The sequence below is a fragment of the Rutidosis leptorrhynchoides genome, chromosome 5 (assembly GCF_046630445.1).
Source record: "Rutidosis leptorrhynchoides isolate AG116_Rl617_1_P2 chromosome 5, CSIRO_AGI_Rlap_v1, whole genome shotgun sequence".
NCBI classification, from domain to species: Eukaryota; Viridiplantae; Streptophyta; class Magnoliopsida; order Asterales; family Asteraceae; genus Rutidosis; species Rutidosis leptorrhynchoides.
This window is the reverse complement of record NC_092337.1, coordinates 155,301,334-155,589,691: the sequence shown is the minus strand read 5'-3', so window position 1 is coordinate 155,589,691 and position 288,358 is coordinate 155,301,334. Positions and strand designations below refer to the sequence as shown.

Genomic DNA, 288,358 nt, shown 5'->3' with positions numbered 1-288,358 from the left:
CTTTTTGAGCAACGAAACGCTCGGGTTTATTTTAATAATTAAATTTATTAATTATTAACTTTTTGAAATATTTAATTTATTGGGTTTTTAATAAATTAACGTTTGGTTGCGTTTAACGATCGGTTTAGCGTTTCGGGCCTTTGGTACGTTTAAACGGCACTTGAAACGAACCACACTTTATGATCAAGCAAGCCAAAACATAATATAAATCAATTTTAATAAATATACTATATAATTATTATGTTTTAAACATACTTTCAATTTATTAGAATTTATATAGATTAAAACGCGAGAAATTGACGTTTAACGTTCCGGTTTACGTTTTCGGCTGACAACACTTCAAGGCTCTTAACCGGATCCCATAGAAAGTCATCTAGAATCATTTTAGAGTCCATTAACTTCTATTTGGACCCTCTTGGCCAAAATTCTTCACCCGCCATGGTCCATATGTTTTTTTCGTGGCCCGTTAATGTTAAAACCCAACTAGTTAAGCCCTTTAAGCCTTTTAATCCCTAAATAATTATAACAAAAGAAGGGGAACGACTTGTAGCTGCTCCCATTCATGATTTGCAGCCCCATATTCATCATCTAGGTCGCCATCTTCATCTCGTTCAATCCCCATCAATTGCTTGCTCGTTTGCTTAATCGTTTATGTATTCGTGATCCTCTCGTTCTTCTCTACACGTATCTACTTGCAATTTGTTATTTGAAGGTATAAAACCACTAACCCTAATCTTATTAGATCTGATTTTAATCAATTACATAGTGTACAAGAGTCTAGTGCTCAATTGATTGCGATTAAAGTTGTTGTTACTTGTTAATTTGCTCGATTGTTGTCTTTGTTATGAAAACCGAATTTGATTGTTATGAATCTGATTATATGAGTTTATGTACTGATCATATAATGTATTTAGATGGATAGATCTCGAAAAATTAATAAATTTGGACTTTGGATTTGCATGATTTCGTTACCGGATGCTTAAGTTATGATTAATCGAAGTTTCGTTAGGGTTTCACATGTAATCAGAATTTTAGGAGTTGAATGCTTTGCGTTTTAGTTTATATAAAGTGTACTAATGTATTCCTTGTGAAAAGTTATGCAATTTAGACTAAAGATTTGCATCGAAAGGTTATGTAATGCTCCCGATATGATAAAACGAAGTTTTGATTTGTAAAGTATGCTGAATCTGTTTTTAAGTTTACATAAAAATTGCTAGAATAAATTAGGAATTGATTTAGACTTTGGGCTTCTGGAATATGTTATTCTAAGTGTTCCTTGACATGTTTCATTTGTATGAGAACTTGCGAGAACGTGATTTGCCATGAGTTATATGCTTATCTTTGTGATGTGTTCGATTGATGTTCAAAAACTGGAGAGTCTGTAATATTTTGCAAAACTGTACGAATTGGCTAAAGCAATGCTTCTAATTATTTTATCACTAAAATATTCAGATGTTTCGAGATGACACCAATTGGCCGTTCATCAAAATCTATTTTCTATATTTTATGAAAAATGTTTAAAAACTGATGCACGAGCAGAAATTTCTGTAACGAACCTGAATTTGATCCTTTCTGATTCCTAACTTTTAATTATCGTATGAGACCCTAGCTGGACTTTTTGGAATCGATTTTAAGTCTATTTATGATCTGGAGTTTTCCATATTTATGTGAATTTTGTACAATGAGATAATTTGCTAAGTATGCTACGTGTTCATGGATTTGGTGCACAACGATAAACTGAAATTGTGAAAATGATCATTCATGACCTAAAACGTATTGTATGACTTAGGTTTGACATGTTGACCAATATTTGACATGAACCTACTTATGTTGACTTTAGTTGACTACTTTGACCAAGTTTGACTTTCGGTTTGACTTCGGTTGACTTTGTTTGACTTGCATGATATAGTTGACTTTTACTTTAAAACGCGTCGAGTCGAGCAATAAGACAACGTACACTATGAAACCACACTTATATAAGATACATATATTGACCAACCTACATACGTATACTTAGGTTACATTACTCGGGTCTAAACCGTACAAGCATTTGTCTTTCATTCCGAGCTTATTCAAAGGTGAGTCTACAGTCCCGCTTTTTACATGTTTTCAGGGATGAGAATACACGCTGTTATATTTACATTTTCAATTACTTTTATATTAACATGAGTACTTCACATATGCATACCGAGTTTGTACACAAAGCCTCTAGCTTGAATACTTTTAATACCATCGGTGTAAGCACAATTTAGATGGACGGATCCGTTAGGTTGACAACCTCACCCACTATAAAAGTAGTGGTGCATTTATTTTGAACATTAAATACACTCGTACAGGTGTATAACATTTTAGGAGGTAAAGGCGGGTATAGTGGCATCTATACTCGGGTTAATGCTAGTATTCAGGTGCTCGGTGTATGTAACGATAGAATCTCGTGGGCAGGGAAATTAAACTATTTTTCTGATAACTGTTTTTCAGATACTATACAACGATATTTAAACTATGGTTTATGAGCAAATGAGATAAAACTTGACAGGGTGTTGTCTACAAATGATTGAAATTTGACATGGTAGTGTCAACAAACTTTTGAAACGAGAAACGGTGTTGTCTAAAAACTTTAACATTAAACTTTGGTGGTCTTTCACTAGTAAATGTTTTCGAAATGTTATTTCTTAAACATACTGTATTGTTTACCTTAAACCTGTAGATTCACTCAACATTATTGTTGACCCGTTTTGCGTGTTTTATTCTCAGGTATTAATTGCTTCCGCTGTAGAATATTGCTGTTACGTAGAAGTCAAGCCAAGCACTGGGACCAGAGTTAACATTCCGTTAAAGGGATTTGAAGGGGTGTTACATTTGGTATCAGAGCTTTGGCTATAGGGAACTAGGATATATTAGTGTGTCTAACCGTAGGGCGCATTAGTGAAGTCTAGTCTATAGCTGTGTGTCTTGGATGACTTTTATACACCATACCTGCACTATTTGCTTCACAATGCTACATGTAGGGCTACACATTACACCACATACATATATGCCTTATACCATACAACATGGACTTGGACTAAATATACTATATCACGAAACACATACGTACACACGAAGACAGATTTAACTAAATTAAGTTGACTACGCTATCTTGAACTTATGGAGTGATGTCCAATGGATATGTGAGATAGCGTAATGTAATGGCCGGGATTACATTACGGTAACTCATATAGAAGTTCCGACATCACGAAATAAGTAATTGGGGCCGAGTCAAGTAGGTTACCTGGATAGACAACGTTTAAAACACAAACCGTATAACTCCGAATGTGAGAAGAAACTTACCATGTGCAAATTAATCGGTAATATAGATTGTAAGTAACTTGTTATCTTGACCCAACTCATCACTGCTCGACACTGTCTTTCACCACCAATCACTACTTGTCACTACTAAGACACTACTCGAACACACTCGTCATCTTATACCACTACTCAGTACCGTTTATTACTGATAACTACTACTCAACGCCACCTCTCACTGCTAGTCACGACTGATCACTGCTTCTCACTGCTTGTCATTACTAAATACTACTTACTACTACCCCTTGCTACTTGCTACTACTCAATACTACTCATTACTGCTTACCACTACTAAGTAATACTCGACACTACCAACACCTCCGCGTTTTACTACTCACTAATGTGCATCACAACTCATTTCTGATACGTCTTTAGAGGAGGAATTCCCGATAGCCGCCCGCACAATATGTAGTAGATATTGTCTACTCGATTACCAACTTACCTATCATTCAGCCATCCACTGTCCATGATTTTATTTTCCAACACGAGCTACCGACTGAAGACCATTATGCCTTATTGGGAGCATTAGAGTACATGTGCATATACTTATGATGTGAGCATGCTATCTAACAACTTATACATCACTGCTATCATCACTGCTTATCACAACCCATTGCTACTTATCGCTAACGCCACCACTCATTGCTACTAGTAATACTACCCGTTACCATATCCCTCATCATTTTGTTCCAACATACTATTCTTAAGCGACAATCATTTTCATTATACCCACAAACATTACCAACCAACTTTGAACACATCGACGCGAACTACACATCAACTGTTTTCCCGCGAGACACACATGCCTGGGAGATTGTACGAACCCTTTTTGATTAAATATCAATTTTGTTTGAGTTGCCATTACACCTTGTTCATTTTCGTTTTCCATAAAATTCGTCACGTCCTCACTCATCAACCATAATGTTTATATATGCTGTCAACACCGGTGCTGAGAGAAGCCTTACGCTAGAGAAGTTTGGTCGCAATGTTTATAACCCTGTACCTTCCTTAGACAACGTGTACTCTATAGAACTATTAAACTAGGAAGTTTTAACCTCGTGGTTGAAACAAACTGGTTATCTGAAGATACAACCGAAGCAGCTATGACCCGAGGGCTATTCGAATTCCTTCCATCGACGGTAATGGTGTACGGAGAAGAGATCAGTACACCCGTCAAGTTACACTAATTACTCGAAGGTCCAGAAGTATGTAAGAAAGGGATGTAACGCGTTCTTGGCTCATGTAAGCCAAATTGAACCAGAAGAAAGGAGACCCGAAGATGTTCCTATAGTTAAGGAATTTCTTGAAGTTTTTCCGAAGGAATTACCTGGTCTCCCACCGCATCGAGGAATTGAGTTTCAAATAGACTTAGTGCCAGGAGCGGCACCGGTGGCTCGCGTACCGTACAGACTTGCACCCCCAGAACTTCAAGAGTTGTCTAGTCAATTGCAAGAGTTATTAGACAAGGGATTTATTAGACCGAGTTCTTCGCCTTGGGGAGCTCCGGTCATGTTTGTTAAAAAGAAGGATGGGTCGATGAGATTGTGTATCAACTACAGAGAATTGAACAAGCTAACAATCAAGAATCGGTATCCGCTACTGAGGATTGATGACTTATTTGATCAGCTACAAGGATCTAATTGTTATTCGAAGATTAATTTGAGATCCGGGTATCACCAATTGAGAGTCAAAGAAGCTGATGTCCTGAAGACAGCGTTTAGAACACGTTATGGACATTATGAGTTTACAGTGATGTCGTTTGGTTTGACGAACGCACCAGCAGTGTTCATGGACCTCGTGAACCGTGTGTGTAAGCCATACCTAGATAAATTTGTCATTGTGTTCATTGATGATATATTGGTGTACTCCAAGAACAGAGAAGAGCACGAGCAGCATCTACGTTCGATATTGACTATGCTTAGAGAAAAGCAGTTGTATGTAAAATTCTCTAAGTGTGACTTTTGGTTACCAGAGGTACAATTTCTTGGCCATGTTGTAGGGGCCAATGGAATACAGGTCGATTCAGCAAAGATTGAGTCGGTTAAGAATTGGGAAACTCCAAAGACGCCAACGCAGATTAGGCAATTTTTGGGTCTAGCGGGTTACTACTGGAGATTCATCGAAGGATTCTCTAAGATAGCCCGACCATTGACCGCGTTAACTCATAAGGGCAAGAAGTATGAGTGGTCAGAACCGCAAGAGTCTGCATTTTAGTTGTTGAAAGAGAAGTTAACAACTGCACTAGTATTGTCTCTACCCGAGGGAAGTGAAGATTTTGTTGTTTATTGTGATGCCTCACGTCAAGGAATGGGTTGCGTGCTTATGCAACGAAACAAGGTTATTGCTTATGGATCGCGTCAGTTAAAGATTCACGAGCAGAACTACACTATGCACGACCTTGAGTTAGGATCTGTTGTCTTTGCACTTAAAATGTGGAGACACTACCTGTTTGGAATCAAGTTCACTATCTTCACTGACCATAAGAGTTTACAGCACATATTCGATCAGAAGCAGCTCAACATGAGATGGCGACGTTGGATGTAACTACTTAACGATTATAACTGCGAACTTCAATACCATCCGGGCAAGGCGAATGTTGTGGCAGATGCTTTAAGTAGAAAAGAGCGAAATAGACCTCTTAGGGTTAAGGCTCTCAACATAGTTGTTCGTACGAATCTCACATTACAAGTCCGCGAAGCACAACAAGAAGCCATGAAACAAGAGAATGTTGATGTTGAATTTCTCAAAAGGATGGATAAGAAGTTTGACGTCAAGGAGGACGGAACACGGTACTTTTCTAACCGGATTTGGGTACCAAAGTTTGGTGGATTGAGAGAACTAGTGTTGGAGGAAGCACACAAGTCGAGATACTCAATTCATCCGGGATCAGATAAGATGTACTAGGATTTGAAGGCCTTGTATTGGTGCTCAAATTTGAAACCTGACATTGCTACTTATGTCGGGAAGTGCTTGACTTGAGCTAAAGTCAAGGCTGAACATCAGAAGCCATCAGGATTATTAACTCAACCAGAGATTCCCCAGTGGAAGTGGGAAGGTATTTCCATGGACTTCATTACGAAACTGCTGAGAACGGCGGGAGGTCACGATACTATTTGGGTTATCGTGGATCGTCTCACTAAGTCCGCACACTTCTTACCGATAAGAAAAACTGATAAAATGAAGAAGTTGGCTTAGATCTACATTAAGGAAGTCGTCTCTAGGTATGGAGTGCTTATATCCATTATATCAGACTGCGACAACAGATTTACTTCCAGGTTTTGGCAATCATTACAGAAAGCAATGGGGACCCGTCTAGATATGAGTACAGCATATCACCCCCGGACAGATGGCCAGAGCGAACGAACTATTCAGACTTTTGAGGAAATGTTGAGAGCGTGTGTCATTGATTTTGGAAATGAATGGGATAAGTATTTACCGCTAGCTGAGTTCTCATGCAATAACAGCTACCATGCGAGCATCAAAGCTACACCTTTCGAAGCGTTGTATGGAAGGAAGTGTAGATCTCCCGTTTGTTGGAGCGAGTTGGGAGATAGTCAGTTGACAGGCCCTGAGATTATTCAGGAGACAACTGAGAAAGTTCTACAAATTCAGGAATGATTGAGAATGGCTCGAAGTCGTCAAAAGAGTTACGTCAATGTTAGACGAAAGGACATAGAGTTCCAAGTTGGTGACAAAGTTATGCTTAAGGTATCACCTTGGAAGGGTGTCGTACGATTTGGGAAACGAGGAAAACTGAGTCCTATATATGTTGGACCATTAGAGATAACTGAGAGAGTTGGACCGGTAGCTTACAGATTGGAACTACCACAAGCACTCAGCGGTATTCATGACGTTTTTCATGTGTCCAATCTAAAGAAGTGCCTAGCCGAAGATAATTTGATTATTCCTTTAGAGGAACTGCATATCGATAACAAACTTCATTTCATTGAGGAACCTGTCGAAATCTTGGGCCGTGAGGTCAAGCAATTGAAGCAAAGCAGAATCCCTATCGTTAAAGTTCGGTGGAACGCGAGGAGAGGACCAGAGTTCACGTGGGAGCGTGAAGATCAGATGAGACTGAAGTATCCACAACTGTTTTCCGAGAAAACTACTTCAGCGGACGTTCACTAAAATTTCGGGACGAAATTTTCAATAACAGGTGGGTAATGTAACAACCTTGATTTTTCCGTTACTTCCGTTAACCTTTCGTTAGTTTATTTAACGGCGATTATTTAGCTATTATGCGTTTACGTGTATTAAATGCATACTTGATCTTCGGAGGGTTTTAATAATTGATATGGGTTGATATTAATTCAGATAAATATTTCGAATAATGAAATACGATAAAAACGATACGATTTTGATAATAGTTTTTTGAGCAACGAAACGCTAGGGTTTATTTTAATAATTAAATTTATTAATTATTAACTTTTTGAAATATTTAATTTATTGGGTTTTTAATAAATTAACGTTTGGCTGCGTTTAACGACCGATTTAGCGTTTCGGGCCTTTGGTACGTTTAAACGGCACTTGAAACGAACCACACTTTATGATCAAGCAAGCCAAAACATAATATAAATCAATTTTAATAAATATACTGTATAATTATTATGTTTTAAACATACTTTCAATTTATTAGAATTTATATAGATTAAAACGCGAGAAATTGACGTTTAACGTTCCGGTTTACGTTTTCGGCTGACGACACTTCAAGGCTCTTAACCGGATCCCATAGAAAGTCATCTAGAATCATTTTAGAGTCCATTAACTTCTATTTGGACCCTCTTGGCCAAAATTCTTCACCCGCCATGGTCCATATGTTTTTTTCGTGGCCCGTTAATGTTAAAACCCAACTAGTTAAGCCCTTTAAGCCTTTTAATCCCTAAATAATTATAACAAAAGAAGGGGAACGACTTGTAGCTGCTCCCATTCGTGATTTGCAGCCCCATATTCATCATCTAGGTCGCCATCTTCATCTCGTTCAATCCCCATCAATTGCTTGCTCGTTTGCTTAATCGTTTATGTATTCGTGATCCTCTCGTTCTTCTCTACACGTATCTACTTGCAATTTGTTATTTGAAGGTATAAAACCACTAACCCTAATCTTATTAGATCTGATTTTAATCAATTACATAGTGTACAAGAGTCTAGTGCTCAATTGATTGCGATTAAAGTTGTTAGTTGTTAATTTGCTCGATTGTTGTCTTTGTTATGAAAACCGAATTTGATTGTTATGAATCTGATTATATGAGTTTATGTACTGATCATATAATGTATTTAGATGGATAGATCTCAAAAAATTAATAAATTTGGACTTTGGATTTGCATGATTTCGTTACCGGATGCTTAAGTTATGATTAATCGAAGTTTCGTTAGGGTTTCACATGTAATCCGAATTTTAGGAGTTGCATGCTTTGTGTTTTAGTTTATATAAAGTGTACTAATGTATTCCTTGTGAAAAGTTATGCAATTTAGACTAAAGATTTGTATCGAAAGGTTATGTAATGCTCCCGATATGATAAAACGAAGTTTTGATTTGTAAAGTATGCTGAATCTGTTTTTAAGTTTACATAAAAATTGCTAGAACGAATTAGGAATTGATTTAGACTTTGGGCTTCTGGAATATGTTATTCTAAGTATTCCTTGACATGTTTCATTTGTATGCGAACTTACGAGAACGTGATTTGCCATGAGTTATATGCTTATCTTTGTGATGTGTTCGATTGATGTTCAAAAACTGGAGAGTCTGTAATATTTTGCAAAACTGTACGAATTTGCTAAAGCAATGCTTCTGATTATTTTATCACTAAAATCTTCAGATGTTTCGAGACGATACCAATTGGCCGTTCTTCAAAATCTATTTTCTATATTTTATGAAAAATGTTTAAAAACTGATGCACGAGCAGAAATTTCTGTAACGAACCTGAACTTGATCCTTTCTGATTCCTGACTTTTAATTATCGTATGAGACCCTAGCTGGAATTTTTGGAATCTATTTTAAGTCTATTTATGATCTGGAGTTTTTCATGTTTATGTGAATTTTGTACTATGAGATAATTTGCTAAGTATGCTACGTGTTCATGGATTTGGTGCACAACGATAAACTGAAATTGTGAAAATGATCATTTATGACCTAAAACGTATTGTATGACTTAGGTTTGACATGTTGACCAATATTTGACATGAACCTACTTATGTTGACTTTAGTTGACTACTTTGACCAAGTTTGACTTTCGGTTTGACTTCGGTTGACTTTGTTTGACTTGCATGATATAGTTGACTTTTACTTTAAAACGCGTCGAGTCGAGCAATAATACAACGTACACTATGAAACCACACTTATATAAGATACATATATTGACCAACCTACATACGTATAATTAGGTTACATTACTCGGGTCTAAACCGTACAAGTCATTTGTCTTTCATTCCGAGCTTATTCAAAGGTGAGTCTACAGTCCCGCTTTTTACATGTTTTCAGGGATGAGAATACACGCTGTTATATTTACATTTTTAATTACTTTTATATTGATATGAGTACTACACATATGCATACCGAGTTTGTACACAAATCCTCTAGCTTGAATACTTTTAATACCATCGGTGTAAGCACAATTTAGATGGATGGATCCGTTAGGTTGACAACCTCACCCACTATAAAAGCAGTGGTGCATTTATTTTTAACATTAAATACACTCGTACAGGTGTATAACATTTTAGGAGGTAAAGGCGGGTATAGTGGCATCTATACTCGGGTTAATGCTAGTATTCAGGTGCTCGGTGTATGCAGCGATAGAATCTCGTGGGCAGGGAAATTAAACTATTTTTCTGATAACTGTTTTTCAGATACTATACAATGATATTTAAACTATGGTTTATGAGCAAATGGGATAAAACTTGACAGGGTGTTGTCTACAAATGATTGAAATTTGACATGGTAGTGTTAACAAACTTTTGAAACGAGAAACGGTGTTGTCTAAAAACTTTAACATTAAACTTTGGTGGTCTTTCACTAGTAAATGTTTTCGAAATGTTATTTCTTAAACATACTGTATTGTTTACCTTAAACCTGCAGATTCACTCAACATTATTGTTGACCCGTTTTGCGTGTTTTATTCTCAGGTATTAATTGCTTCCGCTGTAGAATATTGCTGTTACGTAGAAGTCAAACCAAGCACTGGGACCAGAGTTAACATTCCGTTAAAGGGATTTGACGGGGTGTTACACAAATACCATCAATTAACCTATCCGTAACCAAGCAATCTGCATCAATATCAATCTGAATAACCGCTCAAACCGAGAAGCTAAAGGATAATCTCCGATCCAAACATCCTTCCAGAAACGAGCATGTAACCCATTCCCCAATTTTTTTCGAAAAGAATGATGCTGAATAATGTTCGCATCATGAAGTAATTTAAAAGCAGAAGTAATGTTTGTCCACACACCCGTAAAACGAGACCTACCTTCAAGACAATTTACATCAGATCCATGAATCGATTTGATTACTTTAACCTACAAACTGTCGGGATTATTTAGATATCGCCACTTCGATTTCAAAAGTAAAGCTAAATTAAAAGCTTTAAGACTCCCCACATTCAATCCACCTTTACTATGAGAAGCGAGAACATTGTGCCAATTAACCCAAGCCATTTTTATCGAACCCGGGCCATTACCCCAAAAGAACCTAGCTCGGGCACTTTCAAGGGATTTTAGAACTCCTTCGGGACACTTAAACAATGAAAGGAAATATATCCCTAAGCTGCCTAACACTGATTTTATCAATGTTAAGCGTCCACCAATTGATAACATATTAGCTTTCCAACGCGATATTTTGTTATCGAATCTTTCCGCCAACATGTTCCAATTCTTTAAGGAATTCATATTGACTCCCAATGGAAGACCCAAGTAAGTAAAAGGGATCGTCCCAGGTTGACAACCTGTAACCGCAGCCATATCTTGAATCTCTGTCTCCGTAACACCGATACCATACACATTCGATTTCTCGATATTTATCTTGAGACCCGAAGCCACATAGAATATATGAAGCATCTGAATTATATGATTCATATCGTGATTATTCCACTCCGATAAGATAACCACATCATCCGCATAGAAAAAATGAGATATATTTAAGCCTTGCGCTCCTACCTTCGTACCGTGAATTAAATTGGAATTAACTCCGTCTTGCAACATGAGATGAAGGCCCTCCATCACAATTAAAAAGAGGAAAGGACTTAAAGGATCCCCTTGTCGCAAACCTCTTTTAATGTAGAATTCCAGAGTAGGGCTTCCATTAATAATCACGAACGATCGAGCATTTTTCAAACACATTGAGATCCAAGAACGCCACGTAGATCCGAAACCCATCCTTACCATCATATGCTCTAAAAACTCCCAACTCACCGAATCATAGGCCTTCTCGAAATCGACTTTAAATAGCAGCAACTTACTTTTTTTCTCTTATACCAAGCTATAATCTCGCTCAACATCAAAGGCCCGTCAAGAATTTGTCTACCCATAATAAAAGCATATTGCTCCGGGCTAATAATGTGATCCATCACACGAGCCATCCTTAAAGCAAGAATCTTAGCAATGATTTTATAAATCATGCCAACCAGGGATATTGGTCTATAATCCTTAATGCACACTGGATTAGATATCTTGGGAATTAAAGGGATGAAGGCACAATTCGTTCCAGGAGGGAGAGAACCTGAAGCAAAAACCTGAGAAACACACTCCATTACATCATTTTTGACAATATCCCAAAAAGTTTTTAAAAAATGGAACGAATAACCATCCGGCCCCGGCGCCTTTTGACTACCACATGCCCACACTGCGTCTTTAACCTCTTATTCACTGATAAGACCTTCGAGAATAAGATTATCATCAGTCGATAAACAATTTGAAATAGTAATCAAAGGAAACCGGACTCCAGACTCATGATTGTCAAATTTTTGGGCATAAAATTTGACAAACTCTTTTTTAATAAAATGAGGATTAGTATTCCAAACACCATCAATAAGAATACCATTCACCATCTGTTGATGTCGTCTGCTATTAATCAACCCGTGAAAATATTTTGAGTTTTCGTCACCCTCGACATTCCATTTAAGACGAGCTTTTTGTTGAATGTCCAACTCTTCCATTCTCATGAAATCTTCTAACTCTTTGATATTGCTTGTCCTCTCGTCTATCTCCTCAAGAGAGGCACAAGTATTATCCAATTTAATATCAATCTCCTGAATTTTATCTTGAAGCAACTTTTTGCGTGTATTCTCAGTAATTCTTTTATCCGCCATCCAACCCTTTATTTTTTCTTTTAGTCTGCCACATTTATCAAAAAGACTAACCTGCATGTCTTCAGCTAACCAAGAATCACGCACAAACTCAATAAAACCATCCCTTTGTAACCAAGAGTTAAAAAACTTAAAAGGGATGGACCGAAATCACGTTTATTAACATGAAAAAAATAAAGGGACATGATCCGACCAACCCCGATTTAAAGCCTCCAATTTCACTTCCGGAAATTCATTCATAACTTCGTGAGAAATCAAGAATCTGTCGATATGGCTCATCTTAGAACCACTTTTGTTCATCCAGGTGAATCTAAGGCCACCAAGAGGCATATCGAAAAGTTCAGCATCGTTAATAAAATTATTGAATGCCAACGCGCCAGTAGCATTGAAAACAGAACCGAATCTATCGTTTGCAGTATGAACTTCGTTAAAATCGCCAAAGATTATGTAATGGCCCACGTGATTAGTTTTGAAAGAAGAGAGCCGACTCCATAAATTAAGCTTATCACCCGTATCTTGAGGACCATATATATACATTAATAATGAAGTAAGTATCATTTGCATTCACCCATTTTCCTTTAACAATCACAAACCAATCATCACACCAAATTTGCTCTTTTATAAAAACATTTGGATCCCATATAGAAACAATGCCACCCGAATGACCCCTTGATAAAGAGCAAGCAAAATCATAAGAAAAATTTCCCCACATAGACCGTAAACGAAATGGTTCTAAAGTCGGCATCTTCGATTCTTGGATTCCAAGAAATTGAATCTTGTTCTTATAACATAAATCCCTAATCCATGTTTGTTTCCTCCACTTCTTACTCCCTCTAATATTAATTGATAAGATATTCATTTATCAACCATATTTACACCAATCCTGTCTATCAAATTGTGAAAAGCATTTTGACATTCTGAAACATCGTATCCCATTTTTTCTCCCAAATCAATCATCTTATCTAATTCATATAATACCGAAACACCACGAACACACCGTTTAGTGACATTTGAGATAGAAGATGGACTAGAGCGCTTATTATTTAATGATTGAGGAAATTCCGTCTCTGGAACCACCTCATCAGGGGATATAATAGGTTCGTTAACCAAATTATTATCTCCCATGTGTGGTATGTCAGAACCTTCCTTATTGATATCACTTTGGTTGTTATTGTTTGTGCTTACCTCGTCATTCAACTCCTGTGTTTCCTTTACTGTCTCCTCCACATCTTCAACGAGTATATTTTCATAAGGCTTTAAGATTTCTTCCTCATTTCTTATATCATGTGTCTCAGAATCACTACTGTCTTCCTTGTCTTCTACATCAATAAGTTTATCAATTTGAAGATTCCAGGCACCAATTTCATGTACATGAACGTCATATTCGCTACCACGAACACCAGTAGTGATCACCTCATTAATGAAGCCCTTATGTTTAGTAGCAACACAAACACGCCCGAGACACATTGGTGAATCTTATCCTTTTTCAAAGAAAAGCATTCTACCAAACATCCCTGCCACTCGTTTATACGGATTAGAACCCCATCCTGTTAAAGGCATACCTGATATCTCCAACCAAACAAATCTCTCCTCCACCACAAAAGTTTTCGAGACAGGTTTAGAAGTCGTGTACAAAGTACGAAGGAAAATATTGTTTTTGAAAGTATTACACGCTTCCGGAGAGGAAAAGTGTATCCATAGCCAAAAGCCTCCTGCATGATTTATGGATACATCCACAAATCCCTCTTCCCTGCAAATCCTTGGAAAATTAATCATAGTCTCAATTTCTTTAACCCTGATCAAAATAGCTTCCAAGGATGTAGGAAAATCAACTAAATCTTGTTCCACCAATGCAATTTTCCTTTTTACAGCCTTCTTCACCTCATTTCTTTGTGGACCATTCTTAAACGCATTCTTATAAGAATTATCAGAATCAGAACCATGTGCATGGTTCTCAGAGTTAGCAGTCTTAGATGGTTGACTCATCTTAACATGGGGTTCCTCTTTTTTCTTCGGTTCTGTTTTATTCGGTTCATGTTGTTTAGAGGATCGTTGGAACCTAGCAATTGAGGCATACATTCTAAAATTGCCGAACCAGATATTTGCTAGGGATTTACCCAACAAATCCTCATCTTTGACTCCCACAAACTTAAGAAAACCAAAACGTTTACCCACCTTTGAACGTTTGATGGCTATGTAGACATCAACCAGATGACCAAAAGTTTTGCACGAATTCCGTAGACGTGTCACATCTACATCATCAGGAAAATTTGTGATATAATAGGTAGTGGTTACCTTATCCATATCTCTGTACGGGTTATCAATTGTAGTTGACGTTCGTTTGCCATTTTTCCTGTGAACAACACGCCAAACATTTTCACTTCTCTCTTTAAGCTTCATCCCACCCCAATCGAAACCCTCCCCAGCAATGAATTCCGGTGAAGAAATCAGTAGCTAAAGTTTGGATCTAGATCCAGAGATGTAGTGTGAACGCGATTTAGAGAGAGAGTATTAATGGATATCACTTATTTAAATCTTCTTTAAGACATAAAACAGTTATTGTATACATGTCTTAAAATTTCTTATAAGCATTTAATTTAGATTTGAAGATATACTAACGCAAATACGCAATAGATAATAATCAAAACGTTATAACTAAATTAAGGTTTGAATGGGGTACAACTACTTTTTAAATTTTAACTAATGTATAACTAGTTTTAATAAAATCAAACCTGTTATAATATATAAATATATATATATATATAAATTGATAGTCAATTATTGATACACAAAAGTAATATTATTGTATTACCTAAACTTGTGATATTTTTGCTATAAATAGCCATGAATGCAAGCATTAAATTTGCACCATTTCTCACACTTACAAAGTGTTTCTTTCTTTCTCTCCATTATCATCTTTGTTCTTACACTTCATTATTAGTATTCTTAATCAAGAATCAAATCACTAAAGGTAGTTATAAGCCTACTGAATTATAACATCAAGAATCAAACCACTAAAGGTAGTTATAAGCCTACTGAATTATAACACGTTATCAGCACGATAATCTTAATACTAATTATGGTTGGCTCTGCCACCTAAATGATATATGGTCGGTTATACCACCTGAATAATATATGGTCGACACTGTCGTCTAATTATCATTTATGTTGCTAACATTTATATTTCAATTATCTAACATTTATATGGCCGACACTGTCGCCTAATTATCATTTATGTTACTAACATTTATATTTCTATTATCTAACATTTATATGGCCGACAATGTCGCCTAATTATCATTTATGTTTACTAATATTTATATTTATGTTATATAACATTTATTAATGATTGCTTACATATGGTCGACACTGTCACCTACTTATCATTTATGTTATATTAAATTTATGTTTAATGTTTATATACTTATGAATATAAAGTGACTATAATTTATCATGTTGTTTGTTTTAATAGAAAATGTCGAATATGGAAAAGCTTAAATTTACTCCTTTAGAATCAACCGGAAACAACTACATGCCATGGGTTATAAAAGTAAAAATGCATCTTAAATCAATGGGCATTCTTGAAGCCATAAATGAAAACAACACTAGTTCTGAAAAAGAACAAGCAACGGCATGTTGCTTTATTCATCAACATATTGATGAATGCTTACAAAATAATTATGTGACTGTAGAAGATCCCCATGTTTTATGGGAAGGTCTCAAAAGCAGATTCAATAATCAAAGAGAAATTTTACTTCCAGCTGCTATGGAACAATGGAGAACATTAAGGTTCCAAGACTTTAAGAAAGTAAATGAATATAGCTCAGCTCTGTATAATACATGTTCACAACTTAAATTCTGTGGACATGAAATAAGTGATGCAGACATGATGGAGAAAACTTTCTCCACAATGAATGCTGCAAACATCACAGTGCAAAGAAATTTGAGAATGCTAAAGTTCAAAACATATCCTGAACTTAATTCATATCTCTTAGTTGCAGAGCAAAATGATGAGCTATTAATGAAAAATCAGCAATCCCGTCCTACTGGTACACTTGCAATCCCTGAAGCAAATACTGCAAATAATTATAAACAGGGACAAGGACGCGGGCAAGGTCGTGGTTATAATAACCATCACCATCATCATGCCAAAAGCCATAACTATGGTAGAAACCATCCTTATGGTAATGGTAATGGGCGAGGACGTGGTCGTGGTCGTGGCCGTGGTGGTCAAAGAAATAATAATCCACGAAAATATAAATATCAACCACAAAACAAGCCCACTAAACAAGATGTTGAAGAAAATTCTTCTAAAAATTCTGAAGAATCTTGCTACAGATGTGGTAGAATGGGCCACTGGGCTAATACTTGCCGAACATCTAAACATCTTGTTAAGATGTATCAGGATTCGCTGAAAGATAAAGAAAAGGAAGTAAACTTTGTGGATAACGTCGATCCAACAGTCACTGAGAAACCATCTGATTTATATGAAGATTTCTTGAATGTTTAAGTTGTGTGTCTTTCGAAAAATAAACGATTTAATTGTAGCGACCCCGACAAATCGTCAAGTGATGGCGTCGACTACGTGGGTCCCATTACCTGGTCATAAGTCTTTATGACAATGTTTGACCAAAATATGTCACCCTCATTTCAAAATAAAGATTGTTTTCAAAGTTTACAAGAATTGTTCAACCAAAAGTTAAGTTACAAGGTTATAAGTACATTTGAAATCTAGGCGACGCGGTTTAAAGTAAAGTCAAAAGACGCTCCAAGTAATGCATGTATACTCGACATCCAATGCAAGTATCAAATAATGAGCGGAAGCATGTATCACATATCGTGCAAGACCTGAGAAAAACATAGAAATCTGTCAACGAAAACGTTGGTGAAATTATAGGTTTAAGTAAGTAAGTGAGCAAAAGTAAGTAAGTCGAACCACAAGGTTTGCAAAGTTGAAATAATAGTAATACATTCTAAAAGGTAATATTCACGAGTACCCAATTATCAAAGCTTAACATTCCATCCATTGTATACCCCATCCATAGTGCTAGAACAAACACTGATTCTCGAAAATATATTTCATTCGTAGACGGTAGCGAACCGTCAAAGATGAGGGTTGTCAACCCATATGGCCATATAACATAAGTTCTCGCTTACACCCGTCAAGTGTAACTAATGATAATCGAATTGAGGCTTTTTGTTCTAAACTCGTATGTAGAATGTTTGTTTTTGTGATGTCCGCGACTAATCCTTCCGGACGACGTCTTCAACAGTTGGTATCAGAGCGTTGGTCTTAGCGAACCAGGTCTTGCATTAGTGTGTCTGACTAGTAGTTGTTAGAATACATTAATGAGTCTGGACTTTGACCGTGTCTGCCTGTCAAAAAGTTTTGCTTATCATTTCTAGTCGGAAATCATCTGCTTATCATCCTTAGGAAATTGCCTGCTTATCATTCATAAGTCTAGACACGTCTTACTGCATTTACTGCATCGATAGTGTATAGACAAGATTCATATCTTAGCATATCTGTAGACTTGCCTGATATATGCCGTAAATTCCTTGGTAGTCTATGAAATACATATAGATATTCTATATAGTTATAATATCATCCGATATCCGAAAATCATTTCACGTCGAAGATCTCTTCTATCCACCAAATTGCCCTTTTCAACCTGAAGCGCTTACTGGCGAACCTGTTCGAGAAACCATTTTCTCTCTCCTTTTTCCGAGTATCCCATCACGATTACATACTATCCCATAGTTCGAATTTTATTCATTCACTCGCTTCAACCGTCAATCATTCCGTAGTACTAGAAGAAGTTAACGAACTACGCGCTCGTGTGACGACTTTGGAGAACCTGGTGCGAAGGTTACGAACATCAGCAGCAGCACCAGCAGCATAATCAGTACCACCATCATCGACGTCGACAGTACCCTTATCATCTCTAAACCATAACCGCGCCGTAACTCTCAATATCACAATCTGTACCTCGAATACCAACATTACACGCCTCAATATCACCATCTGTACTTCGAGTATGAACTTCGTTCAACACATCAATCTACATCGGTTATCTTCGCTTTACAAATCGTTTTACCTCATTTATCTTCGTTCGACCTGGCGATTATGTAATTTCTAATGCTTTAGAAATTATGTAATCTGGTATTAACGATAAGTCAAATGAGTTTAATATCTTATTGACTCATTAAATCTATGATTACATCTGAAGAAAATATATATGTAAGTATATTTTCATAAAGATTGTAATTAAAAATTTCTTCGTACAAACTGTTAATGATGAAAATATTTTAACGGGTGGGTCGTACCTGAGGAAATATTTAGAATTCACCTTAATAAGTTACATTGTACATTCTTCGAATCTGATTCAACGGTCATCTATTATCCTACTTACAACCACCAATATTCATATTCGCTCACCCCAGATTTATCATTTTCATTTCAATTTCATATTTGGATTTTTACCAATCCGAATTCAACAAGTGGCATAACGAAGAAAAACATTGGACAAAAATAAAATTTGTTAGAAACATACGAATTAACTAATTGTAAATCTGTTAAGGATTCCACGCTAACTGTTCCGGCTAACTGTTCCCAGCTAACTGATTAACATTTAATTTATCGCAATTTATATTATCGCAATTTACATTCTCGCAAATTTATTTATCGTCATTTAATTTCTGTTATTTACTTTTACGCACTTTAAATAACGGGACACGTATACAAGGTTTCGACTTATCATATCGACCCATCTATATATATATTTCGGAACAACCGTAGACACTCTATATGTGAAGATGGGAGTTGGCTATACAGGGTCGGAGTTGATTCCAAAATATATATATACTTTGAGTTGTGATCGACACCGAGACCGGTACACGGGTCACGATACGTATTATTTAATTCGAATATTATATATTAAATTATATATGAATCATTGAACCATCGGACTATTAGACTGCTAACTTTGGACAATTAAAATGAATTAAATTAAAATATTGATTATAACATATGAAACTAAATAATTCTTCAAGCTTGCCACTTGATTTCCTCTTAAACCTAATTTGCATCTTGACAATCACAATCCGCGTTCAAACCTATCATGATTCTTAAAAATATCTCGATCGAGAAGTCGAACCCGCCGTACCTCGTCTACAGAAGAAAAGATTTACGTACCTGAAAACCCTCGAATCCAAATTCATAGTTTAACACGTACCTGTGTTGAATTCTTTACCACTTAATAGCTAAAACAACCTTACAAATCCTTTCCAAAATAGCCAAGTTTGTCACAGCTCCACTTCGACATCTCCGTAAGATTACTCTTATTATAACCTCGTTATTTATACCTTGTCCCTTCGCCGTTACCACCGGAAGACCTTTTATATTTCACAACATCATCATCAAATGTACCAGCAACTCGTTATCCCTTTGGCGGAATCCGCAATCAGTATTTTGAAAATCTCGTAGAAATTCTCCCAGTTATATCGAAAACGTTTATCCCTAAGAATTTCATATTTCGAATGTGAAGTTTCTGAAAAACACCCTGAACTAAGAAGTAGTTCTTGAAATGCTGATGAAGCAGCAAAAACTGTAAACGACTTTAACAATCAAAAGATTGATGATAAAGAATGGTATGGTGGTAAAGCTAAGAAAAGATAAGGATTGAAACCGGAAAACGGATTGAGCAAAGTATGAAAGAGGCTGTGGATAAATCACAAGGACTAACCTGTTTTCAAAGAATCCAAACGATTCAGTGCCTGCTAAAATCGCTAGTAAGAACCCTAATCCTCATTCTAAACCTTTACAGACAAATCTTTCTCGTTATCCCTCGATATCATTATGCCTTTCATTATAAATATCCTCAAAATTTCTGAAGATATATTCACAATTTATCTGGGATCATTTATCTCTCCGTAACATCTGCGATACAACATAAAAAAAAAAAAAAAAAACTGTGTTAGTTTCTAAATTCTGAAACCTTCAAAATAGGAATGTTCTGAAGCAGTGTTGAGAACTGATGCATGAATTAGTATAATATAATGAAACTTGATCAACTTCATTATATTACAGTAAGTCATGTTGAGTTTCTAATGGAATGTGATGATTCACAGTACCATCATCATGTGCCATGTTACACGGCTCTTACATTCTAACTAATTCCCAAACGTATTAGGAACATATCGTCTTGATAGTTCGATCTTTTCCAGGATATGCTGGTAATTGGACAAATCAAAATCGTGCCATTACCATTTCTTTCTAAGGGCATTAGCTATGTTCATTTCAAATTTCATACCCACGAATTTCGGATCATTGCTCGCTTGACTCAAGGACGGGCAGAAGGAAAACGAAGGGGGTAATTTTATAAGTGAAATATCCGACAAAGAGATCACAACAGAATTGCCACAATAAATCAGAAAAGATCTTGATCACCGGAGAACCAAATCTTATTAAGTAAGATTTTCTTTAAATCCCTTAAATTCCGAAAATCAATAATAACTACGTCATCAGTTAAAACAATTTCATATTTACTCATTTCACTCTTTCGTGATAGCTTCACTCGTGCGTTTCACATGATCGAACCGTTTTATCTATATCTCTCAAATATGATAAAACTCCAGTATTACCCCATATTCGTCATGAAAATATTCCTATTGTTATCCATGACGACCTCTACCAAATTTCGGGGACGAAATTCTTTTAACGGGTGGGTACTGTAACGACCCGGAAATTTCCGACCAAATTTAAACCTTAATCTTTATATGTTTCCGACACGATAAGCAAAATCTGTAATGTTGAGTCTACAAAGTTTGAAATCTATATTCGGATGACCAGTTATCCTTTGACCATGCTCAACGATTCACGAACCAGTAAATAATAAATAGAGTCAACTATGCATGTAAATAAATTATATATTATAAAAATTAAATATACTAATAAACTATCACACAATTTAGTTTGTTAGGAAATAAAGCTTAAACTGGTTATTTAAAATCTCTCACTTTAACATAGAGAAAAGATTGAATGTACATAATTTGTTAATGGTAGCAAAGTATTTAATGTTATACTCTGAGATTAATTGATTCAATATATATATACATTCATTTACTTGATATTTAAAAACGTAATTATATATATAGCAGTTGAGGTATCTATATATAATTTATTAATACCATCATTAACAATATTTTTTTTTAACAACTAATGTTATCATAATTATTATTAATATTATTATTAGTATGACAAATATTATTAATATTAATTTTATTATTATTTTACATATATCATTTTGTTATTAGATTATATTAAGATTGTTATTAGTATTTAAATTAGTGATAAAATATCTACTATATCTATAAATAAACATGTATAAAATATATCAGATTAAAAGATTAATAACAGATAAATAATTTTAATAGATATATATTATATATTCAAACGGGTATTGATATTTGTATAACAACATAACAAAAAACGATACAGTTTCTATCCTTTTCAACCTATTTCTGATTTGTACTTCAGAATCTAATTTTTGATTTTAATCCCACAAATAATGCGAGTTGTTAAGCAGTCTCCATCAGTTTCATTAATTTAATTAAATCATCTATACTGAAATTTTTTTTTTACAGCGAGCTTATGTCTATAAATGATGGAGTTGCTCGGCAATATCCATTAACCCATCCAAATATCCATTTAAACTATCACCTATAAACATTGCAGTTATTAAATGGATGAGGTTAACAGAAAAGAAAAACAAACAGATAGTTCTCCCCTGTTTCGACCCAAATCACCAATAACTTGAAATCAATTGATATTTCGAAATCCTTAAATGAGGTTTTGTTAGGAATGGACTAAGTGAACTATCTGCAAAATTACAAGATTTAATTCTTTCTAATGAATTCCAATTTTCAGGTTAAAGTTTTGATTTTTAAAAGACAACTAAAGTTCTTCATTCAAATTCGTTTTCTCTGTTGTAATTTAAATGAAATTACTGATGCCTATAGTTTCTAATAGAGATTATAAATATATTTCATATACAAGTTTTTCTGTGAAAAGGTTTTAATTTCGAAAATGGATTTTTAGGATTTCTTAACCCATCGAAGATACACGGCACTGTTTGTATTTTTTTTAAAATTCGTTTTGATTAAATTACATCAAGTAACCATTAAATGATACTTTACAGTAGAGTCTCAAATCTTAAATAAAATTTAATTTGGCTATTTTGCTTGTGGCAAGTTATCGGGTCGATCAAATTGGGGAAGAAAGAAAAAGAACCAGAAACCGTCGGTTTAAAATAATTATAATCTGAGTTATATCAGAAAAATAAGATTAGACGAACGGTTAGGAAGGATGGGGTTTAACGAGGGGATCTTGGGTTCGAACCCTAGCTTGTTCGCTGTAATTGTTTTTGGCCGAATTTTTGAGGTAGATTCTTGGTACCATTTAACTTTATTATTATTATTATTGTTGTTAATACAAATTATTATTATTATTATTATTAGTAATAAAAATTACAAATGTTATTATATGTATATGTAGTATATCATTATTATTATATTTATCATTTTAAGTGTTAGTAGAAAACTTATCATTATTAGTATTATTATTATTCTATAATTATTAATATTATTATTTTTTTTCATATCATTATTATTATCAACATTAGTATTATTATTATTTAGTACATTTTTATTAAAATTATTATTTTATTATCATTAAAAATACCATAATTATAATTATCTAAAATTATCTATATTATCATGTTTACTAAAATTTAAAAGATTTAATAACGTTATTAAGGTAAAGATTTGTATATATAAAAATATATTTACATAATTTAATTATATATATATATATATATTTACGCATATAAAATGAAGATATGAATAAATAATGAAACTTGTAATTTATTAATATAACAAATACATCATTAATAATAAATAGAATTAATTGATTATGAGTATGTGTTTTAATAGTTATACAATTAATATAGGTTCGTGAATCCAAGGCCAACCTTAAACTTGATCATTGATGTTATATGTATTTTTACTACAAAATACAGTATGGTGAGTATATAGTTCCTTTTTGAACTTTAAATATTTTTGGGATGAGAATACATGCACTGTTTTTATAAATGATTTACGTTATGGACACAAGTGACTAAAATTACGTTCTACATGGGTTTGAATCAAAAATCCCCTAGCTTGGTAACTTTAACTATTAGTTTATGAACTGGTAGGCGCGAATCCTAAAGATAGATCTATCGGGTTTTACACCCCCACCCAGATGTTGTTCTAGTAAACTAGAAGAACGGGTGTTTAGTACTTCGAGGTTAACGGAATGCACTTGATTCGGTGCACATATTATATAACTCAGGGGTACACATTCTTGTTAAGGCTAGTTACCGGGTGCCCACTGCTTGAAATGCTTTTCATACACTTGCGAGTGTATTATGTTTATAAATATGAAATCTTGTGGTCCATAGTTATAACACTGCTAGCATCAAACCTATATATCTCACCAACTTTATGTTGACTTTTTAAAACATGTTATTCTCAGGTACGAATTAAGTCTTCCGCTGTGCAGTTGCTTATTTTAAAGACATTACTTGGAGTCGATCATCGCAATGGGACCAACTGTTGAAGACGTCGTCCGGAAGGATTAGTCGCGGACATCACAGTTTTCCCGTTCTTGTGTTCACTTAGTTCAAAAGAATCGTTTATGTTTTCTCATCCCAAATATAAGTTCAAAAAGAGTAAAAGTGGGACTATGATCTCACCTTTGATTGCAAGAGTGAAATAGTACTTCAACAAGTAAACGTGCAAAGAACAATGCTAGTTTCGACCTAAACAATTAGGTTGTATCAATAACGATAGTCACGAAGGGTCAAAGATGTTCAATTAGTCCTATGGCTCAATACGACTCGATTAATATAGCATGTGAAGTAAATTGTCAAGTTTCATGCAAGATACAAGTATAAAAGCATGTTAGGAAGATTGCATAATTAATTGGTTAAGTTTGACAAAAAGTCAAACTTGGTCGGGTCAAAGTCAACGAAAAAGTCAACATGTTCGGGTCGGGTCCCGGACTATTTTTCTATGCTAATTATTCATATACAAGTATATTAGAACAAGTTTCATGTGAATCGGAGGTCGGTAGCTAGTCAAACATTTCACGTGAAATGGGACAAAGAGGTCAGAATCTGACCAGGCCAATCCGCGCGCCGCGCGGGGATGGGGCGCGCCGCGCCACCATCTGGGCAGAGAATTCTGGTCAGTTTTTCAAGTATGCACGAACCAAAACCTTTTCCAACCCAACTCTTGACCCGCAAACACTTATAATGCCTATCATATATCGTTGGAAAGGTATTTTGACGAGGAATACAACTAAGCACTTATGGTCTAACAATAACATCATTTACAATAGCCGAAAACTCATCAAGCGAACAATAAAAGTCCATTTTCAAAGTTTCAAGTTCATCAATTGCATTTTGAGTTTCGGGAAATCAATTCACACATATGATATGCCGTTTTGAAGGTAATGAAGCATACATTACTACTAAACACTAACAATTAACATTCCATGACATTCAAGCATCCAAAAATTCATGTCAAGAACTATCAAACCCTAGTCAAACATCTCAAAATCAATAATCATGTTTTTGAAGTTTTCTTAATCAACCTACACATCAATTTGAAGCTAATGATGCTAGTAACACATTTAATACATGAACTTTAACAATTAAACAACTTTTAATCATCCAAAATCAAAGATTAAGCAAGCAATTTTCATATTCAAGCTAGTTACACCAAAAACAACAAATCGAGCATACAAATTACATACACGACATCACAATGAGCCATAGACACTAATCAACACACTTTCAAGTCAAAAACACGAATTTAGAGAAATCTAGAGTTTTAAAAAATGTTACCCAAACTTGATGATATTGGTATCAAAATGTAGAGGATGAAGAGAGGATCACGAAAATGTAATTTGTTTTGATGTTTGCTTCTCCAATCGGATTTAGATGATGATTTTATGTTTGAGGGTTTTGAGTTCAAAAATGGGAAGTAGAGAGAAAGAGGAGGATGAAGGTGGGAGGTGGAGATGAAATGAATGGATGTGGTAAGTGGGTTGACTAGTTGACCTAGTCAACTAGTTTGCCCATTTGGCAATCTCGGTCCCTCGAGTTTCAAAGCGGGTGCGGGAATTAACCCAACGAATATTTTAAAAACGTTCGAGTAACGGATGACTTTATAATTAGATAACGAGAATATTATAAACGTTAGTTAACGAAAGATACAAATTTGAATAACGAAAGATATTATAAATAAAAAAAAGACGGTGTTAAAATAAATTTAACGAAAAATCACGGGATGTTACATTATCCACACCTCAAAAGAAATTTCGTCCCGAAATTTAGTTGGAAGTAGTAGTCGATGTCTCTTACTCGAGACCTAGCGTTGTTCAATCTACGGAGCAGTGAAGATACATCCTTAGGCATTTCCACGAATCTGAATAGTCGGGGTGTTATGTAGTAGTAAGGTTTGGTTTTACGATCCACAAGTTCAGCCGGTTTTCCTATGAAGAGTAGTTTGTCATCAATAGTTGGTGCATCTAGAAGGATTGCAAGTTCCTGTTCCGCAGGACACGTTTCTAAGTTTGTTACACGAAATGTAAGGTAAACGGAAACTTAATTGAGTCGGCAGTTCTAAATGGTAGGAAGCGGCTCCAATACGCCCCAAGGTTTCAAAAGGTTCAATATTGCGGATATAACCTTCCTCGATTTCCCAAAATGAATTACACCTTTCCAAAGTGCGGTTTCTCAATACTACGCGGTCACACACTGTGTTTGGTGAGGTTTTCATCTAAGTTCGGCATAACTCTTCTGGCGACAATGGGTTGTCTCGAGCCCTTCTCGGATTTGAATGATTTCAATTGTTGCTTCTTGATGGAGTTCAGATTTCGGTGGTTGATGCTTTGGTTAAATGAACAGGGGTATGACATTAGCGGTCATATAGGGTTTCGGAAAGTGCGCGTGAACACACGAGTGGTAACTACTGTTGTAAGAGTGATCTACTAAAGGTGACAATACGAGTTTGTGACATGTCTTTCCAAGACGTAAATCGTTCGTTTGCTCGGTTCGTCAGTTTGTGGGTGGTACGCGGTACTCATGTCTAAGCGGGTTCCCAAGGTTCCTTGTAAAACTAGAAGTGAAACGAGTATTTCAATACGGAATAATTGACAAAGATACACCGTGTTGGAATAGAATCTCTTAAGATACGTTTGAACAAGTTAGTTAGGGTTCGAAAAAATGTTTGTTAGGACTATTCACCCTCGTGGCGAATACTAATGTAATATGAGGAATTTCTCTATCCATGGAGAAATGTTACAAGGAGTTTCTTTAAACGGAAATGCGGGCGATAAAGATAGGAGTGAAATGAGGACTTAGAATAGGATGAGCTTGCATCTCGAGGTTGCCATAACGTGCCTCTAGTTGTCAAAAGTTGAAGTCTGAAAGAGAAACGAGATAGTACACGTAGTTGTATAGTTCGGGGTTGAATAATAGTTGGCCGATTATCAGGAACACAAGGGCGTTAAGTCAAAGAAGGGTGAAGTATCGTTGGATTGTGTGTTATCTTAAATTCCAGTAATATCAGACGGTGATGGTGAAATAACAGAGGTAGGTAGTGTGGTACGGGATGACGAGAAATTGATTGGATCCACAATTTAGTATTCGAATTCTTCGTGCAAAATAACGAATTTTAGTTATGTTGATTTTTGAGTCGAGAGAGTATGCCTTTCGGCGTTCAAGTAGAAATATTTCCATGTTTGAGTTCCATCTGTTGCTATACGATTTTTAACTAGAAATGTTGGTGTGAAGAATCACGCTCAAGGTGCGAACACGGAGAGGTTTAAAGTTTTCCTTAGTGAGTTAACGAGTTTAAAAGTCGTGTAACACGAGAAAAGTCAGAAATGAATCTTTGGTAATAACAGACGAGATCTAAGATTTTTACGAATACAAGTCCGAGTTGGTAGAGTTTCCTGATTACATGTGGCTTGATTTCGAGATTGATTGTAATGCCTTGACCATTAACATCATGGTCTAGAAAATTGGACTTCGTTCAACAGAAATTCTCACTCGGAGAATTTGGTATAGGGTTGCTCTTTTCTCAAAAGTTCGAGCTTAAGATGGTGATGTTGTTCGTTTTCCTTCTTTACTTGAATAAGTTAAGATGTCATCTATAAATACGATAACAGATTAGTCTATATGAATTTGCATACGCGGTTCAAGAGGTTTATGGATACGGGCGAGCCCTAAATAAATCAAACGGTACTAAGAGAGATTTACAACTAACGTTGCGAGTTCGGAAAGTGGCTTAGGAGACATCGTCTCACTTAACCCCCAATTGATGATAACCGGAACGGAGGTCGATTTGGAACATACGGGATTTGTGCAAATAATCATGAGGTCATGGATGCGAGGGAGAGGGTATCGGTTTCCAACCGAAAATTTCTTAGTTCACAATAATCTATACATAAATGTAGGGCAACAATTTCTCCTTAATGAATAGGTTTTGAGTTCCTTAGTTCTATTGGTGTCGAGTTCAATTTCTTAACGTATATCCTCCGATAATATTTATAGGCACACAATATTTTTCCGTTGGTCGCTTAAATCGCCTAAATAGTATCTAGGGGAAAAGATGGAAGGTAATGAGTACAAGTCAAAGTCTTGGTTGTAAAACGTCTAGCGGTAATCGAATCGAACAAGTATGAAGTATACGGTTTGTTGTGAAGAAACGTACCCGTGACTAGTCCATCGTCGTCTCGGGCATCCTAGGTGTCGATGTTGAAAGTTCAATGGCGTGCGTTGAGGTTGATTTCTTCTTTGGGCACACATTCCTAAAATGACCCAGTTGGCCACACTCAAAGCATGCACCCGTCCTGTGTGCGTTGGGCACCCTTCGAGCGACGGTAACGGTACCCTTACAGACATGGGCCACATGGCCACTTCTTTGACACTTGACGCAAAATGGTTTGCCACATTCACCAAAATGATGTTTGCGACACTTGTTACAGTGAGGTAGGGTTCCGGCATACCCCTTCTTGCCGCCGGGGGTGAAAGGCTTCTTGGAGATGTTGTTATTGTTGTGGTTGCTTGGTTGCGAGGCTTCCCATTTTCTTTTGTTGTTACCCGGGTGGTTCTCGACCATTCGTACAGGTGCTTCCATTTCATTCACCGTTTCTAAAGTTTGGTGGGCCTTTGTTAAAGCCTCTTGTAGGTTAGTGGGTTGGGATGCCATTACCCCGTGTTGAATGCTCTTAGGGAGGCCATCCATGTAAAGTTCGACTCTTAGGGATTCGGGAGTCATGAGATTTGGACACATTGAGACTAGTTCGGTAAACCGTTGATTATAAGCTCCGAGGTCATTCCCGACCGTTCTTAAATTCCTTAGACCCTGTTCGAGCCTTCGAGTCTCGTCGCGCAGAAAATATTCGGTGATCATTCTCTCTCTTAATTCGGTCCATGAGAGTGTGTGGGCTTCATCGATACCCACCGATTGTACGTACCTATTCCACCACGAAAGAGCAATGCCGGTGAAAGTGAGGGTGGAAAACTTGACCTTATCTTGGTCTCGACAACCGCTTGTGTTAAAAACGGTCTCCATTTGTTCAAACCATCGGGTGAGAACAACCGGTCCTCCGGTTCCATCGAAAGTGGGAGGGTTGTACTTCATGAAGTTCTTGTAGGAGCAACCTTCGCTTGAATTACCGGCTCCACGATTGGTGTTGTTGGAAAAGTGATCGGCCACGGCCGTACCCACGGCGGTGGTTATCATTCGTTGAAGAGCTTGTTCTAGAGTTTCGAGAGGGGTATTGTGTTGACCTTGGTGAGCCATTGTTCCTTCAAGACACAAGAATATCGTTGATTAGTATTCTTAACAATACTAACCGTGATATGGAATAAGGATATAGAGAAAATTTTTCCTTGACTCGCCTTAAATTCTTTATGTCATAATGTCGGAACGTCCATGTGAATCACCGTAATATAATCCCGGAAATTATATTACCCTGATTCTCATGTGCATTTAACATTAATTCATAAAGTCAAGGTGGCGCGTCAACAAAATTTATCAACGTAAGATCAAGATCGAATACGAGTTAGATATGATAGAAGAGTTCGAGTATAAATGCACAAATAGTCAAGTAATTCCTACTTCAGTCTATATGCCGGTTGTAGTCTAGATTCACCTATGTACCCTATGACTCGGGGTGGACACAAATGAACTCTAAATCCCTACAACCAAAGCTCTGATACCACTTGTAGCGACCCCGACAAATCGTCAAGTGACGGCGTCAACTACGTGGGTCCCATTACCTGGTCATAAGTCTTTATGACAATGTTTGACCAAAATATGTCACCCTCATTTCAAAATAAAGATTGTTTTCAAAGTTTACAAGAATTGTTCAACCAAAAGTTAAGTTACAAGGTTATAAGTACATTTGAAATCTAGGCGACACGGTTTAAAGTAAAGTCAAAAGACACTCCAAGTAATGCATGTATACTCGACATCCAATGCAAGTATCAAATAATGAGCGGAAGCATGTATCACATATCGTGCAAGACCTGAGAAAAACATAGAAATCTGTCAACGAAAACGTTGGTGAAATCATAGGTTTAAGTAAGTAAGTGAGCAAAAGTAAGTAAGTCGAACCACAAGGTTTGCAAAGTTGAAATAATAGTAATACATTCTAAAAGTTAATATTCACGAGCACCCAATTATGAAAGCTTAACATTCCATCCATTGTATACCCCATCCATAGTGCTAGAACAAACACTGATTCTCGAAAATATATTTCATCCGTAGACGGTAGCGAACCGTCAAAGATGAGGGTTGTCAACCCATATGGCCATATAACATAAGTTCTCGCTTACACCCGTCAAGTGTAACTAATGATAATCGAATTGAGGCTTTTTGTTCTAAACTCGTATGTAGAATGTTTGTTTTCCCGTTCTTGTGTTCACTTAGTTCAAAAGAATCGTTTATGTTTTCTCATCCCAAATATAAGTTCAAAAAGAGTAAAAGTGGGACTATGATCTCACCTTTGATTGCAAGAGTGAAATAGTACTTCAACAAGTAAACGTGCAAAGAACAATGCTAGTCTCGACCTAAACAATTAGGTTGTATCAATAACGATAGTCACGAAGGGTCAAAGATGTTCAATTAGTCCTATGGCTCAATACGACTCGATTAATATAGCATGTGAAGCAAATTGTCAAGTTTCATGCAAGATACAAGTATAAAAGCATGTTAGGAAGATTGCATAATTAATTGGTTAAGTTTGACAAAAAGTCAAACTTGGTCGGGTCAAAGTCAACGAAAAAGTCAACATGTTCGGGTCGGGTCCCGGACTATTTTTCTATGCTAATTATTCATATACAAGTATATTAGAACAAGTTTCATGTGAATCGGAGGTCGGTAGCTAGTCAAACATTTCACGTGAAATGGGACAAAGAGGTCAGAATCTGACCAGGCCAATCCGCGCGCCGCGCGGGGATGGGGCGCGCCGCGCCACCATCTGGGCAGAGAATTCTGGTCAGTTTTTCAAGTATGCACGAACCAAAACCTTTTCCAACCCAACTCTTGACCCGCAAACACTTATAATGCCTATCATATATCGTTGGAAAGGTATTTTGACGAGGAATACAACTAAGCACTTATGGTCTAACAATAACATCATTTACAATAGCCGAAAACTCATCAAGCGAACAATAAAAGTCCATTTTCAAAGTTTCAAGTTCATCAATTGCATTTTGAGTTTCGGGAAATCAATTCACACATATGATATGCCGTTTTGAAGGTAATGAAGCATACATTACTACTAAACACTAACAATTAACATTCCATGACATTCAAGCATCCAAAAATTCATGTCAAGAACTATCAAACCCTAGTCAAACATCTCAAAATCAATAATCATGTTTTTGAAGTTTTCTTAATCAACCTACACATCAATTTGAAGCTAATGATGCTAGTAACACATTTAATACATGAACTTTAACAATTAAACAACTTTTAATCATCCAAAATCAAAGATTAAGCAAGCAATTTTCATATTCAAGCTAGTTACACCAAAAACAACAAATCGAGCATACAAATTACATACACGACATCACAATGAGCCATAGACACTAATCAACACACTTTCAAGTCAAAAACACGAATTTAGAGAAATCTAGAGTTTTAAAAAATGTTACCCAAACTTGATGATATTGGTATCAAAATGTAGAGGATGAAGAGAGGATCACGAAAATGTAATTTGTTTTGATGTTTGCTTCTCCAATCGGATTTAGATGATGATTTTATGTTTGAGGGTTTTGAGTTCAAAAATGGGAAGTAGAGAGAAAGAGGAGGATGAAGGTGGGAGGTGGAGATGAAATGAATGGATGTGGTAAGTGGGTTGACTAGTTGACCTAGTCAACTAGTTTGCCCATTTGGCAATCTCGGTCCCTCGAGTTTCAAAGCGGGTGCGGGAATTAATCCAACGAATATTTTAAAAACGTTCGAGTAACGGATGACTTTATAATTAGATAACGAGAATATTATAAACGTTAGTTAACGAAAGATACAAATTTGAATAACGAAAGATATTATAAATAAAAAAAAGACGGTGTTAAAATAAATTTAACGGAAAATCACGGGATGTTACATTAATATCGTCTGTCTTTGTCATTATGTTTGCTAAATGTTTCAGTACTATCTATTTGCGTGTAAAATATTGTGTAATATTAATGTACTCACTATTTATTTCTTATATATGAAGTTCAATATGAATTTTGCTGGAATACAACATCAATCAAGTGGTGGAGATCTCTGTATAGCAGACAGTGGAACTACACACACTATACTTAAATTCGAGAAATATTTTATTGATCTAAAACCAACGGAAGGAACTATACATACAATATCAGGACCTGCTAACTTGATAAAAGGGATAGGAAAGGCAAATTTCATACTACCAAATGGTACAAAATTTTTAATAAATGATGCCTTATTTTCTCCCAAGTCAAGCAGAAATTTATTGAGTTTCTCCGACATATACCTTAATGGGTATGATTATCAGTCAGTGACAACAGAAAATGAGAAATATTTAAGTATCACTGACAAGAGTCATGTGGTTGAAAAACTGCCAAGACTTAGTTCTGGATTACATTATACACATATAAATGTACCAGAAATACATATGGTAGTTAACGAAAAATATATTGATCCTGGTGTATTCAGTTTATGGCATAACAGATTAGGCCATCCAAGATCAACAATGATGAAAAGGATTATTGAATGTACTCATGGACATCCACTAAAGGATAGAAAAATCCATCATGATACAATGGTTCCATGTACATCTTGCTCTCTTGGAAAATTGATAACTAGACCCTCACCACTTAAGGTTGAGAAAGAATCACCAATGTTTCTTGAAAGAATTCAAGGTGATATATGTGGACCAATTCATCCACCATGTGGACCATTTAGATATTTCATGGTTCTAATAGACGCATCTAGCAGATGGTCTCATGTTTGTCTGTTATCAAGCCATAATGTGGCATTTGCAAAATTTCTTGCCCAAATTATTAAATTGAGAGCTCATTTTCCTGATTACACCATTAAAAGGGTGAGACTTGATAATGCTGGTGAATTTACATCTCAAGCATTTAATGACTATTGCATGTCTATAGTAATTGTTGTTGAACATTCTGTTGCTCATGTGCATACACAAAATGGTTTAGCCGAGTCATTGATTAAACGTTTACAGTTAATCGCTAGACCATTGATAATGAGAACAAAACTCCCTGTATCTATATGGGGTCATGCAATTTTACATGCTGCTGCATTGATTCGCATCAGACCAAGTGCAAGTCATAAATATTCCCCCCTACAACTTGCTTTTGGTCAAGAGCCAAATATTTCCCATCTTAGAACATTTGGTTGTGCAGTGTATGTTCCAATTGCGACACCACAACGTACAAAAATGGGTCCTCAAAGGAGGTTGGGAATATATGTTGGATATGAAACATCTTCAATATTAAGGTATATTGAACCTATGACAGGTGACGTTTTTACAGCACGTTTTGCTGATTGTCATTTTAATGAAACATTGTTCCCTAGATTAGGGGGAGAAATGAAAAATAAAGAAAATGATGTTTTATGGTGTGAACCTCAATTAAAGTATCTTGATCCTCGCACAAAAGAATGCGAGACAGAAGTTCAAAAGATAATGCATATACAAGAACTTGCAAATCAATTGCCTAATGCATTTACAGATACAAAAACGGTGACAAAATCATATATACCAGCAGTAAATACTCCAGCTCGAATTGAAATTCCAAAAGCTGGCAATAACGTCACTCATGAATCTTTGCCACGTCAGAAACGTGGAAGACCAATTGGTTCAAAGGATAAAAATCCTCGAAAAAGAAAATCAGCTGATAATGAAGTAAAAGAAAGTGTTCAAGAAGAACCACAAATCAGTACTCCTACTGCAGAGGAGATTGATGATGTCAATACAGAAATTGCAATCAATTATGCATATTCAAAAATGTTATGGAACCGAAATGAAATGAAAAATCTTGATGAGAAATTTTCATTTAATGTTGCATATGACATCATGAATAATGATGATGATCCAGAACCAACATCTATGGTTGAATGTCAAAATAGACATGATTGGGCTCAATGGAAAGAAGCAATACGAGCTGAATTAGAATCACTCAATAAAAGAAAAGTTTTCGGATCCATCATTCTCACTCCTAAAGATGTGAAACCTGTAGGATACAGATGGATTTTTGTCCGAAAAAGAAATGAGAAAAATGAAGTTACAAGGTATAAAGCTAGACTTGTAGCTCAAGGTTTTTCTCAAAGACCGGGAATTGATTATGAAGAAACTTATTCCCCTGTTATGGATGCAATTACTTTTAGGTACTTAATCAGCCTGGCAGTTTCTAAAAATTTAGAAATGCATCTCATGGATGTTGTGACTGCTTACCTATATGGATCACTTGATAGTGATATATATATGAAGATACCTGAAGGATTTAAGGTACCAGAAGCATCAAATGCAAAACCCAAAGAAATGTATTCGATTAAATTACAAAGATCTTTATATGGGTTAAAACAATCGGGATGTATGTGGTATAACCGATTAAGTGATTACTTGATAAGCAAAGGGTATACAAATAACCTTACTTGCCCTTGTGTTTTCATTAAGAAAACAACATCCGGATATGTGATCATAGCTGTTTATGTTGATGATCTTAACATCATAGGTACAAATAAAGAGATCTATGAAGCCATTCAACTTCTAAAGAAAGAATTTGAAATGAAAGATCTCGGAAAAACCAAGTATTGCCTTGGTTTACAAATTGAGCATATGCCTAATGGTTTACTTGTACATCAAACAATATATACTGAAAAGATTTTGAAACGTTTCAATATGGACAAGGCAAAACCATTAAGTACTCCTATGGTTGTTAGATCACTCAATGTTGAAACTGATCCATTTCGTCCATGTGAAGACCATGAAGATATTCTTGGACCAGAAGTACCATATCTTAGTGCAATTGGAGCTCTTATGTATCTTACAAATTGTACAAGACCTGACATTTCTTTTGCAGTTAATTTGTTGGCAAGGTTCAGCTCTGCTCCTACCAAAAGACACTAGAATGGGATCAAACACATATTTCGATACCTTCGAGGAACTACTGATTTAGGATTATTTTATTCTAACGAATCAAAACAAGATTTGGTTGGTTATGCTGATGCAGGTTATTTATCTGATCCACATAAAGCTAAATCTCAAACTGGATATGTATTCCTAAATGGAGGTACTGCAATATCATGGCGTTCTCAAAAACAAACACTTGTTGCTACATCATCAAATCATGCCGAAGTGATTGCATTACATGAAGCTACTCGGGAATGTTTTTGGTTGAGATCAATGACACAAATCATTACTGATTCTTGTGGACTAGAACGCGATAAAAGTCCAACAATTATCTATGAAGATAATGCAGCTTGCATAGCACATATGAAAGAAGGGTATATCAAAAGTGACCGAACCAAACACATACCTCCTAGATTCTTCTCATACACTCAAAATCTCATTAAGGACAACGAGATTGAAATGAGATATGTTCAATCCAGCAAAAACTCTGCTGATCTTTTCACGAAAGCACTTCCAACTGCTATTTTCAGAACACACGTTCATAACATTGGCATGAGACATGTTCAAAAGATGTAACAACCGAAGCGATGTCTACTTGAGGGGGAGTCAACTCCATGCTGCACTCTTTTTTCCTTAGCTAAAGTTTTTCCCACTGGGTTTTCTTTAGCAAGGTTTTTAACGAGGCAGTAACTTACAGTTGATCTTCAACAAACAAAATTGCTATCCAAGGGGGAGTGTTATAATATATAAATATATATATATATAAATGGATAGTCAATTATTAATACACAAAAGTAATATTATTGCATTACCTAAACTTGTGATATTTTTGCTATAAATAGCCATGAATGCAAGCATTAAATTTGCACCATTTCTCACACTTACAAAGTATTTCTTTCTTTCTCTCCATTATCATCTTTGTTCTTACACTTCATTATTAGTATTCTTAATCAAGAATCAAATCACTAAAGGTAGTTATAAGCCTACTGAATTATAACATCAAGAATCAAACCACTAAAGGTAGTTATAAGCCTACTGAATTATAACAAAACCAAACAAATTAAACAAATATGTTGAACTTTTTTGTTTTATTTTTTTATTTTTGAAAAGCAAGGAGACAATTTTATTTAGGAGTAATATAATAAGATACATATGTACATGGATCAGAGCAGCTACACGACTGGGTTGGGCTTGGCCCAGTGAATAGCCCATACAATGCTAATATAGATATTATGAACTAGGTATTCGGATAAGGACAAGGGAAGAATCGCTGTTAGCCCATGGAATTTGCGTATCATTTTGTATAATAGGCCTTAAAATTTGGAAGTGATTTCTCTTCCATTTTTTTTTAATTATATATCATTCCCATATCAAAATATAAACAACCATTTGTTTATTCGATTTTTCTCAATCAACTTTCGACTCTTTCAATCAAATATAATTTTAAATAAAACAAATTAAACAAGTAAAATCAGTTTTATGTAACCATCTTTTACGGTATGCATTCTAACAAATACGAGTCATCGATGCAAAGCAGCAGAACACATTGATTTTTTTTTAAAAAATAGTAATTTTAATCAAATTTCTTGCAAAAATATTAAAGTCAAACCGAAGTTTCAAACTTCGGTTTTGCAATCTGCTTCATCCAGTCTCAATAATGGACTGAAACCTGCAATCCTATCATGTCAAAAATCTGATTTATCATCTTTTTACATTTATTTATATCACCATTATTGATCAATCCTATATCAAGAGGTTACTTAATTAAGGATTGCGTGCAATGAGATTAAGATGGAGGATGAGATGTTTGATGATTATTTTGAGCCCCGATTATCGTCTTTCACTTTAACTATCAAGTGATCAACCACCCCGACCCGGCCTTGATTGTTAATTAGCATGATTCACCTTCAAAACAGTGTAAAGTTCCTTGGGCAAGATCACAAGAGAAAATTACAAAGGTTCAGGCAAATGGCAGAGAATCAACAACCTATAAATGAGAGGTCATGCTCCCTATTTATAGTATTCGAAATATTCGCGGTCTGCGGATTGTTTAATTATCTGCGGAAACTTAGCGGAATAAACCGCAATCTTTTATTAGCGCGGAAACTGATCCGCTATTTTTATTTTCAGCGAATATCCTAAGCCTTTTGCTTATAATTCGCGTAACTTCTGTTTTTAACCTTCAGCAAACAACATATACATATACAATACTATGTATATGATCAAGTCCCCCAGTTTATTATGATACATTTCACGAAGCAGATGTATCATGATAAACTCTAAAAAATAAACCGTGTTACTTTAAAATATATTTGCAGTAAGCTTTAATAATTTTTTACCACTAAATCATTACCGTTGATTGTAGCAATTACAACGCATAATAACAACGGTAACTCTGTAAAGCTGTCAAATCAAAGACGCTGTAACGGCTATAAAATTACCGTTTACGCGTTGCGGTAATTTTAGCCATTTAAAAGTAATCATTACCATTTCGATGTCCTCGCCCTGGTTTCAATTATAAATAGCTGGATAATTTGCATTAACAACTTTACGCTTTCTCCTTCAATTACTTATTCAATCAAACGTTCTTATCGAAACTCACACGCATTCTTTGCAATTAAGCGATTCAACCCTTAATACTTTTCAATCCATTACCAGATCTACTTATATTATTACGAATGGCATCCTCATCTTCTGCCAACACTCTCAGCGGCTTCGTTTTATACATAACGGAGGCGAAAATCCAAACCCTTCAGCGATACTACCCGCTTCTTGCGCAATTCTCTCCCACCACTCAATCAGCGGAGGATAGGGCCAATGCCCCTCCCAAAGGCATGATTACAATTTACGAGGCCGCCATTTCACATGACAATTTACGCCTGCCTCTTACACCTTTCTTTCGCAGTGTTTGCGAATACTACAAGGTTGCAGTTGCTCAACTGCACCCTAACGCCATTAATAAAATTGTGCTTTTTGAGATGTACTGCAAAGCACTCAATAAGCAACCATTAGTGTGACGACCCAGAAATTTTCGATCAAATTTAAACTTAATCTTTATATGATTTCGACACGATAAGCAAAGTCTGTAATGTTGAGTCTTAAAATCTTGAACTTTGTCCATGTATTTATTTTAACCTTCGACCATTATCGACGAGTCATTATTGTTAATAAATATGTATATATATAAATATAAATAAAAGTGTATGTGATAATGGGAATTAATAAAATACAATTTAATCATTTGATTTGGAAATGAAATGAAATATACAAAGTAATTAAGTTGTTATTACAATGAGTCTATATATATATATATATATATATATATATATATATATATATATATATATATATATATATATATATATATATATATATATAGTGTATAAATGTTAAATTTTATATTATAAAATTAATAAATCTTACATAATTAATAAATTGTAATATTAATATGTAAAATATAAATGCACGTTAATTCTAGTTGTTATATTATTATTATAAACATTATTATCAGTACTATTAATATTACTACAATTTATAAACTAAAATTTATACATTTGATTTGTTATGTTATTGTTATTATTAATATTATAATTATCAATGTTAATATCATTATTATTATAACTAATAATAAAACTATAATCTTTGTTATTATGACCATTATTAGTATCATTATAAATTTAATTATTATTAGGGTTATTAAAAGTATTATTAACTTGATTACTAAAATTACCATTTTATTATTGTCATTATTCTTATTAGTATTATTGCGATCTTAATATCATTAATATTATTATTTTCTCTATTAATTATTATTATTATTATTAGTTTTGTTGTTATTATTAATATTAATGTTAAATATTAAAGTTGTATTATAAATAATATTTTAGCTCATGTAAAATACTGATATAAATAACTAAACAGACATATAGATATATCATATTGATACATACAGATTTTATATATAAAAATATATAAAACAGATATATAAACTATATAAATAAATACGAATTTGCATATTAAAAACAATTATATAACTATATATATATACACATTTATAAATACAGAAAAAGGATCGATTCAATTCAAGGTTGCAATCAAACTGTTATTAATTTTTGTTCCTGTCTATTAAATTGATACGATCGATCTCAATTACCATAATACAACCAAATTCTGTTACAATGGAATCTGCTTTCTGTCCTTTCATCTGTTTGGGTACTAGTCGATATTCGAAACTTCAGCTACAAAATAATTAATCTAGTTGTTAATAATCATTGAGTCTTACCATTCACACCTGTCACATTTGATCAATTACTCACACCCAATCCTTTCTTCATCTCCTTATTATACCGAGAGCCTCCATGATCGCCTTCTTCCAAACCACCATGTTAATCGCCATCTCCAACCATCTAAAAAAATCACCATGATATTTACATGTCATACTTGTGTTTCGATCAAATGTCACCAAATCACAACCACCACCTCCCATTTCCACCTACAGCCGCCAACAACTCCACCAAATCCACCTCAAACTTGAGCACTACCCACGAACCACCATCATTGTATTAAATTAATGATGTAAGTACTTTCTGTTTCTTCTCTTAGATCAACCATACGCCACCTGCAACAATCATTACGGCTGCTACCATTTTTACGCTAGACTTTACTCACAGGTTACGTGCATGTAACCGTCTGTCACTTCTGCGTTTTCTTCTAGTCTACAAACCATAAAACAATAAGATGAGTTAGATAGAAAGAATACATTTATAGTGGATAAGTATTAGTGGATTAGTTGTAAGTGGAGTTAAATACAGAACAATAACCCCACTTGTATCAATTAGTGATTACAATATTCAACTACTTTTTGCTGTTAGCTACTTTATTTTCGTGATTAACCAGGGTGGGACAATTCACACTTTAGTGGTCGGTAATGTGGTGTAATGAGCTGGACGAAACTTTTTTATATATAATTTAGTGGAAGAATATGTGGGATCCATAGGTTTAGGCAACAATAGTTTAATACATGAGCGGTATGTAAATGTTTTGAATATAGAAAAGAAAGTCATGAGTGGAATGGCAGCTGTCCGAAATCTACTTTTATGTCAAAAAGAAGACCCAACAATTATTATATAACATGTCTATTACTATCCAAAAATCTGTTTCTGCTCAAAACAAACGATCGTATATATATGCAAGTCTTTGGTTGGGTTGTGTTCTCACTGTTCTTTTGGGTAGGGAGCCTGTTTAAGTTAATCTAATGGGCTGTGATCAACCGGAGCTTGTTTCTCATTTCTATCAACTGAACAAAAAGAAAATAGATATATTAGAGAGTACATATTAAACCTATTGGGTTAGTAATGGCCTCGTGAGTTTAAGTAAGATAATATCTGGGTCGGATTACAAGGTTATAAAACGCTGCTGTTGCTATACTTTGGTTCTATTGATCGTCAAGATTTCGATAATTAGATGAGAATCTTGATGATAGTAGAAAAATGAAAATGAATGATGCTGTATGATGATGATAGATGTTTAAGTGATGATATAACAGCTATGATTACGATAAAGATTAGGATAAATGATGGTTACGTGATGTTATTAATGATGGAAGTTAACGATGGGTTTGATAATGATAAATGGGTGATGATAATAATCTGAGGGAGTAATAAGTTAGGTAAATGATCTAACATTGTATAACAGAAATGAACGAACGGTTCAGTGGTTTGTTAGGTGTTTGAATAAACAATAGATCCTGAGTTCGAGCCTATTCTCCCGCAACCTTATTTTTATTTAAATAAACAATGGCAACCTGTTATTGGACTGCCTATCCTGTTGGGCTGTAACTAATTTGGGTCGAAGACTAGATAATCTATTGGGCCGAGATCCATGCTATTCTGTGGGCTTGATCTTATAAACGGGTTAATTATATTTGGTTCCATATAATATCAGAAAAATGGATTTGGAGGAGTGGTTTGGTGTGTTACCGAATTAGCGAGAGATCTCGGGCTCGATCCTTGAGATAGGCGTTTAATTTTTTAAGACTTGATACTATAAGGTAGTCTTTTTATTATTTACTATATTTATTATTATTATTATTATTATTATTATTATTATTATTATTATTATTATTATTATTATTATTATTATTATTATTATTATTATTATTATTATTATTGTTATTATTATAGTTATTAAGTTATTATTATTATTATTATTATTATTATTATTATTATTATTATTATTATTATTATTATTATTATTATTATTAACATGATTTTAAAATCTTTATTATTAATAATATTAGTATTAGTATTATCATTATTACTATCATTATTATTATTTTCATTAACACGATTTTTATATAATTTTAATTACATTATTTTTATTATCATTATTATTATCATTAATATCATTATTATTACTACAAACAAAACGGCTATTATGGATGAACAGGCACTTGAGCCTGGAACTGATGAAATTCGGGGAAAACATGGAACCGATCACTATACCGGGGGGGCGAGACATGACCGCGACTTAAGATTCAAGTAAAGTCAGTCACTACCTTAAGGCATGCCTTGACTCCACTCGATGGGGCTTGCTTTCTTATTATCAAAATTATTATTTTCATTATTATTATTAATTCACTAAATAAATATTACATATATAAGACAAATATATTACATAACTTGTTCGATTACGATTATATATTTTAATATATATAATTGATATAGGTTCGTGAATCCGAGGCCAACCTTACACTTGTTCAATGTTGTCATATGTATTTTTACTACAAAATACAGTATGGTGAGTTTCATTTGCCTTTTTACCCTTTATATTTTTGGGCTGAGAATACATGCGAAATTTTTATAAATGTTTTATGAAATAGACACAAGTAATTGAAACTACATTATATGAGTGAATGATCGAAGCCGAATATGCCCCTTTTGCTTAGTAACCTAAGAATTAGTAAACCGATCTACTAATTGACGCGAATCCTAAAGATAGATCTATTAGGCCTAACGAACCCCATCCATGGTTGCGGATGCTTTAGTACTTCGATGTGGTTTTATTATGTCCGATGGATGTCCCGGAATGATAGGGGATATTCTTATACGCATCTTGTTAATGTCGGTTACCAGGTGTTCATCATATGAATGATTTTTATGCATGTTGTTTACAAGAAATGGAAATATGAAATCTTGTGGTCTATTAATACGAATTGATAAATATATAGGCTAAACCTATAACTCACCAACATTTTTGTTGACGTTTTAAGCATGTTTATTCTCAAGTACTTGTTAAGAGCTTCCGCTGTTGCATACTAAATTAAGAACAAGATTTGGAGTCCATGCTTGTATAATATTGTTTGAAAACTGCATTCGAAGACATATGTTGTTGTGTAATATTATTGTAAACCATTATGTAATGGTCGTATGAATATGCTGTACTTTTGATTATCATTTTTAAACCTTTAACAATAAATTAAAGGTTATGCTTTGTTTTAAAATCAAATGCAGTATTTGAAAAACGTCTCATATAGAGGTCAAAATCTCGCAACGAAATCAATTAATATGGAACGTTTATAATCAATATGAACGGGACATTTCAATTAGTTAACACCTTTCGCGCTTTCAACAGCCTTACACCCTATGATAAGGGGTGGTATTCATTCTGCGGTCGCCATGGCGTGATGACTTCTTCCAAGGATTCTATTGGGAACTGGCGCGACTCATTCTTCTTCATTAACAATACCGCCCATGTTGATAGCAACATTCCCAAAGCTTGGTGTACCGAGATGGACGCCACTGTGAATGACAAGGTCACCCTGGATGACCTTGAGCAAGATATTTTGAAAATAATCAAGAATGCGGGCTTGATTATGCGAGCATACTCCAACGTGCCGCTGTATATTGGTGGAGTATCCCTGTATTGGCTATGGGGCAATTGCGATGCGCTTTTGATCAACACAGCCAACAACGGTATATTGCTAACACTTTCTTTTGATAGAAAAAAGCATGATACATCATTCTTTATATTTGTTTAACCTTTTCGCGATACCTTTTTGCAGAGATTAACCTTGAGTTAGTGATGAGGTCAACGGACATCAGCAGGATTAGACCAGCACGTCGCTTAAAAGACGGCAACGACGAAATCATACCTATTGATGAGCCGATACTCAATACGCTTTCCATCCCTGGTGGTGAAGACCGCGGAAAGCGTAAATCAGCAGCAGACGGAGCTACCGCACCTCGCAAAATACGTATTCGCTCTTTATCCAAACAAGAAACGAGTAAGTAAATTGCAATCTGCATTATTGTTTATACTGCGCTAATATTCTTGTCACATTAATATGCTGTATTCGATTATTTCTTTTTAGTTGTTCTTTCAGACTCTACAGGGGAGCCGGAACAGCTATACAACATTACTGGGGAGATCCCCGATGATATTTTGGGAGAGCTCGGCAATGAAGATTTAAGTCTTCCTTCTGACGCCGAAGCATCAAACCGCGAAGAAGAAGATGCGGAGAAGGCTGCAGAAGAGAAGCAAGCCAACAAACTCTACCAAAAACTTTGCAAATTTGTACCATAAAATGTACAACAACAATACCGCGAACTCACATTCGCTCAAGCTTAAAGACAGCAGATTCACAATTGCTTCAACGCCATTTGCTTGACCATCAATAATGTTGAGCATTTCTACGAGATGTCTGACGAGTATGAAAAGCAAGTCAAAATTGCTAACGCACATCTCAGGAAAGCGCAGAAGCTTGAGGCAAAACTGAAAACAGTTGCGGATGAAAATGCGACGCTAAAAAAGAGAGCAGAATACGCTGAACATCAGTTCTCTCAGCTTGTTAAATACCTGCCTGAGTTCGGCGACAAAGTTATGGATTCAAAGCCAGTAACTGAAAAGTTCAAAGCGTATGCCCAGGCTGCCACACTCGCTACTCGATGCGAGTGGCATGATTTGCTTTGCAATCTTAGCGATCTTACTCAACCACTTCCTGCGGATATTGCCAGTGAGATTTTCCCAACCGGCGATGCACAAGAAGCACTGGACATCGCGAAGAAAGAAGTTGAAAAGAGCGCCATCCCGGCGTTAGAGGAGCTTAGCCGACGCGAAGGTGTTACTTTTAAAGATATTAAAGCACTTGAGCTTTAAAATATCTTATTTGAATTGTAAATCTATATTCCGCAATTATAAATTGTGTTTTTTGTAATATTACGCGTTTTCACATCGCGTTTATTAATGAAATGCTTACATTCCGCAGTTGCAACTTGTGTTATTTATATAGCGCTTTATTTTAACATATATTCATAATTCAGACTTGTCCTTTGCAATTTCCATATTCGTTATTGTGCACATAACAAACACGTACTTATGCCAAACAATTTTTTATATATTATGAATCTTCTAAGTCCGACAAAATGATCCTTAGATAATTTATTAGCATTGCGAAGCATCTAAGTATGGAAAGATCAAATACTTAGAAAATTTTATCCTTTTGCAACATGTATTAAACAAGTGGGCAATGTCATCACTTGGTTTTAAAATCATCATTTCGCAATATATATCCGCATTTATATAGCATAAGCAAACTGCATCATTACTTAGCAAAATAATGCCATATGCTTTAAAATATCTGCGAATACTTAATCGCATTTGCACAAACGTTAATTCAGTGTTTTGAAAGTCAAGCAATTGCATTCTGCAAAATAATCACCACGTGTGGCCACACGCAGTGTTTTTGCTTTGTATAGAAACAATTACTAACACCGAAACTAACTTTGCTTTATTCATTATTTTTCTGCAATAACAACTCAGAAAATGAAAATAACATATTGATCAGTGATCAAACATGATTAAGCTTTCTATTAAAAGTCTTCAATTACAAATGTTCGCATTATTCAGCATGGACTGAATGCCCCTCAACACCTACACTTTCTCTCGCCACAATCATAGCACAAAATGGCTCTACCACCGCAGAAGTTAGCGTGCCAATTCCCTTATTAGCAGAAACCATGATGTGGTAAAGGGAGGATATTAGGGGAAGCAGTGAGTGGAGATTCCCTTGCGGAGATCCGGATGAGGGGAGACCCTCACGTCACAAGAAGGCAGTGATGAAGTTGGTGATTGTCGCCTGTTAGTGTTAGAGATTTAGATAAACCAAGCCATTGAATCGCGATTGATTTCGCATTATATAAAGATTCAACAAAGCTTGGCGCCTTAGCGATTCATCGCGATCATCAACTAACTCAACTTGCAATTTCAACTGACCAATAGGCCAAGTTGACTCTCCTGAAAATCCTGAGAGCGAAACCGCAGTAGGTTTCATCAAAGCTTTAATGTTTGCAGGTAACTTGCTAAAACACTGCTCATACATTACATCTACACTGCTACTAGTGTCAACATGTACCTTCATAATCACAATACCAGTATTCGCAATGTGGCATGAAACCACTACTGGCTTATCAATAATCGCGGTCAGACTTGCAGGAGGAAAAGTAATAGAAGGACATTGCCAGTCTCTGATTTGTTCAGATATTTGGAATACTGACATTTTTCCTTGCACCTCTACCACATTAATGACCTGAATTCCGCGCAAATTCTCTTTTTTACTTACCATTTTTACTCCAAGATTCTTCACCGTGGGAGCTTTTCGATCATCAGCATTTGACACTTGCGGAGCATTAGACTCTGTAGGCAAGATAATTGCATTTGCAGTACTTGCAGCACCTTGTGCGATTAAATGTTCTAGCTTGCCCTGCTCAAATGCTTTCGCGATCAGCTCTGCCAAATCTCTAAAGCGATTGGTATCATGACCGTAATCATCATGGAAAATGAAAAACTTATATTTGTCTCACCTACTATTCTCCGCTAAAGGTTGAGGATCAGGAAAAGATATCGCAAGCCTTTCTTGCAAAATAATTTCTTTGGGTGTTTTTGTTAACATCTGAATGATATTAAAAGACTCGTTGTTTCATTTTCGCGTAGAATAGCGATCCCGACGGCCATATTCGTGATTATCATTTTGACCTTGATGTTTATCATTGCGCGGGTAACCACCGCCGCCATATCGTCGTGGATATCCTGAACCGCGATAATTATCGCCATTTCCATCACGAAAAGAATCATTATCATCCAGCCAACTTTTATCCATGCCCCACCCACATGCAGGGGTTATAGTACTATCCCCTCCACCTCTGAGATAATCATACGTTTCTTGTTGCACCTTAGCGAAAGTTGGCGGAACATCTCTTCGCAGTCGACGCACAAGTGTTGGATATCGCTGCGGATTAATACCATGCAAAAATCCATAGATTTTTTGATCTTCATTCAAACTAGGTATCTTTTGGCACTCATAAATGTACCGCGTAAGCAATGCGCTTAAAGTTTCCTTGTTGCCTTGTTTGATATCATGACATTCTATATGCGTCTTCTTCTGCGGCAAAAGATTTTGAAACTGCAGTAAAATTTATCGCGAAGATCAATGAAACCGATAATACTGCGAGCTTGCAAGCAATGGAACCATTCTCTTGCTGACCCTTGTAAAACCATAGGAAATACCCTACAAGCAACGGGCTCTTCCTAATTATAGGTGCTTACCACCCCTTCAAACCGCTGCAAAAAATTCAGGGGATCAGTTAATATTGAGTAAACTCCCAATGTTGCCGGCACAATGGGTGGTGTAACAATCGGATAATCAGAGATATGCTGGACAAACTTGTCTGCAGCCGTGGTAATTTCAGTCACCTTTTTTGTGCGGATATCAGTATTTTCCGCACAAAATTTAGCTATCATATCTTGTAAAAAACTTGGTTGCTCAAACTTGTGTTGCATTGATTTAGGCGCAATGCTTTTAAAAGCATCCGCTAAGAAATTTTGAGAATTTTCTCTGCGCATAGCATCAGAAGCTTCACCCTCATCCCCATGGCGAGGATCGGGTGTTGGTGGCCGCCTACGCTTAACATGTGAAATTTTTACAAATTCCTCCGCACTATCTGAATCATCAGAAAATTCACTTTCTTCTCTTGGCGCTTTCGCATTCTTTGAATTATAGACAGAATTTAAAACGACATGTTCTTCTGCATTATCACTATCACTATCACAATTTTCAACAACTAAGCGATCAACCTGTGATCCAGAATCATTCAACGGCCATAAGTAAGTTCGCGGTATGCGAGGTTCACGACCAAACTTGGCGTCTTTTTTAGGTTGCTCAATAGCATTGCCAACAACTTTGTCTATCTTCAAATTCGCTTTTTCAGCCAAAACCCTTAGCCGCTTACCTTCAGCAATGGTTTCATCGTGGTTTTGTTGCAGATTTCTGCGCGCAACCATTTTTTCTGCAGCAACCTCTAGTTGTGAATCATTATTAGCGGTGTTATCATTAGAAGTTTTAACGAGCGGTTCTCGAACTGTTTTTCTTGTAACAGCATTAACGTTTGTCTACGAATTGAATGGCAAGGCATTCTATGATTCACCAGCCATCACATCAGCATTCGCTGAACCACTTACTTGCTTTGCGTTTGCCGCCATGGCCGATAATCAAATCAACTGATACGCCCTAGAAAATACATACAAATCATCAGAACGAAACATGATTGAAATTAAACAAGCCAATTAGTTGTTTGACAGCATAAAACAAAAAATTCTGAGTTTAATTTTAAAACGAGTCCCACGGATGGCTCCAATTGATCAATCCTATATCAAGAGGTTACTTAATTAAGGATTGAGTACAATGAGATTAAGATAGAGGATGAGATGTTTGATGATTATTTTGGGCCTCGATTATCGTGTTTCACTTTAACTATCAAGTGATCAACCACCCTGACCCGGTCTTGATTGTTAATTAGCATGATTCACCTTGAAAACGGTGTAAAGTTCCTTGGGCAAGACCACAAAAGAAAATTACAAAGGTTCAGGCAAATGGTAGAGAATCAATAACCTATAAATGGAAGGCCATGCTCCCTATTTATAGTATTCGAAATATTCGCGGTCTGCGGATTGTTTAATTATCCCCGGAAACTTAGCGGAATAAACCGCAATCTTTTATTAGCATGGAAACTGATCCGCTATTTTTATTTTCAGCGAATATCCTAAGCCTTTTGCTCATAATTCGCGTAACTTCCGTTTTTAACCTTTAGCAAACAACATATACATATACAATACTATTAAACCAAACACAAACACAAACATATTAAAGTCAAACATATTAAACTCAAACACAAACATCACCAAGAACACAATTCAAACATATTAAAGTCAGTTTCAAACACAAACATCACCAATAACACAATTCAAATAAATCAAAATCAGTTTCATACATCAACAATTACAAAAATGTCTATAATTCGTCCATTCAACTTCTCCATATGAAAGCCCCGAACATCTACATTATCAGACGTCATTTTATGCCCTTTAGAGAGTTCCGTTTTGCCATCATTCCATTCAAAATCGCAACCATGATACACGTCAATTGATACTTATTTCGGATCCATTTTTGTTATGTGTTTATGAAACAATCAAAATTCACTTTTATAAACGTACATCTACAAATAATCCGAAGTTTTAAAGTTCGGTTTCAGACCTTTCAGAAAAAGCATGCAAAACCGATGTTTAAAACTTCGGTTTGTCAGGTACTAGACATGTCATAAAAAGCAATTAAAGATATGTTACTGTTACCTTTTACTGTTCGGAAGCTTTTATTGAAACCGGATTTTAAAATGCCAGTTTTTCAATTTTAAACTACTCTATATAAACAGACATCTATTAGAAGAAACGGATGTATCACTCTCTTCTCCAAACATCAATTTTAAATTTGTAAACATGTCACCAATTCTTGTTCAGATTAATGTCTATTGGAATGGTCAGTTTTCACCACAATTCAAGTTTTACTATGGGTACAAATATAAGTACTTTTAAAATGTGGATGTTAGTCAGATGACAATTTCAAAGGTGTTTGAGTGGCTCAAAGAAAACACTACGGTAGAACACTCGGACGTGATGTTTTAGAATGAAGCTAAAAGGAAATTCGAGCATCTTTGCGAGGAAGATGAATGGAATTTAATCAAAAACAAAGCAATTGTGAAAAATCAACCTCTTCCCTTGCATCTAATTTAATTATGTGTTAAATTTCTATGTGTTGTTTTTAGTTATGTATTTTTATTTTCAAAAAAATGTAACCGTCTTATTGTTATTAATAAAAGTGTTGTTCAAAAAATTTGTATTTGCATATTACTACTATTAATATTTTATTGTTTGTAATGTTATTATTGATTTTAAGGTAAAAGTAACGTATATAACTGTAAAATAACTATCAAATCTAAGCATTAACAAGTATATTAATGTTTAGATATAGCATACACAAAGCCGAAGTTTGAAACTTCAGATTTAACCAAAACCGAAGTTCCAAACTTCGGTTTAGGGTTTCAACTGACACAGCAGACAAAATCGAAGTTTGAAACTTCGGAATTGGCAAAACCGAAGTTTCAAACTTCGGTTTTACCATTTATGTAAAAAAAAAGTTTTTTCTATTTTTGCAAGAAATCTGATTAAAATTACTATTTAATAAAAAATCAGAACATATTAGTAATAAGTAATATTATATCATTAGAACAATCCGTAACTTTCTCTTTTTTTCTACTTTGAAATTCCTTCACTTCACTTCACTTCCCTTCTTTCTTGTTGTTATGAATCAAAAGTAAGTAATATTATACTACTGAAATGATCCGTGGAATTACGAATTTGTTTAAACGAAACAGTTTAATGATATGTTGTAGGTTTTAAGCAAATGTAAATACTAAATTCATTTAGTTTAATGAACCGTGGAATAAGGATTTCAACTAAAAAACTTGTCGTTGTTTTTACAAAATATTGATATACTTAATTTGGTCAGAATAAATGAACTACATTTATTCTTCCACCACCCACTTCCAATATTTATCACAATTACTATTTTTCTTGTTATTAAAGCCTATATTACAACATTTTATCGAGACATGTATTTCGCATACATATGTAACGTAATTAATCTCGTATAGAGAACTGATGTTATGCGAGGTGTATACAAAATAGTTTATATAATAGTTATATATATTATGAAATACTATTAAATACGATACAATTTTACACAAGTTATTTATTTATTTATAGAATGGATATACCTAAATCTTGCTACAACACTTATAGGCAGTATACCTAATCGTACAGTAGTGTAGTTTTTAGTAAGTCCGGTTCGTTCCACAGGGATCTTTTAAACAAGCTTAACGCTATATTTTTAAAAACTATATTTGTAAAAATACAAAAATATATAAGTAATATTATTATTATAAAAAGGGGGTTTTTACCGTTTAATGACCGGTTTGTCAATTTTAAAACTTAAGTCGCAGTTAAAACCTAATGTAAAATATTAAAAATAACTTAATTTAAAGCGTAAAATAAATAACGATAATGAAATTGCGATAAATAAAAGTGCAATTAAATACAATGACAATAATTAAATGTGCGATAATTAGAAGTGCAATTAAATATGAAAATAAAGGAATTATGCTTATTTAAACTTCCGTAATCATGATGTTTGACGTGTTGATTTTAGTTTATTTCCATGGGTTAATTGTCCTTTGTCCTGGATTATTTAATATGTCCATCTAGTTTTTTCCATAACAGTCCATCAGTCATAAATATAAAGTGCGAGTGTCCTCGTCAAATTATCCATATATCCGAAGTCAAATATTCCAACTAATTGGGGACTTAAACTGTAACAAGGTCTTAATACTTTGTTTAATAATTACACCAAGATATCGACTGCGTGTAACCCAAGGTTTTAATACTTTATTAACAATTATGCCAAGTGTCCTTGTACATAATTCACCCCTGTTTTAATAAGTCCATAGACTATTAATCCATTCCCGTGTCCAGTTAAATGAACGATTATTAGTACTTATAAATATCCCGCCCATCGTGTCCGATCGAGTGTATATGGTTATCTATAGGTACGTCCAATTGTAAATCTTTATATTAAATTAACAAACTATAATTTAATTAAACAAATATAAAGCCCATTAATAGCCCATAGTCTAATTTCCACAAGTGTCGTTCTTTTGTCCAAACCCCAATTATGGTACAAAGCCCAATTACCCCGTCTTAATATTTTAGCCCCAACATCATGATTACTTCGTCTTAAATAAGCATAATAATAATAATTTAGCTATGAGACATTAATTTAACAATAAAATTAAACATAACTTACAGTGGATATTAATAGCGTAGTGGTATACGGACAGAGTTTCAACTTGCAAAACCTTAAGACATTCGACTAACCTAACCTCATTATTATCACTAACTTAAAATTAAAATTACAAATTGAGATTAATATTTGGAGTGATATTTGATACATAGGATAAGAGAACAGAAAAAGATATATATTTTTTTTATCAACCAAAACTGCGAATTTATAGCAATGTGGCCTGCTACCTACTGCCATGCGATCACATGGAAAATGCACCTCCAGGCCATGCGATCGCATGGCCATCTAGGACAGCTCAGATTGCTTTGTTTTCTTGCTTGTCGACGTTATTTTTAAATATATATAATATATATATAATATATAAATAATTTATATAATTATTTAAATATTATATTATATTCTTGTGCATAGTTGACTCATAATTTTTAGTCCGTTGCGTCGAGCGTTGAGAGTTGACTATGGTCCCGGTTCCGGATTTTCGAACGTCCTTGCGTACAATTTAATATCTTGTATTTTGCGTTTTACGGCTTGTACTCTTGCAATTTTGAGACGTTTCTCACCAATAATTTGAACCTCTTTGATTGTACTTTGTACTTTTGAGCTTTTGGTCGTTTGCGTCTTCAATTCGTCGAATCTGTCTTTTGTCTTCACCTTTTATTATTTAAACGAATATCACTTGTAAATAGAACAATTGCAACTAAAAGCTTGTCTTTCTTGAGGGATAATGCTATGAAATATATGTTCGTTTTTAGCATTATCAAATATTCCCACACTTGAGCGTTGCTTGTCTTCAAGCAATATAGTTTTGAAATAAAAATACTAGAATCACTTCTTTATTTTTCACACTTTGTACATCAGTGATTTCTATACGGCGGTATAAACAATGGTAGTAACGATGTGGTTTACAGTCCCACATGACTATGAAAATTTAGATCCTTAAAGAAAATTGGATCTTTATGAAAACATTTGATCTTTTAAATAAAATCTAGCTTTTACCCTAGATAAGTTTTCCGGAATAACACTTCACCGGTGTTTGCAAATTGTTTTTGTGGGTTTGGTGGGTTTCAAATTTGAAAATTTTAGCTCAAAACTTATGGTTTTGTGTCACCCACTTGCTAACCTTGTATTAGGAAAACAACACGTCCAGTATACTTGCTCCGTATATTACCTTTCGGTAAACTACCATCCGGTTGTAAAGGAAAGCGTTGAACAAGCAACTGTTAAGGCAATGTCCCCTGACATGCTTTTAATTATGGTCTATAACGTGTCGGATAGAATTACTATCCTTGGTAGGAGAAATAGTAAAGCTCACCCTATAGTTTTTTGGTCTGGCACAAGGTCCTGTCTTCGACCATGCTATGCAACCACCATTCTTACGGTTGACACCCGATTTGGTTCAGGTGACCTAATAAATTCCAGGTGAATTCCTAGGATTTTACGTTCAATGGTAATGAACGCATTGAAAATGGGTTTTCAGAAAACAAATCGGTTTTAATTTGATCAAAATATTTTCTCGTTCAAGCTCGAGTTTATATTTCATCGAATTCCATGAGTTTGTAATTCTCAATCTTTAAAGTCAATCTCAAGGAATGAGTAATATCAGGCTTAAATGCTGATTTTTTAATCTTTAAGGAGATTATCCTTTCTGAGGGTCTGATTCATTAGTCTTATCAAGCTAATTTGCACGGCGCCCTCCCCATTTTACGAGACAGATCCTCTCATGGTTAGGATAAGTCTGACCACATGGCGACCCTGTTTGATGCTGAGGTCCGTGGATTTCCTGCTGATTTTAGAGATAACTTTTCAAGGTTTTTCGTCAACCTACAGCTGGTCTGGACGACAACTTCCTGACCTAAATCAAGAAGCGCGTTTCTTTTTCGGAAGACTTTACTTCCTTTTAATGATGGAATTGATTCATCATGTAGATCCATCTTTCTTTCAAATATCTTACAATTTACCGGGTAAAACGGTTAATTTTGTCCAAAACAAAAGTATCTTCAATTATTTGTACAAAAATATGTGATATATGTTTTTAAATAACTTGGTAAATTTTCCCACACTTGGCTTTTATTTTTCTTTTTATTGTCCTCTATTCCATTTTAAATTAATTCTAACATTTTGGTTTGTTTCTCAATTTATGTCCTTTCCGAGGTAACAATAATTTCGGTGTTAACACCTAGTTTTATCGTTCATAAATATGTATAAACATGATTTTGAATTCATTTATGTGAAAATTTTGAAAATTTTTACTAGAATTGGGTAGTCAGTATATAAGACTAGGGCCGTTCTTTATTATCATAGAGCACTAGATTCTAATACAACTACTGCGTTACTAGTATTTTTAATGGTAACCAAGTGTATAAGTTAAAAATTTTAAAAATCCGAAAGAATTTAATCCCTTCCCGCACTTAAGATCTTGCAATGCCCTCATTTGCAAGAAATCAGTAACAATTTAAATTATTGAGGTTGATTAGCATAGAAAAATGATTAAATTTTACCAAAGTTTCCAAACATATTGGCGTTTGTTTGTTGAATGATAAATGGTGCACATCATTTGTTCATTCCATCTTGTTGTTACATCACATTTGTTTTTCGTTTTGTCGTCAAAACTAGTAGCTTTTGCTGAACTTAATGCCAGTCTTTGAAAATGCGCTGTTTTACCCTGTTGTGTATATGAAATAAAATACATACAATACAAATATAAACATGCATGGTAATTTGAAATGGGACTTAAAATCCCACTTTCAAATCAAATATGAAATATTAGTACCAAATAATAAAAATATTAAACAATACATTAATGTATCACAATATCATATGTTTAAACATAAATAAATATCATAAAAAGAAAAAAATCATAGAAATCACCAACAGGAACTATATCAATCTGGATAGGGGTTCCAGTTCATGTGATCGTCCGGGTTCCATGGTTGGTGATAGGTGTACTGGTAGGCCTGGTTAGGGTCGTAGAAAGTATATGGTGGTCTAATCTCGGGCTGGTTTGGAGGATAGTAAGCGGGTCGGGTTGGTACATAGTGATCCTGAGGTGAGAGTCGGCTCATAATCTGACACTGATGATAGTCCCATCTATCATGCTGTCATTGCCTGGAATGCTCGTAATCATTCCAGGCTTGCCACTGCTCCATCCGATTAAATCTCTCTGCGTTTGTCATATCTACCTCATCTACACGCTGGTAGATGTCAGTCATAGCCTCCCTAATGACATCCCTAATGTCATCCGCTTCCTCCATTTCCTCATCTGATCCTCTCTCTACCTGTGGATGACGACCTTCATAGGGTACTACCTGGTTTCGTCTGCTCTTTAATACCTTAGCACCCTGATAGACCTTCAATCCTAAAGGCTCAACCTATTCCCTACATTCCAAAAGTGGACCCCCTTGGTCCCTATCTACACCCAAATACTCTCTAATGAGAGTAACAAAAATACCTCCTCCTATTATTCCCCCTTCCTGTATTCCTTCCACCATCTTAGACAAATAAAAACCAACACAGTAAGGGATATTAACAAAGCCTTTTGGGTCTCGAATACACTTTAGGTAAAATAAATTATGTAAGGTCATTTTCTCCTTATTGTGACCTCTCTATGTAATCGAGTTAGCCAAAAATCTATGAATTATACGAAGCTCGGCTTTGTTAATATGTAAGTAGGAGTGTTTTCCTTCCAGTGTAAAAACATTATAGTTTGACATACGCCTCCAAACGGCGTTCACGTCAAAATTCCTATCTACCCTTTCACCACGATAAATCAAATTCATACAATCGGGTAGTAGTAATTCACCAGGAGTATATATCTACAAAGCCCTGGCCATGTCCAGCATGGACATACTGTACATCCTACGTGTAGTGACCCGAACTTTTCCATGTTTATATATATTAATTGAGATTGATATTTACATGATTAAATGTTTCCAACATGTTAAGCAATCAAACTTGTTAAGACTTGATTAATTGAAATATGTTTCATATAGACAATTGACCACCCAAGTTGACCGGTGATTCACGAACGTTAAAACTTGTAAAAACTATATGATGACATATATATGGATATATATATAGTTAACATGATACTATGATAAGTAAACATATCATTAAGTATATTAACAATGAACTACATATGTAAAAACAAGACTACTAACTTAATGATTCTTAAACGAGACATATATGTAACGATTATCGTTGTAAAGACATTTAATGTATACATATCATATTAAGAGATATTCATACATGATAATATCATGATAATATAATAATTTAAAATCTCATTTGATATTATAAATATTGGGTTAACAACTTTTAACAAGATCGTTAACCTAAAGGTTTCAAAACAACACTTACATGTAACGACTAACGATGACTTAACGACTCAGTTAAAATGTATATACATGTAGTGTTTTAATATGTATTTATACACTTTTGAAAGACTTCAATACACTTATCAAAATACTTCTACTTAACAAAAATGCTTACAATTACATCCTCGTTCAGTTTCATCAACAATTCTACTCGTATGCACCCGTATTCGTACTCGTACAATACACAGCTTTTAGATGTATATACTATTGGTATATACACTCCAATGATCAGCTCTTAGCAACCCATGTGAGTTACCTAACACATGTGGGAACCATCACTTGGCAACTAGCATGAAATATCTCATAAAATTACAAAAATATGAGTAATCATTCATGACTTATTTACATGAAAACAAAATTACATATCCTTTATATCTAATCCATACACCAACGACCAAAAACACCTATAAACACTTTCATTCTTCAATTTTCTTCATCTAATTGATCTCTCTCAAGTTCTATCTTCAAGTTCTAAGTGTTCTTCATAAATTCTACAAGTTCTAGTTACATAAAATCAAGAATACTTTCAAGTTTGCTAGCTCACTTCCAATCTTGTAAGGTGATCATCCAACCTCAAGAAATCTTTGTTTCTTACAGTAGGTTATCATTCTAATATAAGGTAATAATCATATTCAAACTTTGGTTTAATTTCTATAATTATAACAATCTTATTTCAAGTGATGATCTTACTTGAACTTGTTTTCGTGTCATGATTCTACTTCAAGAACTTCGAGCCATCCAAGGATCCGTTGAAGCTAGATCCATTTTTCTCTTTTCTAGTAGGTTTATCCAAGGAACTTAAGGTAGTAACGATGTTCATAACATCATTCGATTCATACATATAAAGCTATCTTATTCGAAGGTTTAAACTTGTAATCACTAGAACATAGTTTAGTTAATTCTAAACTTGTTCGCAAACAAAAGTTAATCCTTCTAACTTGACTTTTAAAATAAACTAAACACATGTTCTATATCTATATGATATGCTAACTTAATGATTTAAAACCTGGAAACACGAAAAACACCGTAAAACCGGATTTACACCGTCGTAGTAACACCGCGGGCTGTTTTGGGTTAGTTAATTAAAAACTATGATAAACTTTGATTTAAAAGTTGTTATTCTGAGAAAATGATTTTTATTATGAACATGAAACTATATCCAAAAATTATGGTTAAACTCAAAGTGGAAGTATGTTTTCTAAAATGGTCATCTAGACGTCGTTCTTTCTACTGAAATGACTACCTTTACAAAAACGACTTGTAACTTATTTTTCCGACTATAAACCTATACTTTTTCTGTTTTGATTCATAAAATATATTTCAATATGAAACCATAGCAATTTGATTCACTCAAAACGGATTTAAAATGAAGAAGTTATGGGTAAAACAAGATTGGATAATTTTTCTCATTTTAGCTACGTGAAAATTGGTAACAAATCTATTCCAACCATAACTTAATCAACTTTTATTGTATATTATGTAATCTTGAGATACCATAGACACGTATACAATGTTTTGACCTATCATGTCGACACATCTATATATATTTCGGAACAACCATAGACACTCTATATGTGAATGTTGGAGTTAGCTATACAGGGTTGAGGCTGATTCCAAAATATATATAGTTTGAGTTGTGATCAATACTGAGATACGTATACACTGGGTCGTGGATTGATTCAAGATAATATTTATATATTTATTTCTGTACATCTAACTGTGGACAACTAGTTGTAGGTTACTAACGAGGACAGCTGACTTAATAAACTTAAAACATCAAAATATATTAAAAGTGTTGTAAATATATTTTGAACATACTTTGATATATATGTATATATTGTTATAGGTTCGTGAATCAACCAGTGGCCAAGTCTTACTTCCCGACGAAGTAAAAATCTGTGAAAGTGAGTTATAGTCCCACTTTTAAAATCTAATATTTTTGGGATGAGAATACATGCAGGTTTTATAAATGATTTACAAAATAGACACAAGTACGTGAAACTACATTCTATGGTTGAATTATCAAAATCGAATATGCCCCTTTTTATTAAGTCTGGTAATCTAAGAATTAGGGAACAGACACCCTAATTGACGCGAATCCTAAAGATAGATCTATTGGGCCTAACAAACCTCATCCAAAGTACCGGATGCTTTAGTACTTCGAAATTTATATCATATCCGAAGGGTGTCCCGGAATGATGGGGATATTCTTATATATGCATCTTGTTAATGTCGGTTACCAGGTGTTCACCATATGAATGATTTTTATCTCTATGTATGGGATGTGTATTGAAATATGAAATCTTGTGGTCTATTATTATGATTTGATATATATAGGTTAAACCTACAACTCACCAACATTTTTGTTGACGTTTTAAGCATGTTTATTCTCAGGTGATTATTAAGAGCTTCCGCTGTCGCATACTTAAATAAGGACGAGATTTGGAGTCCATGCTTGTATGATATTGTGTAAAAACTGCATTCAAGAAACTTATTTTGTTGTAACATATTTGTATTGTAAACCATTATGTAATGGTCGTGTGTAAACAGGATATTTTAGATTATCATTATTTGATAATCTACGTAAAGCTTTTTAAACCTTTATTGATGAAATAAAGGTTATGGTTTGTTTTAAAATGAATGCAGTCTTTGAAAAATGTCTCATATAGAGGTCAAAACCTCGCAACGAAATCAATTAATATGGAACGTGTTTAATCAATAAGAACGGGACATTACAGTTGGTATCCGAGCGTTGGTCTTAGAGAACCAAAATTTTGCATTAGTGTGTCTTATCGAGTTTGTTAGGATGCATTAGTGTGTCTGGACTTCGACTGTGTTTACTTGAAAAATGATTGCTTAACAAATTTTGTTGGAAACTATATATTTTTAACATGTGAATATTATGTGATATATTAATCTGTTAACGCGTTTGATATTATGTGATAGATGTCTACCTCTAGAACAAGTCCCATTGACTCACCTAATAATAATGAAGGGTCAAATATAAATTGGAATGATTCGTAGACTGATTCACAAGTTCCCGAAGAGGAACCAGAAGAAGAGTCGGAACCGGAAGAAGAATCGGAACCGGAAGAAGAATCGGAACCGGATGAAGAAATAGAACCGGTGGGGGAAATAATAAAACGGTTAAATAAAAGAAAATCCTCAACCAACCGACCAAGGTTAATTATGGTCAATGGTGTTTCCGCCAAGGAAGCAAAATATTGGGAGGATTACCAATTCTCCGATGAATCGGATTCCGACGAGAATTCCGATGATGTTATAGAAATTACCCCAACTGAATTTAAAAAGGCAAAAGAAAATAATAAGGGAAAGGGCATAAAAATAGAGAAATCTAATTCCAACCCCGATGAACTTTATATGTATCGTCAACCCCCGAAGTCCTTAAGTTGTAACAATGACCCGGGAACCTCTAAACCACCAGGTTTTTCTAAACCAATGTGGAAAACGACGGCTCGTATTAGGGGAACATCATATATCACTAGAAACTTGGCAAAATGAACCAAAATCGAAGAAGAAGAAACAAGCGAGTCGGAATAAGATAGTTGTATTCATGTGGTGTAATATATGTAATATAGTGTGCTTATGCTTTATGATATATGTAAAAATTGCTTGTATTAATAAGTATTTTTTTTATGAATCTAACTCTTGTCTATTTTACAGTATAAAAACACAAAATGGATAGACAACCCAATATTTTAAGAGACCTACCCGGAGACATGATTGATGAAATCTTGTCTAGAGTCGGTCAGAATTCTTCGGCACAACTATTTAAGGCAAGATCAGTTTGTAAGACATTCGAAGAACGTTCCAAGAATGCCTTGGTTTATAAAAGGCTTTCATTCAAAAGATGGGGGATATCACATTGGGAAATCCATAAGTTATGATGTGTTTACTTTGACGCATATATTGCGGGGAACCCAAATGCTATTTTACGCAATGGGTTAAGAAATTATTTTGACTCAGTATATCTGAATATTAGACTTTGTGATTTAGAAAAAGCGGCTAACATGCAACATAAAGAAGCATGTTATGCTTACGGATTAGTAATGTTCGCTTCTCACCAAAGTGAGAACAAGAACATCGGGCTACAACTATTAAACAAAACGTTCCCACAAGTGACGGAGTCGGTAATTGGGGTAAGAAATGAGGTTTTTAGATTGTTACGGGACTGTTGGACATTACGTAACCCTCGTCCCTTTGATGACGTTACAACACGCTGTCTTATCAATGGCCATAACGGTTATGTTCCACAAGACCAAGGATGGGAAGTAATCCTAGTAAAACCAGAATGCATGATTTGTTTCTGGACGTATGAATTACGTGTCTTTATTGCCTTTGCTGAACGACTTGTGTACTAGCTAGAATTATCTTCACAACCATCTTGTATCAAATTTATTGTGTGCTATATTTCATGCTATATGCAAAATAAGAGGTATTGTAAGTTTGTAAAATATTGTGTAAAAGTTTGAACGCGAAATATTATTATAATCAGTTTTTCATATAGAATTGTAGTAGTTGAATTGTATATTAGCTACTAAGTATGAACTTAACGGGTAGGTACTACCCGAATTTAAACTTATTAAACGCTAATATGAAGAAAAAGCTTTTATAAATGAGTTCATATTATGCTACGAAATACTATTAACTACTCTTAATATTCTGTATGATTAACTTGTTCCATTTGACTATTTTGAAGGAAATGGCACCGACTACTCGACACACCGTGAATATGAATGAAGAGGAATTCCGTACTTTTCTAGCTTCAAACATAGCCGCAGTACAGGCTGCGCTACATACCAACAATAACCTTGGATCTAGCAGTACAGGAAATCGTGTAGGATGCACCTACAAAGAATTCACTTCCTGCAAACCTTTGGAATTTGATGGAACCGAAGGACCGATCGGATTGAAACGGTGGACCGAGAAGGTCGGATCGGTGTTTGCCATAAGTAAGTGTACTGAAGAGGACAAAGTGAAGTACGCTACGCATACCTTCACAGGTTCTGTGTTAACATGGTGGAATACCTATCTAGAGCAAGTGAGACAAGACGATGCGTACGCACTACCGTGGTCAGCATTCAAGCACTTGATGAACGAGAAGTATCGTCCCAGAACCGAGGTCAATAAGCTCAAGACAGAACTTAGAGGGTTACGAACCCAAGGATTTGATATTACCACGTACGAAAGACGATTCACAGAATTGTGCCTATTGTGTCCGGGAGCATTCGAAGATGAGGAAGAGAAGATCGACGCGTTTGTGAAAGGATTACCGGAAAGAATCCAAGAAGATATAAGTTCACACAAGCCCGCCTCCATACAACAGGCATGTAGAATGGCTCACAAACTAGTGAACCAGATTGAAGAAAGAATTAAAGAACAGACTGCTGAAGAGGCCAATGTGAAGCAAGTCAAAAGAAAGTGGGAGGAAAACGGTGATAAGAATCACCAATACAACAACAACAGCAATTACAACAATAATCGTAACAATTATCCCAACAATCGCAACATCAATCGCAACTACAACAAACGGCCCAACAACAACAACAACAACAACAACAGCAACTACAACAATCATCCCAACAACAATATTAACCGCAACAACAACAACAATTAGAAGCAGCTATGCCAAAGGTGTGAAAAGTATCACTCGGGGTTCTGCACCAAATTTTGCAACAAGTGTAAAAGAAATGGTCATAGCGCGGCGAAGTGTGAGGTTTACGGACCAGGGGTTAATAGAACGAAAGGAACAAATGGTGTCGGAACGAGTAATGGCGGAGCAAGTAGGTCGGAGCAAGTTATGCCAATGTAGTTTGTTATAAATGTGGAAAACCGGGCCACATTATTAGAAATTGCCCAAACCAGGAGAACACGAATGGACAAGGCCGCGGAAGAGTTTTCAATATTAATGCGGCAGAGGCACAGGAAGACCCGGAGCTTGTTACGGGTACGTTTCTTATTGACAATAAATCTGCTTACGTTTTATTTGATTCGGGTGCGGATAGAAGCTATATGAGTAGAGATTTTTGTGCTAAATTAAGTTGTCCATTGATGCCTATGGATAGTAAATTTTTACTCGAATTAGCAAATGGTAAATTAATTTCAGCAGATAATATATGTCGGAATCGAGAAATTAAACTGGTTAGCGAAACATTTAAGATTGATTTGATACCAGTAGAGTTAGGGAGTTTTGATGTGATAATCGGTATGGACTGGTTGAAAGAAGTGAAAGCAGAGATCGTTTGTTACAAAAATGCAATTCGCATTATACAAGAAAAAGGAAAACCCTTAATGGTGTACGGAGAAAAGGGCAACACGAAGCTACATCTTATTAGTAATTTGAAGGCACAAAAACTAATAAGAAAAGGTTGCTATGCTGTTCTAGCACACGTCGAGAAAGTACAAACTGAAGAAAAGAGCATCATTGATGTTCCCATTGCAAAAGAATTTCCCGATGTATTTCCGAAAGAATTACCGGGATTACCCCCACATCGATCCGTTGAATTTCAAATAGATCTTGTACCAGGAGCTGCACCAATAGCTTGTGCTCCTTAGAGACTCGCACCCAGCGAGATGAAAGAACTACAAAGCCAATTACAAGAACTTTTAGAGCGTGGTTTCATTCGACCAAGCACATCACCGTGGGGAGCTCCTGTTTTGTTTGTCAAGAAGAAAGATGGTACATTCAGGTTGTGTATCGACTACCGAGAGTTGAACAAACTTACCATCAAGAACCGCTACCCACTACCGAGAATCGATGACTTATTTGATCAACTACAAGGCTCGTCTGTTTATTCAAAGATCGACTTACGTTCCGAGTATCATCAAATGCGGGTGAAAGAAGATGATATTCCAAAGACTGCTTTCAGAACACGTTACGGTCATTATGAGTTTATAGTCATGCCGTTTGGTTTAACTAATGCACCAGCTGTGTTCATGGACCTTATGAACCGAGTGTGTGGACCATACCTTGACAAGTTTGTCATTATTTTCATTGATGTCATACTTATTTACTCAAAGAATGACCAAGAACACGGTGAACATTTGAGAAAGGTGTTAGAAGTATTGAGGAAGGAAAAATTGTACGCTAAGTTTTCAGAGTGTGCATTTTGGTTGGAAGAAGTTCAATTCATCGGTCACATAGTGAACAAAGAAGGTATTAAGGTGGATCTGGCAAAGATAGAAACTGTTGAAAAGTGGGAAACCCCGAAAACTCTGAAACATATACGCCAGTTTTTAGGACTAGCTGGTTACTACAGAAGGTTCATCCAAGACTTTTCCAGAATAGCAAAACCCTTGACTGCATTAACGCATAAAGGGAAGAAATTTGAATGGAATGATGAAAAAGAGAAAGCGTTTTAGTTATTGAAGAAACATTTTTGGTGGCCGGGTATGAAAGCCGATGTTGCTAAATACGTAGGAGAATGTTTGACATGTTCTAAGGTCAAAGCTGAGCATCAGAAACCATCAGGTCTACTTCAACAACCTGAAATCCCAGAATGGAAATGGGAAAATATTACCATGGATTTCATCACTAAATTGCCAAGGACTGCAAGTGGTTTTGATACTATTTGGGTAATAGTTGATCGTCTCACCAAATCAGCACACTTTCTACCAATAAGAGAAGATGAAAAGATGGAGAAGTTAGCACGACTGTATTTGAAGGAAGTCGTCTCCAGACATGGAATACCAATCTCTATTATCTCTGATAGGGATGGCAGATTTATTTCAAGATTCTGGCAGACATTACAGCAAGCATTAGGAACTCGTCTAGACATGAGTACTGCCTATCATCCACAAACTGATGGGCAGAGCGAAAGGACGATACAAATGCTTGAAGACATGCTACGAGCATGTGTTATTGATTTCGGAAACAGTTGGGATCGACATCTACCATTAGCAGAATTTTCCTACAACAACAGCTACCATTCAAGCATTGAGATGGCGCCGTTTGAAGCACTTTATGGTAGAAAGTGCAGGTCTCCGATTTGTTGGAGTGAAGTGGGGGATAGACAGATTACGGGTCCGGAGATTATACAAGAAACTACCGAGAAGATCATCCAAATTCAACAACGGTTGAAAACCGCCCACAGTCGACAAAAGAGCTACGCTGACATTAAAAGAAAAGATATAGAATTTGAAATTGGAGAGATGGTCATGCTTAAAGTTGCACCTTGGAAAGGCGTTGTTCAATTTGGTAAACGAGGGAAATTAAATCCAAGGTATATTGGACCATTCAAGATTATTGATCGTGTCGGACCAGTAGCTTACCGACTTGAGTTACCTCAACAACTCGTGGCTGTACATAACACTTTCCACGTCTCGAATTTGAAGAAATATTTTGCTAAAGAAGATCTCACTATTCCATTAGATGAAATCCAAATCAACGAAAAACTTCAATTCATCGAAGAACCCGTCGAAATAATGGATCGTGAGGTTAAAAGACTTAAGCAAAACAAGATTACAATTGTTAAGGTTCGATGGAATGCTCGTAGAGGACCCGAGTTCACCTGGGAGCGTGAAGATTAGATGAAGAAGAAATACCCGCATCTATTTCCAGAAGATTCGTCAACACCTTCAACAGCTTAAAATTTCGGGACGAAATTTATTTAACTGGTAGGTACTGTAGTGACCCGAACTTTTCCATGTTTATATATATTAATTGAGATTGATATTTACATGATTAAATGTTTCCAACATGTTAAGCAATCAAACTTGTTAAGACTTGATTAATTGAAATATGTTTCATATAGACAATTGACCACCCAAGTTGACCGGTGATTCACGAACGTTAAAACTTGTAAAAACTATATGATGACATATATATGGATATATATATAGTTAAAATGATACTATGATAATTAAACATATCATTAAGTATATTAACAATGAACTACATATGTAAAAACAAGACTACTAACTTAATGATTTTTAAACGAGACATATATGTAACGATTATAGTTGTAAAGACATTTAATGTATATATATCATATTAAGAGATATTCATACATGATAATATCATGATAATATAATAATTTAAAATCTCATTTGATATTATAAACATTGGGTTAACAACTTTTAACAAGATCGTTAACCTAAAGGTTTCAAAACAACACTTACATGTAACGACTAACGATGACTTAACGACTCAGTTAAAATGTATATACATGTAGTGTTTTAATATGTATTTATACACTTTTGAAAGACTTCAATACACTTATCAAAATACTTCTACTTAACAAAAATGCTTACAATTACATCCTCGTTCAGTTTCATCAACAATTCTACTCGTATGCACCCGTATTCGTACTCGTACAATACACAGCTTTTAGATGTATGTACTATTGGTATATACACACCAATGATCAGCTCTTAGCAGCCCATGTGAGTTACCTAACACATGTGGAAACCATCACTTGGCAACTAGCATGAAATATCTCATAAAATTACAAAAATATGAGTAATCATTCATGACTTATTTACATGAAAACAAAATTACATATCCTTTATATCTAATCCATACACCAACGACCAAAAACACCTACAAACACTTTCATTCTTTAATTTTATTCATCTAATTGATCTCTCTCAAGTTCTATCTTCAAGTTCTAAGAGTTCTTCATAAATTCTACAAGTTCTAGTTACATAAAATCAAGAATACTTTCAAGTTTGCTAGCTCACTTCCAATCTTGTAAGGTGATCATCCAACCTCAAGAAATCTTTGTTTCTTACAGTAGGTTATCATTCTAATACAAGGTAATAATCATATTCAAACTTTGGTTCAATTTCTATAACTATAACAATCTTATTTCAAGTGATGATCTTACTTGAACTTGTTTTCGTGTCATGATTCTGCTTCAAGAACTTCGAGCCATCCTAGGATCCGTTGAAGCTAGATCCATTTTTCTCTTTTCCAGTAGGTTTATCCAAGGAACTTAAGGTAGTAACGATGTTCATAACATCATTCAATTCATACATATAAAGTTATCTTATTCGAAGGTTTAAACTTGTAATCACTAGAACATAGTTTAGTTAATTCTAAACTTGTTCACAAACAAAAGTTAATCCTTCTAACTTGACTTTTAAAATCAACTAAACACATGTTCTATATCTATATGATATGCTAACTTAATGATTTAAAACCTGGAAACACGAAAAACACCGTAAAACCGGATTTACGCCGTCGTAGTAACACCACGGGCTGTTTTGGGTTAGTTAATTAAAAACTATGATAAAATTTGATTTAAAAGTTGTTATTCTGAGAAAATGATTTTTATTATGAACATGAAACTATATCCAAAAATTATGGTTAAACTCAAAGTGGAAGTATGTTTTCTAAAATGGTCATCTAGACGTCGTTCTTTCGACTGAAATGACTACCTTTACAAAAACGACTTGTAACTTATTTTTCCGACTATAAACCTATACTTTTTCTGTTTTGATTCATAAAATATATTTCAATATGAAACCATAGCAATTTGATTCACTCAAAACGGATTTAAAATGAAGAAGTTATGGGTAAAACAAGATTGGATAATTTTTCTCATTTTAGCTACGTGAAAATTGGTAACAAATCTATTCCAACCATAACTTAATCAACTTGTATTGTATATTTTGTAATCTTGAGATACCATAGACACGTATACAATGTTTCGACCTATCATGTCGACACATCTATATATATTTCGGAACAACCATAGACACTCTATATGTGAATGTTGGAGTTAGCTATACAGGGTTGAGGTTGATTCCAAAATATATATATAGTTTGAGTTGTGATCAATACTGAGATACGTATACACTGGGTCGTGGATTGATTCAAGATAATATTTATCGATTTATTTCTGTACATCTAACTGTGGACAACTAGTTGTAGGTTACTAACGAGGATAGCTGACTTAATAAACTTAAAACATCAAAATATATTAAAAGTGTTGTAAATATATTTTGAACATACTTTGATATATATGTATATATTGTTATAGGTTCGTGAATCAACCAGTGGCCAAGTCTTACTTCCCGACGAAGTAAAAATCTGTGAAAGTGAGTTATAGTCCCACTTTTAAAATCTAATATTTTTGGGATGAGAATACATGCAGGTTTTATAAATGATTTACAAAATAGGCACAAGTACGTGAAACTACATTCTATGGTTGAATTATCGAAATCGAATATGCCCCTTTTTATTAAGTCTGGTAATCTAAGAATTAGGGAACAAACACCCTAATTGACGTGAATCCTAAAGATAGATCTATTGGGCCTAACAAACCCCATCCAAAGTACCGGATGCTTTAGTACTTCGAAATTTATATCATATCCGAAGGGTGTCCCGGAATGATGGGGATATTCTTATATATGCATCTTGTTAATGTCGGTTACCAGGTGTTCACCATATGAATGATTTTTATCTCTATGTATGGGATGTGTATTGAAATATGAAATCTTGTGGTCTATTATTATGATTTGATATATATAGGTTAAACCTATAACTCACCAACATTTTTGTTGACGTTTTAAGCATGTTTATTCTTAGGTGATTATTAAGAGCTTCCACTGTCGCATACTTAAATAAGAACGAGATTTGGAGTCCATGCTTGTATGATATTGTGTAAAAACTTCATTCAAGAAACTTATTTTGTTGTAACATATTTGTATTGTAAACCATTATGTAATGGTCGTGTGTAGACATGATATTTTAGATTATCATTATTTGATAATCTACGTTAAGGTTTTTAAACCTTTATTGATGAAATAAAGGTTATGGTTTGTTTTAAAATGAATGCAGTCTTTGAAAAACGTCTCATATAGAGGTCAAAACCTCGCAACGAAATCAATTAATATGGAACGTTTTTAATCAATAAGAACGGGACATTTCACTACGGCCAAGTATAAATCTAAGAAAACTTCTATCATCTAATCTATCTACATCTACATTTAATGCTATAGTACTCATAAGCTCAATACACCATTCCTTATATACAGGCCTACGAATGGTGAATAGATGTTCCCAATCGGTAAAAGAAGAACTGCCATACCTTTGGATCAGATGCTCCCTAACTGAGTTAGCTAGTTGGACCCTTTCCAAAGGATCCCAATCGATTACCCTTGGCACTTCTACATTTTTCGGTGTTAGTTTGAATTTGTTACTTTGATATGTCGGGTAATCTCTCCAGCTTCTATCGAATCTCAGATTAGGATGCAACGTGTGTTCAGGAATTGTTGGGTATTCTACTGGCAGATGCATCGAAAATACTATGAAGGCATCAACAAATTGTAGCGGATCATAATAAGGTACGTGTTGATCAGGCTGATGTTGTTGTTCCTGTTGTGGTTCTTGTTCGGGTTCTGACTCATATTGCGGCTCATATTCTGGTTCAGGTTCTGGTTGTGGTTGTTTAGATGATGATGATGCACCTCCAGTTTCAGTATATTTCTACAAAACACATTAAACACAAAATTTGTGCATCCAAATATGCATTAGTGTTAGCAAAATAACAACTTAAAACAATCATAATGACATGTTTAATCAAAATTAAACTTATGCTCATTTTCACAATTTTATCAATTCTACACTTTTTCAAATAAGCATATATGAAAATGTATACAAAGTTCATAAGCATTTAACTCAAATAACATGTAAAAATAGTCATTACTAGCAATTAAACTAGTCTCAAATGGCATTTACATCAATTTAATCAAGTTCATGGATTTTAGACTTTAAAAGTCCACTTTAATTCTCAAAAATCATGTTTAGGATCAAAGTTTGGATCATTTAGCTACCTAAACATGTTGCACTACTTAAGTTAGCAATAATTTATGACAAAAATCTGCCATAACCTGTTTTTATCAAAAAGCCCCAAATTGTTCAAGAACACAAACCCTAGATTTCTAAAAATTTTGAAGTTTTTGGCTTCAAATCATATTAAATAGCATCAATCTAGGATATACATGCATAAAATACTAACAATTTAACTCTAATTACACTAGAAATTAACAAAATTGAATTAGGTAAAATATTGATAAATATCACAAAAACTAGAAAATTTAAGAGTTTAGGGGTGTAATTTTTACCTTTTTGTTGAAAAATCCGAACCTAGGCATGATTAGAGCGAAGTTTTGTGAGAAATTTGGTTGAATTTGGGTGAAAAATGGTGATTTTTGGTGATAATATGTGTATGTGTTCGTGTATATGTGTGTTGGAGAAGTGAGACAGAGAGCAGCTCGCTGCCCTTTTTGTTTCTGGCCTGATTTCCAGCCTCATGCGATCGCATGAGGTTACAGGGTAAATCTCATGCGATCGCATGAGGTCCCTTTTTTTTATGAAACATTTACTAATAAAACATATAATTAATTAAAAATTAAAATTTTGTTTTTAGGATGAGGGCGTTTCGGATCGTTGTCCTAGTCTGTCCCTCGACAAAATTTTAAAATTTGTCATTTTTTAAGCGCAGTTTTAAAAGCAAAGATTTTTGGGTTTTTTTAAATGTTTTTGGCTTACTTTAATTCAATAAGATTAAAAATAATGATAATAAAAATTCTCGTCCCTCCCTTGGGTAGAGCAATTTCGGTTCAACGACCTAGTTTTCAACTCATGACGAATTTTAAAAATCATATTTTTAACTTAGCGAAATAAAGTAAATTTTTGTTTTTAAATTCACACCAAACTTAAATTTAAAATGCATAAAATTAAAAATTCATATTATTACAATTTTAAAAATTCACACCAAATTTATATTATAATTTTGTTTTTATACTTACAAACTTATATTAAAAACATAAATTTTTCAAATATTTACAAACTTAAATATATTGATTTTAAAAGTTTACAATAATAATTTAATGTTAATATATTAATTTTAAAAACAAAGTAAAAATTAAAATTAAAAATCTTTTTGGTCTTTTATCCGACTTTAATCAATCAAATATTATCAAAAATATACGCCCCTCTTTTCGGTAAAGTAATTTCGGTTTCATAACCTAGTTTTACTCATGATGAATTTTTGAAATATTTTGGGTTGATTGATTAAAGATATTTATACCTTAAGAATAAACGGTAAATTTCGCAGTGATGTAATAAATTTTTGTATGATATCAATAATTTCGGTCGCAAAATCTAATTTTATTGAATACCAATTTAAAACTTTATAGCGAAGGATTTAGCGTTTATTATCAAAAGGTTAAAAATAATAAAAATAAAAATAAAAACTGTACATACTTACCTGTTAGATAGAATTCTCAGTGACCTGCTTTAGCCCACTCATAAGATAGTCGGACTAATTGGTTTTCCATAGCTACATAGGCATAACCTTGAGCATTCAACGATTTTTCTTCGAAACATATGAACGGTCCTTCTCTGCATAAAGTAACGAACTCGGTATTTGAATATGTTTGATTCGTCAAGCATTTTCCTTCGTGTGACCATTTTTCGCATTTGTGACATCTTTCAAGGTGTCGTGCTCTTCTTTTCGCTGCGGATTTTGATTTTCCTTTACCAAAATGTAACTTATTATTTTCGTTCCTGGATTCTTTTCTTACTCCGTCCAATTTTTCTCTGATTAATGATACCAATTCACTTGGAAGGGTGTCATTATTACGTTTAGTGATCAAAGCATGTAGCATTAGACCAGGGTTTAGTTCACAGGAAGTCTTCATCTCGTAAAACCTAAAAAAATAAAAATTCAAAATGAGGGGAGAAGACTAGTTCTTTAGTGTCTGCTAGGGAAAGACCATTTGGATTCCATTCTCGAGAACTACACGAAAACAGAATATCTAACTCTAACAGAAATATATATTACCCTAAAAAGATTCTCCCCACACTTAGTTAGCTATGGTGTCGAAATTGTGATTAACTTCGTTGTCAACTTTCATCGGACTATCTATGTAATGTTTAACTCTGTGACCATTAACCTTAAATTCAATTCCATTTGAATTTATTAACTCTATTGTTCCGTACGGGAAAACTCTTTTGACAATAAATGGTCCAGACCATCTTGATTTCAATTTTCCAGGAAATAGCTTGAATCGTGAATTGAAAAGAAGAACTCTGTCTCCTTCCTTAAATTCTTTTGAACTTCTGATTCTTTTATCATGCCATTTCTTCGTTCTTTCCTTATAGATTAAGGAATTTTCATATGCCTCAAGTCTTAATTCTTCTAATTCATTTAGTTGACTTAACTGTAGACGTCCAGCTTCATGTAAATCAAGATTACATGTCTTCAAAGCCCAAAATGCTTTGTGTTCAATTTCTACTGGAAGATGACATGCTTTTCCGTAAACGAGTTTAAAAGGTGTGGTTCCAATTGGAGTTTTGTAGGCTGTTCTAAAAGCCCAGAGTGCATCCTCCAATTTCATGAACCATTCCTTCGGATTTGATCCTACGGTTTTCTCTAGAATACGTTTTAAAGCTCGGTTGGTATTTTCAACTTGTCCACCTGTTTGTGGATGATAAGCGGTTGAGATTTTATGAGTTACTCCATATCTTTTGAGAACTTTCTTAAGTTGATTATTACAAAAATGAGTACCCCGATCAATTATTAAAGCTTTCGGTGTTCCAAACCTAGCAAAAAGACGTTTTAAAAAGTTGATTACAACTCGTGCATCGTTAGTTGGGAGAGCTTGTGCTTCTGCCCATTTAGATACATAATCAATGGCAACGAGAATGTAGAGATTATTATGAGATTTTGGAAATGGACCCATAAAGTCAATACCCCAAACGTCAAATACTTGACATACTTGAATGACATTTTGTGGCATTTCATCACGTTGACTTATTTTTCCGGCCCTTTGACAAGCATCACAGGATTTGCAAAGAAGGTGTGCGTCTTTAAAAATTGTAGGCCAATAGAATCCAGCATCGTAAACTTTTCTTGCTGTGAGCTGAGGCCCATAATGCCCTCCTGTTGGTCCTGTGTGACAATAGTTTAAGATTTGACTAGCTTCATCTCTGAATACACATCGGCGTATTATTCCATCGGGACAACTTTTAAACAAATGTGGATCTTCCCAGAAATAGGGTTTTATATCACTAAAGAATTTCTTTCGTTTTTGGTACGACAATCCTTTTTCAAGGAATCCACATACTAAGTAGTTTGCATAGTCTACAAACCATGAAATTTCATAATAATCTATCTTCAATAGATATTCATCAGAAAAGTTGTCTTGTATGGCTGATTCATTTAGAACCTCTAATTCAGGATTTTCAAGACGAGAAAGATGATCAGCTGCGAGATTTTCTGCTCCCTTTTTATCTCGGATTTCAATATCGAACTCTTGTAAGAGTAAGATCCAATGGATTAATCTTGGTTTGACATCTTGTTTCGAAAATAGGTATCTAAGAGCAGAATGGTCAGTATAGACCACCGTTTTAGCTAGAACGAGATATGAACGAAATTTGTCAAAAGCAAAGACAATAGCAAGGAGTTCTTTTTTAGTAGTTGTATAATTCATTTGTGCTCCTTGTAACGTCTTACTAGCATAATAAATAGGTTGAAATCGTTTTTCAATCCTTTATCCTAAAACGGCTCCCATTGCAAAATCACTTGCATCGCACATTAGTTCAAACGGTAGATTCCAATTTGGAGTTATCATGATCGGCGCATTAGTGAGTTTTTCTTTAAGAATATTAAAAGATTTGATGCATTCATCTGAAAAGATGAATGGAGCATCTTTTTCTAGGAGTTTATTCATAGGAGTGGCAATTTTAGAAAAATCTTTTATGAAACGTCGGTAAAAACCGGCATGCCCTAGAAAACTCCTAACTCCTCTAACATTAGTGGGATGTGGAAGTTTAGAAATTACATCTACTTTAGCTCTATCCACTTCAATTCCTTCCTTTGAAATTTTCTGACCAAGAACGATGCCTTCTTTAACCATGAAATGGCATTTCTCCCAATTAAGTACTAGATTTGATTGTTAACATCTAATAAGCATTCATTCAAGATTAACTAGAAATGATTCAAATGTGTCACCGAAGATTGAAAAGTCATCCATGAAAACTTCCATGCATTCTTCTATCATGTCGTGAAAAATCGCCATCATGCACCTTTGAAAGGTTGCAGGGGCGTTGCAAAGTCCAAATGGCATGCGTTTGTAAGCAAAAGTACCATAAGGGCATGTGAACGTGGTTTTCTCTTGGTCCTCGGGTGCTATTGGAATTTGAAAATATCCGGAAAAACCATCAAGAAAACAATAGTAACTATTTCCGACTAATCTTTCCAACATTTGATCAATGAAAGGTAAGGGAAAGTGATCTTTTCTGGTGGCGTCATTTAATTTTCTATAATCAATACAAACACGCCACCCTGTTACAGTCCTAGTAGGAATAAGCTCATTTTTCTCATTTGTGATGACAGTCATGCCACCCTTCTTAGGTACGCATTGAACTGGGCTTACCCATGGACTTTCAGAGATTGGATAAATTAAACCTACATCTAGCAGTTTAATAATTTCTTTCTTAACAACATCTTGTATATTAGGATTTAGTATTCATTAGCGTTGCACATACGTTTTATGACCTTCTTCCATAAGGATTTTATGTGTGCAATACGAAGGACTTATTCCTTTAATATCATGAATCTTCCATGCAATAGCTGGTTTATGAACTTTTAACACAGAAATGAGTTGAGATTTTTCATTTTCAGTAAGAGAAGACGATATTATTACAGGTAATTCAGATTCACCATTTAGATAAGCGTATTCCAAATGGTTTGGAAGTGGCTTTAACTCTAATGTCGGTGGTTCTTCTATCGATGATTTATATCGATATCTGTCTTCTTCTTTTAGCATTTGAATTTCTTCTGTTGTAGGTTCATATCCATTAGCCATAAGTGTAGCTAACATTTTAGTTTCATCAATTGGTTCAGTTCCTTCTCCTAAAGAACATTCTCCTGTTCCTTGAAATTCTGGAAATTCTTCTAACAATTCTGCATGTGAATCTATAGTTTGAATATAATAACATGTATCATCTGCAGATTGCGGTTGTTGCATTGCTCTATCAATAGAAAAGGTAACACTCTCGTCCTCTATACTTAGGGTCAGTTTCTTACCGAACACATCTATTATTGCTTTAGCCGTGTTTAAGAATGGTCTTCCTAATATGAGAGGAACTCGAGAATCTTCTTCCATGTCCAAAATAACAAAATCTACTGGAAATACTAAAGTACCAACTTTTACTAGCATGTTCTCCATTATCCCTCTAGGATATTTTACTGATCCATCGGCTAGTTGTATACTTATTCGTGTTGGTTTCAATTTTCCAAGGTCTAGTTTAGCGTATAGTGAATACGGAATTAAATATATACTAGCACCTAAGTCTGCCAATGCTTCTATTGAACTAAGACTACCCAGAAAACATGGAATTGTGAAACTTCCTGGATCAGATAATTTTTCTGGTATCTTATTCAACAGCACTGCAGAACAATTAGCATTCATAGTAACAGCCGAGAGTTCTTCCATTTTCTTTCTATTTGTGATTAAATCTTTCAAGAATTTAGCATATCTAGGCATTCCTGAAATCACATCAATGAAAGGAAGATTGACATTTATTTGTTTAAACATATCCAAGAATTTGGATTGCTCGACTTCAAGTCTTTCTTTTCTCATTTTACTCGGGTAAGGAAGTGGTGGTTGGTAAGGTTTAACATAAGGTTTAGCCTTAACTGTGTTATCTTCATTAACCTTTTCAACTACCAGTTCTGTTTCCTTATCTTGCTCAGATTGTGGTTCTTGTGGAGTATGAATAGAGTTATCAGAAATTACAGGCATTTCAGGTGGTTTCATTACGGGGGTTAGCATTTGTATCACTAGGTAGACTTCCCGGTTTTCTTTCACCTATCAACCTTGCTAGGTTGCTTACTTCTTGTTCCATATTTTGAATAGGAGCTTGTTGATTTCTAAATGCTTGAGCATTTTGTTCATTGGTTTGTTTCTGAGATGTGAAAAACTGCGTTTGAGATTCAACTAGCTTCGACATCATATCTTCAAAATTAGGCTTTTTATCATTGGTTTGTGGTGGTTTGTTTTGAAAAATAGGTCTTTGCTGATTGTAAGTATTATTGGATACTTGTTGATTACTAGGACCTTGTTGGTTGTTGTATGGAACATTTTGATTATAATTCTGATTTTGATTGTAGATTGGTCTTGGCGGTTGATAATTATTCTGATAATTATTTTCAGGCCTTTGGTTCATGTATGAAACATTTTCTCTTTGTTCCATTGTTTGTTCAATACTGAGACAATCTTTTGTCAAATGTGGTCCTCCACACTGCTCACAACTAATTCTTATTGCGTGAATATCTTTAGTCATCTTTTCCATTCGTCTCTCGACAACATCTATCTTTGCGGAAATGGAATCTAAGTCATGGCTAGAATCGGCTCTAGCTGCTTTAGATGATTTAACGATATCTTTTTCTTGATGCCACTCATGTGAGTGGGAAGCAGTGTTATCAATAATTTTGTAAGCGTCAGTTGCAGTTTTCTTCATAATGGAACCACCAGCTGCTATATCGATGTCTTTTCTTGTAGTGATGTCGCATCCTTGGTAGAATATTTGTACTATTTGACAAGTGTCTAAACCATGTTGCGGACATCCTCTCAATAACTTTCCAAATCTGGTCCACGCTTCATATAAAGTTTCATTTGGCTTTTGTGTGAACGTAGCAATTTCTCCTTGAAGTCTCACGGCTTTAGATGCCGAAAAGAATTGTTTAAGAAATTTTTCAACTAAAACGTCTCATGTATCAATCGCTCCTTCAGGTAATGATTCTAACCAATCTTTGGCTTCTCCCTTTAAAGTCCAGGGAAATAACATGAGATATATCTGTTCATCCTCAACTTCTCGAATTTTAAATAAACTACAGATCCTATTAAAAGTACGAAGATGTTCATTTAGATCTTCCTTCGGCGCACCACTAAATTGGCATTGATTAGTTACCATGTGTAGGATTTGTCCTTTGATTTCATAATCTGGCGCATTAATGTCAGGTTGAGTAATTGCATGACCTTGGCCAGTGCGTTTAGCTCTCATTCGGTCTTCCGTACTTAGAGGTTTCAGATTCTCCATGATTGAATTTGTTGAATCTGAATCACTAGAGGATTCTGATTTAATGGTAGGTTCCTCAACAATCTCTTTTTGAATGATTTGTGGTTCCGGAGGAAAGATTAGTGGTTCAGGATCTCTGAATTGTCCCTGAATATCCTCCGGATTCTCAATTGTGAAGTCGGGTTCAAAAAATGGATTATCAGAAATTTGAATTGGAGTACTTGGTCGACTAGATGACGATTCTAAAGAAAAATCAACGGCGACAATATTTGCTAGATGTCTTGATCGAGTTACAGGTGGTGAACGTACAAAAGGTGGTGAACGTTTTGCTCGGTGCATTCACTGAATATCCTATTAGTTATAAAAATTAAAAATTATATAAGTTATCAAATTAATAGACTTTTCTGATTTTGCCCACATTTCAAATAGCCAATAGATGCAGCAGGTAGCCAAGACCCTTTAAATCGGAAGCCCACAACTCGCCACTAACAAATCCAACTATTACTACGAACCAGAAAATTTAGGATGTCTATCAATTTAACTGCTTAAAATAATTTTTCGTTGAAATTTAGAGAAGAAATATAAAATTCTATGTCCTAAAAACTAAAGCGTCGAGAAATAAGAAAGAAAAAGAGCGCGTCGAAAAACGTCGAAAAATAAAAAGTTGAAAAAAAGGCGTCGAAAAATAAAAATAAGAAAGTAGCGCGTCGAAATTTAAAAAGGAACTAAAAACTAAGAATTAAAAGTTGCGTCTAAAAATATTAAAGCTTAAAAGTAATTCTATATCGAAAACGGCAATAACTTAAAAAGGTACTAAAAACTTAAAACGGCGTCACAAAATTCTAAAGCACCTAAATCTTAGTCTAAAGAAAAAGCACTTAAGGGATTTTACGGAAAAGCCTAAAAATCTAGAAATAAAAATAACTATGGCAAAAACTATGACTTAAAACTAATTACGAGCGAAAAATACAAAAATTACGCTAAAACAAATAAAAAGATACAAAATATAAAAATATACTTAAAGTTGTAAAAAGTACAATTTTTTTTTAAAAATATTTTTTTTATATTATTTATTTTATAAAACTATTAATTTTATATATTTATAAAACTAATTAAACTTAATAATACAAAATAAATAATAAAACTAAACTAAATAATATTAAATACCCTAGCCCTAATTAGGGTTTTAATTAAATAATAATAATTATTATTACTCCGTAATTATTGCAGTTGGCAGTCAAATGTGGCGTGTCAGACAGGGCCATGCGATCGCATGGTCCTCACGTTAAAAATCCATGCGGTCTCATGGAGTAGGGTTTCGGGCTAAACTTTGGGTTGCTACAGTAACGGGCAGGGTACTTTTTTTATATTTTTTTTATGTTTTAAATTTATACAAAATATATATAAATCAATCAAAAACTTAATTTAAAAAAAAACTAAAATAAAGAAACTTTAATATTTTATATATATTTAACAAACTCTTAAAAATATATAAATTTTTATTTTTTTTTCTATTTATATTTTCGTAATTTTTTTTTATATTTTTAAAAACGAAAATTTTTACAAAATAAAAAAAAACTTAACAAAATTTTAATAAAAATCTTTTTTTATAGCGTTTCGCTTCCGGCGTTTATGTTGTTCCCCGGCAGCGACGCCAAAAATACTTGATGTTATGCGAGGTGTATACAAAATAGTTTATATAATAGTTATATATTTATTATGAAATACTATTAAATACGATACAATTTTACACAAGTTATTTATTTATTTATAGAATGGATATACCTAAACCTTGCTACAACACTTATAGGCAGTGTACCTAATCGTACAGTAGTGTAGTTTTTAGTAAGTCCAGTTCGTTCCATAGGGATCTTTTAAACAAGCTTAACGCTATATTTTTAAAAACGATATTTGTAAAAATACAAAAATATATAAGTAATATTATTATTATAAAAAGGGGGTTTTTACCGTTTAATGACCGGTTTGTCGATTTTAAAACTTAAGTCGCAGTTAAAACCTAATGTAAAATAATAAAAATAACTTAATTTAAAGCGTAAAATAAATAACGATAATGAAATTGCGATAAATAAAAGTGCAATTAAATACAATGACAATAATTAAAAGTGCGATAATTAGAAGTGCAATTAAATATAAAAATAAAGGAATTATGCTTATTTAAACTTCCGTAATCATGATATTTGACGTGTTGATTTTAGTTTATTTCCATGGGTTAATTGTCTTTTATCCTGGATTATTTAATATGTCCGTCTGGTTTTTGTCCATAACAGTCCATCAGTCATTAATATAAAGTGCGAGTGTCCTTGTCAAATTATCCTTATATCCGAAGTCAAATATTTCAACTAATTGGGACTTAAACTGTAACAAGGTCTTAATACTTTGTTTAATAATTACACCAGGATATCGACTGCGTGTAACCCAAGGTTTTAATACTTTGTTAACAATTACGCCAAGTGTCCTTGTACATAATTCACCCCTGTTTTAATAAGTCCATAGACTATTAATCCATTCCCGTGTCCGGTTAAATGAACGATTATTAGTACTTATAAATATCTCGCCCATCTTGTCCGATCGAGTGTATATGGTTATTTATAGGTACGTCCAATTGTAAATCTTTATATTAAATTAACAAACTATCATTTAATTAAACAAATATAAAGCCCATTAATAGCCCATAGTCTAATTTCCACAAGTGTCGTTCTTTTGTCCAAACCCCAATTATAGTACAAAGCCCAATTACCCCGTCTTAATATTTTAGCCCAACATCATGATTACTTCGTCTTAAATAAGCATAATAATAAATTAGCTATGAGACATTAATTTAACAATAAAATTAAACATAACTTACAGTGGATATTAATAGCGTAGTGGTATACGGACAGAGTTTCAACTTGCGAAACCTTAAGACATTCGACTAACCTAACCTTATTATTATCACTAACTTAAAATTAAAATTATAAATTGAGATTAATATTTGGAGTGATATTTGATACATCGGATAAGAGAAAAGAAAAAGATATATATTTTTTTATCAACCAAAACTGCGAATTTATAGCAATGTGGCCTGCTACCTACTGCCATGCGATCGCATGGAAAATGCACCTCCAGGCCATGCGATGGCATGGCCATCTGGGACAGCTCAGATTGCTTTGTTTTTTTGCTTGTCGACGTTATTTTTAAATATATATAATATATAAATAATTTATATAATTATTTAAATATTATATTATATTCTTGTGCATAGTTGACTCATAATTATTAGTCCATTGCGTCGAGCGTTGAGAGTTGACTCTGGTCTCGGTTCCGGATTTTCGAACGTCCTTGCGTACAATTTAATATCTTGTATTTTGCGTTTTGCGGCTTGTACTCTTGTAATTTTGAGACGTTTCTCACCAATAATTTGAACCTCTTTGATTGTACTTTGTACTTTTGAACTTTTTGGTCGTTTGCGTCTTCAATTCATCGAATCTGTCTTTTGTCTTCACCTTTTATTATTTAAACGAATATCACTTGTAAATAGAACAATTGCAACTAAAAGCTTGTCTTTCTTGAGGGATAATGCTATGAAATATATGTTTGTTTTTAGCATTATCAAGAACTCACATTTGAATAACAATAATATAATAATTATAATTATAATTATAATTATAATAATAAAGTTTGCTTTAAAATGAGTATTTATTTATATTTTTAATAATAATTATTAGTAATAACAAATGACTCTTGAATTTTTTTCAAAAATTAAAATACAATTATTATATGAAGGTTGTACAATATGTTTCAAAGTTTTTATATGTGTTCATGAGGTGTTTTGTAAAAGATTGTACAATTTGTTTTAAAGTTTGTACATATGGTCATAGGGGTATTTTATTATAAGGTTGTACATAATGTTTCAAATATTGTACATATGATTATGGGGGTGTTTTACCATAAGATTGTACATAATGTTTCATATATTATAAAATTTATATTTTAATATATTTATTAAATATAATTAATTATTTTAATGACATCATCAGGGGGCTTAGATTTTTTCTATTTATATTTTACTTTTTTTTAAACTTGAATAATTTTTATTTATCATATCATCATTTTAAAGATTTGTATGATACTATAGATAATTATCATTATAAATACTACAAAGGGTAATTAGCTTTATATATTTTTGTAGAATCATGTAAACATGATTAAACGATCTTATCTTTAATATCGAGTGCGGAAAAACTCGATATTTGGTTTTATACTCTAATCACATAATTAACCTTTGATCTTAATGTATAAACCGACTTTAGAACGATTAATATCGACCAAAACCAATGCTAGAGAACCTGGGAATCGATAGGAATGTTTAGGATTCGTAACCCTAACAATGAACCCGTAGTCCCATTAAATACTCACAGCACGTGCAACCATGCGGTTGCATCTTGCAACCGTACGGTTGCATCTTTTAACCGTGCGGTTGCCCAATGTACCTGTACGGATGCATTCCTGCATCCGTATGGTTGCATTCCAACAGTGAAAGTTAAACATTAACACATATCAACTTGGTCGTTATGAACTCAGGGATTATAATGCACCAACAATTTTATTGCATTTATAACTGATCATGCGTATATTTTCCAAAGGGTAAATATGCACACTCAATACATTTAAGAAGGTTTAAGGATCTTAGAACTTAGCTCTCCGGTCCGGCTACTGTGAATAACCCTGGTCGACATGATGATGTCGGCGGGGTGGCTAAGTGATTAAGTCCACCTTCGATGAAGGCCGTCGATCGGAAGGCCCTAAGTAAGGTTGTAGGTGACAGTCGTAAGAGAACTAACCTGTTAACCCTAGGAGATAAGAGAGATGATGATAATAGTTGTTACGTAAGATGTGTTACGTGTTATGTTTTAAAGAATGACGATTAGGGTTGGTATATATAGGTAAACCCTAATTCTAGAATCATCCATAATTGTGATAATCCTTTCCATAACCAACTCCCCCGTATCTCAGATATAATTATGGAAAAGATTACCGAACTTGGTCAACAAGTAACCGCCATACTGGGAACAAAGTATTCAATGTGCCACCGCATACCGCAAAGATTCAATGCGCATGCGCATACTAGAGCTTGCCTGCGTACGTATAGCATGCGCTTGCGGGTCTCGGTATCATTATGTCCCCCCAGTTTGGTGTTATGTGACGCACGACATATGATAGCAAACTATTAAGCAAAAAGAAAAGAAAAAGAAACCGCAGGACATTAAATTCCCCTCACACGGCCCGAGGCCATTAAATGCCTGTCCATGCCACAGAACCTGTTCGGTTGATAAGACATAAAGCAACAGTGATTCGGCGCGCGTGAGCCACTCGCCCTGCATTGGGAACGGCGCCCAATGATGATTTATGGGTGAAAAATAACGACCGTTAGATTGAAACACGTGTACTTCCATGATTACATTGCCACCCCCCTTCTTGCCTATAAATACACGCAAAAAACTCTCATTTCCACTCTTCAGCCAAATCGTCTTCGATACACTGCCACAAAAATTCCGATCATTCTAGCAAACATTCCGGCTAAATATTTCAGGTTAGTCACTCATCCGATAACTTTTATTAAATGATGAAAGCCACAAAAAACTTCGTAGATAGTGTAGTATCCGTTATCGAGCAAAAACACATAGATTCCCTGATTAAGCAATATCCGCCATTAAAACAGTACAACCCGGTGCCACCCCTAGCCAACTAACGTGCCCATGAACCACCGGAGAAAAAAGTAGCCATTTATGAACACGCTTTTAAGCATGGAAACTTTAGGGTTCCACCGTCAGACTTCTTTTTAGGCGTTCTAGACCATTACCATGTAGGATTAGGGTAGTTGCACCCTTACACCATAGGGAAGATAATCCTTTTTCAAATGTGGTGCACTGCGTTAAACAAAGTACCCATGGTCCACGTGTTTTGTCATTTATACTGCCTTGCCACTCATCATAAGTCATGGTTTACTTTCTTCGCACGCCAAAACTTCACGAAAACCCCCAAATCCAGCGCTGGCCAATGGAAAGAAACCTTTTTCTTCATCGACCCAACCGTTGTGGGTACAAATTTTCCGCAGACCTTAGTTTGGTGCGATGGCGTAGCCAAAGATGTTAACAAAACCCCAATACTCGATGATGAAGAAACCAAATTGCTCGCGGGGTGCGCGAACGCACAGCTTGTCCACCGCGCGTATGGGAATGTGATGCTACGGTGGGAAATATATCCTCACATTGGCCATGGGAAAACATGCACCCATCGATAGTCGCACCGAATGGCAAGGGTAGGAATATTAATACGTACATTTTATTTTACGCATCCACATATGCCTGTATGTAACCGCATGCTTGTCTATGCAGAGATGAAGATGAAGAAGGTGTTGACTATGGAGGAGATTACGGCAATCTCCTTCCGCAAACAGAATGTGGAAGAGCAGCTAGAGCAGGAGAAAACTAGTGAGAATGAGGTTTCCGCCTCTGCGACCTCAGCCACCATGCGCAAGGTAGCCGCAACTCCAACAAATCAGCCCAAGAAGAAGAAACTGACTCTAAAACAAAAAGAGGACATGCGGAATGACAATCTTGTCCCCGTAGAGCAGCCTTTAGTAGATCTACCTCCTCCAGCTACTGGTAAGCGTCTTATTATTTGTATGCGGCGGGATTGTTTCCTTTGTTCTAACTTACGCATGTTCTCGCAGAGCATATTGATGATACGCATCAATCGCCGCCATGGGGGAATCTTGATCTTGAAGCCACCGCCACTTCGAAAGACAAGGCCATACACTTGGATTCAGATATCACTCCAATCCCACCACGCGGTAGCTTCCGCTTGGCAAACCTAGCCCAGCTCGTTTAGTCCTCGGCCGAAAACGCCGCTGAGCAATCTGCCTTCTTGCAGCAGATATTTCCATCCGAATTCCGCGAGCCACTTTCCGCACTGCCATTTCGCCAAGCTCATGACGCTATTGTTCAAAATGGGCTTGCATTTTTTGGCATGTTCGCAGATTATGCCCACCGCGCCAACAATTTGTATCAAGTGGTGGTGCGGAAGGAAACTGAGCTTGGGTTGCTGCAGGTATGATGGCCCCGTCAAGTACCCTTAACGGCTCCGTCACTTGGTCCCACAGCTTGATCGAACTTTAAATGAATTTATTAAACAACATTGCATTCTTTAACCAAAAAGTTTCCCAAAAAGGAAATTTACCAAAATAAGTAGTTCTAAACAAACTCAACTTATTAAAATATCCAAAGTTGACCAAAACAATGTCAACCAACACCTACAAGTTTAAATAACCAAAAAGAATGCAAAGTTTTAATGTTTATCAAAATCTGCCAAAATGCATGCAGACTCTCTAACACAGTGGAAGCCCAATTAATCAAGTACCTGTGAAAACATGCGAGTAAACTGTCAACAAAAATGTTGAGTGAATTATAGGTTTAAATAAACGAATCAGCTTTAGACCACAAGATTTAAAAATGTTAGAAAACATTAAACTATTATTCCATTAATCCATGAGTCACATGGTAACCACTTAACCATTTCCATACCCTTACCAGACACAATATACACTGAACATGTGTATCTTCAAATAATTACGAAGTACTAATACATTTCGATTATAAATTGCTAGCGCGACTAGCTCGAAATGTGGCTGTCAAGCCCGATAGATCTATCCATAGGATTCGCATTCACCAGTAGAAACCAGTGATTACAGTTACCAGACTAGGGAATATTTTCGTTCAACTCATAATAAATAATTTAAATTTAATTGCCACTTGTGTCTAAACGTAAAACAAAATGCATGAAATCACATACAAAAAATACTTTAAAAAGTACGAAAAACGGGACTATAACTCACCTTAATGTAAACGAAGTAGTAACATAGAAAACGTGAATTGCACGAAGTAAAGTGATCAAGAATGATCACAACGCCGACCTATAAATAAAGCAGGTCGATATAAATAACTAACTTCGGTCAAGTCTTAGTATGATAGCTATAGTACTTGTTGCAAGTAAACATAGAACAACACTAAGTATGCTTCGGTTTGATCAGGACAGCATAAGGACACGTACTTTCTATTTTTAGAAAGTTTCTATTTTAAGCAGGTTTCCATTTTTAGAAAGTTTCTATTTTAGGAAAGTTTCTATTTTTGGAAAGTTTCTATTTTTGGAAAGTTTCCAAATTTAGAAAGTTACTATATTAGGAAAGTTTCTATAATTAGAAGGTTTCTATTTTTAGAAAGTTTTTAACTTAGGAAAGTTTCCTTAATTAGAAAGTCAACAAAAGTCAACTGAAGGTCAAAGTCAATCGAAAGTCAACTCAAAAGTTAACCTTGGTCAAACATAGTGATAATGCTAAAAACGAACATATATTTCATAGCATTATTCCTCAAGAAAGACAAGCTTTTAGTTGCAATTGTTCTATTTACAAGTGATATTCGTTTAAATAATAAAAGGTGAAGACAAAAGACAGATTCGACGATTTGAAGACGCAAACGACCAAAAAGCTCAAAAGAACAAAAGACAATCAAAAAGGTTCCAATTATTGATAAGAAACGTCTCAAAATCACAAGAGTACAAGATTCAAAACGCAAAGTACAAGATATTAAATTGTACGCGAGGACGTTCGAAAATCCGGAACCGGGACTAGAGTCAACTCTTAACGCTCGACGCAACGGACTAAAAATTACAAGTTAACTATGTATATAAATATAATATAATATATAATTAATTATATTAATTATATATATATTATATATATATAATTAAAACCGTCGGCAGCAGGAAACTCCAAGGGTGTAAAATGAAAATACCTCTCCGCGACTCGCGGAGTTTGAAGGGCTTTTTGCCGCGAGTCGCGGAGCCCCAAAATTCATTCCTGGCTATAAATCAACCCGAATTCTGATCAAAATTATCATCATATTTTTCTTCTCTTCATACGAAGTAATATATTTATATTTATAATTTATATTTTAATTTTAATTATAATTCTAATAATAAGGGTATGTTAGCGAATGTTGTAAGGGTGTAAGTCGAAATTCTGTCCGTGTAACGCTACGCTATTTTTAATCATTGTAAGTTATGTTCAACCTTTTTATATTAATGTCTCGTAGCTAAGTTATTATTATGCTTATTTAAAACGAAGTAATCATGATGTTGGGCTAATTACTAAAATTGGGTAATTGGGCTTTGTACCATAATTGGGGTTTGGACAAAAGAACGACACTTGTGGAAACTAGACTATGGGCTATTAATGGGCTTTATATTTGTTTAACTAAATGAAAGTTTGTTAATGTTAATATAAAGATTTACAATTGGGCGTCCCTATAATTTACCATATACACTCGATCGGACACGATGGGCGGGGTATTTATTTGTACGAATAATCGTTCATTTAACCGGATACGGGAATGGATTAATAGCCACTAGAATAATTAAAACAGGGGTGAAATTACATTCAAGGGTAATTGGTGTAATTGTTAACAAAGTAGTAAAACCTTGGTTTACACGCAGTCGATAACCTGGTGTATTCATTAAACAAAGTATTAAAACCTTGTTACAATTCGAATCCCCAATTAGTTGGAATATTTATCTTCGGGTATAATAATAATTTGACAAGGACACTTGCAATTTATATTTATGACTGATGGACTGTTATGGACAAAAACCAGACGGACATATTGAATAATCCAGGACAAAGGACAATTAACCCATGGGCATAAAACTAAAATCAACACGTCAAACATCATGATTACGGAAGTTTAAATAAGCATAATTCTTTTATTTCATATTTTATTTCCTTTATTTTATATTTAATTGCACTTCTAATTATCGCATTTTATTTATTGTTATTTCATTTTATCGCACTTTTAATTATCGTACTTTTTAATTATCGCAATTTAATTTTTATCGCATTTTTATTATTCGCAATTTCATTATCGTTATTTACTTTACGCTTTAATTTAAAGTCTTGTATTTATTTTATATTTTACATTAGGTTTTAACTGCGACTAAAGTTTTAAATCGACAAACCGGTCATTAAACGGTAAAAACCCCCCTTTATAATAATAATATTACCTATATATATATTTGTATTTTTATAAAAGTAAACTAATATAGCGTTGAGCTTTGTTTAAAGATTTCCCTGTGGAACGAACCGGACTTACTAAAAACTACACTACTGTACGATTAGGTACACTGCCTATAAGTGTTGTAGCAAGGTTTAAGTATATCCATTCTATAAATAAATAAATATCTTGTGTAAAATTGTATCGTATTTAATAGTATTTTCCTAGTAAAATATAAGCTATTTTGTATACACCTCGTTCGACATCAAGTATTTTTGGCGCCGCTGCCGGGGATCTAACTCTTAAAAGCCGGAAGCGCAACGCTAATATATAAAAAAAAAATTTTTTAGTTACTTTTATTAAAAGTCGTTTTTGTAAAAATTACGTTTTAATTATTCAAAAATATAAAAAGAAAAACAAAAATATAAGTATTTTTAGGATTTTGTTAAATATTTAAGTTTTATAAGTTTCTTTATCTTTATTTTAATTTATAAAAATATAAATTTTATTAAAAATCGTTTATTTAAATTGAAAAAAGAAAATAAAAAAAAAAAATAAAGAAAAACGCGTAAAAAACAAAACCTGTCAACTGAATTCCTGAACCCCGCGACTCGCGGGGTTTTCCTCTTCATTTGCCGCGACTCGCGGAGGGTTTCTGACACACGGACAAAACCCTAATCACGGGTTTTTAATTTATTATTATTATTATTAATTACTTAATTATTATTATTATTATTAATTTTAGTTTTATTTTTACTTTTTACTTTATATTTATGTATTTTGTTTAATTAGTTTTATTAAAATTGTATTATTTGTAGTTTTATTAAATAAATAATATAAAAATAATATTTTTATAAAAATTGTACTTTTTACAACTTTTTGTATATTTTTATATTTTGTACCTTTTTAATCGTTGTAGCGTAATATTTGTATTTTTTAGCTCATATTTAATTTTAAACTTAGTTTTAGCTATAGTTATTTTTACTCCTATATTTTTAGGCTTTGCCGTAGAATTCCTTAAGTGCTTTTTCTTTAGACTAAGATTTAGGTGCTTTAGAATTTTGCGACGCCTTTTTAAGTTTTAGTTTCTTTTTAAGTTATTTCCATTTGGGATTTAGTTTTTCCTGTAAGCTTTAATATTTTTAGAGACCTTTTACTATGTACCAATTATCATTCCAATTAGTAATTTCAATTTGCGATTATAATTTTAAGTTAGTTGTAGTAATAAGGTTAAATTAGTTAAGTATTTTTAAGTTATTATAAGTTTCTTTTATTTTTCCGTCACCTTTTATTTTTCAACCATTTTTCTTTTTCGACATTTTTCGACGCGCAATCTTTTTCTCTCTTATTTCTCGCTATTCTAGTTTTAGGACTTAGAATTTTTTCTACTTCTTATCTAAATTTCTAAAAATTACGAAAATTTATTTTGAGTAGTTAAATTAATAGACATCAAAATTTTCTGGTTCGTAGTAATAGTTGGATTTGTACGTGGACCGGGTTATTGGAGCCAAACAGTCCTCAATTATATTGAGACCAAACGAATCCTGCCCCTCTGCTGCATCTTTTGGCTATTCGAAACGTGGGCAAAATCAGAAAAGTCTATTGATTGGATAACTTATTATAATTTTTCTTTCCTTTTAAAAAACTAATAGGATATTCTGTGAATGCACCGAGCAAGACGTTCATCACCTTTTGTACGTTCACCACCTGTAACTAGATCAAGACATCGTTTAACAAATATAACCGCCGTTGATTTTTCTTTAGAATCGTCATCCAGTCGACCAAGTACTTCAGTTCAAATTTCCGATAATCCAGTTTTTGAAACAAACCTCACAATTGAGAATCCAGAAAATATTCAGGAACGGTTCGTAGATCCTGAACCACTAAACTTTCCTCCGGAACCACCAATCATTCAAACAGAGATTGTTGAGGAACGAACTATTAAATCAGAACCATCTAGTGATACCGATTCAACAAATTCAATTATGGAGAATCTGGAACCTTTAAGTATGGAAGACCGAATGAGAGCTAAACGCACTGGCCAAGGTCACGCAATTACTCATCCAGACATTAATGCGCCAGATTATGAAATCAAAGGACAAATTCTACACATGGTGACTAATCAATGCCAATTTAGTGGTGCGCCGAAGGAAGATCCAAATGAACATCTACGTACCTTTAATAGGATCTGCACACTATTTAAAATACGAGAAGTGGAGGATGAACAGATATATCTCATGTTATTTCCCTGGACTTTAAAGGGAGAAGCCAAAGATTGGTTGGAATCGTTACCTGAAGGGGCGATTGATACATGGGATGTTTTAATTGACAAATTTCTTAAACAATTCTTTCCTGCATCTAAAGCCGTAAGACTTCAAGCAGAAATTGTTACGTTCACACAGAAACCAAATGAAACTCTATATGAGGCGTGGACAAGATATGGAAAGTTGTTAAGAGGATGTCCGCAACATGGTTTAGACACCTGTCAAATAGTACAAATATTCTACCGAGGATGCGACATCACTACAAGAAAAGACATAGATATAGCAGCTGGTGGTTCGATTATGAAGAAAACCGAAACTGATGCTTACAAAATTATTGATAATACTGCTTCCCACTCACATGAGTGGCACCAAGAAAAAGATATCATTAGATCATCTAAAGCAGCTAGAGCCGATTCTAGCCATGACTTAGATTCCATTTCCGCAAAGATAGATGCTTTCGAGAGACGAATGGAAAAGATGACTAAGGATATTCACTCAATACGAATTAGTTGTGAGCAGTGTGGAGGATCACATTTGACAAAAGATTGTCTCAGTATTGAATTAACAATGGAACAAAGAGAGAATATTTCATACATAAACCAAAGGCCTGGAAATAATTATCAGAATAATTATCAACCGCCAAGACCGATTTACAATCAAAACCAGAATTATAACCGAAATATTCCATACAACAACCAACAAGGTCCTAGCAATCAACAAGTATCCAATAATACTTACAATCAGCAAAGACCGAATTTTCAGAACAAACCACCACAACAAACCGATGATAAAAAGCCGAATTTAGAAGATATGATGACGAAGCTAGTTGAAACTCAAACGCAGTTTTTCACATCTCAAAAACAAACAAATGAACAAAATGCTCAAGCATTTAGAAATCAACAAGCTTCTATTCAAAATCTGGAACAAGAAGTAAGTAACCTAGCAAGGTTAATAGGTGAAAGAAAACCGGGAAGTCTACCTAGCGATACAAACGCTAACCCCCGGAATGAAACAGCTAAAGCTATTACCACAAGAAGTGGTACAACACTTAAATCACCTGAAATACCTGTAACTTCTGATGAAACTATTCCTACTCCACAAGAACCACAACCTGATCAAGATAAGGAAAAAGAACCGGTAGTTGAAAAGGTTAATGAAGATAACACAGTTAAGGCTAAACCTTATGTTAAACCATACCAACCACCACTTCCTTATCCGAGTAAAATGAAGAAAGAAAAACTTGAAGCCGAGCAATCCAAATTCTTGGATATGTTTAAACAGATAAATGTAAATCTTCCTTTCATTGATGTAATTTCAGGAATGCCAAGGTATGCTAAATTTTTGAAAGATCTAATCACGAATAGAAAGAAAATGGAAGAACTCTCGGCTGTTACTATGAATGCAAATTGTTCAGCAGTGCTGTTGAATAAGATACCAGAAAAACTATCTGATCCAGGAAGTTTCACAATTCCATGTTTTCTGGGTAGCCTTAGTTCAATAGAAGCATTGGCAGACTTAGGTGCTAGTATAAATCTAATGCCGTATTCACTATACGCTAAACTAGACCTTGGAGAATTGAAACCAACCAGAATAAGCATACAACTAGCCGATAGATCAATAAAATATCCTAGAGGGATAATGGAGAACATGCTAGTTAAAGTTGGTACTTTAGTATTTCCAGTAGATTTTGTTGTTTTAGACATGGAAGAAGATTCTCAAGTTCCTCTCATATTAGGAAGACCATTCTTAAACACGGCTAAAGCAATGATAGACGTGTTCGGTAAGAAACTGACCCTAAGTATAGAGGATGAGAGTGTTACCTTTTCAGTTGATAGAGCAATGCAACAACCACAATCTGCAGATGATACATGTTATTATATTCAAACTATAGATGCACATGCAGAATTATTAGAAGAATTTCCAGAATTACAAGGAACAGGAGAATGTTCTTTAGGAGAAGGAAATGAACCAATTGATGAAGCTGAAATGTTAGCTACACTTATAGCTAATGGATATGAACCAACAACAGAAGAAATTCAATTGCTAAAAGAAGAAGACAGATATCGATATAAATCATCGATAGAAGAACCTCCAAAATTAGAGTTAAAGCCACTTCCAAACCATTTGGAATACGCTTATTTACATGGTGAATCTGAATTACCTGTAATAATATCGTCTTCTCTTACTGAAAATGAGAAATCACAACTCATTTCTGTGTTGAAAGCTCATAAACCAGCCATTGCATGGAAGATTCATGATATTAAAGGAATAAGTCCTTCGTATTGCACACATAAAATCCTTATGGAAGAAGGTCATAAAACGTATGTGCAACGCCAACGAAGACTAAATCCTAATATGCAAGATGTAGTTAAGAAAGAGATTATTAAACTGCTAGATGCAGGTTTGATATATCCAATCTCTGATAGTCCATGGGTAAGCCCAGTTCAATGCGTACCTAAGAAGGGTGGCATGACTGTTATCACAAATGAGAAAAATGAGCTTATTCCTACTAGGACTGTAACAGGATGGCGTGTATGTATTGATTATAGAAAATTAAATGACGCCACCAGAAAAGATCACTTTCCCTTACCTTTCATAGATCAAATGTTGGAAAGATTAGCCGGAAATAGTTACTATTGTTTTCTTGATGGATTTTCCGGATATTTTCAAATTCCAATAGCACCCGAAGATCAAGAGAAAACCACATTCACGTGCCCTTATGGTACTTTTGCTTACAAAAGAATGCCATTTGGACTTTGTAACGCCCCTGCAACCTTTCAAAGGTGCATGATGGCAATTTTTCATGACATGATAGAAGAATGCATGGAAGTATTCATGGATGACTTTTCAGTCTTCGGTGATACATTTAAATCATGTCTAGTTAATCTGGAACGAATGCTAATTAGATGCGAAAAATCAAATCTAGTACTTAATTGGGAGAAATGCCATTTTATGGTTAAAGAAGGCATCGTTCTTGGACATAAAATTTCAAAAGAAGGAATTGAAGTGGATAGAGCTAAAGTAGATGTAATTGCTAAACTTCCACATCCCACCAATGTTAGAGGAGTTAGGAGTTTTCTAGGGCATGCCGGTTTTTACCGACGTTTTATAAAAGATTTTTCTAAAATTGCCACTCCTATGAATAAACTCCTAGAAAAGGATGCGCCATTCATCTTTTCAGATGAATGTATCAAATCTTTTAATATTCTTAAAGAAAAACTCACTAATGCACCGATCATGATAACACCAAATTGGAATCTACCATTTGAACTAATGTGCGATGCAAGTGATTTTGCAATGGGAGCCGTTTTAGGACAAAGGATTGAAAAAAGATTTCAACCTATATATTATGCTAGTAAGACATTACAAGGAGCACAAACGAACTATACAACTACTGAAAAAGAACTCCTTGCTATTGTCTTTGCTTTTGACAAATTTCGATCATATCTCGTTCTAGCAAAAACGGTGGTCTATACCGACCATTCTGCTCTTAGATACCTATTTTCAAAACAAGATGCTAAACCAAGATTAATCCGTTGGATCTTACTCTTACAAGAGTTTGATATTGAAATCCGAGATAAAAAAGGAGCAGAAAATCTCGCCGCTGATCATCTTTCTCGTCTTGAAAATCCCGAATTAGAAGTTCTGAATGAATCGGCCATACAAGACAACTTTCCTGATGAATATCTATTGAAGATAGATTATAAAGAAATCCCATGGTTTGCAGACTATGCAAACTACTTAGTTTGTGGATTCCTTGAAAAAGGATTATCGTACCAAAAACGGAAGAAATTCTTCAGTGATATAAAACACTATTTCTGGGAAGATCCACATCTGTTTAAAAGTTGTCCCGATGGAATAATACGCCGATGTGTATTTGGAGATGAAGCTAGTAAAATTTTAAATCATTGTCACACAGGACCAACAGGAGGGCATTATGGGCCTCAACTAACAGCAAGAAAAGTTTACGAAGCTGGATTCTATTGGCCTACAATTTACAAAGACGCACACCTTCTTTGCAAATCCTGTGATGCATGTCAAAGGGCCGGAAGAATAAGTCAACGTGATGAAATGCCACAAAATGTAATCCAAGTATGTGAAGTATTTGACATTTGGGGTATTGACTTTATGGGTCCATTTCCAAAATCTCATAATAATCTATATATACTCGTAGCCATTGATTATGTATCTAAATGGGCGGAAGCACAAGCTCTCCCAACTAACGATGCACGAGTTGTAGTCAACTTTTTAAAACGTCTTTTTGCAAGGTTTGGAACACCGAAAGCTTTAATAAGTGATCGGGGTACTCATTTCTGTAATAATCAACTTGAGAAAGTTCTTAAAAGATATGGAGTAACTCATAAAATCTCCACCGCATATCATCCACAAACAAGTGGACAAGTTGAAAATACAAACCGAGCTTTAAAACGTATTCTAGAGAAAACCGTAGGATCAAATCCGAAGGAATGGTCCATTAAATTGGAGGATGCACTCTGGGCTTTTAGAACAGCCTACAAAACTCCAATTGGAACCACACCTTTTAGACTTGTTTATGGAAAAGCATGTCATCTTCCAGTAGAAATTGAACACAAAGCATTTTGGGCTTTGAAGACATGTAATCTTGATTTACAAGAAGCCGGACGTCTACGATTAAGTCAACTAAACGAATTAGAAGAATTAAGACATGAAGCATACGAAAATTCGTTAATCTATAAAGAAAGAACGAAGAAATGGCATGATAAAAGAATCAGAAGTTCAAAAGAATTTAAAGAAGGAGATAGAGTTCTTCTTTTCAATTCACGATTCAAGCTATTTCCTGGAAAATTGAAATCAAGATGGTCTGGACCATTCATAGTCAAAAGAGTTTTCCCATACGGAACGATAGAATTAATAAATTCAAATGGGATTGAATTTAAAGTTAATGGTCACAGAGTTAAACATTACATACATGGTCCGATGGAAGTCGACAACGAAGTTAATCACAATTTCGACACCACAGCTAACTAAGTGTGGGGAGAATCAAGTCTTTAAAGAATAATATGAATTTCTGTTAGAGTTAGATTGTCTGTTTTCGTGTAGTTCTCGAAAATGGAACACGTATGGTCTTTCCCTAGCAGACCCTAAAGAACTAGTCTTCTCCCCCCATTCTGAATTTTTATTTTTTTTAGGTTTTTACGAAATGAAGACTGCCTGTGAACTAAACCATGGTCTAATGCTACATGCTTTGATCACTAAAAGAAATAATGACATACTACCGAGTGAATTAGTATCAGTAATCAGAGAAAGAATGGACGGAGTTAGAAAAGGATCCAGATGCGAAGATAATAAGTTACAATTTGGTAAAGGAAAATCAAAATCCGCAGCGAAAAGAAGAGCACGACACCTAGAAAAATGTCACAAATGCGGAAAATGGTCACATGGAGGTAAATGTTCAAATAATCAAACCTATTCAAATACCGAATTTGTTACTTTATGCAGAGACGGACCGTTCATGTGTTTAGAAGAAAAGACAATGAATGCTCGAGGTTACGCCTATGCAGCCATGGAAAACCAATTAAACCGACTATCTTATGAATATAATAGATCATATAACTAAGAAATCTATTTCACAGGTATGTCTGTACAGTTTTTATTTTTATTTTTATTTTTAACCTTTTGATAATAAACGCTAATTTGTTCGCTAAAAAGTATTAAATTGGTATTAAATAAAATTAGGTTTGGCGACCGAAATTATTGATATCGTTCAAAAATTTATTACATCACTGCGAAATTTAACGTTTATTCTTAAGGTATAAATATCTTTAATCAATCAACGCAAAATATTTCAAAAATTCGTCATGAGTTAAATTAGGTCTTGGAACCGAAATTACTTTACCGAAAAGAGGGGCGCATATTTTTGATAATATTTGATTGATTAAAGTGGGATAAAAAGACAAAAAGATTTTTTTTATTTTATTTTTTACCATGTTTTTTTTAAAATTAATATTTTAATCTTAAATTAATATTGTAAACTTTGTAAAAACAATATATTTAAAATTGTAAATATTTGAAAAATTAATATAAGTTTGGTATGAATTTATAAATTTTTAAATTAAGTTTGGTGTGAATTTTTAATTTTTAAAATATTAATTTTTAATTTTATGCATTTTAAATTTTGAGTTTGGTGTGAATTTTTAATTTTAATTTTGAATTTTATATTTAAGTTGTGTGAATTTAAAAAAAATTTACTTTATCTCATTAAGTTAAAAATATGATTTTTAAAATTCGTCGTAAGTTGAAGACTAGGTCTTTGAACCGAAATTGCTTTACCCGAGGGAGGGACGAGAACTTTTATTATCATTATTTTCAATCTTATTGATTTAAAGTATGCCAAAAACATTAAAAAACCCAAAAATCTTAGCTTTTAAAACAATCGCTACAAAAAGACAAATTTTAAAATTTTGTCGAGGAACGGACTAGGACATCGATCCGAAACGACCTCGTCCTAAATAACAAGGGAAACAAAATTTTAAAATTAATTTCTTAATTGTTTTATAAGTTAAAGATTATAAAAAAAAAAAAAAAAAAAAAAAAAAAAAAAAAAAAAAAAAAAAAAATAACTCCGCGACTCGCGGAGTTTTAAGTGAAAACCTCCGCGACTCGCGGAGGGACAAAATTACAGAAAAAAAATATAAGGAGCTGCTCGATCAGTTTACTCCCACCACCAAAAACACAGAAATTTTCTGCGAAAAGAACCCCCGAAAAACCCGAAAATCACCCCCAAAAATCTCATTTTTTAACCGTTAATCACCAAATTTTTTGCTAAAATCATGTTGAGAAGGATGATATCTAGGAACTACTCAAGAAAACAGGTACAATTACACCCCAAATCACCTTTAAATCCGAATTTTAGTGTGTTCTTGAGCATATTTTCATAATTTGAATTTTGTTAATTTTTAGTGTAATTAGTGTTAAATTGTTAGTATATTATGCATGTATAACCTAGATTGATGCTTGTTAACATGATTTGAAGCCAAAAACTTCAAAATCTTTAGAATCTAGGGTTTGTGTTCTTGAGCAATTTGGGGCTTTTTGATATAAACAGGTTATGGCCGATTTTTGTCATGAATTGTTGCTAAATTGAGTAGTGTAACATGTCTAGGTAGTTAAATGATCCAAACTTTGAGCCTAAACATGATTTTGAGAATTAAAGTGGACTTTTTCAAGTCCAAAATTCATGAACTTGATTTTTGAAAGATAATGCCATTTGAGACTTGTTTATTTGCTAGTAATGATTATTTTGACATGTTATTTGAGTTGAATGCTTATGAACTTGGCGAAAATTTTCGTATATGCTTATTTGAAAAAGTGTAGATTTGATAAAAATGTGAAAATAAGCTTAAGTTTGATGTAAATTGATAATGTCATTGTAATTATTTTGATTGATGATTTTGCTGACACTAATGCATATTTGGATGCACAAAATTTGTGTTTGATGTGTTTTGCAGAATGAAAGGGGTGAATCTTCATCCCAAGCCCGCCATGCTCCTGCTGAGAACTTGGAACAACAGGAGGTAGATAACTACTACAGGCAGGATGTACCTCATCCAGTCATGACCTTTTCAGATATGCATTTGGAACAGTTGCACCCGAACCTGCGATTTGACAGACTTTGGATAGATTATCCAAAATATCAACGGGGTTTGCATACTCTTCACTCAAAGGTTGTTGAGGTACCGAGGGTCATAGAATGGGGACCCTTGGAAGCTGTAGAATTGGCCGGGCCAATTAGGGAATTACTGGTACAGAGGTATGGTAATTCTTATTTTAATGACTGGATATGTTTATTCACCATACGCAGACCTGTATATAAAGTATGGTGTGAAGAGTTGTTATGTAGTATAGAGTTGAATGATCGGGTAGCTAGTTTAACTGATCGTTCTTTTATTAGATTTTTGTTAGGCGGTTCGATGCGCCACATGTCTTTACTAGACATGGCTCAGGCTTTACGTATATATACGCCTGAGGAGTTAGCGTCTGCCGATTGTAGAGGATTGATACTAAACGGTAGGAAAATAGATGAAAATTTTGATACACACGGTGTGTGGAGTCAAATGACAAGCCATCACCGTTTTAAAGGGGGAAACTACTCTTATTTGGATATAGATAGAGCCGAATTAAGAGTAATACATAGGTTTTTAGCTAACTCGATTACACAAAGGGGTAAAAACAAAGAAAAGGTAAATGAACAAGATTTGTTTTACCATATGTGTATTCGAGACCCACACAGCGCTGTAAGTATACCATATTGTGTGGGTTATTATTTATCAGCTATGGTTCGAGGGATGCGTCCACATAGCATAATAGGAGGTGGTATTTTTATTACTTTGATTGGTGAATATCTCGGTGTGGATATAAGTCGGGGGGGATTATTAGTAGAAGAGCCGGAACCCCGCGACACTATAGGATTAAATGTATACCATGGTGCGAAAGTGTTGAAGCGGCGAAATAACGCCGCAGTACGATACAATGGTAGACATCCACAGGTAGAGAGAAACCAGGAACAAGGTAATGTAGGAGGGGGGAACCAGATGCAAGAAATGCAAAGGTTTATAGCTTCTCAGGAATACGAAAATGCTAGACAGAGAGCATTTGAAGATTGGCAAGTTCATCAGAACCAGATCATAGCGCATTGCCAACACATAGGTAGAAACTATATTCCTACACCGAAACCCGTCTTCCCTCCTTGGTCGATAGAGATGCAGCCACCATATCCTACGTATGACCCTGCCGAGGCATTCTATAGCACTTATGGTTATGCGTGGAACCCCTATTGGTACCAATATCATCCTTAGTTTACTTATTTTTATTTTTATTTTGTAATTTGTAATTATTGATATGTTTAATATTTTTTGTTAATATTGTAATCATTTTTATAATTATCTAACTTTTATTCTTAGATTTTAATAATTTTTGAATGTGGGGTAATAAACCAAACTTCAAAAATATGTATATATGTTTGCAGTTTATCTTATGTACACAACAGGGTAAAACAACGCATTTTCAAAGACTGGCATTAAGTTCAGCAAAAGCAACAAATTTTGACGACAATGATGCAAAATGTATGTGAAATAACAACAAGACGGAATGAACAAATGACGTGCACCATTTATCATTCAGCAAACAAACGCCAATATATTTGGAAACTTTGGTAAAAATTTAATCATTTTCACACAAATCACCCTCAATAATTTAAATTGTTACTGATTTCTTGCAAATGAGGGCATTGCAAGATCTTAAGTGTGGGAAGGGATTAAATTCTTTCGGATTTTAAAATTTTTATATTAAACACTTGGTTACCATTAAAAATACTAGTAAAGCAGTAGTTGTATTAGAATCTAGTGCTCTCTGATAAAAAGAACAGCCCTAGTCTTATATACTGACTACCCAATTCTAGTAAAATTTTTCGAAATTTTCAATTAAATGAATTAAAATCATGTTTATACATATTTATGAACGATAAAACTAGGTTTTAACACCGAAATTATTGTTACCTCGGAAAGGACATAAATTGAGAAACAAACTAAAATGTTAAAATTCATTTAAAATGGAATAGAGGACGATAAAAAGAAAAATAAAAAGCCAAGTGTGGGAAAATTTACCAAGTTATTTTAAACATATGCCACATATATTTGTAACAAATAACTGAAAATACTTTTGCTTTGAACTAAACTAAACTGTTTTACCCAATGAAAGAAAAGAAGAGATGGATCTACACGATGAATCAATTCCATCACTAAAAGGAAGTAAAGTCTTCCGAAAAAGACACGCGCTTCTTGATTTAGGTCATGAAGTTGTCGTTCAGACCAGCTGTAGGTTGACGAAAAATCTAGAAAAGTCATCACTAAAATCAGCAGGAAATCCACGGACCTCAGCATTAAACAGGGTCGCCAAGTGGTCAGATTTATCCTAACCATGAGAAGGATTTATCTCGTACAATGGGGAGGCACCGTGCAAATTAGCTGGATAAGACTAATGAATCAGATCCCCAGAAAGGATAATCTCCTTAAAGATTAAAAATCAGCTTTTAAGACTGATATTACTCAATCCTAGAGATTGACCTTAAAGATTGAGAATTACAAACTCATGGAATTCAATGATATCTAAACTCGAGCTTAAACGAGAAAATATTTTGATCAAAATTATAAACCAATTTGTTTTCTGAAAACCCTATTTTCAATGCGTTCATTACCATTGAACGTAAAATCCTAGGAATTCACCTGGAATTCATTAGGTCACCTGAATCAAATCGGGTGTCAACCGTAAGAACGGTGGTTGCATAGCATGGTCAAAGACAGGACTTTGTGCCAGACCGAAAAAAATCAAAGGATGATCTTTACTATTGCTCCTACCAAGGATAGTTCTAGCATCCGACACGTTATAGACCATAATCAAAAGCATGTCACGGGACATTGCCTTAACAGTTGCTTGTTCAACGCTTTCCTTTACAACCGGACGGTAGTTTGCCGAAAGGTAATATACGGAACAAGTAAACTGGACGTGTTGCTTTCCAAATACAAGGTTAGCAAGTGGGTGACACAAAACCGCAAGTTTTGAGCTAAAATTTTCAAATCTGAAACCCACCAAACCCACAAAAATATTTTGCAAACACCGGTAAAGGGTTATTCCGGAAAACTTATCTAGGGTAAAAACTAGATTTAATTTTCAAAAGATAAAATGTTTTCATAAAGATCCAATTTCCTTAATGGATCTAAATTTTTATAGTCATGTGGGACTGTAAACCATATCGTTACTACCATTGTTTATACCGCCGTATAGAAATCACTGATGTACAAAGTGTGAAGAATAAAGAAGTGATTCTAGTATTTCAAGACGATATTGCTTGAGGACAAGCAACGCTCAAGTGTGGGAATATTTGATAATGCTAAAAACGAACATATATTTCATAGCATTATTCCTCAAGAAAGACAAGCTTTTAGTTGCAATTGTTCTATTTACAAGTGATATTCGTTTAAATAATAAAAGGTGAAGACAAAAGACAGATTCGACGATTTGAAGACGCAAACGACCAAAAAGCTCAAAAGAACAAAAGACAATCAAAAAGGTTCCAATTATTGATAAGAAACGTCTCAAAATCACAAGAGTACAAGATTCAAAACGCAAAGTACAAGATATTAAATTGTACGCGAGGACGTTCGAAAATCCGGAACCGGGACTAGAGTCAACTCTTAACGCTCGACGCAACGGACTAAAAATTACAAGTTAACTATGTATATAAATATAATATAATATATAATTAATTATATTAATTATATATATATTATATATATATAATTAAAACCGTCGGCAGCAGGAAACTCCAAGGGTGTAAAATGAAAATACCTCTCCGCGACTCGCGGAGTTTGAAGGGCTTTTTGCCGCGAGTCGCGGAGCCCCAAAATTCATTCCTGGCTATAAATCAACCCGAATTCTGATCAAAATTATCATCATATTTTTCTTCTCTTCATACGAAGTAATATATTTATATTTATAATTTATATTTTAATTTTAATTATAATTCTAATAATAAGGGTATGTTAGCGAATGTTGTAAGGGTGTAAGTCGAAATTCTGTCCGTGTAACGCTACGCTATTTTTAATCATTGTAAGTTATGTTCAACCTTTTTATATTAATGTCTCGTAGCTAAGTTATTATTATGCTTATTTAAAACGAAGTAATCATGATGTTGGGCTAATTACTAAAATTGGGTAATTGGGCTTTGTACCATAATTGGGGTTTGGACAAAAGAACGACACTTGTGGAAACTAGACTATGGGCTATTAATGGGCTTTATATTTGTTTAACTAAATGAAAGTTTGTTAATGTTAATATAAAGATTTACAATTGGGCGTCCCTATAATTTACCATATACACTCGATCGGACACGATGGGCGGGGTATTTATTTGTACGAATAATCGTTCATTTAACCGGATACGGGAATGGATTAATAGCCACTAGAATAATTAAAACAGGGGTGAAATTACATTCAAGGGTAATTGGTGTAATTGTTAACAAAGTAGTAAAACCTTGGTTTACACGCAGTCGATAACCTGGTGTATTCATTAAACAAAGTATTAAAACCTTGTTACAATTCGAATCCCCAATTAGTTGGAATATTTATCTTCGGGTATAATAATAATTTGACAAGGACACTTGCAATTTATATTTATGACTGATGGACTGTTATGGACAAAAACCAGACGGACATATTGAATAATCCAGGACAAAGGACAATTAACCCATGGGCATAAAACTAAAATCAACACGTCAAACATCATGATTACGGAAGTTTAAATAAGCATAATTCTTTTATTTCATATTTTATTTCCTTTATTTTATATTTAATTGCACTTCTAATTATCGCATTTTATTTATTGTTATTTCATTTTATCGCACTTTTAATTATCGTACTTTTTAATTATCGCAATTTAATTTTTATCGCATTTTTATTATTCGCAATTTCATTATCGTTATTTACTTTACGCTTTAATTTAAAGTCTTGTATTTATTTTATATTTTACATTAGGTTTTAACTGCGACTAAAGTTTTAAATCGACAAACCGGTCATTAAACGGTAAAAACCCCCCTTTATAATAATAATATTACCTATATATATATTTGTATTTTTATAAAAGTAAACTAATATAGCGTTGAGCTTTGTTTAAAGATTTCCCTGTGGAACGAACCGGACTTACTAAAAACTACACTACTGTACGATTAGGTACACTGCCTATAAGTGTTGTAGCAAGGTTTAAGTATATCCATTCTATAAATAAATAAATATCTTGTGTAAAATTGTATCGTATTTAATAGTATTTTCCTAGTAAAATATAAGCTATTTTGTATACACCTCGTTCGACATCACATAGTCAACGTTGAATTTTAAAGTATAAATTATATTAATAATATAAGTTATAATATTATTTAAAGTCATATATGTATAATTATGTCATATCATAAGTTTAATTAAATTAAATTGAATTTATAAAGTTAACATAAGTTTAAATGATATAATTAATATAACCTAAGTATTTAATTAATTAATTATATATTAATCATAACATAAGTATTATTAATTAATAATGAATTATTAATCATATCATAAGTTTTTAATTATAATTATTAAATCATAAGTATTTAATAATTAGATTATAATTAAATAATAACTAAGCCTTATAATAATTAAATAATTAATTAATCTTTATTATAATTATAAGTCTTGTTATAATAATCTCATAATATAGGTTTAATACTTATCATATGTATTTTTCTTTAATATAAAAGTATTATCAATCATAAGTTTAATTAAAAGTTTAATTAATCAAAATGTAATTAATAAATGATATAATAAATATGTATATCATAAGTCTTAAATTAAAATAATTACTTTTATATCATAAGTAATTTAATAATAATGAAAATCATTTTTTTATATCATAAGTCTTATTTCATAAACATAAGTTTTAATTAAAAGTTCATTGGGTCATAACTTGAGCCCCGGGTGTCGATTTTTGGTGAGTCTTGTATATATCTTCGCCTAACCAAACCACCCGACTGAAACAACCCAACCCGTATTCCATACGATAAAATTTTTTTCTTTAAAATAATACACATTTATGCGCCAATCAAATATGTAAACCATTCCACACGTTTCGTTAAAACATACAACAAGTTTAGTGTTTACAATAGGCACGACGGCAATTAACAAATGTGATACAAGTTTGACCTAACCAAAAATGATAGTTTTATTCCAAACAACACATCGAGCATGGTTTAGGGCTAAACTACCCAAAACGCTAGGCCAACTTCCAAAAGCTCCATCGAAACATCATCAAAGGACACCTAGTGCCCAACAACCCCTTTCCCCTTATCCGCACCTGCTTCTAAAAAGATAAACAACGAGAGGGGTAAGCTAATGCTTAGTGAGTGAAACAATTATACGATTACATATACAACCTACTTACTTGCAATCACTTAAGCATTTACCACATACATGCTAGCAATATTAATAATCATACCATCACAAGTATAATACTAAACCTTCCACCATACGAGCTAGCATATCAATAGCATATAGATTAAACAATATACTATGCTACAATCCACGCACACACAACCATGGTTAACCAATCGAACGAGGGAACGGTATTTAAAGGACCGTCGGAGTTCATAATAACCATTAGTGCACTTAACACCTCGTACACTAACCCCACGGGTGGCATCTTATCACCTCGATACTTCACCCCACGGGTGGTGCCTTAACACCTCGACACTTCACCCCGAGTGGTGTCTTAGAACATCGACACTTCACTCGTTACATCTCTTGAAGTGGCATCTTAACACATCGATGCTTCACTCCCGAGTGGTGTCTTAACACATCGACACTTCACTCGCTACGTGAGAAGCGGTGTCTTAACACTTCGACACTTCATAACTCATACTACACAAATAAATACGTCATATATGCACGCATATAATTATTCCACTCACCTTAACACTTCGGTGATGATTTAAATGCTTTCGTATGCTTCGAGAAAAGTACCTAATACATAAGTACACATTCAATACACAACTAGTGGAATTAACTACACTACTCACTCTTGAGCATTTAATGACCCAATTTGCATTAAATGGCTCAACTACACCAAAACCGCCCATAAATGGCCTTGACTCAACTTTAATCACTATAGCTAGTGAATTAAAGTCTACTAACTTCAACTAACACAAACTTAGGGTAATTCATACCCATTTCACCCAAACTAGGTCAACATTACTACTTTGACCTATTTCAACACTTAACTTACAAACTTGGTCAACTTAACCCATTTACAATTTTTCCTTCAATTACAAGTGCATTAGTGACTAAAAACACCATTTAACACTTTAAATCTCAAATCATAAGACCAAACCCTAGATTATAGCTATTTAGGGTTTCCTTTCATCAACATAACCCAAATCCACCCATATTACCCCCAATTTGGTCATACAAGTCTCTAGTAACCAAAACCCTAGCCATTAACCAATTAAAACTCAAAACATAGAGTTAGGACTTACTAACACTATCCTCTTGTAGCTAAGAACAAGGAGAACAAATTTAATTCTTGCTCCAAGGTTTGATTCACAAATCTCCACTCTCAAATCTCACTTGAAATCAAATGGGTTTTTAAGTTTTGAGAGAAATTAGAGGAAGAAAATGAAAAAGAAATAGATAGTAGAGGATAAGTGGCTGAGACTTAAAGTCTCCATCCGATCCATACGCGAAAAGATGATTATACCTTTGAACCACTTATTTTAAAACAAAAATCCGGAATCAGTTCACCCAGTGGGTCGCGGCGCAGCCCCAATTGTCGCGGCCCGACAATTAACGTATTTTACGAGCTTTCTTAAATCATTCCTGACTCAGATTCTAGTTATTGGTCGCGGCGCGACCTTATTCTCCGCGGCTCGACATATAAGGGAAAACTCGACCCTTCTTAACAGGCCTCCTGACTTTGTTTTGAGTTCAATGTCGCGGCACGACAAAGGCTTTCGCGGCGCGACAATTGCCTTCAATTGAGCCATTTGACAACTTACACAACTAAATGATTTATTCAACTTGTACACTTTGTTCACACTTCCTATGCACGTCTAAACTTCATCTTTTAGTCTCACAAGACTTAACATTAACAAGGACTCATGCATATACCTATACATGCATATATTCTAAACACACATATATATATATACATACATATTCGTATATATATATTTACACAATAACTAACACTTAGGTCTTTTAATCATATAAATGCAGAAGTTATAAGCGTACTAATAATTAAGTTTGTACCTTTAAATAAGTACCGAAAAAATGGGATGTTACAACTCTCCCCCACTTGAATCGGAGCGCGTCCTCGCGATCCAAGCCGCATGACAAGCCGGAAGATAAACCAAGACAAACTCTTCGGATTCCCACGTAAACTCGGAACCGTTTCGATGTCGCCATTGCACATTGAAAGTTCTAACTTCTTTGTTCCGCAACATCTTTACCTTCTCATCAAGGATTGCAATCGGCTCTTCCGCATATTCTAGCTTGTTGTTCAAAGTAATCTCCTCTAACAGCACCCAAGTCGAGTCATCCGCAAGACACTTACGGAGATGGGAAACATGAAACGTATTATGAATCCCCGCAAGCTCTTTGGGCACCTCTAGTCTATAAGCAACCTCACCAACACGTTCCAAAACCTTGAAAGGACCAATAAATCGAGGAGCTAACATTCCTCGCTTTTGAAACCGAATGACTCCTTTCAATGGAGAAAGCTTTAGCATCACCATGTCACCTTCTTGAAATTCGATCGTTCGTCTACCTTTATCGGCATAAGATTTTTGTCTATCTTGTTCCGCTTTAAGTCGAGCCCAAATCATCTCGATCTTACTATTCATCTCTAGGACCAAATCGGTACTCCCAATTTCTCGTTGTCCCACTTCACCCCAACAAATAGGAGTTCGACACCTACGCCCATAAAGCATCTCATAAGGTGGCATTCCAATACTAGTGTGGTAACTATTTATAACAACCCTCATATTTCCATACTTGAATTGACTAATTTACCCCTAGGGTTGTTATCCATACTTAATATATGATTAAATTCGACGTTGATTAAATATTTTTTTTTTGTCGACACGTTTTGTTAACTAAAGTTTATACTAATTATATAAAATAACTTTAGTTAATATTAATATTAATGTGTATTATATATAAAACTCTATGTGACTTAATTATTAATTAAATGATAAGTTATTTTAATCATTATTTATTTTTTTAGCTTATATATAAAAAAAAGAAATAAGATTTTTTTTATAAATTAAATAATGAGCCCATGAATTTTTACTAAATATTTTCAAAAACAAAAACTTATTAAAAACATTTTTAACATGTTTTTATTATTTTGTCAAAATTGGCACCTTTATTTTATTATTTTTTTTTTCTTTTCACCAACCATTTTTACCTATAAATACATGGCTCCTCATTCATTTTTTCTTGCCAAACACAAAAACTTAAGTTATTCTCTCAAAACCTTGAAGAAAATTTGAGGTACTTTCAATTTTTATTAATTTTTTTCAATATTGTCATTTATATTTATATTTATTGTATATTCTTTGTAAAATTCGAAATTAATTATGTTTATATGTTATAATTAGTATTATAAGTGTTATGATGCATAAAAATAATTTTGATAATTTATGGAATATTATTTATAATTAAATACGAATTATGTAGTGTTTAAACGTAAAAACAATGTAAAATTCATAATAAATACTTTTAACCAAAAATAAAATATATATAACTTTTTTCTAAGTTTTTAAAACTTATATAGATCTGAAAAAAATTATAAAAATAATTACTTAGGTCGAATTGGTATTTATTATTTAATTAAACTCTATTATTATATAATTCGAAGGTAAATTAAGAATAAATATAAAATAATAAAAAATATTTTTCTAAATATTTTATTACAGGTTATTAGACTGATAGAAACTTATAAAAATTATAAAAATAATTTTTTGGGTTTATTTAATAATTATGTAGAATTAAACTTGTTTTGTGAATAAATTAAGGGTAAAAACAAAAATAAATACAAAAATATAATAAAAACATTTTCTTAAATTTTTCTACTAATCTATATGATTAACTATGACTATAAAAATTATGTATATAATTTTTACATATTTAATTAATTATTTAAACATTTTTAGATAATGTTCAATTAATAAAACACTATTATTTTTTGAAGTAATTTAGGTATTTATTTAAAGGTAATTATATTTAATATATATAAGACATACTAAAGTATAATAACTAAATATTAAATAATACTTAGGTTATATTATCACATATATAATTATTAAGTACACTAATAATTCGTTGTGTGTATACACCTAAAGTAAAGGTTAATCAAAGATAATTTACAATTCATGTGAAGTTCATCGCTACTCACGGTCGTAAGTGAATGATGTCTAGGTTGCCATTTATGGGTAAGCTTGTGGATCTCGAATGCCATGACTTAGATTCTGGTCAAGAATCCTGGGCCGCCGGTTACATCTGGTCATTCCTGACTTATTTGATAGCAACGAAGTTTGAGTAAAGTTGTACAACGTCTTGCTAAAGATTAACCCAAACTTTCTAAAATTGGAAAATTACTATAAGTGGAAACTTTCCATAAATAGTAACCTTTCGAAAATGGAAATTCTTTAGTGAACCATTACTATCAATATAGTACTATATACTATTGTCTGTTAGGCAATGTCTAATCATACGTTCTATCTCTAGGTTGAGATCTCGGTCACGTCCTTCCGTTCAATTCTTTCGTGAAATACTCTTTTGTGCTACTAAGGTGATTTTCATAGCCCCACTTTTACTGTTTACTTAACTATTTATAACTTTTGGGATGAGACACATGCTTGCTTTATAACTATTTTACGCTTAGACACAAGTACTAAATTGTTAACTATGCTGTCATGCTTTGATTCATACTAAATCCCTACTGTAATATCGTCAATTGCTACGTTTAAATGCAAACTTAATTATTGTGAGTAGGCCTATTGAGAGCAACGTCTCTAACCATTCGATCGTTGGTCTTTGGTTAAATAATAATGATTCCACGACACTGACAGTACAAGGTGTCATAGGGTAAATTGTTTAGTAGCGATATTACAAACTGCAGCAACACTTTTAGATTGATATTTCTATATCAATCAACTTTAAACTAAATCTTGTGGTCTAAAACTTTGGATATTATTTATAAACCTGTGAATTTCACTCAACCTTTTTGGTTGACACTTTAAGCGTGTTTTGTCTCAGGTGATGATTGAGCTAGCTGCTACTTGCTACTAGATGATTAATGTATGCTTTGCTGGTTGCATGGAGTCCATCATTCATATTTATCATTTTGTTTAAGACATTTTTCATTTACTGTACTCTTATGATGTAAAACTTTGAATAATGCTTCCGCTGTTTATTTAATAAATAAAACGTCTCATTTAGAGTCGTTCTCGCTTATACAACTGTGTTATGATATGATTGCTCACAATTACCCCTGGTCCATTTTGGGGGTGTGACAGATTGGTATCAGAGTAGAATTTTTGTAAAGAATCAGGATTGCATTTTATGTGTGCCTTATACAATTAGGTACCTTAGCAATGTAGGACTACAACTTTTCTTGACTATAGTGCCTTTAATTGTTGCCTTTAACTATTAAATGCTACACTATATTTTAGAAACTTTACTTATCTTAGAATGCCGAGCCAACCTAAGAACTCTGCTCACTTTCCTAAGTACTATTTAATTCCGCCACCACATTTAAATGCGACACCGTTCTCGACATTCCTATGTCATCTATCATAGTTTTGTGTATTACATATGTATTACATGAAATGTTATCTATGATTTTTGAAACTCTTATATTTATTACTATTCATACTCAAACGTATATAACCTCCTTGTTATATCACGTACCTATATGCCTTATGCCTTTATGCATCGGTTTGCGAACCAAAAAAATGTCATTGAGTTATCGAGAATCTCAAAGACATTATAATGTCATCACTACTCATATTCATTACTTTTAAATCTTTGATTTTTAGTTATTTTTTATCATTGAATTTTCTTGACGGATGGCGTCTACGAAACTCTAGAATGGAAGGGTTTGGATTACCGATTTAAAGGATCCTATAGCTCAAGCCCCTAGACCTGAATAGGCCATTACGAATTGAAAGTCTTTAATCGAAAGATTATCAAATTACATACTTATCATTTTATGATCTCGACACGTCATACTGCTATTATTGGAGTATAGACACATCATATCTTATTATATCTTATCATATCCATCTTAATAGACTTTATCTAACACTTTTCCTAAATTTCCTCCGTAAATTACGGAAATCTTTTTGCTATATATACGTATATCAAGAAGACAAATATATCATTCAGTATTCAACACTCATCTTATAACAAAAACCCTTATTTCGATCAGATAATATGGATTTCTCACTTGATTCCTCGAACTCCTCAAGCTCTAATGGCAGCGTAACCGGAATGAACCAACCAATTAGTCATCACCTTTTCTGGATGAATTGGGGGTGGGTTCGTAGTCTACATAATCAATGGAGAAGTGAAGAAGGTGATCCTTTTCACCCACCACATTGCCCTATTGGCGAAGAACCTGAAGCACTTACCCTCGAACCCGTTCAGAACACTATTTCCACCCTCATTTCCAGGATATCCCGTCACGAATATATAATATCTAGAATTTCATATCTTATTCATCCCCTTGTCCGAACCGCCAATCATCCCGGAATAATAGAAGAAGTCAACGAGCTTCGCGCTCGAGTAGTGGCTTTGGAAAATATGATGCAAAACCTACGAGCACCAGCAGCAGCACCAGCACCACCAGTACCATCAGCATCACCACCAACAGCATCAGCTTCACCAACAACAACATCTGCATTCCACGCCTCAACATCACACTAAGTACCTCAAACATTAACATCATACGCCCCATAGATACCAAGGAATATTAGTAATAATGAGTTAAGATGTATTGACTCATTCTTCCTGGAGAATTATATATGTATACTTTATATATATATATGGTTTGGAACAATAATAAATCTTTTCGTACTAAGCTATTACATGTGAATCTTAACTAGTAAATACTACTCGGTTAATTCATATCACTAATATGCTATGATGTACATCCTTCGTTAATGACTTAACAATCGTTAATCACTGCTTCAGCACAATAAACTCCATTTTTCATAATAAATCAAGTGTATTATTCAAATACATGTTTGATTTTACACTTTCATTTTTGATGTACTCAAAACTTTCTAGAAAACATTATTCGTGCCTTGTGAATTTCACAAGAAATCCACGAGCACCAACATCATATACCGAGATATATTAATAACAATGAACGATGAAATATTAATTCATAACTTCATTAGCAAAATATTTCGCGACAGTTATGAAATCTCTAAGGTTTGGAGATTATTAATTCTCATTTCAACCGTAAATCAAATGAGTTTAATATTATATTAACTCATTAAATCCATGATTACATCTGAAAGAAAATATATATGTACGTATATTTTCATAAAGATTGTAATTAAATATTCTGTTGTACAAACTGTTGACGGTGAAAATATTTTAACGGGTAGGTAATACCCGAGAAATATTTATATCTCACATTAATATGTTACACCGTAAATTCTTCAATTCTGATTCAACAGCCATTAACTATACTACTTACATCCACATATGTTTCCGTTCACTAAAGAATAACCATTTTCATACAAATTCAATTACATATTCTGATTTTGACATATCGGAATTTAAGTAAAGCTTTAGTAAGTGTTATCTTCTTAAAGATCACTACATTCATGAATTATATTCATTCATATTCTATGATGAATTATCACATCAAACCACCGAACTTACCATTCTTTACTTTTGAAAATCACAACATTTCTTCCTCAACCGTTAGATCCATTGATGGATGCATCTTACGCTTAAACACTTCAAATTCAAAATTTTTGAAAACATCCTTTGAATCTTGACGATCACAATCAGCGTTCAATCATCTAAAAATGAAATTTCTTGAAACCATCTCGGATTGATAACCGACAATTCAAATATGGCTGCATTAAATGCAGAGGAAACAGCAAAATTGTAGATGACCTAAATTGCCAGGAGTTTGATGATAAAGAATGGGGTATTGGGAACGCTCGATAGAAAATTTGGTGCTGAAAAACGGATTGAGCAAACCATGAAGGAGACCGTGGACAAATCACAAGGACTAACCCTGTAATCAAAGAATCTAGATGATTCGATTTCTGATGAAAACCACAAAAGATCTCCTTACGCATTCTAAATCCTTACTTATCATTTGATCTTAGAAAATTCTAAGATATCATCGTATCTTTCATTATAAATATCCTCCATATTTCTGAAGATACCTTCATAACTATTATTGTCCGAAATTATTTATCACTTCGCACTATCTGTGTTACATAATAAAGGAAACTGTTTTAGTTTCTATATTTCTGTAACATACAAGTTTAAATTTTGAATGATTTGAAGTAGTGTTGGGAATTGAAGCATGAGTTAGTATAATATAATGACGTCAGGCCAACGTGATTATATTACAATAAGTCATGCTAAATTTTTAATGGAAGATGATGATTCATAGACTTTATAATTATCATTTGCCATGTTACATGACTTTTACATTCTACTTAACCTCTGAACATATCAAGAACATATATTCTTGATAGTTCTATCCTTAGTAATTCTGGTAATTTGACAAATCAAATCGTGCTATTACCTTTCCTTCTGCTTTGTATATTATGATCATTCAAAACTCCATACCTACGAATTCTGGACCATTATTCGCTTGACTTGAAGTCGGGAAGGAAAAACAAGACCATAGAGCTCCGACATATAAGGTAAAATATAAAGCCCGATAACAACACGGAAATTACAAACCGTGTATATCAATGCGTGTAGCAACATAAAGACACGGGAGAATTAAAAACACTATAACCCCAAGATAATTGTAGAAGTAAACAGATTCCTCTGGAAGTAAATGAAAAAGAAGAATGACCGAAATGATAGTCAGAAAAATATCCAGGATAAGAACTGGATGGAGCATTTTCACAATCTTTGAAAGTATGAATCGAGAAAGAAAGTACAGAAGTGGTGAAGATAATGAAACAGAAGAAGCTAATTTATAGCAAAATTCCAGACACAGCAATCAAGGCAATTTTAATTTCCTTAATTACCGGAGAATCAAATCTTATACAGATTATAAAGATTTTCTTTAAATCCCTTGAATTCCGAAAATCAACTTTAATTACGTCAAGAGTTAAAACAAATCTTTATTTTCCTCATTTCATTTTTTTTACGATAGCTTCACTCATACTCTTCATGTAATCGAATTGTTTTATTACTCAATAGTGATAAAACTCTATTTTCCAACTCATATCCGTCATGAAAACATACTTATTATCAACCATGACGATCTCTGTCAAATTTCGGGACGAAATTTCTTTAACGGGTAGGTACTATAACAACCCTCATATTTCCATACTTGAATTGACTAATTTTCCCCTAGGGTTGTTATCCATACTTAATATATGATTAAATTCGACGTTGATTAAATATTTTTTTTTGTCGACACGTTTTGTTAACTAAAGTTTATACTAATTATATAAAATAACTTTAGTTAATATTAATATTAATGTGTATTATATATAAAACTATATGTAACATAATTATTAATTAAATGATAAGTTATTTTAATCATTATTTATATTTTTAGCTTATATATATAAAAAAAAAGAAATAAGATTTTTTTTATAAATTAAATAATGAGCCCATGAATTTTGACTAAATATTTTCAAAAACAAAAACTTATTAAAAACATTTTTAACATGTTTTTTTTATTTTGTAAAAATTGGCACCTTTATTTTATTATTTTTTTTCTTTTCACCAACCATTTTTACCTATAAATACATGGCTCCTCATTCATTTTTTCTTGCCAAACACAAAAACTTAAGTTATTCTCTCAAAACCTTGAAGAAAATTTGAGGTACTTTCTATTTTTATTAATTTTTTTCAATATTGTCATTTATATTTATTGTATATTCTTTGTAAAATTCGAAATTAATTATGTTTATATGTTATAATTAGTATTATAAGTGTTATGATGCATAAAAACAATTTTGATAATTTATGGAATATTATTTATAATTAAATACGAATTATGTAGTGTTTAAACGTAAAAACAATGTAAAATTCATAATAAATACATTTAACCAAAAATAAAATATATATAATTTTTTTCTGAGTTTTTAAAACTTATATAGATCTAAAAAAAATTATAAAAATAATTACTTGGATCGAATTGGTATTTATTATATAATGAAATTCTATTATTATGTAATTCGAAGGTAAATTAAGAATAAATATAAAATAACAAAAAATATTTTTTTAAATATTTTTTACAGGTTATTAGACTGATAGAAACTTATAAAAATTATAAAAATAATTTTTTAGGTTTATTTAGTAATTATGTAGAATTAAACTTGTTTTGTGAATAAATTAAGGGTAAAAACAAAAATAAATACAAAAATATAATAAAAACGTTTTCTTAAAATTTTCTACTAATCTATATGATTAACTAAGACTATAAAAATTATGTATATAATTTTTACATATTTAATTAATTATTTAAACATTTTTAGATAATGTTCAATTAATAAAACACTATTATTTTTGAAGTAATTTAGGTATTTATTTAAAGGTAATTATATTTAATATATATAAGACATACTAAAGTATAATAACTAAATATTAAATAATACTTAGGTTATATTATCACATATATAATTATTAAGTACACTAATAATTCGTTGTGTGTATACACCTAAAGTAAAGGTTAATCAAAGATAATGTACAATTCATGTGAACTTCATCGCTACTCACGGTCGTAAGTGAATGATGTCTAGGTTGCCATTTATGGGTAAGCTTGTGGATCTCGAATGCCATGACTTAGATTCTGGTCAAGAATCCTGGGCCCCCGGTTACATCTGGTCATTCCTGACTTATTTGATAGCAACGAAGTTTGAGTAAAGTTGTACAACGTCTTGCTAAAGATTAACCCAAACTTTCTAAAATTGGAAAATTACTATAAGTGGAAACTTTCCATAAATAGTAACCTTTCAAAAATGGAAATTCTTTAGTGAACCATTACTATCAATATAGTACTATATACTATTTTCTGTTAGGCAATGTCTGATCATACGTTCTATCTCTAGGTTGAGATCTCGGTCACGTCCTTCCGTTCAATTCTTTCGTGGAATACTCTTTTGTGCTACTAAGGTGATTTTCATAGCCCCTCTTTTACTGTTTACTTAACTATTTATAACTTTTGGGGTGAGACACATGCTTTCTTTATAACTATTTTACGCTTAGACACAAGTATTAAATTGTTAACTATGCTGTCATGCTTTGATTCATGCTAAATCCCTACTGTAATATCGTCAATTGCTACGTTTAAATGCAAACTTAATTATTGTGAGTAGGCCTATTGAGAGCAACGTCTCTAACCAATAGACCGTTGGTCTTTGGTTACATAATAATGATTCCACGACACTGACAGTACAAGGTGTCATAGGGTAAATTATTTAGTAGCGATATTACAAACGGCAGCAACACTTTTAGATTGATATTTCTATATCAATCAACTTTAAACTAAATCTTGTGGTCTAAAACTTTTAATATTATTTATAAACCTGTGAATTTCACTCAACCTTTTTGGTTGACACTTTAAGCGTGTTTTGTCTCAGGTGATGATTGAGCTAGCTGCTACTTGCTACTAGATGATTGATGTATGCTTTGCTGCTTGCATGGAGTCCATCATTCATATTTATCATTTTGTTTAAGACATTTTTCATTTACTGTACTCTTATGATGTAAAACTTTGAATAATGCTTCCGCTGTTTATTTAATAAATAAAACGTCTCATTTAGAGTCGTTCTCGCTTATACAAATGTGTTATGATATGATTGGTCACAATTACCCCTGGTCCATTTTGGGGGTGTGACACTATTATTGTACGAGAATTCCACCAATGGTAAGTGCTCATCCCAACTTTCACCAAAATCAATAATACACGCCCTTAACATATCCTCCAATGTTTGGTTCGTACACTCGGTTTGACCATCCGTTTGAGGATGATACGCCGTGCTCATTTTCAATTGAGTACCCATCTTCATGAAACTTATTCCAAAACCGAGACGTGAAACGAGTATCTCGATTCGAAACAATAGATATAGGAACCCCATGTCTCGATATCACCTCCTTGATAAACAACTTGGATAAAGTCTCCGACGATATCGTTTCCTGAATGGGAAGAAACAAAGCACTCTTTGTCAACCGATCAACTATCACCCAAATCGTATCATATTGGGTTCTCGCCGTCTTTGGCAACTTGGTAATGAAGTCCATGGTAATGTGCTCCCACTTCCATTTCGGGACTTCCAATGGTTGTAACTTACCGTATGGCTTTTGGTGTTCGGCTTTAACTTGCAAACATGTGATGCATTATTTAACATACTTAACAACATCACGTTTCATGCCCGGCCACCAATACTCCTTCTTTAAATCAAGGTACAATTTCGTTGCACCCGGATGAATGGAATACTTTGACTTATGTGCTTCATCAAGGAGCACTTGTCGGTAACCACCCATCTTAGGCACCCACACTCTTCCTTGAAAAGATAACAAGCTGTGTGGGCCTAAAGTAATAGACTCCGTTTGCCCCACGATTCATTCCTCATGCTTGTTGTTGACAAAAGCCTCAATTTGAATCTCACCAAGCTTTACAAGGAAATCGTTAGTAATAATCATGCGTAACGACCCTACTCGTATTGCCGGATGTTGACTCTTTTGACTTAACGCATCCGCGACCATGTTCGCCTTACCCGGATGATAAAGTATCTCACAATCATAATCTTTTACCACATCCATCCACCTACATTGACGATAATTCAAATCTCTTGATTAAAGAGATGTTTCAAACTCTTATGATCCGAATAAATCGTACACTTGACACCATACAAGTAGTGGCGCCAAATTTTAAACGCATGAACCACCGCCGCCAATTCAAGATCATGAGTCGGGTATCTCTTTTCGTGTTCCTTTAATTGTCGAGAGGCGTAAGCGATAACCTTACCCATTTGCATTAGAACACACCCGAGCCCATTTAAGGAAGCATTACAATAAACCGTCATGTCTTCTACCCCTTCCGGCAATACTAACACCGGAGCTTGACACAACTTCTCTTTTAACAATTGAAAAGCAATTTCTTGCTCGTTTTCCTAATTGAACCTTACGTTCTTCCTCGTCAAAGGAGAAGCAATCTTAGAAAAGTCTTGGATAAACCGACGATAATAACCGACCAATCCGAGAAAAATTCGAATTTTCGTAGGCATAGTCGGTGTCCCCCAACTCTTCACCGTCTCAATCTTCCCCGGATCTACTTGGATACCTTCTTTATTCACAATATGGCCAAGGAATTGAACTTCCCTTAGCCAAAATTCACATTTGGAGAGTTTAGCATACAACTTCTCCTTCCGCAACGTCTTCAATACTTCACACAAATGGTGCTCATGTTCCTTCATACTCTTAGAATAAACAAGTATGTCGTCAATGAACAAAATTTCTGACTTGTCCAACATAGGTTGGCACACTCGGTTCATTAGATCTATGAATACCTCCGGTGCATTCGTAAGACCAAAAGGCATAACTACAAACTCAAAATTCCCATAACGCGTTCGAAAATCCGTTTTATCTATGTCTTCCTCACGGACCCGTACTTGATGATAGTCGGACCGTAAGTCAATCTTAGAAAAATACGTTGCACCATGGAGTTGGTTAAATAAATCGTCAATCCGAGGCAATGGATAACGATTCTTGATCGTAACTTTGTTCAACTCCCGATAATCGATGCACATCCGCATACTACCGTCTTTCTTTTTCACAAATAAAACCGGAGCACCCCATGGCGAGGAACTCGGTCGAATAAAACCCTTTTCAAGCAACTCTTGGGTTTGATTTAAAAATTCTTGCATTTCCGTCGGCGCTAAACGATAAGGAGTTTTAGCAATGGAGGTGGCCCCCGGAACCAACTCAATGCGAAATTCAACTTGTCTTTCCGCCGGGACACCCGGTAACTCATCCGGAAAAACGTCTTCAAATTCGTTAACCACCGGAATTCCACGAATGGGTGGTGGCTCATCACGAGTATCAACTACATGGGCAAGAAAATCCATGCCACCATGTAAGACCCTAATCAGTTTGTACAGCAGTGTAAATATGTTACATAGAGGGTGGGTGATGTTGTGCAATTAAACAGAAGTCACTGAGTGAGCTGAGCCTAGTGCGCACCGCGCACACTAAAGGGAGCGCGCCGCGCACCCATTACTGTAGCCGGGATTCAGCTTTTTAAATCAGATATTTTGATGGGCATTTTGGTAAATTCACTTATGGACGGGTTAAAGACAGATAGGTCAGTTTGTGGAGCACCATTACTCCATTATCAACAACCGTATCACTTTAACTTTAATTCTAGAGAGAGATTGTGATTTTTGAGAGAGAAAGCTTAAATCCAAGAGGAAGGAGCTTGTTTTGGGTTAAAGTTCAAGCATTAAAGTCGTTCATCTTATCTCTAGCTTCGTTGTGGTAGTTGTGGTATGTTCTAATTTTATTTTCCTTACTTTGATTTAGTGTAAGGGTTAGGGTTTGAGTAAATGATGAACACAAAACCCATTATTGGTGATTTTGGGTGTTCTTGGGTAAAATTGAGTCTTGAATACTAATTGGTGACTAGTCTAGGGTTTCAAAGTATTAAATGATGTTTATGAACCCTAATTGGTGAGTTAATTGCTACCACACCTAGTTATTTAGTAAATGGGTGTTGGTTAGTTAGTGGATGACCCGAAATGGGTGTGTTGTCTTAAAATGGTTATTTCGGTAATAAATTGACCTAGTTTGGAAAGATAGGTAAGAATTACCCTAATTATGTATTAGTTGGTGTTGTTGGACCTTAATCACTAGCTTTTAAGTGATTAGTGGTGGTCTTGACTTTAATTGGGCAGTTTTGGTATAAATGGGCGATTTAATACATTAAGTCATTAAATGCTCATGTGTAAGTGTTAGTATTGAGTCCACTTAGCTTGTGTGTTGATCAAGTACTTATTATATTAGGTACTTTGCTTTGATGCTTGTGGAGGTTGAAATCGTCATCTAATTGTTAAGGTGAGTGGAATAATTATATGCGTATGTATATAATGTATCTATTTGTTGCAGCGTGAAAGGTGTAGTGTCGAGGTGTTAAGACACCACGTTTCACGTGAAGGGTGTAGCATCGAGGTGTTAAGATGCCACTCGGGTGTAGCATCGAGGTGTTAAGATGCCACCTAGGAGTGTAGTGTCGAGGTGTTAAGACACCACTCCGTAAAATAATGAGTGTTGCATCGAGGTGTTAAGATGCCACTCGGGGTGATGTGCCGAGGTGTTAAGGTGCCACCCTAGGGGTTAGTGGTGCGAGGTGTTAAGTGCCCTAATGGATGTTATGAACACCGATGGCGTTTTCGCGAGCGCCGTTCCCTTGTACTATTGGTCGACCATGGTTACTTGTGTTGTAAGCATATTATATCATTTCGAGTTATATTATTATGCGGTTGTTGCTAGCTTGTGGTATTGGAGATTATAGCTTGTTAATGTGATGATAAGCTAATTGTGTTGCTAGCATGTTTGCGGTTTGTGTAAGTGTATGCAAGTAGGTATAATTATATATGTATTCGTATAATTATTGCATTCACTAAGCTTTGCTTACCCTCTTGTTGTTTACCATTTTATAGGTTCGGTTTTGGACAAGGGTAAGGGCATCGTATTGGACTAGAGATCCCGCTTGATGCTAGGGGACGCTTTTGGCTTTAGTAGCTCTTGGAGTTTGACCGGTAGTTGGGTAGTTTAATCCCAAACGCCATGCTCATTGTGTAGTTTGGAACTTAAACTTTTTGGTGGTCGAAACTCTAAACTTGTATTAAACTTGTATTTTGGGTCGTGTGGGCCCCGCTTGTAAAACATAATTTTTATGTTTGATTCGTGTTAGTTTTACATATATAAGTTTGTTGTGAAAAGCGTTCGGTCTAAAAATGTCGGGAAGTGGTCCATCTTTTTGTGTGTTAAAAACAGTTCGGACAGAAGTTGGAATGCTCTGTGCGCGCTGCGCACTATAGGGGATGCGCACCGCGCACTCCCCTCTCCAGCAGCTTTTAATTTTTTTTTTGGGACTGTTTATGGTCGGTTATCGGGTTGGGTTGTTACAAGTGGTATCAGAGCATGGTCTAAGGGATTTAGGCGACTTGAGATAGGTGCCTAGACTTAGACTTTAATGTGTATGCGCTTTTTGCGGGACTTGTAGGAGACGGGTCGGACCGGGGATTTGGTTAGTGCTTAGGTCTATGTGAACTAACCTTGCACTAATCGTTTTGTGTTGTTTTAGCAATCATCAAGCGAGATAGACGTTGTACTAGCAAGTTAATGCGACGTGCTCGTGTAACAATGATTAGCTACCATTGTTACGGGTCCAAGACGTGTCAAACAAGCAATGTACGACGAGTATCAACCAAGATGAGGCGGTGTGGTATATGTATGTCGTTCCTTTTCGTTTCGTTGTTTAATCTATATGCATTCTTTAGAATGAAGACGGAAGATGGAACCGGAACGGACGCGCCTATTCATGAGGGGAAGGATGAGTTAACATTAAGGATTGTGGCGGAGTTCGAACGCTATATCTTGATTTTCGCCAACAAGGTTAAGCAAGTTCTCCAAGAGTCGTTCGAGGGAATAGTGACCGAGATGGTTCGAGCCCGAGTGCCTAAGGTCGTGAAGGAAGAGTTAGAAAAGAGGTTTCCTAAACCTCAAGGTGACAGTGACGAAGGAGCAACTATGGGGATTGAATCTCATGCTTCAAAATTTGCTGATCACTCTTTGGGTAAGAGAAAGTTAGAATCAAGAGGTGCTCCTAGTAAAAGGGTGAGAAGTACGCCCGGAGATGTTGAAAAAGTGAAGAAGAGGAGTAAGACAGGTTATGGGCCTACGTGCTTTCGGTGTGGAGGACGAGGTCATTTTGCACGGGATTGTACGAGTGTACCTTTAAGCACGATCAAGTGCTTTATTTTCCAAAAGAAGGGACACCGTAAGTCGGAATGTTCCGAATCGTTTGTAGATCGGGTTAGGAGGTTAGAGCGTGACTATCTGATGATCAGTGGAGCGCAAGGGTCCAACGATGATGTTTCAGGTATTTTCGTCTTTGGTACAAATATGCCTTATTATTCTTTATTTGTGCCGATGGATTCGTGTATGTATTAGGGACTTAAACTTTGCTTCGAGATCTATTTAGACTCAAGTGAACTCGGTAAAGATTCGGTTTGTTGATGGTTTTGATGATAGTGCACCAGGGTAGCGCCTGAGTCGTTGACTCGTGGAAACGCGCCCTGGGGACGAATGCATAGTGGTTATACGTAGTATTGATGCGGGTGACATTCCTAATGGAAACACCCTATGATGACATTTGTATTGACGGACGAGGGCGTAAGACTTGGTGCAATCAAGCATTTCTTAGTGATAGAGTAAATGAATCCACTAAGCCATAAGAACGAACTTTGGCGTTAGGTTGTGAGCGCGTGTTCGCGTTTGTAGTGAAGTGGGTGAAACCCTTGAGAGCATGTGTGTATCGTTGACCGGATGCTTTCGTAGTGGTAACGGGTAGAAAGGATTTGATAGTTGGAAAAGTCTACCTTGCGGGTAGCGGTAATTTCGTTCTAAAAGGATACGTGTTATGTTGACATTGTGTCATCACTTTAGTGGCGCAATCGGGTGACGGTAGACGTTAGTATTTATTATTATCGAATTGAGCTCTCGAGAATTCAGGAAGAGGGACTGACGCCAAGTATGGTCGTGTACGACGGTAAATGACGAAATCATTTGACTTTGTAATCTTGACAATTTGATTTCGGAACGAGGTTCTACGTTGGGAAGTTGGTAGTGTTACATCAAAGAAATTGTGTCGACTTTATTAGGATTTATATTCCTACCGACGAAGCGTAATGGGATTCGAGAAAGGGTACGATGCCTCATTGTCGTATACTTTGGGTAGTAGTTACAAAATAGCCATTTTGTGTACTACGAGGAAATTAGATATATGTGTTTATTTGGGGTCATCTCTCTGTTGACCGCGTTTTGACTTGTGATAGGTGATGAGGGATATCCGGAAGGATTAACTCTTCGTTACCACCCTTGGTTGTGATGGATGGCAAGCGGCTCTCTGGAAGAACCGTTACTTGTATATTTACGATTTTAATTGCCCGTGGGAATTGTGCACATAGCCGTTTTGTGCACATGGTTGTGAGTAATAGTTGGTTTTACTCACACATTGGTATTAATAGTGCGGTAGCCGTGTTTCACACACATATTGTTGGTAGTGTTGCAGTAGCCATTTTTGCGCACTACGGATATATCACGATAGCCGTTTTTGTACACCTTGAGTTTTGTATTGAATAACCTTCTTATAGTTAGTATTGAAAACTACTGGTTGTATACGCCGGTGGTTCGGTCATGAGGACCATGTTGTGTGACTAGTGATACAATAGCCGTGTTCTGATCAAATACTTGTAGTAGATGCGTATTAGCCGTGTATGCGTACTAAGAGGGGTGTTAGGTGGAAGGTGTTATCCGTAAGGATTCATTTTTACTTGGCCTTCATCTAATGGGTTGTTGACATTAGGTTGAGACTTGGTGGTTTTTAGCATTGTACTTGGTAAGGGTACGCTAGGGGATTGATATCTTGGCACGAGATCGGTTAAGTTCTTCCCGATATAAAGGATTGAGCAAACTTTGTACTCGGAATTGTGGACTTTAGTAAATTGCGGGTGACAATTTGGTTAATAATGTTGACTCTTAGAGAATGATTGCCTAGAGAAATTGGAAGAATACGTGACGACTTCGCGTATTCTAAGTGATCATTATAGACTTCGGATGTTGTGTGTATTGCACGTTTCGGAATGCGTGCAAGAGTGTATTTAGTTATTGGAATAATCTTCGAATTAATGATTAATTGACTATTCGATTTCAATGGCGGTTTTGTGATTATGTGGCGAGCGTTGTACGCTCTTGACGGCCACTCTTTTCTTTTATGATTTTGGGGGTGTACGCGGTGTGCTGTTCTAGAGGCATTTCTGTAAATCGCGTTCGTGTGCGAGTAAAGTCTTGGTGGTTAACTATCCTTATGTATGTAGGTAATCGGGTTAATGGTTAGGACCAAGTTGGAAAGGTGTAAGCCTTGGTGTCCCAAGCGCCTCCTTAGTGTTGAGATGGAATATAAGTAGACTAGCTATGCGGCCTAGGTGGATAGTGACTAGCAGGTGCCGCTAGGAAGTCATGGGTGTCGAGCCGTAAGGTTCGTTAGATTTGTGTGACCGCGTGTAGTTAGGTGACGTGTGACATCAGGAGTAGACCCCGTAAGGGTCGAGTCTGGGAAACTCGGTGTTAGTAATCAGAGTTGGATAACACAACGTCAGGTGCCTCCTTATACCTACTAGTGTAACTTTTGACCCCGATGATGTGATTGCTTTGATTTTGGGGACCAGTGAGAAACTCGAATTTACAACGGTGGTATAGTGTGATGTTTAGCGAGCGTTGACACTCAAATGATTTGAAAGACCGAGGTTCGAATATCTTATAGCGAGTCCTTGGAAGGATTATTTAGTATGACCAACGCCGGAAAATGCGGAAAAGTTCCTATGTAGTAGACGTGATGAGCGAATGGGTGTCGCTCATTTAGGAAAGGCAAGCTTCGATGGTCTTCGAAAAAGTCCCAAGTTGGACTTTGGAGTTAATTGCGAAGGTAGTTAGCGACGAGAAACGGTATGGTGAAGTTCCCGATAGAGGGATACGAGAGATTTTCGAAAAGTGTCGGGATGATTCCCGAATATTCCACGATTGATAGGCGTGACGACAATGATTGTCAGTGGATTGTACTACTTTTAGGACGATTGTGGAGTGTAGGGTACGAGTTTGGAAACTCGGCGTAAGAGCAAACGGTTGTAGTTATTGGGTCTCGTGGGTTGATTACCCGATATCGTGAAATGATGGAGTGCTATGGCTTTTGGAAAGATATATTATGATGTTTTCACGGTGTATTTCCGAGTGAGTGGTGAGAATTTTGATCGAATGGAAGTGTGAAGTACGGTTGTTGTATTATGATGCGTTAGTGTACGAAGTGAGAAACCTGATGAGTGATTGCTACAAGTGTAATTCCGCATTGGAGACGGAAATGTTCAAGGTAGAGTGCTTAACTTTTAGTATTTGGTGCGGATCACGAGGACGTGATCCAATCTAAGTGGGGGAGAGTTGTAAGACCCTAATCAGTTTGTACAGCAGTGTAAATATGTTACATAGAGGGTGAGTGATGTTGTGCAGTTAAATAGAAGTCACTGAGTGAGCTGAGCCTAGTGCGCGCCGCGCACACTAAAGGGAGCGCGCCGCGCACCCCTTAATGTAGCCGGGTTCCAGCTTTTTAAATCAGATATTTTGATGGGCATTTTGGTAAATTCACTTATGGACGGGTTAAAGACAGATAGGTCAGTTTGTGGAGCACCATTACTCCATTATCAACAACCTTATCACTTTAACTTTAATTCTAGAGAGAGATTGTGAGTTTTGAGAGAGAAAGCTTAAATCCAAGAGGAAGGAGCTTGTTTTGGGTTAAAGTTCAAGCATTAAAGTCGTTCATCTTATCTCTAGCTTCGTTGTGGTAGTTGTGGTATGTTCTAATTTTATTTTCCTTACTTTGATTTAGTATAAGGGTTAGGGTTTGAGTAAATGATGAACACAAAACCCATTATTGGTGATTTTGGGTGTTCTTGGGTAAAATTGAGTCTTGAATACTAATTGGTGACTAGTCTAGGGTTTCAAAGTATTAAATGATGTTTATGAACCCTAATTGGTGAGTTAATTGCTAACACACTTAGTTATTTAGTAAATGGGTGTTGGTTAGTTAGTGGATGACCCGAAATGGGTGTGTTGTCTTAAAATGGTTATTTGGGTAATAAATTGACCTAGTTTGGAAAGATGGGTATGAATTACCCTAATTATGTATTAGTTGGTGTTGTTGGACCTTAATCACTAGCTTTTAAGTGATTAGTGGTGGTCTTGACTTTAATTGGGCGGTTTTGGTATAAATGGGCGATTTAATACATTAAGTCATTAAATGCTCATGTGTAAGTGTTAGTATTGAGTCCACTTAGCTTGTGTGTTGATCAAGTACTTATTATATTAGGTACTTTGCTTTGAAGCTTGTGGAGGTTGAAATCGTCATCTAATTGTTAAGGTGAGTGGAATAATTATATGCGTATGTATATAATGTACCTATTTGTTGTAGCGTGAAAGGTGTAGTGTCGAGGTGTTAAGACACCACGTTTCACGTGAAGGGTGTAGCATCGAGGTGTTAAGATGCCACTCGGGTGTAGCATCGAGGTGTTAAGATGCCACCTAGGAGTGTAGTGTCGAGGTGTTAAGACACCACTCCGTAAAATAATGAGTGTTGCATCGAGGTGTTAAGATGCCACTCGGGGTGATGTGCCCAGGTGTTAAGGTGCCACCCTAGGGGTTAGTGGTGCGAGGTGTTAAGTGCCCTAATGGATGTTATGAACACCGATGGCGTTTTCGCGAGCGCCGTTCCCTTGTACTATTGGTCGACCATGGTTACTTGTGTTGTAAGCATATTATATCATTTCGAGTTATATTATTATGCGGTTGTTGCTAGCTTGTGGTATTGGAGATTATAGCTTGTTAATGTGACGATAAGCTAATTGTGTTGCTAGCATGTTTGCGGTTTGTGTAAGTGTATGCAAGTAGGTATAATTATATATGTTTTCGTATAATTATTGCATTCACTAAGCTTTGCTTACCCTCTCGTTGTTTACCATTTTATAGGTTCGGTTTTGGACAAGGGTAAGGGCATCGTATTGGACTAGAGATCCCTCTTGATGCTAGGGAACGCTTTTGGCTTTAGTAGCTCTTGGAGTTTGACCAGTAGTTGGGTAGTTTAATCCCAAACGCCATGCTCATTGTGTAGTTTGGAACTTAAACTTTTTGGTGGTTGAAACTCTAAACTTGTATTAAACTTGTATTTTGGGTCGTGTAGGCCCCGCTTGTAAAACATTATTTTTATGTTTGATTCGTGTTAGTTTTACATATATAAGTTTGTTGTGAAAAGCGTTCGGTCTAAAAATATCGGGAAGTGGTCCATCTTTTTGTGTGTTAAAAACAGTTCGGACAGAAGCTGGAATGCTCTGTGCGCGCCGCGCACTACAGGGGATGCGCGCCGCGCACTCCCCTGTCCAGCAGCTTTTAAAATTTTTTTTTTTGGGACTGTTTATGGTCGGTTATCGGGTTGGGTTGTTACACACCACTAACAAGGAAACGACGTGCCCGTGCAAAAGTGCATATCGGCACAAGTCTTCTTCGCTTATCGCCATGAATAATTAACTCTCCCCCACTTGGGGTCTTCATACGAATGAATTTATCATGGCATGCAATATCGGCTCTATTACGATCGAGCCAATCCATACCAACAATAATATCAAATTCACCCAAAGTCATCGGAATGAGATCGATTTCAAAAGTTTCGATACCAAACACAACATTACAATTTTTACAAACATCAACCCCTAGCACCGTTTTACCATCCGCTATTTCGACTTCTACTGGATGACTTAACTTAGCTAGTGGTTTATTCAACTTAGGCACAAATCTTGGAGACACAAACGACAAATTAGCACCACTATCAAAAAGTATACGTGCCGGACTAGAGTTAACCATGAAAGTACCTGAGACGACTTCATTGGAATGCTTGGCCTCATCATTGGTCATCAAATAATTTCGCCCCTTAGCCGTGCCCGCTGCCTTCTCTAACCTCTTAACATGATCACCCCGTAAATCGGGACACTCCGGCTTCTTATGCCCTTCTTTACCGCAATTAAAATAAGTGAGCTTGGTTATGGATGATGGTTTCGGGCACTCACGAGCCATGTGCCCCCTTTGCCCACAATTGTAGCAAGCATAAGTAAAATCACCGGAAGCACCCTTCCTCACACTACCAACACTCTCGGAGCCCTTCTTGTGCTTCTTGTTAGAAAAGTTCGAATGACTAGTGGCTTCAAACTTCTTTTTGCCTAAGGTAAAGCCACTCTTTCTCAAGATGAGCGACTCGAAACCTTTGGCCATATCAAACAACTAATCAAAACTCTTCACCACGTTGACACTAATCTTTTCTTGATAATTGTCATTCAAGATTTGGTAAAAGTCTTCCTTCAACATTTTATCATTCCCGACATACTCCGGGCAAAATTGGGTTTTTGACAAGTATACGGATTTAAGAGTCTTCAAATCCATCGACCCTTGCCTCAAGGAACGCAACTCCTCCTTAAGCCTAGTAAGATCGGCCGAAGTTCGGTACTCTTGGAAAAACTCCGTCTTAAACTTGTCCCAAGTAAAATCCATGCATTGTTCTTTGCCATAAACTTGGATTTTAACATCCCACCATAGCTTAGCATCACCTCTTAACATGCTACACCATACCTCGCCTTTTTATCAAGAGGGCATTCACAAGTTCGAAAAGCCCCCTCCATATCGGAGATCCACCGGGCACTCTTTAACGGGTCTCTTTCGCCCTCAAAAGTAGGAGGATGAGCATCTTTAAAATTCTTATAGAAAAAGTCTCGTCTCCCGACATTGTCCCCTTGAAGGACAACTTTAATTTGCTCCTTTACTACATTGACTAATTGCTCGTCAATCGTATCTAGAAACATTTTCTTAACATCTTCAAGGAAAGACGAATGATGACTTTTCAAAATGGCCTCAACTTTGGCCGTGAATTCAGGGTCCTCGCTCGTGCCCCCATTATCGGTGTCGTGTCCATTTCTCATCTTCATTCTATAAAACGAAAGAGGTTAAACAACGAATGAAAACTCATGACACGCATATATATACATATACACTTTACTGCCCCATCTTGCTCAACAATCGTCGTACATCACTCGTTTGACACGATTCGCGCCCGTAACAATGGTAGCTAGTCATTGCTACGCGAGCACGTCGAATTAACTCATTAGTACAATGTCTATCTCGCTTGATGATTACAACTACGACACAAAACAATTAGCGCAAGGTTAGATCACATAAACCCAAGCACTAACAATTTCTGATCCGACCCGAAGTCCTACAAGCCCCGCATAAAGCGCACAACAATAAAGTCTAAGTCTAGGCACCTATCTCAAGTCGCCTAAATTCCTTAGACCATGCTCTGATACCACTTGAAACAACCCAACCCGTATTCCATACGATAAATTTTTTTCTTTAAAATAATACACATTTATGCGCCAATCAAATATGTAAACCATTCCACACATTTCGTTAAAACATACAACAAGTTTAGTGTTTACAATAGGCACGACGGCCATTAACAAATGTGATACAAGTTTGACCTAACCAAAAATGATAGTTTTAATCCAAACAACACATCGAGCATGGTTTGGGGCTAAACTACCCAAAACGCTAGGCCAACTTCCAAAAGCTCCAACGAAACATCATCAAAGGACACCTAGTGCCCAACAACCCCTTTCCCCTTATCCGCACCTGCATCTAAAAAGATAAACAACGAAAGGGGTAAGCTAATGCTTAGTGAGTGCAATAATTATACGATTACATATACAACCTACTTACTTGCAATCACTTACGCATTTACCACATACATGCTAGCAATATTAATAATCATACCATCACAAGTATAATACTAAACCTTCCACCATACGAGCTAGCATATCAATAGCATATAGATTAAACAATATACTATGCTACAATCCATGCGCACACAACCATGGTTAACCAATCGAACGAGGGAACGGTATTTAAAGGACCGTCGGAGTTCATAACAACCATTAGTGCACTTAACACCTCGTATACTAACCCCACGGGTGGCATCTTATCACCTCGATACTTCACACCACGGGTAGTGCCTTAACACCTAGACACTTCACCCCGAGTGGTGTCTTAGCACATCGACACTTCACTCATTACATCTCTCGAAGTGGCATCTTAACACATCGATGCTTCACTCCTGAGTGGTGTCTTAACTCATCGACACTTCACTCACTACGTGAGAAGCGGTGTCTTAACACTTCGACACTTCACAACTCATACTACACAAATAAATACGTCATATATGCACGCATATAATTATTCCACTCACCTTAACACTTCGGTGATGATTTAAATGCTTTCGTATGCTTCGAGCAAAGTACCTAATACATAAGTACACATTCAATACACAACTAGTGGAATTAACCACACTACTCACTCTTGAGCATTTAATGACTCAATTTGCATTAAATGGCTCAACTACACCAAAACCGCCCATAAATGGCCATGACTCTACTTTAATCACTATAGCTAGTGAATTAAAGTCTACTAACTTCAACTAACACAAACTTAGGGTAATTCATACCCATTTCACCCAAACTAGGTCAACATTACTACTTTGACCCATTTCAACACTTAACTTATAAACTTGGTCAACTTAACCCATTTACAATTTTTCCTTCAATTACAAGTGTATTAGTGACTAAAAACGCCATTTAACACTTTAAATCTCAAATTAAAAGACCAAACCCTAGATTATAGCTATTTAGGGTTTCCTTTCATCAACATAACCCAAATCCACCCATATTACCCCCAATTGGGTCATACAAGTCTCTAGTAACCAAAACCCTAGCCATTAACCAATTAAAACTCAAAACATAGAGTTAGGACTTACCAACACTATCCTCTTGTAGCTAAGAACAAGGAGAACAACTTTAATTCTTGCTCCAAGGTTTGTTTCACAAATCTCCACTCTCAAATCTCACTTGAAATCAAATGGGTTTTTAAGTTTTGAGAGAAATTAGAGGAAGAAAATGAAAAAGAAATAGATAATAGAGGATAAGTGGCTGAGACTTAAAGTATTCATCAGATCCATACGCGAAAAGACGATTATACCCTTGAACCACTTATTTTAAAACAAAAATCTGGAACCAGTTCACCCAGTGGGTCGCGGCGCGGCCCCAATTGTCGCGGCGCGACAATTAACGTATTTTACGAGCTTTCTTAAATCATTCCTGACTCAGATTCTAGTTATTGGTCGCGGCGCGACCTTATTCTCCGTGGCGCGACATATAAGGGAAAACTCGACCCTTCTTAACAGGCCTCCTGACTTTGTTTTGAGTTCAATGTCGCGGCGCGACAAAGGCTTCCGCGGCGTGACAATTGCCTTCAACTGAGCCATTCGACAACTTACACAACTAAATGATTTATTCAACTTGTACACTTTATTCACGCTTCCTATGCACGTCTAAACTTCATCTTTTAGTCTCACAAGACTTAACATTAACAAGGACTCATGCATATACCTATACATGCATATATTCTAAACACACACACACACACACACACACACACACACACATATATATATATATATATATATATATATATATATATATATATATATATATATATATATATATATATATATATATATATATATATATATATATATATATATATATATATACATATTCGTATATATATATTTACACAATAAATAACACTTAGGTCTTTTAATCATATAAATGCACAAGTTATAAGCGTACTAATAATTAAGCTTGTACCATTAAATATGTACGAAAAAAACGGGATGTTACACCCACACATTAGTGCACTCAAGAACACCCCGAGAACAGCCCTCAAGTCGTAACCAATAGCCATATAACAACTTGGAACTTTAATCCGTTCAAAAACCTGTTTTAGCCATACCGGGTGATCCGTGGATCATATTTCGATGACCCGAACATGAATGTTCATCCAATCATCAATCCTAACATACTAGTATACCCTGGAGACTCCAAAAGTAATCACAAAGTCGGACCAAACCTGAACACATTCGTTTGTATAATTTAATTCCATGAAAACACCATTTTAATCATAACTTAAGTTCCGGGAATCAAAATAACATGAATCCGGAGTCTAAATTCAATGTTTTGATGAGAGGAAAAAATCTAGACACTTTAATTTAACAAAAACATCAGTCAAGTTTACTGAAATGGTCGATTAGTCTGCTGTCCACAATCAATCAAACCGAAAACATGTAATAACGAGTGATTCTAAGCATACAATCAAGAATCCAACAACATACAAGAACTATACTATAATATTAAACATAAAAAACAGAAAAATTAAGTAAAAATAAAAAAGCTAGGGTTAGGGTTTATACCCTAATCAATAATCAAGCGGTATGATCGTGTAGAGAGGAACGAGAGGAATGCTATGATGATGAAAGCTTCTTGAAATGATCAACAATTGATGAAGATGATGATGATGTTTGGTGATGGTGGTGACGACCACAAATGAGGGAGAGGGAGAAGAGAGTTGAGAGAAAAGTTTAGGTTTTGATAAATTGCAAAATGAAAAATGAATCCACAAAAATAAAAAGCAAAAGAGACTAACCCCCTCCCCTTTGGATTAATTCGGCCAAATGGGGGGGAGGGTATGGGGTAGGCCCCATGGCCCAAAAATGTTTAATGTTGATTTGCTTTTAGCCCGAATGCCCAATCGAAGCCCAAAACGCGAAAATGCTACTACGCGATTAATTATTCGGAGAGATAACAAATACGCGATGAATAAAATATATAAACAATATATTTAAATAGACATCAAAATATCATATTTAAAATAATTTGGATTTAAAAATCCCAAAAGTCTGACCGTTGGTTTGAAAACCGAAAAGATTCGCCGGATAGAAATCCCGAAAAAGTAGGGTCGTGACAGTACCTTCCCGTTACGGAAATTTTGTCCCGAAATTTAAGCAGGTGCAGGGGTTGACTCGTCATCTGGGAACAAATGCGGGTACTTCTGCCTCATCTGATCTTCACATTCCCAAGTGGACTCGGGATCGTGTCTGGCATTCCATCTAACTCGGACGATAGGGTTCTACTTTGCTTGAGGGTCTTAACCTCTCGATCCATAATTTCAACAGGTTCCTCAATAAAATGGAGTTGTTTATCAACATGAAGTTCATCAAGAGGAATGGTTTCATCAGCCTCGGCCAAACACTTCTTCAACTTCAATACAAGAAAAAAAAAACGTCATGAACCGCACTGAGTTCTTGTGGCAATTTCAAACGATAAGCCACGGGTCCAATTCTTTCGATAATCTCGTCCGACAAAGCGAGGATTCAACTTTCCCCTCTTACCAAAATGTAGCACACCTTTCCAAGGTGATACCTTCAACATAACATGGTCACTGACCTGAAATTCCAAATCCTTCCTTCTAACATCGGCATAACTCTTTTACCGACTCTTGGCCTGTTTTCAACCTTTCCTTGATCTGTACGATCTTCTCGGTAGTCTCACGAATAATTTCCGGGCCTGTGAGTTGAGCATCCCCAACCTCATTCCAACAGATAGGAGACCTACACTTTCTACAATACAAAGCTTCAAACGATGCGACTTTAGTACTTGCATGATAGCTGTTATTATAAGAAAATTCAGCCAGCGGCAAATATCTATCCCAACCATTACCAAAATCAATCACGCACGCTCTCAACATGTCCTCTAACGTTTGAATGGTCCTTTCACTCTGACCATCCGACTGTGGATGATAAGCAGTGCTCATATCTAATTTTGTTCCCAAAGCTTCCTGTAAGGATTGCCAAAACCTCGATGTAAATCGACTGTCTCTGTCTGAAATAATAGATACAGGAACACCATGTCTCGAAACAATTTCCTTCAAGTACAAACGAGTAAGCTTCTCCATCGATTCTGTTTCCTTAATCGGCAGGAAATGAGCTGACTTTGTGAGTCGATCAACAATCACCCAAATGGTATCATAACCAACAGTAACTCTCGGTAGCTTCGTATCAAAATCCATCGTAATACCTTCCCACTTCCACTCGGGAATCTCAGGTTGCCCCAAAAGTTCGGACGGTTTCTGATGTTCTGCTTTAACCTTAGCATAGGTCAAACACTTAGTCACATAAATAGCCACATCAGTTTTCAAATTAAGCCACCAATACAGCTCCTTAAGATCATGATACATCTTTCCTGAACCAAGATGAATAGAGTACCTAGACTTATGAGCCTCATCTAAAACAAGTTGTCGCAGATCACCAAACTTTGGTACCCAAATACGTCTCGCATAATACCGAGTACCATCGGTTCGTACCTCAAATTTCGTACCCATGCCTCTGACTTTCTCATTCACGAAGTTCCCCTCCTTCAAGGCTTCTTGTTGAGCAGCAAGAATCTGCCTGGCGAGGTTTGTTCGAATGGTCATTTTCAAGGCTCTAAATCTGCGAGGTTCAACCCTCTCTTTATGACTTAACGCATTGGCCACAACATTATCCTTTCCTGAGTGATATAGAAGTTCACAATCATAATCATTCAACATCTCAACCCATCTTCGCTGTCTCATATTCAACTGTTTATGATCAAGAATATGTTGAAGGCTTTTGTGATCAGTGTACACTGTACTTTTGACCCCATATAGGTAATGTCTCCAAATCTTAAGCGCAAACACAACAGCTCCCAACTCTAAATCATGGGTTGTATAATTCTGTTCATGGATCTTCAAGTGGCGTGACGCGTAAGCAATAACTTTCTTTCGTTGCATCAAAATGCAACCAAAGCCCTGACGCAATTCATCACAATAGACAACAAAATCATCATTACCCTCAGGCAGTGACAATATCGGAGTGGAAGTCAACTTATTCTTTAGAGTTTGAAAAGCAGTCTCTTGTTCATCCTTCCACTCATACTTCTTCCCCTTGTGCGTTAAAGCAGTCGGAGGTTTCACTATACAAGAGAAATCTTGAATGAACCTTCTATGGTAACCTGCCAACCCTAGAAACTGACGAATCTGAGTAGGATTCTTCGGAATTTCCCACTTCTCAATTGCCTCAATCTTGGCAGCATCAACTTGTATACCCTGTTTACTAACAACATGTCCAAGGAATTGAACTTCTCTTAACCAGAAAGCACACTTAGAGAACTTAGCGTACAACTCTTCTTTCCTCAATAATTCAAGCACCAACTTCAAATGTTCTTCGTGCTCTTCATCACTCTTGGAATAAATAAGGATGTCATCGATGAAAACGATAACGAATTTGTCCAGATAGGTTCTTCACACATGGTTCATGAGGTCCATGAACACAGCAGGTGCGTTTGTCAATCCGAACGGTATAACAAGAAATTCATGGTGACCATAACGGGTGGGGAATACGGTTTTTGAAACATCAGATTCTTTAACCCGCAGTTGATGATAACCGGAACGAAGATCGATCTCAGAATAAATAGACGAACCCTGAAGCTGATCAAACAGATCATTAATTCTTGGAAGAGGGTAACGATTTTTAACTGTAAGCTTGTTCAGCTCGCGATAATAATACATAAATGGAAGGAACCATCTTTCTTTTTAACAAACAGAACAGGAGCTCCCCAAGGGGACGAACTGGGACGAATAAAACCTTTATCTTACAACTCACGGAGTTGACTCGACAATTCTTAAAGTTCGGAAGGCGCAAGTCGATAAGGAGCACGTGCTACAGGAGCAGCACCGGGAACAAGATCGATTTGAAATTCTATCGTGCGTTGCGGCGGAAGGCTGGGTAAACCTTCGGGAAACACTTCGGGAAAATCTCTCACAATAGGAACATCACCAATACTCTTCTCTTCTTTATCAGAATCAACAACATGGGCTAGAATAGCATGACAGCCTTTGCGAAGATATTTATGAACTTTAAAATGGCTAATAAGATTTAACTGTCTGCATTTCTTATCCCCAAAAACCATCAGCGGCTCTCCAACCACATTAGTAATACAAACAGCTTTCTCATAACACACGATCTCAGCACGATCTGTAGACAACTAATCCATACCAATAACTACGTCAAAACTTCCTAGTTCAGTCGGTATTAAATCTACCTCAAAATCTCTACCAGCCAGATTAATGTTACACTTACGATACACATTCTTAGCAGTAAGCACCTTACCATTAGCTACCTCTACAACATAAGTTCTGTCTGAAGGAGTTAACAGTGTTTTGATTTTTGGACTAAATTTACTTGACACAATACTTAAATCAGCCCCTGAATCAAATATTACATAAACTGATAGATCGTTGATCGAGAACGTACCAGTAACAAGTTTTGGATCTTCCTCAGCATCCCTGGCGTTAATGTTGAACGCTCTTCCTCGTGCGTTTTCAGTGGTCTTCTTATTAGGGCAGGTATCACGGAAATGCCCTGGTTTACCACATTCATAACAAACCTTCTGATTACCACCATTCTTCGGCTTCCCATTACCATTACCACCATTATTACCACAACTTGCAGCAGGAGTAGCAGTATCCGGCATGATCACCTTACAATCTTTAGCAATGTGTCCCTGCTTGCAACACCTTTTGCAAGTAACCGTACAATAACCATCGTGAGCCTTATAACATCGCGGACAAACACGCTGATTATAGTTATTCGAACCAGAAGTATTTTGTTTCTTCTGCTGACTTTGGTTCTGATTGCGGTTGTTATCTCACTTCCTTTTCCCATCATCAGCCTTCTTAACAACTTCATTACTAGCATCTGACGCAGCTTTCTTACTTCTTCTCAAAATCTTATCATTTAGCTTATGCCCCATAGACATGGCCACTTCAATAGTCTGGGGCTTACTAGACTCAACCTCATTCTCAATCTGCTCAGATAACCCATCAATATAAGCTTCAATCTTACGGTCCTCATCAGCATATGCATTTGGACATAACAACTGTAGTGACCCGAACTTTTCCATGTTTTTATATATTAAATGAAATTGTTATTTACATGATTAAGTGTTTCCAATATGTTAAGCAATCAAACTTGTTAAGACTTGATTAATTGAAATAGGTTTTATATAGACAATTGACCATACAAGTTAAAAGGTGATTCACGAACATTAAAACTTGTAAAAACTATATGATGACATATATATGATTATATATATAGTTAACATATTATTATGATAAGTAAGTATCTCATTAAGTATTTTAACAATGAGTTATATACATAAAATTGAGTTTATTGAATTAAGAAACTCGAAACGATATATATAACGATTATCGTTATAACAACGTCTTACTAAATACATATGAATCATATTAAGATATTGATACACTATGTTTAATCATGATAAATGATAAGTAAACATGTCATTAAGTGTATTAACAATGAACTACGTATGTAAAAACAAGACTACTAACTTAATGATTTCGAAATGAGACATATATGTAACGATTATCGTTGTAACAACATTTAACTGTATATATATCATACTAAGATATATTAATATATCATAATATCATGATAATGTAATAATTTAACATCTCTTTAGATATAATAAACAATAGGTTAACAATATTTTACAAGATCGTTAACCTAAAGGTTTCAAAACAACATTTACATGTAACGACTAACGATGACTTAATGACTCAGTTAAAATGTATATACATGTAGTGTTTTAATATGTATTCATACACTTTTGAAAGACTTCAAGACACTTATCAAAATACTTCTACTTAACAAAAAATCTTACAATTACATCCTCGTTCAGTTTCATCAATAATTCTACTCGTATGCACCCGTATTCGTACTCGTACAATACACAGCTTTTAGATGTATGTACTATTGGTATATACACTACAATGATCAGCTCTTAGAAGCCCATGTGAGTCACCTAACACATGTTGGAACCATAATTTGGTAACTAGCATGAAATATCTCATAAAATTACAAAAATATTAGTAATCATTCATGACTTATTTACATGTAAACAAAATTACACATCCTTTATATCTAATCCATATACCAATGACCAAAAACACCTACAAACACTTTCACTCTTCAATTTTCTTCATCTAATTGATCTCTCTCAAGTTCTATCTTTAAGTTCTAAGTGTTCTTCATAAATTCTATAAGTTCTAGTTTCATAAAATCACGAATACTTCCAAGTTTGCTAGCTTACTTCCAATCTTGTAAAGTGATCATCCAACCTCAAGAAATCTTTCTTATTTACAGTAAGATATCTTTCTAATACAAGGTAATACTCATATTCAAACTTTGATTCAATTTCTATAACTATAACAATCTTATTTCGAGTAGAAATCTTACTTGAACTTGTTTTCGTGTCATGATTCTGCTTCAAGAACTTTCAAGCCATCTAAGGATCCTTTGAAGCTAGATCTATTTTTCTCATTTCCGGTAGGTTTATCCACAAAACCTGAGGTAATAATGATGTTCATAACATCATTCGATTCATATATATATAACTACCTTATTCGAAGGTTTAAACTTGAAATCACTAGAACATAGTTTAGTTAATTATAAACTTGTTCGCAAACAAAAATTAATCCTTCTAACTTGACTTTTAAAATCAACTAAACACATGTTCTATATCTATATGATATGCTAACTTAACGATTTAAAACCTGGAAACATGAAAAACACCATAAAACATGACATACGCCGTCGTAGTAACACCGCGGGCTGTTTTGGGTTTGATAATTAAAAACTATGATAAACTTTGATTTAAAAGTTGTTCTTCTGGGAAAATGATTTTTCTTATGAACATGAAACTATATCCAAAAATCATGGTTAAACTCAAAGTGGAAGTATGTTTTTCAAAAAGGTCATCAAGACGTCGTTCTTTCGACTGAAATGACTACCTCTTACAAAAACGACTTGTAAGTTATATTTCTGACTATAAACCTATACTTTTTCTATTTAGATTCATAAAATATAGTTCAATATAAAATCATAGCAATTTGATTCACTCAAAACGGATTTAAAACGAAAAAGTTATGGGTAAAACAAGATTGGATATTTTTTTGATTGTTGTAGCTACGGGAAATATTGTAATGATTCTATACAAATCATATTCTAGCTAACTTATATTGTATTATATATGTATTCTAATATATTATGTAATCTTGGGATACCATATACACGTATTCAAATGTTTTGACATATCATATCGACCCATGTATATATATTATTTGGAACAACCATAGACACTCTATATGCAGTAATGTTGGAGTTAGCTATAAAGGGTTGAGGTTGATTCCAAATATATATATACTTTGTGTTGTGATCTAGCCTGAGATGTGTATACACTGGGTCGAGGATTGATTCAAGATAATATATATCAATTTATTCTTATACATCTAACTTTGGACAACTAGTTGTAGGTTACTAACAAGGACAGCTGACTTAATAAAATTAAAACATCAAAATGTATTAAAAGTGTTGTAAATATATTTTGAACATACTTTGATATATATGTACATATTTGTTATAGGTTCGTGAATCGACCAGTGGCCAAGTCTTACTTCCCGACGAAGTAAAAATCTGTGAAAGTGAGTTATAGTCCCACTTTTAAAATCTAATATTTTGAGATGAGAATACATGCACTTTTATAAATGTTTTACGAAATAGACACAAGTAAATGAAACTACATTATATGGGTGAATTATCGAAGCCGAATATGCCCCTTTTGCTTGGTAGCCTAAGAATTAGTAAACCGATCTACTAGTTGACGCGAATCCTAAAGATAGATCTATTGGGCCTAATAAACCCCATCCAAAGTACCAGATGCTTTAGTACTTCAAGTTTTATATCATGTCCGATGGATGTCCCGGAATGATGGGGATATTCTTATATGCATCTTGTTAATGTAGGTTACCAGGTGTTCACCATATGAATAATTTTTTATCTCTACGTATGGGATGTGTATTGAAATATGAAATCTTGTGGTCTATTATTATGATTTGATAAATATATAGGTTAAACCTATAACTCATCAACATTTTTGTTGACGTTTAAAGCATGTTTATTCTCAGGTGATTATTAAGAGCTTCCGCTGTTGCATGCTAATATATGGACAAGATTTAGAGTCAGCATGCTTGTATTATATTGTTTAAAACTGCATTCGAAATTTACTTTGTTGTAACATATTAAAATTGTAAACCAATATGTATTGGTAGTGTGTAAGTGTGATATTTTTAGATTATCATTTCTGATAATTTAGGTGGTGTCCTTTTAACCTTGTCGATAAAATAAAGGTTATGGTTTGTTTTAAAAACGAATGTAGTCTTTGAAAAATGTCTCATATAGAGGTCAAAACCTCGCAACGAAATCAATTAATATGAAACGTTTATAATCAATATGAACGGGACATTTCAGTTGGTATCCGAGCGTTGGTCTTAGAGAACCAGAAATTTGCATTAGTGTGTCTTATCAAGTTTGTTAGGATACATTAGTGAGTCTGGACTTCGACCGTGTTTTCTTTAAAAATGATTGCTTAACACTTTTGTTGGAAAATATATATTATTAACATGTAAATATTATAAGATATATTTACCTCTTAATGTGTTTGATATTGTGTGATATATGTCTACCACTAGTACAAATCCCATCAATTTAGCTAATAATAATGAAGAGTCGAATATATTTTGGGAAGATTCACAAATTCCCGAAGAAGAACCGGAAGAGGAGGAACCGGAAGAGGAGGAACCGAAAGAGGAGGAACCGGAAGAAGAAGAGGTTCTGGAGGAAGAAATATTGATACCTATAGTAAACCGATTAAATAAAAGAAAATCCTCAACCAACGGACCAAAGTTAATAATGGTCAATGGTGTTTCCGCCGAGGAAGCAAAATATTGGGAAGATTACCAATTTTCTGATGAATCGGATCCCGATGAGGATTCCGATGATGTTATAGAAATTACCTCGACCCAATTTAATAAAGCGAAAGAAAAGAATAAGGGAAAAGGTATAAAAATAGAGAAACCCGATTCCAACCCCGATGAACTTTATATGTATCGGCAACATCCGTATTTCCTAAAATGTAACAATGACCCGGGAACCTCTAAACCACCAGGTTTTTCTACACCATTGTGGAAAATGATGGCTCGTATTAGAGGAACACCATATATTCCTAGAAAATTAGGAAAACGAACCAAGTCCGAAGAAGAAGAAACCAATGATTCAGATTAGAGGGTTGTAATCATGTTGTGTATTATATGTATTGTAGTGTGCTTGTACTTTTATGTTCTATGTAAAAATTGCTTGTATTGTTTGTTAATTATCTTTTATGAATCTAATCCTTGTCTATTTTACAGTATAAAAACAAAATGGACGTTAAGGGTAGACAACCGAATATTTTAGAAGATCTACCAGAGGATATGATTGAGGAAATCTTGTCTAGAGTCGGTCAGAATTCATCAGCATAATTAATTATGGCAAAATTAACTTGTCAAACATTTTAAAGACTTTCCAGAAATGCCTTAGTTTATTTATAATGCTAAAAATGAACATATATTTCATAGAATTATCCCTCAAGAAAGACAAGCTTTTGGTTGCAATTGTTCTATTTACAAGTGATATTCGTTTAAATAATAAAAGGTACAGACAAAAGACAGATTCGACGAATTGAAGACGCAAACGACCAAAAAGCTGAAAAGTACAAAGTACAATCCAAGAGGTTCAAATTATTGATGAGAAACGTCTCAAAATTACAAGAGTACAAGACGCGAAATGCAAAATACAAGATATTAAATTGTACGCAAGGACGTTCGAAAATCCAGAACCGGGACCAAATTCAACTTTCAACGCGCGACGCAACGGAGCAAAAATTACAAGTCAACTATGTACATAAATATAATATAATATATAAATAATTCTTAAAATTATTTATATATTATATATATTTATTTAAAACCTTCGGCAAGAAGCAAACAACAATATGTGAGCTGGAAAAGCAGGCCATGCGATCGCATGGCCTGGAAGTGTAATTTCCATGCGGTCGCATGGCCCCAAATTGAGGGTCAGGTCCTATAAATTTCGCAGTTTTGGTCGAACAAAAACACATCTTTTTCTTTCTCCATCTCTCACGTATATATATATATATATATATATATATATATATATATATATATATATATATATATATATATATATATATATATATATATATATATATATATATATATATATTATAATTATAATTATAATTTTAATAATAATAAGGGTATGTTAGCGAATGTTGTAAGGGTGTAAGTCGAAATTCTGTCCGTGTAACGCTACGCTATTTTTAATCATTGTAAGTTATGTTCAACCTTTTTAAATTAATGTCTCATAGCTAAGTTATTATGATGCTTATTTAAGCCGAAGTAATCATGATGTTGGGCTAAAATATTAAGACGGGGTAATTGGGCTTTGTACCATAATTGGGGTTTGGACAAAAGAACGACACTTGTGAAAATTAGACTATGGGCTATTAATGGGCTTTATATTTATTTAATTAAATGGTAGTTTGTTAATTTAATATAAAGATTTACAATTGGACGTACCTATAAATAACCATATACACTCGATCGGACACGATGGGCGGGATATTTATAAGTACTAATAATCGTTCATTTAACCGGACACGGGAATGGATTAATAGTCAATGGACTTATTAAAACAGGGGTGAATTATATACAAGGACACTTGGTATAATTATAGTTTAAGTCCCCAATTAGTTGGAATATTTGACTTCGGATATAAGGATAATTTGACGAGGACACTCGCACTTTATATTTATGACTGATGGACTGTTATGGACAAAACCAGATGGACATATTGAATAATTCAGGACAAAGGACAATTAACCCATGGTAATAAACTAAAATCAACACGTCAAACATCATGATTACGGAAGTTTAAATAAGCATAATTCCTTTATTTCATATTTAATTGCACTTTTGATTATTGCACTTTTATTTACTGTCATTTCATATTTAATTGCACTTTTAATTATCGTACTTTTTAATTATCGCAATTTTATTTTATCGCACTTTAATTTATCGCACTTTAATTATTGTCATTTACTTTACGTTTTAAATTAAGTCTTTTATATATTTAAGATTTTACATTAGGTTTTAACTGCGACTTAAGTTTTAAAATCGACAAATCGGTCATTAAACGGTAAAAACCCCCTTTTATAATAATAATACTACTTATATTTATATATATATTTATTTACAAATATAGTTTAAAAAATATAGCGTTAAACTTGGCGAGTTCCCTGTGGACGAACCGGACTTACTAAAAACTACACTACTGTACGATTAGGTACACTGCCTATAAGTGCTGTAACAAGGTTTAGGTATATCCACTCTATAAATAAATAAATAACTTGTGTAAAATTGTATCGTATTTAATAGTATTTTGTAGTAAAAATATAACTATTTTGTACCCCTTCGCTTTAACATCAAGTATTTTTGGCGCCGCTGCTGGGGAACTACTTAAACGCCAGAAGCGAAACGCTATATATATATAAAAAAAAAAAAGGATTCTTAGTTTACTTTTGTAAAAATACGCTTTTGTAAAAATACATTTTAGTTATTAAAAATACAAAAATATAAAAAGAAAAAAATATATATATTTTTAAGAGTTGTTCAAAATATATAAAATTATAAAGTATTTTTATTTCTATTTTAATTTTTAAGTTTTATTTAAGTTATTTAAATATTTTATATAAATATTAAAACAGAAAAAATAAAAATAAATAATAATTAAAATTGTAAACAGACTACACTATAGCAGCCCAAACAATCTGGCCCAATTTCCTAACCCATGCGACCGCATGAAATTATAACGTAAAATCCATGCGACCGCATGGCCTGATCTGACACGCCAGGTTTGACTGATTTCTGCAATAATTACGGAGTATTATTTATTATTATTATTATTAACCCTAATTAGGGTTATTTATTTAATTAATTAATTTAGTTTTTAGTTTTAATTTGTATTTTTAGTTTTAATTTAGTTTTATTAAATTTATAAACTTAATACTTTTATAAATAAATAATATAAAAATAATATTTTTATAAAAATTTTACTTTTTACAACTTTAAGTTTATTTTTATATTTTGTATCTTTTTATTTGTTTTAGCGTAATATTTGTATTTTCCGTTCGTATTTAGTTTTAAGTCATAGTTTTTGCCATAGTTATTTTTATTTCTAGATTTCTAGGTTTTGCCGTAAAATCCCTTAAGTGCTTTTTCTTTAGACTAAGATTTAAGTGCTTTAGAATTTTGCGACGCCGTTTTTAGATTTTAGTACTTTTTAAGTTATTACCGTTTTAGTTATAGTATTCCCTTTAAGCTTTAATACCTTTAGACGCAACTTTTAATTCTTAGTTTTTAGACTTTTAAGTTTCGACGTGCTACGTTCTTTTTATTATTTTTCGACCTTTTATTTTTAGACATTTTTCGACGCTCTTTTTCTTTCTTATTTCTCGCCGCTCTAATTTTTAGGACTTAGAATTTTTTCTATTTCTTCTCTAAAATTTCTTTAAATTTCAACGAAAAATTATTTTAAGTGGTTAAATTTATAGACATCCAAAATTTTCTGGTTCGTAGTAATAGTTGGATTTGTTAGTGGCTGAGTTGTGAGCTTTCGATTTAAAGGGTTCTGGCTCCCTGCTGCATCTATTGGCTATTCGAAACGTGGGCAAAATCAGAAAAGTCTATTAATTTGATAACTTATATAATTTTTATTTTTATAACTAATAGGATATTCAGTGAATGCACCGAGCAAAACGTTCACCACCTTTTATACGTTCACCACCTGTAACTCGATCAAGACATCTAGCCAATATTGTCGCCGTTGATTTTTCTTTAGAATCGTCATCCAGTCGACCAAGTACTCCAATTCAAATTTCCGATAATCCATTTTTTAAACCCGACCTCACAATTGAGAATCCGGAGGATATTCAGGGACAATTCAGAGATCCTGAACCATTAATCTTTCCTCCGGAACCACCAATCATTCAAACAGAAATTGTCGAGGAACAACCCATTAAATCAGAATCCTCTAGTGATTCAGATTCAACAAATTCAATAATGGAAAATCTGAAACCTCTAAGTATGGAAGACCGAATGAGAGCTAAACGCATTGGCCAAGGTCACGCAATTACTCAACCAGACATTAATGCGCCAGATTATGAAATCAAAGGACAAATCCTACACATGGTGACTAATCAATGCCAATTTAGTGGTGCGCAATGAACATCTTCGTACCTTTAATAGGATTTGTACTTTATTCAAAATAAGAGAAGTGGAGGATGAACAGATCTATCTCATGTTATTTCCCTGGACTTTAAAGGGAGAAGCCAAAGATTGGTTAGAATCGTTACCTGAAGGGGCGATTGATACATGGGATGTTTTAGTTAAAAATTTTCTTAAACAATTCTTTCCGGCATCTAAAGCCGTGAGACTTCAAGGAGAAATTGTTACGTTCACACAAAAGCTAAACGAAACTCTGTAGGAGGCGTGGACAAGATTTGGAAAATTATTGAGAGGATGTCCCCAACATGGTTTAGACACTTATCAAATAGTACAAATATTCTACCTAGGATGCGACATCACTATAAGAAAAGACATCGATATAGCAGCTGGTGGTTCCATTATGAAGAAAACAGCAACTGAAGCTTACAAAATTATTGATAACACTGCTTCCCACTCTCATGAGTGGCATCAAGAAAAAGATATCGTTAGATCATCTAAAGCGGCTAGAGCCGATTCTAGCCATGACTTTGATTCCATTTCCGCAAAGATAGATGTTGTCGAGAGACGAATGGAAAAGATGACTAAGGATATTCACTCAATACGAATTAGTTGTGAGCAGTGTGGAGGACCACATTTAACAAAAGATTGTCTCAGTATTGAACAAACAATGGAACAAAGAGAGAATGTTTCCTACATAAACCAAAGGCCTGGAAATAATTATCAGAATAATTATCAACCGCCAAGACCGATCTACAATCAAAATCAGAACTATAACCAAAATGTTCCATACAACAATCAAAAAGGTCCTAGTAACCAACAAGTACCTAATAATACTTACAATCAGCAAAGACCTATTTTTCAAAACAAACCACCACAAACCGATGATAAAAAGCCAAATTTAGAAGATATGATGTCGAAGCTAGTTGAATCTCAAACTCAGTTTTTCACATCTCAGAAACAAACGAATGAACAAAATGCTCAAGCATTTAGAAATTAACAAGCTTCAATTCAAAATTTGGAACAAGAAGTGAGCAACCTAGCAAGGTTAATAGGTGAAAGAAAACCGGGAAGTCTACCTAGTGATACAAATGCTAACCCCCGGAATGAAACAGCTAAAGCCATTACCACAAGAAGTGGTATTACACTTAAACCACCTGAAATACCTGTAATTTCTGATGACGCTATTCCTACTCCACATGAACCACAACCTAAACAAGATAAGGAAACAGAACCGGTAGTTGAAAAGGTTAATGAAGATAACACAGTTAAAGCTAAACCTTATGTTAAACCATACCAACCACCACTTCCTTACCCAAGTAAAATGAGAAAAGAGAGACTTGAAGCCGAGCAATCCAAATTCCTGGATATGTTTAAACAAATAAATGTAAATCTTCCTTTCATTGATGTGATTTCAGGAATGCCTAGATATGCTAAATTCTTGAAAGATCTAATCACAAATAGAAAGAAAATGGAAGAACTCTCGGCTGTTACTATGAATGCTAATTGTTCTGCAGTGCAGTTAAATAAGATACCAGAAAAATTATCTGATCCAGGAAGTTTCACAATTCCATGTTTTCTGGGTAGTCTTAGTTCAATAGAATCATTGGCAGACTTAGGTGCTAGTATAAATTTAATGCCATATTCACTATACGCTAAACTAGACTTTGGAGAATTGAAACCAACACGAATAAGTATACAACTAGCAGATCGATCAGTAAAATATCCTAGAGGGATAATGGAGAACATGCTAGTTAAAGTTGGTACTTTAGTATTTCCAGTAGATTTTGTTATTCTGAACATGGAAGAAGATTCTCGAGTTCCTCTCATATTAGGAAGACCATTCTTAAACACGGCCAAAGCAATAATAGACGTGTTCAGTAAGAAACTGACCCTAAGTATAGAGGACGAGAGTGTTACCTTTTCAGTTGATAGAGCCATGCAACAACCGCGATCTGCAGATGATACATGTTATTACATTCAAACTATAGATTCACATGCAGAATTGTTAGAAGAATTTCCAGAATTACAAGGAACATGAGAATGTTCTTTAGGAGAAGGAACTGAACCGATTGATGAAGCTGAAATGTTAGATACACTCATGGTTAATGGATATGAACCAACAACAGAAGAAATTCAAATGCTAAAAGAGGAAGACAAATATCGATATAAATCATCGATAGAAGAACCAACGACATTAGAGTTAAAACCACTTCCAAACCATTTGGAATATGCTTATTTACATGGTGAATCTGAATTACCTGTAATAATATCATCTTCTCTTACAGAAAATGAAAAATCTCAACTCATTTCTGTGCTAAAAGCTCATAAACCAGCTATTGCATGGAAGATTCATGATATTAAAGGCATAAGTCCTTCATATTTCACACATAAAATCCTTATGGAAGAAGGTCATAAAACGTATGTGCAACGCCAACGAAGACTAAATCCTAATATGCAAGATGTTGTTAAGAAATTATTAAACTGCTAGATGCAGGTTTAATTTATCCAATCTCTGATAGTCCATGGGTAAGCCCAGTTCAATGCGTACCTAAGAAGGGTGGCATGACTGTCATCACAAATGAGAAAAATGAGCTTATTCCTACTAGGACTGTAACAGGATGGCGTGTTTGTATTGATTATAGAAAATTAAATGACGCCACCAGAAAAGATCACTTTCCCTTACCTTTCATTGATCAAATGTTAGAAAGATTAGCCGGAAATAGTTACTATTATTTTCTTGATGGTTTTTTCGGATATTTTCAAATTCCAATAGCACCCGAGGACCAAGAGAAAACCACATTCACGTGCCCTTATGGTACTTTTGCTTACAAATGCATGTCATTTGGACTTTGCAACGCCCCTGCAACCTTTCAAAGCTGCATGATGGCGATTTTTCACGACATGATAGAAGAATGCATGGAAGTTTTCATGGATGACTTTTCAGTCTTCAGTGACACATTTGAATCATGTCTAGTTAATCTTAAACGAATGCTTATTAGATGCGAACAATCAAATCTAGTTCTTAATTGGGAGAAATGCCATTTCATGGTTAAAGAAGGCATCGTTCTTGGTCATAAAATTTCAAATGAAGGAATTGAAGTGGACAGAGCTAAAGTAGATGTAATTGCTAAACTTCCACATCCCACCAATGTTAGAGGAGTTAGGAGTTTTCTAGGGCAAGCCGGTTTTTACCGACGTTTCGTAAAAGATTTTTTTAAAATTGCCACTCCTATGAATAAACTCCTAGAAAAGGATGCTCCATTCATCTTTTCAGATGAATGTATCAAATCTTTTAATATTCTTAAAGAAAAACTCACTAATGCGCATATCATGATAACTCCAAATTAGAATCTACCGTTTGAACTAATGTGCGATGCAAGTGATTTTGCAATGTGAGCCGTTTTAGGACAAAGGATTGAAAAACGATTTCAACCTATTTATTACGCTAGTAAGACATTACAAGGAGCACACATGAATTACATAACTACTGAAAAAAGAACTCCTTGCTATTGTGTTTGCTTTTGACAAATTTCGTTCATATCTCGTTCTAGCTAAAACGGTGGTCTATACCGACCATTCTACTCTTAGATATCTATTTTCCCAAACCAAGATTAATCCATTGGATCTTACTCTTACAAGAGTTCGATATTGAAATCTGAGATAAAAAGGGAGCAGAAAATCTCGCAGCTGATCATCTTTCTCGTCTTGAAAATCCTGAATTAGAAGTTCTCAATGAATCGGCTATACAAGATAACTTTCCTGATGAATATCTATTGAAGATAGATTATAATGAAATTCCATGGTTTGCAGATTATGCAAACTACTTAGTATGTGGATTCCTTGAAAAAGGATTATCGTACCAAAAACGAAAGAAATTCTTTAGTGATATAAAACACTATTTCTGGGAAGATCCACATTTGTTTAAAAGTTATCCCAATGGAATAATACGCTGATGTGTATTCGGGGATGAAGCCAGTCAAATCTTAAACCATTGTCACACAGGACCAACAGGAGGGCATTATGGGCCTCAACTTACAGCAAGAAAAGTTTACGATGCTGGATTCTATTGGCCTACAATTTTCAAAGACGCACACCTTCTTTGCAAATCCTGTGATGTTTGTCAAAGGGCCGGAAAAATAAGTCAACGTGATGAAATGCCACAAAATGTCATTCAAGTATGTGAAGTATTTGACATTTGGGGTATTGACTTTATGGATCCATTTCCAAAATCTCATAATAATCTCTACATTCTCGTTGCCATTGATTATGTATCTAAATGGGCGGAAGCACAAGCTCTCCCAACTAACGATGTACGAGTTGTAGTCAACTTTTTAAAACGTCTTTTTGCAAGGTTTGGAACACCGAAAGCTTTAATAAGTGATCGGGGTACTCATTTTTGTAATAATCAACTTGAGAAAGTTCTCAAAAGATATGGAATAACTCATAAAATCTCAACCGCTTATCATCCACAAATAAGTGGACAAGTTGAAAATACCAACCGAGCTTTAAAACGTATTCTAGAGAAAACTGTAGGATCAAATCTGAAGGAATGGTCCATGAAATTGGAGGATGCACTCTGGGCTTTTAGAACAGCCTACAAAACTCCAATTGGCACCACACCTTTCAAACTCGTTTACGGAAAAGCATGTCACCTTCCAGTAGAAATTGAACACAAAACATTTTGGGCTTTGAAGACATGTAATCTTGATTTACATGAAGCCGGACATCTACGGTTAAGTCAGCTAAACGAATTAGAAGAATTAAGACATGAAGCATATGAAAATTCGTTAATCTATAAAGAAAGAACGAAGAAATGGCATGATAAAAGAATCAGAAGTTCAAAAGAATTTAAAGAAGGAGACAGAGTTCTTCTTTTCAATTCACGATTCAAGCTATTTCCTGGAAAATTGAAATCAAGATGGTCTGGACCATTCATAGTCAAAAGAGTTTTCCCTTACGAAACAATAGAGTTAATAAATTCAAATGGGATTGAATTTAAAGTTAATGGTCACAGAGTTAAACATTACATAGATAATCTAATGGAAGTTGAAGATGAAGTTAATCACAATTTCGACACCACAGCTAACTAAGTGTGGGAAGGTTCGAATCTTTTTAGGGTAATATATATTTCTGTTAGAGTTATATATTCTGTTTTCGTGTAGTTTCCGAGAATGGAATCCGAATGGTCTTTCCCTAGCAGACCCTAAAGAACTAGTCTTCTTCCCCCATTCTGAATTTTTATTTTTTTAGGTTTTACGAGATGAAGAATTCCTTTGATCTGACCCATGGTCTAATGCTACACGCTATGATTACTAAACGTAATAATGACACACTTCCAAGTGAACTGGTATCATTCATAATAGAAAAAATGGACGGAGTAAGAAAAGAACTCAGAAAAGATCATCATAAGATACATTTTGGCAAAGGAAAATCAAAATCCGCAACAAAGAGAAGAGCATGACACCTTGAAAGATGTTATAAATGCGGAAAATGGTCAGATGAAGGTAAATGTTCAAATAATCAAACATATTCAAATACCGAATTTGTTACTCTATGCAGAGAAGGACCATTCATATGTTTAGAAAAAAAGATATTGAAGAATCGAGGTTATGCTTACGTAGCTATGGAAAATCAAATCACACGACTCTCCTATGAGTCAGCTAAAGGAGGTCTCTGAGAATTCTTTCTCACAGGTAAGTATGTACAGTTTTTATTTTTATTGTTTTTAACCTTTTGATAATAAACGCTGAATCGTTCGCTATAAAGTATTAAATTGGTATTCAATAAAATTAGGTATGCGTAACCGAAATTATTGATATCATACAAAAATTTATTACATCACTGCGAAATTTACCGTTTATTCTTAAGGTAATAATATCTTTAATCAATCAACCCAAAATATTTCAGAAATTCGTCAGGAGTAAAACTAGGTAATATAGCCGAAATTACTTTACCAAAAAGAGGGGCGTATATTTTTGATAATATTTGATTGATTAAAGTGGGATAAAAGAAAAAAAAAAGATTTTGAATTTTAATTTTTACCATGTTTTTTTAAAATTAATATATAAATATTAAATTAATATTGTAAACTTTTTAAAATAAATATATTTAAGTTTGTAAATATTTGAAAATTAATATTTTTAATATAAGTTTGTATGTATAAAAACAAAAATATAATATGAATTTGGTGTGAATTTTTAATAATATTAATATGAATTTTAATGCATAAATTTAAGTTTGGTGTGAGTTTAAAAACAAAAATTTACTTTAATTCACTAAGTTAAAAATGTGATTTCTAAAAATTCGTCGTGAGTTGAAAACTAGGTCGTTGAACCGAAATTGCTTTACCCAAGGGAGGGACGAGAATTTTTATTATCATTATTTTTAAATCTTATTGAATTAAAGTATGCCAAAAACATTAAAAAAAACTCAAAAATCTTTGTTTTTAAAACAACGCTTAAAACGTGACATATTTTTAAAATTTTGTCGAGGGATGGACTAGGACAACGATCCGAAACACCCTCATCCTAAAAAGAAATAAAATTTTAATTTTTAATTAATTATATGTTTTATTAGTAATGTTTTTATAAAATAAAAAAAAAAATCGGACCCCATGCGATCACATGGGGTTTGGCCTTCAACCTCATGCGATCGCATGAGGCCCAAAAACTGGTCAGAATGATAAAAAACCCAGCGAGCTGCTTCTGTCTCCACTCCAACACACACACATATACATGAAACCCTCTCAAAAACATCTCTAAAATTCGCAATTTTTCACCATAATTCGTCAAATTTCTCGCTCTAATCATGAAATTGTTCAGAAGCTTTTCAAAGAAGGTAAAGATTTCACCCCTAAACCTCTTTAAATTTGATTTTTAGTGTTCTTGAGCTATAATTTACCTAATTTGATTTTGTTAATTTCTAGTGTAATTAGAGTTAAAATGTTAGTATATTATGCATGTACAACCTAGATTGATGCTATTTAACATGATTTGAAGCCAAAAACTTCAAAATTTTTAGGAATCTAGGGTTTGTGTTCTTGAGCAAATTGGGGCTTTTTGATATAAACAGGTTATGGCCGATTTTTGTCATGAATTATTGCTAAATTAAGTAGTGTAACATGTTTAGGTAGCTAAATGATCTAAACTTTGATCCGAAACATGATTTTTGAGAATTAAAGTGGACTTTTTAGGTATAAAATTCATGAACTTGATTAAATTGATGTAAATGCCATTTGAAACTTGTTTAATTGCTAGTAATGGTTATTTTAATATGTTATTTGAGTTGAATGCTTATGAACTTTGTAAATATTTTCATATATGCTTATTTGAAAAAGTGTAGAATTGTAAAAATTGTGAAAATGCGTATAAGTTTAATTTTGATTAAACATGTTATTGTAATTGTTTCAAGTTGTTATTTTGCTAACACTAATGCATATTTGGATGCACAAATTTTTTGTTTAATGTATTTTGTAGAGATTTACCGATATTGATAGTGCATCATCATCATCTAGACAACTGCTCCAGAACCTGAACAAGAAATGCAATATGAACTGGAGCAACAACAGGAACAACAACAACAACCTGATCAACACGTTCCATATTATGATCCGTAACTAGGATATATTAATGCCTACGTAGTATTTCCGATGCATCCGATAGTAGCACACCCGACGATTCATGAAGAATAGTTGCATCCTAATCTGAGGTTTGATCGAAGTTGGAGAGATTACCCGATATATCAAAGTAACAAATTCAAACTGGTAACGAAAAATATAGAAGTGCCAAGGGTAATCGATTGGGAGCCTTTAGAAAGGGTCCAACTAGCTAACTCAGTTAGACTGCATCTGATCCAAAGGTATGGCAGCTCTTCTTTTCCCGATTGGGAACGTTTATTCACCATTCGTAGTCATGTATATAAGGAATGGTGCGTTGAGCTTATGAGTACTGTAGCATTAAATGCGGATGTAGTTAGATTAGATGATAGAAGTTTTCTTAGATTTATACTTGGCCGTAGGATGTACAGGATGTCCATGCTGGACATGGCCAGGGCTTTACAAATATATACGCCCGCTGAATTACTATTACCCGATTGTACAAATTTGATTTATCATGGTGAAAGGGTAGATAGGAATTTTTATGCTAACACCATCTGGAGGCGTATGTCAGATTATAATGTTTTTGGGCGGGCAGGAACACACTCCTACTTACATATTAACAGAGCCGAGCTTCGTATAATTCATAGATTTTTGGCTAACTCGATTACACAGAGAGTTCACAACAAGGAGAAAATGACCTTACATGATTTATTTTACCTTAAGTGTATTCGATACCCAAGAGGCTTTGTTAATATCCCCTACTATGTTGGTTTTTATTTGTCTAAGATAGTGGAAGGAATACAGGAAGGGGGAATAATAGGAGGAGGTATTTTTGTTACTCTCATTGGAGAGCATTTGGGTGTAGATAGGGATCAAGGGGGTCCACTTATGGTATGTAGGGAACAGGATGATACTTTAGGATTGAAGGTCTATCAGGGTGCTAAGGTATTGAAAAGCAGACGCAATCAGGCAGTACCATATGTTGGTCGTCATCCTCAGGTAGAGAGAGGTTCAGATGAGGAAATGGAGGAAGCAGATGACATTAGGGATGTCATTAGGGAGGCTATGACTGACGTCTACCAGCGTATAGATGAGGTAGAAATGACAAACCAGGATAGACATAATCGATACGAGCAGTGGCAAGCCCGGAATGAGTACGAGCATTCCAGGCAACGACAACATGATAGATGGCACTATCATCAGCATCAGATCATGAGCCAGCTATCACCTCAGAATCACTATGTACCGACCCGACCTGCTTACTATCCTCCACACTAGCCCGATATGAGACCACCATTTACTCTCTATGACCCTAACCAGGCCTATCAGTACACTTATCACCAACCATGGAACCCGATCGACGACATGAACTGGAACCCCTATCCAGATTGATATAGTTCCCGTTGGTGATTTCTTTAATTTTTATCTTTTTATTATTTCTATTTATTTATGTTTAAACATATAATATTGTGATACTTTTATTGTAATGTTTAATATTTTTATTATGTTGTACTAATATTTCATATTTGATTTAAAAGTGGGATGCTAAGTCCCATTTCAAATTATCATGCATGTTATTATTTGTATGTATGTATATTGTCAATTGTACACAACAGGGTAAAACAAGCGCATTTTCAAAGACTGGCATTAAGTTCAGCAAAAGCTACTAATTTTGACGACAAAACGAAAAACAAATGTGATGTAACAATAAGACGGAATGAACAAATGATGTGCACCATTTATCATTTAACAAACAAACGCCAATATGTTTGGAAACTTTGGTAAAATTTAATCATTCTTCTACGCTAATCACCCTCAATAATTTAAATTGTTACTGATTTCTTGCAAATGAGGGCATTGCAAGATCTTAAGTGTGGGAAGGGGTTAAATTATTTCAGATTTTTAAAATTTTAATTTAGACACTTGGTTACCATTAAAAATACTAGTAACGCAGTAGTTGTATTAGAATCTAGTGCTCTCTGATAATAAAGAACAGCCCTAGTCTTATATACTGACTACCCAATTCTAGTAAAATTTTTCAAAATTTTCAAATAAATGCATTCAAAATCATGTTTATACATATTTATGAACGATAAAACTAGGTGTTAACATTGAAATTATTGTTACCTCGAAAAAGACATAAATTGAGAAACAACCCAAAATGTTAGAATTCATTTAAAATGGAATAGAGGACAATAAAAAGGCAAAGAAAGGAAAATAAAAGCCAAGTGTGGGAAAAATTTACCAAGTTATTTAAAATATATATCACATATTTTTGTACAAATAACTGAAGATACTTTTGTTTTGGACAATTTTATCAGTTTTACCCAATTTCTTATAATATATTTGAAAGAAATGATGGATCTACATGATGAATCAATTCCATCATTAAAAGGAAGTAAAGTCTTCCGAAAAAGACACGCGCTTCTTGATTTAGGTCAGGAAGTTATCGTCCAGGCCAGTTGTAGAGTCTACGAAAAACCTTGAAAAGTTTTCTCAAAAACGTGATGACCCGGGAATTTCCGACCAGATTTAAACTTTAATCTTTATATGATTCCGACACGATAAGCGAAGTTGTAATGTTAAGTCTCGAAAATTTTGAAATTTATATTCATATAATCAATTTCCCTTTGACCATGCTCGACGATTCACGAACAATTGATTGTGATATATATAAATGTAAGTAAATATAATAATTTGAAATATAAAATATAGAAATTGAACGTTAGATTTCAATATGTAAAATAAGATACAAAACAATTAAGTGTAATTTAAAATGAATCCATATTTATAATTTCTATAATTATTATGATATGTATGTTATAATAAAATTTATAAATCTTAAATACTCAACAAAAGCTATTACATATTATATAACTATTAATTACTACATAATTACTAGATTGAAATATAAATGTATTAAATGTAATTGCAAGTTTAGTATAGTTGATATATTATTATTACATTCATCATTTTTATTAATGTTAATATTTATACTTGAAAGTTGCTTTATGGAACTTGATACATAAGAATTTTTATGTTATTAATATTATTAATAAAATAGTTACCAATGTTAATATCATTATTATTATAACTAATAATAAAACAATAATCTTTGTTATTATGACCATTAATAGTATCATTATAAATTTAATTATTATCAGGGTTATAAAAAATGTTATTAACATGATTACCAAAAATTACCATTTCATTATTGTCATTATTTTTATTAGTATTAGTATGATCTTAATATCATTAACATTATTATTTTCTGTATTAATTATTATTATTATTATTAGTCTTGTTATTATTATTGATATTAATGTTAAATATTAAAAATTGTATTACAAATAATATTATAGCTCATGTAAAATACTGATATACCTAAATAAATAGATAAATAGATATATCACATCGATATATACAGATTATATATATATATATATATATATATATATATATATATATATATATATATATATATATAAAGATATATAAACTATATAAATAAATACGGTTTTTATATAATAAAAACAATTATATCATTTTATATATACACATCTAAGCACAGAAGAATGATAGACTCAGTTAAAGGTTACAATCAACTGTTATAAATTTTGTTTCTGTCTTTTAAATTGGTAAGATCAATCCCCATCACCCAAATACAACCAAATTCTGTTACTATAGTATCTGCTTTTTATTTTATTTAAATCTTTCTTCTGTCCTTGATTTTGATCTTCTGTCGACACCATTAGAGGATAAAAAAAATGAGTATTTTTTTTATTCACACGATCAGTTTACTACTAACCTGTATCATCAATTATAACTAATCCTAATTGAAGAAAATAAACAGAAAACCCAAACGAACCCAAAAACACTCTGTCCAGGTGTTCAATCCATATGAATGATATTTTTGTCTCTATGCATGGGACGTATGTTTATGAGAAATGGAAATATGAAATCTTGTGGTCTATTAAAATTATGAAATGATTATTTATGTTAAACTAATGAACTCACCAACCTTTTGGTTGACACTTTAAAGCATGTTTATTCTCAGGTATGAAAGAAATCTTCCGCTGTGCATTAGCTCATTTTAAGGATATTACTTGAAGTCATTCATGGCATATTTCGAAAGACGTTGCATTCGATTCGTTGAGTTCATCAAGATTATTGTTAAGTCAATTATAGTTAGATATATTATGAAATGGTATGCGTATTGTCAACTTTCGATGTAATGAAAGATTGTCTTTTCAAAAACGAATGCAATGTTTATAAAATGTATCATATAGAGGTCAAGTACCTCGCGATGTAATCAACTGTTGTGAATCGTTTATAATCGATAAGGACTTCGTCCGGATGGATTAGGACGGGTCTCTACAGTTGGTATCAGAGCGGTGGTCTTAGCGAACCAGGTCTTGCATTAGTATGTCTAACTGATAGTTGTTTAAATGCATTAGTGAGTCTGGACTTCGACCGTGTCTGCATGTCAAAAGTTTTGCTTATCATTTCTAGTCGAAAATCATCTGCTTATCATCCTTAGGAAATTTTCTGCTTATCATTCTTAGTCTAGACATGCCTTACTGCCTCTATTGCGTAGACAGTGTATAGATAAATTCATATCTTAGCGTATCTGTTATTGTTACCTTTGCCTGACAGTTTTCGTCTGTAACTTATGGAATTTTAGTATTATATATGCATATGTAAATTATGTATTGCAGGGTACTAATCTACATCCTATAATCTATTTCTTATCGAAAATCCTTCATCTGATTGTACGAGATGAATCCGACAACCAATTCGAGTCCCTTAGATTCCGATAACTATTCCGATAGTTATTCCGACAGCTATTCCGACATAGAGTTTCACTCGAGCTCCGAAAGCAGTGTCATCGGAATGAATCAACCAATCAGCCATCCCCAATTCATATGATGGTTTCGTAGTCGAGTAAATCAATAGAGACGAGAAGAAGGCGATCCTTTCCACTCACCAACCTGCACTCTTGCTGAAGAACCTGAAGCACTTACCGGCGAACCTGTTCGTAACACCATTTTCTCTCTCATTTCCAGGGTATCTCACCACGACTATATCACAAGTCAGATTCAAAACCTAATTCATTCGCTCGTTCATACCGACAATCATCTCGGAGTAATAAAGTCAATAAGTTTCGCGCCCGAGTTGTAGCCTTGGAAAATATGGTGCAAAATGTACCAGCTTCAACAACATCAACAGCATCAACTGTACCACCAACAACAACACAAACCACAACAACACACGCCTCAACATCACAATCGGTATCCCGAGCATAATCATCGTTCTACATGATGTTCTGCATCAATTATCTTCGTTCAACATGGCGAATATGTAATCTCTAATGTTTTAGAGATTATATATTCTTGTTCTAACGGTAAATCAAATGAGTTTAATATCATATTAACTCATTAAATCCATGATTGCATCTGCAGAAAATATATATACAAGTATATTTTCATAAAGATTGTAATTAAAAATTCTTTTGTACAAACTGTTAATTTTGAAAATATTTTAACGGGTAGGTAATACCCGAGGAATATTTAGATTCCACATTAACAAGTTACACTGTACATTCCTCGAATCTGATTCAACAATTATTTATTATCCTATTTACATCCACCGATACACGTATCCGTTCACCACAGAATAACCATTTTAATGCAATTACATATTTGGATTTTGACTTATCAGAATCCAACAAGTGGCATAATGAAGAAAACATTGGACAAAATAAAAATTGTTAGAAACAAACAAATTAACTATGATAAAAATTTTGTTAAGAATCCACGCTAACTGTTTCCAGCTAACTGTTCCTAGCTAACTGATTACATTTTATTTATCGCAATTTAATTATCGCAATTTATATTCTCGTAATTTTATTTATCGTCATTTAATTTCTGTTATTTACTTTACGCACTTTAATTATCGTCATTTAAATACTGTTATTTACGCATTTAAATATCGGGACACGTATACAAGGTTTTGACATATCATATCGACGCATCTATATATATTATTTGGAATAACCATAGACACTCTATATGCAGTAATGATCGAGTTCTCTATACAGGGTTGAGGTTGATTCTATAATAATATATATAGTTTGAGTTGTGATCGAGTCTGAGACATGTACACGGGTCACGATACGTATTAATTAATTCGAATATTATATATTAAACTATATATGAATTATTGGACTGTTACTGTGGACTATCAACTGTGGACTAAGAACATTGGACAATTAAAATGAATGAAAATATTGAATATAACATATGAAACTAAACAATTCTTCAAGTTTGCCACTTGATTTTATCTTAAACCTCATTTGTATCTTGACGATTACAATCTGCGTTCAAACCTTTCACGATTCTTGAAAACACCTCAATCGAGAGGATGAACCAACCGCACTTCGTCTACGGAAGGAAAGATTTATGCATATAGTTATACACCTGAAAAACACTCGGAACCTGAGTAAACGTTTAGCACGTGTCTGTGCTAGCTCCTTTGGCATTGTTATTACCAAAAACAACATTGCAACTCTTTTCAAATTAGCCAAATTTGTCACAGCTTCAGCAAGTCAACTTCGACTTTTCAGTCGGACTAGCCTTACTATAACCTTGATATATGCGCGTGCTCTTTTATTGTTACCGGGGAACCTTTTATATTCCATCATATTACCAACAGATGTACCAACAACCTCGTCGCTCCTCGGTTTAAATCCCTCCGACAAATCACTATATGTATCTATTGAAGTCTCATCATGTACTCATCCGCATCTTGTAACAAGAATTGCCATACCAATTACCGGGAATCAGCAAATCTGTATTGTGAGTCTCGCAACGTTTCCAAATCAACAGTTATATGTATCCATATAACATTTATCTCTTAGAATCATGATCTTCAATTCTGAAATTTTGAACAGCACCCAGTCTACAAATCAATACCACAAATTCTGAAAAAGCTGAATACAGCAGCACAAACTGTACACGACCTTAACTGTCGAAAGTTTGATGATAAAGAATGGAGTATTGGAAGCACTCAATAGAAAATTTAGTACCGAAAAACAGATTATGCGAAACTATGAAGAAAGTCGTGGACAAATCACAAAGAATAAGTTTGACTTCAAAGAATCCAAATGATTCAATGTCTGCTGAAGTCTTTAGCGAATATCTTGCTCCTTACTCTAAACCCTTGTGGAAAATAGTCTCCATCATCCTCTGATCTTAGATATTCAAAGATATTATCGTGTCTTTCATTATAAATATCCTCCATATTTCTGAAGATATTTTTATAACTATTCTTATCTGAAATCATTAATCTCTTCGTGCTATCAGTGTTACATCATATAGAAACTGTTAATTTCTATATTCTATAAACTTTCGAGCTTAAATTATGAATGTTATTGAAGTAACGTTGAGAACTGATGTATGAGTTAGTATAATATAATGACAGTTGATCAATGTGATTATATTACAGTAAGTCATGCTGAGTTTCTAATGGGACATGATGATTCACAGATCATAACGTCATCATGTGTCATGTTACATGACTCTTTCATTCTACTTAACTTCTGAACATATCAAGAAAGTATATTCTTGATAGTTCTATTCTTAATGATTCTAATAATTTGACAAATCAAATCGTACAATTTCGTTCTTTTTTTGGTTAGAACATTAAGATCATTCGAAACTCCGTACTTACGAATTCTGGATCGTTGCTCGCTTTACTAGAGGTCAAGAAGATAATAAAAAGGCAAGGAGCTTTAAAATATAAGAGAAAATATAAAGTCCAATTACAACACGGAGATTACAAATCGGGGATATTAATACGAATAGCAATATAAAGATACGGTATAATTAAGAATAGTATCACCCCCAAGGTAATAGTAGAAGTAAACAGATTTTTCTGGTGGCAAATTGAAAAAAAGAATGACAGAAGTGATAATTAGAAAAATATCAAGGATCAGAGCGGGATTAAGCATTTTCACAATCTTTTGGTTGTATGAACTAAGAAAGAAAGCATTGGAATGGTGAGAAAAATGGAACGGAGGAGTAAAATTTATAATGGAAATATCAGACAGAGTAATCGAAGCAGATAACCGTATTTAATTATAGAGATCTTAATTTCCTTGTTCGTCGGAGAATCAAATCTTTTAGATTTCGAAGATTTTCTTTAAATCCCTTGAATTCCGGAATTCAACCAAGATAACGTCAAAAGTTAAGACGTACCTTATTTTCTAAATTCAACCCTGACTCTGTCAAAAGTTAAGATGAACCTTTACTTTCCTATTTCACTCTTTGGTGATAGCTTCATTCGTACTCTTCGAATAATCGAATTATTTTTATCCATATTACTCAATAATGATAAAACTCAATTTAACAACTCATATTTGTCATGAAAACATTTTTATTGTTAACCATGACCACCTCACTCAAATTTCGGGACGAAATTTCTTTAACGGGTAGGTACTGTGATGACCCGGGAATTTCCGACCAGATTTAAACTTTAATCTTTATATGATTCCGACACGATAAGCGAAGTTGTAATGTTAAGTCTCGAAAATTTTGAAATTTATATTCATATAATCAATTTTCCTTTGACCATGCGCGACGATTCACGAACAATTGATTGTGAATAAAAATGTGTGTGTATATATATATATATATATATATATATATATATATATATATATATATATATATATATATATATATATATATATATATATATATATATGTAAGTAAATATAATAATTTGAAATATAAAATATAGAAATTGAACATTAGATTTCAATATGTAAAATAAGATACAGAACAATTAAGTGTAATTTAAAATGAATCCATATTTATAATTTCTATAATTATTATGATATGTATGTTATAATAAAATTTATAAATCTTAAATACTCAACAAAAGTTATTACATATTATATAACTATTAATTACTACATAATTACTAGATTGAAATATAAATGTATTAAATGTAATTGCAAGTTTAGTATAGTTGATATATTATTATTACATTCATCATTTTTATTAATGTTAATATTTATACTTGAAAGTTGCTTTATGGAACTTGATACATAAGAATTTTTATGTTATTAATATTATTAATAAAATAGTTACCAATGTTAATATCATTATTATTATAACTAATAATAAAACAATAATCTTTATTATTATGACCATTAATAGTATCATTATAAATTTAATTATTATCAGGGTTATAAAAAATGTTATTAACATGATTACCAAAAATTATCATTTCATTATTGTCATTAACATTATTATTTTCTGTATTAATTATTATTATTATTATTAGTCTTGTTATTATTATTGATATTAATGTTAAGTATTAAAAATTGTATTACAAATAATATTATAGCTCATGTAAAATACTGATATAACTAAATAAACAGATAAATAGATATATCACATCGATATATACATATTTTATATAATATATATATATATATATATATATATATATATATATATATATATATATATATATATAAATACGGTTTTTATATAATAAAAACAATTATATCATTTTATATATACACATCTAAGCACAGAAGAATGATAGACTCAGTTAAAGGTTACAATCAACTGTTATAAATTTTGTTTCTGCCTTTTAAATTGGTACGATCAATCCCCATCACCCAAATACAACCAAATTCTGTTACTATAGTATCTGCTTTTTATTTTATTTAAATCTTTCTTCTGTCCTTGATTTTGATCTTCTGTCGACACCATTAGAGGATAAAACAAACGAGTATTTTTTTTATTCACACGATCAGTTTACTACTAACCTGTATCATCAATTATAACTAATCCCAATTGAAGAAAATAAACAGAAAACCCAAACGAACCCAAAAACACTCTGTTCAGGTACCTTTTTAATCCATCCTTCGATTTCTAAACAATTTCCAAAATGTAATAATGTAGAGTTGTTAGGATTTGTCCATTGAAACTATCTGTAAAGTTACAGATCCTAATTCTTTGTATCAAGAACGAATTTTGGAAGTCAAACTTTAGTTTCAAAAAGTCAAACGATTTTATATGAACAAATTCGTGTAATAGGTTGCAATTCTGATGCAATTGATGATTCTCGTGTATTCCATTGATGATTTGGAAAAAAGTTTATGAAGGTTTCGAAGTCTAAAAACTTTCCAATGTCAAAATCAATTTTTTTTCCTAAAGTCCTCGTCGACAGCTTGCTGCTGTATATTTTTTTTTATTTTTTTTTTGATTGTTTTGCTTTCAACTAAATAAAAACAATTGATACTGTTGTTGGTTTGTTCAATGTATTAAATCGTTGCTTGTATGATATATGGGATAGGATGTTAGTCGATCTTGTATTGATGATGAAGAAGGTGATAACACAATAAAAGTCGAGTTTATCTTAATTAAGTTCTGAACAATAATAGATAATCCGAAACAGAGGAGTGGTGAGGGTTGTTGACGGGTTATCGAGAGGTCTTGGGTTCGAGTCCCTCTTGAGGCAGTTTCTTTTTAGGCTTTTCTTCCCTTGAAGGTAGATCATCTAATTTTAGTTTTATTCATTTTAATTAATATTATTATTATTATTATTATTATTATTATTATTATTATTATTAATTATTATGAATATTATTATTATTATTATTATTATTATTATTATTATTATTATTATTATTATTATTATTATTATTATTATTATTATTATTATTATTATTATTATTATTATTGTTTTTGTGGTTGTTAATGTTGTTAATACTAATTATTATTATTATTATTATTATTATTATTATTATTATTAATTATTATTATTGTTTTTGATATGATAAGTATTATTATTATTAACATTATTATTAAGATTATTATCATTATCATTAAAGGTATTATTATTAATATTAACATAAATATTATTCCTAACAATCTCATTATTATTATTATTAGTGTTATCACTATCAATATTATTATTAGTAATAAAATTATTAAAGTTATTATTATTATCATTATTAGTACTATTATTATAACCTACTAAAGTAACCTCTTTACTTTCATTATTACTATTAGAAGTATGAACAAAATCATTATTACTAATTATCAGTATTATTATTAATAAAATTATTATTATTATTGTTATTAGTACATAGTTTTTATTATCAAAAACTATTTTTTAAGCAGATAAATATTCGATACTTATTACAGATATTAATATTTCACATAACTATATAAATAAAACTTACTAATATTTTTATTTAAAAACGTACATATAACGAACTATTGATTTTAAATAAAACACTAAACAAATATGTATATAAATAAATATGGATATATTAATATAATTATATAGATATTAAATATTTTGAATACATACACAAATTTTATATATAATATATAAATTAAAATATAATAAATAAATTTGTTCGATTACGAATATGTGTATTAATAAAGATACAAATGATATAGGTTCGTGAATCCGAGGCCAACCCTGCTTTGTTCAGTTGTTCAATATAGTCATATGTATTTTTACTACAAAATACAGTATGGTGAGTTCATTTACTCCCTTTTTACTCTTTACATTTTTGGGCTGAGAATACATGCAATATTTTATTAAATGCTTTACAATAATTATATGCGTGAGTTTCATTAATCCCTTTTTAAATGCTTTCGCAATATATATTTTTGGGACTGAGAATACATGCATTGTTTTATAACTGTTTTACGAAATAGACACAAGTAATCGAAATTACGTTCTATGGTTGAATGATCGAAACTGAATATGCCCCTTTATAGTCTGGTAATCTAAGAATTAGGGAACAGACACCCTAATTGACGCGAATCCTAAAGATAGATCTATTGGGCCTAACAAACCCCATCCAAAGTACCGGATGCTTTAGTACTTCGAAATTTATATCATGTCCGAAGGAGGATCCCGGAATGATAGGGGATATTCTTATATGTATCTAGTTAATGTCGGTTACCAGGTGTTCAATCCATATGAATGATATTTTTGTCTCTATGCATGGGACGTATGTTTATGAGAAATGGAAATATGAAATCTTGTGGTCTATTAAAATTATGAAATGATTATTTATGTTAAACTAAGAACTCACCAACCTTTTGGTTGACACTTTAAAGCATGTTTATTCTCAGGTATGAAAGAAATCTTCCGCTGTGCATTAGCTCATTTTAAGTATATTACTTGAAGTCATTCATGGCATATTTCGAAAGACGTTGCATTCAAGTCGTTGAGTTCATCAAGATTATTGTTAAGTCAATTATAGTTAGATATATTATGAAATGGTATGCGTATTGTCAACTTTCGATGTAATGAAAGATTGTCTTTTCAAAAACGAATGCAATGTTTATAAAATGTATCATATAGAGGTCAAGTACCTCGCGATGTAATCAACTGTTGTGAATCGTTTATAATAGATAAGGACTTCGTCCGGATGGATTAGGACGGGTCTCTACAAAAAATCAGCTGGAAATCCACGGACCTCAGCATCAAACAGGGTCGCCAAGTGGTCAGACTTATCCTAACCATGAGAGGATCTGTCTCGTAAAATGGGGAGGGCGCCGTGCAAATTAGCTTGATAAGATTAATGAATCAGATCCCCAGAAAGGATAATCTCCTTAAAGATCAAAAATTAGCTTTTAAGCCTGATATTACTCAATCCTTGAGATTGACCTTAAAGATTGAGAATTACAAACTCATAGAATTCGACGATATCTAAACTTGAGCTTGAATGAGAAAATATTTTGATCAAACTACAAACCGATTTGTTTTCTGAAAACCCATTTTTAATGCGCTCATTACCATTGAACGTAAAATCCTAGGAATTCACTTGGAATTCATTAGGTCACCTGAACCAAATTAGGTGTCAACCGTAAGAACGGTGGTTGCATAGAATGGTCAAAGACAGGACCTTGTGCCAGATCGAAAAACTATAGGGTGAGCTTTACTATTGCTCCTACAAAGGATAGTAATTGCATCCGACACGTTATAGAAAATAATTAAAAGCATGTCACGGAACATTGCCTTAACAGTTGCTTGTTCAATACTTTCCTTTACAACCGGACGGTAGTTTACCGAAAGGTAATATACGGAGCAAGTAAACTGGACGTGTTGCTTTCCCAATGCAAGGTTAGCAAGTGGGTGACACAAAACCGCAAGTTTTGAGCTAAAATTTTCAAATCTGAAACCCACCAAACCCACAAAAACATTTTGCAAACACCGGTGAAGGGTTATTCTGAAAAACTTATCTAGGGTAAAAGCTAGATTGAATTTTCAAAAGATCAAATGTTTTCATAAAGATCCAATTTCCTAAAGGATCTAAATTTTCATAGTCATGTGGGACTGTAAACTACAACGTTACTATCATTGTTTATACCGCCGTATAGAAATCACTGATGTACAAAGTGTGAAGAATAAAAGAAGTGATTATAGTATTTTTATTTTCAAGACTATATTGCTTGAGGACAAGCAACGCTCAAGTGTGGGAATATTTGATAAAGCTAAAAACGGACATATATTTCATAGCATTATTCCTCAAGAAAGACAAGCTTTTGGTTGCAATTGTTCTATTTACAAGTGATATTCGTTTAAATAATAAAAGGTGCAGACAAAAGACAGATTCGACAAATTGAAGTTGCAAATGACCAAAAAGCTCAAAAGTACAAAGTACAATCCAAGAGGTTCAAATTATTGATGAGAAACGTCTCAAAATTACAAGAGTACAAGACGCGAAACGCAAAATACAAGTAATTAAATTGTACGCAAGGACGTTCGAAAATCTGAAACCGGGACCAAAGTCAACTTTCAACGCGCGACGCAACGGAGCGAAAATTACAAGTCAACTATGTACATAAATATAATATAATATATAAATAATTCTTAAAATTATTTATATATTATATATATTTATTTAAAACCGTCGGCAAGAAGCAAACAACAATATGTGAGCTGGAAAAGCAGGCCATGCGATCGCGTGGCCTGGAAGTGTAATTTCCATGCGGTCGCATGGCCCCAAATTGAGGGTCAGGTCCTATAAATTTCGCAGTTTTGGTCGAACAAAAACACATATTTTTCTTTCTCCATCTCTCACGTATATATATATATATATATATATATATATATATATATATATATATATATATATATATATATATATATATATATATATATATATATATATATATATATATATATATATATATATATATATATATATATATATATATATATTATAATTTTAATTTTAATTTTAATAATAATAAGGGTATGTTAGCGAATGTTGTAAGGGTGTAAGTCGAAATTCTGTCCGTGTAACGCTACGCTATTTTTAATCATTGTAAGTTATGTTCAACCTTTTTAAATTAATGTCTCGTAGCTAAGTTATTATGATGCTTATTTAAGCCGAACTAATCGTGATGTTGGGCTAAAATATTAAGACGGGGTAATTGGGCTTTGTACCATAATTGGGGTTTGGACAAAAGAATGACACTTGTGAAAATTAGACTATGGGCTATTAATGGGCTTTATATTTATTTAATTAAATGATAGTTTGTTAATTTAATATAAATATTTACAATTGGACATACCGATAAATAACCATATACACTCGATCGGACACGATGGGCGGGATATTTATAAGTACTAATAATCGTTCATTTAACCGGACACGGGAATGGATTAATAGTCAATGGACTTATTAAAACAGGGGTGAATTATATATAAGGACACTTGGTGTAATTATAGTTTAAGTCCCCAATTAGTTGGAATATTTGACTTCGGATATAAGGATAATTTGACGAGGACACTCGCACTTTATATTTATGACTGATGGACTGTTATGGACAAAAACCAGATGGACATATTGAATAATTCAGGATAAAGGACAATTAATGTGACGACCCGGAAATTTCTGACCAAATTTAAACTTAACCTTTATATGTTTCCGACACGGTAAGCAGAATTTGTAATGTTGAATCTTAAAAAGTTTGGAACTACATTCATGTAATCAATTACCCTTTGACCGTGTTCGACGATTCACGAACAATTATGTGTATATAGATATGTATATATAATATATAATATTAACTGAAAACATTAACAAAGTATTAGATATATGATACTTTACATGAACATATTTGTTTCGATATATTTATCAACGGAATTAAGAGATAATATCAAATGATTGAATTATCAGATACATTATGATATGATTACGGGCCTATGTTATGAGGTCCACTGTGATTTAAGAAATCTATTCTTTTTGACAACTCATTACTTAACCAGTATGATAAAGATAACGATATTTATATTTTATTTTATTAAATATATATAACGATTTAAATTAATATTATATATTTTTATACGCGTATTATACGTACATAGTTTTATACTTTTACTATACTTTAACTTTACCTTACTTTACTTTTACTTTACTTTAACTTTAATAATTCATACTTTAATAATTCACTTTAATAATTCATACTTTAATAATTCACTTTAATAATTTATACTTTAATAATTCACTTTAATAATTCATACTTTAATAATTCACTTTAATAATTCATACTTTAATAATTCACTTTAATAATTCATACTTTAATAATTCACTTTAATAATTCATACTTTAATAATTTACTTTAATAATTTAAAAATCTATTATAAATAGAATTCAATAGGTTTCATTATTTCATAGAAACTTGAAAATATATTTTTCTAAACTCTCTCAATCGAATTACATATATATATATATTTACTTAGTACTATTTCAAGATATTATTAGTATAAATAAAATACTACGACGGAGTTATATTCAGACGATTTCAAAATAAGTTTTCAAATGGGATATAGCTAAGGAAATTATGGGTTATAGCTATGAAGGTTATGGGTATTGATCGAGAGTATTGCTCGTGAGGTCAACCTAACGTTTATCATTTTCGTTACGTCTACGTACTTTCCTGCAATATTGAATCACAATATTGATACGTGAGCATTCATATCTTATCTTTTATATATTAATAGTGTATCCATGACTAGTGCTCGAGTATATATGATTATGCATGTTTGTATGCTTAGTTTCGTCGTTAAATAGTTTATGATAAATCAGGAATTTGATAAATATGCTACTGAGATAAGTTATATGATATGCATGTCATTGAAAAGCTGAAGAAAAAAATTAATAACTTTTCATTTAGAAATCGTGTGGTTTCGATGAACGGATTAAAAGATATGGTCAACTGAATTATCATTAATTTTAATATTATTATTAAAACAATTATTATAACTGTTATCAGTTGATGTTATTACTAAAATTATCTTTATTACTAAAAATTAATATTTTTATTGAAACTATCATTTTATTATTTTTTTATCATTATTATCAATATTATTTTATCAAATAAATATGCGTACAAAGATATTTTTACCACACGTAATGTAATTACATTAATAATACATACCACTATATTTTTATGATATTAAGTGAATTTTATAAATTTTATTACTTGAGATATATAAAAGTATATTTTTATCATATATGAATTTTAATATAAATTTTTATTTATTAATAAATGACTTGTATTATTTAGTATAATAAGATCTGATAAATATTTAAATATATAAAACTACTATATATAAGTTATATAATAAACATGTATAGATTTTGAAAGTCATTTTGCGTCAAGTTGACTTTTGTTGACTTTTGCATGTCGGTCTCGAGCATTAGGATTGTGATACACTACGACTTGACCTAAATTGTTAGACAGAGATTGACCAACATATAAATATATATACTTAATATAGGTTCGTGAATTCGAGACAAACCCTGCACTTGTTCAGTGCCGTCATATACATAATTGCTACAAAATACAGTATTGTGAGTTTCATTTGCTCCCTTTTTATATATATTTTTGGGCTGAGAATACATGCGCTGATTTATAAATGTTTTACGAAATAGGCACAAGTACTAAAACTAATTCTATGTGGGTTTAAACCAGAAATATACCCTTAGCTTGGTAACATTAAACTACTTGTCTATGTACGGTAGGCGCGAATCCTAAAGATAGATCTATTGGGTCTGACAAACCCCATCCTGACTATGGGATGCTTTAGTACTTCGAGGTTATATTAAACACACCTGATTTGGTGTACTTAAGAGGGTAAAACATGAACGTTAAGGCTTGTTACCGGGTGCCTACAACTTATAGAATACTTTTATACACTTGCGAGTGTACATATATTTATAAACGGAAATCTTGTGGTCTATTAATATATTGAAATGATTGATATGATAAACCTATGAACTCACCAACCTTTTGGTTGACACTTTTAAGCATGTTTATTCTCAGGTATTAAAGAAATCTTCCGCTGTGCATTAGCTCATTTTAAGGATATTACCTGGAGTCATTCATGACATACTTTGAAAGACGTAGCATTCGAGTCGTTGAGTTCATCAAGATTAATATTAAGTCAATTATAGTTGGATGTAATATGAAATGGTATGCATGCCGTCAATTTTTGATGTAAAGAAAGTTTGTCTTTTAAAAACGAATGCAATGTTTGTAAAACGTATCATATAGAGGTCAAATACCTCGCGATGTAATCAACTATTGTGAATCGTTTATAATGTATATGAACGGGTCCTTTCAGTTGGTATCAGAGCGGTGGTCTTAGCGAACCAGGTCTTGCATTAGTGTGTCTAACTGATAGTTGTTAAGATGCATTAGTGAGTCTGGACTTCGACCGTGTCTGCATGTCAAAATTTTTGCTTATCATTTTTAGTCGGAAATCATCTACTTACCATCCTTAGGAAATTACCTGCTTATCATTCTTAAGTCTAGACGCGTTTTCCTACATTTATTGCATAATAGTGTATAGACGAATTCTTATCTTAGCATATCTGTTACTGTGAACTTTGACTGACATCTTTCAAAGATTCCTCCGTAATTTATGGGATTTTGGTATTATATATACATATGTAAATTATGTATTGAAGAATACCAAATCTAAATTCTACAATCTATTTCATACAAAAAAATTCTTTCCCTGATCATACAAGATGGATCCCTCAACCAGTTCGAGTTCCTCGGATTCCGACAGCTATGCCGATATGAATTTCCACATGAGCTCCGAAAACAGCGTGACCGGAATGAATCAACCAATTAGCCATCATCTATTCTGGATGAATTGGAGATGGGTTCGTAATCTACTTAACCATTGGAGACAAGAAGAAGGCGATCCCTTTCATCCACCACATTGCCCTCTTGGCAGTGAACCTGAAGCACTTACCGGCGATCCTGTCCGAAACACCATTTTCTCTCTCATTTCCAGAGTATCTCATCATGATTGTATACTACACCAAATTCTAGATCTTATTTATCCGCTCGTCCGAACCGACAATTACCCCGGTGTAATAGAAGAAGTCAACGAGCTTCGCGCTCGGGTAGTGGCTTTGGAGAATATGGTGCAAAGGTTACAAACACCAGCAGCAGCACCAGCAGCATAACCAGTACCACCATCAACAACATCAACAGTACCATTACCACCACCAACAACAACCGCATCGCAAACCTCAACTTCACAATCTGTCCCATGAGCATCGACGTCATACGCCATGTAGATACCAAGGAATACCACAACGATGAAGTACTGATTCATAACTTCATTGGGAAAACATTCTACGACGATTATATAATTTCTAAAGTTTAGAAATTATCTATGCTAGCCTTAACCATAAATCAAATGAGTTTAATTTAATATTAACTCATTAAATCTATATTATATCTGAAGAAATATACACATATATATTTCCATAAAAACTGTAATAAAATTCTTTTGTACAAAATATTAATTGTGAAATTTTTTTTAACGGGTAGGTAATACCCGAGAGATATATAAATTCACAATTAATATGTTACATTCTTCGAATCTGATTCAGCAAATCATCCATTATACTCCCTACTTTCACAACAATATACATTCTTTTATAGAAATCAAAACAACCATACTCATTCAAAATCTAATTACATATTCTGATTTTGAAATCTCAGAATTCGATTCAAGATATAACCGAAATCATCACTCTTATATTTCTACATCTTTCAAAACTATACTTTGACTTCAAAACTGTCCTAGAACCTCATTTCTATTCATGGAACTCACAAAAATATTTGTATCATTCAAAATCTTAGAACATCATATGTATATTAACAATTACAATATGTGTTCAAACACTTCGAAATTATTAAAGACATGCGAGATGATGATCCAACCACACATTACCCACTGCCATGCACCTGAAAAGCTCTCGAAACCAAAGTTATAGTTTAACACGTATCCGTGTCAGATCCTTTGATATTTATTACCAAATATAATTTTTCAATCTCTTTCCAAAATAGACAGTTTTGTCATAGCTTCAACAAATCACCTTCATTTGTTTATATGAATAAACCTTATTATAACAATTACCCCTTCATCATTGTTACCGGATCTCGCCACATTAGCAGTAAACTTATCAAAAACTTCATTAACCTTTGACTTAAGCCTCTCCGAAAAGCCACTATTCTTATTCATTAAAACCCCATCATGTACTCACCTACATCCTGTAACAATAATTATCACACCAACTACTGGGAATTAGCAATCAGTATTTTGAATTTTGCGACAATTTTACGTCAAAAGTTATATGTATACATATAACGTCTATCTCCTAGACTTACATACTTCGAATGTGAATTTTCTGAAAAACATCCCAAACTATGAACTAGTTCTCCGAAATTGAAAAAATGCTGATGAAGCAGCAAAAACTGTAAACGACTTTAACAGTCAAAAGTTTGATGATAAAGAATAGTATGGTGGTAAAGCTGAGAAAAAGAGAAGGTTTGAAACTGGAAAACGGATTGAGCAGACCATGAAGGAGGCTGTGGACAAATCACAAAGACTAAACCTGCCTTCAAAGGATCCAAATGATTCAAAGTCTACTGAAATAGTTAGCAAACACCTTACTTCTTATTCTAGACCTTCACAGACAAATCTTCTTCATCATCCATCTATGTTAAGAATTCTAAGATATTATCGTATCTTTTATTATAAATATCTTCGATATTCCTGAAGATATTTTCACAACTATTCTTATCCAAAATCTTCTATCTATTCGCAATATCTGCGTTACAACATAAAAAGAAACTGTGTTAGTTTCTAAATTCTGGAGAAAAAAAAAATTCGAATTTAAAATAGGAATGTTTTTGAAGTAGTATTGGGAACTGAAGCATGAGTTAGTATAATATAATGACACTTGATCAGTGTGATTATATTACAGTAAGTCATACTGAGTTTCTAATGGAACGTGATGATTCACAGAACATACCGTCATCATGTACTGTTTACACGACTCTTACATTCTACCCAATTTCCAAACATATTAAGAACATATCATCTTGATAGCTCTATATTTTCGAATATTCTGGTAATTTGCCAAATCAAGATCGTGCCATTACGATTTTCTTCTTGAAACATTAACTATGTTCATTCAAAAATTCATATCTACGAATTCTGGACCATTATCCGCTTGACTTAATGTCGGGAAGAGAAAATGAAAGCATGAAGCTTCGAAATATAATAGAGAATATAAAGCCCGATAACAACCCCAAAATTACAAACCGTGTATATCAATGCGTATAGCAATATAAAGACACGGGAGAATGAAAAACACAATAACCCCAAGGTAATGGTAGAAGAAAATAACTTCCTCCGGTGGTAGATGAAAAAGAAGAATGACATATATGAAAGTTAAGAGTATATCAAGAATCAATAATGGATGAAGCATATTAACGAATGCTTTAAAGTATGAATTGGGGAGAAAGACTAGAAGGTGTGAGATGTGGAAATAAAGAAACGAAGGGGGTGGAATTATAGTAAAATATCAGACAGAGAAATCGAGACAGATTATCGCATTTAATCAAAGAAGATCCTGATTTCCTTAATCGCCGAAGAACCAAATCTTATTGCAAAGATTTTCTTTAAATCCCATGAATTTCGAAAATCAATCATAACTACGTCATCGGTTAAAACGAATATACGTTTACTCATTTCACTCTCTTGCGATAGCTTCACTTATACTCTTCGCGTAATCAAATTATTTTATCTATATTACTCAATGATGATAAAACTCTATTTATCAACTCATATTCATCATGAAAACATTTTTATAGTTAGCCATGACGACCTCGATCAAATTTCGGGACGAAATTTCTTTAACGGGTAGGTACTGTGACGACCCGGAAATTTCTGACCAAATTTAAACTTAACCTTTATATGTTTCCGACACGGTAAGCAGAATTTGTAATGTTGAATCTTAAAAAGTTTGGAACTACATTCATGTAATCAATTACCCTTTGACCGTGTTCGACGATTCACGAACAATTATGTGTATATAGATATGTATATATAATATATAATATTAACTGAAAACATTAACAAAGTATTAGATATATGATACTTTACATGAACATATTTATTTCGATATATTTATCAACGGAATTAAGAGATAATATCAAATGATTGAATTATCAGATACATTATGATATGATTACGGGCCTATGTTATGAGGTCCACTGTGATTTAAGAAATCTATTCTTTTTGACAACTCATTACTTAACCAGTATGATAAAGATAACGATATTTATATTTTATTTTATTAAATATATATAACGATTTAAATTAATATTATATATTTTTATACGCGTATTATACGTACATAGTTTTATACTTTTACTATACTTTAACTTTACCTTACTTTACTTTTACTTTACTTTAACTTTAATAATTCATACTTTAATAATTCACTTTAATAATTCATACTTTAATAATTCACTTTAATAATTTATACTTTAATAATTCACTTTAATAATTCATACTTTAATAATTCACTTTAATAATTCATACTTTAATAATTCACTTTAATAATTCATACTTTAATAATTCACTTTAATAATTCATACTTTAATAATTTACTTTAATAATTTAAAAATCTATTATAAATAGAATTCAATAGGTTTCATTATTTCATAGAAACTTGAAAATATATTTTTCTAAACTCTCTCAATCGAATTACATATATATATATATATTTACTTAGTACTATTTCAAGATATTATTAGTATACATAAAATACTACGACGGAGTTATATTCAGACGATTTCAAAATAAGTTTTCAAATGGGATATAGCTAAGGAAATTATGGGTTATAGCTATGAAGGTTATGGGTATTGATCGAGAGTATTGCTCGTGAGGTCAACCTAACGTTTATCATTTTCGTTACGTCTACGTACTTTCCTGCAATATTGAATCACAATATTGATACGTGAGAATTCATATCTTATCTTTTATATATTAATAGTGTATCCATGACTAGTGCTCGAGTATATATGATTATGCATGTTTGTATGCTTAGTTTCGTCGTTAAATAGTTTATGATAAATCACGAATTTGATACATATGCTACTGAGATAAGTTATATGATATGCATGTCGTTGAAAAGCTGAAGAAAAAAATTAATAACTTTTCATTTAGAAATCGTGTGGTTTCGATGAACGGATTAAAAGATATGGTCAACTGAATTATCATTAATTTTAATATTATTATTAAAACAATTATTATAACTGTTATCAGTTGATGTTATTACTAAAATTATCTTTATTACTAAAAATTAATATTTTTATTGAAACTATCATTTTATTATTTTTTATCATTATTATCAATATTATTTTATCAAATAAATATGCGTACAAAGATATTTTTACCACACGTAATGTAATTACATTAATAATACATACCACTATATTTTTATGATATTAAGTGAATTTTATAAATTTTATTACTTGAGATATATAAAAGTATATTTTTATCATATATGAATTTTAATATAAATTTTTATTTATTAATAAATGACTTGTATTATTTAGTATAATAAGATCTGATAAATATTTAAATATATAAAACTACTATATATAAGTTATATAATAAACATGTATAGATTTTGAAAGTCATTTTGCGTCAAGTTGACTTTTGTTGACTTTTGCATGTCGGTCTCGAGCATTAGGATTGTGATACACTACGACTTGACCTAAATTGTTAGACAGAGATTGACCAACATATAAATATATATACTTAATATAGGTTCGTGAATTCGAGACAAACCCTGCACTTGTTCAGTGTCGTCATATACATAATTGCTACGAAATACAGTATTGTGAGTTTCATTTGCTCCCTTTTTATATATATTTTTGGGCTGAGAATACATGCGCTGATTTATAAATGTTTTACGAAATAGGCACAAGTACTAAAACTAATTCTATGTGGGTTTAAACCAGAAATATACCCTTAGCTTGGTAACATTAAACTACTTGTCTATGTACGGTAGGCGCGAATCCTAAAGATAGATCTATTGGGTCTGACAAACCCCATCCTGACTATGGGATGCTTTAGTACTTCGAGGTTATATTAAACACACCTGATTTGGTGTACTTAAGAGGGTAAAACATGAACGTTAAGGCTTGTTACCGGGTGCCTACAACTTATAGAATACTTTTATACACTTGCGAGTGTACATATATTTATAAACGGAAATCTTGTGGTCTATTAATATATTGAAATGATTGATATGATAAACCTATGAACTCACCAACCTTTTGGTTGACACTTTTAAGCATGTTTATTCTCAGGTATTAAAGAAATCTTCCGCTGTGCATTAGCTCATTTTAAGGATATTACCTGGAGTCATTCATGACATACTTTGAAAGACGTTGCATTCGAGTCGTTGAGTTCATCAAGATTAATATTAAGTCAATTATAGTTGGATGTAATATGAAATGGTATGCATGCCGTCAATTTTTGATGTAAAGAAAGTTTGTCTTTTAAAAACGAATGCAATGTTTGTAAAACGTATCATATAGAGGTCAAATACCTCGTGATGTAATCAACTATTGTGAATCGTTTATAATATATATGAACGGGTCCTTTCAATTAACCCATGATAATAAACTAAAATCAACACATCAAACATCATGATTACGGAAGTTTAAATAAGCATAATTCCTTTATTTCATATTTAATTGCACTTTTAATTATCGTACTTTTATTTACTGTCATTTCATATTTAATTGCACTTTTAATTATCGTACTTTTTAATTATCACAATTTTATTTTATCGCACTTTAATTTATCGCACTTTAATTATTGTCATTTACTTTACGTTTTAAATTAAGTCTTTTATATATTTAAGATTTTACATTAGGTTTTAACTGCGACTTAAGTTTTAAAATCGACAAACCGATCATTAAACGGTAAAAACCCCCTTTTATAATAATAATACTACTTATATTTATATATATATATTTATTTACAAATATAGTTTTAAAAATATAGCGTTAAACTTGGCGAGTTCCCTGTGGACGAACCCGACTTACTAAAAACTACACTACTGTACGATTAGGTACACTGCCTATAAGTGTTGTAGCAAGGTTTAGGTATATCCACTCTATAAATAAATGAATAACTTGTGTAAAATTGTATCGTATTTAATAGTATTTTGTAGTAAAAATATAACTATTTTGTACCCCTTCGCTTTAACATCATTTATAAAAGGCTTTCCTTTGATAGGTGGGGTATATCACATTGGGGAGACCGTAAGTTACGTCGTGTTTTCTTTAAAGCGTTAAATGCGGGAAACCCAAATGCAATTTTACGCTACGGGTTAAGAACCTATTTTGACTCAACATATCCCAACATAGGATTTCGTGAATTAGAAAGAGCTTCTAACATGCAACATAAAGAAGCATGTTATGCTTACGGGTTAATGATGTTCGCTTCTTACCAAAGTGAGAAAAAGAACATCGGATTGCAACTTTTAAATAAAACCTTTCCACAAGTGACGGATTCTGTAGTTGGGGTGAGAAACAAGGTTTTTAGATTATTACGGGGCTGTTGGACATTACGAAACCCTCGTCCTTTTGACGACATTACAACATGCTACCTAGCCAATGGTCATAACGGTTATTTTCCACAAGAACAAGGATGGGAAGTCGTCTTAGTAAAACCAGAATGCATGACTTGTTTCTGGACTTATGAATTACGTGTCTTTATTTCCTTTGTTGAACAACTTGCGTATTAAATAGATTTATCTTCAAAACTGTCATGTATCAAAGTGTACTATATTTCATGTTATATGTAATATAGCGATGTTGTAAGTTTGAAGAATATTTGTATGTGATATATTATTATAATCAGTTTTTCATATGGAATTGTAGTAGTTGAATAATATTAGCTACTAAGTATGAACTTAATGGGTAGGTAGTACCCGAATTTAAACTTATAAAACGCTACTATGATGAAAAAAGCTTTTATAAATGAGTTCATATTATGCTACAAAATACTATTGACTACTCTTAATATTCTGTATGATTAACTCGATTCAGTTGGCTATTTTGAAGGAAATGGCACCGACTACTCGACACACCATGAATATGAGCAAAGAGGAATTTCATACCTTTGTTGCTGCAAACATAGCCACAGTACAGGCTGCGCTACATACCAACAATAACTCTGAATCTAGCAATGCAGCTAACGGCGTAAGAAATTGTATAGGATGCTCCTATAAAGAATTCACTGCCTGCAAACCTTTGGAATTTGATGGAACTGAAGGACCAATTGGATTGAAATGGTGGACCGAGAAAGGCGAATCGGTGTTTGCCATAAGTAAGTGTACTGAAGGGGACAAAGTTAAGTACGCTACGCATACCTTCACAGGTACTGCGTTAACGTGGTGGAACACATATCTTGAACAGGTAGGACAAAATGCTGCTTACGCACTACCGTGGTCGGCATTCAAGCAATTGATGAACGAGCAGTACCGTCCTAGAAACGAAGTCAATAAGCTCAAGGTAGAGCTTAGAGAATTACGAACACAAGGGTTCGACATTGCCACGTATGAACGACGATTCACAGAGTTGTGCCTATTATGTCCGGGAGCGTTCGAATATGAAGAAGAGAAGATCAACGCGTTTGTAAAAGGGTTACCAGTAAGGATTCAAGAAGATGTGAGTTCACACGAGCCCACTTCCATACAAAAGGCAAGTCGAATGGCTCATAAACTCATAAATCAGATTGAGGGAAGAATTAAAGAGCAGGCGGCCGAAGAAGCCAACACGAAGCAACTCAAGAGGAAGTGGGAGGAAAACGGTGACAAGAGTCACCAGTACAACAACAATAACAATTACAACCACAATCGCAACAACTATCCCAACAACCGCAACAACAATCGCAACAATAACCGTAATCCTAACAATAACTACAACAAACATTCGAACAACAACAACTACTACAACAACTATTTCAACAACAATAACAATCCCAACAACAGCCTCAATAACAACAACGGCAACAAAAACCAAAAACAGCCATGTCATAGGTGTGAAGAAAATCATCAGGGGTTTTGCACGACATTTTTCAACAGGTGTAAAATAAATGGTCATAGCGCGACAAAGTGTGAGGTCTACGGACCAAAGTTTAACAGAACTAAAGGAACAAATAGTGTCGGAACAAGTAATGCCGGAATGAATAGTGTCGGAGCAAGTAATACCAACGCTGTTTGTTATAAATGTGGAAAACTAGGCCACATTATTAGAAATTGCCCGAATCAGGGGAATACTAAGGGGCAGGGCAGTAAAAGAGTTTTCAATATTAATGCGGCAGAAGCACAGGAAGACCCTAAGCTTGTTACGGGTACGTTTCTTATTGACGATAAATCTGCTTATGTTTTATTTGATTCGGGTGAGGATAGAAGCTATATGAGTAGAGAATTTTGTGCTAAATTAAGTTGCCCATTGACGCCTTTGGATAATAAATTTTTACTCGAATTAGCAAATGGTAAATTAATTTCAGCAGATAATATATGTCGGGATAGAGAAATTAAACTAGGTGATGAAACGTTTAAGATTGATTTAATACCAGTCTAGTTAGGGAGTTTTGATGTAATAATTGGCATGGACTGGTTGAAGAAGGTAAGAGCAGAGGTCATTTGTTATAAAAATGCGATTCGCATTATGCGTGAAAAAGGAAAACCTTTAATGGTGTACGGAGAAAAGAACAAGGCGAAGTTAAATCTTATTAGTAGTTTGAAGGCGTAAAAACTAATAATAAAAGGTTGTTACGTCATTCTAGCACACATCGAGGAAGTTAAACCTGAAGAAAAGAACATCAGTGATGTTCCCGTCACAAAAGAATTTTCCGATGTATTTCTGAAAGAATTACGGGAATTACCCCCACATCGATCCGTTGAATTTCAAATAGACCTTGTACCAGGAGCTGCACCAATAGCTCGTGCTCCATGCAGACTCGCACCGAGCGAAATAAAATAATTACAAAGTCAGTTACAGGAACTTTTAGAGCGTGGTTTCATTCGACCAAGTACATCACCATAGGGAGCTCCTGTTCTGTTTGTCAAGAAGAAAGATGGTACATTCAGGTTGTGTATCGACTACCGAGAGTTGAACAAACTTACCATCAAAAACCATTACCCATTACCGAGAATCGACGACTTATTTGATCAACTACAAGGCTCGTCGGTTTATTTGAAGATCGATTTACGTTCTGGATATCACCAAATGCGGGTGAAAGAGGATGACATTCCGAAGACTGCTTTTAGGATGCGTTACGGTCATTACGAGTTTATGGTTATGCCGTTTGGATTGACTAACGCACCAGCTATGTTCATGGACCTCATGAACCGAGTGTGTGGGCTATATCTTGACAAGTTTGTCATTGTTTTCATCGATGACATACTTATTTACTCGAAGAATGATCAAGAGCACGAAGAACATTTGAGAAAAGTGCTAGAGTTGCTGAGAAAAGAAAAACTGTACACTAAGTTCTCAAAGTGTGCATTTTGGTTGGAAGAAGTTCAATTCTTCGGTCATATAGTGAACAAAGAAGGTATTCAGGTGGATCCAGCAAATATTTAAACCGTTGAAAAGTGGGAAACCCCGAAAACTCTAAAGCATATACGCCAATTTTTAGGACTAGCTGGTTACTACAGAAGGTTCATCCAAGATTTTTCCAGAATAGCAAAACCCTTGACTGCATCAACGTATAAAGGGAGGAAATTTGAATGGAAGGATGAACAAGAAAAAGCGTTTCAATTGTTGAAGAAAAAGTTAACTACGGCACCTATATTATCATTACCTGAAGGGAATGATGATTTTGTGATATATTGTGACGCCTCAAAGCAAGGTCTCGGTTGTGTATTAATGCAACGAATGAAAGTAATTGCTTATGCGTCTAGACAATTGAAGATTCACGAGCAGAATTATACGACGCATGATTTGGAATTAGGCGCGGTTGTTTTTGCATTAAAGACTTGGAGGCACTACTTATATGGGGTTAAAAGTATTATATATACCGACCACAAAAGTCTTCAACACATATTTAATCAGAAACAACTGAACATGAGGCAGCGCAGATGGATTGAATTGTTGAATGATTACAACTTTGAGATTCGTTATCACCCGGGGAAGGCAAATGTGGTAGCCGACGCCTTGAGCAGAAAGGACAGAGAACCCATTCGAGTAAAAGCTATGAATATAATGATTCACAATAACCTTACTACTCAAATAAAGGAGGCGCAACAAGGAGTTTTAAAAGAGGGAAATTTAAAGGATGAAATACCCAAAGGATCGGAGAAGTATCTTAATATTCGAGAAGACGGAACCCGGTATAGGGCTGAAAGAATTTGGGTACCAAAATTTGGAGATATGAGAGAAATGGTACTTAGAGAAGCTCATAAAACCAGATACTCAATACACCCTGGAATGGGGAAGATGTACAAGGATCTCAAGAAACATTTTTGGTGGCCGGGTATGAAAGCCGATGTTGCTAAATACGTAGGAGAATGTTTGACGTGTTCTAAGGTTAAAGCTGAGCATCAGAAACCATCAGGTCTACTTCAACAACCCGAAATCCCGGAATGGAAATGGGAAAACATTACCATGGATTTCATCACTAAATTGCCAAGGACTGCAAGTGGTTTTGATACTATTTGGGTAATAGTTGATCGTCTCACCAAATCAGCACACTTCCTGCCAATAAGAGAAGATGACAAGACGACTGTATTTGAGGTAAGTCGTCTCCAGACATGGAATACCAATCTCTATTATCTCTGATAGGGATGACAGATTTATTTCAAGATTTTGGCAGACATTACAGCAAGCATTAGGAACTTGTCTAGACATGAGTACTGCCTATCATCCACAAACTGATAGGCAGAGCGAAAGGACGATACAAACACTTGAAGACATGCTACGAGCATGTGTTATTGATTTCGGAAACAGTTGGGATCGACATCTACCATTAGCAGAATTTTCCTATAACAACAGCTACCATTCAAGCATTGATATGGCGCCGTTTGAAGCACTTTATGGTAGAAAGTGCAGGTCTTCAATTTGTTGGAGTGAAGTGGGGGAGAGACAGATTACGGGTCCGGAGATAATACAAGAAACTACCGAGAAGATCATCCAAATTCAACAATTGTTGAAAACCGCCCAAAGTTGATAAAAGAGCTACGCCGACATTAAAAGAAAAGATATAGAATTTGAAATTGGAGAGATGGTCATGCTTAAGGTTGCACCTTGGAAAGGCTTTGTTCGATTTGGTAAACTAGGGAAATTAAATCCAAGGTATATAGAACCATTCAAGATTATTGATCGTGTCGGACCAGTAGCTTACCGACTTGAATTACCACAACAACTCGCGGCTGTACATAACACTTTTCACGACTCAAATTTGAAGAAATGTTTTGCTAAAGAAGATCTCACTATTCCGTTAGACGAAATCCAAATCAACGAAAAACTTCAATTCGTCGAAGAACTCGTCGAAATAATGGATCGTGAGGTTAAAAGACTTAAGCAAAACAAGATACCAATTGTTAAAGTTCAATGGAATGCTCGTAGAGGACCCGAGTTCACCTGGGAATGAGAAGATTAGATGAAGAAGAAATACCCGCTCTTATTTCCAGAAGATAAGACAACACCTCCAACTTCTTAAAATTTCAGGACGAAATTTATTTAACGGGTAGGTACTGTAGTGACCCGAACTTTTCCATGTTTTTATATATTAAATGAAATTGTTATTTACATGATTAAGTGTTTCCGACATGTTAAGCAATCAAACTTGTTAAGACTTGATTAAGAAATAGGTTTTATATAGACAATTGACCACCCAAGTTGACCGGTGATTCACGAACGTTAAAACTTGTAAAAACTATATGATGACATATATATGATTATATATATAGTTAACATGTTATTATTATAAGTAAGTACCTCATTAGGTATTTTAACAATGAGTTATATACATAAAATTGAGTTTATTGAATTAAGAAACTCGAAACGATATATATAACGATTATCGTTATAACAACGTCTTACTAAATACATACGAATCAAATTAAGATATTGATACACTATGTTTAATCATGATAAATGATAATTAAACATGTCATTAAGTGTATTAACAATGAACTACATATGTAAAAACAAGACTACTAACTTAATGATTTCGAAACGAGACATATATGTAACGATTATCGTTGTAACAACATTTAACTGTATATATATATCATACTAAGATATATTAATATTTCATAATATCATGATAATGTAATAATTTAACATCTCTTTAGATATAATAAACAGTGGGTTAACAACATTTAACAAGATCGTTAACCTAAAGGTTTCAAAACAACATTTACATGTAATGACTAACGATGACTTAACGACTCAGTTAAAATGTATATACATGTAGTGTTTTATTATGTATTCATACACTTTTGAAAGACTTCAAGACACTTATCAAAATACTTCTACTTAACAAAAATGCTTACAATTACATCCTCGTTCAGTTTCATCAACAATTCTACTCGTATGCACCCGTATTCGTACTCGTACAATACACAGCTTTTAGATGTATGTACTATTGGTATATACACTCCAATGATCAGCTATTAGTAGCCCATGTGAGTCACCTAACACATGTGGGAACCATCATTTGGCAACTAGCATGAAATATCTCATAAAATTACAAAAATATTAGTAATCATTCATGACTTATTTACATGTAAACAAAATTACACATCCTTTATATCTAATCTATATACCAACGACCAAAAACACCTACAAAAACTTTCATTCTTCAATTTTATTCATCTAATTGATCTCTCTCAAGTTCTATCTTCAAGTTCTAAGTGTTCTTCATAAATTCTATAAGTTCTAGTTTCATAAAATCAAGAATACTTCCAAGTTTACTAGCTTACTTCCAATCTTGTAAAGTGATCATCCAACCTCAAGAAATCTTTTTTATTTACAGTAAGATATCTTTCTAATACAAGGTAATACTCATATTCAAACTTTGATTCAATTTCTATAACTATAACAATCTTATTTCGAGTGAAAATCTTACTTGAACTTGTTTTCGTGTCATGATTCTGCTTCAAGAACTTTCAAGCCATCCAAGGATCCTTTGAAGCTAGATCTATTTTTCTCATTTCCAGTAGGTTTATCCACAAAACCTGATTTAGTAATGATGTTCATAACATCATTCGATTCATATATATATAAAACTACCTTATTCGAAGGTTTAAACTTGAAATCACTAGAACATAGTTTAGTTAATTCTAAACTTGTTCGCAAACAAAAGTTAATCCTTCTAAATTGACTTTTAAAATCAACTAAACACATGTTATATATCTATATGATATGCTAACTTAATGATTTAAAACCTTGAAACACGAAAAACACCGTAAAACCGGACTTACGCCGTCGTAGTAACACCGCGGGCTGTTTTGGGTTTGATAATTAAAAACTATGATAAACTTTGATTTAAAATTTGTTCTTCTGAGAAAATTATTTTTCTTATGAACATGAAACTATATCCAAAAATCATGGTAAAACTCAAAGTGGAAGTATGTTTTTCAAAATGGTCATCAAGACGTTGTTCTTTCGACTGAAATGACTACCTCTTACAAAAATGACTTGTAACTTATATTTCCAACTTTAAACCTATAATTTTTATGTTTAGATTCATAAAATAGAGTTCAATATGAAACCATAGCAATTTGATTCACTCAAAACGGATTTAAAACGAAGAAGTTATGGGTAAAACAAGATTGGATATTTTTTTGATTGTTGTAGCTACGGGAAATATTGTAACGATTCTATACAAATCATTTCCTAGCTAACTTATGTTGTATTATACATGTATTCTAATATATTATGTAATCTTGGGATACCATAGACACGTATGCAAATGTTTTAACATATCATATCGACCCATGTATATATATTATTTGGAACAACCATAGACACTCTATATACAGTAATGTTGGAGTTAGCTATACAGGGTTGAGGTTGATTCCAAAAATATATATACTTTGAGTTGTGATCTAGCCTGAGATGTGTATACACTGGGCATGGATTGATTCAAGATAATATATATCAATTTATTTCTATACATCTAACTTTGGACAACTAGTTGTAGGTTACTAACAAGGACAGCTGACTTAATAAACTTAAAACATCAAAATGTATTAAAAGTGTTGTAAATATATTTTGAACATACTTTAATATATATGTACATATTTGTTATAGGTTCGTGAATCGACCAGTGGCCAAGTCTTACTTCCCGACGAAGTAAAAATCTGTGAAAGTGAGTTATAGTCCCACTTTTAAAATCTAATATTTTGGGATGAGAATACATGCAGTTTTATAAATGTTTTACAAAATAGACACAAGTAAATGAAACTACGTTATATGGGTGAATGATCGAAGCCGAATATGCCCCTTTTGCTTGGTAGCCTAAGAATTAGTAAACCCATCTACTAGTTGACGTGAATCCTAAAGATAGATCTATTGGGCCTAACAAACCCCATCCAAAGTACCGGATGCTTTAGTACTTCGAGTTTTATATCATGTCCGATGGATGTCCCGAAATGATGGGGATATTCTTATATGCATCTGACGACGATGTTCAGGTACCTTTCGATTATCTTATTGAAACGTACTTATGACTTTGTTTAAATGCATTTTGTGTTAGTGCATAGTGTGATGAGGGGCAGCATTCCTTATGGAAGTACCCTATGACGATGGTCGGATTAACGAGCTAAGGGCGTAAGACTTGGTGATTCCAAGCATTCCTTAGTGTTGGGCGAAAAATTTTACCAAGCCATGAGAACGGGCTTTGGTGTTGTTTTGGTAGCGCGTAGTCGCTTTTGTGTCGTAATTGATGAAACATAAGTTTCGTCGGGTACGGATGACTTAAGGTCACTTTAGTGTTGTGATGGGTGACATCGGATGAATGGAACCCTCGAGGTTGAGTTTTTCGGTCTCGATGAATGTTGATAGTGGAGTCTATGTGACGCGATGTCAGGTGCCTCTTTCATACCTGCAAGCGTAACATTCGACTCCGACGGTATTATGGTTACATTGTACTTAGGGTACCGGAGAGAAACCCTTAGGTACATGAGTGACTAGGTGGAACTTTAACAAGTTGTGGCAATCGTGGGATTGCAAGAATGAAGTTGGGTAATTTGTGATGAACTCTTCGTTCGAAGTGTTTAAGGGTATGTTAAGATCCTTAGTATGCTCAAGGTTGGAGCAAGATATGGTGATGGGTCGTGTGAACCCAATTGTTGGTAAATTCTACTTTTGGTAGCATTGTACGGTTGTGCAAGATGCAGTTATGGAACGTAGTTCCAAGTGGGGGAGTTACACTCCCGCACGAGGAGGTTTTGGTGTGAAAATTTCGGATAATGCTCATGATTAGATCCGGAGTTGGTGTCGAGGCCTAGATTGGTCGATTTGTGGTGGAATACAATTTTGGTTGAATTGTATTTATTGATTTGGATGTGAATTACTACTCGAGGTGGTAATGTGGGAAATCTCGTTGAGAGATAATGGACGTGTTTGACGAGCAAGGAAATCCCCGGTTAAGGAGTGTGCCTGTCGAATTCTCTTCTAGAGGAGTATTGTTTTGTGCCTATGTGCGCTATAGGTAGTTCTTGCTCGATTGTGTTAAGCAATGTTCGCGGGTGTGGACATTTCGTGTGCGGAAATTCCAGACGGTATGGAATGATTCTAAGTATGCGCATATACTTAGTTTGTTTGTATGTATTGTGGTAAGGGTAATCCATTGTGAGGATTCACTTTTCGTTGGCCACGGTTTGAGTGTGATAAGTAGTAAGTGTTATCCGTTAGGATTCGCTTTTTGTTGGCTACTTATTGGTGTGTGGCATGCGTTTTCCGTTAGGAATCGCTTTTGTTTAGCCATATGTGAGGAGAGGTAAGTGTGATCCGTCAGAATGCGCTTTTTGTCGGCCTCTTGTTGCGTAGTGGTAAGTGGTTAACGTTTGATCTACCGCTTTTTGTCGGCCACGTACGCGTGAGGATATGGGGCAAGTGGTATCCAATCGTGAGGATTTACTTTTCGTTGGCTCCATTGTATTGTTTGTTGGCCATATTATTGGTGTGTTGTTATTTTAGCGATGTACATGATAAGGGTACGCTAAAGGGGTTACTAACTTGATACGAGGTATGGAACGTTAGCTTACTTATGTCATGCGGTCGAGGCATGAGTTTGTCCCGGTTTGGGGACGAAGCGAGACTTAGTACTCGGTTTGGTAGAATTGGTGAATCACGGAGGATGATTCTAAACAGAAAGGTAACTTTGTGTAAGGTCGCCTAAAGGATTTGTATGAAATCTTCGAATTTGGGGGAAATGTTGTGGACATCGAGTTTGGACGTATGTCGAAGGACCATGGATTTTGGTACTTGCTAATTTAAGTGACAAGGATCACGAGGACGTGATCGATTCTAAGTGGGGGAGAGTTGTAAGACCCAAATATTTATTGTACATAATGTATTTATGGTGTACGATGCGTATACGAAGTGTACGAAGCAGGTACGTGTTGCTTGCTCGAACGTCGAAGAAAACTGGACGTTGTTTGAGGTACAAAGTGTGTACGTATCTTTTCAACCCCAAATAAAGTTTGAGTTGATGTTTCAAAGCCTTACCATTGGAAAGAATATCTTATTACGTTTCCAACGATATTTGGTTCATCGAAAACGGAGCTACGGTCAAAAAGTTATGGCCAAAACAAGTTTCTGAAATCTGACCTGCAGTGTGGAGCGGCGCGCGACCTTTTGGCGCGGCGCGCCGAATGGGTCTGATGCGTTTTTTTCAGCATTTTAAGTGTCTAAATGAAGGGTATTATGGTCCTTTCACTTGTGGACGGATTTGTGGCTTTTAGATCAGTTTTAGATCCACTTTTGGATCATTTTCAAGTCCACAAACACTCTCATCTTCAACCTCAAGTTCTAGAGTGAGAGTAGAGTGAGAAAGCTTGAGAAGAGGAAGAAGAAGCTTGGATTCTTCAAGTTTAAGCTCATTACTTGTGTTGTTGTTGTACTAGCTTCGTTTTCTTCAAAAGGTAAAACCCTAATTCGGATTTAGTTGTGTTAATTCGTTTATTATGCTAGGGTTTGTGTTAAAGTAGATGTAAAACCCATTTCTTGGAAGTTTGGGGTAAACGGGTTAAGTTTTAGTGCAAGAACCCTAATATTGGTGGGTCTAGGGTTGGATGATGATATTGTGGGTTTGTAAAACTAAATTAGTTGATGAAATCACTAGCTACTTGGATTGTTGGTGATTAGGGGTGTAAACTTACAATTTAATGTTTTGACTAGTTTTAGGTCAAAATGGGTTTTTGAGTAAACAACCCTATAAATGGCGTTTAATGGCTAAAAGAGTTAAGATTAGCTATTTCGGGAACGCGGGAAGTGATTTCATAAGTTTTGGACTTGTGAGTATCGTTTTATGCTTAATAGGGTGTAAAACACACTTTAGGACCAAATGGGCGGGTCGTGTGTTTAAATGAGTGATCGAATGACCAAACCATGTTTAAATGATGTTGTTGAGGCATAATCACAAGTCATTTGTGATTATGAAGGTTTTCGAGCAAAAAATGGTTTTTGGTCAAAGTTGGTCAATAGGATGTTCTAGGAGAACATATGTATTGTTTAAGTCGAACAAGCATTGTGAGTAGCTTATTTGCATTGAAACTTTGCGTAGGTGATTTGCGTGAAGTCGGTGGAAGAAGTAAGATCGCGGATACGTTCTTCAAGTGTTCAAGGTGAGTGGAATATTTATACGCTTATGTATATAATTTGGTTGCTTGCGTGCGGTGTGGTAAGTGACATCCGTTAGGACTCACTTTTCGGGGACCACAATTGGGTTGGAAAATATAGTGAGTGATATCCGCGTGGATAGATCATCGTTGACTATATTTGTTTTGCGTATGTGGCGAGTGATAAACGTTTGACCTATCGCTCTTTGTCGGCCACGTGTGTATGTGTGTGTTTGGTTATGTGACGAGTGATTAATGTTTGACCTATCGCTCTTCGTCGGTCACATGTGTGTGTGTTCGGGCATGTAGCGAGTGATTAACGTTTGACCTATCACTCTTCGTCGGCTACATGTGTATGTTTAGATATGTGGTGAGTGATTAATGTTTGACCTATCACTCTTCGTCGGCCACATATATGTGTTGGGGTAAGTGGTGAGTGTTATCCGTTTCGGGATCCGCTCTTCGTTGGCCACTTATCGGGGGATGGTAAGCGGTTTCGCTTTTCGTCGGCCATCCTTGTGATTGAGGTAAGTGTTAACATTTTGGTTTCACTTTTCGTCGGCCTCATGGTGCGTAGTGGTGAGTAGTTAACGATTTTGACCTACTACTCTTCGTCGGCCACTTGCGCGTGCGATGGGTGGTGAGTAGTTAACGATTTTGACCTACTACTCTTCGTCGGCCACCATCGAGTCGAATGTCGACATTGGGTATATTGGGATGTGTAATTTTATTAGCATTGTACGTATTCGTTTTTGGCATGTATTATTGTTGAGATCTCTATGCTAATGATGTTGACTTGTTGTACGTACGATTAATCGTTTATTTGTTATTGCGGTTTACTAATGTTATTGTGTTGTTGTGTAGGTGTATGCAAGTAATTGGATTATGTATGTATGCGTATAAGTATTGCATTCACTAAGCATTAGCTTACCCTCTCGTTGTTTACATTTTTAGGTTCGAAGGCGGATGTGGCAAGGGTATGCTCGGGATTAGATGATTTTCCCATTTTGATGCTTGCTTGGATTCGACCTAGGATTGGGTAGTTTATCCCCAACATCATGCTCGTAGTTTGTTGGAACTTAAACTCCTTGGGTCGAAGTTGTATTTTGTATTAAAAGGGGTATTTGGGCATATGTGGGCCCCGCGATGTAAAGCTCGTTTTAATTAATTAATCATGTTAGTTTTACTTATATTAATGTGTTGTAAAAAGCGTTTCGTCTGAAAGTGTCGGGAACGAGTCTATCTTTTTCGCATTTAAAAAGCCCGGGGACAGGCCGTTTTGGCGCGGCGCGCCAAATAGGGGGCGCGGCGCGCGGGGTCACTGTACAGCAAATTTTTTTTTTGTTTGTATTTTCACGGGGTTTGGTCGAGGGTTGGTTTGGGTTGTTACAAGTGGTATCAGAGCATGGTCTAAGGGATTTAGGTGACTTGAGATAGGCGCCTAGACTTAGACTTTTGTGTGTGCTATTATCGGGACTTGTAGGATTACGGGTCGGTTCGGGTTTCTAGTTAGTGCCTTTGAGAATAGGTGCTTTAACTATGTGTTGTTTATGTTGATACTAATTGTGTTGTTTTGTGTTGAATATCTAGCGAAATGGTTGTTGTATTCATGAGTTCGGCACGGCGTGTGAGCGTAATAATGCGTCGCGAACATTATTACGGTTGCAAGCCAAGTCATGCAAGTGATGTACAACAAGTATTGGACTAGATGGGATGCACGAACGTTGGCATACTTATGTGATGTGATTATTGTTCGTGGCGGTGTATGTGATTTACTTGTGTTGCGTTCCTAACCAAGTTCATTTCTTAGAATGAAGACGAGGAACGGACATGATAATGGTGATCAAAGCGACGACTCCGAGTTCACGGCTAAGGTTGAGGCCATCATTAAACGTTATAAAGTGGAGTTTCTCGAGGATGTTAGAAAGGTGTTCCAGGAATCGGTTGATGGGCAAGTAACCGAACTAATCGACGAACGAGTGGATGCCGCGATCGAAAAGGCATTCGAGGCTAGAAACATTTACCCTCGTGGTGAAGGGAGCGATGGTAACGGTGGACATGGAAGGCGGGACTTCCATTACAAGAACTTCAAGGATGCTCAACCTCCTATGTTTAATGGGGTGAGGGATCCGTTGAAGAGTACATGTTGGGTTTCCGATATCGAGGGGGCTTTTCGTACTAGTGAATGTCCTCCCGAGAAGAAAACGAGGTACGGGTCTAGCATGTTACGTGAAGAAGCCAAGTTGTGGTGGGATGACAAGATTCAATTGTATGGCGAGGAACAATGTATGAGCTTGTCATGGGATGAGTTCAAAGAGGAGTTCTTTAACGAGTACCGAACTTCTTCCGACCTTGATAAAATCCGGGACGAGTTACACAATTTGCGACAAGGTTCGATGGACTTGGTTACTCTCAAGTCTACCTTCTTGGCAAAGACTCGTTTTTGTCCGGAGTATGTTGGTGACGATCACAAGTTGATGAAAGATTTTTACCGTACGATGAATGATGAATTGAAGGGTAAAATTAGTCGGGGAATGGCTAAGTCTTTTGAGGAGCTATTCGAATTGGCTCGGGGTTTCGAACCGGAGGTGTCGAAGCCAAGTGTGTCTGATGTTAATAAACGGAAGTCCGAGACTACGATGCATTCGAACAAGAAAAGTAAGAGTATTTCCGAGGGCCGCGGGAGCATGAAAAGGAGTGGCACCGGTGGTTTTGTGCCCACGTGTTATAATTGTGGCGAACGAGGTCACTTGTCGCGTGAATGTACGAATGCGAAGTCTAACAAGGTTACGTGTTTTAATTGTCGAAAGGAGGGACACCGAAAGTCGGCGTGTCCGGATTTGGTTGGTAATGCATGAACCTGACGACGATGTTCAGGTACCTTTCGATTATCTTATTGAAACGTACTTATGACTTTGTTTAAATGCATTTTGTGTTAGTGCATAGTGTGATGAGGGGCAGCATTCCTTATGGAAGTACCCTATGACGATGGTCGGATTAACGAGCTAAGGGCGTAAGACTTGGTGATTCCAAGCATTCCTTAGTGTTGGGCGAAAAATTTTACCAAGCCATGAGAACGGGCTTTGGTGTTGTTTTGGTAGCGCGTAGTCGCTTTTGTGTCGTAATTGATGAAACATAAGTTTCGTCGGGTACGGATGACTTAAGGTCACTTTAGTGTTGTGATGGGTGACATCGGATGAATGGAACCCTCGAGGTTGAGTTTTTCGGTCTCGATGAATGTTGATAGTGGAGTCTATGTGACGCGATGTCGGGTGCCTCTTTCATACCTGCAAGCGTAACATTCGACTCCGACGGTATTGTGGTTACATTGTACTTAGGGTACCGGAGAGAAACCCTTAGGTACATGAGTGACTAGGTGGAACTTTAACAAGTTGTGGCAATCGTGGGATTGCAAGAATGAAGTTGGGTAATTTGTGATGAACTCTTCGTTCGAAGTGTTTAAGGGTATGTTAAGATCCTTAGTATGCTCAAGGTTGGAGCAAGATATGGTGATGGGTCGTGTGAACCCAATTGTTGGTAAAGTCTACCTTTGGTAGCATTGTACGGTTGTGCAAGATGCAGTTATGGAACGTAGTTCCAAGTGGGGGAGTTACACTCCCGCACGAGGAGGTTTTGGTGTGAAAATTTCGGATAATGCTCATGATTAGATCCGGAGTTGGTGTCGAGGCCTAGATTGGTCGATTTGTGGTGGAATACAATTTTGGTTGAATTGTATTTATTGATTTGGATGTGAATTACTACTCGAGGTGGTAATGTGGGAAATCTCGTTGAGAGATAATGGACGTGTTTGACGAGCAAGGAAATCCCCGGTTAAGGAGTGTGCCTGTCGAATTATCTTCTAGAGGAGTATTGTTTTGTGCCTATGTGCGCTATAGGTAGTTCTTGCTCGATTGTGTTAAGCAATGTTCGCGGGTGTGGACATTTCGTGTGCGGAAATTCCAGACGGTATGGAATGATTCTAAGTATGCGCATATACTTAGTTTGTTTGTATGTATTGTGGTAAGGGTTATCCATTGTGAGGATTCACTTTTCGTTGGCCACGGTTTGAGTGTGATAAGTAGTAAGTGTTATCCGTTAGGATTCGCTTTTCGTTGGCTACTTATTGGTGTGTGGCATGCGTTTTCCGTTAGGAATCGCTTTTGTTTAGCCATATGTGAGGAGAGGTAAGTGTGATCCGTAAGAATGCGCTTTTTGTCGGCCTCTTGTTGCGTAGTGGTAAGTGGTTAACGTTTGATCTACCGCTTTTCGTCGGCCACGTACGCGTGAGGATATGGGGCAAGTGGTATCCAATCGTGAGGATTCACTTTTCGTTGGCTCCATTGTATTGTTTGTTGGCCATATTATTGGTGTGTTGTTATTTTAGCGATGTACATGATAAGGGTACGCTAAAGGGGTTACTAACTTGATACGAGGTATGGAACGTTAGCTTACTTATGTCATGCGGTCGAGGCATGAGTTTGTCCCGGTTTGGGGACGAAGCGAGACTTAGTACTCGGTTTGGTAGAATTGGTGAATCACGGAGGATGATTCTAAACAGAAAGGTAACTTTGTGTAAGGTCGCCTAAAGTATTTGTATGAAATCTTCGAATTTGGGGGAAATGTTGTGGACATCGAGTTTGGACGTATGTCGAAGGACCATGGATTTTGGTACTTGCTAATTTAAGTGACAAGGATCACGAGGACGTGATCGATTCTAAGTGGGGGAGAGTTGTAAGACCCAAATATTTATTGTACATAATGTATTTATGGTGTACGATGCGTATACGAAGTGTACGAAGCAGGTACGTGTTGCTTGCTCGAACGTCGAAGAAAACTGGACGTTGTTTGAGGTACAAAGTGTGTACGTATCTTTTCAACCCCAAATAAAGTTTGAGTTGATGTTTCAAAGCCTTACCATTGGAAAGAATATCTTATTACGTTTCCAACGATATTTGGTTCATCGAAAACGGAGCTACGGTCAAAAAGTTATGGCCAAAACAAGTTTCTGAAATCTGACCTGCAGTGTGGAGCGGCGCGCGACCTTTTGGAGCGGCGCGCCGAATGGGTCTGATGCGTTTTTTTCAGCATTTTAAGTGTCTAAATGAAGGGTATTATGGTCCTTTCACTTGTGGACGGATTTGTGGCTTTTAGATCAGTTTTAGATCCACTTTTGGATCATTTTCAAGTCCACAAACACTCTCATCTTCAACCTCAAGTTCTAGAGTGAGAGTAGAGTGAGAAAGCTTGAGAAGAGGAAGAAGAAGCTTGGATTCTTCAAGTTTAAGCTCATTACTTGTGTTGTTGTTGTACTAGCTTCGTTTTCTTCAAAAGGTAAAACCCTAATTCGGATTTAGTTGTGTTAATTCGTTTATTATGCTAGGGTTTGTGTTAAAGTAGATGTAAAACCCATTTCTTGGAAGTTTGGGGTAAACGGGTTAAGTTTTAGTGCAAGAACCCTAATATTGGTGGGTCTAGGGTTGGATGATGATATTGTGGGTTTGTAAAACTAAATTAGTTGATGAAATCACTAGCTACTTGGATTGTTGGTGATTAGGGGTGTAAACTTACAATTTGGTGTTTTGACTAGTTTTAGGTCAAAATGGGTTTTTGAGTAAACAACCCTATAAATGGCGTTTAATGGCTAAAAGAGTTAAGATTAGCTATTTCGGGAACGCGGGAAGTGATTTCATAAGTTTTGGACTTGTGAGTATCGTTTTATGCTTAATAGGGTGTAAAACACACTTTAGGACCAAATGGGCGGGTCGTGTGTTTAAATGAGTGATCGAATGACCAAACCATGTTTAAATGATGTTGTTGAGGCATAATCACAAGTCATTTGTGATTATGAAGGTTTTCGAGCGAAAAATGGTTTTTGGTCAAAGTTGGTCAATAGGATGTTCTAGGAGAACATATGTATTGTTTAAGTCGAACAAGCATTGTGAGTAGCTTATTTGCATTGAAACTTTGCGTAGGTGATTTGCGTGAAGTCGGTGGAAGAAGTAAGATCGCGGATACGTTCTTCAAGTGTTCAAGGTGAGTGGAATATTTATACGCTTATGTATATAATTTGGTTGCTTGCGTGCGGTGTGGTAAGTGACATCCGTTAGGACTCACTTTTCGGGGACCACAATTGGGTTGGAAAATATAGTGAGTGATATCCGCGTGGATAGCTCATCGTTGACTATATTTGTTTTGCGTATGTGGCGAGTGATAAACGTTTGACCTATCGCTCTTTGTCGGCCACGTGTGTATGTGTGTGTTTGGTTATGTGACGAGTGATTAATGTTTGACCTATCGCTCTTCGTCGGTCACATGTGTGTGTGTTCGGGCATGTAGCGAGTGATTAACGTTTGACCTATCACTCTTCGTCGGCTACATGTGTATGTTTAGATATGTGGTGAGTGATTAATGTTTGACCTATCACTCTTCGTTGGCCACATATATGTGTTGGGGTAAGTGGTGAGTGTTATCCGTTTCGGGATCCGCTCTTCGTTGGCCACTTATCGGGGGATGGTAAGCGGTTTCACTTTTCGTCGGCCATCCTTGTGATTGAGGTAAGTGTTAACATTTTGGTTGAACTTTTCGTCTGCCTCATGGTGCGTAGTGGTGAGTAGTTAACGATTTTGACCTACTACTCTTCGTCGGCCACTTGCGCGTGCGATGGGTGGTGAGTAGTTAACGATTTTGACCTACTACTCTTCGTCGGCCACCATCGAGTCGAATGTCGACATTGGGTATATTGGGATGTGTAATTTTATTAGCATTGTACGTATTCGTTTTTGGCATGTATTATTGTTGAGATCTCTATGCTAATGATGTTGACTTGTTGTACGTACGATTAATCGTTTATTTGTTATTGCGGTTTACTAATGTTATTGTGTTGTTGTGTAGGTGTATGCAAGTAATTGGATTATGTATGTATGCGTATAAGTATTGCATTCACTAAGCATTAGCTTACCCTCTCGTTGTTTACATTTTTAGGTTCGAAGGCGGATGTGGCAAGGGTATGCTCGGGATTAGATGATTTTCCCATTTTGATGCTTGCTTGGATTCGACCTAGGATTGGGTAGTTTATCCCCAACATCATGCTCGTAGTTTGTTGGAACTTAAACTCATTGGGTCGAAGTTGTATTTTGTATTAAAAGGGGTATTTGGGCATATGTGGGCCCCGCGATGTAAAGCTCGTTTTAATTAATTAATCATGTTAGTTTTACTTATATTAATGTGTTGTAAAAAGCGTTTCGTCTGAAAGTGTCGGGAACGAGTCTATCTTTTTCGCATTTAAAAAGCCCGGGGACAGGCCGTTTTGGCGCGGCGCGCGGGGTCACTGTACAGCAAATTTTTTTTTTTTTTGTATTTTCACGGGGTTTGGTCGAGGGTTGGTTTGGGTTGTTACACGTTTAAAGCATGTTTATTCTCAGGTGATTATTAAGAGCTTCCGCTGTTGCATGCTAATAATGGACAAGATTTGGAGTCAGCATGCTTGTATTATATTGTTTAAAACTGCATTCGAAATTTACTTTGTTGTAACATATTAAAATTGTAAACCAATATGTATTGGTAGTGTGTAAGTGTGATATTTTTAGATTATCATTTCTGATAATCTAGGTGGTGTCCTTTTAATCTTGTCGATAAAATAAAGGTTATGGTTTGTTTTAAAAACGAATGCAGTCTTTGAAAAATGTCTCATCTAGAGGTCAAAACCTCGCAACGAAATCAATTAATATGGAACGTTTATAATCAATATGAACAGGACATTTCAACAACGTCAATTCGAAGAACCTCTGCTCATAAGCATCGAGCTCGGTGCCCTTCATCTTTAAGTTCTTAAGCTCAGTCTCCAACTTTTTAAGTTCACCCCTGGGACGATAACGGGTGATCATCCTCTCTTTAAAATAATTCCAAGACAAACCATAAGTAGTATCATTACCCAAACTGTTAACCAAATTATTTCACCAAGTTAAAGCACTGTCTTTGAGAGTGCAGCTGGCAAAACTGACCTTGTCCTCATCACGGACTCTACTAACCTGAAAGATAGACTCAAAATTCTCAAACCAACGAGTAAGTCCAATGGGTCCCTCAGTGCCACTAAATTCTTGTGGACGACTAGCCATAAAAGTCTTGTGGGAGCATCCCACCTAATTGTTGGCATTGGCATTAGCATTAGCTGCCATTGCAGCTGCAATCCCTTCAGAAAATTAAACGTTGCATGCGAGCTTCGTTGGACTCACGGGGAGGCATGATCTTCAAAGCAGAATAACACAACTGTTAGTACTAAGAACAATACCAGTGTTATAAAGGAATAGATCGAACACGAAAAGATTAACCATTAAAATAATAGTCAATGAACACTATGAGTAATAACATGATAGTTATGAAAGTTATAGAAATAGCCACCATATGCATACATACTTTATGATAAAATCATACAACATACATAGCACCTAACATACATGAACTATATTACGCATATACTATAACATGCCAAGAGTCACAAAACCAGAATAAAACATGATAATGATAAATAGATGTTATAAAAGAAATAACCATCCATACATAAATGAAAACATCCCATAACAAAATCCTCGGAAAATCGCCGTACATCACCCAAAAATTAATGTATAAAAGGACAATAAGTCTATGAAATAAAGCAATCACTCATGAATCTTCACATCACATCTGCTTAGAGCGGGTGTGATAAGCTGGGCCGGCATGAGGCTCCTCGGGAGTGTCATACTTCCTCAACTTGCTCTTCACCTCCTCCAACTCCGTCTTAAGACCACAAACCACGCTCTCAAGAGCCTCGAACTTAGCATTCACCTCTCGGTTACGCTTCTGCATCTTGATCTCGACCCATTCTTGAAACTAACGAATGTATCCATATTAGCTCTAATCTCATCCATCACCTCCGTATGCAGCAAGACACGCATACACTCGCTAAGAGCATCAATGCACGTCTCGAGCGTATATGCCCTGGTCATGTGAGTGATGGTAGCCATGTAGTAGTTAATAGGGTCATTCATGCGAGGCTGCCGAGCACGACGATGGGCGGCAAACGGGGAAACAGGAGCAGCAACGAAACTGTTGCTCGAAGCCGGCATCTGCAAACAGCAAAACCACAAACCACATATAAAATAGAAATAACATAAGCAATAACCTATGATTATTTCTCATATAAAATGAAATGCATAATAATGCTATTACAAGAAAGGTCGGGCTGTAGACTAGACTCTAATGCACCCTAAAGACCAAGGGTTAACCACATTATGACCGCTTAGTTCCCTACAACCAGAGCTCTGATGCCAACTGTGATGGCCCTGTCAAGTACCCTTAACGGCTCCGTCACTTGGTCCCACAGCTTGATCGAACTTTAAAAGAATTTATTAAACAACATTGTATTCTTTAACCAAAAAGTTTCCCAAAAAGGAAATTTACCAAAATAAGTAGTTCTAAACAAACTCAACTTATTAAAATATCCAAAGTTGACCAAAACAATGTTAACCAACACCCACAAGTTTAAATAACCAAAAAGAATGTAAAGTTTTAATGTTTATCAAAATCTGCCAAAATGCATGCAGACTCTCTAATACAGTGGAAGCCCAATTAATCAAGTACCAGTGAAAATATGCGAGTAAACTGTCAACAAAAATGTTGAGTGAATTATAGGTTTAAATAAATGAATCATCGTTAGACCACAAGATTTAAAAATATTAGAAAACATTAAACTATTATTCCATTAATCCATGAGTCACCTGGTAACCACTTAACCATTTCCATACCCTTACCAAACACAATATACACTGAACAGGTGTATCTTCAAATAATTACGAAGTACTAATACATTTCGATTATAAATTGCTAGCGTGACTAGCTCGGAATGTGGCTGTCAAGCCCGATAGATCTATCCATAGGATTCGCGTTCACCAGTAGAAACTAGTGATTACGGTTACCAGACTAGGGAATATTTTCGTTCAACTCATAATGAATAATTTAAATTTAATTGCCACTTGTGTCTAAACGTAAAACAAAATGCATGTAATCACATCCCAAAAATACTTTAAAAAGTACGAAAAACGAGACTATAATTCACCTTAACATAAACGAAGTATTAACACAGAAAACCTGAACTGCACGAAGTAAAATGATCAACAATGATCACAATGCCGACCTATAAATAAAGCAGGTCGATATAAATGACTAACTTAGGTCAAGTCTTAGTATGATAGCTATAGTCCTTGTTGCAAGTAAACATATAACAACACATGCTTCGGATTGATCAGGATAGCGTAAGGACACGTACTTTCTATTTTTAGAAAGTTTCTATTTTTAGCAGGTTCCCATTTTTGAAAAGTTTCTATTTTAGGAAAGTTTCTATTTTTCTATTTTTGGAAAGTTTCTATTTTGAAAAATTTTCAAATTTAAAAAGTTACTATATTAGGAAAGTTTCTATAATTAGAAGGTTTCTATTTTTAGAAAGTTTTTAACTTAGGAAAGTTTCCTTAATTAGAAAGTCAACAAAAGTCAACTGAAAGTCAAAGTCAACCAAAAGTCAACTCAAAAGTCAACCTTGGTCAAACATAGTCAACGTTGAATTTTAAAGTATAAATTATATTAATAATATAAGTTATAATGTTATTTAAAGTCATATATGTATAATTATGTCATATCATAAGTTTAATTAAATTAAATTGAATTTATAAAGTTAACATAAGTTTAAATGATATAATTAATACTAAATATTAATCATAACATAAGTATTATTAATTAATAATGAATTATTAATCATATCATAAGTTTTAATTATAATTAGTAAATCATAAGTATTTAATAATTAAATTATAATTAAATAATAACTAAGCCTTATAATAATTAAATGATTAATTAATCTTTATTATAAGTCTTATTATAATAATCTCATAACATAGGTTTAATACTTATCATAAGTATTTTTCATTAATAATAAAAGTATTATTAATTATAAGTTTAATTAAAAGTTTAATTAATCAAAATGTAATTAATAAATGATATAATAAATATATATATCATAAGTATTAAATTAAAATAATTACTTTTATATCATAAGTAATCTAATAATAATGAAAATCATTATTTTATATCATAAGTCTTATTTCATAACCATAAGTTTTAATTAAAAGTTCATCGGGTCATAACTTGAGCCCTGGGTGTCGGTTTTCGGTGAGTTTTATATATATCCTCGCCTAACCAAACCACCCGACACATTAGTGCACTCAAGAACACCCCAAGAACAGCCCCCAAGTCGTGACCAACATCCATATAACAACTTGGGACTTTAATCCGTTCAAAAATCTGTTTTAGTCATACCTGGTGATCCGTGGCTCGGATTTCGATGACCCGAACATGAATGTTCATCCAATCATCAATCCTAACACACTAGTACACCCTAGAGACTACAAAATGGATCATAAAGTTGGACCAAACCTGAACACACTCGTTTTTATAATTTAATTCCATGAAAACACCATTTTAATCATAACTTAAGTTCCGGGAATCGAAATAACATGAATCCGGAGTCTAAATTCAATTTTTTGATGAGAGGAACACATATAGACACCTTAATTTAACAAAAACATCAGTCAATTTTACTGAAATGGTCGATTAGTCTGCTGTCCACAATCAATCAAACCAAAAACATGTAATAACGAGTGATTCTAAGCATACAATCAATAATCCAACAACATACAAGCACTATACTATCATATTAAACATTAAAAACAGAAAAATTAACTAAAAATCAAAAAGCTAGGGTTAGGGTTTATACCCTAATCAATAATCAAGCGGTATGATCGTGTAGAGAAGAACGAGAGGAATGCGATGATGATGAAAGCTTCTTGAAATGATCAACAATTGATGAAGATGATGATGTTGTTTGGTGATGGTGGTGATGGCCACAAATGAGGGAGAGGGAGAAGAGAGTTGAGAGAAAAGTTTAGGTTTTGATAAATTGCAAAATGAAAAATGAATCCACAAAAATGAAAAGCAAAAGAGACTAACCCCCCCTGGATTAATTCTGCCGAATGGGGGGGGGGGGTATGGGGTGGGCCCCATGGCCAAAAACTGTTTAATGTTGACTTGATTTTAGCCCGAACGCCCGATCGAAGCCCGAAACACGAAAATGCTACTACGCGATTAATTATTCGGAGAGATAACAAATACGCGACGAATAAAATATATAAACACTATATATAAATATATGTCATCAAAATATCATATTTAAAATAATTTTGATTTAAAAATCCCAAAAGTCTGACCGTTGGTTGAAAACTGAAAAGATTAACCGGATAGAAATCCACGACACGTAGAAACGTACAACTTTAAATATGAAACCAAATATTAACATAACTCATAATAATTAATATATCATTACAAAAATAATAATATAGGTCATAGAAATGACGTGGAACGAATAACAATTAACGGGCATTAAATAATAAACGGTAAAAGATAACGGAAAAAGTAGGGTCGTGACAGTACCTTCCCGTTACGGAAATTTCATCCCGAAATTTAAGCAGGTGCAGGGGTTGACTCGTCATCTGGGAACAAATGTGGGTACTTCTGCCTCATCTGATCTTCATGTTCCCAAGTGAACTCGGGACTAACTCGGACGATAGGAGTTCTACTTTGCTTGAGGGTCTTAGCCTCTCGATCCATAATTTCAACAGATTCCTCAATAAAATGGAGTTGTTTATCAACATGAAGTTCATCAAGAGGAATGGTTTCATCAGCCTCGGCCAAACACTTCTTGAAATTCGATACATGAAAAAAATGTCATGAACCGCACTGAGTTCTTGTGGCAATTTCAAACGATAAGCCACAGGTCCAATTCTTTCGATAATCTTGAACGGTCCGACAAAGCGAGGATTCAACTTTCCCCTCTTACCAAAACGTAGCACACCTTTCCAAGGTGATACCTTCAACATAACATGGTCACCGACCTGAAATTCCAAATCCTTCCTTCTAGCATCGGCATAACTCTTTTGCCGACTCCTGGTGGTTTTCAACCTTTTCTTGATCTGTACGATCTTCTCGGTAGTCTCACGAATAATATCTGGGCCTGTGAGTTGAGCATCCCCAACCTCATTCCAACAGATAGGAGACCTACACTTTCTACCATACAGAGCTTTAAACGGTGCGCCTTTAATACTTGCATGATAGCTGTTATTATAAGAAGATTCAGCCAGCGTCAAATATCTATCCCAACCATTACCAAAATCAATCACGCACACTCTCAACATGTCCTCTAATGTTTGAATGGTCCTTTCACTCTAACCATCTGACTGTGGATGATAAGCGGTGCTCATATCCAATTTTGTTCCCAAAGCTTCCTGAAAGGATTGCCAAAACCTCGATATAAATCGACTGTCTCGGTCTGAAATAATAGATACAGGAACACCATGTCTTGAAACAATTTCCTTCAAGTACAAACAAGTAAGCTTCTCCATCGATTCTGTTTCCTTAATCGGCAGTAAATGAGCTGACTTTATGAGTCAATCAACAATCACTCAAATGGTATCATAACCACCAGCAACTCTCGGTAGTTTCGTAATAAAATCCATCGTAATACCTTCCCACTTCCACTCGGGAAACTCAGGTTGCCCCAAAAGTCCAGACAGTTTCTGATGTTCAGCTTTAACCTTAGTACAGGTCAAACACTTAGCCACATAAGTAGCCATATCAGTTTTCAAATTAGGCCACCAATACAGCTCCTTAAGATCATGATATATCTTTCCTGAACCAGGATGAATAGACTACCTAGACTTATGAGCCTCATCTAAAACAAGTTGTTGCAGATCACCAAAATTTAGAACCCAAATATGTCCCACAAAATACAGAGTAGCATCAGTTCGTACCTCAAATTTCTTACCCATGCCTCTGACTTTCTCATTCACGAAGTTCCCCTCCTTCAAGGCTTCTTGTTGAGTAGCAAGAATCTGCCTGGCGAGGTTTGTTCGAATGGTCATATTCAAGGCTCTAAATTTGCGAGGTTCAACCCTATATTTACGACTTAATGCATCAGCCACAACATTGGCCTTTCCCGGGTGATATAGAAGTTCACAATCATAATCATTCAACATCTCAACCCATCTTCGCTGTCTCATATTCAACTACTGATCAAGAATAAGTTGAAGGCTTTTGTGATCAATGTACACTGTACTTTTAACCCCATATAGGTAATGTCTCCAAATCTTAAGCTCACACACAACAGCTCCCAACTCTAAATCATGGGTTGTATAATTCTGTTCATAGATCTTCAACTGGCGTGACGCGTAAGCAATAACTTTCTTTCGTTGCATCAAAACGCAACCAAAGCCCTGACGCGATGCATAACAATAGACAACAAAATCATCATTACCCTCAGGCAGTGACAATATCGGAGCGGAAGTCAACTTCTTCTTTAGAGTTTGAAAAGCAATCTCTTGTTCATCCTTCTATTCATACTTATTCCCCTTGCGCGTTAAAGCAGTCAGAGGTTCCGCTATATGAGAGAAATCTTGAATGAACCTTCTATAGTAACCTGCCAACCCTAGAAACTGACGAATCTGAGTAGGATTCTTCGGAATTTCCCACTTCTTAATTACCTCAATCTTGGCAGGATCAACTTGTATTCCCTGTTTACTAACAACATGTCCAAGGAATTGAACTTCTCTTAACCAGAAAGCACACTTAGAGAACTTAGCGTACAGCTCTTCTTTCCTCAATAATTCAAGAACCAAATTCAAATGTTCTTCGTGCTCTTCATCACTCTTGGAATAAATAAGGATGTCGTCGATGAAAACGATAACGAATTTGTCTAGATAGGGTCTACACACACGGTTCATGAGGTCCATGAACACAGCACGTGCTTTTGTTAATCCGAACGGCATAACAATAAATTCATAGTGACCATAACGGGTGCGGAATGCGGTTTTCGGAACATCAGATTCTTTAACCCGCAGTTGATGATAACCGGAACGAAGATCGATCTTAGAATAAACAGACGAACCCTGAAGCTGATCGGACAGATCGTCAATTCTTAGAAGAGGGTAACGATTTTTGACTGTAAGCTTGTTCAGCCCGCGATAATCAATACACAAACGGAAGGAACCATCTTTCTTTTTAACAAACAGAACAGGAGCTCCCCAAGGGGACGAACTGGGACGAATAAAACCTTTGTCTAACAACTCACGGAGTTAACTCAACAATTCTTGAAGTTCGGAAGGCGCAAGTCGATAAGGAGCACGTGCTACAGGAGCAGCACCAGGAACAAGATCGATTTGAAATTCTACCGCGCGTTACGGCGGAAGGCCAGGTAAATCTTCGAAAAACACTTCGGGAAAATCTCTCACAATAGGAACATCACCAATACTCTTCTCTTCTTTATCAGAATCAACAACATGGGCTAGAATAGCATGACAGCCTTTGCGAAGATATTTATGAATTTTAAAACAGCTAATAAGATTTAACTGTCTGCATTTCTTATCCTCAAAAACCATCAGCGGCTCTCCATCCACATTAGTAATACGAACAGCTTTCTCATAACACACGATCTCAGCAAGATTTGCAGACAACCAATCCATACCAATAACTACGTCAAAACTTCCTATTTCAATCGGTATTAAATCTACCTCAAAATCTCTACCAGCCAGATTAATGTTACACTTACGATACACATTCTCAACAGTAAGCACCTTACCATTAGCTACCTCTACAACATAAGTTCTGTCTAAAGGAGTTAACGGTGTTTTGATTTTTGGACTAAATTTACTTGAACAAAACTTAAATCAGGCCCTGAATCAAATAGTACATAAACCGATAAATCGTTGATCGAGAATGTACCAGTAACAAGTTTTGGATCTTCCTCAGCATCCCTGGCATTAATGTTGAACGCCCTTCCTCGTGCATTCTCAGTGGTCTTCTTATTAGGGCAGGTATCACGGAAATGCCCCGGTTTACCACATTCATAATAAACCTTCTGATTACCACCATTCTTCGGTTTCCCATTACCATTACCACCATTATTACCACCATTTGCAGCAGGAGTAGCAGTATCCGGCATGATCACCTTACAATCTTTAGCAATGTTTCCCTGCTTGGAACACCTTTTGCAAGTAACCGTACAATAACCATCATGAGCCTTATAACATAACGGACAAACACGCTGATTACGGTTATTTGAACCAGAAGTATTTTGTTTCTTCTGCTGACTTTAGTTCTGATTACGGTTGTTATCCCACTTCCTTTTCCCATCATCAGCCTTCTTAACAACTTCATCACTAGCATCTGACGCAACTTTCTTACTTCTTCTCAAAATCTTATCATTTAGCTTATGCCCCATAGACATGGCCTCTTCAATAGTCTGTGGCTCACTAGACTCAACCCCATTCTCAATCTGCTCAGATAACCCATTAATATAAACTTCAATCTTACGGTCCTCATCAGCATAAGCATTTGGAAACAACAACGTCAAATCAAAGAACCTCTGCTCATAAGCATCGAGCTCGGTGCCCTTCATCTTTAAGTTCTTAAGCTCAATCTCCAACTTTTTAAGTTCACCCCTGGGACGATAACGGGTGATCATCCTCTCTTTAAAATCATTCCAAGACAAACCATAAGCAGTATCATTACCCAAACTGTTAACCAAATTATTCCACCAAGTTAAAGCACTGTCTTTGAGAGTGCAGCTGGTGAAACTGACCTTGTCCTCATCACGGACTCTACTAACCCGAAAGATAGACTCAATCTTCTCAAACCAACGAGTAAGTCCAATGGGTCCTTCAGTACCACTAAATTCTTGTGGAAGACTAGCCATAAAAGTCTTGTGGGAGCATCCCACCCGATTGTTGGCATTGGCATTAGCATTAGCTGCCATTGCAGCTACAATCCCTTCAGAAATTAAATGTTGCATGCGAGCTTCGGTTGACTCACTGGGAGGCATGATCTTCAAAACAGAATAACACAACCGTTAGTACTAAGAATAATACCAGTGTTATAAAGGAATAGATCGAACACAAAAAGAATAAACATTAAAATAATAGTCAATGAACACTATGAGTAATTACATGATAGTTATGATAGTTATAGAAATAACCACCACATGCATACATACTTTATGATAAAATCATACAACATGCATAGCACCTAACATACATGAACTATATTACGCATATACTATAACATTACAAGAGTCACAATACCAGAATAAAACATGATAATGATAAATAGATGTTATAAAAGAAATATCCATCCATACATAAATGAAAACATCCCATAACAAAATCCTCGGCAAAACGCCACACATCACCCAAAAATGAATGTATAAAAGGACAATAAGTCTATGAAATAAAGCAATCACTCATGAATCATCACATCATATCTGCTTGGAGCGGGTGTGATACGTTGGGCCGGCATGAGGCTCCTCGGGAGTCTCATACTTCCTCAACTTGCTCTCCACCTCCTCCAACTCCGTCTTTAGACCACGGACCACGCTCTCAAGAGCCTCGAACTTAGCGTCCACCTCTCGGTTACGCTTCTGCATCTTGATCTCGACCCCCATTCTTGAAACTAACGAACGTATCCATATCATCTCTAATCTCATCCATCACCTCTGTATGCTGCAAGACACGCATACAGTAGCTAAGAGCATCAATGCGCGTCTCGGGCGTATATGCCTTGGTCATATGAGTGATGGTAGCCATGTAGTAGTTAACAGGGTCATTCATGCGAGGCTGCCGAGCACGACGACGGGCGGCAGACGGGAAAACAGGAGTAGCAACGGAACTGTTGCTCGAAGCCGGCATCTGCAAACAGCAAAACCACAAACCACATACAAAATAGAAATAACATAAGCAATAACCTATGATTATTCCTCATATAAAATGAAATGCATAATAATGCTATAACAAGAAAGGTCGGGTTGTAGACTAGACTCTAATGAACCCTAAAGACCAAGGGTTAACCACATTATGACCGCCTAGTTCCCTACAACCAGAGCTCTGATACCAACTGTGATGGCCCCTTCAAGTACCCTTAACGGCTCCATCACTTGGTCCCACAGCTTCATCGAACTTTAAATGAATTTATTAAACAACATTGCATTCTTTAACCAAAAAGTTTTCCAAAAAGGAAATTTACCAAAATAAGTAGTTCTAAACAAACTCAACTTATTAAAATATCCAAAGTTGACCAAAACTATGTCAACCAACACCCACAAGTTTAAATAACCAAAAAGAATGCAAAGTTTTAATGTTTATCAAAATCTGCCAAAATGCATGCAGACTCTCTAACACAGTGGAAGCCCAATTAATCAAGTACCTGTGAAAATATGCGAGTAAACTGTCAACAAAAATGTTGAGTGAATTATAGGTTTAAATAAACGAATCAGCTTTAGACCACAAGATTTAAAAATATTAGAAAACATTAAACTATTATTCCATTAATCCATGAGTCACCTGGTAACCACTTAACCATTTCCATACCCTTACCAAACACAATATACACTGAACAGGTGTATCTTCAAATAATTACAAAGTACTAATACATTCCGATTATAAATTGCTAGCGCGGCTAGCTCGAAATGTAGCTGTCAAGCCTGATAGATCTATCCATAGGATTCGCGTTCACGAGTAGAAACTAGTTATTACAGTTACCAGACTAGGAAATATTTTCGTTCAACTCATAATGAATAATTTAAATTTAATTGCCACTTGTGTCTAAACATAAAACAAAATGCATGTAATCACATCCCAAAAATACTTTAAAAAGTATGAAAAATGGGACTATAACTCACCTTAACATAAACGAAGTTGTAACACAGAAAACGTGAACTGCATGAAGTAAAGTGATCAAGAATGATCACAACGCCGACCTATAAATACAGCAGGTCGATATAAATAACTAACTTAGGTCAAGTCTTAGTATGATAGCTATAGTACTTGTTGCAAGTAAACATAGAACAACACTCAGTATGCTTCGGTTTGATCAGGACAGCGTAAGGACACGTACTTTCTATTTTTAGAAAATTTCTATTTTTAGCAGGTTTTCATTTTTGGAAAGTTTCTATTTTAGGAAAGTTTCTATTTTTGGAAAGTTTCTATTTTTGGAAAGTTTCTATTTTTGAAAAGTTTCCAAATTTAGAAAGTTACTATATTAGGAAAGTTTCTATAATTAGAAGGTTTCTATTTTTAGAAAGTTTTTAACTTAGAAAAGTTTCCTTAATTAGAAAGTCAACAAAAGTCAACCGAAAGTCAACTCAAAAGTCAACCTTGGTCAAACATAGTCAACGTGGAATTTTAAAGTATAAATTATATTAATAATATAAGTTATAATGTTATTTAAAGTCATATATGTATAATTATGTCATATCATAAGTTTAATTAAATTAAATTGAATTTATAAAGTTAACATAAGTTTAAATGATTAAGTATTTAATTAATTTATTAAATATTAATCATAACATAAGTATTATTAATTAATAATGAATTATTAATCATATCATAAGTTTTAATTATAATTATTAAATCATAAGTATTTAATAATTAAATTATAATTAAATAAAAACTAAGTCTTATAATAATTAAATAATTAATTAATCTTTATTTTAAGTCTTATTATAATGATCTCATAACATAGGTTTAATACTTATCATAAGTATTTTTCATTAATAATAAAAGTATTATTAATCATAAGGTTAATTAAAAGTTTAATTAATCAAAATGTAATTAATAAATGATATAATAAATATATATATCATAAGTCTTAAATTAAAATAATTACTTTTATATCATAAGTAATTTAATAATAATGTAAATAATTATTTTATATCATAAGTCTTATTTCATAACCATAAGTTTTAATTAAAAATTCATCGGGTCATAACTTGAGCCCCGGGTGTCAGTTTTCGGTGAGTCATATATATATCCTCGCCTAACCAAACCACCCGACATATTAGTGTACTCAAGAACACCCCAAGAACATCCCCCAAGTCATGACCAACAGCCATATAACAACTTGGGACTTTAATCCGTTCAAAAACCTATTTTAGTCAAACCGGGTGATCCGTGGCTCGGATTTTGATGACCCGAACATGAATGTTCATCCAATCATCAATCCTAACACACTAGTACACACTAGAAACTCAAAAAGTGATCACAAAGTCGGACCAAACCTGAACACATTCGTTTTTATAATTTAATTCCATGAAAACACCATTTTAATCTTAACTTAAGTTCCGGGAATCGAAATAACATGAATCCGGAGTCTAAATTCAATGTCTTGATGAGAGGAACAAATCTAGACACTTTAATTTAACAAACACATCAGTCAAGTTTACTGAAATGGTCCATTAGTCTGCTTTCCACAATCAATCAAACTGAAAACATGTAATAACGAGTGATTCTGTGATGCCCCGTACAAAACCATCGTGTGCGAATCATTAACAACAGGATCGTTACAAGGTTAAGTACTATATGCTGTAATAAAAGAAGTTGCATTCACGATAAAAAGATGACATCATAACCGACGTCAATTGTTTTACACCAACAGTATGCTTCTACGAATAACAAGCATGAATAAATGTATGTGACCATTAGGTTGTTACAAAACATAGTTCAAAAGTATTAAAGTTTGAATGCAAGATAAACAGTTCATGCGGTGATAAAACTAGAGCAGCGGGTGTCTACGGCAAGACTAGCACGACAGCAGAAGCAAATAACCTTAAGCACCTGAGAAAAACATGCTTAAAAACGTCAACACAAAGGTTGGTGAGCTATAGTTTAAGTATAACAGTATGTAAGGTAGGCCACGAGATTTCAGTGCTACAATGAGCGTTTCAAAATAGTATGATAAAGTATATGTTAACCGTGGGCACTTGGTAACTAACTTAACGTTTATACCCCCTGAAAGTACACTTGACAAGTGCATATGTTTACGAAGTATTAAACACTCGTTAAATGCTAGCCTACTAGCCCGAGTGGGGATGTCAAACCCTATGGATCCATATGTAAGATTCTCGTTCACCGGTTCAAAAACCAATGACTAAACGTTACCGAGCTAAAGGGAATGTTTCTGCCGTTATATAACCCACACATATATAAGTTTAAGTACTCGTGCCTAGTATGTAAAACGTAAAATGCGCATGTATTCTCAGTTCCTAAAATAGTTAAAGTAAAAAGGGATGCTATAACTCACAATGATAAAGTAGCGGTAAAGTATGACTCGGAAAGTAAGCAAGTAATGAAGGTTGTCCAAACGGGTCCTCAACCTAAGTCAAATAGTACTAAGTCAGTAAATTGTCCAAAAAGTTTTAAAAGTATGTAAATAAGGTCTTAAAGGTCATCATCATTCATCATCAAACAAAAGGTGTAAAGAAGGTTTCGTTCTAGAAAGTAGTTTAAAACAAAGGCTGACTTCGATCAGTCACCACGGCCTCTACCCTTACTGAATTAAGGTGAGACCAGTGGCCATGGCTCCGTATATGAGTCCTTTAAGTGTGGTAAAATTTACAGATGCAAACTCGTCTTCTTTTGACCGTGGTGACGGTCTAAGTGCGAGTAGGTCAGAAATTTCTGCACAACGTTAAAAGGACATAGTGACGATCGGAGGACCATAAATCCTAAACCGTAACTCGGATTAGGACGAGTCCTATATGAAAAATTATCTACTCGAAAAGATATATCTGAAAATAAATGTTACAGTAGCCCAGGTGTACTGGTCTATTACAGAACCCAGAAACCAGTAGGCAGAAGACAGAAAACAGAAAAATAGTGGGTTCCGGTGGTCTTGGTGCCCGATGCTTATCACGGTTCTCATCCTTGATGCATATAGCTTCAAGTGTACAACTCGTTGATGTGTTTGCATCATTTTTACCAAGGTTTAACCATCATAACCCAAGTGTAAGTCTAAGACATGAAGCACAACTCACTTAAGAGTTGTATGAAGTTTGATGAACTAAAGTTACATCAAAGTCTTAGATCTAACACATGCATGAACTTTAAAACTAATAATAAGTTACAAACTTGAAAGTAAACTAACTAATCAAGATCTTAAGATGTAGAATATAGTTCTTAGTTAGATCTTGAAGATCCAAGACCCAAAAGTCTAGATCAAGCATAAGTATACAAAGTTATAATTAAAAAGTTTCATTTACATGTTCTTGAACTAGTAAAGTTAACTTTTAGTTCAAGAGAAATGAGATCAAGACTAACTTGTAGTACTTGACCAACAACAACCAAAATCACAAAATTAAAGTGCAAGTAAATGAAGTAGTAAACTAAATAAACAAGTAAATGATTCATGGTGGTTCATACTTTAAAGATTCAAACCAAAGTTTGATCTTTAAGAAAGTAAACTTTAAAGTTTACTAACATGAATTACAAGTATGATTTACAACACATGAACCTTAACTCTTTTGAAACAATAAATGTAGAATCATAAACTAGTAAGTTTATGTTCTTGTGTTCTTGAAAATACAAGATATTATGAAAAATCCAACTAAAGAGTTGATTCTTGAAACTAGTAAAGAAAATAATAACAACAAAGTTCATGTAACTAAGTAACAACAACAACTAACAAGTATCAAGTAATTATACAACATCAAAGAACAAAGATGATGATGATTAAGGGTGTAAGGTCACGGTTTTTAAGCAAGAAAAGAAAGGAGAATTTTTCATAAAGCTTACAAGTATTAGAGAGAAAATGAGAGAAAGTAAGTTGTAAGTTTGAAGTGTGAGAAAAGAGAAGTGAATGCAAGTAATGAAGTAGTCAAAAAAAAAGTTGAAACTCCTCTACAAGCCCAAGAAGGCCGACGGTTGGGAAGAGGAAAGGGAGGAGGAGAAGAACCACTAGTTACTTGCATGCAATTGTCCTTAAAGTTGGTTATTAGATGTTAGTTCATGGGGAAGATGTATAACTAGATTCCAATTACCATAAACTAACTAGTTACACTTAATGATGATACTTACATGTAGTATAAATGGGCTAGTTAATCCAATAAGGTGTAGGGTGGGTTTATAAGCCCATATTCATGTGTCCATTATCATTAACAAGGCCCAAGTTCAAGTACTTAACAAATTAAGTCCAACAAAGCCCAAGTAATTAACATGTAACCTTTGTTAATTAAAATGATTAATAAAACTTAATCATGAATGTAAATAATACTTTAAAAATATTATTCGTTCAAGTTTCGTGTGTCACAAAGACGTTTCGGGCATTTAAAATCAAGTACAGGCATTCATGGCAACATGTAAATGTAATAACATACATTCGTTTAATCACACGTATTAATAATAATAATTATTAATAAATAAACGTTGGAAAATCCAAGGTCGCTACATTACCCACCTGTTAAAGAAAATTTCGTCTCGAAATTTTAAGCTGAGGTAGATGGAGGAGTCGGGAAAAGGTGAGGATACTTCCGCATCATTTGATCCTCTCGCTCCCAAGTAAACTCAGGTCCTCGTTTGGCATTCCATCGTACTCGGACGATTGAAATCTTGTTGCGTTTCAAAGTTTTGATCTCACGATCCATAATTTCAACAGGTTCCTCCACAAAGTGGAGTTTGTCGTCAATCGTAAGTTCCTCAAGTGGTATGATAAGTTTGGGTGCAGCAAGACACTTCTTCAAGTTTGACACGTGGAAGGTAGGATGAACTGAGCTCAATTGTGCTGGAAGATCTAAACGGTAAGCAACGGGTCCAACACGTTCCAAGATTTCAAAAGGACCAATGTATCGTGGGTTTAACTTTCCACGTTTTCCAAAACGGATCACACCTTTCCAAGTTGCAACCTTTAACATTACACGGTCGCCCATGTTGAATTCAAAGTCCTTACGTTTAAGGTCAGCATAACTCTTTTGGCGATCACGGGTAGTCTTAAGTCTAGCTTGAATCTGAGCAATCTTCTCCGTCATTTCATGGACTACCTCGGGTCCAGTGATTTGCTTTTCGTCTACTTCGGCCCAACAAATAGGAGATCGGCACTTGCGGCCATGTAATGCTTCAAAAGGTGCGGCATTAATGCTCGAGTGGTAACTGTTGTTGTACGAGAATTCGACTAGTGGAAAATGCCTTTCCTAGGCTTTTCCAAAGTCAATGACACATGCACGTAACATGTCCTCCAATATCTGAATCGTTCGTTCACTTTTCCCGTCAGTCTGAGGGTGATAAGCAGTACTCATGTCAAGACGAGTTCCCATGGCTTCTTGCAAAGAACGCCAAAATCTAGAAGCAAAACGGGGATCGCGATCAGAGATGATTGATAAAGGTACACCATGACGAGATACAACCTCCTTGATGTATAGATGAGCAAGTCTTTACATTGTATCAGTTTCCTTCATCGCTAGGAAGTGTGCAGATTTGGTGAGGCGGTCAACAATAACCCAAATGGTATCGTATCCGCCCACCATCTTTGGTAGCTTGGTGATAAAATCCATTGTTATCCGTTCCCACTTCCATTGTGGGATTTCTAGTTATTGAAGCAAACCAGAAGGTCTCTGATGCTCGGCTTTAACCTTCGAGCAAGTCAAACACTAACCAATATAAGTTGCAACGTCCTTCTTAAGATTCGGCCACCAATACTGTTCTTTAAAATCGCGGTACATTTTGCCCGCTCCAGGGTGAATCGAATACCTCGATTTGTGTGCTTCATCAAGTATAAGGTTCTGTAGATCTCCATAAAGTGGTACCCAAATTCTTCCGGCATAACATCGGAGTCCAGACTCCCTAACCTCGAATCGAGAGACAAGTATGTTCAAATGTTCGTGAGATATATTCTCCTCCTTGAGAGCCTCATCTTGGGCTACTCTGATCTGGCTGTTGAGGTTCGAATGGATAATGATGTTCAGAGCCCTAACACGAAGAGGTGTCGTCCTTTCCTTTCGGCTTAAAGCGTCAGCTACAACATTGGCCTTGCCAGGGTGATAACGAAGTTTGTAATCGTAGTCCTTGAGCATCTCGATCCATCGACGCTGTCTCATATTCAGTTGTTTCTGGTCGAAGATGTGCTGGAGACTCTTGTGATCGGTGAAAATAGTGCTCTTAGTTCCATACAAATAATGTCTCCACAATTTAAGTGCAAAGACAACGGCTCCAAGTTCAAGATCATGAGTAGTGTAGTTCCGCTCATGAATCTTCAATTGGCAGGAGGCATAGGCAATAACTTTTGATCGTTGCATCAGTACACAACTAAAACCACTCTTCAAAGCATCGCAATAAACAACAAAATCGTCACCGCCTTCAGGAAGCGATAGGATAGGTACGGTGGTTAACTTCTTCTTCAAAGTTTGAAACGCTGATTCGTGTGCGGATTCCCAAATGAACTTCTTGCCATTGTGAGTCAGCGCGGTCAAAGGACGCGCAATCAGAGAGAAACCTTTGATAAACCTTCGGTAATAACCGGTGAGACCTAGGAATTGACGAATGTGGGTCGGAGTAGTGGGAGTCTCCCACTTGCTGATAGCTTCAATCTTGGCGGGATCAACTTTGATACCCTGGTCGCTCACAACATGACCCAGAAACTGGACTTCCTTCAACCAAAATTCACACTTGGAGAATTTGGCGTAAAGTTGCTCTTGTCTCAAGAGTTCAAGTACTAGTCGGAGGTGTTGCTCATGTTCTTCTTCGCTCTTAGAGTAGATGAGGATATCATCTATGAAGACGATAACAAACTTATCCAAGTACGGCTTGCAGACACGATTCATGAGGTCCATGAACACGGCAGGTGCATTTGTCAACCCGAATGGCATCACAAGAAACTCATAATGACCATAACGAGTTCTGAACGCAGTTTTCATCACGTCACTTTCCTTCACCTCAACTGGTGATAACCGGATCGTAAATCGATCTTTGAGTAAACGCTCGATCCTTGTAGTTGATCAAAAAGATCATCAATTCTAGGAAGAGGATACCGATTCTTGATAGTCAATTTGTTGAGTTCACGGTAGTCAATACACATACGGAAGGATCCATCCTTCTTCTTCATAAACAACACAGGTGCGCCCCAAGGCGAGAAACTTGGTTGGATAAACCCTCGATCTAACAGCTCTTGTAGTTGACTCTGTAATTCTTGCATCTCGGAAGGTGCGAGTCTATAAGGTGCGCGAGCTATAGGTGCAGCTCCTGGCACTAAATCAATCTGAAACTCTACTGCTCTTGGCGGCAGTAATCCAGGCAATTCTTCAGGGAAGACATCAGAAAATTCGTTCACAATTCGAATGTCGTTCACGCTCTTCACCTCAGTTTCTACCACTTTCACATGTGCTAGGACAGCAAAACGTCCCTTCTTCATAATCTTTTATGCTTTCACGCAACTAATGAGGTTCAACTTCGAGGTACATCTCTCTCCGTAGATAACCAGTGGCTCACCGTCTCCTTGTGGTATGCGAAGAGCTTTATCTCCACAAATAATATCAGCCTTTATCTTGCTCAACCAATCCATACCGACTATGACGTCAAAACTTCCCAGTTTGATAGGTATCAAATCAATTTCGAAATCTGCACCAGGTATGTTGATAATAGCTCCTCGACTAATATGGTCAACTTTCTCAAGTTTTCCATTGGCGACCTCGACAAGCATACTCTCTTTTAACGGGACTAAAGACCAATTAATCTTATCGTAAAAATGTCTACATACATAACTTCTATCTGCACCAGTATCAAACAAGACAGAAGCTAAAAGATTGTTGATTTTGAATATACCTGTCACCAAGTCGGGGTTTTCACGTGCGTCCCTTGCATTAACGTTGAAAGCTCTAGCGCGCGGTGGTCTACCGTCTTTTCTTTTGTTGGGGCATGCATTTCTGAAATGGCCTGTCTGCCCGCATTCGTAACACTTCCTTGGCCCTGTGGGGTTCGGCTTCCCATTCAAAGTGGTGACCTTTCAGTCTTTTCCAACATGCCCAGACCGTTGGCACTTCTCGCAGACAACATTTCAATACCCAGTGTGGTGTTTGTAACACCTCTTGCATTGAGGTAGGGTTCCCTTGTAGTTCGGGTTGGAGTTGGTGTTATTGTTGGGGTTGGGGTTTCCACCGTTGTTGTTTCCTCTGAAACCCTCATGTCATTTCGCCGGGTTCTGTTCATAGCTTCTTCCCCTGTTGTTGTTGTTGTTGTGGTTATCCCATTTGCGCTTCTCGCTATTACCCGCTTCAGACTTAGTTTTCTCCGGTTCATCGATGGTTATTTGATTCATTAAAGTATGCGCCATGCGCATCGCTTCTGGGACATTTGGTGGTTTGGACGAGGTGACGTTTCCCTTAATGCTCTTAGGGAGTCCCCAGAAGTATCTCTCCATTCGCTTGAATTCTGGGGTGACCATTGTCGGACACATCAGGGCTAGTTCCAAAAATCTCCTGCTGTAACCATCAAGGTCGTTCCCAACAACCTTTAACTGCATGAATTCCATTTCCATCTTTTGTATCTCGGTTCTTGGACAATACTCCTCAATCATGCCACACTTAAATTCTTCCCATGGCGTAGCGTACGCCTCATCAATGCCTTGTGCCTGTGCCATCGTGTTCCACCACGTGAGCGCGCCGTCAGATAGTGTGCAAGGAGAAAATTTGGTTTTGTTGTCCTCCGAACAGTTGCTAACTCGGAATACTGATTCAAGTTTCTCGAACCATCTGGTGAGACCAACCGGTCCCTCAGTGCCGCTGAAGTTATGTGGTTTACAGCTCTGAAATTCCTTGTAAGTACACCCATTTCGAACGGGTTGAATAACCGGTGGTGGTGGCGGTGGCGGTGAAGCTTGGGGTTGCATTTTCGCAATGGCTACGGCTATACGTTCTTGGATCATCTCTTCAATTTGAGCAGCAGTAGGTGTGGATCGACCGTTAGCCATGGTGTTCTATACAAACATTTTGACTCAAGTCAAAATCCAGCATTCAATAGTAATAATACCGTATATAGTAACCAACATGGAATCAAAACATCACATGTTATTAAATAACGCACCTAGGTACAAATACCACAGAATCATCGTACAGTAATGTAAATAGAACATCGTGCAAGAATTAAATAACGCAAAGTTCCATTAATAATAATAAGTTTCATACATCTGAATAAGTCCGTACAATACATAAGTGAAATATGAAACTACAACTAGATTACATCATGAAATCTAATACAAAAGGTCCTACGGTGAAGGTGGGTGTAGGATGTCTAAAACCTGAGCCAACTGCTCCTTGAGCTCAGTAACCCGAGCTCGGAGGATTCCCACCTCCCTTGTCAATTCCTCGACAGTGGGAGATGGTGGGGCAGGTGGTGCTGGTGGTGCGGGTGGTACCGGTGGTGCGGGTGGTACCGGTGGTGCGGGTGGTGCAGACCGCACGAAACGGAGTGCAGATGTTCCGGCTCCAGAAATAGTCAGTACGTAATGGGGAACCTTACGTATCTGTGGGTTGGCAGGGTACGGCACAAGCCTCTTATGAGCAGTAACCCTACGACGTTGACCAAACGCGTCAGTGAAGGCTCGTCCTCCGTTGATCCCCGGAATGATGGTACCGTCGAAGCGATACCGCTTCTTCGGCGGGGTGGGGGGTGGCTGAATAGGTACATCAGCAGGGTCCTCATCATCACTGGAGTCGTCTGAGGAGGTGTCGTCGGATGAAGCATCAGTGGATGACGGGTCATTCGAATCATGTGGTGGCTGTACGGGTGGCTGAACTGGCAGTCCGTGGGCGGCCATCATCTGTCTGTATCTGCCTAGCGGAATCGGCACTAAACATCCATTAGGAGCGCATCGGCACGGCATGCGCATATGGTTACGGATTGGCCCTTTCCCGAACTCCGCGGGAATCACAACACCACTGATGCGGGGCTGTGGCTCTGAGGGTCCGGGAGCAGACGGAGCTGGAATCTCCGTAGGGTCCACGTGTCCATCAATAGTAGCCACTGGGGCAGGCGCCTGGCTGCTAGTCCCGGAAGATGAAGCATCGGGGTCACTCGTGGGTAGCGGGATCGGTGTGTCGGCAGCAGCAGCAGGTGGGGTGGCTGACGAGTCTGGACTGTCCAAAACAATAGCAGGTGGAGTATCCGACATCTGAACAAGGAAAAATAAATTTTTCCATGTCAGTAAGTCATAAAGCAAGCACGTATTAGGCCAATAGTTTAAATCATCTATAACAATAAGTAGCATAGCAATAATAACGAATCGTACAGAAGTAGCATGCAATCGAAAGCAAGTAATATCATGCAGTAGCGAAATCATGTAATAGCATACGGCATATAGCAGTAAAAGTAAGCAGCAGCATGCAGTAAGTTCAGCGGAAACAAGTAAACTAGTAAGTTGTAGATTAGTCCTATTAGTAAATCCTACTCGGGTCGGTCTTAGACTCACTAATGCAACATAATTCCCTACAACCAATGCTCTGATACCAAATGTGATGCCCCGTACAAAACCATCGTGTACGAATCATCAACAACAGGATCGTTACAAGGTTAAGTACTATATGCTGTAATAAAAGAAGTTGCATTCACGATAAAAAGATGACGTCATAACCGACGTCAATTGTTTTACACCAACAGTATGCTTCTACGAATAGCAAGCATGAATAAATGTATGTGACCCTTAGGTCGTAACAAAACATAGTTCAAAAGTATTAAAGTTTGAATGCAAGATAAACAGTTCATGCGGTGATAACACTAGAGCAGCGGGTGTCTACGGCAAGACTAGCACGACAGCGGAAGCAAATAACCTTAAGCACCTAAGAAAAACATGCTTAAAAATGTCAACACAAAGGTTGGTGAGCTATAGTTTAAGTATAACAGTATGTAAAGTAGGCCACGAGATTTCAGTGCTACAATGAGTGTTTCAAAACAGTATGATAAAGTATATGTTATCCGTGGGCACTTGGTAACTAACTTAACGTTTATACCCCCTAAAAGTACACTTGGCAAGTGCGTATGTTTATGAAGTATTAAACACTCGTTAAATGCTAGCGCTACTAGCCCGAGTGGGGATGTCAAACCCTATGGATCCATATCTAAGATTCGTGTTCACCGGTTCAAAAACCAATGACTAAACGTTACCGAGCTAAAGGGAATGTTTCTGCCGTTATATAACCCACACATATATAAGTTTAAGTACTCGTGCCTAGTATGTAAAACGTAAAATGCGCATGTATTCTCAGTTCCCAAAATAGTTAAAGTAAAAAGGGATGCTATAACTCACAATGATAAAGTAGCGGTAAAGTATGACTCGGAAAGTAAGCAAGTAATGAAGGTTGTCCAAACAGGTCCTCAACCTAAGTCAAATAGTACTAAGTCAGTAAATCTTCCGAAAAGGTTTAAAAGTATGTAAATAAGGTCTTAAAGGTCATCATCATTCATCATCAAACAAAAGGTCTAAAGTAGGTTTAATTCGTGAAAGTAGTTTAAAACAAAGGCTGACTTCGATCAGTCACCACGGCCTCTACCCTTACTGAATTAAGGTGAGACCAGTGGCCATGGCTCCGTATATGAGTCCTTTAAATGTGGTAAAGTTTACAGAAGCAAACTCGTCTTCCTGTGACCGTGGAAACGGTCTAAGTGCGAGTAGGTCAGAAATTTCTGCACAACATTAAAAGGACATAGTGACGATCGGAGGGCCATAAATCCTAAACCGTAACTCGGATTAAGACGAGTCCTATATGAAATATTATCTACTCGAAAAGATCTATCTGAAAATCAAGGTTACAGTAGCCCAGGTGTAATGGTCTATTACAGAACCCAGAAAACAGTAGGCAGAAGACAGAAAACAGAAAAATAGTGGGTTCCGGTGGTCTTGGTGCCCGATGCTTATCACGGTTCTCATCCTTGATGCATATAGCATCAAGTGTACAACTAGTTGATGTGTTTGCATCATTTTTACCAAGGTTTGACCATCATAACCCAAGTGTAAGTCTAAGACATGAAGCACAACTCACTTAAGAGTTGTATGAAGTTTGATGAACCAAAGTTACATCAAAGTCTTAGATCTAACACATGCATGAACTTTAAAACTAATAATAAGTTACAAACTTGAAAGTAAACTAACTAATCAAGATCTTAAGATGTAGAACATAGTTCTTAGTTAGATCTTGTAGATCCAAGACCCAAAAGTCTAGATCAAGCATAAGTATACAAAGTTATAATTAAAAAGTTTCATTTACATGTTCTTGAACTAGTAAAGTTAACTTTTAGTTTAAGAGAAATGAGATCAAGACTAACTTGTAGTACTTGACCAACAACAACCAAAATCACAAAATTAAAGTGCAAGTAAATAAAGTAGTAAACTAAATAAACAAGTAAATGATTCATGGTGGTTCATACTTTAAAGATTCAAACCAAAGTTTGATCTTTAAGAAAGTAAACTTTAAAGTTTACTAACATGAATTACAAGTATGATTTACAACATATGAACCTTAAATCTTTTGAAACAATAAATGTAGAATCATAAACTAGTAAGTTTATGTTCTTGTGTCCTTGAAAATACAAGATATTATGAAGAATCCAACTAAAGAGTTGATTCTTGAAACTAGTAAAGAAAATAATAACAACAAAGTTCATGTAACTAAGTAACAACAACAACTAACAAGTATCAAGTAATTATACAACATCAAAGAACAAAGATGATGATGATTAAGGGTGTAAGGTCACGGTTTTTAAGCAAGAAAAGAAATGAGAATTGTTCATAAAGCTTACAAGTATTAGAGAGAAAATGAGAGAAAGTAAGTTGTAAGTTTGAAGTGGGAGAAAAGAGAAGTGAATGCAAGTAATGAAGTAGTCAAAAAAAAAAAAGTTGAAACTCCTCTACAAGCCCAAGAAGGCCGACGGTTGGGAAGAGGAAAGGGAGGAGGAGAAGAACCACTAGTTACTTGCATGCAATTGTCCTTAAAGTTGGTTATTAGGTGTTAGTTCATGGGGAAGATGTATAACTAGATTCCAATTACCATAAACTAACTAGTTACACTTAATGATGATACTTACATGTAGTATAAATGGGCTAGTTAATCCAATAAGGTGTAGGGTGGGTTTATAAGCCCATATTCATGTGTCCATTATCATTAACAAGGCCCAAGTTCAAGTACTTAACAAATTAAGTCCAACAAAGCCCAAATAGTTAACATGTAACCTTTGTTAATTAAAATAATTAATAAAACTTAATCATGAATGTAAATAATACTTTAAAAATATTATTCGTTCAAGTTTCGTGTGTCACAAAGACGTTTCGGGCATTTAAAATCAAGTACGGGCATTCATGGCAACATGTAAATGTAATAACATACATTCGTTTAACAACACGTATTAATAATAATAATTATTAATAATAAATAAACGTTGGAAAATCCAAGGTCGTTACAGATTCTAAGCATACAATCAATAATCAAACAACATACAAGCACTATACTATCATATTAAACATCAAAAACTGAAAAATTTAGTAAAAATCAAAAAGCTAGGGTTAAGGTTTATGCCCTAATCAATAATCAAGCTGTATGATCGTGTAGAGAAGAACGAGAGGAATGCGATGATGATGAAAGCTTCTTGAAATGATCAACAATTGATGAAGATGATGATAATTTTTGGTGATGGTGGCGACGGCCACAAATGAGGGAGAGGGAGAAGAGAGTTGAGAGAAAATTTTAGGTTTTGATAAATTGCAAAATGAAAAATGAATCCACAAAAATGAAAAGCAAAAGAGACTAACCCCCTTCCCCTTGGATTAATTCGACCGAATTGGGGGGGGGGGGTATGGGGTGGGCCTCATGGCCCAAAATTGTTTAATGTTGATTTGCTTTTAGCCCGAACGCCCGATCGAAGCCCGAAACGCGAAAACACTACTACGCGATTAATTATTCGGAGAGATAACAAATATGCGGCGAATAAAATATATAAACACTATATATAAACATATGACATCAAAATATCATAGTTAAAATAATTTGGATTTAAAATCCCCAAAAGTCTGACCGTTGGTTTGAAAACCGAAAAGATTCGCCGGATAGAAATCCACGACACGTAGAAACATACAACTTTAAATATGAATACAAATATTCACTTAATTCATAATAATTAATATATCATTACAAAAATAATAATATTGGTCATAGAAATGACGTGGCACGAATAACAATTAACGGGCGTTAAATAATAAACGATAAAAGATAACGGAAAAAGTAGGGTCGTGACAGCAGGCAGGTGTCGACCAGTTGAGAAATGATAGGAGGGACGTGGAAGAGGTGAGCAAAGCTGCTGAAGCTACTGCGGCTGAAACCAAAATCGCCTTGATTGCTGAAAGGAAGAAAAACCACGTGCTGGTGGGGGCAGTTGATCAGGCAAAGAGGGAAACAGAGCGTTTGTGGACTGAGCTTGACAGGGTCTGCAGGGAGAAGGATGATGCGGTGATCGTCCGCAAGCTGGTAGAGGCAGATTTATCGAAACTGCGCACCTCTCTTCCGGCCCTTGCGCAGAAGGTTATGGATTCAGACCCCGTAACCGAAAAGTTTAACGCGTATGTGGATGCGAGGATGGAACATGAGCGCAACAAGGTCGTGAGAGAGGTGCTCAAATGCTGCGACCTTACACCCCTACCCAGACGTTGTCCAGACACATATCAAGGAGGGTACTACCACATCACTCATGGACGTAGAGCAAGCGATCCAACGTATTGAAATCCCGAAGCTCACTGCGTTCTCCGCGGACCTCAATGCCCTAATCGACCAGCTTATCAAAGAAAACTTGTAAGTTTGAAACAATGCTCCAATTGCGCCGTAAGTCCTATGCTTAGGCAGGTTTGTGTATTCAAATTTTTTGAGCCCTAAGTCCCGTGTTGGGCAGGCGTTTAAAACAATTCTGTAACTTATATATTTATGTACATTATGTTTTTATGTTGCATGCGTCTTTATTGTATTGTTTGTATATCACAAATCAAAACAAATGTAAACTGCATGCCTATATTTTAGCGAATTTACCCTAATTATTTTAGACTCAAAAGCTACTGCGTTCTTGCTTTGTCACGCACTAGAGGTGCACTTTAGTTGTATGGTCAGCAACCAACTAAAAACAAACCAATGTTTTTATACTTAAGAGTTCCTCAAGCAAACCATTGCATGAGAGTAGTTACGCACAAGCAAACTAATGCTCGTATTTTAAGTCGACTTTTCAGCCTTCTAGTCTGCGTGGCACTTGGCTAGGGGAAAACCAATTCCCTGCACCTGCCGTGTATGACTAGCCATGTAACCAAACATGCTTCTGCCGCACGGGGGCTAGAGGACACCCCTTATGTAGGCAGGAAACCGCATACGAAAAGATGAATATATATATATATATATATATATATATATATATATATATATATATATATATATATATATATATATATATATATATATATATATATATATATATATATATATATATATAGAAAAGTATGCGCGAGTAAATATTTTCATTGGCATTAAATGTGATTACAACCGCGACGCATCCAAACGGACAGAAATTAAAAAGAAAAAATAATGTGCTAAAGCATGTTGGAATGATCAGGTCCAACCAGCTACATGTAACATTTTTTCAACAACGTCGCGTGCCAAGTGCGCTTCACAGGTTTCCCATCTAATGTCGCAAGATGGTATGCCCCGGTGTTGTTTGTTCCCACTACCCTGTATGGACCCTCCCAACGAGGGCCCAGTTTCCCAATATCTTCTGCATGACTTGCGTCATTCTGACGCCATACTAGATCCCCACACTTATAAGAGCATGAACGCACACGCTGATTATAGTATTTTGCAATCTTATGCTTATTGTTAACTTCATTGAATGCCACAGATAGTTTTTGCTCTTCCAGCAAGTTAAGATTTTCCCGCAAAGCTTCCGAGTTTGGCTTTTCATCAAAATTCTGTATGCGGAACGCTGTACCCCGATTTCTGCGGGTACAACAGCTTCTTACCCATATACCAAACTGAACGGAGTCTCACCAGTGCTTGCTTTAGGTGTTGTTTGATGCGCCCACAACACCTTTGGAAGTTCATCTACCCAACCAATGCATCCATGGCCTAGTTTGGCTTTGATTCCAGCCACTATATCTCGGTTGGTGACTTCACATTGGCCATTTGCCTGCAGGTGCGCAACGGATGTGAAAGTTTGCTTAATGTTAAGCTCTGTACACCAACTGCAAAAAGGATCCCCCGCAAACTGCATGCCATTATCACTAACGATTTCGTTTGGTATGCCGAATCGTTTGGTATACCGAATCGACGAACAATGTCTTGCTTCTACCCACTTTGTAAAATAGTCAATTGCAACAATCAAGAATTTGATATTTCCTACGTATGGAGAGTATGCGTAAGATACTGATGTATGTAGCATAACTATGATATAAAATAAATGGTTATATTACCTCAGCCTTTTGGGAATGGTCTGACTATGTCAATTGCCCATTGGCAGAATGGCTAAGGTGAGAAGACTGAAATCATTGGATGCACAGGTGTTCTACTGATTGGTGCATGTATTTGGCATGATTCGCAGCACTTAACTATGCTTGCAGTGTCTGCGTACATGGTTGGCCAATAATAACCTAGCCGCATAATTTTTGACACAATAGACCTGTGCCCCGAATGAAGAGCGCATGCACTCTCATGCACCTCGCGTATAACCTTCTCTGCTTCGTTTGGGCCAATGCACCTTAAATGCGGTCCTAAATAATTTCTTCGATATAGGACGTCACCCTCAAGGTCATACATTGGTGCCTTGGTACTAATTTTCTTTGCGTCAACAGAGTCCGCGGGCAATGTGCCGTCCCGCAGAAAAGCAATAATGGGTGTCATCTATGTTGGGCTGGATTCCTCAACAGGTGCCACTAAAGGCATCATAACAATGGATTTAGCATGCAGTTCTTCTATGAGAACTCTTTTTCCCAGATGATTAAAGGCCAATGCAGCCAACTTGCTAAGCGCATCTACTTTCTTATTTTGCCCTCGCATTACATGTGAGATTTGAAAAGCCTCAAACTGATCAGCGAGGTTACGAACAAGCGATAAATATTGTTGCATGGCTATGTCATGCGCTTCAAAGTCGTCGTTAACTTGACTGCATACTAGCTTTGAATCCACTTAGGCGTGTAGAACTTTAACATTTAACTTATGCGCAATCCGCATACCGGCTAACAAGGCCTCGTATTCTGCTTCGTTATTGGTAACATCAAAGTAAATCGCAGCGCATATGTATGCTCTTCGTCACCTGGGCCGGTTAAAATTACTCCTGCACCCGCGCCAACTGCGCTACAGGTATCATCAGTATATAACTTCCATGGTGTCAAAATTGGTGCAGGTATGTCTTGATGTTCAGCCGATGCTTCAACATTCGCAGGTAATTCTGCTAGGTAATCCGCAAGTATCTGACCCTTAACCGCATTTCGCGAAGAAAAATTTATTTCGTGCTCCCCTAACTCAACTGCCCATTTAGCCATTCGGCTCGAGATCTCAGGCTTGTATAGCACCTGAAAGAAAGATGATTGTGTTAGTCAATGCGGTATTCCCAGATATTGCCGCAAATTAGACAGCTACCAACCTGTTTGATCGGCTGATCAGTTAGAACCACAACTGGGTGTGCTTGAAAGTATTGACGCAAACGTCGCACTGTGTGAACTAGCGTATATACTAGCTTCTCGATTGGTGAATAGTTTACTTCGCTTGCTGTCAGCGTCTTGCTTACGAAGTAGACTGGCATTTGTGTCTGAGAAAACCTCAGCGTTATTTGGCTACGAAATTGTGACGACCCGGAAAAATTTCGACTAATTTTAAACCAAACTCTCGATACGATTTAATATTTTTGACACGATAAGCAAAGTCTGTAATATTGAGTCTCAGAAATTTTGAACTATTTTCATACATTCATGTAACTTCGACCATTACCGATGATTCACGAACCACTATTTATAAATAGATATGTGTGTATATATATATAAATAATAATTGGAAATATAATATTAAATATTATATGTTATTGTTATTTAAATTAATTATGTAAAATAAAATAAAAATATGATATTATGATAATATTTATTTAAAACATAATTATATACAAATAAAGTATATTAAAAATAAATATTAAATAATAGTAATACTCGTTGATGTTCCGATTGATATAAAGCAAGTTAAATTCAAACTTATTTGATTTTAAAATAAACGATGATCCGAAAATGAGTTCTATAAATTTTTGGCTTACTAAAAATGTATTTAGGATCTAGTTATTAAATTTTGACACTTTTTACATTTTAACCAGAATCGAGTAGGACAGTTGATGTAATTTTTATTTAGTAGTTAATAATCAAATTTTATACCATAATGACTAAAATAAATAAATATATAAATATAATTATCATAAAATTTTGGAATTTTTCGGAGTATTTTATCCGCCACTGATTATCTACGGAGTATGATATAACAATCCTTGAAAACTGTCGGTAACTATAAAACAATTAGATAGCTGCTAATTTATTTTCACAAGTTTATTATTTATTATTATATTATTAATATTATTATTATTATATTATTTATAATTCTGTTCTAAATTTTATCGATCAAACATCCGTGAATTGAATAAAGATTTACTGTGCATAATTGATTGGATATTACTATGCTTATTAGTGATTGTTTCTTTTCATTCAACTTACAGAATATATTGGCCACTACATTTCATACACATGCGAATAAATTAAATTAATATAATCAAACTTTAGACTAATATATGTTCTGTTTATTCAAGAGAACTTTGCACTATGTGATATGCTTTCATACCATATTGTATTGTAAGGGTCTACATCTGTGACGACCCAGAAATTTCCGACTAAATTTAAACTTTATCTTTATATTATTCTGACACTATAAACAATGTTTGTTAAGTTAAATCTCAAGGATTTTAAACTATGTTTATACATTCATTTAAACCTCGACCAAATTCCAATGATTCACGAACCATTAAATGAACATATATGAATATGTATGTATATGTGTATATGTTATAAATTGAAAATGTCAACAAAGTATTTAAACGTATAATGCTTTATATGAACGTATTTGTTTCAATGTGATTATCGACGAAATTAAAAAAATATATATTAAATGATTGAATTATCAGAAACATTGAATTATGATTACAAGTCTCTGTTGAGATGTCCACTATGATTTGAGAAAATCTATTCCTCTTAACGATATTCGAAATAATTTGTAAAGCTATTTATAAATAAAAATAAAAAGTGTCATTTACAAAAGTTAGACAAAAGCTAGTGGAGAATTGGTTTCCATAATATTCTATTAATCTATTTTCAAACGTACAAAAACGTTTTCTGTTTAAAAAGAACTTTATTATTAAAACGTATATAACTTTTATAAATATCTAGAATCACTTTTGACAACTCATTACTTAACCAGTATAATAAATATAACGATATTTATATTTTATTTCATTAAATATATATAACGAATTAAATTAATATTATATATATTTATACGTGTATTATACATATATAGTTTTTTTGTACTTTTACTATACTTTAACTTTATCTTTACTTTACTTTTACTTTACTTTAACTTTAATAATTCATACTTTAATAATTTACTTTAATAATTCATACTTTAATAATTCACTTTAATAATTCATAATTTAATAATTCACTTTAATAATTCATACTTTAATAATTCACTTTAATAATTCATACTTTAATAATTCACTTTAATAATTCATACTTTAATAATTCACTTTAATAATTCAAAAATCTATTATAAATAGAATTCAATAGGTTTCATTATTTCATAGAAACTTGAAAATATATTTCTCTAAACTCTCTCAATCGATTTATATATATATATATATATATATATATATATATATATATATATATATATATATTTGCTCTGTATTATTTCAAGATATTATTAGTATACATAAAATATTACGACGGAGTGATGTCCGAGTGATTTTAAAATAGTTTTTTGAATGAGTCGAAGCTAAGGAAATTATGGGTTATAGCTATGGAGGTGATGGGTATGGTTCATGGGTATGCTCGTGAGGTCAATCTAGTGTTTATCATCTCCGTTGCGTCTACGTACTTTTCTGCAATATTGAATCTCAATATTGATACATGACCACTCATAACTTAACTTTTATATATCAATAGTGTATCCTTGACTAGTGCTCGAGTATATAGGATTATGCATGCTTGTACATTCGATATTGTCCTTAGATAGGTTTGTTGAATCTTGAATTAGATACATATGCTACTGAGATAGGGTATATGATATGCATGTCATTGGAAAGCTAGCGAAAAATTAAGAACTTTTCTTTAGATATCGAATGGTTTCGATGAACGGATTAGAAGTTATATTCAACTGAATTTTATTATTATTGTTAAAATGATTATTATTACTATCGTCGTTATTATTTTAATAGAAATATCATTGTTATTATAAAATATCATTATTACTATTATGTTAGTATTATCATTTTATCATAATAACATTTTTAGTAAATATAAATATTGTTATTTTTTTATAGAATAATAATAATTATTATTATAAAATAATACAACTTTTACTTATTATTATTATGATCAATATTATTTTATCAAATAAATAGGGGATACAAATATATTTTTCACCACGCGTAATATAATTACATTAATAATACTTACCACTATAGTTTTACGATATTAAGTGAACTTTATAAATTTTACTACTTAAGATATATAAAAGTATATTTTATCATATATAAACGTTAATATAAATTTTTATTAATAAATGACTTTTATTATTATAAAATCTAATAAATATATTTAAATATGTAAAACGACTATAGTTAAGTTATATAATAAACACGTATAAATTTTAGAAGTCATTTTGGGTCAAGTTGACTTTTGTTGACTTTTGCATATTAGTCTCGAGCATTAGGATTGTGGTACACTATGACTTGACCAAAAAATTGTTAGACAAATATTGACCAACATATAAATATATATAATTAATATAGGTTCGTGAATCCGAGGCCAACCTTGCACTTGTTAAATGACGTTATATGTATTTTTACTACGAAATACAGTATGGTGAGTTTCATTTGCTCCCTTTTATATATATTTTTGGGACTGAGAATACATGCACTGTTTTTATAAATGTTTTACGAAATAGGCACAAGTACTAAAACTAATTCTATGTGGGTTTAAACCAGAAATATACCCTTAGCTTGGTAACATTAAACTACTTGTCTATGTACGGTAGGTGCGAATCCTAAAGATAGATCTATTGGTCCTGAGAAACCCCATCCTGACTATGGGATGCTTTAGTACTTCGAGGTTATTTTAAACACACCTGATCTGGTATACTTCAGAGGGTAAAACATGAACGTTAAGGCTTGTTACCGGGTGCCTACAACTTATAGAATACTTTTATACACTTACGAGTGTACATATATTTATAAACGGAAATCTTGTGGTCTATTAATATATTAAAATGATTGTTATGATAAACCTATGAAATCACCAACCTTTTGGTTGACACTTTAAAGCATGTTTATTCTCAGGTATTAAAGAAATCTTCCACTGTGCATTAGCTCATTTTAAGGATATTACTTGGAGTCATTCATGGCATATTTTGAAAGACGTTGCATTCGAGTCATTGAGTTCATCAAGATTATTATTATGTCAATTATAGTTTGATGTATTATGAAATGGTGTGCATGCCGTCAACTTTCGTTGTAAAGAAAGTTTGTCTTTTAAAAACGAATGCAATGTTTGTAAAATGTATCATATAGAGGTCAAATACCTCGCGATGTAATCAACTATTGTGAATCATTTATAATGTATATGAACGGGTCCTTTCAGTTGGTATCAGAGCGGTGGTCTTAGCGAACCAGGTCTGCATTAGTGTGTCTAACTGATAGTCGTTAGGATGCATTAGTGAGCCTGGACTTCGACCGTGTCTGCATGCCAAAAGTTTTGCTTATCATTTTTGTCGGAAATTGCCTGCTTATCATTCTTAGTCTAGACACGTCTTACTGCATTGATTGCATGAATAGTGTATAGACAAAATTCATATCTTAGCGTATCTGCTAATCCATATCTTAGCGTATCTGTTACTGTAAACTTTGCCTGACATATCCCGTAAATTCCTCCGTAATCTACGAAATCTTTTGCGCTATATATATATAGATATTCTATGTAATTAGAATACCACCCGATAGCCGAAAAATCATTTCATATCGAAAAATCCTTTATTCAATCGAACGAAATGGAATTCGTCATTAGTTCAAGTCCCTCGAATTCCGATATGGAATTCCACTCAAGCTTCGAAAGCAGTGTGACCGGAATAGATCAACCAATTAGCCATTATCTATTCTGTATGAATTGGGGATAGGTTCGTAGCCTCCTCAATAATTGGAGACAAGAAGAAGGTGATCCATTCCATCCACCACATTGCCCTCTTGGCGATGAACCTGAAGCACTTACCGGCGAACCGGTCCGAAACACCATTTTCTCTCTCATTTCCAGAGTATCTCGTCACGATTATATACTACATCAAATTCTAGATTTTATTTATCCGCTCGTCCGAACCGACAATCACCCCGGTGTAATAGAAGAAGTTAATGCGTTTCGCGCTCAAGTAGTGGCTTTAGAGAATATGGTGCAAGGGTTACAAACACCAACAAATAATGAAGTATTAATTCATAATTTCAATTTTATTGAATATATACTCCGTAAAAGTTATGTAATTTCTAAAGTCTTTAGGGATTATTCAGTTCTAGTTTCAACCGTAAATCAAATGAGTTTAATTTAATATTAACTCATTAAATCTATGTTACATCTGAAGAAAATATGCACATATATATTTTCATAAAGACTGTAATAAAATTCTGTTGTACAAAATATTAATTGTGAAATTTTTTTTTTAACGGGTAGGTAATACCCGAGAGATATATAAATTTACAATTAATATGTTACATTTTTCGAATCTGATTAAGCAAATCATCAACTATACTCCCAAAATCTCACAACAATATACATTCTTGTATAGTAATCAAAACAACCATTCTCACCCAAATTTGATTACGCATTCTGATTTTGAAAAATCAAAATCCAAGTCATGATTTAACAGAAGACATCACTCTTAGATTCCTACATCTTTCAAAGCTATACTTTGACTTCAAAACTGTGTTAGAACATCATATGTATATTAACGATTACAAACTATGTTCAAACTCTCCGAAGTTTTCGAAGACACTTCAAATAATGAACAATCGAGATGACGATCCAACCACATATTACCCACATTTATGTACCTAAAAAGCTCTCGAAGCTAAAGTCATAGTTCGACGCGTATCCGTGTCAGACCCTTTGGCATTTATTAGCTAAAATGACTTTTCAATTCCTTTTCAAAGTAGACAGTTTTGTCACAGCTCCAGCAAGTCAACTTCGACTTTTCAGTCGGACTAGTCTTATTATAACCTCGATAGATACGTTGCCCTTTCGTCATCGTTACTGGGGACCTTTCATATCTCGCCACCTTAGCAATAAACTTACCAACAACTTCAATTATCTTTGACTTTTCGAAAAATCATTATACTTATTGAAATCACATCATTTACTCATTCGCATCTTGTAACGAGAATTGTCATACGAATCATCGGAAAACAGTAACCAGTATTTTGAAATCTCGCAGCATGTCTACGCCAACAGTTATATGTGTACGTAAAACGTCTATCTCCTGGACTTACATACTTTGAATGTGAAGTTCTGAAAAATATTTTGAACTGCAAACTAGTTCTTGAAATGCTGACGAAGCATCAAAAACTGTAAACAATCTTAACAGTAAAAAGTTTGATGACAAAGAATAGTAAGGTGGTAAAGCTGAGAAAAATAGAAGGTTTGGAACTGGAAAACGGATTGAACAGACTATGAAGGAGGCTGTGGACAAATCACAAAGACTAAATCTGCCTTCAAAGAATCCAAATGATTCAGTGCCTGCTAAAGTCATTAACGAATACCTTACTCTTTATTCTAAACCTTTACAGACAAATCTTCATCATCATCCATCAATATTAGAAATTCTAAGATATTATCATATCTTTCATTATAAATATCTGCAATATTTCTGAAGATATTTTCACAACTAATCTTATCTGAAGTCATTTATCTCTTTGCGCTATTAGTGTTACAACATATAAGAAACTATTAGTTTCTATATTCTATAAACTTTCGAGTTTAAATTATGAATGTTTTGAAGTAGTGTTGGGAACTGAAGCATGAGTTAGTATAATATAATGACACTTGATTAACGTGATTATATTACAGTAAGTCATGCTGAGTTTCTAATGGGACATGACGATTCACAGACCATGCCGTCATCATGTTCCATGTTACACGACTCTTGTATTCTATTTAATCTCAAAAAATATCAAGAATATATTTTCTTGATGATTCGGTCTTTTCAGGGTATTCTGGTAAATTAACAAATCAAGATCGTGCCATTACCATTTCCTTCTTAGAACATTAACTATGTTCATTATGAAATTCATATCTGCGAATACTGGACCATTACAAACGTTGCTTAATCGCAAGAAGAAGAAACGAAAGGACAAAACTCCAAAATAGAAATTGGAGTATAAATCGCAGCAAATAGAAGGGAGCATTAACTATGGATGTCAATGATTATAGAAGATAAAAGCAGGGGCTTTAAAATATAAGGGAAGATATAAAACCCAACAACCACCCAAAAATTATAAACCGTATATATCGATGCATATAGCAATATAAAGACACGGAAGAACTAAAAACACTATAAAACCGAGAGTATAGTAGAAGTAAATAGATTCTTCCGGAGGCAGATGAAAAAGAAGAATGACAGATATGAAAGTGAGGAGTATATCGAGAATCAGTACTGGATGAAACATATTGACAAATACTTTAAAATATGAGTTGAGGGAGAAAGAATAGAAGGTGTGAGTTGTAAGGAAACGAAGGAGGTGGATTTATAGTGAAATACCCGACAGAGAAATCAAGATGGATTATCGTATTAATTCGAAGAGAATCATAATCTCCTTAATCACCGAAGCATCAAATCCAACATAGATTACAAAGATTTTCTTTAAATTCGGAGATCAATTGTGATGACGTCAAAACATATGACGAATCACTATAATCTCATTTCCTTCATTTACGATAACTTCCCTCATACGCTTCGAGTAATCGAATTATTTTATCCATACTTCTTAGACATGATAAAACTTCATAATCGTTACGTCATAATAACATTCTCATTGTTAGCCATAACGACCTCTATCAAATTTCGGGGACGAAATTTCTTTAACGGGTAGGTACTGTGACGACCCGAAAATTTCCGACTAAATTTAAACTTTATCTTTATATTATTCTAACACGATAAATAATGTTTGTTAAGTTAAATCTCAAGGATTTTAAACTATATTTATACATTCATTTAAACCTCGACCAAATTCCAATGATTCACGAACCATTAAATGAACATATATGAATATGTATGTATATGTGTATATGTTATAAATTGAAAATGTCAACAAAGTATTTAAACGTATAATGCTTTATATGAACGTATTTGTTTCAATATGATTATCGACGAAATTAAAAAATATATATATTAAATGATTGAATTATCAAAAACATTGAATTATGATTACAAGTCTCTGTTGAGAGGTCCACTATGATTTGAGAAAATCTATTCCTCTTAACGATATTCGGAATAATTTGTAAAGCTATTTATAAATAAAAATAAAAAGTGTCATTTACGAAAGTTAGACAAAAGCTAGTGGAGAATTGGTTTCCATAATATTCTATTAATCTATTTTCAAACGTACAAAAATGTTTTCTGTTTAAAAAGAACTTTATTATTAAAACGTATATAACTTTTATAAATATCTAGAATCACTTTTGACAACTCATTACTTAACTAGTATAATAAATATAACAATATTTATATTTTATTTCATTAAATATATATAATGATTTAAATTAATATTATATATATTTATACGCGTATTATACATACATAGTTTTTTATACTTTTACTATACTTTAACTTTACCTTTACTTTACTTTTACTTTACTTTAACTTTAATAATTCATACTTTAATAATTCACTTTAATAATTCATACTTTAATAATTCACTTTAATAATTTATACTTTAATAATTCACTTTAATAATTCATACTTTAATAATTCACTTTAATAATTCATACTTTAATAATTCACTTTAATAATTCAAAAATCTATTATAAATAGAATTCAATAGGTTTCATTATTTCATAAAAACTTGAAAATATATTTCTCTAAACTCTCTCAATCGATTTATATATATATATATATATATATATATATATATATATATATATATATATTTGCTCTGTATTATTTCAAGATATTATTAGTATACATAAAATATTACGACAGAGTGATGTCCGAGTGATTTCAAAATAGTTTTTTGAATGAGTCGAAGCTAAGGAAATTATGGGTTATAGCTATGGAGGCGATGGGTATGGTTCATGGGTATGCTCGTGAGGTCAATCTAGTGTTTATCATCTCCGTTGCGTCTACGTACTTTTCTGCAATATTGAATCTCAATATTGATACGTGAGCACTCATAACTTAACTTTTATATATCAATAGTGTATCCCTGACTAGTGGTCGAGTATATAGGATTATGCATGCTTGTACATTCGATATTGTCCTTAGATAGGTTTGTTGAATCCTGAATTAGATACATATGCTACTGAGATAGGGTATATGATATGCATGTCATTGGAAAGCTAGCGAAAAATTAAGAACTTTTCATTTAGATATCGAATGGTTTCGATGAACGGATTAGAAGTTATAGTCAACTGAATTTTAGTATTATTGTTAAAATGATTATTATTACTATCGTCGTTATTATTTTAATAGAAATATCATTGTTATTATAAAATATCATTATTACTATTATGTTAGTATTATCATTTTATCATAATAACATTTTTAGTAAATATAAATATTGTTATTTTTTTATAGAACAATAATAATTATTATTACAAAATAATACAACTTTTACTTATTATTATTATGATCAATATTATTTTATCAAATAATTAGGGGATACAAATATATTTTTCACCACACGTAATATAATTACATTAATAATACTTACCACTATAGTTTTACGATATTAAGTGAACTTTATAAATTTTACTACTTAAGATATATAAAAGTATATTTTATCATATATAAACGTTAATATAAATTTTTATTAATAAATGACTTTTATTATTATAAAATCTAATAAATATATTTAAATATATAAAACGACTATAGTTAAGTTATATAATAAACACGTATAAATTTTAGAAGTCATTTTGGGTCAAGTTGACTTTTGTTGACTTTTGCATATTAGTCTCGAGCATTAGGATTGTGGTACACTATGACTTGACCAAAAATTGTTAGACAAATATTGACCAACATATAAATATATATAATTAATATAGGTTCGTGAATCTGAGGCCAACCTTGCACTTGTTAAATGACGTTATATACATTTTTACTACGAAATACAGTATGGTGAGTTTCATTTGCTCCCTTTTATATATATTTTTGGGACTGAGAATACATGCGCTATTTTTATAAATATTTTACGAAATAGGCACAAGTACTAAAACTAATTCTATGTGGGTTTAAACCAGAAATATACCCTTAGCTTGGTAACATTAAACTACTTGTCTATGTACGGTAGGCGCGAATCCTAAAGATAGATCTATTGGGCCTGACAAACCCCATCCTGACTATGGAATGCTTTAGTACTTCGAGGTTATTTTAAACACACCTGATCTGGTGTACTTTAGAGGGTAAAACATGAACGTTAAGGCTTGTTACTAGGTGCCTACAACTTATAGAATACTTTTATACACTTACGAGTGTACATATATTTATAAACGGAAATCTTGTGGTCTATTAATATATTGAAATAATTGTTATGATAAACCTACGAACTCACCAACCTTTTGGTTGACACTTTAAAACATGTTTATTCTCAGGTATTAAAGAAATCTTCCGCTGTGCATTAGCTCATTTTAAGGATATTACTTGGAGTCATTCATGGTATATTTTGAAAGACGTTGCATTCGAGTCATTGAGTTCATCAAGATTATTATTATGTCAATTATAGTTGGATGTATTATGAAATGGTGTGCATGCCGTCAACTTTCGTTGTAAAGAAAGTTTGTCTTTTAAAAACGAATGCAATGTTTGTAAAATGTATCATATAGAGGTCAAATATCTCGCGATGTAATCAACTATTGTGAATCGTTTATAATGTATATGAACGGGTCCTTTCAACATCAATATGTCCTACAATCAGTTTTCTTTTGATATATATATATATATATATATATATATATATATATATATATATATATATATATATATACATATACATATATATATATATATACATATATACTATACGTGCCAAAGATATTGAGAACATTTCCAACTTTATTGTTTTGTGTGAACATCCACTAACATATATGCATAATATATTCATATATATATGACTAGATCATCCCCACCATTCCAGAAAAACTATCACAACTCATAGACTATCATCTCATTGCCCAATCCAACTCACCCACGACAACCCAAGTCGTTACCCTATCAACGTAAACCCCCATCACAACCACTTATTAGTACCACGATAAACATCACCACCCTAAATCATCAAAACATTTCCACTACCATCAACACCATCATCAATTTGTTGCTTGCTGTTTTTTTTATCGATCGGGTACAACCTAAGTTCACAATTAATCACCATCATCGATCACTAATTATTACTTCTGTCCAAATTTTATTACCTGGCCAAAATCCAAACATCACCAACAATCAAACCACCATTTATTCTTACCTCAAACACCACTATCTATGTTGCTATTTCTTGTTCATTCAAACACCAAAAACATTGAAACCATCATTGTTTAATTCGGTTTAAATCGATGCAACTCCTCATCATTTCTACTACAACAGCTATGGTACGATTGCTAATATTTCAACTGGGTTTCTTTTTTTTCTCTTAGCTTTCGAACAGCCCTAAACCAAAACACCCACTTGATAGTTTTCGTTGCAACATGCATGTTTCTATTTTGTATTCAATTTCCTACTTCTGTCGAGAATTAGATATTATTGCAAGTGCCACTGGCATGTTCCACTTTTCATATATGGCCGACACCCACTAAACAAGAGGACCACTTGTCGATTTGTGATTTAGGTTTAAATAAGGATAAGGAATACCATCGAAATTTATTTGTTTCCTGCCGTTCATATTACCAACTAAACCCACATATTGTATCGGGCCAAATTCTAATTACTTGGTTGGGCCGTGTCTTTATTATCTTGTTTGGGCCTGGTAACCGTGACATTATTGGACTAAGAACCAATCCATTGTGTTGGGACGGATCATAAGCAATAATAAGTACTCATATTATATGTAAACTCTTATACTCCGTATGATTCGTTGACTGTAAATGCGAGGAGATGAAGGTGATAAATGATGATGGAAGGAGATGATCATGAAAACAATGATGATCAATATGTACGGTAATAATGATTTGATGATTATGTTACATGATAACGGTGGTGAGGATCATGAATGAAGATGTCGTGCGGTATGATTTTAACAAATGATGATGACTGAAGGTCATCATGATAGTGATTATGATCTTAGGTGATAAATGATATTGATGATGAAGTTTAGAATTAGGGTATGATTAAGGTATTGATAATGATGCATAAAGATGGTGATGTCGATTTATAAGAATATGATTATGATTATGTTTATAATGATGATCATGATAATATAGTTATAGGATGATGATACGGGAGATGATGATGATGATACGATATATTAATTATGATAATAACGATAATGATCCAAGAATTTATGATGTTATAGATATGGTGATGATGATAATAATACTTTGATAATGTGATGACAAAGATGAGGATGTTAATATGTGATATTAGATAATGATGAAGAAGAAATAGAAACAAAATAAATGAGTTAAATTATATGGGTGGTGGATATAATTAGAAAAGCAAGGATAGAGATATGGTTAAGGGTATCAGTGGGTTAGCGGGACGTCGCGAGTTCAAACGCGGACTTAAGCTTTTTTTAAGGACTACTTCTTTGAGGTAGTTTACTTATTACTCATTATTATTATTATTAGAATTATCATTATTTTTATCATTATTATTTTACTATCCCTATTATTATTATTATTATTATTATTATTATTATTATTATTATTATTATTATTATTATTATTATTATTATTATTATTATTATTATTATTATTATTATTATTATTTTTAACATTAATATTATTATGTTTACATTATTATTTTTATTATCATTTTTATTATTATTAGTATCATTATTGAAATTATTATTAATACAATTTATATTAAAAATTACCATCTATCAAAAGTATCATTTTTATTATCACTATTATTGTTATTATTACAAATAAATATTATTTTACAAAAATACATTAAAAATATATTAATACTATATATTACTAAATTTTTATGACATTAAGTAAGCTATATATATAAAATATATTAATTAATATAAATATGTATTCTTATCATATATAAACCTTGAAATAATTTTCTATTTGTAATATATTATGATAAATGATAAATATTATATTATTAAACTACTTTAATAAGTATTTACTAAATTAATATTAATAAATTTAATAAAGAAATAAATATTAACTACCTAAAATATATAGGATAAATATAACTTAATTACTAATATGATATGTAAATTATTAATATATCAACTTTTTTGTTGTTATTATATTTTTTTAATATATATAACTGATATAGGTTCGTGAATCAGAGACCAACCCTGCATTGTTCAGTTCCGTCGTATGCATATTTTTACTACAAAATATCATATTGTGAGTTTCATTTGCTCCCTTTTTAAATGCTTTTGCAATATATATATTTTTGGGACTGAGAATACATGCGCTGCTTTTATAAATGTTTTACGAAATAAACACAAGTAATCGAAACAACATTCTATGGTGGGATTATCGAATCGAATATCACCATTTTAGCTTGGTAGCCTAAGAATTAGGGAACAGACACCCTAATTGACGCGAATCCTAAAGGTAGATCTACGGGCCCTAACTCCCCCCATACTGGAAAATGGTATGCTTTAGTACTTCGAGTTATTAATACAGATGGATATCTATTTTGGGGATATTCAATATGCATTATGTTAACGTCGATTACCAGGTGTTCAATCCATATGAATGATTTTTAAACACTTGAGAGTGTATGATTATTGAAAGAAGAAAATCTTGTGGTCTATTAAAATTATGGAAATTATTGATTACGATAAACTAATGAACTCACCAACCTTTTGGTTGACACTTCAAAGCATGTTTATTCTCAGGTATGAAAGAAATCTTCCGCTGTGCATTTGCTCATTTTAGAGATCCTACTTGGAGTCATTCATGACATATTTCAAAAGACGTTGCATTCGAGTCGTTGAGTTCATCAAGATTATCATTAAGTTAATTATAATTGGATATATTATGAAATAGTATGCATGCTGTCAACTTTCGATGAAATGAAAGTTTGTCTTTCAAAAATGAATGCAATGTTTGTAAAATGTATCATATAGAGGTCAAGTACCTCGCGATGTAACCAAATGTAATGTATTCGTCCAGATGGATTAGGACGGGTCATTAGAGGTGGTATCAGAGCGGTGGTCTTAGCGAACCAGGTTTTGCATTAGTATGTCTAACTGATAGTTGTTAAGATGCATTAGTGAGTCTGGACTTCGACCGTGTCTGCATGTCAAAAGTTTTGCTTATCATTTCGTGTCGAAAATTACCTGCTTTTCATCCTTAGGAAATTACCTACTTATCATTCTTAGTCTAGACACATTTTACTGCATTGACTGCATGAATAGTGTATAGACAAAATTCATATCTTAGCGTATCTGATAATTCATATCTTAGCGCATCTGTTACTGTAGACTTGCCTGACATATGCCGTAAATTCCTCCGTAGTCTACGAAATCTTTAGTACTATATATATAGATATTCTATGTAGTTAGAATATCATCCAATATTCGAAAATCATTTCATATCGAAAAATCCTTATTCAATCATACGAAATGGAACTCGTCACTAGTTCAAGTCCCTCGAATTCCGATATGGAGTTTCACTCAAGCTTCGAAAGCAGCGTCACCAGAATGAAACAAACCAATAAGCAATCCCCAATTCATCTGATGGATTTGTAATCGACTTAATCAATGAAGAATAGAAGAAGGTGATCCTTTCCACCAATCGAATTCACCTCTTGGTGAAGAACCTGTAGCACATACCGGCGAACCTGTTCGAGACACCATTTTCAGCCTCATTTAGAGGGTAGCTCGTCATGATTATATTCTATCTACAATTCTAAACCTTATTCATCCGCTAGTTCTGACCGACAATCATCCAGGAATAATGGAAAAAGTCAACGAGCTTCGCGCTTGAATAATCAATTTGGAGAATATGGTGCAAAACTTACCAGCTTCAGCAACATCACCAGCACCAACAACCACACCAGTACCACCAACAACCTAAGTTTCAACATCACATGTCTCAATATCTCATTCTGTACCTCGAGCATAATCATCGTTCTACGTATCGTTCTATCTATTTTATCTTCGTTCTACATGGCGATTATGAAATCTCTAATGTTTTAGAGATTATATATTCTAGTTCTAATGGTAAATCAAATGAGTTTAATATTATATTGACTCATTAAATCCATGATTACATTTGAAGAAAATATATATGTACGTATATTTTCATAAAGATGGTAATTAAAGGTTCTCTTGTAAAAACTATTAATGATGAGAATATTTTAACGGGGTAGGTAATACCCTAGAAATATATAGATCTCACATTAACATGTTACACTGTACATTCTTCAAATCCGATTCAACAGTCATTTACTATTCTACTTACAACCACAGATATACGTTGTCTGTTCACTAAAGAACAACTATTTTCATTCAAATTCAACTTCATATTGGATTATGACCGATCAGAATCCAAGTCAAGATTTGACAAGTGGCATAATGAAGAAAATAATTGTCAAAATAAAATGTATTAGTAACCAATTAATTAACTACGTAAAATTTTAAACCTATACTAACCAAATCCTAGCTGACTGTTCCTAACTAACTGTTTCTATATGACTATATCCTTATAATATACTAGTTTTGATTGAACTATTGGACTACTATCATGGACAATTAAAAAGTATTAAAAGAGTAGGAAATATTAATTACAACACATTTTGACTTAAAAGATCGTAAATAAATTACATCTACTACAGTTAAATATTTCCTCAAGTTTGCCACTTGATTTCATCTTAAACATCCCTTGTAACTTGATTTCATCTTAAACATCCTTTGTATCTTGACGATTACAATCAGCGTTTAATCATCTAAAAATGCACAATTCTCTTGAAACCTCTCGAATTGATAACCGATGATTCAGATATGGTAGCATTAAATGCAGAGGAAACGGCAAAAGTGTAGATGGTCTAAATGGCCAAAAGTTTGATAATAAAGAATGGAACGATGGGAACGCTCGATAGTAAATTTGATACTGAAAAACGGATTAAGTTAACCATGAAGTAGACCAAAGACGAATACAAGTACCAAACCCTATATTCAAAGAATCCAGGTAATTCTGGATCCGATGAAATCCTTAGAGAATATCTTGCTCCGAAGCCATGATAAAATTTTGCGAAAAATTTTTCTTGATCAACTTACGAACTTAGAAATTCCAAAATATTATCATAAATATCTTCGATATTTCTGAGGATATTTTCATAAATATTCTTGTCCGAAATTATCTACCTCTTCGTGTTTTCTGTATTCCATTATATTGGAAACTTCTATAAAACCTAAGTATAAATTATGAATGAATTCTAGAGAAGTGTTAAGAATTTGAGCATGAATTAGTATAATATAACGACATTTGGCCAACGTGATTATATTACAGTAAGTCATGCTGAAAGTTCTAATGAAACATGATGATTCACAGATCATAACGTCATCATGTGCCATGTTACATAACTCTTTCATTCTAATTAACCTCTGAACATATCAAGAAAATATATTTTTGATAGTTCTATCCTCAGTGATTCTGGTATTTTACCAAATCAAATCGTGTTATTACGTTCCTTCCTGCTTAGAACGTTATGAACGTTCGAAACTCTATACCTATGAATTCTGGACCATTATTCGCTTGACTTGAAGTCGGGAAGAGAAAACAAAAGCATGGAACTTCTAAATATAAGGGAAAATATAAAGTCAACAACAACACAAGAATTACAAACCGTGTATATCAATGCGTATAGTAATATAAAGACACGGGATAATGAAAAATACTATAACCCCAAGGTAATAGTAGAAGTGAATAGATTCCTCCGGCGGTAATTGGAAAAGAAGAATGACAGATGCGATAATTAGGAAAATATCAAGAATCAGAACTGGATGGAGCATTTTCACAATATTTTAGAAGTATGAATGGAGGAAGAAAGTATAGGAATGGTGAAAATAATGGAACGGAAGAAATCCATTTATAGTGAAAATACCAGACAAAGCAATCGAGACAGATGATCGCATTTAATTATAGAGATCTTAATTTCCATAAATCCCGAAGAATCAAATCTTATAGATTTCCAAGATTTTCCTTTAAATCCCTTGAATTCCGGAATTCAACCGTTACTACGTCAAAAGTTAAGACGAACTTTGTTTTAATCATTTCACTCTTTTGTGACAGCTTCACTCGTACGCTTCGAGTAATCGAATCGTTTTATCTATATTACTCATTGATGATAAAACTTTATTTTATCAACTTATATTCGTCATGAAAACATTCTTATTGTTAGTCATGACCACCACACTCAAATTTCGGGACGAAATTTCTTTAACGGGTAGGTACAGTGACGACCCGGAAAAATTTCGACTAATTTTAAACCAAACTCTCGATACGATTTAATATTTTTGACACGATAAGCAAAGTCTGTAATATTGAGTCTCCGAAATTTTGAACTATTTTCATACATTCATGTAACTTCGACCATTATCGATGATTCACGAACCACTATTTGTAAATAGATATGTGTGTATATATATATAAATAATAATTGGAAATATAATATTAAATATTATATGTTATTGTTATTTAAATTAATTATGTAAAATAAAATAAAAATATGATATTATGATAATATTTATTTAAAACATAATTATATACAAATAAAGTATATTAAAAATAAATATTAAATAATTGTAATACTCGTTGATGTTCCGATTGATATAAAGCAAGTTAAATTCAAACTTATGTGATTTTAAAATAAACGGTGATCCGAAAATGAGTTCTATAAATTTTTGGCTTACTAAAAATGTATTTAGGATCTAGTTATTAAATTTTGACACTTTTTACATTTTACCCAGAATCGAGTGGGACAGTTGATGTAATTTTTATTTAGTAGTTAATAATCAAATTTTATACCATAATGACTAAAATAAATAAATATAATTATCATAAATATTTGGAATTTTTCGGAGTATTTTATCCGCCACTGATTATCTACGGAGTATGATATAACAATCCGTGAAAACTGTCGGTAACTATAAAACAAATAGATGGCTGCTAATTTATTTTCACACGTTTATTATTTATTATTATATTATTAATAGTATTATTATATTATTTATAGTTCTGTTCTAAATTTTGTCGATCAAACATCCGTGAATTGAATAAAGATTTACTGTGCCTAATTGATTGGGTATTACTATTCTTATTAGTGATTGTTTCTTTTCATTCAACTTACAGAATATATTGGCCACTACATTTCATACACATGCGAATAAATTAAATTAATATAATCGAACTTTAGACTAATATATGTTCTGTTTATTCACGAGAACTTTGCACTATGTGATATGCTTCATACCATATTGTATTATAAGGGTCTACATCAATATGTCCTACAATCAGTTTTCTTTTGATATATATATATATATATATATATATATATATATATATATATATATATATATATATATATATACATATATACTATACGTGCCAGAGATATTGAGAACATTTCCAACTTTATTGTTGTGTGTCAACATCCACTAACATATATGCATAATATATTCATATATTTGACTAGATCATCACCACCATTCCAGAAAAACTATCACAACTCACAAACCATCATCTCTTTGCCCAATCCAACTCACCCATGACCACCCAAGTCATCACCCCATCAACGTAAACCCCTATCACAACCACTTATTAGTACCACGATAAACATCACCACCCTAAATCATCAAAACATCGCCACTACCATCAACACCATCATCAATTTGGTGCTTGCTGTTTTTTTTATCGATCGGGTACAACCTAAGTTCACAATTAATCACCATCATCGATCACTCCTTATTACTTCTGTCCAAATTTTATTACCTGGCCAAAATCCAAACATCACCAATAATCAAACCACCATTTATTCTTACCTCAAACACCACTATATGTGTTGCTATTTTTTGTTTATTCAAACACCAAAAACATCGAAACCATCATTGTTTAATTCGGTTTAAATTGCTGCAACTCCTCATCATTTCTACTATAACAGCTATGGTACGATTGCTAATGTTTCAGCTGGGTTTCTTTTTTTCTCTTATCTTTCGAACAGCCCTAAACCAAAACACCCACTTGATAGTTTTCGTTGCAACATGCATGTTTCTATTTCGCATTCAATTTCCTACTTCTGTCAAGAATTAGATATTATTGCAAGTGCCACTGGCATGTTCCACTTTTCATATATGGCCGACACCCACTAAACAAGAGGACCACTTGTTAATTTGTGATTTAGGTTTAAATAAGGATAAGGAATACCAGCGAAATTTATTTGTTTCCTGCCGTTCATATTACCAACTAAACCCACATATTGTATCGGGACAAATTCTAATTACTTGGTTGGGCTGTGTCTTTATTATCTTGTTTGGGCCTGGTAACCGTGTCTTTATTATAAGAACTCATATTATATGTAAACTCTTATACTCCGTATGATTCGTTGACTGTAAACGCGAGGAGATGAAGGTTATAAATGATGATGGAAGGAGATGATCATGAAAACAATGATGATCAATATGTACGGTAATAATGATTTGATGATTATGTTACGTGATAACGGTGGTGAGGATCATGAATGAAGATGTCGTGCGGTATGATTTTAACGAATGAGGATGACTGAAGGTCATCATGATAGTGATTATGATCTTAGGTGATAAATGATATTGATGATGATGTTTAGAATTAGGGTATGATTAAGATATTGATAATGATGCATAAAGATGGTGATGACGGTTTATAAGAATATGATTATGATTATGTTTATAATGATGATCATGATAATATAGTTATAGGATGATGATACGGGAGATGATGATGATGATAGAATATATTAATTATGATAATAACGATAATGATCCAAGAATTTATGATGTTATGGATATGGTGATGATGATAATAATACTTTGATAATGTGATGACAAAGATGAGGATGTTAATATGTGATATTAGATAATGATGAAGAAGAAATAGAAACAGAATAAATGAGTTAAATTATATGGGTGGTGGATATAATTAGAAAAGCAAGAATAGAGATATGGTTAAGGGTATCAGCGGGTTAGCGGGACGTCACGGGTTCAAACCCGGACTTTGGCTTTTTTTTAAGGACTACTTCTTTGAGGTAGTTTACTTATTACTCATTAGTATTATTATTAGAATTATCATTATTTTTATCATTATTATTTTACTATCCCTATTATTATTATAATAATAATAATAATAATAATAATAATAATAATTATTATTATTATTATTATTATTATTATTATTATTATTATTATTATTATTATTAACATTAATATTATTATTTTTACATTATTATTTTTATTATCATTTTTATTATTATTAGTATCATTATTGAAATTATTATTAATACCATTTATATTAAAAATTATCATCTATCAAAAGTATCATTATTATTATCACTATTATTGTTATTATTACAAATAAATATTATTTTACAAAAATACATTACAAATATATTAATACTATATATTACTAAATTTTTATGACATTAAGTAAGCTATATATATAAAATATATTAATTAATATAAATATATATTTTTATCATATATAAACCTTGAAATAATTTTCTATTTGTAATATATTATGATAAATGATAAATATTATATTATTAAACTACTTTAATAAGTATTTACTAACTTAATATTAATAAATGTAATATAGAAATAAATATTAACTACCTAAAATATATAGGATAAATATAACTTAATTAGTAATATGATATGTAAATTATTAATATATCAACTTCTTAGTTGTTATTATATTTTTTTAATATATATAACTGATATAGGTTCGTGAATCCGAGGCCAACCCTGCATTGTTCAGTTCCGTCGTATGCATATTTTTACTACAAAATATCGTATTATGAGTTTCATTTGCTCCCTTTTTAAATGCTTTTGCAATATATATATTTTTGGGACTGAGAATACATGCGCTGCTTTTATAAATGTTTTACGAAATAGACACAAGTAATCAAAACTACATTCTATGGTTGGATTATCGAATCGAATATTACCCTTTTAGGTTGGTAGCCTAAGAATTAGGGAACAGACACCCTAATTGACGCGAATCCTAAAGGTAGATCTACGGGCCCTAACTCCCCCCATACTGGAAAATGGTATGCTTTAGTACTTCGAGTTATTAATACGATGGATTTCTGTTTTGGGAATATTCAATATGCATTATGTTAACATCGGTTACCAGGTGTTCAATCCATATGAATGATTTTTAAACACTTGCGAGTGTATGATTATTGAATAAAGGAAATCTTGTGGTCTATTAAAATTATGGAAATGATTGATTACAATAAACTAATGAACTCACCAATCTTTTGGTTGACACTTTAAAGCATGTTTATTCTCAGGTATGAAAGAAATCTTCCGCTGTGCATTTGCTCATTTTAGAGATACTACTTGGAGTCATTCATGACATATTTCAAAAGACGTTGTATTCGAGTCGTTGAGTTCATCAAGATTATCATTAAGTCAATTATAATTGGATATATTATGAAATGGTATGCATGTTATCAACTTTCGATGAAATGAAAGTTTGTCTTTCAAAAACGAATGCAATGTTTGTAAAATGTATCATATATAGGTCAAGTACCTCGCGATGTAACCAAATGTAATGTATTCGTCCAGATGAATTAGGACGGGTCATTAGAGAAATAAATAATTCATATATATAAATGAAAGAGAATGGATTACCTTTCCCCGATCCGCGATGAGAACCGAACTGACAACTTATTTTGATGCCGCAAGGTACAGCGTAATCGTTTCACCTTATACTGGCACAGTGAGTGTTGGTAATTCAGCAAGCACCTTCTTCATCTCCTGAAAAGCTGATTCTGCTTCCTGAGTCCATACAAAGTCTTTTTTCTTTAAACAATTCTTCAAAGTATTGAAGAATGGCAACTGCCGTTCTATAGATTTTGACAAAAACCGCGTGATCACTGCAAGTTTCCCAGTTAGACTCTGCACATCTTTCTTTGTTTTTGGAGATGGTAAATTATCGATGGCTTCAATCTTTTTGGGATTCGCTTTGATTCCTCGCGCTGTCACCACATGACCTAGAAACTTACCTTCCTCTTCCCCGAAACTACACTTAAGCGGGTTGAGTTTCATGTTTATCCTAAGCAAAGATGCAAACATTTCTAGGATGTCTGCGAGCATCTGTTCTTCGATGTTACTTTTAGTTACCAAGTCATCGACATATGGTTCAAGATTTCTACCAATTTGGTGTTTGAACGATGCATCAATTACGCGCTGATAGGTAGCGCCTGCGTTTTTTAATCCAAAGGGAATCTTAGTGTAACAATAAATACCCTGCGGTGTATGAAAAATAGTCTTGTCCTCGTCTTCTGGGAGAGGGTAATTATCCTTAGGAAAACACTTGTATCGAAAACCCGATAATGATTCCACCTTCCAGTCAATATCTGGGAGAGGATAATTGTCCTTAGGACACACTTTGTTAATGTCCTTAAAATCGACGCACATTCGCCAGTTACCGTCAGCCTTCTTTACCAACACGGGATTAACAACCCATGTTTGATACCGTACCTTCCGCAAGATGTTTGCTTTCACCAGGCTATCAACTTCTGCGCATAACCAATCATTACGCTCCAGGGCCATGTGCCGCTTCTTTTGTCTAACAGGCGTGAGTGATAGATTAACATTCAACTTATGTTCCGCAATATCCAGCGGAACCCCAGTCATATCTAATTCTCTCCATGCGAAAACATCTGCGTTAGCTAGCAAGATACCGTGTAACTTAGCTTTAGTTTCCGTTGATAACCCTGCGCTAATTTTTATTCCCTTGTCCGGGTATAAGTGGTTAGCTATGACTGCACTGCTTTTAAGTTGTTCTCCTATGCTGGGAATGTCCACAGGCACAACTGAACCGCATAACTCGGTTGTTCGATGTGACGCAACCGTGGAAATTCCGCCCATGGTAGGAAACTTAATCAGGCCATGTACCACTGAGGGTATAATGTTAAGACGCCGTATGAAATTTCTCCCTAGGAGCGCATTGTAGCGCGAAGTCGAACGAACCACATAGAATTCGATTAAATCACTTCTAACCAACTGCGGATTCTCATCATCCGCGAGCTCTACTACATGCTCTATCCGGCCTAATGGCCATGAACTTTCCCCAGAAAATCCTGATAGCGTAATATCAGATTGACGTAACTGTGCTTTGACTTCTGCAGGGAGGAAACTATAGCAGCGTTCGTACATAATGTCAACGCCGCTTCCAATATCAATGTGCATGCGCTTAATCTGTATCCCGTGATCACGAATATGACACTTGATGATAACAGGCTCATTAGCTGTATCGATCGCCATAACATGAGGGAATGAAATTGGGATGAGCTCCCAATCCTTGTGGTCATTGTACTTTCTTCGCTGACCAACTTTCTCTGCGTCAACCATATTTATGGTTAAATCGGCGTTTTTAGCTATATCTGTTTTTTACCATGTAAAAGTTTTGGCTTTTGAAACTTCTTTCGCAGCTTTTCCCTTGTCCTACTTTGGTGGTTTTAGGTGATCTAGCTTTCCTGCACACAGTGCTTCCAGCACCCGTTCCACTAAATTTTTACATCGATTGGTGTCATGGCCGTGATAGAACTCGCAGTACTTTGTTTTATCCCGCTTACCAAATTCTGTTAGCAGAGTTGGGACCGCAAATGTTGCACACACTGGTTCACTAGCCAAAATCTCCTTTGGTGTTTTAGACGGGCTTATGAGCAGCGCATAGTTCTGATTATTAATGCCGTGCTGATTATTGTTTCGAAAATTACCACTTTCTCGTCCTTTGTCACTTCTTATAGGACCACCACTAGGATATCTTCCGCGAGAACTGTTACCGCGGCTTTGATCGCGCGAACGATCATCATCGTCTTTCCTCTCGTTGCGTGAGCTAGCGGTGGGAATATCATTATCTTCACCACTCCGCATATTATCGTGGCATTCATTAAGTGCTTCAGCATAAGTTGTTGGCACCGTATGGTGCAGACGCTTGACCAACGTTGGATGACGCTCTGTATTTATACCATGTGTGAGCCCAGAAATCTGCTGCTCCGGCTTAAGGTCTGTTATGCGCAAGCACTCATTAGTATATCTCGTGAGAAATTCACCTAAAGATTCCTTTGGTTTCTCCACAATATCATGACATTCAATATGAGTGCGCTTGCGCAGCCTCTGATTTTGATACTGCATCAAAAACTTTGTTCGTAAATCCATGAACCCGGATATGATACCGGCTGGGAGCTTATTGAACCATTCACGTGCAATACCCTGCAGCGTCATGGGAAATATCTAAATGCAATTGGACCCACCCATCCTTGGGTGTGCATTGCGCCCTCGAAACGCTGCAGAAAATTATCTGGATCAGTCAAACCATTGTAGGTACCTAGCGTGTGAGGTATCTTTGGTGCTGATGAAAACGGATATGCAGTTATGTGCGGGGGAAACTTATCAAAAGTGGTTGGTAGCTCAAAGGGTGGTTTAACAGGATCACCATTAAGCCTTGCGAAAAAACGCTTCATCATATCCTGAACAAAGTCGGGTTGTGAAAATAAGTGAACCATATCAGGAGGTGCAGCCAGCATAAATTGCCCCGCAAGGTTCGCCTGCCCCTGAATATTTTGCCAACATGGCCCTGGCGTCTGCGCATATGACCAAGGCTGTTGTATTGGAAAAGATGAGAGCCTTGACGGCGCAGAGTATACAAGTAGTTGAAAAGGAGCCGAAACCTGCGGCGCAGATGGCTGCGAGACATGCGGGTATGCTGCTAAAAGTCCTACTGTATGCGCAGTACTTTGCTGTTCTGCAGTTGGCGGTGTCCAATGCGAGTTCGCGTCTGGGATGACACCGAATTTCCAACTATTAAGTAATGCCTGCGTATCCGCAGGGGTTAGAAACTGTGACACTGGACGCGGCTGTTGCGAAGGCTGCAACAGAGTAAATGATGAATTTTGCTGACCACTATGCGACTGCAGAGGGATTGGAACCGTAGTATTGTAAATAGCCATCTGGCCGCAATATACTACATGCGGCCCCACAGTTTCTCCGCTAGTACCTACAGAGATAACCCTTGGATCTACTACGGAAAAATCTAGCCGCGTAGTTGTAACCGGCGAGTTTGCCGTTGATGGTGTTATTCCATCCGAGTATACCGGCTTGTACCTCTGAAAAGGCTCGCCGGATATAGGAGGAGGGTAAGGCGTGATTCCCGCCCCAGTGGTCATAGCTTGTGTGGGCTGATTACCAGACGGAGTGTTCTGATTATCAGTTTGAGTACGTTCCGACGATTTCCCGGAAGTCATGATTCTGTTAAGAAACAAAAAGTTCGAAAAATTTTGTGAGTAACGAGCTTTACAATTCAAAACTTAAAAGAAAAAAATAATTAAACACATCTTGAATTAGTTCGACTCTCAATGAAAGCACCACTTGATCATGCGTATATTTTCCAAAGGGTAAATATGCACACTCAATACGTTTAAGAAGGTTTAAGGATCTTAGAACTTAGCTCTCCGGTCCGGCTACCGTGAATAACCCTGGCCGACATGATGATGTCGGCGGGGTGGCTAAGTGATTAAGTCCACCTTCGATGACGGCCGTCGATCGGAAGGCCCTAAGTAAGGTTGTAGACGACAGTCGTAAGAGAACTAACCTGTTAACCCTAGGAGATAAGAGAGAGATGATGATAATAGTTGTTACGTAAGATGTGTTACGTGTTATGTGTTAAAGAATGACGATTAGGGTTGGTATATATAGGCAAACCCTAATTCTAGAATCATCCGTGATTGTGATAATCCTTTCCATAACCAACTCCCCCGTATCTCGGATATAATAATGGAAAAGATTACCGAACTTGATCAACAAGTAACCGCCATACTGGGAACAAAGTATTCAATGCGCTACCGCATACCGCAAAGATTCTATGCGCATGCGCATACTAGAGCTTGCATGCGTACGTATAGCATGTGTTTGCGGGTCGCGGTATCATTAATAACATATTTACAATTTTCGTAAAAATCTCAGTTCCGTGAACCATATAATTGGGAATACTTTCAAACGTAACATTATAGTAGACTAAGGCCTGCAAATCAATGTAATAAGAAAAAATGAAAAATAACACATGCAACAGGAAAATACATAATTATAGATCAACATTGAAGCATGGCTAATCTGATCGATAATATTTTACGGTTTTAATTTTGATCGAGAAAACTAATTAGTATTGATAGAAAATATTTTAATTACAAAATCAATTTAACCTAAATTGAAGGGGGTTTGTTAGTCGTTGTACATGTGAAAGCAATTTAGATATGTTAAAAATTGAAAAGATAATTAAGTTAAGAATTTTTTTAACGACGGCCCTTAGGGCTCTCGTTGAGGAGCATTAAAGTGTTGTTTAAAGCAGTTAACTTTGACTTTTACATAGCGGTTATCAAAAGGTACAATTGTTTATTGCATCTTAACGACAATCAGCGGCGGAACTTGAACTCGGATACAGGTGGGGTGGGTGTAAAATTTTTTTAAATCTTTCATATTCAGCAGGGACGAACACTAAAAAAAACCTTATTTTTTAGTAAATTTTTTTTTAGTGTAAAAATTTTTGTTCCGTAAAATCCATGGTAGACGAATCCCACCTTAGGTTATTCTATGTTCCGCCTCTGATGACAGCCATAAGGGCCGTCATTAGGCGATGATTTGTTCACCCATCTTTCTTAGTTATACATTAGTGACTAAATTATGGTAAGACTCAAAAAAGATGTAATATTGATGTGTGTTGTAAATAAGTAAAATAGATATGTATTTGGTGATTAGATAAATACCCTCACCACTCATAGCTCACTAAGGGGCTGTTTACTTTTTTCTCATTAAGTTCTATATGGATATAGATAGTAATGTGAATAAAGTTGACTATATGTACTAATCAGTGAATGAATAATGTTGTTTACTTTTAATGCTGAATAAACAGTCTAAATAGTAAAATTGACTATTTTACCCTTATTGTATTTTCTTGTTTTAGAATGAAAAATATGTTATACTATTTCATTTTCCTTTAGAATTGCCAAACAGATACCATTAATATTTTTTAACCATACTATTTCGACTTCAACATCATCAAACAAAATACTACAGTAGTAATGTTATAATTGTAAAACTAAAATAATAAAGTAGTAACTTCTGGAATAATACTAGATCTTTTCTTTTAAAGATATATTTCAAATTCTTCTAAAATCTCAAATGACAATTCTCTCCACAAACAACCACCGCCACTATTACACAAAAAGTTTTTATTTTATTTTATCCATCATCCGATTTCTCCGTCATCTACAACCTCCATCACCTAAAAGCAACAATTGAATATCAAGTTTAACAAGAAACCACTCATATTCTTCATATCAAAAAGTCGAATAGTAAGGTGAAAGAAGAATGGAACTAGAATGGTTATGAAACCATTTAGGTAAAAAAAAAAAAAAAAAAGTGGCTGTATATTAAAAAGTCATCGATTTATGTCAAAATGGTTGTGAAACAATTTTGGGAAATGAAATAAGAACAAAAGGCACAAGAAACTATTTTGGGAAAAGTATTTGTGGGGTTTAAAAATCGAAGCAGATAGAAGGTGAAATAAGAATGAAAGAGAGGGTAGTTTTAAAAAATGTTGGGAAAAGAAAGGCCAGATGGAGACACGTCTATTTTTTTGCCTTACCGAAAAATCCTTGCATAAAGCACTTTCATTAATTTAAGACAAAAGTAAACAGCCTATTGGTTGACCGAATAATCTGATCATTCACCTCAGGTCCAATAATGCCAGATAAACAGGCCCTAAGCCTTTGGACACAATTAATTAACTGTTATAATATATAAATATATATATATAAATGGATAGTCAATTATTGATACACAAAAGTAATATTATTGTATTACCTAAACTTGTGATATTTTTGCTATAAATAGCCATGAATGCAAGCATTAAACTTGCACCATTTTTCACACTTACAAAGTGTTTCTTTCTTTCTCTCCATTATCATCTTTGTTCTTACACTTCATTATTAGTATTCTTAATCAAGAATCAAATCACTAAAGGTAGTTATAAGCCTACTGAATTATAACATCAAGAATCAAACCACTAAAGGTAGTTATAAGCCTACTGAATTATAACACGTTATCAGCACGATAATCTTAATACTAATTATGGTTGGCTCTGCCACCTAAATGATATATGGTCGGTTATACCACCAGAATAATATATGGTCGACACTGTCGTCTAATTATCATTTATGTTACTAACATTTATATTTCAATTATCTAACATTTATATGGCCGACACTGTCGCCTAATTATCATTTATGTTACTAACATTTATATTTCTATTATCTAACATTTATATGGCTGACACTGTCGCCTAATTATCATTTATGTTTACTAATATTTATATTTATGTTATATAACATTTATTAATGATTGCTTACATATGGTCGACACTGTCACCTACTTATCATTTATGTTATATTAAATTTATGTTTAATGTTTATATACTTATGAATATAAAGTGACTATAATTTATCATGTTGTTTGTTTTAATAGAAAATGTCGAATCTGGAAAAGCTTAAATTTACTCCTTTAGAATCAACTGAAAACAACTACATGCCATGGATTATAAAAGTAAAAATGCATCTTAAATCAATGGGCATTATTGAAGCCATAAATGAAAACAACACTTGTTCTGAAAAAGAACAAGCAACGGCATGTTGCTTTATTCATCAACATATTGATGAATGCTTACAAAATAATTATGTGACTGTAGAAGATCCCCATGTTTTATGGGAAGGTCTCAAAAGCAGATTCAATAATCAAAGAGAAATTTTACTTCCAGCTGCTATGGAACAATGGAGAACATTAAGGTTCCAAGACTTTAAGAAAGTAAATGAATATAGCTCAGCTCTGTATAATACATGTTCACAACTTAAATTCTGTGGACATGAAATAAGTGATGCAGACATGATGGAGAAAACTTTCTCCACAATGAATGCTGCAAACATCACAGTGCAAAGAAATTTGAGAATGCTAAAGTTCAAAACATATCCTGAACTTAATTCATATCTCTTAGTTGCAGAGAAAAATGATGAGCTATTAATAAAAAATCAGCAATCCCGTCCTACTGGTACACTTGCAATCCCTGAAGCAAATACTGCAAATAATTATAAACAGGGACAAGGACGCGGGCAAGGTCGTGGTTATAATAACCATCACCATCATCATGCCAAAAGCCATAACTATGGTAGAAACCATCCTTATGGTAATGGTAATGGGCGAGGACATGGTCGTGGTCGTGGACGTGGTGGTCAAAGAAATAATAATCCACGAAAATATAAATATCAACCACAAAACAAGCCCACTAAACAAGATGTTGAAGAAAATTCTTCTAAAAATTCTGAAGAATCTTGCTACAGATGTGGTAGAATGGGCCACTGGGCTAATACTTGCCGAACATCTAAACATCTTGTTAAGATGTATCAGGATTCGCTGAAAGATAAAGAAAAGGAAGTAAACTTTGTGGATAACGTCGATCCAACAGTCACTGAGAAACCATCTGATTTATATGAAGATTTCTTGAATGTTTAAGTTGTGTGTCTTTCGAAAAATAAATATCGTCTGTCTTTGTCATTATGTTTGCTAAATGTTTCAGTACTATCTATTTGCGTGTAAAATATTGTGTAATATTAATGTACTCACTATTTATTTCTTATATATGAAGTTCAATATGAATTTTGCTGGAATACAACATCAATCAAGTGGTGGAGATCTCTGTATAGCAGACAGTGGAACTACACACACTATACTTCAATCCGAGAAATATTTTATTGATCTAAAACCAACGGAAGGAACTATACATACAATATCAGGACCTGCTAACTTGATAAAAGGGATAGGAAAGGAAAATTTCATACTACCAAATGGTACAAAATTTTTAATAAATGATGCCTTATTTTCTCCCAAGTCAAGCAGAAATTTATTGAGTTTCTCCGACATATACCTTAACGGGTATGATTATCAGTTAGTGACAACAGAAAATGAGAAATATTTAAGTATCACTGACAAGAGTCATGTGGTTGAAAAACTTCCAAGACTTAGTTCTGGATTACATTATACACATATAAATGTACCAGAAATACATATGGTAGTTAACGAAATATATATTGATCCTGGTGTATTCAGTTTATGGCATAACAGATTAGGCCATCCAGGATCAACAATGATGAAAAGGATTATTGAATGTACTCATGGACATCCACTAAAGGATAGAAAAATCCATCATGATACAATGGTTCCATGTACATCTTGCTCTATTGGAAAATTGATAACTAGACCCTCACCACTTAAGGTTGAGAAAGAATCACCAATGTTTCTTGAAAGCATTCAAGGTGATATATGTGGACCAATTCATCCACCATGTGGACCATTTAGATATTTCATGGTTCTAATAGACGCATCTAGCAGATCGTCTCATGTTTGTCTGTTATCAAGCCGTAATGTGACATTTGCAAAATTTCTTGCCCAAATTATTAAATTGAGAGCTTATTTTCCTAATTACACCATTAAAAGGGTGAGACTTGATAATGCTGGTGAATTTACATCTCAAGCATTTAATGACTATTGCATGTCTATAGGAATTGTTGTTGAACATTCTGTTGCTCATGTGCATACACAAAATGGTTTAGCCGAGTCATTGTGTAACATCCCGCCTTTTTCCATTTCCTTTTCCGTTATACTAATTTAAACTCCGTTATATGTTTATAACATCTCCCATTAATACGCGTTTTAAATTATCTCGTTTAGGTAATTCACGCACCCGATTCAAATTAGAGGGACTAAACTTGTCAAGAGGCCAAAGATTTGACTAGGTCAACTAGTCAAACCTTCAACCTCCTCCTCTCATTTCAACATCTCCATCTTTCTTCTACTCCCTTTTTCTCTCAAGAATACCAACAAGAATTTATCATCTAAATTCGGATTAGGAAGCTAGCAACAAAACAAATTACAAATTCGTGATCCTTGCATTTTCCTCTTCGATTCCATACCGATTTCATTACATTTGGGTAACTTTCTAAAATCACTAGATTTTGTGTTCTTTATGTTTTTAACTTATAGAAGTGTTAATTAGTGTCTATGGCTCAAGTCTAACATGATTATATGGTTTATATGCTCGATCTCGTTGTTTTAGTGTAACTAGCATGAACTTGAATTTTGGTGTGTTGTTCTTGAATTTTGGATGATCATATGTTGTTAGATGTTAAAAGTTCATGTTCTAATTGTGTTCCTAGTATCACTAGCTTCAATTTGATGTGTAGGTTGCTTTAGAAAAGTTCATGAACTTGATTTATGATTTTGGTGAATTTGGGTTAGGGTTTGATGAACTTGAAATGGACTTTTGATGCATTAAATGCCATGGATTATTGTTGGTAAGTGTTTAGTTGAATTGTATGCTTGATTACCTTCGAAACGGCATATCATTCATGTAAATTGGTTGCCCGAATCATTGAATTGCATTTATGAACTTGTATGCGATTAATGTTGAGCATTAGATGCGGTTTTGGTTGTTATAATAGGTAGATTAATTGGTGAAATGTGTTTAGTTGTCTTCCTCGTCAAATTACCATCCCAACGGTATAAAATACTTGACTTGATTGTTTGCGGATCATAAATTGTGTTTATTTGGTTTTTGGTTCGTGTACTTAGAAGCTTACTGCATCAGACTGGAATACCAATCTGGACGCCGTCCAGACCCTTGGACGCCGTCCCAGATTTCAAGGCTGGACGCCGTCCAGATACTTGGACGTCGTCCCAGTCTTCAAAGCTGGACGCCGTCCAGATACACTGGCAGGCTCTGTCTTCGCTGGTCATTTTACGGAAAATGTTTGCTATGCTATGGACCTCCGATTCACATGTAACTTGTTCTAACATGCTCATACATGATTAAAAACCTCAGAAAAATAGTTCGGGACCCGACCCGAACGTGTTGACTTTTTCGTTGACTTTGACCGACCAAAGTTTGACTTTTTGTCAAACTTAACCAAATGATTATGCAACCTTCCTAACTTGTTTCTATACTTGTATCTTGCATGAAACTTGACAATTTGATTTCACATGCTACATAATCGAGTCGTAACGAGCCATATGACTAATTGAACATCTTTGACCAATCGTGACTATCGTTATTGATACAACCTATTTGTTTAGGTCAAGACTAGCATTGTTCTTTGCACACGTTTACTTGTTGAAGTACTTTACTACTCGTGCACTCAAGGTGAGATCATAGTCCCACTTTTACTCTTTTGAAACTTACATTTGGGATGAGAAAACATAAACGTTCCTTTTTAACTAAGTGAACACAAGTACATGAAAACAAACATTCTACATACGAGTTTAGAACAAAAATCCTCAATTCGATTATCATTAGTTACACTTGCCGGGTGTAAGCGAGAACTTATGTTATATGGCCATATGGGTTTGACAAACCCTCATTCAAACGGTTCGCTACCGTTTACGAATGAAATGTATTTTCGAGAAACAGTGTATATTCTAACACTATTGTGATGGGGTTCTATGGAAGGAATGTTAAGCATTGATAATTGGGTGCTCGTAAAACAAACTTTTGGAATGTATTACTATTATCTCATTGTTGCAAATCTTGTGGTTCACTTGTACTTACTTACTCAAACCTATGATTTCACCAATGTTTTCGTTGACAGATTTCTATGTTTTTCTCAGGTCCTTGAACGATACATGATACATGCTTCCGCTCATTATTTTGATACTTGCATTGGATGTCGAGTATATATGCATACATGGAGCGTCTTTTGGCTACTTTTAAATTGTGTCGCATAAGTTTCATTTGTACTTATAACTTTGTAACGTAACTTGTGGTGGAACTATTCTTGTAAACTTTGAACAATCTTTACATTTGAAATGAATGCGACATATCTTTTGGTCAAACGTTGTTTTAAAGACTTATGACCACGTAACGGGACCTAAGTAGACGGCGCCGTCAATGACGATTTTGTCGGGTCGCTACAGATGGTATCAGAGCGTTGGTTGTAGGGATTTAGAGTTCATTGGTGTCAACCTCGAGTCATAGGGTACATTGGTGAGTCTAGACTACAACCGGCATATAGACTTGAAGTAGGAATTACTTGACTGCTTGTGCATTTATACTCGAACGCTTCTACTCACATCTACTCTTAGTTCATCTTAATCTCACGTTGTTTAATTTGATTGACACGCCACCTTGACTATATGAAATGATGTCGAATGCACATATGAATCAGGGTAATATAATTTCCGGGATTATATTACGGTGACTCATATGAACGTCCCGACATTGTGGCATAAAGAATTTAAGGCGAGTCAAGGAAAATTTTCTCTCTATCTTTATTCCATATCACGGTTAGTGTTATTTAGAATACTAACCAACGGTATTCTTGTGTCTTGAAGGAACAATGGCTCCTCGTCGTGTACGCCGCAATGAAACTCCCGAACAAGCTCTCTAACGGATGATAGCTACCGCCGTAGATGCGGCCATGGCCGGTCACTCATCCAACAACAACAACAATAATAAAAACAACCACAACAACAACAACAATGGAGCCGGTAACTCAAACGAAGGGTGCTCCTACAAATCCTTCATGGGGTGCAAACCTCACACTTTTGATGGAACCGGGGGACCGGTCGTGCTCACCCGATGGTTTGAGCAAACGGAAGCCGTCTTTAGCATAAGCGGTTGTCGGGACCAAGACAAGGTCAAATACTCCACTCACACCTTCGCCGATGTCGCTCTTACATGGTGGAACACTTATGTACAATCGGTGGGTACCGATGAAGCTCACGCCCTCTCTTGGGCCGACTTGAGGGAAAAGATGATTGTCGAATATTTCCCTCGTGAAGAAACCCGAAGGCTCGAACAAGAGCTAAGAACTTTAAAGGCGATCGGAAATGATCTCAAGGCTTATAATCAACGATTTTCCGAACTAGCTTTGATGTGCCCAAATCTTGTGAACCCCGAAACTTTAAGGGTTGAACTTTACATGGATGGTCTTCCAAAGAGTATCAAACACAGAGTAATGTCATCCAAACCCACTAATCATCAAGAAGCTTTGAACATGGCCCGCAAATTGATAGAAACGGTTGACGAAATCGTAGTTCCGGCACCTAAGGCCGAGGATAAATCGGGCGGCAACAAAAGAAAGTGGGAACCCTCCCAATCAAGCAACAACAACTTTGCTAAGAAGCCTTACACCTCCGACGGCAAGAGGGGTTATGCCGGGAACCTACCTCTTTGCAACAAATGCAACAAACATCACTTTGGTGAATGTGGCAAGTTAATTTGCCACCGGTGCCAAGGAGTTGGTCATAAGGTCAATGAGTGTAAAAGTGTTGCCCCCATCGCTCGAAGGTGGCCCAATGCACCAAAGACGGGCACTTGTTACGAATGTGGCCAAACGGGTCATTATAGAAATGCATACCCAAAGAAGAAAGATAACCCCAACACGCGCGACCGAGCTTTCAACATCAACACCGAGGAAGCCCGAGATGATAATGAATTAGTCACGGGTACGTTTCTTCTCAACAACACTTATGTTACTTGTTTATTCGATTCGGGTGCCGATAAGAGTTTTGTATCCAAGACTTTGACTCATTCTTTTAATACTCCACCACGTCCACTAGATACCACTTATACTATTGAAGTGGCCAACGGAAAACTATTGAGTGCCGACACATATTACCGGGGGTGTACGTTAAACATTTTGGGTAATGAGTTTGAAATCGACTTGATACCCATGGAACTAGGTAGCTTCGATGTAATAATCGGTACGAATTGGCTAGCCAAAACCAAATCTCACATCCTTTGTGATCTTAACGCAATCCGAATCCCTATCGAGAATGGTGAACCTTTGATCGTCTATGGCGATAAGAGTTGCACCGGACTCAACCTCGTTTCGTGCATTAAAGTTAGAAAACTACTCCGTAAGGGTTGTTTTGCGATCCTTGCTCACGTTAAGAAAGTCGAGTCCGATGAGAAGCACATCGATGATGTGCCAATTGTTAGTGACTATTCCGATGTATTTCCCGATGAATTGCCGGGTCTTCCACCTCATCGACCGGTTGAATTCCAAATCGATCTTATTTCGGGAGCCACACCCGTAGCACGTGCACCATATAGACTCGTTCCATCCAAAATGCAAGAATTGCAAAGTCAAATCCAAGAACTACTTGATCGTGGTTTTATCCAACCTAGCCATTCACCTTGGGGCGCTCCGATTTTGTTTGTTAAAAAGAAAGACGGATCCCTACGAATGTGCATTGACTATCGTGAACTAAACAAATTGACGGTTAAGAACCGATATCCTCTTCCTCGCATCGATGACCTCTTTGATCAATTACAAAGGTCTTGTGTATATTCAAAAATCAATCTCCGCTCGGGTTATCATCAATTGAGGGTTAAGGGGGAAGATGTCTCCAAAACCGCTTTCCGAACTCGTTATGGTAGTTATGAATTTCTTGTAATGCCATTTGGTCTCACTAATGCACCGGCGGTGTTCATGGATCTTATGAACCGCGTGTGCAAACCGTATCTCGATAAATTCGTTATTGTGTTCATCGATGACATATTGATCTATTCTAAAAATGAAGAAGAGCACGAACAACATCTCCGACTTGTGCTTGAACTCTTGAAACAAGAACGACTTTATGCCAAATTCTCCAAGTGTGAATTTTGGTTGAAAGAAGTTCAATTTCTTGGTCATGTTGTAAGTGATCAAGGTATTAAAGTCGATCCCACGAAAATCGAAGCCATTAGTAAATGGGAGACTCCTACTACTCCTACTCACATTCGTCAATTCTTGGGTCTCGCCGGGTACTATCGTAGATTCATTGAAAACTTCTCTTTGGTTGCACGTCCTCTAACCGCATTAACTCACAAGGGAAAGAAATTCATTTGGGAGACCGAGCAAGAATCCGCATTCCAAATCTTGAAAACGAAGCTAACCACCGCTCCTATCTTGTCACTTCCCGAAGGCAATGATGACTTTGTTGTATATTGCGATGCCTCGAAACATGGTTTTGGGTGTGTATTGATGGAACGAACGAAAGTCATTGCTTATGCTTCTCGACAACTCAAAATTCATGAACGAAACTACACGACGCATGATCTCGAACTCGGAGCCGTTGTCTTTGCACTTAAAATGTGGAGACACTATCTTTATGGAACCAAGAGTACTATCTTTACCGACCACAAAAGTCTCCAACACATTTTCGATCAAAAGCAACTAAACATGAGACAACGAAGGTGGATTGAAACCTTAAACGATTACTATTGCGAGCTTCGTTACCATCCCGGGAAGGCAAATGTAGTAGCCGATGCCTTAAGTCGAAAAAAAAGAGCGGTGCCTCTTCGTGTCCGAGCCTTAAACATCACCATCCACACAAACCTTAATAGCCAAATTCGGGTAGCCCAAGATGAGGCTCTCAAGGATGAAAACATCTCTCTTGAACACTTGAACGTCCTCACCTCTCGATTCGAAGTTAAAGAAACCGGACTCCGATATTTCGCCGGAAGAATTTGGGTGCCTAGTTATGGGGACCTACGAAGCCTTATTTTAGATGAAGCCCATAAGTCACGATACTCGATTCACCCCGGTGCCAATAAGATGTACCACGACCTTAAACAACTATATTGGTGGCCGAACATCAAAAGGGACGTAGCTACTTATGTTTCCAAGTGTTTGACATGTTCCAAAGTCAAAGCCGAACACCAAAGACTGTCCGGACTACTTCAACAACCCGAGATCCCGCAATGGAAGTGGGAAAGGATAACGATGGATTTTATCACCAAGCTACCAAAAACGACGGGCGGTTATGATACCATTTGGGTTATTGTTGACCGTCTCACCAAATCCGCACACTTCCTTGCCATGAAAGAAACGGACAAAATGGAGAAACTTGCACAACTTTACATTAAGGAGATCGTAGCCCGACACGGTGTACCTTTATCGATTATCTCCGACCGAGATGGCCGTTTCGTTTCTAGATTTTGGCGTACATTGCAAGAAGCGTTGGGAACGCGTTTAGACATGAGCACCGCATAACATCCTCAAACCGATGGACAAAGCGAACGTACAATTCAAACCTTAGAGGACATGTTACGAGCTTGCGTGGTTGATTTCGGAAAAGCTTGGGACAAGCATTTACCTCTCGCCGAGTTCTCTTACAACAATAGTTATCACGCGAGTATTAAAGTCGCACCTTTTGAAGCGCTGTATGGTCAAAAATGTCGTTCACCTCTTTGTTGGGCCGAAGTAGGTGACGTACAAATCACCGGACCCGAACTCATTCACGAAACCACCGAGAAGATCGTTCAAATCCGAGATAGGCTTCGGACGGCCCGGAGTCGTCAAAAGTGCTATACCGACAAAAGACGCAACGACCTTGAATTTCAAGTCGGTGACCGCGTCATGTTAAAAGTCGCTCCTTGGAAGGGTGTAATCCGTTTTGGGGAACGCGGGAAGCTAAATCCGCGGTATATTGGTCCTTTCGAAATCTTGGAGCGTATTGGAACCGTTGCTTATCGTTTAGATCTTCCGCCTCAATTGAACTCCGTTCATCCTACCTTCCATGTATCTAACTTGAAAAAGTGTCTTGCCGAACCCGATATCGTCATCCCTCTCGAGGAACTTACTATTGATGACAAACTTCATTTTGTGGAGGAACCGGTTGAAATTGTGGACACCTCCGTCAAGACATTGAAACAAAGCCGAATCCCGATTGTTAAAGTCCGTTGGAACGCCAAAAGGGGACATGAAGAGGAACTAAAGCTTTGTTAATATCAGTATTGTATAAGGGTTGTCAGTAATCTCAATATCAGCTTTTACTAAATTGCGTAATGCTAAAAAACAAATAACGCAATGAAACGGTTGAAGCTTTATACATAATCCATATTGTGGAAATTCCACAAACACCACAAAGCCAATAAAATGTTTTAATTATTTTAGTTTCATTATTTATCTTGATATATAATTAAATTGTTTTGATAATATGAAATCAGTGTAAGCAGGTTATCATCTTTTAAAGAGATCCTAGGTATGTCATAATTCTTAATCAACAATATATTGTAGTCTTTATCTGCTCATTTCTTATAGGTGACTATATTGACTCATATAAAAAAGTCATTTTGGGTGGTGATTAAAGACTACTAATTACTTTCCAAAAGCATAAATATCAGTAGTAAAGTCGTGTTCAACTAACAAAGATTGATTGAAGTTGCAAATATCAAAATAAATACGACCCACAAAACATGTATCCAAATGGTTTACACATGCTTCACTTTGAAAGGTTTTCATCTTCATTCGGATTTGTTATTTTACAGAAATAGATGAGTGTTTGTACTAAATATATTGAATCCCATAGAAAATTATGGTCGCCTGTAACCAAATCTAATTTTCAAAACTTTTCTCAATATGAAATTTAGATAAACCAAGTCAATTAAAAAACACAAAAGAATAGCAAGATCACGCCAAAAAAAGTTGATAGGAGAAAGAAGGAATAATACCATCGCAAGATTAGAACTTTTCCTCAAACGATCGTTTCTATCGGAAACCCTAAAACCCTAAAGAAGACAACTAAGATATCAACAATTCAAATTCAAATACAATAATACGGATGTATATCGCACCTCAAGAACTGTAAAATCGAGATGATCCGCAACAAATGTTCAATCAATCTGCACATTGAACACATAAAAACCTAATTTTGATTGAAGCGATAATAAATCGGTATAAAATTGTCGAAATCGGATTTAATACATGCCTGGATATACATCCTTGTATAAAACGAATTAAATTCATCCTTGAATATACGATTGTAGATCAACGATGGCTGAAAAAAATAATTCGTATAAGACATAAATCTGATTATAAAATTGACGCACTTTCTGATTTGTTTAAAACGTAAATGGCTTTGGTATTTAGGTATATGATGATTATATGAAGATTTAGAAACTGAAAAGCAGTTAGAGACATTCAAGCGACAAACATGTTTGAGGGTTTACTAATATTGTGTTTTGGGAAGAGGTTAATTAGCGGTTTTTGAGATGGTAAGGGTAATATAGTAAAATTCTCTTAACCTTAGTGTGAAAGAGACAAATCTAAACTAAGGTAAATAGGAACCATTAGATCTCCATGTTAAGAATCCATCCTAAGGCTGCTGTTGTTTCTTGATTGGATTGTTTTTGTCATCTTAATTAATTAGGACCGTGCTTTAATATATAGAGGAGATGAAATGATAGATTTTTATAACTCGTTCAACAAGTTAAAAAAATTGATTCGTTATATACTCCACAACAACAACAACAACAACAATACCCAATCCCACAATGTAGGGTATCGGGGAGGTGGAGTGTAGACAATCATTCCTCGAACCCTTGATTAGAGGGAAGTCTCTACTCCATCCGCGGGTATAGAACCCGCAACTAGATAAGATTGTCCCACCCTCTACTCGAGAGTCAAGAAATTGATTCCTAAAGGATCTCCGGCCAGGAAAGTTCATTAAAACGAGATAGTGCGGGCATACGTACCTGTAAGAGTTATGTGCGTCTAGGAAGATGAACCCATACAAAGAAGACAAAAAAGAAAACACATATAGCAGTAATGCACAACAGTATGACAGATAACATGAATAATATAATGCGCAGTAATATGTAAATTCAAGTAGACATACAAAAAAAAACCCACAGTCCCACATCCACACACCCCGCACACACACACACACATACATACATATAAATATATATATATATATATATATATATATATATATATATATGTATATATATATGTATATATGTATATATATATATATATATATATATATATATATATATATATATATATGTATGTATATATGCTCCCACACACACATAAGCATGTAAAAATACGTATACCTAAACATGTATATATATAGATACTATCATAGATATATATACACAGGTACCGAAACAGACATACATATACACTTAGATACATACATACATAAACAGATACAAACATATACACGGGACCTTATAAATATATCCTAAATAAAAAACACATAGATACCGAGATGCAATATACAGCTATACAGGTAAAACAGATACCATGTAGAGGGATATATATATATATATATATATATATATATATATATATATATATATATATATATATATATATATATATATATATATATATATAATATGTAGTGTAGCTATATAATACATAGTTATAGTTATGTATATGGTTGTAAAATAAATATATACTACCCTAAAAAAAAAAAAAAAAAAAAAAAAAACTTTATCGCCTATAATATAGTTCTAATATGCCTAAAAAAGAGTCTTATTCAATTACACTAATTCTACTCCTCCACAGGCTCCTATCAGAAGTCATGTCCCCCGTCAGTAGAAGCTCTTTCATGTCAAGCTTCAATCTATCCTCCAACCTACGTCTGGGTCTACCCCTTCTCCTTACGCCCCCAACAACGAGGGTCTCGACTCTCCTAACCGGGGAAAAAAGTGAGCGCCTCATAACATGCCCAAACCATCTAAGTCGTCCTTCCCTCAGCTTGTTGGTTATATTCCCCACTTCCAAGTTCTCCCTAAAAACTCCATTAGGTATCATATCTAGCACGGTCTTGCCACACGTCCACCTAAGCATCCTCATTTCTATCACCTCCATCCTCCTCTTTTGGGCTTTCGTCATTGGCCAACACTCTGATCCGTACAACATGGCTGGTCTGATTGGCACCTTGTAGAATTTTGCTTTCAATTTGAGGGGTATCTTCTTGTCGCACAACACCCCTTTCGCTGCCCTCCACTTCAACCATCATGCTCGTATATGATGCGCCACGTCCTCATCTATGCTTCCCGATTTGTGAAGCATCGAGCCTAAATATATAAAGGACTCTTGTAGAGGTAAAGTCTGATCCCCAATTCGGACATCCACTATATCCTCTTGTTCCTCTTCGCTCAACTTGAAATCGCATCTAAGGTACTTCGATTTAAGTCTGCTAATTCGTAGGCCATTTAAATCGCATCCGTAGGCCGTTATATACTCCGTATCTTTTAAAAGGAGAAAAACTTTTGTTTACTCCTTACGTACCAAACTAATTTGGAAACCAAATTAATTGAGATTTTCGTTCCACCAACTTGCAAAGGCGGTTGACAAACTTAATCAGTAAAATGAGATTTTTCTCTTGTTTAAGATATACAAAAAGGTTTAGTCAAAAATTATATAAATATTATTTTTTCTTTGCCTAGCCGTGTGATGACACACGAGAGAAAAAAGATACATTCTCAAAAAGAAAATTAAAAAGCTCTAGTCCCTTTTTGGTTTTGGTGGTTGACGTACAAGACAAGAGAAACATCGGTTTCTTTTCAATTTTTGAATAGCAGATCGAGTCCATTTCATACGGAGTATTATTTACGGAGTATTTATTTTATTAATATAATTTGATTATATTAATAAGATACTTTTGGATTGCTTGAAAGTGTAGTGGACTATCCAAAAAGATGATCATACTCTTTGATCGTAAGTTTATCTCCGTTCATCAGTTTCTTCAAGAAAAGTATGCCGTTAACTCCTCTTTTATTTTTATATTCATGACAATTATTATGGTGTAACTGGATCTCATTGGTATAGATTAATCGTGTGCATTTTCATTAAATAATTTATTATTTAATAATTTAAATATTTCGTAAAATAATAAAAGATTATTATTTTAAGTATCCGCTGTGTTAATCTGAATTGTTAAAAGTACACACGATTTTCCTTCAATATCGTACATGTATTTACCTCACATAAGGCTTTGGTGTAAATCATGTTTCTAAATGTTTGACTAGTCAGATAAAGTACAGGGCCTATTTTGTAAAGTCCATGAATTTCAGGGGCTGATATGTAACTTCTGGTTACATTTCTATTATTCTGTTATTCTAGCCATTTGTAACTTTGGGGTATAAAAATGTTGGCTGATTTAGGATTCAATTAATTCACATGTAATCGTTCTAAAAGTTTCTTTGTAGTTACTGGTAACACAACCATACGACTCATATACAATGTATATCGAATAATTTAGAAACAACATATGGGAACTGCACGTATGCATGTTTCAGGCATAGTAAAATAACACGTTCTATGAAGCCATGAGTTTCAATCGATAATGTCCAAAATGTTGGGCTTATCTTCGAGAATAAACAATAGTGTGATGTGCCCCTTTAAATAAAGTTTTCTAATTTTTTTCGTTTTATTTAGAGTAAAAGTCTAATATTCTTTATCTAATTGTGAGACTCGAAAAAAATTGATTATATACGAAATAGTTGACATTGGATGAGTAGTATTACATGTAACGAAATTGTTTATATAACTTTTTAGTAAACACATATTTATAATTTTAATTAGTTAATAGTGTTTGATAAAACAAACAAACTGTTAAAATTCATGAATGTTCAACAGAATGTCAGATTAACTTTAATCACAAAACAATAATTAATGAATTCAATAAACGAAGCACTATGTGAAATCCAGACTAAACTATAGTCAATCTCACAAGAATGATCACTCAGATGTTCATAATCATATGAATAATAATATGAAATCACTCAAAACAACAGAAACCCTAAACTAGATCTTTGAAGGATAATTAAAACGATGATTAATTTTTTTGATTGAATGAATGAAAGAGGCTGGTAACCAGGTTATATAACTAGGTTAAATATAATTTACAGAAAGCACCCTTGAAGTCTTCAGTTTCTAAATTTAGCCACAGCAACTTCCATCATTAAAAAATAAGTTCCTTTTTTCCAACTTTAGCCACAAACTGAAACAAAAACATTTCAAGTTAAAAATAAAAGAAACTTAATAAGGATTAGATTGAAGACATTAAACCTTATAATTCAACACCCTCCCTCAATCTTATCCTTGTAGTAGTTGTACAACCCTAGCTCATGAGATAAATGATTATGTTGATCTTTTGGTAAACCTATTGTAAAAATATCAGCAACTTATTGTTTTAAATCAACAAACTGAGTTTTTATTAAACCAGAAATACACTTTTCTCTAAGAATATGAAGATCAATTTCAAAATACTTTGACCTTTCATGGAAAATAGGATTTAAAGCAAGTAAAAGAGCTGATTTATATCACAGCAAAGTTTTACAGGAAGTAAACTAGTAATACCAAGATCAGTCATGAGTTTTAAAATTCACATAATCTCACAAGTAGTTGCAGCTAAAGCCATGTATTCAGATTCTGTGGAAGACATGGATACATTGGATTACTTTTTGTTTTTAATTTCCAAGAAATTAAAGACCTACAAAAAAAGACACAATAACCCGACACAGATCTTCCGTTTAATAAAGACTTAACCCAATCAGCATCCGAAAAAGCAGTTAAAGAGAACATACATGGAGCTTGTTTAACATGAACACCTTTCCCTGGTGCAGCCTTCAAGTACCTTAGGACTCTAAAAGCAGCCTTAACATGTGATTGAAGAGGAGCATGCATATGTTGACTAAGAGTCTGAACAGAACAAGTTATGCATGGTCTAGTGTTGCTTAAATAAATCAATTTTCCAATGAGTTTCTGATATTCAACAGTACTAGTTAAAAAAAATCACCTTCAGATTCTTCAGAAGCTAAAACACAATTAAATTCCAAAGGAGTAATAATAGGTTTACAACACAACATTCTAAATTTATCAAGAAGATCTACACAATATTTTCTTTGAGTTAAACACAAACCACTTTCAGTTTTAACATCTTCAATTTCCAAGAAATACTTTAATTCTCCCAAGTCTTTTATTAAGAATTTGGTATTTAGAAAAGTTTTAACTTTTGTGACTTCATCAACACTATTTCCAGTTATAATGATATCATCAACATAAACTAAAAGAGCAACAAACACTCTGCAAAAAAATATATAAAGAATAATCATTAATACTTTGTCTAAACCTATATTCAAGTAATGCAGCAGTGATTTTAGCATTCCACATTCTAGGAGCTTGTTTAGGCCCATATAAGGACTTACTTAGTTTACAAACCTTATTATTATTTCCTTTACAATAACCCTCATGAATATTCATATAGACTTTTTCAGTTAAGTCACCATACAAGAAAGCATAGTTGATATCAAGTTGATAACAAATCCAACTGTATTGAACAAAAAGGTTAAGAAGACATCTTATAGTTACCATTATAACAACATGAGAGAATGTTTCATCATAGTCAATACCCTCCACTTGACTGTAACCCTTAGCAACAAGTCGAGCCTTATACCTTTCTATTTCACCACTAACCTTATACTTAACTTTATATATCCACTTGCACTCAATGGGTTTTCTACCAACAGGTAGATCTGTGATAACCCATGTGTTATTCCTATTTAAATCCTCCATTTCACTATTCATGGCATCTACCTCAGTTTTGATCCTTATAGGCTTCATTATAGGTTCTGGGTTCAACAAATTTCTCTAAGTTAGAAATAAATCAATTGACATCTTTACTAACCTGTGCATAACTACATTAGTTATGCATAGGATATCTAACCTTAGAGTTAACCTCAAACTCTTTAAACTTAGAAGGAAAGAATTTATTTCTAGCAGACCTTTTCAACTGCCCCCATCATCTGTGTTATCGGTAACGGTTTGATTATTAGCATTATTATTGTTGCCCTTAGGATTTGATGTATATGATTGATCATCATTTGAAGTAGAGGTATCTAATTCACTAAAGGAATTATCCTCACTTGAATCATGATCATTGCCTCTACCTTCATCATTGTTATCTCCCCCTTCATCATTGGGACTTTGAGAATATTTTGGCTTTTCAAAATGTAAATCAAAATGATCAACATACTCAGTAACGAATTTGAAATTGTTATTAGACTTGAAAGGAAATACTATTTCATAGAATTTAACATCTCTGGAGAAAAAAACACTTTTGTTTTCTAAACTTAGCAACTTTTAACCTTTTTTTCTTATTAGAGTACACTAACAAAACACACTTTTCAGATTTACTTGAAAACTTATCAGAATTGTTTAATATAGTACTAAAACATAAACAGCCAAATACTCTCAGGTGAGAGAGATTAGGTTCAACATTATATATCGTTTCATAGGAGATTTTCCATGTGACACAGATGAGGGAGTCCCGTTGATAAGATAAGTAGCAGTTAGTATGCATTCAGACCAATAAACTAAAGGTGTACCACTTTGAAAAAGAAGAGACCTAGCAACATTTAATAGATGTCTATGTTTTCTCTCAACAGTTCCAGGAGTATAAGCACAACTAGTTTGGTGAACAATACCATTTATTTTGCAAAACATGTTCATTTTATGGTTAACAAACTCAGTGCCATTATCAATTCTAAAAATTTTCACAGTCTACCCAAACTGATTTTTGATCAGATTAAAGAAACTTTCAATGTTTTCAAACACATCTAATTTACCTTTTAGCAAATAGACCCACATAGCCATAGTGTAGTCATCTACAATGGTTAAAAAAGGCTTATAACCAAATTTACTTTGAACCCTGTAGGCTCCCCAAACATCAAGATGAACCAAGTGACCTAACTGGGTAGACTTATGATCACTTAAGGGAAAAAGTTCCCTTTACTATTTTGCCTTATGGAAAACATCACAAACATGATCATCAGTTATGATGGTCATTTTAATTCTATTCTTAAGAACATTAAGCACCTGACTAGCAGGGTGACCTAACTTATAGTGCCACTACTTAGATGAAGCATAACAAACATTATTATCCTCAATATTAGTACCTTCTTTTTTATTAAAGATATATAAACCATTCCTTTCATTACTAATCCCCACAATCTTCAACAGACCCAAGTCCTGAATATAACAGTGTAATTTATCAAAACCAACAAACATATTATTATCCTTTAACAACTTGCTAACACGAAGAAGACCCACATTATATTCTGGTATTACTAACACATCTTATAATAAATTTTTATCTCACTTTCATATTACCAATTTTATTAATTTTTGCAACAATGTCATTAGGATGACTAACAGATATATTCCATGTGGCAACCCGGGAATTTCTGACCAAATTTAAACTTAATCTTTATATGATTTTGACACGATAAGCAAAGTCTGTAATATTGAGTCTCAAAATTGTTGGAACTACATTTATGTAATCAATTACTGTTTGACTGTGCTCATCGATTCACGAACATTTATGTGTATATAGATATGTATATATAATATTATATTAATTGAAAATGTTAACAAAGTATTAGATGTATAATACTTTACATGAACGTATTTGTTCGATATATTTATCGACGGGATTAAAAGATAATATCAAATAATTGAATTATCAGTTACATTATGATATGATTATTGGTCTCTGTTGTGAGGTCCACTGTGATTTAAAGAAATCTGTTCTTTTTAACGATATTCGAAATAATTAGTAGAGTACTTTACAAGTGAGAACAAAGTGTCCATTATCAGGAACTAGACAAGGGTTAGTGGAGATTCCTGTTTGATCTCCGATACATGCTTTACAATAATATTTTTCGTGACTTTTGATATGTCAATTATTTAACTTTTATAATAGTTAAAACTTGGAATATAGATAATTTAGTTATTGAGTGTCGGCATGTGAAACAATTGGATATGTTGCATGATAATGCTAAAAATGAACATATATTTCATAGCATTATTCCTCAAGAAAGACAAGATTTTAGTTGCAATTGTTCTATTTACAAGTGATATTCGTTTAAATAATAAAAGGTGCAGACAAAAGACAGATTCGACGAATTGAAGACTCAAACGACCAAAAAGCTCAAAAGTACAAAGTACAATCAAAGTGGTTCAAATTATTGATGAGAAACGTCTCAAAATTACAAGAGTACGAGTCGCAAAACGCAAAGTACAAGATATTAAATTGTACGCAAGGACGTTCAAAAATCTGGAACCGGGACCAGAGTCAACTCTTAACGCGCGACGCAACGGAGCAAAAATTACAAGTCAACTATGCACATAAATATAATATAATATATAAATAATTCTTAAAATTATTTATATATTATATATATTTAATAAAACCGTCGGCAAACAAGAAAACAAATCCATGTGAGCTGGAAAAGCAGGCCATGCGATCGCATGGCCTGGAAGTGCAATTTCCATGCGATCGCATGACCCCAATATGCTGGCCACATCTATAAATTTCGCAGTTTTGGTCGAACAAAAACACATCTTTTTCTTTCTCCATCTCTCACGTATACATATATATATATTATATAATTTTAATTTTAAATTTAATTTTAATAATAATAAGGGTATGTTAGCGAATGTTGTAAGGGTGTAAGTCGAAATTCTGTCCGTGTAACGCTACGCTATTTTTAATCATTGTAAGTTATGTTCAACCTTTTTAAATTAATGTCTCACAGCTAAGTTATTATTATGCTTATTTAAGCCGAAGTAATCGTGATGTTGGTCTAAAATATTAAGACGGGGTAATTGGGCTTTGTACCATAATTGGGGTTTGGACAAAAGAACGACACTTGTGAAAATTAGACTATGGGCTATTAATGGGCTTTATATTTATTTAATTAAATGATAGTTTATTAATTTAATATAAAGATTTACAATTGGACGTACCTATAAATAACCATATACACTCGATCGGACACGATGGGCGGGATATTTATAAGTACTAATAATCGTTCATTTAACCGGACACGGGAATGGATTAATAGTCAATGGACTTATTAAAACAGGGGTGAATTATATACAAGGACACTTGGTGTAATTATAGTTTAAGTCCCCAATTAGTTGGAATATTTGACTTCGAATATAAGGATAATTTGTCGAGGACACTCGCACTTTATATTTATGACTGATGGACTGTTATGGACAAAAACTAGATGGACATATTGAATAATTCAGGACAAAGGACAATTAACCCATGGTAATAAACTAAAATCAACACGTCAAACATCATGATTACGGAAGTTTAAATAAGCATAATTCCTTTATTTCATATTTAATTGCACTTTTAATTATCGCACTTTAATTTATTGTCATTTTATTTAATTGCACTTTTTAATTATCGCAATTTTAATTATCAAAATTTTATTTTATCGCACTTTAATTTATCGCACTTTAATTATTGTTATTTACTTTACGCTTTAAATTAAGTCTTTGATATATTTAATATTTTACATTAGGTTTTAACTGCGACTAAAGTTTTAAAATCGACAAACCGGTCATTAAACGGTAAAAACCCCCTTTTATAATAATAATACTACTTATATTTATATATATATATATTTATTTATAAATATAGTTTTAAAAATATAGCGTTAAACTTGGCTAAGATCCCTGTGGAACGAACCGGACTTACTAAAAACTACACTACTGTACGATTAGGTACACTGCCTATAAGTATTGTAGCAAGGTTTATGTATATCCACTCTATAAATAAATAAATAACTTGTGTAAAATTGTATCGTATATAATAGTATTTTGTAGTAAAAATATAACTATTTCGTATACACCTCTACGCACCTCAAGTATTTTTGGTGCCGCTGCCAGGGAAAGCTTAAACGCCGAAAGCGAAACGCTATAAAAAAAAGATTTTTAATTTACTTTTTTAAAAATAAGTTTTAATTTAAAAAAAAATACAAAAATATATATATATATATATATATATATATATATATATATATATATATATATATATATATATATATATATATATATATATATATATATATATATATATATATATTTATAAGAGTTTGTTTAAAATATATAAAATTATAAAGTTTTTATTTTTATTTAAAAATTAAGTTTTTATTTAATTTTTATATATATTTTGTATAAATATAAATCAGAAAACAGAAAAAAAATAAAAAAATAAAAGTAATCGGGCCAAGGTACTGTAGCAGCCCAACTTCTGGCCTGGATCCACGGTCCATGCGACCGCATGGCTATATAACACAGATTTCATGCGACCGCATGATGCGAAAAGACAGGTCTGAAACATAAGCTGAACGAAATTAGGGTTTTAATTAATAATAATTATTAATATAAACCTAATTAGGGTTTTAATTATCTATTAATTAGTTTTAGTTTTTAATTAATTTGTATTATTTAGTTTAATTAGTTTTATAAATATATAAAATTAATACTTTTATAAAATAAATAATATAAAAATAATATTTTTATAAAAATTGTACTTTTTACAACTTTAAGTTTATTTTTATATTTTGTATCTTTTTATTTGTTTTAGCCTAATATTTGTATTTTTCGTTCGTATTTAGTTTTAAGTCATAGTTTTTGCCGTAGTTATTTTTATTTCTAGATTCTTAGGCTTTGCCGTAAAATTCCTTAAGTGCTTTTTCTTTAGATTAAGATTTAGGTGCTTTAGAATTTTGCGACGCTGTTTATAAATTTTAGTTCATTTTAAGTTTCGACGCGCTACGTTCTTTTTATTATTTTTTCGACCGTTTATTTTTTCGACGTTTTTCGACGCAATCTTTTTCTTTCTTATTTCTCGACGCTCTAGTTTTTAGGACATAGAATTTTTTATTTCTTCTCTAAAATTTCTTTAAACTTCGACGAAAAATTATTTTAAGTGGTTAAATTGATAGACATCCAAAATTTTCTGGTTCGTAGTAATAGTTGGATTTGTTAGTGGCGAGTTGTGGGCTTCCGATTTAAAGGGTCCTGGCTACCTGCTGCTTCTATTGGCTATTCGAAACGTGGACAAAATCAGAAAAGTCTATTAATTTGATAACTTATATAATTTTTATTTTTATAACTAATAGGATATTCAGTGAATGCACCGAGCAAAACGTTCACCACCTTTTATACATTCACCACCTGTAACTCGATCAAGACATCTAGCCAATATTGTCGCCGTTGATTTTTCTTTAGAACCGTCATCCAGTCGAGCAAGTACTCCAATTCAAATTTCCGATAATCCATTTTTTGAACCCGACCTCACAATTGAGAATTCGGGGGATATTCAAGGACAATTCCAAGATCCTAAAACACTAATCATTCCTCCTGAACCACAAACTGTTAAATCAGAATCCTCTAGTGATTCAGATTCAACAAATTCAATTATGGAAGTAACAGAACCTCTAAGTATGGAAGACCGAATGAGAGCCACACGCACAGGCAAGGTCACGCCATTATTAAGCCAGACATTAATGCGCCAGATTATGAAATCAAAGGACAAATCCTACAGATGGTAACTAATCAATGCCAATATAGTGGTACGCCAAAAGAAGATCCAAATGAACATCTTCGAACCTTTAATAGGATCTGTACTCTATTCAAAATCAGAGAAGTAGAGGATGAACAGATATATATCTCATGTTATTTCCCTGGACTTTAAAGGGAGAAGTCAAAGATTGGTTAGAATCGTTACCTGAAGGGGCGATTGACACATGGGATGTTTTAGTTGAGAAATTTCTTAAACAATTATTTCCAGCATCTAAAGCTGTGAGACTTCAAGGAGAAATTGTTACGTTCACACAAAAGCCAAATGAAACTCTATATGAGGCGTGGACAAGATTTGGAAAATTGTTGAGAGGATGTCCTCAACACGGTTTAGATACTTATCAAATAGTACAAATATTCTACCAAGGATGCGATGTTGCTACACGAAAAGACATCGATATAGCAGCTGGTGGTTCCATTATGAAGAAAACCGCAACTGACGCTTACAAAATTATTGATAACACTGCTTCCCACTTACATGAGTGGCACCAGGAAAAAGATATTTTTCGTTCATCTAAAGTGGCTAGAGCCGATTCTAGCCATGACTTTGATTCCGTTTCCGCAAAAATAGATGCTTTCGAGAGACGAATGGAAAAGATGAATAAAGATATTCACGCAATAGGAATCAGCTGTGAGAAATGCGGTGGACCACACTTAATGAAAGATTGTCACATTGAGCAAACCATGGAACAACGTGAGAATGTTTTCTATATGAACCAAAGGCCGGGAAATAATTATCAAAATAATTATCAACCGCCAAGGCCAAACTTCAATCGAAATCAAAACATTTTTTACAATCCAAATGGACCCAACAATAACTCGTACAACCAACAAGGTCCGAATAACCAACCAACTCAAAACAACACTTTCAATCAACAAAGACCTGGCTTGTATAAACCACCACAACAAACAGAAGAAAAAAAAGCCAAATTTGGAAGAAATAATGGCAAAGTTAATGGAATCTCAAACACAATTTATTACATCTCAAACCCAAACAAATGAGAGGTTTGATCAGTCATTAAAAACTCAACAAGCTTCCATTTTGAATCCAGAAAAACACGTAGGTACTCTTGCTAGCTTGATGAGTAAGAGGGAACAAGGAAAGCTACCGAGTGATACTGAAGTAAATCCTCAGAATGAGAATGTTAATATGGTATCAACGAATTCTGAAAAACCAGCATCTGAAGATGGGAAGGTTTTAGATGTGAGTAACAATGAAGAAGTTACAACACCACCACCACCCGAGTATGTAAAGCCAGTGGTGGCACCATACAGACAACCCATCCCGTTTCCAAGAAAAGGAGTTGAGTATGAGCAAGTAATAGGTAATAAAGTTTGTGATACCTCTGGAAAGAAGAAGAAGAATAAGAAAGTACAAGAAACAAAAACCGTAAAGATAAACCCGGTGAAGACAGTTCCACCAAAACCTCCACCCAGGTTGGGTGATCCGGGTGAATTTATTGTTCCTTGTCTACTTAGTGATTGTGTCATGTATGATGTACTAGCAGATTTAGGTGCGAGTGTGAGTGTTATGCCTCTTTCATTATATAAGAGATTAGGAGTAGGTGAGTTAAGTCCAACAGAGATGAGTGTTCGACTCTTTGATCAAACCATTAGGCACCCAGTTGGAATTGCTGACAACCTACCCGTTCAAGTAGGTAATTTAACCTTTCTAGTCGAATTTATTGTCATTGACATAGAAGAGGACCCAAACATTCCTCTAATTTTAGGTTGACCATTCTTAGCGTCCACCGGGGCGTTATTTGATGTAAGAGAGGGTAGAATGACACTTAGTTATGATGAAAAATCGGTCACCTTTGTGATTCGGAAGTCTAAATCTCCACCAACCAAAACCGTTGAACCAATAAAAACGATTGGTAAAAACCATATTGATTTACCAACTCCAACGGTAGTGCTTAACAATAATAAAACGCCTAAGTGTGGGGAAGATGAAGCAACACCTAATGATGACCTGATAACAAAGAACCCCGTTGTTGATACGAAATTAAATGACTCCGTTATTAATAGTTCAATGAAGAAACTTATTAAACGGATTCGCGATGCTAGAACCATGGGGAACTTTAAGTTATGTAACCGGTTAGTATCCAATCTATCGCCTAAAGAAAAGGCGAAACTAGTTGAATTTGTGGAAATTACACAGGAATCCGACCAATGGCTTAAAGCAAAAGTGTAACAACCCAAACCAAACCACGAACAATCCGCTTAAAATACCAAAATAAAAAAAAATTGTTCGTTCAGCAAATGGCGCGGCGCGCCATATGGCCTTGCGGCGCGCCAAACTGGTCTGTCTCAAAAAGTTTGGAATGCGAAAAAGATTGGCCACTTCCCGAACTAATTAGACAAAACGCTTTTAACCACATGTTCAAATATGTAAAACTAACACGTTCCATTAATAAAATTAGTTTTACGAAGACTGGGCCCACATCGGCCGTTTTACGACTTTTGTACGAAAATACAAGTTTTCAACCACATGATTTTTAACTCAAAATAAAGCCGAGCATGGCGATTGGGGATACGCTACCCAATCCTAATCAATCCAAAAGCGAGCCTTCTAAAGCAACTACGCGAGTCCACTAGTCCCCGCTTACCCGAGCCACCGTCTCCAAGCAAAATCTATAAAAATGTAAACAACGAGAGGGAAAGCTAACGCTTAGTGAGTGAAAATATACTACATACATATATATGCATAAAATGGATACGCCGCACAAATATTCAAATACCGCATACCGGAGCATTCAAACATAAAGGCAAGCTAGTCTAAGCATACCGTAATCACTAAGCAACGAGCTAGTACCATCAACAATAAAGTAAGTTCACCAACGACGATGTGAACAATGCCAATAAGCTACACCCGAAGGTTTAGCTACACCACAACAATACATTAATATTTATATATATATATATATATATATATATATATATATATATATATATATATATATATACACAACAATACGACAAACATCGATGTTCACAACATCCATTAGTATTCAAGATCTCAAGGCTAGCACCGCGAATGGTATCGTCAACATCAAACTTAAACCCCATCCACCCCATTTAATGTGGTATCGTCAACATCGAACTTAAAACCCACATATGAGGTATCGTCAACATCGAACTTTAATCCCTCATCAAATCACTACAACAGTGGTATGGCATCGTCAACATCGAACTTTAACTCCATACATATGAGGTATCGTTAACACCGAACTTTAAACCCTCATCGACATCACAAATATACACTAGGGTATGGTATAGTCAACATCGAACTTTAACACATACCCCACAATTAAATAATTCATATACATACGTATATAATTATTCCACTCACAAGCCCATGTGATAATGTACACACGAAGTGTGCACCTCGCCAAAGGTGGTCAACCAAAATGCACAACCGTGCCAATTGGACATGTACACAAGTCCATCAAATCCACCTACATGTAAAGTGAGCTCTATAGCCGAGAATCACTTTACCCGACCCGCACCCATCCTACACATACATATGCACATAGGATATTAACACTCACCTTGAAGTCTTGATGAATGCTTCCAAGTAATCCGCGACTCGTCCATGGAAAGTACCTATTCCATTATCACGAAACAAGCAACACAATTAGGGTTGACTTACAAACCAACCCAATTCGACACTTAGTGCCATTTTGGCCCAAATGCACTTCCAAGCACAAACCGTGCCCAAACTAACCAATAATCACTAACACAAGTGAGAATGGTCCTAATATGCCAATTGAACCAAAACATAGGTGTTAAACACCTATCTTGCCCAAAATGACACTTAAACCCTAATTTTGACCCAAAGGAGTCAATATCACGCCATTAGCAAGTTTTGACACCAAAACATATTTAACTCGGTTCTATGCTTCAACTTAATCCATTTTAAGTTTATAAACCTTATTAAATCGACAATTGGGTCATAAGCGTCACCAAACCCTACTTTTGACCCATAGTCAAAATTAGTCAACCAAATAACCCTAAATGGGTTCCAATACTTCCATAATCACTAAACCTAGTGATTAAACCCAAATTCAAGTTCTAAACATAACCAATTTGTTCACCAACCCAAAATCCACCAACACTAACAATAAACCCGATTACTAGCATCACTAAACCCACTTCATGAGTCTAAATGGGTTTATCAACAAATCAAGTTCAAACCCTAACTTTGAATAGCAAAATCAACAATGAAATTCGGAGTTAGAACTTACCAATAACTCCAAAACGATGCTGTTGACGAGTAAAACAACTTTAATGCTTGAGGTTTGACCCGAAACAACCTCCTTCTTCTCCAAATGGAGTTCTCTCTCACTAGAACTCAATCTCTCTCTAGGGTTTGAGGATGAGAGTGTTTGATGAGTGAGATGTGATCCAAACTGATCAATGGATCAGTTTTGATGACCCCAAACCGACCCCAAGTGAAAAGACCAAAGTACCCCTCATTTAGACCTTTTAAAAAGGCTGAAAATTGCATCAGACGGGTTCGGCGCGCCACGCCGAAAGGTGGAGCGCCGCTCCAACCTTCAGGTCAGTTTTCAGTTTCTTGTTTTGTCCATAACTTTTTGACCGTAGCTCCGTTTTCGATGAATCAAATATCGTTGGAAACGTAATAAGATTTCCTTTCCAATGGTAATTCTTTGAAACATCAACACAAACTTTATTTGGGGTTGAAAAGATACGTACACACCTTGTCACTTCAGACAACGTCCAGTTTCCTTCGACGTTCGAGCGAGCAACACGTACGTGCTTCGTACACTTCATACACGCATCGTACACCATAAATACATTATGTACAATAAATATTTGGGTCTTACAACTCTCCCCCACTTAAACTCGATCACGTCCTCGTGATCTTCTCCACTTAACCAATCCGGAACTACTCAACGGCCCTCAATCTTAAGTTCCAATCTAAACTTTCCTAGACAATTCTTCCCAATGAATCACCTTTAACAACTAAAATCGTCACCCGTGATTTATCAAAACCACTATCCGAGCACTAAAACCTGCTCTTTTCCCCATATTTGGAAAAACTCAACCAATCTCGTATCGAGATATCAATTCCTTAGCGTACCTTTACCATGGACAACGCTAAAAGCGACCATGTCTCAACCTAAAGTCAACAATCCGAACGTTGAAGATCGAACCACATGAATCCTTACGGATTACACTTACCACTAAACATCCTTTGTAGTGCGCAATACAACCAATACGCCACTATCCTAACATCATAAGCAACGGCTAAAACCAAAAGCGCCCAAAATGACCATGGCAACGCTAAACCTAAGGTGTACAAAATCGACTATTGTCACACCCATAACAACATGTGAGCGAAACACGGCTATCGCATCACTAAATCCCACTTCGTCCCCGAACCGGAACGAACTCATGCCTCGACCGCATGTCATAAACAAGCTAACATTCCAATCCTCGTACCAAATTAGCAATCCCTTTAGCGTACCCTTATCATGTACATCGCTAAAGTAACAACACACGAAAATATGGCCAACAAACAATACAATGGAGCCGACGAAAAGTGAATCCTCACAATTGGATACCACTTGCCCCACATCCTCACGCGTATGTGGCCGACGAAAAGCGGTAGGTCAAACGTTAACCACTTACCACTACGCAACAAGAGGTCGACAAAAGTGCAACCGAAACGTTAACACTTACCGTAATCACACATGTGGCCGACGAAGAGCGATAAGTCAAACGTTAATCACTCGCCACATAACCAAATACCTACATGTGACTGACGAAGAGTGATAGGTCAAGCATTAATCACTCGCTACATAATCAAACATACACATGTGAGCGACGAAGAGTGATAAGTCAAACATTAATCACTCGTCACATGTATCACACATGGCCAAACCAAAGCGATTCTTAACGGAAACACATTTCACACACAAATAAGTAGCCAACGAAAAGCGAATCCTAACGGATAACACTTACTACTTATTGCACTCCAACCGTGGCCAACGAAAAGTGAATCCTCAAAATCGGATAGCACTTGCCATAATACATCCATAAGTGCACTCAACACCGCGTAATCACTAATCCCTTCTCAAAGTCCCATTACGCTATTCCCCAAAGGTAACCAAACGGCTATCAAAATCGAGCCAAGAACCACCCATATTGCGCATAGACACAACAATAATTCCCTAGAAGAGAATCTGGCACGCACATCCCTAAACCGAGGGATCTTACTTGCTCGTCGAACACGTCCATTATCTCACAATGAGACTTACCACATTACCACCTCGGTGATAATTTAAACCCAAAAATCACAAGTACAATTTATTCCAAATCTTACTTTTACCACATTCGACCAACGTAGGTCTCCACACTAGCTTCGAATCCCTACGAGCATCGTCCAAATATCACCATACTAGAATACCTTTGTGCGAGCGTACAAACTCCCCCACTTAGAACTCTGTTCCTTAACCGCATCGTCGAATAATAGCACCCCGTGGAATGACCACTCATCAACATACACAACCAATATCCTCATTGGTCATAGTCCTCGAATCCCATGAGTTCGTCTTTAACAATAAATCCCGACGATAAACACATGCTAACTCTTACTGAAAGTGTGCCCACCAATCCATCAACTAATGCGCCATTCGCATCATCATAACTCCTAAAAGAGAGACGAGGTTCACCCGTCTTGCATCTTTTAATATGTATGTCACCCAACCTTGTTCATACTAAGGATTTTAACCTAACCTTAACCTTAAACACTTCGAACGAAGAGTTTACCACGATTACACAAACTTAAAACTTGCAATTCTCCGATTGCCCTAGCTTGTCAAATTCCACCTAGTCACTCATGTACCTAAGGGTTTCTCCCCGCTACCCTAAGTACAATGTAACTGCAACACCATCGGAGTCGAACACCACGCTAGTAGGTATAAGAGCACCTAATGTCGCATCAGGTAGACTACATTACCAACATTCATCGAGGTCCAAAACACTCAATCTCAAGGGTTCCAACCACCCGACGAACCTCACGGTTCATCAACTTTAACACGAGAGCGAACACGCTCTAACATCTGAACACCAAAGCCCATTTCCATGGCTTGGTAAAAACGTCCTCGCGAATACTAAGGAATGCTTGGTTGCACCAAGTCTTACGCCCTTCGTCCGTCAATCCAAGCATCACCATGGGGTAATTCCATTTGGAATGTCACCCATAACAACAATACGCACAAAACAAATTAAACCTTAAGGGTCTCACTCGAACGAGCTTAACGAACCTATACCATCAAAGCGTCGAAGCACCCGAAGATTCGCACCACAAAGTCAAGGTACAACACACCACTTATACACTCTACTGAGTGCAAACCGAAACCATAAACGTAAACCGCCCGCTCGCTACGAGTTATCTCCAACGGAGAATAAGGTTTAGCTAAGGCTTACGTACACACCGCATGCCATTGCCCCTTTGGCATCGAACATTCCCAATATACTCCGAGCTTTCACCATAGAGGTCGTCTTGAGAGTATTCAAGTCCATAGATCTTTGTCGTAATTTTTCGCAACTCATCACGCAATTCCATCGAATCGGCCCCAGTCCGGAACTCCTAGAAGAATTCCTCCTTAACATCGTCCCACGATAACGTCATAAACGGTTCACCACCGACAAGATCAATCTTACCATTCAACCAATCCTTCGCCATTCTAAGGAATGCAGAGCGATTAGATCACGAACGTACAAAACTCACACTTCACGCCGCCCCATCTTGCTAAACACTCGTCGTACATCACTTGCTAGACACGATTTGCACCCGTAATAAGGTTTGCAAGTCCCTATTACGCATACACGCCGTATCGACTCGTTAGTACAACGATCGCCTCGCTCAATGATATATGCAATTGCAAACACAACCAACACACAACGCAAGAAATCAATATCACAACACAATAGCATATTAATAATATCCGCGTTACTAATATAAACGTTAGTCAACCTATAAACAAGGCACTAACTAAACCCATTCCGACCCGTACTCCTACAAGTCCCGCAACAAATTAAGCACACACAAAAGTCTAAGTCTAGGCACCTATCTCAAGTCACCTAAATTCCTTAGACCATGCTCTGATACCACTTGTAACAACCCAAACCAAACCACGAACAATCCGCTTAAAATACCAAAAAAAAAAAATTGTTCGTTCAGTAAATGGCGCGGCGCGCCATATGGCCGCGCGGCGCGCCAAACTGGTCTGTCCCAAAAAGTTTGGAATGCGAAAAAGATTGGCCACTTCCCGAACTAATTAGACAAAACGCTTTTAACCACATGTTCAAATATGTAAAACTAACACGTTCCATTAATAAAATTAGTTTTACGAAGACCGGGCCCACATCGGCCGTTTTACGACTTTTGTACGAAAATACAAGTTTTCAACCACATGATTTTTAACTCAAAATAAAGCCGAGCATGGCGATTGGGGATACGCTACCCAATCCTAATCAATCCAAAAGGGAGCCTTCTAAAGCAACTACGCGTGTCCACTAGTTCCCGCTTACCCGAGCCACCGGCTCCAAGCAAAATCTATAAAAATGTAAACAACGAGAGGGTAAGCTAACGCTTAGTGAGTGAAAATATACTACATACATATATATGCATAAAATGGATACGCCACACAAATAATCAAATACCGCATACCGGAGCATCCAAACATAAAGGCAAGCTAGTCTAAGCATACCGTAATCACTAAGCAACGAGCTAGTACCATCAACAATAAAGTAAGTTCACCAACGATGATGTGAACAACGCCAATAAGCTACACCCGAAGGTTTAGCTACACCTCAACAATACATTAATATATATATATATATATATATATATATATATATATATATATATATATACAACAATACGACAAACATCGATGTTCACAACATCCATTAGTATTCAAGATCTCAAGGCTAGCACCGCGAATGGTATCGTCAACATCGAACTTAAACCCCATCCGCCCCATTTAATGTGGTATCGTCAACATCGAACTTAAAACCCACATATGAGGTATCGTCAACATCGAACTTTAATCCCTCATCAAATCACTACAATAGTGGTATGGCATCGTCAACATCGAACTTTAACTCCATATATATGAGGTATCGTCAACACCAAACTTTAAACCCTCATCGACATCATAAATATACACTAGGGTATGTTATAGTCAACATCGAACTTTAACCCATACCCCACAATTAAATAATTCATATACATACGTATATAATTATTCCACTCACAAGCCCATGTGATAATGTACACACGAAGTGTGCACCTCGCCAAAGGTGGTCAACCAAAATGCACAACCGTGCCAATTGAACATGTACACAAGTCCATCAAATCCACCTACATGTAAAGTGAGCTCTATAGCCGAGAATCACTTTACCCGACCCGCACCCATCCTACACATACATATGCACATAGGATATTAACACTCACCTTGAAGTTTTGATGAATGCTTCCAAGTAATCCGCGACTCGTCCATGGAAAGTACCTATTCCGTTATCACGAAACAAGCAACACAATTAGGGTTGACTTACAAACCAACCCAATTCGACACTTAGTGCCATTTTGACCCAAATGCACTTCCAAGCACAAACCGTGCCCAAACTAACCAATAATCACTAACACAAGTGAGAATGGTCCTAATATGCCAATTGAACCAAAACATAGGTGTTAAACACCTATCTTGCCCAAAATGACACTTAAACACTAATTTTGACCCAAAGGAGTCAATATCACGCCATTAGCAAGTTTTGACACCAAAACATATTTAACTCGGTTCTATGCTTCAACTTAATCCATTTTAAGTTTATAAACCTTATTAAATCGACAATTGGGTCATAAGCGTCACCAAACCCTAATTTTGACCCATAGTCAAAATTAGTCAACCAAATAACCCTAAATGGGTTCCAATACTTCCATAATCACTAAACCTAGTGATTAAACCCAAATTCAAGTTCTAAACATAACTAATTTCTTCACCAACCCAAAATCCACTAACACTAACAATAAACCCGATTACTAGCATCACTAAACCCACTCCATGAGTCTAAATGGGTTTATCAACAAATCAAGTTCAAACCCTAACTTTGAATAGCAAAATCAATAATGAAATTCGGAGTTAGAACTTACCAATACCGCTAAAACGATGCCGTTGACGAGTAGAACAACTTTAATGCTTGAGGTTTGACCCGAAACAACCTCCTTCTTCTCCAAATGGAGTTCTCTCTCACTAGAACTCAATCTCTCTCTAGGGTTTGAGGATGAGAGTGTTTGATGAGTGAGATGTGATCCAAACTGATCAATGGATCAGTTTTGATGACCCCAAACTGACCCCAAGTGAAAAGACCAAAGTACCCCTCATTTAGACCTTTTAAAAAGGCTGAAAATTGCATCAGACGGGTTCGGCGCGCCGCGCCGAAAGGTGGAGTGCCGCTCCAACCTTCAGGTCAGTTTTCAGTTTCTTGTTTTGGCCATAACTTTTTGACCGTAGCTCCGTTTTCGATGAATAAAATATCGTTGGAAACGTAATAAGATTTCCTTTCCAATGGTAAGGCTTTGAAACATCAACACCAACTTTATTTGAGGTTGAAAAGATACGTACACACTTTGTCACTTCAGACAACGTCCAGTTTCCTTCGACGTTCGAGCAAGCAACACTTACGTGCTTCGTACACTTCATACACGCATCGTACACCATAAATACATTATGTACAATAAATATTTGGGTCTTACAAAAAGTCACAGATATGCAAGTTGATTATGGTCCAAACAAAATTAACGATGAAGTTAATCACAATTTCAAAACCACAGCTACCTAAGTGTGGGGAGATTCAAATGTTCTAAAAAGAAAACGTTATTTGGAGTTAGTTGTTCTGTTCTCGTGTAGTTCCAAGAATGGAATCCGATTGGTCTTTTCCACTAGCAGACACTAAAGAACTAGTTTTCTCCCCCCATTCTAAATTTTTTGTTTTATATGAAATTTATATGCGTTTTTAAATTTAAGTTTTGTGTGAATTTAAAAACAAAAAAAAATTACTTTATTTCATTAAGTTTAAAAAATGATTTTTAAAATTCATCGTAAGTTGAAGACTAGGTCATGGAACCGAAATTGCTTTACCCAAGGGCGAGGCAAAAAATTTTGTTATCATTATTTTTAATTTTATTGATCTAAAGTATACCCAAAAAAAAAATTTTAAAAAAACTCAAAAAAATCTTTGCTTTTAAAACAATTGCTTTAACAACAAATTTTAAATTTTGTCGAAGGACGGACTAGGTAAACATACCGAAACTACCTAAAGTAAAAGGAAACAAAATTTTAAAAAATTATTCATTTAAATTGTTTTAATAAATAAAGGTTTTTATAAAAAAATAAAAAAATAAATATATATATTATATATATGTTTGTAGTTTATCTTATGTACAAAACAGGGTAAAACAGCGCATTTTCAAAGACTGACATTAAAGTTCAGCAAAAGCTACTAATTTTGACGACAAGACGCAAAATATCAAATGTGATATAAAATAATATGTTTGCAAACTCGGTATTTTTAATCACTTTTCTACACTAATCGCCCTCATGAATTTATAATTATAGTCTTATTTCATGCAAATGAGGGCATTGCATGATCTCAAGTGTGGGGAAGGGTTATAAATTCTCTCGAGTTTACACTTAGTTTAATTGCCAAATTTTGTGAAAATTATCAAAAATTTTCAACTAAATGAATTCAAAATCATGTTTATACATATTTATGAACGATAAAACTAGGTGTTAATGCCGAAATTATTATTACCTCAGAGAAAACATAAATGGAGAAACAACCCAAAATGCTTGAATTCATTTAAAATGGAATAGAATAGAATAAAAAGGCAAAGAAAAAATAAATAAAAGCCAAGTGTGGGAAGAATTCACGAAGTTCTTTAAAACATATATCACATATTTTGTACAAGATTATTGCAGGTACTTTTTCTTTGGACTAAACTAATCAGTTTTACCCGAATTACTGTAATATATTTATAAGAAAGATGGATCTGCACGATGAATCAATTCCATCATTAAAAGGAAGTAAAGTCTTCCGAAAAAGACACGCGATTCTTGATTTAGGTCAGGAAGTTTTCGTCCAGACCAGCTGTAGTTTGACGAAAAATCTAGAAAAGTCATCTCTAAAATCAGCAGGAAATCCACGGACCTTAGCATCAAACAGGGTGGCCATGTGGTCAGACTTATCCTAACCATGAGAGGATCTGTCTCATAAAATGGGGAGGGCGCCGTGCAAATTAGCTTGATAAGACTAATGAATCAGACCCCCTGAAAGGATAATCTCCTTAAAGATTAAAAATCAGCATTTAAGCCTGATATTACTCAATCCTTGAGATTGACTTTAAAGATTGAGAATTACAAACTAATGGAATTCGATGATATCTAAACTCGAGCTTGAACGAGAAAATATTTTGATCAAATTAAAATCGATTTGTTTTCTAAAAACCTATTTTCAATGCGTTCATTACCATTGAACGTAAAATCCTAAGAATTCACCGGAATTCATTAGGTCACCTGAACCAAATCGGGTGTCAACCGTAAGAACGGTGGTTGCATAGCATGGTCGAAGACAGGACCTTGTGCCAGACCAAAAAACTATAGGGTGATCTTTGATATTGCTCTTACAAAGGATTGTAATTGCATTCGACACGTTGTGGACCATGAACATCTACATGTCATTAGATATTGCCTTAATAGTTGCTTGTTCATCGCTTTCCTTTACAACCGGACGGTAGTTTACCGAAAGGTAATATACAGAGCAAGTATACTGGACGTGTTGCTTTCCTAATACAAGGTTAGCAAGTGGGTGACACAAAACCTCAAGTTTTGAGCTAAAATTTTAAAATCTGAAACCCACAAAACCCACAAAAACATTTTGCAAACACCGGTGAAGGGTTATTTCGGAAAACTTATCTAGGGTAAAAGCTAGAATGAATTTTCAAAAGATCAAATGTTTTCATAAAGATCCAATTTCCTTAAAGGATCTAAATTTTCATAGTCATGTGGGACTGTAAACCACATCGTTATTATCATTGTTCATACCGCCGTATAAAAATCACTGATGTACAAAGTGTGAAGAATAAAGAAGTGATTCTAGTATTTTTATTTCAAGACTATATTGCTTGGGGACAAGCAACACTCAAGTGTGGGAATATTTGATAATGCTAAAAACGAACATATATTTCATAGCATTATTCCTCAAGAAAGACAAGCTTTTAGTTGCAATTGTTCTATTTACAAGTGATATTCGTTTAAATAATATAAGGTGCAGACAAAAGACAGATTTGACGAATTGAAGACGCAAACGACCAAAAAGCTCAAAAGTACAAAGTACAATCAAAGTGGTTCAAATTATTGATGAGAAACGTCTCAAAATTACAAGAGTACGAGTCACAAAACGCAAAGTACAAGATATTAAATTGTACGCAAGGACGTTCGAAAATCCGGAACCGGGACCAGAGTCAACTCTTAACCGTGACGCAACGGAGCAAAAATTACAAGTCAACTATGCACATAAATATAATATAATATATAAATAATTCTTAAAATTATTTATATATTATATATATTTAATAAAACCGTCGGCAAACAAGAAAACAAATCCATGTGAGCTGGAAAAGCAGGCCATGCGATCGCATGGCCTGGAAGTGCAATTTCCATGCGATCGCATGGCCCCAATATGCTATCCACATCTATAAATTTCGCAGTTTTGGTAAAAAAAACACATCTTTTTCTTTCTCCATCTCTCACGTATATATATATATATATATATATATATATATATATATATATATATATATATATATATATATTATATATTATAATTTTAATCTTAATTTTAATTTTAATAATAATAAGGGTATGTTAGCGAATGTTGTAAGGGTGTAAGTCGAAATTCTGTCCGTGTAACGCTACGCTATTTTTAATCATTGTAAGTTATGTTCAACCTTTTTAAATTAATGTCTCGTAGCTAAGTTATTATTATGTTTATTTAAGCCGAAGTAATCGTGATGTTGGGCTAAAATATTAAGACGGGGCAATTGGGCTTTGTACCATAATTGGGGTTTGAACAAAAGAACGACACTTGTGAAAATTAGACTATGGGCTATTAATGGGCTTTATATTTATTTAATTAAATGATAGTTTGTTAATTTAATATAAAGATTTACAATTGGACGTACCTATAAATAACCATATACACTCGATCGGACACGATGGGCGGGATTTTTATAAGTACTAATAATCTTTCATTTAACCGGACATGGGAATGGATTAATAGTCAATGGACTTATTAAAACAGGGGTGAATTATATACAAGGACACTTGGTGTAATTATAGTTTAAGTCCCTAATTAGTTGGAATATTTGACTTCGGATATAAGGATAATTTGATGAGGACACTCGCACTTTATATTTATGACTGATGGACTGTTATGGACAAAAACCAGATGGATATATTGAATAATTCAGGACAAAGGACAATTAACCCATGGTAAGTCAAACATCATGATTACGAAAGTTTAAATAAGCATAATTCCTTTATTTCATATTTAATTGCACTTTTAATTATCGTACTTTAATTTATTGTCATTTTATTTAATTGCACTTTTTAATTATCGCAATTTTAATTATCAAAATTTTATTTTATCGCACTTTAATTTATCGCACTTTAATTATTGTTATTTACTTTACGCTTTAAATTAAGTCTTTTATATATTTAATATTTTACATTAGGTTTTAACTGCGACTAAAGTTTTAAAATCGACAAACCGGTCGTTCAACGGTAAAAACCTCCTTTTATAATAATAATACTACTTATATTTATATATATATATATATTTATTTACAAACATAGTTTTAAAAATATAGCGTTAAACTTGGCTAAGATCCCTGTAGAACGAACCGGACTTACTAAAAACTACACTACTGTACGATTAGGTACACTGCCTATAAGTGTTGTAGCAAGGTTTATGTAT

The 288,358-nt window shown here is 34.6% G+C and overlaps 1 protein-coding gene and 1 non-coding gene across 2 annotated transcripts; one reads left to right on the top strand and one right to left on the bottom strand.

The window, feature by feature from the left end:
* Positions 1-12,194: 12,194 nt before the first annotated feature.
* LOC139849119 (uncharacterized) lies at positions 12,195-13,178 on the bottom strand. The gene is made up of 2 exons (XM_071838790.1): positions 12,839-13,178; positions 12,195-12,709 (listed from the first exon to the last, which is right to left on the bottom strand). The coding sequence occupies exons 1-2, from the start codon at positions 13,176-13,178 to the stop codon at positions 12,195-12,197; spliced, it is 855 nt and encodes a 284-aa protein (XP_071694891.1).
* Positions 13,179-75,590: 62,412 nt separating this feature from the next.
* Positions 75,591-75,697, top strand: LOC139851176 (small nucleolar RNA R71). Its single transcript, XR_011760533.1, has one exon. It is a non-coding gene; the product is annotated as a small nucleolar RNA R71 (small nucleolar RNA).
* The last annotated feature ends 212,661 nt before the right edge of the window (positions 75,698-288,358 follow it).

Bases quoted from the DNA above. Each gene is read 5' to 3' on its own strand.
- LOC139849119 (XM_071838790.1), bottom strand. From the start codon at position 13,178: ATGTATATATATGGTCCTCAAGATACGGGTGATAAGCTTAATTTATGG. The intron at 12,710-12,838 runs GTTGGTCGGATC...ATTCTTGGTTAG, and splicing joins ATTGGAGGCTTTAAATCGGG to CTGAAGACATGCAGGTTAGT.